The sequence below is a fragment of the Geotrypetes seraphini genome, chromosome 4, assembly GCF_902459505.1.
Source record: "Geotrypetes seraphini chromosome 4, aGeoSer1.1, whole genome shotgun sequence".
NCBI classification, from domain to species: domain Eukaryota; kingdom Metazoa; phylum Chordata; class Amphibia; order Gymnophiona; family Dermophiidae; genus Geotrypetes; species Geotrypetes seraphini.
In genome coordinates this window covers 254714580-254956602 of record NC_047087.1, presented here as the reverse complement: position 1 = coordinate 254956602, position 242023 = coordinate 254714580, and the positions used below count along the sequence as shown (strand labels likewise).

Sequence of the window (242023 nt, the reverse complement as noted above, 5' to 3'; positions counted from 1 at the left end):
TTTATCACTGAAAAGTAGCTCTGAAATTTACATTCATTCATGAATTCTTCATCTCTAAATGACATTCCTTATTTAGCAATCACTTTGTACTGTACTGTATTTAGTCATTTGGTAAACCATCCTTAGTGAATACGTTAGTAGGGTTACCATATGGCTCTAAAAAAAGGAGGACGGATTGAGACATCCGGGGTTTACTTCCATTATTTTAAATGTCTCCATTTGTCCTTCTTACTTCCATTGCTTTCTGTGGAAGTAAAACCCGGATGTCTCAATCCGTCCTCCTTCTTCTGGAGCCTTATGTGACCCTATACATTAGGGCAGTTTACAATAAAATATTAAGAGACTAAAACACAGTTGACAGGATAAACAGACATAAAATGAAGGAAATATTACAATCCAACTTCAGAAAATTAGAAATGAAATAGTGTCAGAAGAGAAGAGCTGTTTATGAGTAAAGTTACTTTGACCATGTTACATATTCATTGAGAGTAGACAATTTTTTAACAGTTAGCTTTAAACTTTGTATGTGAATTCTCAGTTCATGGCTCATGTGTTTAGCCGTTCCAGAGGACTGGGGCTTGGATGCAAAAGGCACCCTGAGGTGTAGATTCAAACTGGATACATGTAGAACAGGGGTGTCAAAGTCCTTCTTCGAGGGCCGCAATCCAGTCAGGTTTTCAGGATTTCCCCAATGAATGCAAATATAGATCTCATGCATATTCATTGGGGAAATCCTGAAAACCTGACTGGATTGTGGCCCTCGAGGAGGAACTTTGACACCCCTGATGTAGAACATCTAAGAAAGAACTTGAAGTGGATGAAGATCTAAGACAGGAGTGGGGAACGAGGGCCACAATCCAGTCGGGTTTTCAGGATTTCCCCAATGAATATGCACGAGGTCTATTTGCATACAATAAAGGCAGTGCATGCACATAGATCTCATGCATATTCGATGGGGAAATCCTGAAAACCTGACTGGATTGCGGCCCTCGTTCCCCACCCTTGATCTAAGAGGATGCAGAAGGGAGTAAGGATCCTAAAAAATGCAGAGGGCGACTAGTATGAATTATGCAATGGGTTATAGTAAGCAAGAACTGGGAGCCAGCCCAGCTTTCTGAGAAAAGGAATAATGTGATCTCACTTCTTCTTTTTTTTTATTTTTTATAATTTTTATTGATAAAAGCAGCCAAACCATAACAAGAAAACAGAATCGGAGGTGCAACAGTATTCAGAAACAATACAGTCAATCCTGGAATGGCTTACAAAAACAGGTGACCAAAAAATGCGAGGCTCAACGGAAACAAAAGTACAACATGAAAGCCTGTAATGAGCCGGGCATGGTCCCCGTGAGATGAGTTAGAACTGACTCACTTCTTGGCACCAAATAACATTTTGCAACAGTATTTAGATTCAACAGGTCAGGACTTTCAGTAGTGATATTACTTGATGAATATACATTACATTAGTGACTTCTATTCCGCCTGTACCTTGCAGTTCTAAGCGGATTACAGAGTAAGATAGCTGGACATTTCCAGGAATTACAAATAACAGTATAAGGTAGCTGGACATTTCCAAGAAGTTACAATTTACAGTATAAGATAGCTGCAAAACAATATAAGGTAGCTGGACATTTCCAGGAAGTTACAATTTACAGCATAAGGTAGCTGGACATTGCCAAGAAGTTGCCTTTTTTGGGGATGATTACATAGTAGAAGCAGGGGATGCTTATATAGAGGATGCAAGGGAATTACAGAGTAAGGGTGTTGAATAGAAGGGAGGAAGAGGTTTAGGGTTGGTTTCGTGATAGGGTCAGAGGGGGGATACAAGTAGGAGGGGGAGGGCATATGCTTATCTCTGCTTACACTGAGCTCCTCTACTGTTCTTTCCCCAACTATCTGAATTAGTTTCAGTAAAGTGTGACTTAATTTTTAACAAAGGATTAAAAAATAATTAATTTTGTTAACTTCAGAGTTATACCATATAAGCCATTTCTATTCAAATCTGGGTCTGTCCTCTATGTAACTTTTAGCCAGACATTTCAATGTGCAGTGAGAACCTGCTTCTCAGGCAGAAAAAAAAAAATTTTTTTTAAATTTATTTTTCAAAATATAACAGGAAAAAAAACATACATTAGACAAACAAAACAAAACAAAAAATACATTACATCACTGTAGTACAAGAAAAACAGAATATAGACCTCATGTTGGAGAGCTTGCTAATGTGACTAGGGTCAAAAACAAAGTTGACTAAATGAGAACTTTAATCTCCACATAAGGAAAAAAAGAAATAGTAATTGAGAATTTCCTAGAGACAGGTTAAGCCACTATTTATTAAGGAGAAAAGCTTCCAACTACTGCATATACTCAAATATAAACCGAGGCAACCTTTTTCCTACAAAAAGGAGGAATAAAGGTTGACTCAAATATAAATCGGGCGAGGTGGGGGGGGGAGGAGGTGTTATATTCAAGTGCCCTGCACGGCTCTGTACCCAGTTTCCTTCCGCCCTGCCAGACTCTACACCCTGTCCCCTATCCCTCCCTGCCCTGCCAGGCTCAGCACCCTGTCTCTCGATGCCTTGTAGGCCTCCACTGGACCTGTGGTAATCTCTGGTGGTCCAGCAGTGGGCCGGGACAGGAACAATCTTCCTATACTCCTGCCTCATGCAAAGTCATTATCTGAATGACTGCCAAGAGTTCTCATTGTTCTGTTTTCTCACTAGGTGCTGTATTAATATTTTAGGACCTGGTATAATATTTACAGTGCATACATTTACAGGGCACATAGGATATGTGTGTGTATTAGAGAGTTGCGCGGGGACAGAAATCCCACCCGTCCCCACCCGTCCCCGCCAAAATCCCACCCATCCCCACCCGTCCCCGTGAGGAATCCCTCCGTCCCCACCCGTCCCCGTGAGGAATCCCTCCGTCCCCACCCGTCCCCGCGAGGAATCCCCTCCGTCCCCACCCGTCCCCGCGAGGAATCCCCTCCGTCCCCACCCGTCCCCGCGAGGAATCCCCTCCGTCACCATCCTTCCCTATAAACTTCAGAAATAGTTATTTTATTTAATTATGCTACTGAATTAAAGGCTCTGGTAGAGACCCATTTACAAATAAGCAAAGAGACTATTAATTTGGAAATATTAATTGGGAAGAATACATACTTTGTAAATGGGTTTCTACCAGAACCTCTAATGTAAATATAAAATATAAATACTCAGCTGATGAGAACCCACAAACTGTCAGCTGAGGACTTCCTTTGCAGTTGGCCTGGGGTCCCTTTTGCCAAGCTTGGCAGGCAGCAGTAGCGTCCCTGAGTCACAGATGCTGGCACCTCAGTGGCTCATGGATGCTGCCAGCGACTGCTGCGCTTGGTGGAGGGGAGTTCTGACCATCTCTAGAGGAGGTCCTCTGCTGGCGGTGCTTGGGGATCCCCACCAGTCACAGCAAGGGCCAACAAGTACTTCAACACTGTAGAAATAAAACCAGAAATGCATTTCCTTTTCTTTTGAACACAAAACAAAGATATCTGCCATATACATTTCCCAAGGCAGATGACTCTATGCAATGTCACCTCGGTAACAAAATACAAAAATAGACAAATACACCCCCTCCCTTTTTACTAAACCACAATAGTAGGTTTTAGCACAGGGAGTTACGCTGAATGCCTCGCGCTGCTCTCAATGCTCATAGGCTCCCTGCGCTAAAAAACAATATTGCGGTTTAGTAAAAGGGAGCCATAGTGCAAAATATAGACAACAGATATAAATTCTCAAAACAGACACATTTTGATCACTAAATTGAAAATAAAATCATTTTTCCTACCTTTGCTGTTTGGTGATTTCATGAGTCTCTGGTTGCACTTTCTTCTTCTGACTGTGCATCCAATCTTTCTTCCTTTCTTTCAGCCTCCTGTATGTTTCCTCTCCTCCAGACCTCATTCTCTCCCCCAACTTTTTCTTTCTGTCTCCCTGTTCCCCCTTCTTTCTGTCTCTCTGTCTGCCCCCTTTCTTTCTTTCTCCGTGCCCTCCCCCAAGCCACTCGGTTTGCTGCCACCGCCATCGGGGAATAGTCCCCAAGCCACCGCTGTCCCAAGCTTTCCCTGCAGAAGCGTCGCGCTGACCAGCATTCCGCTCCCTGACGTCAATTCTGACGTAGGAGAGGAAGTTCCGGGCCAACAAGGCATTTCTCCTCATTCCATCCAGCCTGAGCCCCATCTCTCCTTGATCCATTTCCCTTCTGTGTCTGTCAGAATTACCATTCCACCTATTTTCCAGCATCACCCTTCTTTGTGTCCATCTCACCTATATCCCTATCTCACCACTTTTTCAGAATCTTCATTTGTCTCTGTCCTTGTCTTTACCCCATATTCACCATTTGCCCTTTCAATGTCTTTATCTCCCCCCCCCACACACACTTTTTCAGCATTACTTCTATGTCTCTATTTCACCTCCTCTTCATGTCCCCTCTGTATCTCTATCCTTATTCAGAAGGTCCTGCTTACCCTTTCTCTTCTTTGTGTCACTATCTCCATTTTCAGCTTTCCCCCTTTTTCCTTTGTTAATGCACCCTGTAGCCAGAATCTTTCCACCCTCTCTCCACTCCGGCCCAGCCCAGTATGAAATATTTCCTTTTGTTTCTCTCCCCTCTCTCTTCTCCTCCCTCACCCACGAGTCCTGCATCTGGCCCTCTCCCTTCTACCTGCACCTGGCAACACCCCCCTGCTCTCTTAAGCAACTCGTCAGCAGCGGTGATCAAGACAAGCTGCCGACATCGAGGCCTTCCCTCTACGAGTCCCACCTTTGTGGAAAAAGGAAGTTGAAACAAGCGGGACTCGCAGAGGGTAGGCCCCGACGCCAGAAGCTTGTGTCGATCGTTGCTGCTAAGTTGCCGAAGAGAGCCGCAGGTAGAAGGGAGAGGGAGATAGGAAGGCTGTAGAAGCTCCGGAGCATGACACCGAACCCGGCCAGGATGATTTCTTTTTCAGGCTGCTGCTGCCGCTACCATCCCCCACCCGAAATGACAAAAAACAGCCTAATGCCCGCGTCGGGAAATAGCCATGCTGAGCAGTGAGCTCAGCACGTACACAGATGAAAGCCTTGCTTGCTGATTGGTCCGGCGGCACGGTGGGGCGGGGCCGCCGGACCAATCAGCAAGCAAGGCTTTCATCTGTGTACGTGCTGAGCTCACTGCTCAACATGGCTATTTCCCGACGCGACGCCAGACTTGCATCGCCAGAATTTAGGTAGGTTGTTTTCATCCCCGTGGGAGTCCCGTGGGCAAGGGGGCGTCCCCGTGGGAGTCCCGTGGGTCAGGGGGGCATCCCCGTGGGAGTCCCGTGGGCCAGGGGGCGTCCCCGTGGGAGTCCCGTGGGCCAGGGGGGGAACCCGCGGGATCCCCGCGGGACCCGCGGGATCCCCGCGATCCCCGTTCCCGTGCAGACCTCTAGTGTGTATCTGAGAGAGAGAAGGGCAACGGGCACATGGGGAGGGGGGGTGTCTGAGAGAGAGATAGAGGACAGTGTGGCTGAGGGCAGGTGTGTGTGAGAACTTGCCCACAGTGACCAATCAGATTTCATGTTTCATTTTCCCAGAGAAAATATGAAACGGTATTGGTCACTAATGGTAACTTTGGTTGTGGTCAATGTTCCCTCTAAGCTGAGCACATGAGCGATTGCTCACTATTTTCATTGGTGTTGCTCATAATGTTTCTCGTGTCACTCACTAAAATACGCAGTGGGTACGACTGGAATCGAGCGCAGGCAGAGGTGAGAGGAAGCGGCGGCTCAGGCCAAGCGCCGGCACGGCACCGCGAAAGGGGACGGAAGCGGCGCAAGTCCGGTGCTTGTTGTTCTCCTCGGGCGACGCTATGCCTGCGCGTCCTCCTCGGAGCCTTGTTTTTTCCATCCGCCGCTCCGCACCGCCGCCTGAAATGTTTTTTGAAGCTTCGGTCTGCCCTGCTCGCCTTAGTGTATTTTTAAGTTGAAAGATGCAGCGGTGGCTCCTCTCAAGATCCCCGACTGCATCGAACTTCCGACGCAGGTGGGGATCGTGAGAGGAGCTGCTGCCACGTCTTTCAGCTTAAAAATACACTAAGGCAAGGCAAGGAGCAGGGCAGACCGAAGAACAGCATGAACATACCAGTAAGGCCTGGGACTCGCGCATGCGCACTCCTGCGGCCACGGACCTACACCTCACAGAACACGCAGATAGGAGTGCGAATGCGCGCCTGCTCATAAATTTGTGGAGTATGTAACTTGTCGCTCATGCATATTTTTTTTGCACACACCTCATCAATCCTTAGAGGGAACATTGGTTGTGGTCTCTTGTTCTTATAAATAGATTGTGTCTAATTGTCATTCTTCATTTTCACTTAGTTCAAGGGTGTCAAAGTCCCTCCTTGAGGGCCGCAATCCAGTCGGGTTTTCAGGATTTCCTCAATGAATATGCATGAGATTTATTAGCATACAATGAAAGCAGTGCATGCAAATAGATCTCATGCATATTCATTGGGGAAATCCTGAAAACCTGACATCCCTGCCATCACCTGACACCCCTGACATCACCAGCCAAACTCCTCCCATAAAAGGGGATGAGCCAACGGCGCGCGGCGAGAGCGCCTTTGTGAAGAGCCAAACTACATAAGACAACGATACCTTAGGGCAACAAGTGGACCTCTCAAACACACTATCCCTTCACCCTAATTATAGAGATTATGCGTTGTAATATTATGTAAATTAACATAAGGTTATGCGTTGTAATATAACATAAGGTTATGCTTTGTAATATCATGTAATGTAAGTTATGCAATGTACTGGAATAATAAGGTAAAATAACATAAAATAACTCTACGTAAAGTCTTGTAAAGTTATGTAAGATAAATTATGTAAGATAAATTATGTAAACTTAATGCAAGTTATGCAAGCACGGTAAGGATAATGTAAAGTAACACAAAGTAACTCCACGTAAAGTTATGTAAAGTTATGTACGTAAAGTTATGTAAAGTTATGTACGAAAAGTTAAGTAAAGTTAGGTTTGCAAAGTTTGTAAAGTTATACAAATAATTGTATTGTCATCGCCTGGAAATGTCCAGCCATCTTCTAATGTAATCCGCTTAGAACCGCAAGGCACAAGCGGAATAGAAATCACTAATGTAATGTAATGTAATGTAATCGTACAGGCTCTCATACTAACTCACAGACAGCAACCCTCTCAGACATCTCAAACTCTCAGACACCCTTATCTTTCAAGCACTAGATACCCAATCTTCCAACTCTCAGACACCCTAACTTTCAAAATCTCACACCTGCTCACAGACAGATTTTTCTAATTTTCCTAATTCTCTTCCTTACTGACAGGCAGACCTCAATTACAACTCAGCAATGGCAGGGAGGACAAGAAGCGCGAAGTCTACAATCAAGACCAGTATTCTAGTTGCTATGGGGATCCAGGAAGCGACCACGGACTGCGTGCAGAAGGAGGAAGACCCAGGACGGTGGACAGAGGTCTCTGTGCAGACCGAGACCATCCCCCAGCGCTACACTACAGTCTCTACACAGACAGAGGAGGCTGCGCAGCTGGATGGAGATCTCATGCAGGAACTAAGGAGCCTCAGGGAGGAGGTGATACGCCTGAGAAGCATCCGAGAGGACGAGGCCTACATTGACGAAGTCGTCCAGGAACTGTCCCAAATCACCGAGCAGGCCCATGACAAGTCCATCCTCGAGACACCCAAATCATCAGCTTTGAAACCAACAATTGGGATACAGGAAATGGCTAGCGGCACTGACTCCTGGCAGCTGGTGACCTCCTCCACGGGTAAACATAGGAGGCCCCTCCCCCCTTTTTCAATCTCTTCATCTTCTCCTTCTTCTTTCAAACAGGGCAGCTATACATCAACCCCTCAACTCGCCCTGCGGAACAGATTCCTGATTCTTCAGGAAGGAACTGCCGATGAGGAACAGGAGCAGGCCCAACACACAGCTCCATCTCCAGGGACAACTGACCTGCTCCCCCCAAAGAAGCGCAGAGTAATAGTCATCGGGGATTCCATGCTGAGGGGCACCGAGGGACCAATTTGCAGACCGGATATGCAATCTAGGGAGGTCTGCTGTCTGCCTGGAGCCAGGATACAAGATGTCACCGCCAGTCTGGATAGACTACTCACGCCCCGAGACCACTTTCCTATGCTTCTTGTCCACATAGGAACCAACGACACTGCCAGGAACACACCGGAGACCATCACCAGAGACTTTGGAGCACTGGGTGAGAGGCTGAAGCGGACAGGAGCGCAGGTGGTTTTCTCATCGATCCTCCCAGTTAGAGGCAAGGGAAGAGCCAGAGATGAACGTATCCTGAGGACGAACGAGTGGCTACAGGGATGGTGCCAGAATATGAACTTCGGATCCCTAAACCATGGGGAAGCGCTACAAGGACTTCAGGGACCAGACGGACTCCATCTGACCAGTAGGGGTAAGAACGTCTTCGGACACCGACTAGCCCGCCTGCTTCACAGGGCTTTAAACTAGGTAAGTCGGGGGAGGGTACCCATTCACATATTAGTGCAGAAAGGAATTATCCTGATGAGGTGAGTCGAAACTCCGCTTCCATGTCCATGTCCACATTGCAAACAGTTCTTTGGGAGTCACACCGTCTCGGGTAGGATACGCCTCACAGGGACTTAGCAAACACAAGATATGGAGGGCCATGTATGTCAATGCACACAGTTTAGGTAACAAAATTCTAGAATTGGAGGCTGAAATAAGGAATGCCGACCTAGATGTGGTGGCAATATCTGAAACTTGGTTCACGGACTCACATGGGTGGGATATGGCTATACCGGGCTACAATCTACTTCGTCAGGACAGAGAGGGCAGGTTAGGAGGGGGGGGTAGCTCTATACATTAAAGAGGACATCAAAACCACCAGGATCACAGATGTCAAGTACACCGGGGAGTCCCTCTGGGTAAACCTGGCAAGAGGCAGAGAAAAATGCCTGTATCTAGGTGTGGTATACAGACCCCCAAGACAACTGGAAGACATGGACGCAGAATTAATTGAAGACATAGAGAATATCACTCTACGAGGAGAAGCTGTACTGCTAGGGGACTTCAATATGCCTGATGCAGACTGGAACTCATTTTCAGCGACAACCAGCAGTAGCAGGAGGCTCTTAACCTCCATAAAGGGAGCACGTCTCAAACAAATGGTAACGGAGCCCACTAGGGCCCAGGCGATCCTCGACCTGGTACTCACCAACGGGGAAAGCGTCTCAGAGGTCTCAGTAGGAGATACGCTAGCCTCCAGCGACCACAACATAGTATGGTTCAACCTTAGGAAAGGCTTCCCTAGATCAAACACGAAAACAAAGGTACTCAATTTCCGGGGCACAGACTTCGCACGCTTGGGAGATTTCGTCCATCAGACGCTGCAGGACCAAGCGGAGATCGATGATGTAGAAGCTAAGTGGTTAACACTGAAATCAACCATACATGAAGCAACTAGCCGCTTCATAAAATCAGTAAATAAACGACAAAGAAACAATAAACCCCAATGGTTCACCGCGGAGATCTCGCACCTCATTAAGGAGAAGAAAAAAGCGTTTCTCTCCTACAAGCGCACGGAGAAAAGAGAGGCAAAAGTAGAATATAGGACCAGGTCTACAGCGGTCAAAATGGCAGTTAGGGAGGCAAAACTTCGAGTGGAAGAAATTCTGGCAAAAAACATTAAAAAGGGGGACAAATCCTTCTTCAGGTATATTAGTGACAGAAAAAGGAACACAGGTGGGATAGTACGCCTTAGAAGACCGGACGGAAGTTACGTGGAAGCAGATTCTGATAAAGCCGAACTACTGAATGAATACTTCTGCTCAGTCTTCACCTGTGAAGCACCGGGACACGGTCCGCAGTTGAAGGCAACACAAAGCACAGAAGACCCGTTTCAGAATTTTGAGTTCACACCAGGTGAAGTTTACAGTGAACTGGCAAGACTCAAGGTGAACAAAGCCATGGGACCAGACAATTTGCACCCAAGAGTGCTCAGAGAATTGAGCGATGTCCTGGCGAAACCGTTGGCTGAGCTATTCAATCTCTCCCTAAGTAAGGGGAAAGTTCCCCTGGACTGGAAATTAGCTAATGTCGTTCCTCTGCATAAAAAGGGTTGCAAGGCAGAGGCTGCGAATTATTGACCGGTGAGTCTCACATCAATAGTGTGCAAACTCATGGAAACACTAATTAAAAGCAAATTGGACACGATCTTGAATGAAGGGAATCTTCGGGATCCCAGTCAGCATGAATTCACCAAGGGTAGGTCCTGCCAATCCAATCTCATCAGCTTCTTTGACTGGGTAACAAGAAAGTTGGACTTGGGAGAGTCTTTGGACGTCGTGTACCTGAACTTCAGTAAAGCTTTTGACAGTGTCCCACACCGCAGGCTGCTAAGCAAGATGGAATCGATGGGGTTAGGAGAGACACTAACTGCATGGGTCATTGATTGGCTGAGTGGCAGACTTCAGAGGGTGGTGGTTAATGGTACCCTCTCTAAAACATCGGAGGTGACCAGTGGAGTGCCGCAGGGCTCGGTCCTGGGTCCACTCCTTTTCAACATATTCATAGGGGATCTGACTCAAGGGCTTCAAGGTAAAATAACACTATTCGCCGATGACGCCAAACTATGTAATATAGTAAGTGAATGCAGTTTACAGAATTATATGGCGCAGGACCTGCTTACATTGGAAAGTTGGTCCTCAACCTGGCAGCTAGGCTTCAATGCTAAGAAATGTAAGGTCATGCACCTCGGAAGCGGAAATCCATGCAGGACGTACTTCTTGAACGGAGAAACTTTAACTAGGACTTCAGCAGAACGAGATTTAGGAGTAATCATCAGTGCAGACATGAAAACTGCCAATCAAGTGGAGAAGGCTTCATCTAAGGCAAGGCAGATATTGGGTTGTATCAATAGAAGTTTCGTCAGCCGAAAGCCTGAAGTCATAATGCCGTTGTACAGGGCCATGGTGAGACCTCATCTGGAGTACTGTGTGCAATTCTGGAGGCCACATTACAGTAAAGATGTGCGCAGAATTGAATCGGTTCAACGGACGGCCACCAGGATGATTTCGGGGCTCAAGGGTCTCTCGTACGAAGAGAGACTGAACAAATTGCAGCTCTACACTCTTGAGGAACGTAGGGAGAGGGGAGACATGATCGAAACATTTAAGTACCTCACGGGTCGTGTCGAAGTGGAAGATGATATTTTCTTTCTCAAGGGACCCTCGGCCACAAGAGGGCACCCGCTCAAACTCAGGGGTGGAAAATTTCATGGCGACACCAGAAAGTATTTCTTCACAGAGAGAGTGGTTGATCATTGGAACAAGCTTCCAGTGCAGGTGATCGAGGCAGACAGCGTGCCAGACTTTAAGAATAAATGGGATACCCATGTGGGATCCCTACGAGGGTCAAGATAAGGAAATTGGGTCATTAGGGCATAGACAGGGGGTGGGTAAGCAGAGTGGGCAGACTTGATGGGCTGTAGCCCTTTTCTGCCGTCATCTTCTATGTTTCTATGTTAATTTGTAAGAATGACACACCACCTGTCAAGGGGCCAGTTTATGAGAATGAAATGTAACATATCATGCCAAGTATGCCTTGATCTGTATGCTAGTTTCAGTGACCTGTATTTGTTATATACAGTATGTTGCCTAGTTACAGTATCCTCTATAATAAAACCCTAAGCGCGCATGCGCACTTAGGGTTTTCTGATCGCTGCCACCGTGCTGTGTCCCTCCATGCTGAATTCCATTTTGGAACACAGAGGCAGAGAACAAGCTGGCGATTCTCCCCTCCTGCCCTCACTCACCAACTGCTGCTGATGGCGCTGCTCCTCTTCAAAGCAGCCTACTGAGGATAGCAGCCGTCTGTAGCGAACCTCGCAGGCCGCTCTGCACCTCGGTAGCATGTTCCCTCTGACGTATGCAATCACATCAGAGGAACGTGCTACCAAGGTGCAGAGCGGTCTGCGAGGTTCGCTACAGACGGCCGCGATCCTCAGTAGGCTGCTTTAAAGAAGAGGAGGGCAGACGCAAACGATAAGGAAGCTGCATGCTGGGAAGAGGGACAGGGAGAGCAGGAAATAGGTGCTGCTGGACAGGAGCAGGAAAGAGGTGCTGCTGGACAGGAGGAGCAGGGACAGGGGAGCAGGTAAGGAGTGCTGCTGGACAGAGGGAGCAGGGAAGTGGTGCTGCTGGACAGGGGGAGCAGGTAAGTAGTGCTGCAGGACAGGGGGATCAGGGAAGAGGTGCTGCTGGACAGGGGGAGCAGGGAAGAGGTGCTGCTGGACAGGGGAGACGTAAAACAAAGGGAGAAGGGCCGCTGCTGGACAGGGGGAGCAGGGAAGGGGTGCTGCTGGACACAGGGGAGGTAAAAGGGAGAAGGGCTACTGCTGGACAGGGGGAGCATGCAAGGGGTGATGGTGGACAGCTGAAGAAAGAGATAGAAAGAATGACAGACAGAAAGTGGCCAAGGAGAGAGAAAGAAAGACAGACACACACATCTATTCTAGCACCCGTTAATGTAACAGGCTTAAAGACTAGTTTAACAATAAATGTACACAGCCCTGTCAGATTAGAAAAATCAGCCCCTTGATTTGTTTTAATTTTGCCTGGCTGGAAACCCTTGGTGTATCAACTCCTTCCATTGGAGCCATGGCATTTAGTTTTAATTTGATACAAGGTGGTGTACTAAAAGTCACATTAGGCTGCTTATTGGAATTATCGAATGACAGGCCTCTGAGGTGGCAAAGTCGCCTGCTTCGCTTGGGACTGTCAGCAGCTAAATGTCTGCTTGCATCTCATTGGAGAACTGTAATGGTGGTTGGTGTCTGAAGTGGAATGGACTGCTCGTGTAAGGCACTTACTACATATGGCATGTGTGGCTGCCAAGAGGAAGGGACATTATGAGATACATCGAAAAGACTGGGCATTGCTTTTCAAGAAACTCAGTGGTTAACTGTTGGTGGGTTGGGAAATTAGATGTTTATTAGGGGGTTGAATCCCTAATGTTGTGGGGCATTTTGGCAATATGGTTTCGATTTGGGATGTTGGATGGGGAGGGGGTTAGCCCAGGGTGGGGGGGGGGGAGATTACTGTGGCAATCATAACTGAGAGACCACCTTTTTGTGTTATACATCTACTTTTGGATTTTGGGGGGGGGGGGAGCAGATTGTGTTTTGTGCTTTATTTTCTGTTGATGGAAACAAACAAAAACTTTCAATAAACATTTATGGAGACATAAAAGTCACATTAGGCTTGAAGAATATACTTCTTTGTAGGCTGACATTGGGCTATTAAGGGACAAGAATGGAGGGAGGGGATATACTCTCGTTTTACTATTTTCCTTTCTCTAGAAAAGATTTGGTTCTATATGAATACCTTTCAAGTATTTAAATGTCTGTATCATATCACCTCTGTTTTGTGTAGTTTCTTGTGATATTTATTTTCCTGTGTTGTTTGCAGGTTTTTGGTTTTTTTTTTTTTGTTTTATTTCATGTTTTTATATTTTTGTTCCACAACAATTTAATTGGGATGGTTGTGGTTGCTGTCTCCACTCCAAAACACCCAGTCTGTAGCCACCCATCTCAACCCTCTGATCATCAACCAAACTGTAGCCCCTGATTCCAACCCACCCATGACCCCTCCTCTCGTATCAGCATTAGGATATTAGTGGTATAGAATGAGGCAGGAGCGATCCTTCTTTACTCCCAGCCCCACTGTACTGAAGAAAAGATAACAGAGCCTTGGCAGCAGAAAACACTAAAGCAAAGGTAGGTGTTTCTCAGACTGGAATACCAGGAATCGGGAGTCTTGGAAGCAGATGGCTTTACCACATAATTTAAAACCACATAATTAGGAATCTTTGGAGCAAGTTAGGACACCTCAAACCTGAGGCTCCTGGCAGTTATGAAGCTTCAAATTTCTTAAAGGTGGGCTGTTCTCATCCAACAGGGGAGTAACCCAGCAGGTTTTCTCTTTTAGCCTCTTCTAGGCTCATGTGTGCGCATCATTGGAAATACCCATATTTTTCGCTCCATAAGACACACTTTATCCACCCCCAAAAAGGGGGTGGAAAAGTGGTTGCGTCTTATGGAGCAAATACATCTTCCCCCCCCGGTACCTTTTTTAAAGTTGTGGTGGTCTAGCGCGCTCTCCTGCTGGACGGCTGGCTTTGGTAGCAGAGTGGTGTGACACAGGACCACAACCTTTGCACTTCCTGCCTGATCCCGCGCCGCTCAGTGATCTGCTACCAAAACCAGCCATCCAGCAGGAGAGTGCGCTGGACCACCGCAACTTTAAAAAGGTATTTGGGGGGGGAGGGGCTGCTTCGAGCTATGGGCTGCGGGTGGCTGTGAGCGGCTTTGGCCGTGGGCGGGCTCCTTTAGGCTGTGGGTGGGCTTCTTCAGCTGCGGGCGGGCTACTTTAGGCTTCCTAGCACCAGAAGCACCCCCCTCTAGAGGAAATTTTTTTCCTTGGTTTTTCCTCCTCTACATGGGGGTACGTCTTAGGGACAGGTGCGTCTTATAGAACTAAAAATACAATGCTTCTTATAGAACCTCTGTAACACAGAGCCACCAAGTTAACCATTTTCAGGAGGGAGACCTTTTGGCTAGTCTTGGTTTGAATTTATACACCAAAGCAGTGCAGGATTTACGGCCCTCGACTTTACCCACTGAAATTCATGCTGCAAGTCCTAGGTTTGCACATAAATCGCCTCCATGGAAATGGGTAACCTTCCAGCTCCAGCTTTAACAGTAATACATAAAAATAAAAGGTATCATTTTATTTTCCTTTTTGTGCTTTTTAAATGTCTATTTATTACCTTTAAGCTGCAGTAAGCACTCAAATTTAGCAGAGTCCTTTGCCAGCTTTTTAATTTTTTTAATTTATGTGACTGCTGGTCTCTCAGTACCTGTATTTGCACTGGTTCTTTCTGTCAGAGTCCCTAGCCATGGTATGAGTAGCTGTTATAGAGAAATAGGAATTCCTAAGGGTTGTATAATAGGACAAGAACACAAGGAGAACTAGGATTGCTCAAGTTAAGTTGTATTGTCACTGTACCTTCAAGAAATGCATCTAACAGAAAAAGGGAAACAAGGTTTTCTGGAAACAAAGTGCTTGTCAAAGAGAAGGAATCCTGAAGCATCAGGAACCAAATGCATGCCTGGACAAGAAACAAGACTGAGGTGGAGCAGAAATGCCCAAGCCTGCCCTTGGTTGGTCCTTGCTGACAATTAGGAAACAAGGCACAGCTCGGAGCAGCAGAATAGCTCTTTCTGGATAATAGTTGTTCTCTAACCCAATACTCACTGGTTCATGACTAATTCATGCCAGACAGCTATAATGGAGAACCCTACCCCCTACAATATAATAACACAGGGGATTTAATATCCCTAATATTTTGTTGTCTGCATTCATCTGCTGTTACTGCTTTATGTTTTATAATTTACATTTTTTTTCTCTCCCTTTATCTTTTGAGAACTTATCTGTAGGCTATTTTTATTTCCTTAAAGTTATTGTATAGAGTTATATTTCAGTTTCTGAGTTGCTTGCAGATATATTTCCTGATAACAGGTATGATGGTGTTGAATATTTTGTGATACATTAAAAAAACAAACAAATAAAACCCCAAAAGAGTTCCTGGAAACCATGCTAGTACATATTTGAAAAGTTTTTAATTGTTCCAATTGTATTCCTGCGCACGCATCTACCCTGTGTGGCCAACTTTGGGTGACCTACACAGAATCCAGGGAAAAGAGATCCACTCTGAACTATTGATGTCAGAGCAGATCAAAAACACTTCTGAGCAATTTGCTTGCAGAAAACAAATTGAGGGACAAGGAACAGCTCCCTGGGAAAGAGGTGGAGTTGGAAAACATGATTGACAGCAAGGAACTTGCTGGTTTAGACACAAAACTCTAGTGTTCAGGACCAATAGATACACTGCACTAGAAACTGTGTTATATCCAGATAAACAACTTAGCTGTAGCTATCTGTGGATATTCATTCCAGCTATTGCTGCTCAATATCCTTACAGACCACCTTGCCACTATCTGGACAGTGACAGGGCAGAAAAAAAAAAGTTTACTGGCAATATTGAGCCATCTGGCCAAAATTAGGTCTGCAAAAAGGCTGTTTTAATTTATGCAGCTAGCTATTTTGAATATCACTGCTATATACCCTATACAGCACCACTTAGATGTTCAGTGCTGTGGTGTCCAAATCGCAGCACTGAATGTCATGGCTGGCATTAAAATCAAATGCTGATCACTGCAGCTGAACGTGGACCCGACTGGTATTTCACTAATTCAGATGTGTTGACAACAGTACAGAAAAGGTCCATACGGAATTTAATTTAATAGCATCAGATTTACCTTCTCAATCTGAGAATAATGTTTGAAGGGTGTAATATATCAGTATTTTAGCTCATAATATTAAGACCATATAAGATGATCTCTGTATTAGTACTCATTTACCTTTCATTTAACAATGTATTTGGTAAGGTAACACAGTTATTAAAGTCTTTATATCAGTGACAGCAAATTGGTTACATGTTTGATACATTAGTGGCATTTAACAGTGGGAAGTCACTTCCATCAAGTTCTTCACCAGTTATTACAAACACTATGGAGTATAAGTGACCTATTAGGGAAACAGTTTATTTTTAGCCTATCTGGTTAACAAATGGAAGAAACTATATATATACCAGAGTAGGATGCATTTTATTTTCTAGGAATCTTTGCAAAGATAAAAAATGATAGGAGTCAAAAGGGCAAGAGACTAGCGCCCATAGTCTGCTATTGAGACAGACCTGGGGGAAGCCACTGCTTGCCCTGGACTGGTACTACTTGGGTTCTTGCCAGGTACTTGTGACCTGGATTGGCCACTGAGAAGATGGGATACTGGGCTAGATGGCCAGTAAGTCTATTCTTATAACTGCAAAACAGGACAACTCAAGTAACCGTGTTTTGTGATCTTCAGTGTTTATGAGAGTATCACTTCAGAACTTCTTCCTTCCATTCAGGATATATGAGTGCTCTGAAAACAATAAAACATTGTTAACAATCTGTGGGAGATGCTAAATTTAAAAGTACTCACTCTTATTTATATAACAATTCTAGTACTTTGGAAGACAATCTTCTTGTCTATTAATAATTTACGTATATTAGTGTATTGGGCTCAGTGACCACCTCTACAGTCATGTTATAAAACATATTTTATAATGACGACAACGATTTAATGGGGACCATCATTTCACATACTGGTTCCCTACTCCTCCATTGAACCAGATAGGAAGCAGCGTAATCTGTGCTCAATAATCTTAATTACATCCACTACCGTGATCCAATAAACAAACCAAATTTAAAAAGCTACAACTTATCTGGTTCCGTTCTCTGGACGCTGGTATATTGAAAGTCCCTGGAGGCTTGAAAATTGGGTCAAAAGTTTTTTCTTTCTTTCTTAGTATTAATCCTTGTTCATTCTTCAATAATCGATGAAAACAGTCATATTTAAACTTTATCTTCTCCATAATTATTAGACAATAAGAAGATTGTTTTGCAAAGTACTAGAAGTGTTAAAACAATAAAACATTGACATTTTAAACTGAACTAATAATGAAAGGTTACCAAACTGGAAGAAAAGTATATCCAGTAGTCACACCTGCCTCCCATCCTCAAGGTGTGTGGGTCTACTAATTAGATGATCAGTTATTTTTGGGGTGTTGGGCCAGTTAGACCACCAGGGATAATTTTTGAGGTGATTTGTAGGTGGGAAAGGAGGACACCTGGTAGGCATTTTACTCTTTGATTCAGCAAATGACTACATATTACCAAGGCAGGGTGCGATGTTTTTATCAGCACAGTTTTTAATGCAGTGACAATTGGCATGCTATTTGTTTACAGCACTGGGAAGCTAAAATTTTGAATTAAGAAGCCCTGTGCTGTCAGCACATGAAATCAACCCCTATTGTTTTGCACTGTTGGGTGCTTTTAGTATAGTAGATAAAGCTAGTCATGTATCTGGGAAACTATTTGTGCTCCTTTTACGAACTAGCATAACTAGGCGGTAGCCTAGGGCACGGGTTTCTTAGGATAGTAAATAACTGCTGCAATTAAAGAAAAACAATAGATCGCATAAACTCAAAGCACAATCAGCACATACTTTTTCCTACGTTTTTATAAAATGTTTGTATAATTATCATGACATATAGCCCAGTGTTGCTTTAATTATCAAAATCTTATGTGCGGGGGGAAGGGAGGTTAAAAGTTGAAGACTCGCGCTTACCATTCTTGCACTGGTTCTGATCCCAAAGCATCTCAGAAAAAAAATAAAATCTTGTGCGATAAATTCAGCAGCTACAAATTATTTTCAAAATTTCTCTCACTCTCCGACTCTCACTTTTACGCATTTACAAAAAAGAAGAAGAACCACAAAAATACCTTTAAACCCATGCCTTCTGCAGATCAGCAAACAGTTCAGGGTCGCAGCCGAGCTCCGGGCTATGCTCTCTCCGGACCCGAACACGTGCCTGCGTCCGTAAGCGCTTGACGCAGTAACGTAGCGCTTTCCGTTAGGCCACGCCCACGGTGGTGTGCTGATCTGGGGTAGTCGTGTGGCCCAGCGTTCGCATTCTCTTTCCGCTGCTTGGATTTTTCTCCGGGGAATCGGCGGGTGTTGCCGGCGGAAGAATAAAGCCGCTGCTGCCGTTCTTGCAAGACCACTCGTTGCTTTTGCTGCTCAGGAGCTTGAAAGGGTGGAAGCCCCTGGCTTGCGGGCGAGCGTTGGGGGCACAGCCCCTGCTCCCTTTCCCCCCCCTCCCTTATACACCGCTCACCCGCTGCACAGCTCGTGGGGTAAGTGTCCGCCTGGTTTTTTCACTCCCACACATGTACTGTACACTAGAAGTCTGACTCCCCACCTCGGGAGTGGAGGAGAAAGAGGTAACGGTATACGAAGAGGCTTATTTTTTTGGAGCTGATAGTGTTTATGGGAGCCAGAATCGGTGTTGAGAAGCAAAGCAGACTTCTTCATTGGGTCCAGGGAAGGGATATTTTCTGTTGTCTAGCACCTCCAGTCTTTTCGAGATGTTGCTTTTTTCTATACATATTGAGCTTGCGGGTATTTATAGTGAGATTCAGCTATAAATGTATTAAAATGGCTATAGAAGTTAGGGGCAAATCCCTACTTGAAAGAGCTTGCACTTAATAATCCAAACAACTGGCCGTAGTGACATGCCCAAGGTCACAACATAATATGTTATTGCCCAATTCTTAGACTTGTCCGGGAAAGGCCATCTCTTTGCTACTGACAGCTAACATATGCTAGGTTGAACATAATAGCCTTTCCCTCATATACTGTGGTCTCGCTGTATGTATCACTTCTGAGGGAATTTTGTACAAAATAACCTAAAAATCTGTACATGATATTTTTATATTTTGCATAGTGCATGGAGGTGATAAAAATATAAGCATTATCTTTGAGTAGTAATTTAAACTTTTAAACAGAAAATAGTCAGTACCACCAAAATATAGTTTTGGGGTTGTTTTTTTTTTTTTTTTTTTTTTTGTGCAAGGTTTCCCACGACATTTGATTTTCAGTGATATTTAAACACGCCAAGAGGAACTGTAGGCAATGCTCACTTTTTGAATCTGCAGGTATAGTTGTGCTCCTGGTTTCTTGCTACTGATGTAAGTGGTTGAACGAAGTTGCTTCTCCCTGCAACTTTTTTGTGCCTATAGATGGCTAAATTCAGAAGTTCTTATAATAAGATAGTAGATCACTCTATCCCCTTTCCTTTGCATGTCTTGTCCTCTTCTCCCACTCCTCATATTCTTTTTCCAGCACAGCATTTTCTCCCCCATTAGGGCTCTCTTCTCCTCCCAGCCCATTTGTCCTCCACCCACGTTCCCAGACTCCTTAAACAGGTTTCTTCTACAACATGTTACTCCTCCAAAACTTCCTATTCCCCCACACGCTGCTTAAATTCATTCTTGCCTGATTCTGTCATTCCAGCCCCACCTTTGCCAGCCAGCAAGGGCATTTCTGTCTGTCTCTAGCTCACCACCCACCCCTGCAGTAAGGTTTATTTTCCTTGACTTCATGGCTAAGAGTGTATTAAAAATCCTGTATTGTCCTCGGGCTCGGAAGAACAGTTTAGGGCTTCGTGCATGACTCTCACACACTGAAAGTCACAAGGTGCTGGAAATAACTCATCTGGGTTTCTCTACCTTATGATTCCCTTTCCTTCATGCCAACTCAGAATTAGCATTGCCACATTCATATAAGCTTGCTGCAGATTCTGCATGGGAAAAAGCTAATTCTGTACCTCTGGAAACTTCTGTACAAATTCTGTGTTTAGCTGCAGAGAATACCCCAAGGAGCAAGGTCTTAATGGCTGCATGATATTATGGCTTTGAGTATGTAATTCAGTATGTTAACTTGATAGCTTTACAATATGGGTTCAAATTGTTCTGGAACAGATAGAGCATTTTTATATTGTTATAGTTATCTGTGTAGAAGCAGAAATCACAAGATGTTCTGATGTTGACTTTGGTGGTCTCAACCACATATTCATTGTGGTTTTTTTTCCTTAGGTGTGATCGTGTCTTAAGTGGTAATTATGTGAATTTTTACACAGCGTGACAGTTTTGCATCCATTGTTTGGCACCGCGTGTGATTTCTAGCATTGATTGCATAGACCTGTGTGGGACTGGAGAGAACCTGTCTCCTTTTTCCTGGGTTTCAAATGCACATTGAATGCATTTCTTCCCAACGGAGTACACACCAACCTGTTCAAATTCCATCCAGTGTCCTCATTCACTACCACTGCTCTCCACAATTCTGGCAGTCCTCTTGCCCACCTCCTTATCCCTTCACATTTTAATCTCCCTCAGCCTCTGTGCCAGTGCTCCCACCCTTTTTTGGCTGGCAGGGCTAGGAAGTGGAACTTCATCTGCTCCTGTTAGCCTCAGATTGAGGAACTCTCTATGGAATTTGTTTCAGCACCAGTTTAGAGCACAAACAGAGGCATTTAAATAGAACCAAAACAAACACTAGAGAATGACACGGTGACAAAATTCATCACCGTCCCCGTCCCTGCGGATAACCGCGGTAAATAATCCCATGTCATTTTCTAGTGTCTATTTCATCCTCGGTCCTTCTACACCAGCATTCTTCAAAGCAAAGCTTGCGGGTCAGTAGTTGTGCCCAATTATACTCTGATTCTTCCCTCTCTCCTTAAAGAATGACATGAAGATGGTTTCCCGCGGTTATCCGCGGGGACGGGAACGGTGATGAATTTTGTCACCGTGTCATTCTCAAACACCTCACTGATTTTTCTGCAGAGTAAGTCTATGCAACATAGAGAGAATGAAAACACAGTTTAAGGTCCAGTTAAAGTTGGATAATCCCTTAATATTCTATGCACTTAACATAGACAAATGTCAGTATACCCTCTTGTTTGAAGGAATGGATACAGATATGCCACATATTTCTCTTGGTCCAAAAGCTCAGTTGATTGGATTGGATTTATTTCTCTTGATATACCGCTTTTAGTAATATATTAAGTAGTTTATAAAACTACAAAATTTAAAAATACAATATATCACAACATATCTATAAACTCTTAAAATCTAGAACAAGAATTTTACAATAAAATTTTCAATGAGATCCATAAATGAGAATGACATGGTGAGAAAATTCATCACCGCGCCCCCCCCCCCCTCCCGGATAACTGTGAGAAACAATCCCGTGTCATTCTTTAATGTCTCTCAACCTCAGTCCTTTTACACCAGCATTCTTCAGTGCAAGGCTTGAGAGTCTGTGGTTCTGCCCTTTCATACTCGGATTCTTCGCTCTTTCCTTAAAGAACGACATGGAGGTGGTTTCCAGCGGGGATGGGAATGGTGATGAATTTTGTCACCATGTCATTCTCTAATCCTTAATATTACTAAAATAAAACAGACTTCAATTGTTTTTGAAATGCACAATAAGACAGACTCTCATAGAACTCTGAAAACACAGTATTCAAAAGAGTCGTCTCTACATAAGAAAAAGCTCTCTTTCTTGTAATCTCTAATTTAATTTCTCTTAAGCCAGGAACCATGAATTGTTTACATTGTGAAGATCTTAAGGCTTTTCCTGGCTGACATTTAAATAATTTTATACTCAAATACTCAGGAAGCAAAAGACGTTAAGCCTTAAAACTAAAAATAACAACTTAAATTTAATGCGTTTAATCACAGCCAACCAATGCAATTCAAACAGAGCTGGTGTAATATAATCATTTCTGTGTACTCCAGCTAACAGCCTAGAGGCTGTATTTTGAATAAATTGTAAGAGAAACAGATTAGCCTTACCAGACCCCCCAAATAAAGTTTTGCAATAGTCTAAATGACTAGTGATGAAAGTCCATAGTCTGTTATTGAGAAAGACACAGGGGAAGCCTTATATCGGTAGCATGGAATATTGCTACACCTTGAGTTTTGGCCAGGTACTAGTGACCTAGATTGGCCAGCTGGAGAATGAGCTACTGGGCTTGATGGAACATTGGTCTGACCCAGTAAGGCTATTCTTATGTTCTTAATTTAATAAGATTCTCCAGTGTCAAAATTGGTTTTAACTGATAACAGTCTTAAATAAAAAAGCACGTCTTGGGTGGGTGTGTCCAAGATGGCGGTGGTGTGACTGACGGGTTGCGGTCGAGTAGCTGGACTTTTGACCTTGTTTCCCTTGTTCGGCAATGCTGCATTCAAAGCTCAAAGGCATAGTCCGAACGGGCCCCTTACCGTCGGAATTCTCCTCACCAATGCACCAAACGTTGCTCAACTTCCCCGCCGGAGCTCCTCTGAGTAGTGGTGAACGAGGTGCTGTGGCGTTGATGCCCCTGGACTTGGACATCACGCCGGAGCCGGAAGTTTCACTCTCGCCTCCAAATCTGACTATCCCTCCATGCCCTGTGGCAGAGACGACTATGCTGCAGAGAAGACTGGATCCCGAAGTGGTAGCCGAAACCTTCTCGCTTGAGAGGAGCTGGACGGATCAAGGAGCCGCAGTGAAGGTGAACCATCAAGGAGCCGAGAGTTTTTCCTCGACTCCTTCGGAGGTTACTCTAAAGCAGTGGTTCCCAACCCTGTCCTGGAGGACCACCAGGCCAGTCGGGTTTTCAGGATAGCCCTAATGAATATGCATGGAGCAGATTTGCATGCCTGGCACCTCCATTATATGCAGATCTCTCTTATGCATATTCATTAGGGATATCCTGAAAACTCGACTGGCCTGGTGGTTCTCCAGGACAGGGTTGGGAACCACTGCTCTAAAGGATGTCTGGAGTTTGTTACAGAAAATGGAAGGAACGCTTAGAAAATCCACAGAGGAAACTGCAAGTTTGGTCTCTTGTACAAACTGTTGAAGTTATTAAAAAAGACACTGAATCTAAGTTTCTCACGGTAAATGAAGAAATTACAGCTTTAAAAACTATTAATGAAACTTTGGTTAAAGATAAATTACTGACTTACAGGAAAATTGAACAATTAGAAAACTTTAACAGAAGGTTAAACCTAAGAATATTAAACTTCCCAAGATCACCTGATGTTTCTCCAGTTGAATTGTTTAGAAAATGCTTGATAGAAAATTTGTGCTTCACCTCTGATAAACCAGGAAATTCAGCAGGCTTCAGTGGATCTTGGTAATATTTCTCAGATTCTGGAGACAACGTTATCAACAGTTGATGAGAGGGCCACTTTACTTATCTCATTAGTCTTTACACAAGACCTCAATGCTGTGATGAGAATGTATTTTAGAAAAGCACAAACTCCCTTCTTGGGACAACGTGTTTGGATATATCCTGACGTCAACAAGGAAACCCAAGCAAGGAGGAAGCTTTTTCTTGCAATGAGGCAGGAAGCAAAGGATTTGGGGGCCAATTTCAATTGGCATACCCATGTAAATGTTTATTTAAGTATGCAGGATTGAAATATACTTTTTTCGTTCCGGACCATTTAAGGACTTTTTTGGACTTAAAAAATATCTCGAAGAGTTAAGATAGTTGGCTCTATACAAATAAACTTTCTCTCAACATTGATAAATCCTGTGCCCTACTACTCCCAATCAAAAACAGCGAATCTTTATCTGGCAAAATTACTATCAAATCCACTCCTATACAAATGGAAACAAAAATAAAATTATTAGGAGTCATTATCGATAAGGATCTCACATTCCATGATCAAATCAGTTCGGTAGTAAGAATCTGTTTTTTCAAACTTCGTCTTATTCGTTCATTAACTCCAATCTTAGGGATAGAGGCAATCACAATTCTGGTTCACTCTCTTGTCATTTCTCACTTAGACTATTGCAACTCTCTTTATAACGGCCTCCCACAAAAAGAAACCCGCCGCTTACAATTAATACAAAATACAGCAATAAAACTCATTTACAAAATAGGCAAATATGATCATGTCACCCCGCTTCTGAAAGAGGAACATTGGTTGCCTATCACACATCGTATCACCTATAAAATCATCTTGCTTACCTTCAAAATAAAACTCTCGCACCAGCCTCTATATCTTGATAAGGTTCTCATCCCCCAATGTTCTTCACGTACTTTGAGGTCAATAGACCAAAAACTTTTACGAATTCCTTCCATAAAAGAGTTCTATTATACCCGGAAAATAAATTTTACAGTAGTCGCCCCAACGTTGTGGAATGCCCTGCCACAACAACTTAGAGAAGAACAACATTTAGATAAATTCAAGACTAACTTGAAGACTTTCTTATTTCGTGACGCTTTTTCCTATGCTTAGAGCTACCTTCTTTTTCTTTTTTTTTCTTCTCCTAATTTTTTCCTCTCTATTTCCCTCTCTTTCTTTTTTCTCTCCTTCACTCCACTGGTTCCAATTTATTCAACCAACCGCTTTAAAAAAGCGACCCCACCCAATATGTTTTTCCCCATTCCCACTTTCTCCCTTTCTTCTCCAAAACATGTAACTTTCCCCCTTCTTTCCCTCTTATCCTCACTTTCATGTCAGTCAAGTTATGTTTTTGATGTTCACCCATCTTCTCTTTATATTTATGACTCTTTTCTCTTTTTATAATTTTACTGTGAACCGGCCAGATACCTGTTGATGGTCGGTATATTAAAAGATAATAAACTTGAAACTTGATATATAGAGAGGAGCTATTACAGTTAATGCCATGAGATTGAACTTAATTTTCTTGCTTATGTTAATTTAAGTCCCTTGTTTTTCCTAGGACAACCCCCCCATAAATTATTTGGGGGGTCTAAGAAGAAATTTAAATTGTTGCTGTATTATAAATTTATATTTGGAAATCTTTCTTTTTCCTTTTCGCTTTGCTTAAACAAGTGTTTAATTGCTTGTCATATATTGCAAAATTTAATAAATAAATAAATTAAAAAAGCATGTCTTGACAACGTGACTTATTTGTGGTTTAAAACTTAACTCGGAATCGCAGCGTACCCCAAGCTAATAATTTCAGACTTAAGTTGAACTGGTTTTCTGGCACAACTTCCAGTGTTGCATTTTTATGTGATAACCACATAGCCGTGGGATTCTCTGCGTTTAGAATTAAATTATTATCAGCTAACCAATCACACATCTCCTTCAGTTGTACATTGAGGTTCGTGATTATTGTCTCCTCATTATTCCCCCACATTAAATACTAACAATTGAATGTCATCTGCGAAAATATGAAACTTCATGTTCCAAGAGTCTAACAGTTTTGCAAGAGGCACCAGATATATTTATTAAAGAGAGTTGGTGATAACAGACGCCTGGGGTACACCTGATGTAACTATCCACTTCTCTGACTCTTCATTTTCCAAGATACTGAACATGAGCGATTTGGAAGTAAACCATTGCAGTACTGCAGACTATAAGCTTTTGCAGCAGCTTCAAATGTGAAATCGTATCAAATGCTGCAGTCGGATTGAGTTGTATCCATGATGACCCACATTCTGTAACTGGTGCCATTGTTGGTGGCCGCCTTAAAAGCAGCTGCCGATCGTATATTAAAACACACAACGGTGCCAGGTACAGAATCGCACCTTCAACAAAGGTAGGCACCGGATATGTAGGCCAAAGTTTTCCTGGCCTACATGTCCAGCGCCTACCTAAGAAGTGAATCGCACCTCCTTAGACACTTTAGGCCACCTAACGCCACTTCTGGCATTAGCCATGCCCACAGTGGTGTTAGGTGGCTTAAAGCACTTATGGGGGCGTGATTCTGGTTCCAATTTTTTAGATGTCTTGAAACTCAATTAAAAACATCATTTCAACAGTGGTTTGTTTGGTTTTTGTTTGTTTGTTTGGTTTTTTAACTGAGTTTGGGTAGCTAAAAATCCGGGTTAATGTGTCCAGACCAGACCTTGCCTTAACAAAATTTCATCAGTTAAATCTAGCAGTAATGATTCTGTATTATGATGACTTCTGTATCCTGCTTGCACAAAATGTAGACTTATTTTTTTCCCAAAAATCATTAAGCTGGCTCAGAATGATCTTTTCCAGTATCTTAGCCAAAATCGATGAATTTGAGATGGGTCTAAACCCATCATAATCTTCACTAATTGATGAATTCTTTTTATTCATTGGAGTAATTGCTTATAAAAAAAAAAAATTAGTAATCAGAAACTGTTCCCAAATTCAAAGACAGATTGATTATATGACTTATAAAAGGAGCCATTATTTTCCTACTTGAGGAAAGAATTTTGAATGCAACGATATGTAACTGAACTGCCGAAGAATTTATTGAAAACACAATATGCTCATCCTCAGATATGGTGACAGTATTAAACTGTCCCCGTATTTGATTACATTCCACGTTTTGCTCCACTATCTCCCCCCTCTCCCTAAGAAATCTCACATGCTTGTCCTACACTTTCTTGAATTCAGACAGTCTTTGTCTCCACCACTTCTACTGAGAAACTATTTCATGCATCTACCTTTCTGTAAAGAAGTATTTCCTTAGATCAGTGTTTTTCAACCTTTTTTGGGCAAAGGCATACTTGTTTCATGAAAAAAATCACGAGGCACACCACCATTAGAAAATGTTAAAAAATTTAACTCTCTGCCTATATTGACTATATATAAAGTAATTCTCTTGAATAGGAATCAAATAAACACAAAGAAAGTATTTTATAATTACTTTATTATGAAATAAAAATTATAAAATACTTTATTCAGTGCGAAACCTGGGCCTGTTTGGCTGAACACAAAGCTGATATTCTGGCTGGAATCGAAGAAAGACACACACGTAGCTCTTCGTCAACAGCTCTCAGTCTCTCTCTGTATTTGGTTTTTATAGCATACAAAAATAGACAAATATACCCTCCATCCTTTTTATTAAACCACAATAGCAGTTTTTAGCGCAGGGAGCTGCGCTGAATGTCCAGCGCTGCTCTTGACGCTCATAGGCTCCCTGCGCTAAAAACCACTATTGCGGTTTAGTAAAAGGTGACCATATTGTAAAATATAGACAGCAGATATAAATTCAGAACTGTGCATAGTAAGTGAAGGGAAGTTTTCATCTCTGGGAATTTACCCAGTTAACTATTAAGTTATTTGGGCAAATTCCTTTGAAAACTGTGGTAATACTGCCTCCACTTTGCTAAATTTAAAATAAAATCATTTTTCCTACCTTGTCTGGTGATTTCTGGTTGCACTTTCTTCTTCTGACTGTGCATCCAATCTTTCTTCCCTTCTATCAGCCTGTATGCTTTCTCTCCTCCACACCTCATTCCCTCCCCCAACTTTTTCTTCCTCTCTCCCTGACCTTTCTTTCTTTTTTTCTGTTTCTCTTCTTTCCTTCTGTTTCCCTGCCTGCCCCCTTTCTTTCTTTCTCCCTGCCGTTCCCCAAGCCACTGCCACTGCCGCTGCCATCGGGGAACAGGACCCACCAATGGATAACAGGCCCCAAAGCCGACGCCGACGCATGCTCTCCCTGACGTCAATTCTACAATCGGAGAGGAAGTTCCGCCCAGCCAGGCACCGATTGGCTGGCCCGAACCAGGCAGCGATTGGCTGGCCCGAACTTCCTCTCCGACTGTAGAATTGACGTCGGGGAGAAGAAGACTTATCGGCTCCATAGATTAGATCGCCAAGACAAAGTGAGTCCTGGGTGATCGACTCACTTTGCCTTGGCGAGCTACTGGCGCCCCTGCCTCGGGCCCCCTGTCAGCTCCGGGCCCGGCGGCCCTGCGGCACACCAGGCAACATCTCGCGGCACACTAGTGTGCCGCGGAACAGCGGTTGAAAAACACTGCCTTAGATTACTCGAGCCTATCACCTCTTAACTTCGTCCTATACCCTCTCATTTCAGTTTCCTTTTAAATGAAAGAAACTTGACTCATGTACATTTACACCACCTAGGTATTTAAACGTCTCTATCATATCTCCTCTCTCCTGCCTTTCCTCCAAAGTATACATATTGAGATCTTTTAATTCTGTCCCCATACATCTTATGATGACCACTGTCCATTTTAGCAGCCTTCCTCTGGACCGACTCCATCCTGTTTATATCCTTTTGAAGGTGCGGTCTCCAGAATTATACACAATATTCTAAATGAAGCAACATAAGAACATAAGAAATGCCTTCACCGGATCAGACCGAGGTCCATCAAGTCCGGCGATCCGCTCACGCGGCGGCCCATTTAGGTTCTCTATTTTGAAGACCTGAAATTACCGTATCCCTCAATATGATTTGCAAGAAGGTGTATATCCAACTTGCGCTTGAAACCCAGAAGAGTAGTCTCCGCCACAACATCCTCCGGAAGAGAATTCCAAGCGCCCACCACTCGTTGTGTGAAACAAAACTTCCTGACATTTATCCTGAACCTGCTGCCACATAGTTTCAGGCTGTGACCTCTTGTCCGTGTCACATCTGAAAATGTTAGTAATGCTGCTTCTTGGTCTATTTTATCAAATCTTTTTAATATTTTAAAAGTCTCTATCAAATCGCCTCTCGAGTGTAAACAGTCCCAGTTTCCTGAGGCGTTCTTCGTAGCTCAAATTCTTCATTCCTTTGACTAGTTTCATGGCTCGCCTTTGCACCTTCTCCAACAGAGTTATGTCCTTTTTGAGGTAAGGAGACCAGTGTTGGACACAGTATTCTAAGTGTGGTCTGACCATTGCTCTATAAAGTGGCATTATGACTTCTTCCGATCTACTCGTGATCCCGTTCTTAATCATGCCCAACATCCTGTTTGCTTTCTTCGCCGCCGCTGCACATTGCGCCGATGGCTTTAGGGTTCTGTCAATCAGTACCCCCAAATCCCTTTCATGTTCGCATTTTGCTAATGTTACCCCCAACATTCTATACTCGTGTTCTTTGTTCTTCTTTCCTAGATGCATCACCTTGCATTTATTTATGTTAAAATTCATCTGTCACTTTGTTGCCCACGTTTCCAGCTGTCTTAGATCCTTCTGGAGCTCCTCACAGTCCCTTTGAGAGCCAACCGCCCGACATAATTTTATATCATCGGCAAACTTTATTATATTGCATGTTGTTTCCTCCTCAAGATCGTTTATAAAAATATTGAACAAAATAGGCCCAAGAACTGAGCCCTGGGACACTCCACTAGTCACTTTCACCCAGTCCGAGAATTTCCCTTTTATGCTAACCCTCTGCATTCTGTTCTCTAGCCATTTACCGATCCATCTGTGCACTTCTCCTCCTATTCCATGGCTTAGTAGTTTCTTCATAAGCCTTGCATGTGGGACCTTGTCAAATGCTTTCTGGAAGTCCAAGTAAACTATGTCTACTGGATCACCATTATCCATATGTTTGTTCATTTTCTCAAAGAATTGTAGTCTTTTATATGCGGGCATTGGAGTTTTATATATTGGCCATACCTTTCCTTATACACCCTAGCATTCTTCTAGCTTTTGCTGTCACCTTTTCAACCTGTTTGACTACCTTAAGATCATCACATACCTTTCACACCCAAGTCCCACTCCTCTTTTATGCACAAAAGTTCTTTACCACCTAAACTGTACCATTCCTTCAGGTTTTTACAGCCCAAATGCATGACCTTGCATTTCTTAGCATTTTAAACCCTGCTGATTAATTCAGAACCTCATTGGAGCTGCAAGTGCTTGCTTGAAACTACAGACAAATGCTTTTTCAGTTAACGAAGGAAACCACACTGACAAAGGCAAGAGTGCCTGTCCTCGACCAGGATAGATCCTGGTTCAGAGCCAGCTAGAGCTCTTTCCCCAGATACTGTTTGCAAGTGGTGCCTTCTTTTTGGTTGGTAGGGCCTAGGAACCTCTCTGGAGGCTGGCTTTTCACCCTTTTTTTGGGGGGTGGGGCCAGGTGAAGCCTGCTAGCCATGCTGATTCTGCCACCGGTTTCTTGTATTTTCTATCTGCATGCATTTCTGGCCTGTACATGCTTGCAATGTTGCCTTGGTAACTTCCTACACGCATGTGTGCAGATGAAAAATGACAACAGATGGATATCGTTATCGAGTGTATCTTTATTTAAAATGTTATAATGATGCTGTTAATCAACATTCCATCAATTCAGAGTGGGTACAATAAAACATCCATAATTGACCTACAGTAAATATTATAAAATATGCCAGATTAATCCAAAACCACCAAATCTTGATGTTTAACCCAAAAGATTCAGCAGTGGTGGGTCTGAGGCCGGTATAGTAAAATATACTTTATTCAGCACAATATTGAAGAGACTAATCCAAAATGCATAAAAACACAAATCGTCCCTAGATCCAGGGGGCAGTGGAACTTTTTGTTTGGAAGGACCAAACAAACCAAGTTCAATCACTTAACAGCCCCTTCTCCTGTTTCTCTGGTTGTTAATGCTGTGTGGGGCAGAAATTGATAGTTCCATGGCCCTTTTACCCCCCCCTATTTCCCTCCACCCCCAGTTCCACTACTTATGCTTAATCCCTGAAGAAAATATTGTTTCAACTGTTATGCGCTTTTTCTTTCATTCTTTCTTCACTGGCAATAACCAGATTTTAACTACATTATAGAGTTTATTGTAATCTGTTTCCATTTGAATTTCCTGAGGTAACACATTCTGCCATCACTAAAAATATCCAGGGCCTTTCCCACTTTGACAATTGGTTTTGTTGATAATGAATCGTGGTTTGAACTCAAAATCTATTGGGATATGTCTCTCTAACTTCTCTGCTGAATACCTTGGCTTATGTTCCATTTAATGCTCTCAAAGTCGTAACTAGTATTTTAAATTGGCTATCTGTTCCACCAAGAATTCAGTGTAATTCCTTCAGCAATGGTAATATTTCTGCACAATTTCTCCATAATCATCCTAATTGCTGCATTCTGCACTAGGGGTAATTTTAGCTGTGGGTCCTTAGACAATCTTGCTTATAAAACATTGCAATAATCCCAATTGAAAATGCCAGTAAGAAGATTACCAACTTCAGTTCTTTTCAGTTCTAGATTAGGGTAAAGTTACTTCACCAACCTTGGCTTAAAATAAAAGAATCTTTCTTTACTACCATCCTCAGGTCAAATTACTCTGAAATGATGGATTTTATCCTTTTGTTTCCTGTTCTATTTGTACAACAAAACCCTTCAAATCCAGAGTTCCTAATAATTCTGTCCAAAAGTTGAAGAGCAAGGGTTACCAATGAAGAACCCTGTGGGATCCCACCGTTATCTGTCAGAGAAGAAACCTTCCCTGGCATCTCCGCTGCATAGCATCTGCATTTCAAGAATGAGAATATTCAATTTAATACCTAGCCACCCTTCAGGGCCTTCCCTCCAGTTTCCAGCTCACTTTTGGGGCCAACAGCAGCCACCATACATGCTCTCCCACATGGGTCTGAGTCTGGTGGCGATGGCATTGGACCCCCTAAAAAAAAAAAGGGTCCAAAAGCAGCGGCATGGGTCTGATGGCAAAAGCTTTACTATGCACATACCTTCACAGAAGTTCTCAGCCCTCGCTGCTGATCTGCACAGGCCTGCTCTTGTGCTTTCCCTCTGCCAGAGTCCTTCCTTCTGATATAACTTCCTGTTTCACGAAACAGGATGTTACATTAGATGGAAGGACTCCAGCAGAGGGAAAACCTAAGAGCAGACCTGAATTGATGAGTCCAATTTCTTTTAAAAACAAATCAGTTTGAATCAATTCATCTGAACTGAATCAGTGAATAGATTTGAATTGGCAGCTCTAATAAAAAAAAAAATTTATATCCAGCCTGCAAAAGGGGCCTGATTTATTGAATTTGGTTTTCCTCCATAGAACAAGAGGGGTGGGGGGAGCTTTAGTAACTTATGCCTTAAATGTTAATAACCTGAGTAGCTTTGAGTAGGAATACTTAGGTTCCAGAAGGGGTTTTACATATTTTTCCACTCCTAGATTCAGTTCTACATATGGTCATTAAGGACTGGATTCTGTATAGGGCGCCCGGTCTCGGAAACCGCCTAAACGGCTTTTGAGAATCGCACATGGGCGGCCTATACAGAATTGCCCTAAGCCGCCTAACCACCATGACTCTAACTGGCGCCCATGTTACAGGCGCCGGTTAGAGAATCGTATTGCTGCTGAGCTGATCGCGGTAAGGGAGTCTCCCTGCCGCGATCAGTTTATCAGCCGTGGCAACCTGTCCTCCCCCCTCCGCCAAGATTACCAGCAGGAGCGATGCCCAATCCTTCCAGCAGGAACCCCACATCCCTGCTAAGATCACAGGCAGGAGGGATGCCCAGTCCCTCCTATAGGACCCCCCCCCCCTCAAACATCGTCTGCAGAAGGGATGTCCAATCCCTACTGCCGGAACATTTCCACCTAAAAATTGTTGGCAAGAGGGATGCCCAGTCTCTCCTGCCGGAACCCCCACCCCGAAAAGTAGCTCTTCTGGACTCCCCACCTTACTCAGATGGTCGACTGGTGACATCCTTCCTGCCTCCGGCCAGGGAGGGGCCTAAGGCCCTAATTGACCCAGGTGCTAAAGGCCCCTCCCGTATGCCTCTTACAGTGCATTCTGTAGAGGTGACCTAAGGGATCTGGCCAATTGGAGTCTTAGCCACTCCCAGTGCATCCCAGAGGTCTAAGGTGCGAAAGAGGTCTAAGATTCTGGTTGGCCCAGGTGCCTAAGGCCCCTTCTGTGGGGATGGGGGTTCTGGCAGGAGGTACTGGACATCCCTCCTGCTGACGATGTTTGTGGGGGGGTGTCCGGAACTTCCGGGCAAAACCACGACCACGCCTAGCCTTGGGTGAGCCTAGGTGGCTCTATGTGCCTCCCTAGGCTCACAGCTCCTATGATGTAGGTGGCCTGCCTGGGATGATTTAAAAAAACAAAAACGTGCGTCCCTATTGGTGGTTAGACTGCAGTAGGCTGCTTAAAATCGGGACGCCGTTTATAGAATTTGCCCCTAAGTGCTTGTCCTCCCCCCCAAAAAAACCCAAACAAAACCTAAAACTAAACTAAACCAAAAGTCCTTCATCAAATAGTAATTTTTTTAATTTTACTTTTTCTTTGGTAAATCATAAATCTAGGGTAAATACTAATTAATATAAGCGCAAGTGTGCTTCTTAGAACAATTGTGATACAGGAAAAAAAATTTACACATACAAAAGAAAAATTTCTCTTGCGAGCCAGAGAGGAAAGACTCTGTGGAGCAAAGACAAGGTATAGGCTTAAGACAGCCAGTCATGCTATACTTAATACCGTGTTTTCCCTAAAAATAACACCTATCCTTAAAATAAGCCCTAGTTAAGATCGGTACTCGAAGCCCCCCCCTCCCGAATGTCCCTAACACTCCCAACTCCATCCCTGACACTAATGTTGCCCGATTTGCCGAAAAAAATCAGATTCGTCAATTCAGCGACCCCAACCCCGGTGAGACCTGACATACCTTTGCGCCAAATACTTCTAAAGCAACAGCGGCGGCGGCGCTCTGAACGTGCTGCTTTGCAACCTTCCCCACTGTTGCCTTCTTTCTGCTTTGTCACTGATGACATAACCAATGATGCAGCAGAGGGAAGGCCCCGGCGAAGGATGCAAAGCAACCTGTTCAGAGCGTTGCCGCCACTGCTGTTTTTGAAGGCCTTGGAGGTACAGTTTGTCGGTCTCACGGTGGGATGGTCGGTGGGGTTCTGCTGCACATGGGGATGGGAAGGAGGGCTAGAAAGATGCTGCACAAGGGGGTGGGTGAGAGGGGAGGAAAGATGCTGAACATGGGGAGGGTGGGGGAGAAAGGAAAGAGAAAAATTGGGGTGGAGGAGAGGAAGGGAGAGGTGATTGTTGTATATGAAAAAAATAAGACATCCCCCGAAAATAAGCCCTAAAGCGTTTTTTGCAGCCAAAATTAATATAAGACCTGGTCTTATTTTGGGGGAAACACGGTAGTCTTCTTTTTTTCCCCCTACACTGATCCTATTCTGTTAACTTACCGTATCTGCTTACTTTCATGATGTCATCCCTGGCTATTTATTACCCTGTTACCATGGTATTCCAGCTGTGTCCCCTTATCTTCTTATCTTCAGGCAAGTCTGCAAAAAAACATGTACCTCTCGTAAATTTCTTTCAGGGTGCTATGTTTGTCCTCACGCATTCCACAAATCTTTTTGAATGCATCTGTGTTTCTTCTTTTAAATTCACGATGAACATATAGTGAACATTATATTATAAACGCCTTCAATTTAACAAAAACTCCACTGATGGTTTGGGGGATACATCACTTGCAGTGTGGACTTTTCTTTGATTATCAGCCTGATTAGTCTAATCATGGAAATCTTTGGTTCTGGATGTTCACTTTATCTCAGACTTTCAAGCCCTTTGACTCGGTTCCATTTAAGATTTGACATTTATGTACCACAGCTATGGACAGTCTATCAATTCAGAGTAGTTTACAAGTAAAAGCTACAATTGCCCTATAGCAAACCTTATCAACAATGCCTGAACTAATTAAAATACATACAAACGTTTTAAACTGGACCCTATAAATCAGTGGTCTCAAACTTGCGGCCCGCCAGGTACTAGTTTGAGGCCCTCAGTATGTTTATCATAATCACAAAAGTAAAATAAAAGTTTATGGATCATATGTCTCTTTAGCTATAAATGAGACTATTATTATTAAGACTTAGCCAACAAGAAAGATTTATAAACTATAAAGAGTTTCACTTCTTGCAAAATTGTCATTTCTTTAATAAGACATTAACTATTTTTTTCTGAGGCCCTCCAAGAACCTACAGATCCAAAATATGGCCCTGCAAAGGGTTTTGAGTTTGAGACCACTGCTATAAATGATCCAGTCCCACAAGGGACTAAAGTGTTTGTTATCATGCTTTCATCAAAATGCTTCCTCTTTTAGAACTGAAACCTTTTGCCGAGTCACTAGGCCGACCTTCAATGCTTTGTGGAAAGCAGAGCCTTAGTTCTCAAGTTCAGCGTTTATGTTCTGCAGTTATAATTGGAGGAGTAAGTCCCAGCTGTTGCTTAATGGTCAAAACCTGCTGGCTGGAACAAGGGTGCATGTGTACTGGTTTCTGGAATGACTCGAGGGCTGCCTCCCTTAGCATTGACTAAACCCTGCATTGGCTAGGGAAACTTATTAAGTGCAAAGGGAAAATATCCCAGGTAGTTGGGAATGAGAGCTTAGAGCATTATTGACTAGCAGAGGCTGACTATGAGCTGATAAACCAAAAGAGTGAGAGGAAACTGCTGGGCTATAAATGAAGTACAATAATAATCATAATCGCAAATATCCTGTTGACAAATGTGCTTTTATAATCTTATGTCTGTGAATGATGCCAAAAACGTTGAGGATATGATTATACATGTAACTGATGCCCAGTAGCTTAGCACAACAGCTTTTAATTATGGTGTCGATCTATATTAAGCAGGGTTGTCCAACATTGGCCGCAATCCAGTTGGGTTTTCGGGATTTCCCCAATGAATTTGCATAAGATCTATTTGCAGGCACTGCTTGCATTGTGTACAAATAGATCTCATGCATATTCATTTGGGAAATCTGAAAAACCTGACCTGGTGAGGGCCGAGGTTAGACAACCCTGATATAAAGGATGTTTGTTGGTGAATATATTCCTTGTTAGATTTGATGCAAACAAATTCTTTTATATGGCTCAATGCTGCCATCTCGAGAAATCTAGAATTTCAGACTTATTCACTAAGATCATAGCAGTCCTCTAGTGATTTTTTTTAATTTTTATTTTTTTGTCTCATTTTAAAGCTTACTTGCTTTGTGAGTTTAGTTAGCTGAGATTCTTTTTGTGGTACCCTTTCTCTTTTGTGGTTCATATTTTCTCAGTAATCTAAATTTCTTTTGGATGGTTGGGTTGGCATGTGCATTCCAGGAATTTGCATTCATTTGAAGGCTGATCAGTCTACTAAGGGAAAAAGGAGAATGCCTTAAGATAGGGCATAGGTTGTGGAATAAGCTTATACTTGGAGAAAAGTGTATTATTTCATGATATTTAAAAACATCTTATTCAGATTGTTTTGAGTGCTGTTGGTGAGCAAATTTTAACCCAGTGCTTGATATGCTCTGAATAGGAGGACAAGTGTTCTACCTGGCAAGATTGTAGGTACCTTTTAACTGTGCGTACTTTTTTTTTTTCCAATTTGTTTCTTTTCTTTTGTATTAGATTTGGCTTTTATTATAAACCACTTTGCATAGCTGTCCAGGAAGGTAGTGACCCTCCAGTAGTGCTGCCCGATTCACGATTCGAATCGGTTCACCGATTCACTTCGGGTGAATTGATTCAAATCGGTTCAAAACAAAAAAAAAAATCGGCTTCCCGATTCGCCTGACCCTCCCCCCCCCTCGCCCCCTAAAGCAGGAGCAGCAGCACTGCTCTTGCTGGCCGGCAACTCCCGCACCTGCTTTAGAGAGCGAGGGGGGAGGGTCAGTCGGGAAGTGTTGCTGTCAGCTTCCCCCCCTCGATGTCTGGCTTCCACCCCCCTGGCCTCCCCGCACTGGCCTGAAGTCAGAGGAGGGGCGGATTGCAACAGAGGAAACAGCTCCGAAGAAGTACAAAGATTGCTAGCACCGCGATCTTATTTGCAGGCTGTTCCTGGAAGGTAAACAGTGCGGGGAGGCCAGGAGGAAGCCGGACCCCAGTGGGAGGTCAGGGGGAACACGCAGGCCTTCCGAGGGAGGGGGGAGTGAGCAGTCCTTCGGGATGGAACAGGCAGGCCTTCAAAGGGGGGTGGATGGGCCTTTAGGGGGAACAGGTAGGCCTTCAGGGGTGGGATAGGCCTTCAAAGGGGGGGGACAGGTCTTCAAGGGGGGGGACAGGCCTTTAGGGGGGACAGGCAGGCCTTCAGGGGTGGGATAGGCCTTCAAGGGGGGGAGGCAGGCATTCAGGGGTGGGATGCAGACCTTTAAGGGGGGACAACAAGCCTTCAAGGGGGAAACAGGCCTTCAGAGATGGTGGCACAGGCCTTTAGGAGTGGGGTGCAGGCCTTCAGGGGGGGACAGACCTTCAGGGGAGGGGGGCCCTGGTATAGAAGTACATGGAGGGAGGGAAGGGGGGGTTCAAAGAGATGTGCATATGCCAGACTTTGGGGAGGAAGAAATGGGTCTGAAAATAGAGGAGAGGGAGAGAGATGATGGACAATGGGATTTAGGGAGGGAAGGAACAAAAAGGGAGAGAAGTTGGATGCAAGGGATGGTGTGGAGGGGGGATACTGAATAGGAGGGTAGTTGGGAAAAGAAAGGGAGGGGTGGTGGGGAAGGAAGGAGAGATGCTGGATGAAAGGGTAGTTAAGAAAAGGTGGATCTGTGGAGGGAGATGAAAAAAAGGGAAAGATGCCAGACCTCTGGGGGAGGGAAGAGAAACAGAAGATGGATGGTTAGCAGGGAGAAAGAAGAAAGAAGGAGACCCTGGCAAGCAAGTTATCAGAAGACAACCAGAGCCTGGGACCAACAAAATTTGAATAATGACTAGACAACAAAAGGTAGAAAAACTAATTTTATTTTCTTTTTTGTGATTACAATATGTCAGATTTGAAATATGTATCCTGCCAGAGCTGGTGTTAGACCGCAAACGTGAGCTAGGATTTAACAGAGAGAGAAAAAGTCTTTTTTGTTTGTTTATTTTGTTTACACCACAGCGCCAGTGTGGTTAGGAGAAGGCAAAGGGGGTGAAGAGGCTGTAAAATAAACCCACCAGGATGTTTGAAAAAACAAACAAACACCCAATTGGGCAGGAAAATCAAATCGAAAAAACCAATTCAATAGGCTGAATCGAATCAAAATTTTTTTTTTCCTGAATTGGGCAGCACTACCCTCCAGATTCCATATATGTCACCAATAGTCAGGTGCCAGAAACTGAGCATGTTTCCCAGAATTATGTGCACATAATCAGTGAACTGTAATCATTTAATTGAGTTAACAAGCACTTAATTTGTACTTAGACATAGAAAATGATAGCAGATAAAGGCCAAATGGCCCATCCAGTCTGCCCATACTCAGTAAACATTATCTCTTCATCTCTCTGAGAGATCCTACGTTCTCTTGAATTCAGACACAGTCTCCATCACCTCTTCCGAGAGACTGTTCCATACATCTACAACCCTGTCTGTAAAAAAGTATTTTCTTAGATTACTCCTGAGCCTATCATCTCTTAACTTCATCCTATGCCCTCTCATTCCAGAGCTTCCTTTCAAATGAAAGAACATAAGAATTGCCGCTGCTGAGTCAGATCAGTGGTCCATCATGCCCAGCTCACGCGGCGGCCCTCTGGTCAAAGACCAGCGCATTCAAGATTCAAAAATACATGTCTAGACGGTGTACATTATAAAAAAATTATAAAAACAATTAAAGGAAGTAAATAAAAAAACTAGCCCTACCTGCGTACGTTCTGGTTCAGCAGGAACTTGTCTAACTTTGTCTTGCATCCCTGGAGAGTGTTTTCCCCTATGACAGACTCCGGAAGAGCGTTCCAGTTTTCCACCACTCTCTGGGTGAAGAAGAACTTCTATACATTCGTACGGAATCTATCCCCTTTCAACTTTAGAGAGTGCCCTCTCGTTCTCTCTACCTTGGAGAGGGTGAACAACCTGTCCTTATCTACTAAGTCTATTTCCTTCAGTACCTTGAATGGTTCGATCATGTCCCCTCTCAATCTCCTCTGCTCGAGGGAGAAGAGGCCCAGTTTATCTAGTCTTTCGCTGTACGGCATCTCCTCCAGCCTCTTAACCATCTTAGTTGCTCTTCTCTGGACCCTTTCGAGTAGTACCGTGTCCTTCATGTAGGTGACCAGTGCTGGACGCAGTACTCCAGGTGAAGACGCACCATGGCCCAGCGGTATGATAACCTTCTCTGATCTGTTCTTCTTTATCATTCCTAGCATTCTGTTTGCCCTTTTCGCCACCTCCGCACATTGCGTGGATGGCTTCATCGACTTATTGATCAGAACTCCCAAGTGTCTTTCCTGGGAGGTCTCTCCAAGTACCGCCCCGGACATTCTATATTCGTACATGAGATTTTGTTACCGACATGCATCACTTTACACTTATCCACGTTGAACCTCATCTGCCATGTTGATGCCCATTCCTCGAGCATGATTATGTCACGTTGCAGATCTTCGCAATCCCCCTGCGTCTTCACTACTCTGAATAACTTCGTATCGTCTGTAAATTTAATCACCTCGCTCGTTGTACCTATGTCCAGACCATTTATAAAGATGTTGAAGAGCACGGGTCCAAGCATCAAGCCCTGCGGCACCCCATTGGTGACGCTCTTCCAGTCCGAGTAATGTCCATTTATCCCCACTCTCTGTTTCCTATGCTCCAGACAGTTTTTTATTCACGTGAGTATTTCACCCTCGATTCCATGACTCGCAATTTTCTGAAGTAGTCATTCATGCGGAACCTTGTCAAACGTCTTCTGGAAATCTAGATATACAATGTCGACTGGGTCGCCCTTGTCTAACTGCTTGTTTACTCCCTCGAAGAAGTGCAGCAAGTTTGTCAAGGTGATCAATGATGCGGTCCTTTATCAGCGCCTCTACCATTTTTCCCGGTACCGTAGTTTCCCGGGTCTCCCCTCGAACCTTTTTTGGAGATCGGTGTAACATTCGCCACCTTCCATTCCTCTGGAATCTTTCCCGATTTGATTGACAGATTGGCTATTAGCTGAAGCAGTTCAGCTATAGTCCTTTTCAGTTCCTTGATGACCCTCGGATGGATACCATCCGGTCCCAGGGATTTATTGCTCTTAAGCCTATCAATCTGCCTGCATACCTCTTCTAGACTGACCGTTAACCCTGTCAGTTTCCCATTTTCGTTTCCAGCATATAGCCTGATGGGTTCCGGTATGTTTTGTGTATATTCTCTTCAGTAAATACAGACGCAAAAAATGTGTTCAGTCTGTTAGCGATTGCTTTGTCCTCTTTAGCGCTCCCTTGGTCATCCAACGGTCCCACCGCTTCCTTCGCAGGTTGTTTCCCTTTAATATATCGAAAGAATGGCTTGAGGTTTTTCACCTCCTTGGATATTTTTTCCTCATAGTTTCTTTTGGCCCCTTTTACCGCCTTATGGCACCTGCGTTGATGTTTGTGCTTATTCCAGTTTTTGTCAATTTTTGACCTCTTCCATTCCTTAAACAAAGTTGTTGGTTTTTTTGGCTTCCTTTACCTCTACAGTGAGCCATGCCGTTTTTTTGTTCTTTTTTGATCCCTTGTTGATACGCGGTATATAAAGATTTTGTGCCTCGGTGACCGTATCCTTAAAAAGGGATCAAGCTTGCTCTAGCGTTTTTACAGTGTTCATCCTCTTCTTAATCTTCTTCCCCACCATGCGTCTCATCCCTTCGTAATTCCCTTTACGGAAGGTCAGTGCCGTGGCCGTGGTGCTGGACCAATGTTTCGTCCCTGCATCCAGGTCGAAGCGGATCTTATTATGATCGCTGTTTCCCAGTGTCCCTTCTACTTCTACATCTTGGGCCGGTCCTCACAGTCCATTTAGAATTAAATCCAGAACTGAGTATTTTCCTTGACAAATTGTTCAGGAAGCAATCGCCTACAGCATCCAAGAACTTGGTCTCTCTAGTGCAGCTGGAGGTGCCTAGGTTCCAATCTATCCCTGTATAGTTGAAGTTGCCCATGATAACTGTATTGCTTCCCTTGGAGTTGCATTTAATCTCGTCTGTCATTTCTCCATCAATTTCCTCGGACTGCCCTGGGGGTCAGTAGTAGATGCCGATCTTCATTTCCGGTCCATTTGTTCCTGGAATTTTGATCCATAGAGACTCTAACTTAACAGTCTGTTGTGACATGTTCTCTCCAGTAGATTCAGTTCCCTCTTTGACGTATATGGCAAGGCCCCCACCTTTTTGAGCCACTCTGTCTCTGCAGTATAGTTTGTATCCCGGTAACACTGTGTCCCAGGCATTTTCCTCAGTCCACCATGTTTCTGTGATGCCGATGATGTCAACGTTATCATTTTGTGCCACAGCTTCTAATTCACTTATCTTATTTCTAAGGCTCCTTGTGTTCGTGTAATACACTTGAGTTTGCAGCCTGTTTCCTTCTTGCATATCCTTCCCTCTTGTGTCCCTTTTGGACTGTTTTGCCTGCGATCTGGTGAGTCTTCCCCTCTATCTTCCTGTACGGTATCCTCCGGGTATACTGGTTCCCGAACCATCAACTCTCTCTCTCAGTTGACTGTCGGCTTTCCCCTTCTTCCTAGTTTAAAAGCTTCTCAACTTCTCTCTTGATGTTGCTGGCAAGTAGCCTCGTTCCGTCTCTGCTGAGGTGGAGTCCGTCCTTACTGAATAGCTTGCTCTTCCCCCGAACGTCATCCAGTTGCGCATGAAGTGGTATCCTTCTTCCTCACACCAGCGCTGCATCCATGCGTTGACTGCTTGTAGTTCCATTTGTCTCTTCTCGTCTGCCCTGGGTACCGGCAGGATCTCCGAGAATGCTATCCTCTGCGTTCTGGTCTTCAGCTTCCTTCCTAGCATCCGAAAATGGTCCTTCAGTACTTCTCTGCTGTAGTTTCTGTTGCCCACATTGTTCGTCCCCACATGGATCACTACCGCCGTATCTTCTTCCTGCACACTGCCGATGATCCTGCTGATGCGGCTCACTATGTCTTCCACCTTGGCTCCCGGTAGGCAGGTCACCAGCCGATCAAGTCTTCCTCCGGCTATGTGGCTGTTGACTTGTGTGATGATGGAGTCCCCCATGATGATTGCTGTCCTCTCCATCTTCACTTGATTCTCCAGCCGCAGGTTCGTGTCCCTGGTGTATGTCCGTCTCTCCAGCCGCAGGCCCGTGTTTTTCGTTCCCATCCATTTCCTCTCATCCTGGTGTTCGTCTTCTTATGGGTTCCCTCCATTGTTTCCAGATCTTGCGGCTGTGTCACCCATTTCCTCCTGACTCGTCTCATGCGCATTTAGGTATTTAAACATCTCTATCATATCTCCCCTCTCCTGCCTTTCTTCCAAAGTATAGAGTGAGATCTTTGAGTCTGTCCCCATTCGCCTTATGATGAAGACCACGCACCATTTTAGTAGCCATCCTTTGGACCAACACCATCCTGTTTATATCTTTTTGAAAGTATGGTCTCTAGAATTGTATATAATATTCTAAATGAGGTCTCACCAGAGTCTTATACAGGGGCATCAATACCTCTTTTTCTTACTGTCCATAACTCTCCCTATGCACCCTAGAATCCTTCTAGCTATTGCCATCAACTTTTCAACCCGTTTGGCCACTTTAAGATCATCACACACAATCACACTCATTCACATAAGTTATTCACCCGTAAACTGTACCGTTCCCTCAGGTTTTTGCAGCCCAAATGCATGACCTTTCATTTCTTAGCATTAAATCTTAGCTGCCAAATTTCAAACCATTTTTCAAGCTTCGCCAGGTCTTTCTTAATGTTGTTCACGCCATCCGGGTTATCTACTCTATTGCAGATTTTGGTATCATCCACAAAGAGACAAATCGCGACCTTAGAATTACATGGTTCTAACTGTACCGAAAGTCATTCTCGCAGTTAGAACCTTGTAATCCCATGCATAGACTAATTTCTGTACATAGAACCATGTAATTTCTTATGAAATGAAGGAACGATTAAGTTGTAATAAATCTTTGTAACTTTGTATCTTTGTAACATCTACATGTCAGATAGAACCCGGAAGTCATCGGAGTTAAAAATACTGAAAATTGTCACTTAGAACCCTGTAATTCTAAGGTTGCGAAATATTACCCGACAGCCCTTCAAGAATATTGCTCACAAAAATGTTTAAAAGAATAGGCCGAAGAACAGTACCTTGAGGCACACCACTGGTAACATCCCTTTCCTCAGAGTGATCTCCATTGACCACTATCCTCTGTCACTTTCCACTCAACCAGTTCCTGACCAAGCCTGTCACATCGGGACCCATCCCGAGGGCACTCAGTTTATGTATTAGACGCCTGTGTGGAACGCTGTCAAAGGCTTTGCTAAAATCTAAATACATTGCATCTAGCACAGTCCCTCTACCCAATTCTCTGGTCACCCAGTTTAAGAAATTATCAGATTTGTCTGACAAGACTTACCTCTAGTGAATCCATGTTGCCTCCGGTCCTGTAATCCAACAGTTTCCAGAAATTTCAGCATTCTCTGTTTTAAAAGCGTTTCCATCAATTTGCTTACCACTGAAGCCAGACTTATCGGCCTGTAATTCCTTACTTCCGGTTCTACTCCTGCCTCTAGAGAAGCATTGAAAAAGTCAGTCAGTGGAACCACCAGAACTTCCTTAAGTTCCTTCAGCACCTTTGAATGTACACCATCTGGCCGCATTGCTTTGTCTACCTTTAATTTAGCTAGCTCCTCGCAAGCACAACCCTCTCAAAATTGATCAGGGATTACCACTCTTCCATCCCTATTCGTGTTTGTCTTCTGCGGTCCCACTCCTGATGCTTCAGCCATGGACAGAAAGCATAAATATTTGTTAAACAATTCAGCCTTTTTCTTCATCAGCTTCTACATACCGTATATACTCGAATATAAGTCGCAACCACCATCCCCCCCCCCAAAAAAACGGAAGAAAAATGGTTGACTCGAATATAAGATGGGGGCTTAATATTCAAGTGCCATGCCCTGACTAGATCTCACCCAGTGTCCCCTCCCTCACGCCCTCCCCTGCCAGGTTTTGTACTCGGCCCCCTGCCCTCCCAAGTTCTGGATCCAGTCCCCCCTCTCTGCCAGGCTCTGCACCCTGTCTCACCTTCCCTGTACCCACTTCCCCTTCTAGTTGTCTAGTGGTAGGCCGGGACAGGAGGGATCCCTACCGTCTCCTGTCCTAGCTGATACTAACTATATTTTACCCCACCCTTGCGTACCTTTTCCCTGGTTGTCCAGTGGTGTATCCCACGCTGAGCCCATCCTGCTGATCTTGCAGCAAGCGGCGCACTCGGGCCGGCACGCAAATCTCTCCTTTCTCCAACTTATCTTCAGTTGATCTGCGCTTTCTTGTGCCATTTAGAATTTCACTGCCACTGCCACTGCACTGTCACTGACGCGGTCAGCGTTTCACGGTAATCACTCTTGTTTCCACTAGATCAGGGTAAGTCTCTAGCAGCCCTTGACCCTTGTCCTTGTTTTCAGATTGTAATGGCAGTTAAAATCTGAAAAGGACAACAGGGCTGCTGGCCGCGTCGATGGCAGTGGAGCGGCAGTGAAATCCTAAATGGCAGAAGAAAGTGCAGATCGATTGAAGATAAGTTCCAGAAGGGAGAGATTTGAGATAAGCGAACTGTGTTGAGAATACTGAGAGAATACTTTCCTATGAGTTATGACCGCCGTTTCTCAAGACTAACCCTCCCTTTAACAAAACCGTGCAAGCGGTTTTTAGCACCGACTGGTGTGCTGAATGCTCTGCACTACTCCCAATACTCATAGAGTTCCTATGAGTATTGGGAGCAGCGCAGAGCATTCAGCGTGCCGGCCTGTGCTAAAAAGCCGTTTCTGCGGGAGGGGTAAATGATACTGAACTTTTTGCATGAAATCAACAGTAGCATGAGTGCATGAATGAAAATAGCATGAATTTTAGGACTGCATGATATAATTAATTAGACTGAAAAGTATTTAAAGAAGAAGAAAAGTTTTTAGATTATTTGTGTGGAATAGGTGATTTCATGCAACGATCAACTCTCTAAAGAGGTGGGGTTTTTTGCCAATCACTTGAATAGGAGTATTGTGATTTATCACATTCTGACATCAGATGGTGCTAAGCTCCATATTGGAGGCATTTTCCATCCCAATAAATAATTGATTAAAAAATAAAATTATCAATAAAAAAAATTATTTATTCAAATATGTTGGGTATCATAAGTCATTCAGAAGTGAGTTTTGTCACATTTATATTCTGCAATTATGCTTGTTAGTGAGTACAAAACCTTGCCTGGTCCCTAAACATGATATATATTTCTTTGAGTTAATTTATAAGGTTCATTAATTATAAATTTAGTTATTGTTTTTTAGTTCTATACTCCTGTGACACCCCTTGTCAGGTAAAACATGGAGCATGTTGGGTACAGTTTGTAATAATAGTGTTTAGAGCTTTTTGTCTGTTTATCTTTGCATCGGTTTGATTACAGATATGTACAGCCTTACCTAATTTTTGGCATGATTTACTGAATCTGGCCCTGTATGTGTAGGATGAATGAATGAAGACTTGTTTAGAGAGGATCCTAGGGCCATTATGTGTTGCAAACGAGTGAATGCAGAGGAATTTAGTTTCTAACCCATGGTAATATAGCACAAACATGCATTATTCATGATGATTTGCTTTGCATGCCTCTGCTTGCTTTGCACTTAATTATTTATAGTGCATTGTGGTAAAAAAAAACAAAAACAACAAACCAAGCTATGTTGCCAAATACTGTAAATTATTAGCAATTGATGCCAGTTATAGTAAATTTGACCAGAGATGATATAGGGACCAAATAACTTGCTTTCAACTACTAGAAAACATTTAATTGTTACCTAGCCACTGGTTTATCTATTAGGATGAATATGGAAAAATAAAACAAAAATCTCTCTTTCTGCTTTTCCAGAGAAGTAGCTTCCCTTTGATACCAGCCCTCTCTGCACCTCAGCCTGCAAAACACTTCAAGCTTGAGCAGGTAGCTATTGTAAGCTCTCCAATCATATTGTTACCTCTTCTACAGAGTGCAAAGTCTCCATGGAATGAGAAGAGTAGCCTTCAGTAAGGTTGGATGAAAATTGTATGAAAGGTTTCACCCATCATATTCTACACTCTTGAGGAAAATGTGGTTTGCAATCTTTGGCCAACCATAAATTCAATTTCTGGTTAGGATTACAAATAAAGGTTTGCAAGTTATTTTTTCACATACACAAAAGAAGCAAAATATCTTGGCTGGAAAGTCTGATCTTGCAATTCTCATTATGCCTTATGATGATGATCCTGTAACTTAACTTCTTGTTAGAATGTGCTTTACACAGTTTACCTAATTGCATACAAAAATAGACCAGTCATACAATTCTCACAACATCTTATCTTGAACACATATACCTAGATGAACTTCATCTCGTACTTAATTTGGAGACTGTCTCCTATATCCGAGAGCCATCAGAAGCAGCACTCTATTGTGTATCAAACACAATAGAATTTTAAAGCTGCTACGCTTCCTCATAGGCTCAACCTTATTTTTAAAATTTTTACTTTTTTAGTTTTTCAACGATATCTTCTTTAATCCTGTATCTTTATTTAAATATTCTTTATAATAAATTAGATTTAAACTTATCTGTAACTCTGAGGCATATCGCCAAAGTTAGACCAGCCGTTACTGTTTAATCAAATACGCTGCTGACATGCATGTTTCTTTTGCGTGTAACACAAACTGCTTCACGGTGCGGTATCTAAAAAAACAAACATTCATCAGTCTCTCTGCTGTGGCTGTATCCGGACCACAGCGTTTTTGGTGTACACAAGATATTTTTTACTTTTTTCTGCAACCTGTGTGTGTCTCTGCCACACTTCTGTGTGGTCCTGCAGCTAGCTGCAAGCCAAGCTGCCAAAGGGCAGTTCATTTTTCAAATGGGTGATTACGGGTGTTAGGCAATTTTTTGTTTCTTAAATAAACGGCATAATTTTAAAATTATGTTTACTCAATTTCCCTTTGCCTAATGTTAACATGTTTGTTTAAAGAACAGAAACAATTCAGTGTGACAGGGGAAATCAAGAAGGGGGTAAATACTTTAATTTTTTTTATTGTTGTAGAAGGCCAGTCAACCATCCCAAATCCTCTATCTCCCCATGTAGCCAACTACATCAGCCATTCTACCCCCGATAACATTACTATAGGAAGAAAAATATACCCCTGAGTTTCCGCCCATACCCGCTTCCTCTACTAGTCTCACAAGCCAGTCAGCCATCCTACAAGCATCCCGTCTTCCTGCCTATATGTAACTGCTTAAATCTCATCCTTTGGAATAGTGACTCCATAGTAAAGAATGACATGGGGACCGTTTACCGCGGATCACCGCAGTAAATCCACAGGAATGGTGACATTTGCAACTGGTTTACCGCAGGAATGGGGACAAGACCTTTCACTGCCCCACGGAAATGGGGACAAAACCTTTTACCGCCCCATGGGAGCGGTGAAAAGTCTTACTCCGGTGGTAAAAAAAATTGCGCCCGTGTCAGACTCGGCATCTTCTCCCCAGCTCCTTTTGCACCTATTTTACCTTCAGGAACCAGCCATGCCACAATGAAGATAGAAAGAACCTAAAACCAAAGCCTGAGACCAATGTGATTTGAAGAATAAAATTAGACAACAAAAAAATAAATTTCTTTTATATTTTGTGATTTAGAATATTTCAGATTTGAAATATGTATCCTGCTAGATCTGGTATTAGATATAACTGGGGACCGCAAAATCCAGGCTATACTTCTTTAGCTTCCAGCTGGCTTAGGGCTCTCTCTCTGACCAGGAGGCAGTTGCCCTAGTTGCATTCCCCTAACATTATTCTTGCCATGTGTGACTAAAGTATTCTGTTAGCTTGATTTTTCTATGTAGCATTCTGTAGTAATTTGGTTTGTTCAGTTTTCACAATAGTGAAGGGGATATTTGTGGAGGGGAGATGGGTTTTGTTGAATCTTGCTCTGTTTTATTTGTGTTTATAAAATGACAGTTGTCAGAGGAGAAGCTTCTGCCCACACACACACAACTGCAGGGCGGCATAGGCAGGCTTTGCCGGCATCAGTTTGTTTTCTAAAGTGCCGCGAAGGTAAGGGGGAGGGAGGGAGAAAGATTTGGCCGGAGGGAGGGAGGGACTGTGCGCCTTCCCTCCCTTAAGTTTCTTTACACGGCGAAGGTAAGGGGGAGAAAGGGAGATTCTCAGGCATGGTGTGGCAGAGGGAAGGGTGGATGCTGCGGGGATGGGGCAGTAAAGGGGATGGGGACGGGGCGGTGAAGGGGATGGTGGGTTCGGGGACGAGGTGGTGAAGGGGATGGTGGGTTTGGGGACGAGGCGGTGAAGGGGATGATGGTCCAATGACAGGGACAGGTTTTTTTTTCCCTGTGTCATTCTCTACTCCATAGCCACTGTGTGTCAGCTTTACTTATTTTGCCATTACCACTGTCTCTGGAACAAGAGCTCCTGTTTCACTGAATTGCATGGTTCTGTAGTTTGAGCTATGCAGAAAGGGAATAAAAGCCAGTACATTCTTCCTGATGCATCCTGCTTGTCTTTCAACAGCTTCTCAGCTGGTTACCTCCAGTGACGTAGTAAGGGGAGGGTGGGTATGTGCCAGCACCTCTCCTCTACCCCTCAAAATTGGACGAATCTTAGAAAAGCACTCCCTACACTAGTGTATCACAAACTGTGTGCCTCCTGAGATTTCTGGTGTGCCACGGTACACTGGGAAAGAGGAGAGGTGTCTGTCTACAGGATGTACCTTTCGCGAAGAGAGGCACATCCTTTAATCAATCTCCCGATGCCGGCACCTCTTCTCTCTACCGGCCCTTCTCTCCAGCGCGGGTCTTTCTGATGGCGCAAGGCATATTACGCCGACGCCAGCGCGCTTCCAGGTGTCTCGAGCTGGGGACACTAGGTTTAGTGTGCCCCGACTCGAAAAAGTTTGCGAGACTTCCGTACACCCTGGCTATCTCTTAACATTTTTACCAGCAACAAGCAGGCTGTTCTGTGCACTGCTTGTGCTGTCCTCGTCCCTCACTCTGTCACTTCCTTTTCTGGGACCAGGAAGTGACATCAGAAGGAAGGTTCTGCCAGCACGACCAGCAGGTATAAAGTTCTGTTCGCTGCTGGTGAAGATGTGGAGAGGTACAGGAAAGACACAGCTGGGGGGCATGGGGCAGCAATGCCAAGTACCTCCACCCCGGGTTTTAACTTCAACGCTATTGGTTATCTCTAGCTGCTTTCTCAATAGATCTGTGTTTTGTTTTTTTCTTGTGTGTGTGGGGGGGGGAAGGGTTCTAAATATAAGGTCAACTTCCTGTCAATTTATAGCTTTCAAGGACTACATTTCTCAGCCTTGCCTTGAGCATACTTCCTTTCAGAGATTTTCTGTGTTCTCTTGAGTTCATTCTAGCTGTAATTTAGTCTTGATATGTATGAATGGAAAATCATAAGTTTTTCAGTGTGAACAAAAAAAGCAACAAGATTAAAAGGTTCTGAAAATACAAAATAAATCATATGGGGGGTAATTTTTATAACAGAACACTTATGTATCTTTTTGTAATATAGAGGGCCAGATTTAGCACACACATGATGGCACGCAAACTAACACTTGCTCCAAAGTAGCTATAAATTGTGTGTACTCTATGCATACTATATAAAATATATCGCAGTTTCTCCTTTTGTTTTGCCCAAATGTCTCCACTGGAACACCTGGACCCAGATCTTGGTAAAAGTAGGTATGTACTTTCCATGCACATACTTCTTATTTGTGTATGTGTTTGCACATTTTTATAAGTATCCTTTTCTGTGTGTAAAACCTGCTTTACATACAGGAAAAGGTTTGTAAAATGTATTTCCTAATGCTGACTTTTGCAACATCAGGGTAGAGCTTCTTACTGCGGACTGGCGAGGAAAATGCTCAGATACCCCCTAGGAATTGAATGAGTGTCTGAGCATTTACCTCACCAGCCTGTGGTAAATAGCTCTACCGTGGTTTAGTAAAAGGTGCCCTTAATGTAGTAAGGGTTGTCTACAATTTATTTGTAATACATGCTGATCAATCTATTTAACATGATTTGGATCACTTGCGATAGTCTATCAAGTCACTTTTTCTTTGTTTTAAAACCAAAAAGATAGATTGCCTGCCAAAGCTATTTTGTAACTTTATTTATTTTTTTTGCATTAAAAGAACAAAGCATCGTTATCTTCACTACATGTATACCCATTTACTTAGTCATATTTTATCTTTAGAGATACTACAGTTTAACAGGCTTGGCATAAGAGCAAGACTATAAAATTTCAGGTTCAATTGTACTAGCCAGAATCAAATGGTTCACTTGCTAAACTCAGTTTGAGATTAAAGGGATGGAGAGCTGAGGGTATTTAAAATGTAGTTAAGAGTTGTCAGATAGCGCTATATCACTTCAGTATTGAATAAAGGAAATCGGTTCTTTTATATTGCAAACATGTTTGTACCACACTTGATTAAAAATGATCATTGGAAGGAGTGATAATCCAAACTTGGTTTAATGCAGCTGATGATTGTGTTTACATTTTAGGCGCATCTCCTGGGCGGGATACTTTTCTTTCTTTTTTTTTTTTTTTTAATAATCTTGATTCATTTTAAAATAATTTCAATAAGTGAAGAACAGTAGATTGGAATCTTCTTTTGAAGTGATAACCAAATGGATGGTGTCACAGTATTGTTGAAGTAGAGAATGAGACGAGGACAAATTTGTCCCCACCTCCGTGGGATCTATCTCCATCCTTGTCCTTTCCCTGCATGCTCTGTCCTCATCTGCATGAGCCTCAAACACTAAGGGCTCCTTTTATCAAGCTGCGGTAGGCGGTTAACGCGCGGAACGCCGCGCGTTCAACCGCCTGCCGCGCTAACGCCTACATTGACAAGGCGTTGGTTTTTGGGTGTGCCACGGGGGTTAGCGCGTGATGAAATGTCTGCGCTAACCCCCGTAGCGCACCTTGATAAAAGGAGCCCTAAGTTCTTCTAGCCTTTAATTTTTCTGTTGCGTTACCAAATATTAGGTATTTTCTGTATTTAGCTGCACCTACTGTAATGGTTAGAACAGCAGATTGAGAACCAGGGAAGCCAGGGTCAAATCCTTCTAATGCTCCTTGATATCTTGGACAAGTTACTTAATCCTCCGTTGCCTCGGATGCAAAACTTAAATTGTAAGGGACAGAAAAATACCTATTGCACCAGAATGTAACTTGCCTTGAGCTATTACTGAGGAAGGTTTGGTATAAATCCAATATCGGGCGTAATGTGAAATAATAGAAAACACTATGTATGTCACTCAGGACCTACAGAAAAATTGCAACATACATAGTAACATAGTAGATGATGGTGGATAAAGACCCAAATGGTCCATCTAGTCCAGGGGTCTCAAAGTCCCTCCTTGAGGGCTGCAATCCAGTTGGGTTTTCAGGATTTCCCCAATTTATATGCATGAGATCTATGTGCATGCACTGCTCTCAATGCATATTCATTGGGGAAATCACCCGACTGGATTGCGGCCCTCAAGGAGGGACTTTGAGATCCCTGATCTAGTCTGTCTAAACTGATTCAATCTAAAAATTTGTTTTTTTTTTTTTTTCTTCTTAGCTATTTCTGGGCAAGAATCCAAAGCTCTACCCGGTACTGTTCTTAGGTTCCAACTACTGAAGTCTCCGTTAAAGCTCACTCCAGTCCATCTACACCCTTCCAGACATTGAAACCTTCCCCAGCCCATCCTCCATCAAACGGTCATATACAGCTGTACTGGCCTTAGTTCTTCAATATTTACTCTTATTTTCTTACTCTAGATCCTCTGTGTTCATCCCACGCTTTTTTGAACTCCGTCACCGTTTTCCTCTCCACCACCTCTCTCGGGAGCGCATTCCAGGCATCCGCCACCCTCTCTGTAAAGATGAATTTCCTTGCATTGCTCTTGAGTCTTCCACCCCCTGGCCTCAAATTATGCCCTCTGGTTTTACCATTTTCCTTTACAAATAATAGCAGTAACTTCCATGAGTTGCACAACAAGGATCTGCTTAGGGAAAGACAGGTCTATAGTGGGTGCTAGATCATCAATACACTCATTGGAAAACTAAACAAGCTGATTAGTATGGATTAATCCTGCAGTAAATGCCTGAGTTACATTAATGCAGCTACCACACTACTATTATCTTAAATGGAAAATTAAAATTCTTTTTTCGACCTTTTGCTTTTTTTTTCCCCAGTTGTGATCCCAGTCTTTGGTTTTTTGCTCTCTGTTTTCTCTTAATTCTTGCAAGGATTTCCTGTCTATTTGTTGTTTATCTCGCCTCCGATTCCTTTCAACTTTCTTCAACTTATTTTATGCCTCGGTCTAGATTTAAATTTTCTTACTCTCCAGTCCTCAGTTTACCTCTTTCACAATGTCTCCCTATAGCTTGCCATCGCTTTCCTTTATCCCCTTTCCATCCATCGTCTGCCCCTTCTCTTCATCCACCCCACTTCAATGCATCTTCCTGCCCCCCCCAATCTCTCTGCTGCTGCATTTCTGACACCACTGGTGGTGGTAGCAAACTTAATCCAGCTTTTGAGGGACCTTCCTACACCTACCTGTGGCTGCCGGTCAGCCCCCTCCAATTTCACTCTCTTGTTCCGGGGCAGAGCCAGCTGCCACGGGTAGGTGCAGAAAGATCCCGTGATGGCTGGATTTCAGTTTGCTGCTCTTTTGGGAAATTAGTGGCAGAGTAGGGTGGGATGTCCTGGTGTGCCAGCTGCACGGTGGGGCTGTGCAGCTGCATGCCTTCTACCAAAAGGAGCATGGCCGCACAATTTACAGGGAACAGTGTATTGTACTATAACTTATTGGTGCTGACAACCAATAAATCATAGCAAGAGTGATTCTAGTCTGTCATTGACCTGTTAGTATACTACTGACAAGTCACTTGTCAGTGGAGAGCAGGAAATCAAATTTCTCATCCTGCATAAGAATGTCACAGTTGCTTATATGGTATTGTTTTTTTGATTGATTGATTTGATCATTTAGGCCTTGGTTTTTTTTTTAGATTATAGTAAGTTAATCAATATATAAGTCTACAACATGACCAGAGACCAAGAGCAGATGCCTTATAGCATAATATTTAATTGAGCCAATAGAATGGAGAGTTGATGAGCATAAAATAAATCTCTATTCAGCAAAGTCTAACATTTTAGTTTCTTACACTCTATTCTATACTCCTGGGCCTTTTTTTTTTTTTTTTGACTAGTGCCATTAGTCCAGTATTGGCAGTGTGAGATGATAAATCTGATTTCTATGCCCGAAGTGTCTAGGAAAAAAATATAAAAACTTTTTTTCTTAGTTTTCCAGATTGTGTGATTTTTTTTTTTTTTTTTCTTTTACATTACTTCATACTACTTACGGCCTCTTTTACAAAGAGGCCGTTAGTTTTCCAGATGTTGGGACTTAATGCAGGGCTAGTCTACAATAAACAAAATGTTGCAGATAGCTACTTGGTATACAGTATAAAAAGCTACTTACAGTATAAATCTTTCAAACTTGGGATCTAGCTAGGTACTTGGGACCTGGGTTGGCCACTGTTGGAAATAGGATACTGGGCTTGATGGAACTTCGGTCTGTCCCAGTATGGCAATTTTGTTCTTATTGTAACCAGAGTAAAAAAAAATAAATTATTTACTTGGGATCCTGGTTTGTAGCAGGGATCCGGAAGTTGAATCCGGGTGAGGATCCAGGTTTCTGCCGGTTCAAAAAGTTTTAGTAGGCTGGTTCACGGGCTGGTGATTGGAGCCGCATTGGGCCCGCAGGAGAATTGGTGGGAGGTGTACAAGAATATGAGTGTTTGTTTTTAAAAACATTTTTTCTGTGGAGGAAAATACTGGAATTTTTTTTTTTTTTTTGTCAGGGTTAATTTTAAAAAAGGTCAACATTGTGAGACTTTTACTATTTTCTGTCATCTGTGAAAGTAGAGCAAGTTGCAAATCTGGGCTCCCTTTATCAAGCAGCAGTAGAGCCTTTTTACCGTGGACCAGTGAGGTAAATGCCCCGATGTTCATAGGAATTTAATGAACATCATAGTATATACCTTTCCTTCCTGCGGTAACAGGCTCTACCGCTGCTTAATAAAAGGAGCCCCATATAATGCAGAGTAACCTGGAGGGTTATGGCAGAATGTTTGATCGTTGAATGAAGTAATGTAGTCATTGTGGGGCTGATTCTAGAAATAGTGTCCTGATTGTAGGCGGTGGTAGGCTTTCTACTACCAATTTACCAGCTAATTGTGATACATGTTTAAAAAAAAAAAAAATCCGGCAAATGACACCTATATTGTAGGTGTCTCATGCTTATGAAGATGCATAGGAATGCTTAAGGACGCCCAAGACCGGCATGGGTGTGGTTTCCACCGGAAGTAGCCTTTGTTGTCTGTAAGCATCCCTATGCATCTCCACAGGTGCGAGACAGATGCCTTAAATGTGGGCCTGTAAAATGCATTTAAGACATCTGTTATAAAGAAAGACACAATTCTCTAAATGTGTGATTGACATGCGATTGGCGGCTGCTCAGTTCGACATCCTTTAGAGAATCAGGCCCTCTGTGTGTTCAAATGTGTGGAAATTTACCAGCGCAACAGGCATTGTAATACTTTCTCCACGTTCACATGTTTATACTCCCATCCCACATCGTATTTTTCACTCCATAAGACACACTTTTTTCCCAAAAAAAGTGGGTGGAAAAAAGGGTCCGGCCTATGGAGTGAATACCCAACCCCTCCTGTTACCTTATTTAGACGCCACCCACCACTTGCCTGCTGCCGCCGCTGCTGCTACTGGTCTCTCACTGCTGCTGGAAGTAGAGGAAGGGAAAGGCCAGGTGGGTACAGCGATTGCACGTCGCTGGCCCAGAAGCCTTACCTCCGATGTCAGAATTGACGTCGGGGAGTAAGACTTGTGGGCCGGCGGCGTGCAATTGTTGCACCCGCCTTGCCTTTCCCAGCAATTCATTCCATTTGTCCCTTGTTCTTGGGCCGCAGCGAGATCATGGCTTGTGGTGCCACGTTGACGAGTTTGACCCGCTGCTGCTTCGTTGACGTGTCCTCATAGCGGCAGCAGCAGGAGGAAATTAAATCCATTAGGCGGGCAGGCTTGGGAAGGGGGACAGAAGAGGACAGAGGCTGGAAGGCAGTGAAGAGAACATAGGAGGGAGGGAGGGAGGAAGGGACAATTGTTGGGCCTGAGGAATGAAATAAATTACTAGACAACGGGGGGAGGAAGAGGATAAAGGCTGGAAGGCATTGAGGGGGATATAAGTAGAGAAGGAGAAAGGGACAATTGTTGGGCCTGAGGAAGGGGAGGAGAGGACAAAGGCTGGAAGGCGGGAAGGGAGGGAAGGAGGGATTAAGGGTCAATGTTTTTTTTCTTGTTTTCCTCCTCTAAATCTAGGGTGTGTCTTATGGTTAAGTGCATCATATGGAGCAAAAAATACGGTATCTCATCTAATCTAACATAGGCATTTCTGTTCTGATTAATTTAAATAGGCTCAAAGGCAGATCACAATCGGGAAAGAAAATAAGGGTAAATTCTAATGAATTACGATAATTATGTGTTGCAAATAGTATTCATTTTGAAACTCAAGGCCTTTCTAAAGTTAAGGAAACAAATGAGTCATAGCAATTTTTTTAGGTACATCAGAAGCAGAAAACCTGTGAGGGTATCTGTGGGACCGTTGGATGATCAAGGAGTGAAAGGGGCGCTTAGGGAGGATAAGGCCATAGCGGAAAGACTGAATGAATTATTTCCGTCGGTCTTTGGAAGAAGATGTAAGAGATCTATCTGAACCGGTTTTCAAGGGTGATGGTGATGGTGAACTGGTTTTCAAGGGTGATGATGTGGAGGAACTGAAAGAAATCTCGATGAATCTGGAAGATGTACTAAGCCAAATCGACAAGTTAAAATCGCCAGGACCGGATAGTATACATCCCAGGGTATTAAAGGAACTCAAAAATGAAATTGCTGACCTACTGTTAGTGATCTGTAACCTGTCGCTAAAATCGATTGGAGGGTGGCCAAATGGTAGAAACGATTATAAAAAATAAAATTGTGGAACACATAGACAAACATGATTTAATGAGATGAAGTCAGCATGGGTTCAACCAAGGAAGATCTTATATCGGATAAAGGATCTTATATCTTATATAAAGGACATCTTATATATCTTATATATATCTTATATAAATATCTTATTTATATCTTATATAAAGGATCTTATATCGGAGCCTTGGACCAACCCCTGCGGAGTACCCCAAGGTTCCCCACTGTCACCCATGCTCTTCAATCTTTACATTTCCTCTCTCGGTACCCTGTTAGACAAACTCAAAGTAACTTCATTCAGCTATGCAGACGATATCACCATACTCCTCCCCTTTGACACACAAGACCCCACCAAATCAGGCACCCTGGAAAAAAACTCTAGAAGCAGTGGAAAAATGGATGACAGAACATAAACTGAAGCTCAACCCAGATAAAACTAAATTTCTACTGCTTGAAAAGGACAAAACCCCTTCTATAACTGAGCTAGAAATGAAAACTACCAAATATCCCCTACAACCCACTCTCAAACTCCTTGGAGTAACAGTAGACAGAGGTTGCACTCTTCAGGTGCAAATCAACAAAATCACACAAAAAGCTTTCTTCACCATGCGCAACCTTCGCAAAATCAGAAAATTCTTTGAAAAAGAACAATTCAGACTCGTAGTTCAATACCTAGTCCTAAGTCTATTGGATTACTGCAATATCCTCTACCTTTCTTGTCCTACCTACCTAATAAAACAACTACAGACCGTGCAGAACACTGCCCTCAGAATGATCTATTCCCTTGGAAAATTTGACCACATCACCAACGCCTTCCTAGACTCACACTGGCTTCCAATACAAGCCCGCATCCAATTCAAACTATACTGTATGTTGTTCAAAACCTTAAACGGAACGGCACCCACCCACCTAAACAACCGTCTAAACAGGAACCTCTCAACCAGACAGAGGAGAACCCAATCCCCTTTCTCCTTCCCCCCTTTTAAAGGAACTAAACGCAAAAAGATGTATGACAACTTACTTGCAACACGTGCAGCTAAATTGGACCCCTCCATCACCAACCTACTGACAGCATCAACTGACCTCAAGGCTTTCCGCAAAGAAATCAAGACCCTACTATTCAAGAAATTCACCCAAACGTCCTAATCCCTTCCTTTTCCCCTCTCTCCCCCTCTTAGAATCTACTCATCAAAATTGCTTTACACCTTAATTGTAATTTGTATTTCTCTTCCTGGAAATGTCCAGTTATCGTTCTGATGTAATCCGCTTAGAACTGAAAGGTACAGGCGGAATATAAGCCAGTAATGTAATGTAATGTAATCTTGCCTCACAAATTTGCTCGACTTCTTTGAAGGTGTGAATAAACGTGGATAAAGGTGAGCCGGTTGATATAGTATAGATTTTCAGAAAGCTTTTGATAAAGTTCCTCATGAGAGGCTTATGAGAAAATTAAATTGTCATGGGATAGGTGACAAAGTTCAGTTGTGGATTAGGAATTGGTTATTGGATAGAAAACAGAGGATAGGGTTAAATGGTCATTTTTCTCAATGGAGGAGAGTAAACTGTGGAGTTCCACAGGGGTCTGTACTGGGACTGGTGCTATTTAACTTATTTATAAATGATCTGGAAATTGGAATGAGTGAGGTGATTAAATTTGCAGATGACACTAAACTGTTCAAAGTTCTTAAAACGCATGCGGATTGTGAAAAATTGCAGGCGGACCTTAGGAAATTGGAAGACTGGGCATCCAAATGGCAGATGAAATTTAATGTGGACAAATGCAAAGTGATGCACATTGGGAAGAATAACCTGAATCACAGTTACTGGATGCTAGGGTCCACCTTGGGGATTAGTGCCCAAGAAAAGGATCTAGGTGTCATCATAGATAATACGATGAAATCTTCCGCCCAATGTGTGATGGCGGTCAAAATAGCAAATAGGATGCTAGGAATTATTAAAAAAGGGATGTTTAGCAAGACTAAGAATGTTTATAATGCCCCTGTATCGCTCCATGGTGCGTCCTCATGTGGAGTATTGCATTCAATTCTGGTCTCTTTATCTCAAGAAAGATGTAGTGGCGCTAGAAAAGGTTCAAAGAAGAGCGACCAAGATGGTAAAGGGGATGACACTCATCTCATATGAGGAAAGACTAAAATGGTTAGGGCTCTTCAGCTTGGAAAAGAGATGGCTGAGGGGAGATATGATTGAAGTCTACAAAATCCTGAGTGGAGTACAAGTGGATCGATTTTTCGCTCCGTCAAAAATTACAAAGACTAGGGGACACTTGATGAAGTTACAGGGAAATACTTTTAAAACCAATTGGAGGAAATTTTTTTTCACTCGGAGAATAGTTAAGCTCTGGAACGCGTTGCCGGAAGATGTGGTAAGAGCGGATAGTGTAGCTGGCTTTAAGAAAGGTTCGGACAAGTTCCTGGAGGAAAAGTCCATAGTCTGTTATTGGGAAAGACACAGGGGAAGCCACTGCTTGCCCTGTATCAGTAGCATGGAATATTGCTACACCTTGGGTTTTGGCCAGGTACTGGTGACCTGGATTGGCCACCGTGGGAACGGGCTAATGGGCTAGATGGACCATGAGTCTGACCCAGTGAGGCTAGTCTTAAGTTCTTAAATACGTTGTGTTGTTCAGGTAAATATCACTACCTCTATTTTGGTAACCATTATTTTATACATGTCCTTCCATGTAATTTATAACATAGCGCAGTGGTTAGAGCTATAGCCTCAGCATCCTGAGGTTGTAGATTCAGACCCTGCACTGTTCCCTGTGAGTCTGGGCAAGTTGTTTAATCCTCTAGTGCCCCAGGTACATTAGATAGTTTGTGAGCCCATCAGGACAGTTAGGGAAAATGCTTGAGGTACCTGTATGTAAACCGCTTTGAGTGTAGCTGTATAACTACAAAAGAAGGCAGTACCGTATTTTCACGCATATAACGCGCGCGTTATACACGATTTTTACAAACCGTGCATAACCGTGCGCGTTATAGGTGTGAGCGCGTTTTACAACTTTTTTTTTTCATTCCGATCCGGCATCCCCCCTGCGAACCGGCATCCTCCCCCCCCCACTCGCGTCACCCCCCCTTCCCCGCGATCCTACAACCCCCTCAGCACTGCAAAACATCTCTTACCCGATTGGGCACCGGCACCAGCACCAATGCACAGGATGTGCCAGTGCCTGAAGATCCTCCCTCGTTGGGCTGGGCTGGGCTGTGCGGTGCAGGGAGATCTTCCTTCTTCCCTCTGCCGGGCTGGACTGGGCTTTGAGCAAAGCCTTCTGATCTCGCTCTCTCCGAGATTCTCAGAGAATCTCGGAGAGAGCGAGATCAGAAGGCTTTGAGCATGCGCAAATTCCTTTCCCTTTCCTTTTTTTTTCTTTATTTTCTTTCTTGTGCCACTGCTAACAGTTCTGTTCATATTAACATTTATCATGTTGGTAATGTGAAAGGATCAATGTTGCTGTTTTCAGGTTTGATTAGTTATTTTACATAATCTCTAGTCAGTGTTACCAATAGGTTATGCAAAAATACCTCACAAAAACATGTTAATATGTGATTAAATCTGCTGTATGTAATTTATCATATGTTAGTCTGTGCAAATAAGTCTATTTAAATGCTCTGCACAGTGCTTTAAAAAAAAAAAAAAAAAAAAAATCTTCACTAGCAATCCTCATATGCAGTGTCTCAAGACCCCTACTCATATTTTTTTTAAGTACAGCACTGAAGTGTTGTGACCTTAATGACACTTTGAAAAATTTAGGGTTCCTTTTGCAAAGGTGCGCTAGGGCCTTAACGCGCGCAATAGCGAGGCGGTAGATTTTCGGCTACCGCACACTATAGCGCACGGTAATTTTGTGCGTGCACTAAAAACCCTAGTGCACCTTCGTAAAAGGAGCCCTTAATTTTAAATCATTCTTTCTAAACTATTGATTAGTTTCTGATATGATGTTCTGTAAAGAGTAAATAAATCTGGCACAGCCTGTACTCATTCTAAAAATAAAACTTTAATAATGGCAGATATTTTTTTTACAAAAAATAAATAGAACCAAGGGATATAAATCTATATCCACATAGCACAACCTCAAGAGTATAGGATAACAAGTCCAAGTGTTACTCTTAAGGGAGAAAAGACCTCAGTGTCTAATAGGGAAAATCAAAGCAACCCATATAGACAGGCTAGTTGCAAATATCACTTGCAGCCAGCAGACACATCCTCGGTCAAAAACTCCCAAAAAGTTGAGGACACAATTTCACAGTGAATTTCAACAGTCTTAATTCTAAGTCTCAAAAAGTTTTCAAAAAAACACTTATCTGAAAATTGTTGTCTTCTCAATCAAATTGCAAACACAAGAACGTGATCCTGGAGCTTGGAAGCAGGAGAAAATCACTCCATAGGAGACAAACTCAGAGCATAGCAGCTACTAAATATAACAGGGTTCCCTGTTTCGCTGGTGCGCTTCTTCAGGGATTTGAGCATCGAGCAGGGATTTGAGCATCCCTGAAGAAGCGCACCAGCGAAACAGGGAACCCTGTTGGATTATGCTAGTGGTGATATTTAGTAGCTGCTATGCTCTGAGTTTGTCTCCTATGGAGTGATTTTCTCCTGCTTCTAAGCTCCAGGATCATGTTCTTGTGTTTGCAATTTGATTGAGAAGACAACAATTTTCAGATAAGTGTTTTGAAAACTTTTTGAGGCTTAGAATTAAGACTGTTGAAATTCACTGTGAAATTGTGTCCTCAACTTTTTGGGAGTTTTTGACCGAGGATGTGTCTGCTGGCTGCAAGTGATATTTGCAACTAGCCTGTCTATATGGGTTGCTTTGATTTTCCCTATTAGACACTGAGGTCTTTTCTCCCTTAAGTGTAACACTTGGACTTGTTATCCTATACTCTTGAGGTTGTGCTATGTGGATATAGATATTTTTTTTATACATGTGTATGCAAACTAGATAATACTTGAGCGCTAGGACACTTAGGGGTCCATTTATTAAGGTGCGTTAACCGATTTAGTGTGCACTAAATGCTAAAGCGCCCATAGAATATAATAGATGCCTTAGCATTTAGCTCATATTAAATCAGCGCGCTTTAATAAAAGACCCCTTAAAAATGGTTTGACAAATGAGGTAGTGTCCATCTTCAAAAGAAAACACACTGTTCACTGGATGTAAATAGATTTCTAAATACATGTTAGAACTTCCCCCAACTTTACACAGATGGTTTTCAGGCAACGTAATGCCCGTTTCAGACTTTGCATCACTTGAGAATGAATTCACATGAGGGTTTGTAATGTTTTTTCTAATGTGATCCAATGGGTTTTTTTTTTTTTTTTTAATTCATTCATTTTTAGAAATTCGCTCCTACTTAGTCTTGAGCAGTCATCGAAATTATTCCATATTCTTAAATAAACATACTTGTCCTGGTAGTACATTCACAATTTTCATGATACAAAATTATAAGTTAAAAAAACAAACAAAGTTTCAAGTTTTTATTAAAATTTGATATAATCACTTGTTTTGTTTTACTAAGCAAAATACAAAAATAAAAATTATTAAAACATACACATGTAGTTTTACAATTTAGAAACTAACCGTAAAATAGGGTAAACAATTCAATATCCAGACCAACTGATACAGAAGGATGGAGGGGGTAGAACTACAATTTAGTATTTCAAAGTTCAGAGGAGAAACATATATGGAAATAATGGTAGGGCAGGGAATCGAAGGGGAAAAAAGTATAGGAAATGAAGGATGATCTGATTATTATTATCCAATTCTTTATTCATTTTTTTAAAAAATTTACAATAAGTGTAACAGCATTTATAACATTTTAAACTCAAATACAACACTTGTCCTTGGACATTGTATACTTGGACTTCAGCAAAGCATTTGATAGTGTCCCTCACCGCAGGTTGTTGTGCAAAATGAGTTCTATAGGATTAGGTGACACTTTGACAAAATGGGTTGGGGACTGGCTTGGTGGTAGGCTTCAGAGGGTGGTGGTGAACGGCACCCCCTCCGTAACGACGGCAGTGATCAGCAGAGTGCCGCAGGGCTCGGTCTTGGGCCCGATCCTTTTCAATATCTTTATAAGGGACTTGGCTGAGGGGCTTCGCGGTAAAATAACATTATTCGCCAATGACGCCAAACTGTGTAACATAACAAGCAAGAGCACAACGGACAATATGAAACACGACCTACTCCTATTGGAGCAATGGTCTAGGACCTGGCAACTGAGTTTCAATGTCAAGAAATGCAAAGTCATGCACCTTGGCAGTCAAAATCCATGCGAGACTTACACCCTAAATGGCGAGATCCTAGCAAGGACTGTTGCAGAACGGGACTTAGGGGTAATCATCAGTGAAGACATGAAGACTGCCAATCAAGTGGCGCGGGCTTCATCTAAGGCTAGGCAGATCATAGGATGTATACGTAGGAGTTTCGTCAGCCGCAAGCCTGAAGTCATTATGCCGTTGTATAGATCCATGGTGAGGCCCCATCTGGAATACTGCGTACATTTCTGGAGGCCTCATTACCGCAAGGATGTACTGAGGCTTGAGTCAGTCCAGCGAATGGCCACCCGGATGGTCTCGGGACTCAAGGATCTCCCGTACGAGGAACGGCTGGATAAATTACGGCTATACTCACTCGAGGAACGGAGAGAGAGGGGAGACATGATCGAGACGTTCAAATACCTCACGGGCCGTATCAAGGTAGAAGAAGATATCTTCTTTTTCAAAGGTCCGACGGCGACAAGAGGACATCCATGGAAAATCAGGGGCGGGAAATTGCACGGCGACACCACGAAATACTTTTTCACCGAAAGAGTGGTTGATCGCTGGAATAGACTTCCACTTCAGGTGATCGAGGCAAGCAGCGTGCCTGATTTTAAGAAGAAATGGGATCGTCACGTGGGATCTCTGCACAGAGCTAAATAGGGGAGGGTCATTAGGGTGGGCAGACTAGATGGGCCGCTGCCCTTATCTGCCGTCTTTTTCTATGTTTCTATGTTTAATAATCTGTTAAAATCCGTATCAGAATTTATCCCCCCTCCCCCCTAATCAATAAGATTCTTTAAATTCAGGGGGGAGGGGGGGAGTTTTTTGATTTGAATATTAAATAAGGTATATAGGAAAGGATGATCTGATTGAGAAAAAGATATTTTGTGTAAAAAACAGGAAAAAGATTAAAGGTTGAAAGCATCCTTAAATAGGAAGCTTTTCAGATTGCTTTTAAAACGAGTCAGAACAGAAGATTTATCATGCATAAACCTTCCAGAAACTTTAGAGCAGGGGTGCCCAAAAGGTCGATCGCGATTGACCGGTAGATCGCAAAGGCAACACATGTCGATCGCGTTGCCTTCGCATTCTACTTGCTTCCCAAGAACCGTACCTCTCAGGGATTCCCAGGCCAGCTCTGGAGCTTTCTGCCACGGGCCGCCCCACCGGAAGAAGGAAGTTGCGTCAAGTGGGGGGGACTGGGGAGCAGGAAGCGGCAGAGAGCATGAGCACCCTCGGAGACGGCGGTGCGGAGGGTAAAAGCGGGAGGAAGGAAGGATTCGGGGGGGGGGGGGGCGGGGAGAGAACTGATCGAACACCTCTTTGCTTCATTGATGTCTCCGGGGGGACCATCCTTGGAAATACATGCAGGACACTCCCGTTCTGTGCAGCAGCTTGTGAAAGGTAGTGTTTGTGGCTCCTAGGGGGAGGAGGGGAGGTGGTGGTATGGAGGCCTGTGCCCCGATGGTGGCGGCGGTTTGGAGGCCTGTTCCCCGATGGCGGCAGTGGCTTGGGAGCAGGCAGGGAGACAGAAAGAAGGGGGAGCAGGGAGACAGAAAGAAAGGGGGAAAGGAGAGAGAAAGACAGACAGAAAAAAAGAGGGGCAGGGAGACAAAAAGAAAGAAAGGGGGGCAGGGAGAGTGGAAGAAAAAGTTGGTGGAGGGAATGAGGTCCGGAAGCATACAGCAGGCTGAAAGAAGGGAAGAAATATTGGATGCACAGTCAGAAGAATAAAGTGCAACCAGAGACTCATGAAATCACCAGACAACAAAGGTAGGAAAAATGATTTTATTTTCAATTTAGTGATCAAAATGTGTCCATTTTGAGAGTTTATATCTGCTGTCTATATTTTGTAATATGGCCCCCTTTTACTAAACCGCAATAGCGGTTTTTAGCATGGGGAGCCTATGAGCGTTGAGAGCAGCACGGTGCATTCAGCGCAGCTCCCTGCGCTAAAAACCGCTATCGCGGTTTAGTAAAAAGGGATATATTTATCTATTTTTGTATAACTGTTACTGAGGTGACATTGCATAAAGTCATCTGCCTTGACCTCTTTGAAAAAACCTCAGAATATAAATGATAATTAACATTTTCTCTGCGTACAGTGTGCTCTGTGTTTTTTTAAATTTTATTGTTGGTAGATCATTTTGACTTGGTCATTTTAAAAGTAGCTCGCAAGCCCAAAAAGTCTGGGCCCCCCTGCTTTAGAGCAAATAGTACTGTGGACTGTGGAGCTGATAACAACTCTGTGCTGTTTATGGTCTACAAACAAAGACTGTTTGAATGAAGCATCAGAATTTATTTAAAGCCACACATAATTGCATGAATTTTCTCATATTTGCTATACAAACAAACCATGTTCCACCATATGTTATATTCCAATTTAGAGACATCTTTCCAATCAGATAAAATTGTTTTGATTGCAATCACTATTAAATTCTTAACTAACTCCCTCTTTTACTAAGGTGCGCTAACCGATTAGCGCGCACTAATTGAATTAGCAAACGCTAACTTGTCCATAGACTAACATGCACGCGTTAGCGTTTAGCGCGCGCTAATTGGTCAGCGCACCTTAGTAAAAGAGGGTCTAATTGTTTTTTTTATATGTATTTATTGAAGATTTAAGACCATATTCTCCCAAAATTACTGGATAAGTTAGTGGTTCTGTAATGGAAACTAAATCCGACACAGTTGACCATATCTTATTCCAATATGATGCAATATATGGGCAGCTAAATAACATATGTTCTAAAGTTCCAGTTCCTATTTTACATGACCAACAAATATTTCTTTTAGAGTTATCTGGAGTCCAATCTACACATTTATTGAACATGTTAAGGAATTGAATGGACGCTAATAAGTTAATGCTAAATATTGCTAAGACAAAAGTATTGTACAGTATTTATCTAAAAATTCTGCCACAACCATTCCAACCTCTGTTAATATACTGGGCACAGTCATGAAATTTTCATCTGAGATTCGATACTTGGGTGTTACTGATTCACAATTTTCATTCAAAGTCATATACAAACGATGATAAAGAAATTTTTCAAACTGCGGGTTTGGCAGAGGGGGGTGGGCAGGAAGGAGGGCGTACAGGGGCTGAATAATTTAAGATATATAGCAGAGGAAACTGGACGTTGTAGTCCAAGGACACTGTATTTAATCATTTGTTTTATATGTTGTGTGTTGTTTTTTTAAATTATGTATGTGACTATGATCTGCCCTGTCAAAGGCGGAGTATAAATTAAAAAAAAACCCTATAAACTATGTGGTAACAGACTCCCAAAGGAAGGAAGGGATTTTGGATTTGATCATGTTTTCTCAGAAGTAGCTTAAGGTGAGTTATCTTCAGGTAAAATAGGCATTTTCTTGAACCTGATGCAGTGGAAAGTTAAATAACTTGCATAAGCTCAGTCGCAGTGAAATTTGAAACTTGGTAGTGTGTTGGCTCTTGCCATTGAGTTGTTAATCCTGAATTACCGTATATACTCTAATATAAGTCAATCCAAATATTAATTGAGACACCCTTTTTCCCCCCAAAAGGAAGAAAAATGGTTGACTCGATTATAAGTTGGGCGGCTTAATATTCAAGTGCCCTGCCATGTCAGGCTCTGCACTCAGCCCCATTTCCTCCCTCCCCTGTCGGGCACTGCACCTAGCTCCCTTCCTGCTAGGCACTGCACCCAGCACCCTTCCCTCTCTCCCTCCCCTGTCAGGCTCTGCATCCAGCACCCTTCCTTCCCTCCTTCCTCTGTCAGGCTCTGCCCCCTCCCTCCCTGGCTCTGCCCTCTGTACTTCCTCCCTGCCCTATCCTCATACCTCTGCCGATCCCTGATAGAGGTGCAGCAGGCAGGAGCAAGCTTTCCGAACTCCTACCCCACTGCTAACTGGCTGTGCAGATCGAGTTTCTTCAGCTCAGTGGCACAAGCAGGAGCATGATTTGGTGGTGCTGCTCAGCATTGAGCGGCTTCCTTACTGGTTCCTGCAAATTCTCACGTGGGAATCACCACTGCGGCTTTGTAAGAAAGTCCCTAAAAGTTGAAAGGCTTGAGCTATTTCTAAGTGTGCTAAATAGTGCTCCCTGTGAATAGTTTGTTCAAGTATTATTACTATTATTATTATTTTTTTTTAGTTTCCATGAATCTCGCAACAATGATTTTTCCATAAATACCCTATATACTTGAATATAAACTGAGATTTTTGGGCCTCCAAAAATGGGGGTCTCGGTTTATATTTGAGTCTACACTTAAGTACTTCTCTAACTACTGTAGTTTAAACCTACCGGGGGTCTGGCTGTGGGGAATAGACATTCAGGCAGCTGATTCCTTCTGGCGGTCCTCCATACTGTTTGCTGTCTGCCAGGATGAGGGGAGAGTGAGGAGTCAGTGGCACATCTGGATTGCGAGCAACCCTGCCTGGTCCCACTAAACCGTCTGGTAATAATGAAGCCAGATACCATAGGGGCCTTCCCTTTTGCCAAATCGCTGTAGGTCTGCCGGTCTCGATCCCGCCCCTCAAAATCAGGAAATAAATTCAGAGGGGGGTGGGGATCGAGATCGGCAGAACCTATAGCAATTTGGCAAGAGGGAAGGCTTCCTGCAGCATTTGGCTTCATTATTGCCAGACAGTTTAGCGGGATCGCAATCCAGACAGTTCGCAATCCAGACAGTTCTCAATCCAGATGCGCCGCTGACTCCTAGCTCCCCTCCTCCTGGCGGCTGGTAAACAGCATGGAGAACTGTCATGGCTGCTGCTGGGAGGAATCAGTTGCCTGCCTGCATGTCGGACCTGTCCCTGCCCCGCAACTCCATGCCCTAAGTAGGTAGTGTTGGAAGAAGCAAATGATAAAAGGTGATGGGGAGATTTTGGATAGAGGTGGAGGGAGAGAGAGAATTGGATGGAGGTGGAGGAAGAGAGAGATGAAGTGTTGGAGGAAAGAGGGGAGAGAATATGCTGAATGGAGGTGCAAGACAGTAGATACTGGATAGAAGAGTGAAAATAAAGGGGGAGAGAGAGAAAGAAGATGCTGGAAGGGGGGGAGTTAGCAAAAAACCCCTGGAGAATAATAGCATGAGGGAGATGGAAGGTTGTAAATAGAAGCAGATAAAGATGGAAGAAAACTGAAAGAAAAAGGTTAAAGTCAGAGATGGATGCAGGAGAGTAAGTGAAGACAGGAAGGAGAGAAGAGGCAGACTGCAGATCCTGGAAAGAAAATTAAGAAAAGACAGAAGAAAATAGAAACTGGGATAAACATGAATAAAATGGCCCGACAATATAGGTAGGAAAAAAATAATTTTATTTTTAATTTTGTTAACAGAAAATACAGTTTTACTGTAAATTTGCACTGCTTTCTTTTTATATTCCAAAGTGTAGAGTGCTGTTTCTCTTTCTCTGGTGTTGAATTGCATATGGCTTCTTGAGGGTTAAGTTTGATTTTTGTCTACATTTATTTAAGTTTGTGATTGCTTGTAGTTGCGTTTTCCTATGTAGGGATCTTGTTGTGATATGTGCATCACAGATATTTGTATTATGTTTAGTGATTTATGAGATTAGCTGATGGGGAAGGAGGGTGAACAGTCTTTATAGATTGACTCACCATGATAACCCAAATTTCTAACCTTGGTTTATATTCGAGTCAACCTTTTTTCCCCTTTTTGGAGGGAAAAAAGGATACCTTGGTTTATAATTGGATCGGTTTAAACTCGAGTATATACGGTATATCTTCTGTTTCAAATCGCCAGAAAAATCGTGCATAATCTGTCCAAATGAAACTGACAAATATTTTAGCAAAATCAGCAATTTGCCCAGAAGATTACTTAAATGGCTAGTACATAAACTGTATAACTTTTTCACTGATAGGCTTTAGCATCATATCTGATGCCAGCAGTCCAGTCCTCTGAACAAGTTTGAGAAAAATATTTTTCAGTTCACTTACTGCTTCATTTTTTTTTTCTCTGTCCCCGGAGCTGTACCAGTTACTGCAAGGATGCATTGTTTTAGCATTTCAAAGCTTTCAGGCCATGTCTTGTTTTGCTTAGAATCCCAGATATATACAATTATAGTGTTTATATTTTGCTATGGATAGATATCTTAATATGTTTCTGGACAAAATATCTTAATTAAGGAATGATTCTCTTAAAGATGTTATTTTGGTGAATAGCCTGATTTAAGCACTTTCCTGCAATGCAGTCAGTACTAAAATTATCTCCTTGGACTCTTGACATACAAGAATGTGAGTTGTCACTTAAAAGGACCTCTCCTTCAATCCTTAATGTAAGGGAAAGCAGTCAGTATGACATCTTGTCAAAACCAAGACACTTCATGGGCGGCAGGGTAATGGAAGCAAAGTAAAAAGCTTTTACTCCCAAGATTGTGTTTGCAAGTCTGATTTTCAAATATCACTGAAATTTTAATAGTTTCTGATTCCAGTAGATAATTTTATGAATGACAAAACCACCAATTAAGCATAATTAGTGATCTGTATTTCAAAGTTTAGGGTTAAACTATGGTTTGTTGATAAATATATACCTATTTGCCTTGTGTTGATATGTTCAGCAGTATAGCATATGTGGTTTTATTTCTAACCCTATATCATTTGCGATTGTTCTAATTACCTTATATTGATGATGTCTTTAAATTGAGGAAAATATCCCAGACCCTGTATGCAATGGCCTTATCTCCAACTGCAGTGCATAGTCCTTTAGTGCGAATTGTACTCCCGATGGAGAGAGAATTTATTTTATTTTTTTTAGCATGGAATGAATGGAAGTAAAACCATGTAAAAGGTGAAATCTTTACTTGCTCATGATTTAAAGAGAGAATGCCAAAATTTGTGTTTTTTTTTTTGTTGTTGTTGTTTTAATGCCACTTTGAATTTTTACTCTGCTAACCTGTGGTGTGTTTGTTTAAGCCTTGAACTATAGGGTCATTTGAGGTGAAGTGTGACATTTTTACCTCGGCTCAGATTTCATCTTGGATCTCTGATCCGCAGCATCCCAAGTAAGGGCTAGATTCACTAAGCAAACCGATTGTGTACCGATCGGTTTGCGTCCCGATTTCCCTCCAACCTGAGTCACTAACCTGTCCCGATCAGTACATGCAAATGAGGGGAATCGGCATTCAAAGCAGGAAGGACGCGATTCACAAAACTTCTTCTGGCACACCGACTGGCTGGCCGATCAAAAAAACTAGCAACTGGTCAGGACCAGTCGCTTGTGCTAAAACCCTGCTCTCTGCCCCGATTTCTCCTGCTCTGGCCGCCCTGCTCAGCACAGACTCGCCTGCCTTTCCCCGCAGTGCGAACCTGTGGTTTTAACCCAAGGGTTTAAAGTGGTTTAATACCACGGGCTCTCCAAGTAAAAAAATACAGTAAAGTTAAAAGTAAAAAAGAAAAAAAAACTCTTGACGGGCACGAAGGACCAGCACATGCGCAGACCATCTACAGTCAAGGAAGATGGTCTGCGCATGCTCAAGGATCACTCACCAGTGAATGCGGTTGGTGGGCGTGCCTCCGATTGCCCCATTTTAGAATATTCTTGTTTGCAGAATCAATCGGCCCTGCCCAGATTGGTCAGGTTAGTGAATCAGGCCCTTAGAGACAAGACTCTGTCACCCTCCTGCCCCTCCTCCTCCCCCCCCCGTGGCTTATCTCGTACAGGGCATCCTGGCATAGGGAGACCCCTTGATCAGAGAGTCTTCAGTGGTATGGCAACCTACCCCCTCTGGAGCCCCTACCCTACCCCCTACCTAGTCCTAGGGAGGTATGCAGTGATGTCCTGCTCAACCTACCACCATTTTCTAGTTTGGCAGCAGCTGAATTTCTGGTGCTGTTGGAATGCACCTATAAAGATTAATATGCCAAATTTGGGAGAGTGTATTTTGGCAGACTGATCCCCAGTGGTGCAGCCTGACCTAGTGATAAGGGTCAAGGGCCACTATCTAATGTGGTCTAGATATAAACCCTCCCATAAATCATCTCTTAATAGTTTTTGTGGACCATCAGAAGATGGGTATTATAGTTTTCCTTTACCATCACCAGAGTTCCTGATAGGCCCATTTTTTTTCTTCTTCAAAATATAGTGTCACACTATTCACTCAGTTTTTCATAAATCTTCATTTGGAACTTAAGAGTCAGCAGCATTAAAAGCAGGATGCCACCTCACTAGAATGTGCCCATGGCCTCCCTTTATCAGGATACATGGGATCAGGAAAGAGAGGGGGAAGATCTTTATCCCTTCCCTCTCTTTTTATTGCTATTCTACGAAGGGTTGCTGAAACAATCTCAACCCAATCAACTTCCTAAATTCTGAGTTATATTTTGCCACTGTAGCTGAAAAGAGTTATTTTATTTTGCAAAGTACCAATTTGCAGAATTTTTGAAAGTGCGACAGTTTTCAAGTGATTTGGAGGTGATTGCAGCATCGGAGCAGTATTTCAGTGACCATACATCAGTGTATTTTTTGGAAGGGTAACATAGACTTCAGACTAGTGCTGCCTTATTCAGGAAAAAAAATTTCGAATTAGATGCAGCCTATTCAATCGATTTTTCGATTCAATTCGATTTTCCTGCCCAATTGGGTGGTGTTTTTTTTTTGTTTTTTTTAAACATCCTGGTGGGTTTATTTTATAGCCTCTTCACCCCCTTTGCCTTCTCCTAACCACGCTGGTACTGTGGTGTAAACAAAATAAACAAACAAAAAGTACTTTTCCTCTCTCTATTAAATCCTAGCTCACGTTTGCGGTCCAACACCAGCTCTTGAAGGATACACATTTCAAATCTGAAGTATTGTAATCACAAAACAGAAAATAAAATTATTTTTCCTACTTTTTGTTGTCTGGTCATTTTTCAAATGGTTGTCTTTTGATCAGGCTCTCCTTCTTTCTCCGTCCAGTGCGGACCGCCTCTGTCACATCAACCTGCTAGAGCTCAGAGAAGTGTTCAACGCTCTGAAGACTTTTCGTTTTCTGCTTCGCAACAGTGTCGGGCTGATTCACACGGACAACCAGGTCGCCATGTATTATATCAACAAACAGGGGGGCACGGGATCTCTCTCCATGTGCCAAGAGGCGATGCGGCTCTGGGATTGGGAGATCCGCCGCAACATCTTTCTCAGGGCGGTCTACATTCAGGGCCACCAGAACTATCTGGTGGACAAGTTGAGCCGCCTTCTACAGCCTCACGAATGGTCCCTCCATTCCTCGACTCTGCGTCAGGTGTTTGCTCAGTGGGGGACTCCAGATGTGGATCTGTTTGCGTCCACCCTCAATCACAAGTTGCCTCGCTTCTGCTCTAAGGTCTACACCGGAGCGAGGCAGATGCCTTCCTTCTGGACTGGACAAACCTTTTTCTGTATGCGTTCCCTCCATTACCTTTGATTCTGAAGACTCACCTCATGCTCAAGTCCACTCGCGCCACTATGATTCTGATTGCTCCTCGGTGGCCCAGACAGCCGTGGTTCTCCCTTCTGCTGCAGCTCAGTGTCAGGGAGCCTCTTCTACCTGTTTTTCCTTCACTGCTTGCGCAGAGTCGTGGATCTCTGCTTCATCCCAACCTGCAGTCTCTTCACTTAACAGCTTGGTTCCTTGAGACTTGATGGCCTCTTTCCAGTTGTCTCAGTCGGTCCTGGATGTTCTTGAGGCGTCTCAAAAGGAGTCCACTCGCCAATGTTACCATCAGAAGTGGACCCGTTTTTCTTCTTGGTGTGCTACGTGGCGTCAGGAGCCGCACTCTGCCGCCTTGTCTTAAGTGCTGGATTATCTGTTGCACTTATCTGGTGCTGGTCTCAAATCCATGTCAATTCGAGTCACCTCAATGCCATTGCTGCGTTTCATCAGCTGATCAACGGGAAGCCTCTCTCTGTTCATCCTGTGGTTTCCCAGTTCATGAAGGGTCTGTCCCACATTCATCCCCCTCTTAAACCTCTGCCTGTGATTTGGGACCTTAACATGGTCTTTTCTCTTTTGGTGAAACCTCCATTTGAGCCGCTTGCTCAGGCTCACTTGAAGTATATCACTTGGAAAGTTGTGTTTCTTATTGCACTCACTTCTGCTCGTAGTAGGTCAGTGAGCTCCAGGTTTTGGTGGCGGACCCGCCTTTCACTATTTTCCATCATGATAAGATGGTTCTCAGTACCCATCCTAAATTCTTGCCTAAGGTTGTTTCAGACTTTCATATCAACCAGTATTTTTTCCGAAGCTCCATTCTCATCCTGGAGAGGTGGCTTTGCATACTCTTGACTGTAAGCGTGCGCTGGCTTTTTACTTGAAGCACACTGCACCTCATCGAACTGTTCCTCAGCTTTTCATCTCCTTCGATCCCAATCATTTGGGATGCCTGTTTCTAAGCGGACCATTTCTAACTAGCTGGCCACTTGTATCTCCTTCTGTTACATTCAGGCTGGTCTCTCCCTGCCAGGTTGAGTCACGGGACACAGGGTCAGAGTGAAGGCGGCATCGGTTGCTTTCCTCTGGTTGACTCCAGTGGAGGAAATCTGCAAGGCTGCTCCTTGGTCTTCGGTTCATACTTTCACCTCTCACTATTGTCTGGATGCTTTCTCCAGGCGTGATGGCCATTTTGGCAAGTCTGTTTTGCAACACCCGTTATCTTAATTTGCCAACTCTCCCACCTTCCCTTTTTGGTTAGCTTGGAGATCATCCATGTGTTGAGAATATGCTGCCTGCTTGTCCTGGGATAAAGCACATTTACTTACCATAACAGGTGTTATCCAGGGACAGCAGACAGATATTCTCACAACCCACCCACTTCCCCGGTTGGCTTCTTTACTAGCTATCTGAACTGAGGCCATGCTGAGGAAACGCATGCCCTGAGTCGGGCGGGAGGGGCACTCGCGCATGTGTGGTACACTCGCAAGCTTGAAGATCTTCAAGCAAGTCTGCTTGCGAGAACGTCCACTAGGGGGCTCCGTTGATGACATCACCCACGTGTTGAGAATATCTGCCTGCTGTCCCTGGATAACACCTGTTACGGTAAGTAACTGTGCTATCTAATCAGTGAGGTAAATTGATGTAACTTAGATGGTAAGTTGAATTTTAGTAATAGGACCAACATGATACAGAAACATGCATATTAGAGCAAAATCAAAAATCTTCTGGAAAGAATGGATTAAGGTTGGTATAAGAACAATAGAAGATGTATGTTACCAAGGTGATCTGGCATCTTTCTCCCATTTACAGTGTTCATTTGGGTTAGCAAAAGCACAATTATTCAAATGGATACAGCTAAAACAAGTAATCCAAAATGGATTTCTCCAATGGCGAACACTAGTAGAACGGCATACCTTGCCATTTTTATGTTTCCAAGTAGATTTTCAAGGGCACCATGCCTCTGCATGGTACAAAGTTATACGTCAATATTTACCTCAAAAACCCAAAATAGGTTTACGTTATAATATCTCAGCAGCTCAATGGCCTCAACTTTGGAAGCGCAGAGTGCAGTGCACAGCCTCAGCTTCCATGAGACAATCCTTGTATTTTTTTATTATATAGAACTCCCTGGACCCCAGTGAAACTGCAAAAAATTGATAAAATGCAGTCTTAACAGCTGCTGGCATTGTCATTTGGAGGTGGGTACCTTAGATCACCTTCTATTTCACTGCCCCTTAATACTAGGTTTCTGGAAGCCTATATGGCAAGGCTGCCCAAGTCCGGTCCTTGAGATCTACTGGCAGGCTAGGTTTTTAGGATATCCACAATGAATATGCATGAGAAAGATTTGCCTGCACTGCCTTCTTGGTATGCAAATCTCTCTCATGCATATTCATTGTGGATATCCTGCCAGTAGATCTCGAGGACTGGACTTGGGCAGCCCTGCTATATGGGGTAAGATAATTTCTATTCTTGAGGTACCCATTTTGTTATCCTATGAAAATATACTGTTTGGAACCTCAATCATGAATAAGAGTCAACTTAAAAAACATAAGGATGGGGTTGGAGACAAGATGGCGATTTGAGCAGACGTTGGTTTGAGAGCTCCTCTTCCCACGGCAATTTTTTTCGGGTTATATTGCTCAAACATCTTTCTTCGATGCCTAAAAGAAGGGGAAAACAGAGAGGTTTTCCTCCACCTTTATCTGGCTCTTCAACCCCACGACAGACTGCTATAACATCATATGCAGTCCCAACCTACTTACCGGGCGTATCTGCTGCTGTGATTGGGGTGGATCACAGCTTGGACGGCGAACTTTCGCTGAGCCCACGAGGACCGCACACGCCCCCAATGCCCGGCGAAACTTCGGGAGAGCGGTCGCAGTTGGAGGACATGCCGACCACATCGAGCATGACGCATACTGCACCCGAGGCTGACCCGGATGTGACTACAGCGCTGCCGATTCTGGCACAGGAATCGTTGCAACACGGGAGCGTTAACCCTGAAGGAACCAGCGGTGGGGAGGGTGAGGGAGCCCGGAGTTTGATCTCTGGAGACTTAGCCTATGGAAACCTGGCAGTTATCTCCCCCCTCAAGCCGCTGGAGAAACCACAGGCAGTGACCCTTGACTCCATATGGTCTGCAATTGAAAACCTGCACTCGGTTTGTACAAACTTTATTTCTGTTACTTTAAATACTTCTTCCAGGATAACCCTTTTGGAGACATCAGTTCAACAGCAGAAGATTGACTTTTCTAAACTAGAAAAACTAACAACTGAGAATAAAAATTTGCAGACCAAACAAATGACTGATAGAATGATGTTTCTGAGGAAGATAGAAAATTTGGAAAATCAGCAAAAAAATCTGAATCTTAGGATTCTTAATTTTCCTATAGCAAAATTTATGTCCTCCCAGGAACTCTTCAAGAACTTTATGACCACAGTTTTAAAAGTATCAGAATTGAATCTTCCACCTATACAGAAAATTTATTATTTAAAGAATGCTCAAAAAGAAAAAGTATTAGAAGGTGGAACCGAGCAATTAGATGTATCAGCAATATTGCAATCCTCTGAAATTGAATTGCTGGGTCGGGCAACATTACTAGTTTCCCTTGTATTCTTACAAGATAAAGAAATGCTGTTGAAATTATACTTTAAGTTGAAACAAGTCACCTTTTTAGGTGAAAGGGTATATATATTTCCTGACGTCTCGAAATGGACACAATCCAGGAGGAAAGAATTTTTGCAATATCGTCCTAAAGTTATTTCATTGGGGGCAATTTTTCAGTTAAGATTTCCTTGTAAATGTTTTATTACCTATCAAGGGAATAAATATATATTTTTTGAGCCTGCCCAATTAGGTTTTTTCTTAGAGAGTAAAGGGACTCCATTGCAGCCAGAATGAATCAAGTGATTTAGAGCGGAATTTAGTTTAATAGTAGGTTAATATCTAAGTACTGCTATTTCCTTTATGTTTTTGGTATATCCCTTTTCCCCAGGGGGTTTTTCTTTGTCTTGCCTTCCTCCCCATTTGAGGACTATAATAATGAGTATATTGCCTGTATATTGTTTTTAGTCTGTATTGACTTAATATGTGTATTTCAGTATTTCTCTGTACCATTTTCATTGGTTGTACAAAAATCATAAATAAATAATAAAAAAAAAAAAAAAAAAAAAAAACATAAGGATCAACTTCTCCTTATTATGACTGGAGTTGCTTTACAAATGATTATGAGGAATTGGAAACAATGGGATCGATTTTAAATTTACCTTTCTGTTGGGAGACTGTTTGTTTGTACTGTCGACATGAGAAAATATTAGCAGAGAAACTAGGTGATTCCAGGAAATTTAAGGAGATTTGGGGACCATTGGAACTTTACATAAAAGATCTTTAAATAAGGTTTATATGATCCTGTCAACTTTCAAATTCCGAAAGGGTATCCAAAGGAAAAAGGAGAGGGTAGAATTGGGTGGGTGTAGAATTGAAGTGCTTTTATGGATTTTATTGTATTATATTTTATGCATTTTCTGTATGATGTTATAAAACTAATGAACAGTTGGAAAAAAAAAAAGAGCCTTATTTTAGGCCATAATTCTAATCTTAAGAATCTTGGAGAGGATGGGAGCCAGAAGGCCTTGAGCATGCATAGATACTCAAGTCCCCGCAGCAGTCTAGCATAGAAGATCAGCGGCAAATTCTACCTAAAGATGTTCAGCACAAACAATGGCAGCCACCCCTCCATCTGGCTTGTCCTGCTGCCGGGGTGTCGAGGAGAGAACCCTTTGTGTCCAAGCTCGGGTGTGGCAGGAGACGGGGAGAATCATGTGCGCGTGCATGCACCCTTTCTTCCTCTGCACTGCCTCTTCGTACCTTGCCAGGTGTTGCTGGAAGTAAGGGTTTGGGGTGGGCTGTGGGGGGGGGGGGAGAGAGAAGCCGGTTCATGGGGTGAGGTGAAACTGAGCAGCGCCAGTAGCCTCGGGAGAGGGGGGGGGGAGTGTCTGTTTTTGGGATGTGGAATGAATCATCCGAGGTTCCCTTACTTCCTATGGGGAAACTTGCTTTGATATACGAGCACTTCGGTTTACGAGCATGCTTCTGGAACGAATTATGCTCGCAAACCAAGGTTCCACTGTACTTGGTATATCTAAGCTGCATTCCAAGATAACCACAGATATTCCTGTTATACTTTGTGTACTGGATATGCTTTAACAGCAATTTCATGTTTTCATATGTTTCTTTCGTGTGTGCAGCATAGCCATTAGGTATTGACGGGTAGACATTACCATTGTGTAACAAAACAGTCTTGAGGCTTAACACTGACGAATCCGTAAAAAGGCACCATTCCTGTGGGTCATTCGTACAACCCTTCAATGTCAGTGCAGATACACAGGTTTTCAACCTGTGCAAAGAAATTTGTTAAATCTTCTTGGTGTCTTTGAAAGACAAAAATTTTTGTTCCTCTTGAGAGCAAACACCATCCCTGCAGTCGTGAACCCAATAATTCTGCTTTTGCTTTTGACAAACCTAAGTCCTTAACCAGGTCATTTAATTTTGATTGTGTTGTAAGATGAGGCATACATGGTTCAAAATCAGGATCAATATCACTGTCAGTTCTTGGCTGGTGCATTGCAGATTCCACTTCTCTGGTGGCTTCGGTATTGGAAGACTGTCATCATGAGACACTGGTCTCATGGCTGAAGGAAGATTGGGGTATTCATTTGATTTCTTATTTTTACCAGAGAAACCAGGTATCGTATATACTCGAATATAAACCAAGACTTTTGGGCCAAAAAAATGGCCCATAAATGGGGGTCTTGGTTTATATTCGAGTCTATGCTGATCCACCCCCTTCCCGAACCTGTTTGCAGGCCTCTGCAGGGCCTGCCATGAGACCTGGTGGTCCAGCAGTGGCTGGGACCAATGTTCCCTCTAAGGATTGATGAGGTGTGTGCAAAAAAAAATATGCATGAGCGACAAATTACATACTCCACAAATTTATGAGCAGGTGCGGAGGACGCCTTTTTAAACAAATGTAGTTTATCCTTGTACTCCTTATGTATTTTTAATCATCTATGGATATGTTTGTATGTTTATTGTTCAAATGGTTTTATTTATTTCCCCAAATTAATTTTTGTTATACGCATTGAAAATATTTGATATTGCGTTTAAATCAAAATCTCAATAAACTTGAAACGAGTGCCCGTGAGATTGTGGGAGGGTTAAATACTCAAAACTTAGAAGAATAACAATTTACTTAAAGTTTTTGCTTCGCCAGCTTTCTGGTATCTTTACATACAGTGGCATACCTAGCATATGTAATAGCAGTAACCAACACAGATGTATTGAAAACCAATGTAAGTAAACTATACACTTTCAATTGGAGGCTATTGAGATAAAATGATGATACAATAATGCAGAGATAATGAGAAGCCAGTGAGGCTCGGCTCAGTGTTTAGCTCAAAAAGAAGGAAAAAGCCTCAGAACGGGCCCTCCCACCACCACAAAGGTGGATATAATAGGTGGTTGAGCGGTAACCTCACAGGCAAAACTTTTGTTTAAAAATGAGCACTGCAACACTTGAGCATAAACTGTGCTTCACATACAAAATGTCCAGACAGAGGAACAAATTCCACTTATCTTAGATGCTGATCGGCACACCAACGGAGGCCAGCATTTCACCGACAGGCTACATCAGGGTGTGACCCGACCGATCAGTCTGCAAAACAAAAGAAGAAAATAGGAGAACATATGGTTCCTCACTTACTTTAAACTTCCTCCTCTATTAGTTAAAGTCATACCTTTGTGAGAGCGTAAAAAGACGCTTCAAAAAGTCCAGAAAAGGGCTCCCATGGGGTGGCTCCGGATGTCTGGTTTTTAAATCTTCCCGGTGGAAAAAGATGTCACCACCGGAAGTACGTCAGAGAAAGACAAAAAAGCGGAGACATAATTGATTCAAATTGGTTCTGAGCGACAGGGGAAAGCGACAGGGGAAAGCGACAGGGGAAAGCGTATGAGCGACGCCACTGAAAATAGTGAGCGATCGCTCATGCGCTCACCTTAGAGGGAACACTGGGACTGATCTGAGGGCAAGCAGTGTAAGTGGAAAGATGAAGTAGGATTTTGAAGGTGAGAAGATGATTGGCCCATGGTAGGAGGAAGTTAGTAAAGGAGGAGAGGGTAAAAGGAAAAGAAGCCAGAGAAAAAACAAGCTTGAGTATTACCACATGACACTGTATTGAAATTGGCTTTGTACAGCATGTTAAAACTGCTAGCTAATGAGAGAAAATTTGTAGCCTGGTCCAGGTGCCTTACTGCAGTGTTTCCCAAGTTGATCTTGGAGTACCCTCTGTCAGTTAGGTTTTTAGGCTATCCACAATGAATATGCATGCAAAAGATTTGAATATTAAAGGGGCAGGGTATGCAAATTGAGTTCATGAATATTCATGTGGATATCCTGATTGGCAAAGGGGTACTCCAGGACTGACTTGGGAAACTGCCTTACTGCAAGTTACCAAAATGGAGGCATCTAGATGTAGAATTGCCCGTGTTCTGCCTCCATATCAATGGAAGCAAGCTGCTTATGGTTTTATTTAGTGTACTCATTGCCTATTCCTATAAGGAATAAGATCGTTCTCTTAGACTTCAAAATAGTGCTTGTTTGTATCATGTCCTCCCCAAAGAGCTCAGAATGGGTTACAGTTTACATTCACAGTATTATAATATAGGGTTTGCATACAGTGTGTTGCAATATATCTTCATATAGGATTACTGGTGAAGGATTGAGGGAGTGACTAGGCAAAAAGGTAGGTTTTTACAGCTTTTCTAAAGTAAAGAAGTCCTTTAAGGGGCTCGAATATGAGGAGGAAGGCTGTTCCAGAGGTTTGTTAAGAAATGGGAATAAGATTGTGCCCAGGCTGTCTGGAGTTGGGGGGAGTGTCTTGATGGTGTATGTGGGCGTATTTCATCTTCTGGTGTAGAGAGGAAGTTTGTCTGAGAAGTACAATTGGGTGTCAATGTTAAGAGGGATTTTATATTACAATTCTAGGCCTTTGAAAATGCAGCGTTTGGTTATGGGTAGCTAGTGGGCTGATATCGATGCTGAAGAGACTGGGTCATGGGCTTATAGGTTTTTCAGTAGACTTATTGCTGCAATTTGAACTCGCTGTAGTTGTTTGTTTTGGGGTTTTTTTTTGTTGTTGTTGTTGTTGTTGTAAGACTGTTGAATAAAGTATTGCATTAATTCAGGCATGTAAGGACAAAGGCAAACAGTAGTATAAGTGTTGTACCGTATTTTCGCGGATATAACGCGCGCGTTATACGTGATTTTACGTACCGCGCATACCCCTCGCGCGTTATATGCCTGAGCGCGGTATATAAAAGTTTTTAAACATAGTTCCCACCCCGCCCGACGCCCGATTCACCCCCCCAGCAGGACCGCTCGCACCCCCACCCCGAACGACCGCTCGCACGCGCTCCCACCCGCACCCGCATCCACGATCGGAGCAAGAGGGAGCCCAAGCCCTCTTGCCCGGCCGACTCCCCGACGTCCGATACATCCCCCCCCCCCCGGCAGGACCACTCTCACCCTCACCCCGAAGGACCGCCGACTCCCCAACAATATCGGGCCAGGAGGGAGCCCAAACCCTCCTGGCCACGGCGACCCCCTAACCCCACCCCGCACTACATTACGGGCAGGAGGGATCCCAGGCCCTCCTGCCCTCGACGCAAACCCCCTCCCCCCAACGACCGCCCCCCCCAAGAACCTCCGCCCGTCCCCCAGCCGACCCGCGACCCCCCTGGCCGACCCCCACGACACCCCCACCCGCCTTCCCCGTACTTTGTGTAGTTGGGCCAGAAGGGAGCCCAAACCCTCCTGGCCACGGCGACCCCCTAACCCCACCCCGCACTACATTACGGGCAGGAGGGATCCCAGGCCCTCCTGCCCTCGACGCAAACCCCCCTCCCTCCAACGACCGCCCCCCCCAAGAACCTCCGACCGCCCCCCCAGCCGACCCGCGACCCCCCTGGCCGACCCCCACGACCCCCCCACCCCCCTTCCCCGTACCTTTGGAAGTTGGCCGGACAGACGGGAGCCAAACCCGCCTGTCCGGCAGGCAGCCAACGAAGGAATGAGGCCGGATTGGCCCATCCGTCCTAAAGCTCCGCCTACTGGTGGGGCCTAAGGCGCGTGGGCCAATCAGAATAGGCCCTGGAGCCTTAGGTCCCACCTGGGGGCGCGGCCTGAGTCACATGGGCCAAACCCGACCATGTGTCTCAGGCCACGCCCCCAGGTGGGACCTAAGGCTCCAGGGCCTATTCTGATTGGCCCACGCGCCTTAGGCCCCACCAGTAGGCGGAGCTTTAGGACGGATGGGCCAATCCGGCCTCATTCCTTCGTTGGCTGCCTGCCGGACAGGCGGGTTTGGCTCCCGTCTGTCCGGCCAACTTCCAAAGGTACGGGGAAGGGGGGTGGGGGGGTCGTGGGGGTCGGCCAGGGGGGTCGCGGGTCGGCTGGGGGGGAGGGGGGTTTGCGTCGAGGGCAGGAGGGCCTGGGATCCCTCCTGCCCGTAATGTAGTGCGGGGTGGGGTTAGGGGGTCGCCGTGGCCAGGAGGATTTGGGCTCCCTCCTGGCCCAATATTGTCGGGGAGTCGGCGGTCCTTCGGGGTGGGGGTGCGAGTGGTCCTGCCGAGGGGGGAGAAGAATCGGACGTCGAGGGGGGGCATCAGGCTTTCAGGATGGGGACAGGACTTCAAGGGGGGACAGGCAGATCTTCAAGGGGGACAGGCAGACCTTCAAGGGGGACAGGACTTCAAGGGGGGACAGGCAGACCTTCAAGGGGGGACAGGCAGACCTTCAAGGGGGGACAGGACTTCAAGGGGGACAGGCACGGAGAGGCGGGGCAGTGCACCGAAAGTCAGGGCGGGTGAACGGTGAGTCGGGGCAACCAGAGGAGAGTCGGGGCAGTGCACCGAAAGTCAGGGTGAGTCGGGGCAACCAGAGGAGAGTCGGGGCAGTGCACCGAAAGTCAGGGTGAGTCGGGGCAACCAGATGAGAGTCGGGGAGGGCGAAAGGAGAGTCGGGGTGGCCAGAGGAGAGTCGGGGAGAGCGAAAGGAGAGTCGGGGTGGCCAGAGGAGAGTCGGGCAGCATGCGCGTTATATGCCTGAGCGCGGTATAGAAAAGTTTTTGTACATATCATCGTGATTTCTGCGCGCTATACCCCTGTGCGCGTTTTACAATGGTGCGCGTTATATCCGCGAAAATACGGTAGTTCTCTCTGCAATAGGCTCCTTCAGAGCCTGTGGATTATGGGACTGTTTCTTTTGGTTGCTTGCTCTTTTTATTTTTTTTTTTAAGTCATCTTTATTCAGTTCCAAAGAACGCATAAACAAATAAAAACAGGCCTATTGGCACTTAAGATAACAAAAATAAACTCTGTCAGAGCCAAAGGAACAAGGCCTACAAGTTAACATTGGTTAAGGAACCATTATATAGTAAAGAACAGATTACAATCACATCCCCAAAAACTCGACCTCCCAGTTGCTTGCTCTTTAAACATGTTGAGGTAGCAGCGCCCCCTCTTTTCTCTTCTTGTCCCCCACCCTGAGAACATGGCAGCCAGCACTGCAGCTGTCTGGTACAGATAACGCATGCCTGTAGAAAATCACTGTAAACCCATTAAGTTTTCTATCCCTTAGTATTCCATGGCACCCAAGCTATATTACCTCCTTTAGTACTGTTATTCCCTTTGTAAACTATAGCATCACCTCCAACTAATGCTGAACCTATTCTCCCAGCTCCCTAACTCCCAGGGACATGTTGGTAGAGAGGAGATTCTGTTAGTGGAAGCTACAGTTCTTTTCAAGCAACTGAACTGTAAGTCATTCTGTTTGTTTTGAGTTCTATATTTAAAGAAATTTTGCTTAAGAATTGAATCCATTCTGGTGGTGATATATGCTCGCATTCCTGGGGTTTAATCTGCCTGATGATCCTCGGGGACAATCAGAACAAGTATATTTTCTGTAAACCGCTTAGAACCTAACGGATGTAGCGGTATATAAGAAATAAATTACATTACATTACATTACATTACTTACTAGGAACATTACATCCCCTGTTGTGTTACTTTCACTTTGGAGTTATATCTGAACTTGAGTATTGTATGCAGCAATGCAACAGTTGAGTTTGTTGCAACAGTTTTTTTGTTTTTGGGTTTTTTTTTTAAGAAATGTCATTTGCTACCAGTGAGCCACCAGAGAGAGCACCATGTGTGGAAGTTTGAGCATATGGTTAAGGCTGTCCTCCGATCTTTTCAATTGATGCTTTTCTTTTGGTTTTCATTGCTGCACTTCCTGTGTTAAACCAGAATAATCATTACACTGTCATGGTAAAGAGTAAGAAACTTCTAAAATAAACCGTGTTGGGTGTTGGCCAATTTGTGTGGCAGAATTCCAATCGCATAATTTCTAGGCCATTCCTATGCATATAATTCTTGTGAGTATTGTGCTTAGAGAATAATTAAAAGGGATTTTTAATATATTTTAATGCCACCATTGTTCTTATTTGGCTCAGTAATTTATGTAATTTTCCTGAGCAAAATATTACTAAAACTGCCTTTACTCAGCTACAGATTAATTGGTTTGAAGAGTAGTCATTTGATCTAAGCTTTTGTTTAGCTTACTGTGCTTTGTAGACTGTGGAAATATTGATTTGTTTGCCAGTGGAACGGAGTATTATGTCAGTGCACATGGAAGTGGCAGGGAGCCAGCTGGCTGTAGTTGGCACTTATCAGGTTTCTACACAGAAATATATTGACAGCGAAAGCCAGTGTTTATTTTAGTTTTATTAGCAGTTGCTAGACTTGAGAGCAGATTTTTCTGTGGTGGTAAAATGTTGGAAATTGGAGAATAAGTTAAAGAGACATTTTGTACACTAAATTTGAGCTAACAGGATATGTACAGACATTGACAGTTGTCTTCTTTATATGTGCTTAATAGCCTAGTCAACATTTTTTAAAAATTAAAGATATTTATTTAAGAGGTCTGGTTGCATTTGATATATCTACCGATGATCTAAGTTGAAGATTCATTTCTGAGAAGTCAAGTAGGTTCATCTGTCATACGGCAAGACTTGGAAAGCTTTCCAGCTATATTGTGCCAAAGACCAGGTGAGGCCATTGCAGACTCCCATTCCTGCAGGCCAGACTAGACAAGGGACTAGTGGTAACTTCCCTTAAGATACAGGTGGCAGGCCTTTTGTGTTTCAGAGTGCACAGTGGTGGTTCGCTTACAGCTCATCCTGATGTGACCAGATTTCTCAGGGGAGCGTTTTGTTTGCACCTCCCTTACAACAGCCTTTTCCTACGTGGACCCTCAATATTGTGCTGAAGGGACTTGCTGAACCTCCTTTTGAGTCACTCAAGGAGGCATCTATTCATAGAAAGAAACATGATGGCAGCTAAAAGCCAAATGGCCCATCTAGTCTGCCCATCCACAGTAACCGTTATCTCTTTCTCTCTCTGAGAGCTCCCACATGCCTGTCCCAGGCCCTTTTGAATTCAGACAGTCTCTTTCTCCACCACCTCTTCTGGGAGGCTGTTCCATGCATCTACAACCCTTTCTGTAAAGTATTTCCTTAGATTACTCCTGAGCCTGTCACCTCTTAACTTCATTCTATGCCCTCTCATAGTATTCTTTGTGGCAATTGTCTCACTATAATGTATTTTGGAGCTGCAGGTCCTCTCTTGTAGGAAACCCTTTCTTCAGATTATGTAAGTGGGAGTATCCCTTTGTACTGTTCCTTCTTTTTTCAGAAAGTGGTTTTGGAATTTCCTGTAAACCAGGAAGTTCATCTTCCTGCTTTCCGTTCCACGAGGTTGGAAAAGGATTTGCTTTTGCAGAAACTAGATGTGTATAGAGTTTTGCTTCACTACTTATAGAGGACTATTGACTCCCTTCTCTTTGACTATCTGTTTGTCCTGACTAGCCAGTCCAGGTGGGGCAGACCGGTGTCTAAGGCCTCTATTGCTCGATGGATCCACATGGCCATCGCCTGTGGTAAGCAACCACCAGTTTCTCTCAAAGCTCACTCAATCAGGGATGTCACAGCTTTGTGCGCAGTCTCGAATGATTAATCTGGATGAAAAATGTAGAGTGGTCATTCGGTCATCTCTTCATACCTTTACCAGATTTCTCAAAGTGGATGTGGCGGCTCAGCCAATGCTGCATTTGGGGTCTCGGTGTTACAGGCAGGCTCCTCTGTACTACTTTAGACATTGTCATTACTTTGGTACGTCTCCTACAGTAAAGAACCCGGAGGGGACATAACAGAATAGAAGATTAGGTTCTTACCCAGGGCCAGATTAACAGGTAGGCACAGTAGGCATGTGCCTAGGGCCTGAAATTGCCTGGGGGAACCGCTGAAGAAACAAGTAACAAGACAGACTGAGCTTTTTTTTTTCTTTCTTTCAAACAGCGACAGTGATTGTGCCCCACCCCCCCTACCCCCCCGGCATCCATTGAAAGCAAGCCTCGGATCTCCTCCCTCTGCTTTGACTCTTCTTTGCTCGATGGGGGGACCCACACAGAAAATGCACATTTATCCCAGGACAAGCAGGCATGATATTCTCACATGTGGGTGACGTCATCTACGGAGCCCCGATGCGGAAGCATTTTCAAGCAAACTTGATTGAAGATTTAAGTTTGCTCTGCTGCTCCACGCATGCGTGCCTTCCTGCTCCACTAGGGGGCACATCCCCTCGTGGTCTCCAGTTCAAAATTTTCCGCTGAGCCTAGAAGTCGTGTTTTTTCAGGCTCTGCCCCAACTGCCTTCTAGCACCACAAATTTTCTTGTTTTTCCTCGTTTAAGTCGCTGTGCGCGAAATTCTTCTTCTTCAACTTGATTCCTGCTTCGTTTTGACCGACCCGGAGGCTTCCGGGTCCCCGTGGCCGCGTGGCTACTCGAGCCGCGGCCACTTTCGATTCTATGTCCCGGCCTTTGACCGGCTTTAAAAAGTGCACCCGGTGCGAGCGGCTTCTTTCCATCACAGACCCGCATCGCCGGTGCATCCTTTGCCTGGAGGCCGCTCATCCAACCGACTCCAGCCCCCAGTGCGCTACTTTCCAGAATCAGGCCCTCCGTCGAAGGAAAGCCCGCATGGTGGATCTCTTCACCCCAGACCAACCCTCTACCTCGGCCTCGAGGTTGGCCCCGGCCTTGACCTCGGCCCCGAATACCTCGGCATCGCCTCGAGACTTGACTCCGAAGCCCTCGGGACAACAGAAAGCCTCGGCTCCGGGTAAGTCCCCTCTTCCCTCTTCAGGTTCTGTACCAGCGAAGAAACCAACCTCGGGGACACCGGCGACGCATGGCGGAAGTCCAATGCTTACAGCCCCGGCGAATCCCTCCAAGCCTTCGGGCCGTGCCTCCACCACACGGGAATACTCTGATATGAGGTCGCCCCCTGTGGAGTGCACCGAGGCAGGGGACATGCCTTTGATGCTGTCCGTGCCCGTCTTCCAGGACCTACTCCGAGCAATGATCTCGTCGGAGCTGTCCGCTGTAATGGCCCATCTACAACCGGCCTCAACCTCGACCTCAACCCCGCATGTGCCAGACCAGCCTGAGCCTCGCGTCGAGCCACCTCGGGGAAAAGTGCGCAAACTTCGCCGCATCTCATCCTCCTCGGACTCCTCGCCGAGGCACCCGAGGCGCTCTCCCCCCACAGACCGCCACAGGGCAAAACGTCGTGCTAAACCAACAGAAACCTCGAACCGCCATACCTCCAAGAAGGCCCGGGGTTCCCCCACTCTACGAGGCTGTTCCCCTACACCTTGTACGGGACCGCTCAGGGTGGCGGAGTTATCACTCTCCAACCCGCGCATCCTCCGAACTCCCCCTCGGACCGGGGCTCCGGTCCGAGGTGCCAGGCTTTCACCGAGGGAGTCCGGGTCGAGGTCACCGATTCGACATCGATCGGTACCCCGAACCCCGGCATCGTCTACGAGGGGCTCCTCGAGACGTCGGAGATCCCTGACCCCGGAACACTCCCACAGTGCTTCCCCGGTCTCGGAATGTGGATCGGAGCAGGAACCTCGATACTCGAGGGAAGCCTCCCCGTCCTTCTCCACCCGACGGATGTCTCATTCACCGACCCCACACGGGGCCTCGGGAACATCCCGCCCATCCTTTACTCGCTTTATCCAGGACATGGGCCACGCTCTGGACTTAGACCTCCAGTCCGACTCCAGATACTCAAAAGAGTACCTAGCGGAGCTGGACATGCCATCACTGCCCAGAGAGTCTCTTTGTTTACCACCTAATCCGGTACTCCAACAGGCTTTCTTCAGGAACCTGGAGACCCCCTATATGGTCACAGCCGTCCCCTCCAAAATGGAGGCCAAGTACCGTACAGTACCCTACCCGGGGTTTGAACAACCGCAGCTCTCCCACCAGTCGCTGCTGGTAGAATCGTCCCTGAAAAAGGCTCACCCCTCCCGGGTCTCAGCCACAGTCCCCCCAGGTCGGGAAGGCCGAACCCTGGACAAGTTCGGCAGGAGACTATATCAAAATGCGATGATGGCCTCTAGGGTGCAAAGCTACACTTTCACCTTCACATCCTACCTCAAACACCTCATCGGACTACTGAGAGCCTTTGAGACTGACTTACCAGCCTCTCGCCAAGGAGCGTTTAGCCTGCTTGTAGAGTCCCTCTCCAACCTACGCCTCCATCTATTCCACGCGGCCTACGATGGCTTCGAACTCTCCTCCAGAGAGGCAGCCTTTGCTGTCGCCATGCGCCGACTAGCTTGGCTGTGCCTGGTCGACATGGACCCCAACTTACAGGACCGGTTGGCTAACCTCCCCTGCGTGGGAAAAGAGCTATTTGACGACACTATAGAGGCAGCTACAAAACGCCTCTCTGAACACGAACGCTCATTTGCGTCCCTCGTCCGGCAAAAGCCAAAACCGCCCGCGTCCAGGCCGTTCAGGGCCCCTCCGCGCCGCTACCCGCAAAAATCCACTCCCGCCTACTCCCGGCCTCCGCCAAGGCGTCCGCAAGCCCATCATCGGGCCCCACCCAAATCCCAACCACCTGCAACTACCAAACCATCCCTGTCCTTTTGACAGAGTCCCAGGCTCCCTGCCCATCGGGGGCCACCTCAGAGCTTTTTATCCTCACTGGGAACAACTCACGTCCTTGGCGTGATCTCATCAGGATACTCTCTCAACTTTCGAGCCATTCCTCCAGACAGCCCCCCAGGGAAGTGCCCTCCCAACCGCACGCTGCTACCCCTACTCCTCTCAGAAGCTCGAGATCTGCTTCGCCTGCGAGCAGTGGAGGAGGTTCCCCCCGACCAACGGGGGAAGGGCTTCTACTCCCGTTACTTCCTGGTACCGAAGAAAACGGGAGACCTACGCCCAATATTAGACTTGAGACGACTCAACAAATTTCTGGTACGGGAAAAATTTCGGATGCTTTCCCTACCGATCCTCTACCCCCTGATCGAAAAAGGCGATTGGCTCTGCTCCCTTGATCTGAAGGAGGCGTACACACATGTTCCAGTGCACCCCGCTCACCGCAAGTTCTTGCGTTTCCAAGTAGGGGACCTGCACCTACAATACCGAGTCCTCCCCTTCGGCCTAGCATCGTCACCCCGGGTTTTCACCAAGTGCCTCGTGGTGGTTGCAGCTGCCTTACGCTCCCAGGGTCTTCAGGTATTCCCCTACCTGGACGACTGGCTGATCAAAGCACCGTCCAGGGAAGGGGTTATCTCTTCGACCCAACAGACTATTATCTACCTACAGAGTCTGGGGTTCGAGGTAAACTTCCCAAAATCCCAACTGAGCCCCTCGCAGTCCCTGCAGTTCATCGGGGCCACGCTGGACACGGTTCGCCTCCGTTCCTTCCTCCCCCCTCCGCGTCTAGAGGCGTTAGTAAATCTGAGTCGAAGGATCTCACTGCTACCCTCGGTATCAGCTCGACAGATGATGACTCTACTAGGCCACATGGCCTCCACTGTCCACGTCACACCATTCGCCCGTCTCCACCTGAGAATCCCTCAATGGACCCTAGCCTCTCAATGGTGTCAAGATCGGGACTCGATCGATCGCCCCGTGACAGTGACTCCTTCCTTGCAACGATCGCTCCGCTGGTGGGCCGACTCTTCAAATCTTTCCAAAGGTTTGCTCTTCCTCGCCCCCCCACACAACAAGGTACTCACCACGGACTCATCGGAGTACGCTTGGGGAGCCCATCTGGATGGCCTACGCACTCAAGGGATGTGGTCAGCAGAGGACCGTCGCTGCCACATCAACGTGCTAGAGCTTCGGGCCATCTATCTCGCAGCTGTAGCTTTTCAACATCTGCTCCACGACCGGGTGGTTCTCATCCGAACCGACAACCAGATAGCAATGTACTACGTAAACAAACAAGGGGGAACAGGGTCTTGGCCCCTCTGTCGGGAAGCCCTGCGCCTCTGGAAATGGGCAATCTCCAACAACACCTTCCTTCGAGCGGTGTACATACAAGGAGAACAAAACTGTCTGGCGGACAGACTCAGCCGCCTCCTCCAGCCACACGAGTGGTCACTGCACTCTCAGACCCTACGACAGGTGTTCGAACAGTGGGGGACTCCTCAAATAGATCTGTTCGCATCTCCCCACAATCACAAACTGACTCTCTTCTGCTCCCGGATATACTCCCCGGACCGGCTCGAGGCCGACGCCTTCTTCCTCGACTGGGAGGGAAGGTTCCTGTACGCATTTCCGCCGTTTCCCCTGATCCTGCGGACGCTTGTCCACCTGAAAACAGTACAAGCCACCCTGATCCTGATTGCTCCTCGCTGGCCATGCCAGCCTTGGTTTTCCCTTCTACTTCAACTCAGTGTCAGAGATCCACTGCCTCTGCCTCTGTTTCCCTCTCTACTGTCACAGGGTCAGGGTTCGTTGTTACATCCCAATCTTCAATCTCTTCATCTGAATGCTTGGTTTCTTTCCCCCTGACTTCTCTCCCCGTGTCTCAATCAGTCAAGGAGATATTGGAGGCCTCTAGAAAGACCTCAACGAGAACCTGCTACTCCCAAAAGTGGACTAGATTCTCAACCTGGTGCTCCTCCCACAGCCAGGACCCGGTGTCGGTCCCCGTCCCTCTGATCCTTGACTATTTACTCAATTATCTCATTCTGGCCTAAAGACCAACTCCATTCGAGTACACCTCAGTGCGATAGCGGCCTTTCATCAGCCCCTGGAAGGGAAAGCCCTCTCGCTCCATCCCTTAGTCTCTCGCTTCATGAAGGGTCTTCTGAATGTCCACCCTCCTCTCAAACCCCCTCCGGTGGTTTGGGACCTCAACGTGGTTCTGGCTCAACTAATGAAACCTCCATTTGAGCCCCTAGACAAATGCCATGCAAAATTCCTCACTTGGAAGATAATTTTCCTGCTTGCGCTCACTTCCGCTCGGCGGGTTAGTGAGTTACAGGCTCTGGTAGCGGACCCACCCTTCACGGTATTCCATCACGACAAGGTGGTACTCCGCACCCATCCAAAGTTCTTGCCTAAAGTAGTGTCTGATTTTCACCTCAATCAGTCCATTGTCTTACCTGTGTTTTTTCCCAAGCTCCACTCTCACCCCGGAGAGGTGGCGCTCCATACTCTTGACTGTAAGAGAGCGTTGGCCTTCTACCTCCAACGCACTCAGCCACACCGGAAAGTCCCACAATTGTTTTTGTCCTTCGACCCAAACCGGTTAGGTCACCCAGTCTCCAAGTGCACCTTGTCCAACTGGTTGGCCGATTGCATCTCCTTCTGCTACGCTCAGGCTGGTCTCACACTGCATGGTCGAGTAACGGGACACAAGGTCCGAGCGATGGCAGCCTCCGTAGCGTTCCTCAGGTCCACACCTATTGAGGAAATCTGCAAGGCTGCCACGTGGTCTTCGGTTCATACTTTCACCTCCCACTACTGTCTGGACTCACTGTCCAGGAGCGATGGCCGGTTCGGCCAATCGGTTTTGCGAAATCTATTTGCTTAAATTGCCAACTTCCCTCCATCCCTTTTCAGTTAGCTTGGAGGTCACCCACATGTGAGAATATCATGCCTGCTTGTCCTGGGATAAAGCACAGTTACTTACCGTAACAGGTGTTTTCCAGGGACAGCAGGCATATATTCTCACAACCCGCCCACCTCCCCGAGGTTGGCTTCTTTACTAGTTAAGTGAACTGGAGACCACGAGGGGATGCGCCCCCTAGTGGAGCAGGAAGGCACGCATGCGTGGAGCAGCAGAGCAAACTTAAATCTTCAATCAAGTTTGCTTGAAAATGCTTCCGCATCGGGGCTCCATAGATGACGTCACCCACATGTGAGAATATATGCCTGCTGTCCCTGGATAACACCTGTTACGGTAAGTAACTGTGCTTTATGCGCATAACAAAAACAAAGCGTCTGAATGCTCCACGCACTTTTAGCCCCCCCCTCCAATCCGGGGCGGGACTCACCCCGCGGACATCCCTGTTGTCCAGTATCATCGCCATTTTGGCCCAGCTGCGAACTTTGATTGTGGCATCTGAGGCGAGGAAAGTTTTCGGAGGAGGAACCACATTCCGCCCCGCCCCTTCTCCTCCGCCTGGCCGTTGCATTCCCATCGCTGCTGGGGGCCGGTGCGTGAACCAAGTGCAGATGTTGGAGTGTCTGCTGTGCATCGGACTCAGGGGGGCGGCAAATTCTGCAGCACCTCCCCCGCTTTGGTCCCAGTACACGGCTGCTTTCATCCTCTGCCAGGGGGCTGATGATTTGGGAATTGATCTCTCAGCCTGACTTCAGAAAAGGGAAGTAAAAGCCGGATACTCCTAAGGTCCTAGCTCTCAGGCTAATGGTCTCCAACAAGCAAGTTAACCGGGGGGAGGCCTGTGGGAACCACTCCAGGACCTAAAGCAAGCATCAGGGGTTAGATTGGGCAGGGCCCAGGACTCTTAGATTTGCAAAGGGAGAGGAGCTTGCATGCACCTCCCTAGGGATAGTGGAAGACCTGGGTGGGGGAGGTAAGTAATCCTGGATTGGATGGAGCAGAAGGTAAGATGGTTAAAGGAATTATGGTGAAGTGAAAAATAGGTATAGTAGGGTACTGCCCAAGCATCTCCCCCCAGTCTCTCTACCAGCACAGCAAGCATACTACCACTTATCGTTTCTATAGTGCACTGTAGAGCTTACAATCTAATTAAAACAGACAGAGAGAATGAGAAAATAGGCATGGGTAATTTACAAGTGAGTGGGAGTTAAGAGCAGCCTCAAAAAAGTAGGCTTGCAGTCGGGATTTGAGTACTGCCAGAGACGGAGCTTTACGTACTGACTCATGCAGTCTATTCCAGGCATATAGTGCAGAAAGATAGGAGGGATGGAGTCTGGATTTGGCAGTAGACAAGAAGAGATACTTATTCAGTGAATGGAAGTCCCAGGAAGGAGTATAAGGAGAGATACTGAGGAGCTGTGGACAGGGCTGGATTAACGGGTAGGCCCAGTAGGCACGTGCCTAAGGCCCAAACTTGCCAGGGGAGTCTGCTGAAGAAACAAGTAACAAGACGACTCAGGTTTTTTTTCTTTTTTTTCCAAACAGCAACGGGCCCCGGGAAAGATCGGCGACGTGAGCCCCCACCCTGGCATCGCCCCCCCCCCGGCTTTGGCGGCAACTGTTCTGCTGCAAGCAGTGCTCATCCCAAAGCTTCCCCTCTGACGCAGCTTTGGCTGAGCAGCAGTATCACTTGCAACAGAACGAAAGGTTGCTGCTGGTGTGAGGGGGGGAGAGGGGGGCTGCTTTTCTGAAATCGCATAAATGCTGTTACCTGTCGCAGTTTGAAGGAAAAAAAAATCTGAAAGGTGGTGGTGGTTGACCCAGGGGAGGGGGGGAGGGAGATGGGCCTGGGGTGGAGCCAGGAGAGAGAGAGAAACGGTAGTACTGGCAGTCAGTCGGGCAGATGATGGAAGTAGGGACTGGAGAAAGGGGCAGATGATGGAAGTGGGGAGAATTTGTACCATCAGCGTCGGGCGCATATGGGAAAGCAGCAGCAGCGGTAAGGAGGTGAGGAGCCCTCACCTCACCACCACTGCTGCTACTTTCCCACATGCTGGATGGGGGGGAAGAAGATAGAGTTAGTGAGATAGTGGAGGAGTGAAGGAAAGGGATAGCAAGCTGTGAGTAGACAGTGAAAAGAGGGAAACTGAGGACTGAATATTAAGAAAGAATTTAATTTGGACAGAGGCAGACAATAGAGAAGTGATAGAAAATCTGGAATGCTCTTCCGGAGTTATAGGGGAAAGCACCCTTCAGGGAATCAAGAAAAGGTTGGAGAAGTTCCTACTTTAACAGAGCATACGCAGGTAAGGCTATACTCAAATAGGCACTGGTCTTTGACCTAAGGTTGGACCGTGTGAGCGGACTGCTGGCATGATGGACCACTGGTCTGACCCAGCAGCGTCAAATGTTATGTTCTAAGATGAGAGAAGGAAGAGAGAGGAGAGAGAGATGCCAAAGAACGGGGCAGGAGACAGAGATATCAGATTTGAGTGGAGGAAATGAGAAGAGAGAGATGCTAAAAACCACAGGGGGGAGGGAAATAGATATGGAAGGAGAGAGATGCCAGACCATGAGGGGAACAGAGGGAAGATGATGGATGTGAGACCAAGGGGGTGGGGGTGGGGTGGCAGGAGGAGAGATGGCAGGGGGCGACCAGAGTTTCTGGAATGGGAAGACAGTGGATGGAAGGAAGAGAATGACAAGATGAGAAAAGCAGAAACCACATGTCAAAGGTAGAAAAAAATTATATTTTTTTATTTTATTTCTTTAGGATAAAGTAGTATTATAGTTGTTGTGATAAATGGTTAGAAATAGAAATGGTGATCCTTTTATTGGACTAATTTTAATACATTTTTGGCTGACTTTCAGATACCAAATTCTTACTCAGGCCAGGACAGGATGCACAGCAGTATACTTTACTGACCTAAGGAAAGAGGGTTTGACCTCTGAAAGCTAATTAAAAAATGTATTAGTCCAATAAAATGGTATTATCTTATTTTCCATTTTTTGTTTTATTTTTAGTTGTTAATTTGGAAAGTGATTTGTTTTTCTTTTTTCAAATTTACATCTATCTTTATATTTTGTTCAGTACCATTCCTTCGGTTTGTAAACAAGCCAGCATGCTGAATGCTCTGCACTGCTCCGATGGGCACAGAATTCCTATGATTATCAGAACAGAGTAGAACATTCAGCCCGCCAGACAGTGCTAAAAACCTCTTCCATGCTTTTGTTTAAAAAAAAAAAAAAAAGAGGGGGGCGTGGTTAGTTTGATTACTTATTCCATACTGGGTGAGGGTGGTTCTGTGTGTATGAAAGACATGGTTTTCTGTTAGCATTGATCAGCCTTGTTTGGCGAAATGCATCAGGCATGGTTCCTGGGAGCACCTTGAATAAATCTGATTTGAATCTCATTATTATCAGCCGATCTTTTGTTCCACATTGGATTCTTTGGTGGACCTCTTGCCTTGTTGTTTTGTTCCAAATCAACATACATAGAGTTGAACGTACCAGAGGAGATACAGATTTGGTTGTTTATATATACATATGGGTTAAAGTTGGACGACAGAGTGAGACAGTTGAGAGGAGTTGCAAACGTGCTTATTAATATAGACTTATGTTTCGGATAGTATTACCGCTTTACAATGCATTTGAACACTTTTATATACGTATAGAAAGGGTTTAGAAGTCCTGGGTAAGTAGGTGTGAAGGGAAGGGAGGGGGAGGGATTTGTTCAGAGATGCTTGGGGCTTGCATAGAACTAAAACTGTACACTGGCATGGGTTTGGTAAAGTTTGTTTTGAATTTTATAATAAAAGAAAAAAAGAAATCTCGAAGTGGAAATAAAGAAGTAAATAAGAAAACAGGTAAATAATTGGGAGTAGAGGGTGGGGCTTGGGTGGGGCAGGGCTAGGGGGCCCAGTGTACTTATGTGCCTAGGGGCCCTTGAAGAATTAATCCTGCTCTGTTCTTACCTTTGGTAATCTTCTTTCTGTTAGTCACTGAATGATTCCATACGGCTCACCCTCTGTCTACTGTCTATTATATCGCCGGCATATTGTTGCCTTGGATGTTTCTCCTTTCAGGCCTCAGTATCTTCCAGCCAGCAGACAAGGACCTATGGGGAACTGTTCTGCATATGTGCTTACATATCTCTACGAAGGCATTTTCCAGTTTGTGATCGTTGCACATAACAGGTTGGTTTCATGTTCTTGCATATGTTTCTATGGCTTGTTTATTAATTCTTTTTTTATTTTATTTTTGCAGAGCAGAACAGAATGGAGTTGCAACGATCGTTATTACTGACCACACTAGACCTATAACTGTGTTAGACAGGTGTGCCTGGTTTTTTCTTTTCTTTTTTTTTTTTGTTTTTTTAATGGCACAGATACTTTGAGTGTGTTACACATGCAAAAAATATCTGTCTAAAAAAAAAAATGAAAAAATTTCTCCACTGCCGATGATGGCCCTCTCCAATGACCCTCCCCATATGAACTGGCACTGTGACCCCTTACCCCGGCACCACTGATCACTCTCAACCATACCCTACCCTCCCTCCTTCCAAAAAATTAAAAAGGCAGGTGGGATACCCACTCCCTACTGCCAGTGGAAGCACGTCCCTCCAACTCCAAGGCCCACATGTGGAAAATGATGGGCCTTCCCCTCTCCGGTGCAATGTGATGTACGGGGAGGATCCTAAGGCCCTGATGTTTCTATGATTGTCTCAGACACCCAAGGCCCTTCCCCTTGATTTGCTCAGATTTCAGACTTTAGGCCCCTCCCCATGCATCACATGGGATACAGATGGAGGAGTCTAAGGCCCTGACCCTGGTTGGCTCAGACGCCGAAGGCCAATCAGATCCGTGCATCACATGGTGCATCAGGGAGGGGAAGGCCTATCATTTTTCATGTGAGGTCCTCGGAGCTGGAGGGAGGTATGGGGGAGTGAGGGGGAGGCTCGGGGGAGCATCTGGTAGCAGGAGGGAGTGGGCATTCCTCCTACTTTTTTTTTTTCGATAGACTTAAGAGCGATAAATCCCTAATAGACTTAAGAGCAATAAATCCCTGGCATCCATCCGAGGGTCATCAAGGAACTGAAAGGAACTATAGCTGAACTGCTTCAACTAATAGCCAATCTGTCGATCAAATCGTGAAAGATTCCGGAAGACTGGAAGGTGGCAAATGTTACGCCGATCTTCAAAAAATGTTCGAGGGGAGACCCGGGAAACTACAGACTGGTGAGTCTGATCTCGGTACCGGGAAAGATGGTAGAGGCGCTGATAAAGGCCTGCATCATTGATCACCTTGACAGACACGGTCTGATGAGGACCAGCCAGCACGGTTTCAGCAAAGCCTGATCTTGTTTGACGAACTCGTTGCACTTCTTCAAGGGAGTAAACATTCAGATAGACAAGGGCGACTCAGTCGACATTGTTTTATCTGGATTTTCAGAAGGCGTTCAACAAGGTTCCACATGAACGACTACTTTGGAAAATTGCGAGGGTGAAATATTCACGTGGATTAAAAACTGGCTGGAGCATAGGAAACGGACAATACTCGGACTGGAAAAGCATCACCAGTGGGGTGCCGCAGGGCTCAGTGCTTGGACCTGTGCTTTTCAACATCTTTATAATCGATCTGGACATTGGTACGACGAGTGAGGTGATTAAATTTGCGGTCGATACAAAGTTATTCAGAGTAGTGAAGACACAGGGGGATTTCGAAGATCTGCAACGTAACATAATCAAGCTTGAGAAATGGGCATCGATGTGGCAAATGAGGTTCAATGTGGATAAGTGTAAAGTGATGCATGTCGGTATCAAAAATCTCATGCACGAATAAAGAATGTCTGGGGCGGTACTTGGAGAGACCTCCTAGAAAGAGTCTTGGAAGTTCTGATCAACAAGTCAATGAAGCCGTCTTCGCAATGAGCGGTGGTGGTGAAAAGGGCGAACAGAATGCTAGGAATGATAAAGAAAGGGATCACGAACAGATCGGAGAAGGTTATCATGCCGCTGTACTGGCCCACGGTGCGCCCTCAACTGGAGTACTGCATCCAGGACTGGTTGCCATACATGAAGAAGGACACGGTACTACTTGAAAGGGTCCAGAGAAGAGCGACTAAAATGGTTAAGAGGCTGGAGGAGTTGCCATACAGTGAGAGATTGGAGAAACTGGGCCTCTTCTCCCTTGAAAAGAGGAGACTGAGAGGGGACATGATCGAAACATTCAAAATACTGAAGGGAATAGACTTAGTAGATAGACAGATTGTTTACTCTCTCCAAGGTAGGGAGAACGTGAGGGCACTCTCTAAAGTTAAAGGGGATAGATTCCATACAAACGTAAGGAAGTTCTTCTTCACCCAGAGAGTGGTAGAGAACTGGAATGCTCTTCCGTAGTCTGTTATAAGAGAAAACACCCTCCAGGGTTTCAAGACAAGGTTGGACAAGTTCCTGCTGAACCAGAACAAACGCAGGTAGGGCTGGTCTCGGTTAGGGCACAGGTCTTTGACCTGGGGGCCGCCGTGTGAGCGGACTGCTGGGCGCGATGGACCTCTAGTCTGACCCAGCAGCGGCAATTGTTATGTTCTTATGTGGGATTTGAACCCACAGCCTCAGAGTGCTGAGGCTGTAGCTCTAACCACTGCATCACACACTCTCATAGAAAGGGCACTAAGTGATGCAAAGTGGAGAAGACAATGTTATAAAGGAATTAAAAGGTCAATGGTTTTATCACACAGCCTTTATACTTACTGCATGTTTAACACAACAATTAAGTGCAAAAGCTACCACAATTTATTTAAAGGTCTCTTTTATGGCAGCTTGCATACAGGAAGCAGCTTAAAGTATTCACAAATATTTTCCCTGCAGATTAACACTAGTACTAAACAAATACAGCCTTTAAACAGTTATCAATGAAGCAGAGCTAGAGTAGCAAGTTCTGCAAAACAAGATTAATAGCCCTGTTTGTTTTATTTAGTTTTTGTTAAATAGCCTTCTACTGCCGGAGACTTTGTTTTTTACACAGATAAAACATCTGTGGACCAAATGGTTAAATGTACACAGGTTGCTGATATCCCTCTTAACTAGGAACTGGGACCATTGATTTATTTTATTTCATATAATTGATTTAATTTTTCTTTCTCTTATACCCTTTATCCTGCTTCTCTTATACCCTTTATCCTGCTTACAAGCTATTTGTTTCTTTTCAAACACACCCTACAGTTTCTCCAAATCTCATTTTTTAATCTTGAAGCTGTCAAACTGGTGGTGAGCTACTCTTGGTCAAACTGGTGGTGAGCTACCCCCTACCTGACTTAGGTGGATACACTAAAATATCTGATCTTCTAACAGTCGTTGCTAAACCAGTCTTGCTGGTTTAGCGACAACCTAATTTGCTGACCCGATGTTCTAAATGTCTCACCATGTAATTTTCTGTGTACAGTGGTACCTCGATTTATGAGTGCACCGGTTTGCGAGTGTTTTGCAAGACGAGCAAAACATTTGCAAAATCGGCGCCTCGGAAACCGAGTGTGCCTCGATTTTACAAGCGGCGCCCCTCGCGATCCGGCACCCCCCCTGCCACGATCCGGCACCCCCTGCCGCGATCTGAAGTCCCCCAGACCCACTCGAACAGGCTTCTTACTTCCATCTTGGCCTCGGCACCGGCATGTCCTGTGTGTTGGTGCCGGTGCCCGAAGATCGGCCTCTTCTTCTTTGCTGGGCCTTAAGCATCTGTGCATGCTCAAGGCCTGCGAGTTCACGCTCTCTCCGAGATTCAGTATTTTGCAAAGCTGGTATCCCTCACCTTCTCTTGGTGATTGGGGAGAAGGTTCTCAGATCTACTCACTATCCATCAAAAGGGGATGGGACAATTAGGATCCCAAAGAAACCCCAAATCTGTCAGAAAAAAAAAATTAAGCACATCATTGCCAGCTGAAAGTTGCTAGCTTCTCGTTTGCTTCAATTTTTTTCCTGACAGGTTGGTCTGTACAGCATTAAATAGAAATCCAAGGCCATGTAAGCCTGTTATTAAATTGGAGGGGGGTGGGGGGAGATGGGAAACGCACCCTGGGTTAGAAAGATGCTTATGCTTTCCATGTTCAGATATCTGAAGTTAAACTTCTGCATTCTGTTAGAACAGTTTTGCATTCTGTGAGCAAGGCATATTTTTAGATACTCAATGTGTAGCAGTTGGAGCTACTCCAGCTTTCACCATGAGCTTAATTACTCAAGCAGGTCAGCTTATGGTTCTACTCTTTCCCATCAATTCTCAGGTGACTTTTAATTGAGCTTAAAGTAAAAGCTGGAATGTCTTCAACTGCTGGGCAATTAACTTTAAAATATTCTAAGATAAGAAAAAAGAAAATTAGTTTCCAAGTCTTCCGTAAGCTAGATGGGTTAATTGTACCTTTGAGACCCTTAAGGTAGATAATTATCAGAGGGCATAATTAGTGAAAAATTCATTCTCTGAGGGCTATGACTGTCTTTCAGTCATGGAAAGGAAATGCCTTATAGGTGGATATCTGCAGGACAAGCAGCTCTTTGGGCATCAGCAAATAGTTCACTAAAACTCGTATTATGAGATAAGGATGCATTGGCAAATACAGCTTGTGATCAAAGAGCTGTTGACACAGTCAACTCACAGTAGAGAGAGGACTATTATATTTCTCATCTAATACTCAGTGATGAAGTAAAGCAGTAACTCCTTCTGTCAGTCTCAGACAGGATTAGACTAATCCCCAATGGCTTATTTTGTGATGAGAATGATGTGTTTAGGTTGATTTTTAAAATTAATTTATAATTCAGAACGGTTGTATTAGTGCTTTATAGATATAATTATAATTTCCTTGCTAGGATGGGGGAATGGTAGCAAGGAGTGGGCAATGTGAAGAAGGAAGGGAGACTTTAAGGAACTGACTGTGTCAAGCCTAGTATCCTTGTAAGCATTCTGACCCTTTAAGAATAAGATAGCACTGGGGAAACTTCTGCTGACCTGCTGCTAGTGATCTGTAACTTGTCGCTAAAATCATTTGTAGTACCTGAAGATTGGAGGATGTCCAATATTATGTCTTTTTTTTTTTTTTAAGGGTTCTAGGGGAGATTGGGAAATTACAGACTGGAAAGCCTGACTTCAGTGCCGGGCAAAATAGTGGAAACAATTATAAGGAATAAAATTGTGGAACACATAGACAAACATTTAACGGTACAGAGTCGGCGTGGGTTCAGCCAAGAGAGATCTTGCATCGATTTGCTTGACTTCTTTGAAGGTGTGAATAAAGGTGAGCTGGCTGACGTAGTATATCTGGATTTTGACTTTTGACAAAGTTCCTTATGAGAGGCTGGTGAGAAAATTAGAGTATGGGATAGGAGGCAATATTTAGTTGTGGATTAGGAATTGGTTATCGGATAGAAAACGGAAAGCAGGGTTATATGGCCATTTTTCTCATTGGAGGAGGGTAAATAGTGGAGTGCCGCAGAGATCTGTACTGGGACTGGTGCTGTTTTAACTTATTTATAAACTAGCTGATCATCTGGCGTTGCCCGGATATTTATTTATCCCAATCATCTGTCGTTTTGGATAATTCTACATGTCACCCCCGTCCCACCCCCCACAGTATTTTTTCCCAGATAGTAAGTCATATGTATACCAAGTTTGATTGATATTTCTCTGTGTGTTCCAAAGTTATGCTGAAAACTATGGGTTAGACACTAACATTTGTCGTTTTTGAAAATTTTTACGTGTTACCCCCTTCCCCCTCCACCCCCAGTATTTTTTTCTCAGACAGTAAAGTCATATATATACCAAATTTGGTTGAAATCTCTCCATGTGCTTCAGTTATGCTGGAACATACATGCATACACATACACATATCCAATTTTATATACAGTATATTTATTTTATTTATTTATTTATTTGGATTTTTATCCCGTCCTCCCAGTAGCTCAGAACGGTCTACAAATGAACATACACAGTGGAGAGTAACTAGACATATAAGTAATACAACAGGTTTAGTGATTGGACTTATAGATTGTGGAGAGAATTAAATACAGGGAGAATACAGCAGAATGAGAGAAGGGGGAAATACAGTAGTTTAGTTTAAGGAAAGTTATATGTGTTTAGGTACAATTTGTCAGTGGAGAGAGTAAGAGAGGATTATACTGGAGTTTGGGGAGGTGATAGGAGAGAGGAGGGGTGGGGCGTAAGGGGGGGAGAAGACAGAGGAGATCTTTAGTTGAAGAGGAGGGTCTTTACCGATTTACGGAATGTTAATAATATATAGATGATCTCGAAATTGGAATGACAAATGAGTGGACTGGATTGGCCATTTGGCCTTTATCTGCCATCATGTTTCTATGATTACATTTGCAGATTACACTAAATTGTTCAAAGCTGTTAAAACACATGCAGATTGTGGAAAATTGTAGGCAGACTTTAGGAAACTGGAAGACTAGGTGCCCAAATGGCAAATGAAATTTAATGTGGATAAATTCAGTGATGCACATTGGGAAAGATAACCCAAATCATATTTACCATATGCTAGGGTCAGTGCCCAAGAAAAAGATCTGGGTGTCATTGTAGACAATATGCAGAAATCTGCCCAATGTGTGGCGGTGGTAAACAAGACTAAGAATGTTATAATGCTTCTATATTGCTCTGCCAGGCCTTTGTTTTCCTTTTTTTTTAATATTGTATTTTTTTCCCTTTCCTTCCTATGTCTCTCTTGTCTTTGGCTTTTATAATTGACTTTTCACTATGATGTATCGTTAGTCGTAATTTCCCCCCCCACCCCTTTGGTTTTAACCTTGTATTTTTATTGTAAACTGCCAAGGTGTAATGATAGGGGGATATCAAATATATAATAAACTTGAAACGTCATAGTGTGACCTCACCTTGAGTTTTGTGTTCAATTCTGGTCACATTATCTCAAAAAAAGATATAGCAGATCTAGAAAAGGTTCAAAGAAGTGTGACCAAGATGATAAAGGGGATGAACTAAGGAGATTAGGGCTCTTCATCTTAGAAAAGAGATGGCTGAGGGGAGATATGATTGAAGTCTACAAAATCCTGAGTGGAGTAGAACCGGTAGAAGTAGATCGATTTTTCACTCTGTCAAAAATTTCAAAGACTAGGGGACACTCGAAGTTACAGGGAGATACTTTTAAAACCAATAGGAGGAAATATTTTTTCACCCAGAGAATAGTTAAGCTCTGAAACACGTTGCCAGAGGATGTGGTAAGAGTGGTTAATGTAGCTGGTTTTAATAGGGGTTTGGACAAGTTCCTGGAGGAAAAGAGCATAGTCTGCTATTGAGACAGACATGAGGGAAGCCACTGTTTGCCCTGGATCAGTAATATGGAATGTTGCTACTGTTTGGGTTTTGGCCAGGTACTGGTGATCTAGATGGGCTACTGGGCTAGATGGACCATTAGTCTGACCCTGTAAGGCTATTCTTATTTTCTTATGTAATAGAGGGTGTCCACAGTCTTGGACTAAAAAGTTGCTAGGCACCCAAGGAAAGAGGAAGAAGGTTCAGGAAATGTCCTGGTTACCCATACAGATTGGGAGGGAACTGTCTGGAAGTGGGGGATAGCTTTAAAATTCCTAGAAACTGGGACTTGGAAGAGGAGAAATATCTTCCCCAACAAATGGAATTTGAAGTCACTAATACTTGTGGGGAAGCTCTAATTTTAGGAATTGTAAACCTTCCTGATACTTGTTTGATGGTCGGTATATCAAATTGTAATAAACTTGGAACTTAGGAACCCATGAAGTTAGAGCCAAGAAACTATTATATGGAAGACTATGAAGAAATGGAGATAGGAAATTGACCCCTAAAAGCTTGTGCTTTGTATCCAGCAGTAGTGCTGCCCGATTCACGATTCAAATCGATTCACCTATTCACTTTGGGTGAATCATTCGAATCGATTTAAAAACAAAAAATATCGGCCTCCCAATTCGGTGACTGACCCTCGCCCCCTAAAGCAGGATTGGCAGTGCTGCCTCTTGCTGGCCGGCCGCTGCCGCTCCTGCCTTAGAGGGCGAGAGGGGAGGGTCAGTCGGGAAGTGCTGTAGTGTCCGGCATCCCCCCTGGCCTCCTGTGCATTCTTTTACCTAATGCCAACAGCGGAACAGCCTGCAGAGAGAATTGCCGGTACTTTAGCGATCCTTGCAGGTTGCCATAGGCCTTAAGAGCTGTCTTCCTCTGCCAGAATCCTGCCTCTGATATCAGAGGAGAGGCGGGACTGCAGCAGAGGGAAGACAGCTCCAGAGGCCTATGGCAACTTGCAAGGATCGCTAAAGTACTAGCTATCCTCTCTGGAGGCTGCTCTGCTGCTGGCATTAGGCAAATAGATGTGTGGGAGGTCAGGGAGAAAACGCAGGCCTTCTAGGGGGGTCAGGCCTTCAGAGGTGAGGTGTAGGCTTTCAGGGGGGACAGTGCAAGCCTTCAGGGAGGGACAGGCATTCTGGGGAGGGTGGCCCTGGTGTAGAAGTACACGGAGGGAGGAAGGGAAGGGGGTTCAAAGAGACGTGCATATGCTGGACTTTGGGAGGAAGAAATAATGGGTCTAAAACCAGAGGAGAGGGAGAGAGATGGTGGAAAATGAGATTTAGGGAGGGAAGTTGGGACACAAGGGATGGTGTGGAGGGGGGATAGAGATACTGGATAGGAGGGTAGTTGGGAAGAAAAAGGGAGAGATGGTGGACCCTGGGGTGGTGGGGAAGGAGGGAGAGATGAAGGATGAAAGGGTAATTGAGAAAAGGTGGATCTGGGGATGGAGACGGAAAAAAGGAAAGATGCCAGACCTCTGGGGGAGAGAAGGGAAACGGAAGAGGAGAACAAAGATGGAAGATGGATAATTAGCACAGAGAAAGAAGAAAACGACAAATTAGCAGGAGACCCTGGCAAGCAAGTTATCAGAAGACAACCAGAGCCTGGGACTAAAATGATTTGAATAATGACCAGACAACAAAAGGTGGAAAAATGATTGTATTTTCTATTGTGTGATTACAATATGTCAGATTTGAAATGTGTGTCCTGCCAGAGGTGGTGTTAGAACGTGAGCTAGGATTTAACAGAGAGAGGAAAAGTCTTTTCTGTTTGTTTATTTTGTTTACACCACAGCGCCAGTGTGAATAGGAGAGGGCAAAGGGGGTGAAGAGGCTATAAAAGGGGTAAAAAGGCTATAAAATAAACCCTTTGTTTGTCAGTTGCCTGCATAGTTGGACCAGTAGTTGGTAGTTGCCTGCATAGTTGGTCCCTCCCTGGTGGCTAAACTTAGATATCCCTTCCTGAGGAAGCACTTACTGCGAAACTCGAGTAGAAGGATTTGTATTTTATGGCTTCCAGGAGTCTTTTACAATTTGGCACAAGCAATTTATAACACGGAGCTGCCTGTCATGTGACCTTCGAATGCAAATTTACCACCATAAAAGATAAGTTCATTCAGTTTTTATTAAATAGTTTATTCATAAAAGATATCAGGTGTTCAGACAACTATGGTGCTATGATGGTCTGATGCCGCCTGTGTTTTGTTTTATACACTTAAACACTAAAGGTTGTGGGTCTGAGCACTATATATAGATTTATATGAGTATATTTATATAAAATAATGTATTGTGATATAAAAGTAGTTATATAAAATAAACCCACCAGGATGTTTGAAAATAACACCCACTTGGGCAGGAAATCAAATTGAAAAATCGATTCAATTGGCTGAATCCCTGTACTACCCATGGATAAATGAAGGTAGTTAACCAAGTTGAGCCTGGTTTGGAAAAGCCTCAGACGTCCAACTGTGTACAGCTATCAAAATCACTCGAAATCACTGCTTCTTTGGACTATAAAAATCTCCAAAATTTTATGAACACAATATATTGGTGTGGTACAGGTGTAATATGATAGCAGGCTAAGCACATCCAAAAATAGACATGAAAAAACGAGAAAGGAAGCACTTAGCAGACAGAAAGAAGGAAGTTAAGTGCCTGCTGTCTCGGTTTTTTCAAGTCTAGTTTTGGATGTGCTTAGTCTGCTATCATATTATACCTGTGCCACAGCACTAAATTGTGCTCATAACATTTGGGAGGTTTTTGCTGAAGAAAGAAAATAGTCTAAAGGAGTGTCAGTGATTTGAATGATTTTGATAGCTGTACACAGTTGGACGTCTGAGGCTTTTCATCCTCATTTTAATTGAAGTCTATGGGATTTAATTGAAGTCTGAAGGATTCCACCTATTTTTGTTTTAGTATTGTGAATTACAGGTGGCATGTCTCCTATTGATTCAGTAGGCTCAGAGAATGACAAGGGGACGCAGTTTGTCTCTGTCCCCATCTTGCGGTTATCCGCGGGTACCCGTCCACATGTCATTCTCTAGACTGCGCTAGCTAATAGGCTACTATTCATACATGATTCCTGCTTTGGTCAGAATGCCTGTAGTACCCAAGGCTGTCAATCTGGTATTCCTTTCTAGTTTTCCTTTCAGTGGAGAGGGAAGGGGATAGTAACCACTGGGTACTTGCAGGAAGGGTCATGCCTTAATCTCTGCAGCGGTCAGCTACTCAGAGCATCTTCTATTACCTTGGATGTGATTGAAAATAGGTCTAACATATGATGTCCTAAATCGAAGACTTGGATGTTTATTCCCTGTTCAGTTATAGCTGTTGGATGGCCTGTTTTTGGGTCTTTTCTAGTTCTGCCCAAAACATTCCTCTGTTCCCCCCCCCCCCAATGTGCCCACTTGCTATTACTCTCCTATTAGACCTTTTAAAGGTTGTACTTTATTTAATTTTTTGAATACAGTTTTCAAACCGTTCTTTTTTTGGTTAATACAACTGTCCTCACTTTGTATTATCCTGTATCCTATTGTTAACACTGTACTCTCTCTAGACACCACTTTCACTGTAAACCACTTCGAACTTAGGGTATAGCGGTATATAAGAAATAAAATTATTATTATTATTATTATAGTGTATTTAGAAAAAAAAAACCAAACAGTTGAAGAATGGTTTCAGGGATATTTCTGGAAGCCAGTTTTGCTGTGATAGTGTGCACAACAGTTTAAAATTAAGCAGCAGAATATGTGTGCAGTAAATGGAAAGGAGATTGGGCATAATATCAGTAGGAAACATCCAAGCCAAGAATCAACTAGGAATATTGAAGAGCACTGAGGTACTTCTGTTTTGCAGAGCTAACAGATTTGATCCAATTTAAAGAGAGCGAAAACCGGTTGAGCAGGTTTTTTCTGGATAAGCTAGAAAAGAGAACATTGTAGAGCGTAATGAGCTTCTGGGAGTGCTTGCGTGAAAAAGGGTACTGTAGATGCAACTGTTGAAAATGCCAAGGGTGCTATCGGGCGCAAAATGTTTGAAGAGTTCTGTTTAGTATGCAGATTGAAAGATTAAGAATGAATGTTCAAATAGGGCTCAGTGTGTTAGTGTTTTACTTTGAACTTCTTCTCTTTTATGATTTCTTTGCCCCCTCCCAACTTTGTTTTTTCAATCTATGTAAGGGGCTGCATCTTTGGGGTTTTTTTATTAGCCTTGCTTGTATCCAGAAAGAAGCTTATGAGCTTGTGTGTCTTTCATTGGTTGGGTGGATGTCTGTGTCTGTCCCCATTATAGCTTAGAAATTGCTTAAGCTATAGGTTTGGAATATTGGGAGCATTATTTATTTATTCAATTTTCTATGCCGTTCTCCCAGGGGAGCTCGGAATGGTTTACATGAATTTATTCAGGCACTCAAGCATTTTTCCCTGTCTGTCCTGGCGGGCTCACAATCTTATCTAATGTACCTGGGGCAATGGGGGGGGGGGATTAAGTGACTTGCCCAGGGTCACAAGAAGCAGTGTGGGCTTAAACCCACAATCTCAGGGTGCTGAGGCTGTAGATTTAACCACTGTGCCACACTGTCCCCATTGAGAGGGCTTAAGTGGAGATATAATTTGGATACGTTAAATGTGGGAGATAATTAGTGAATGGGGTATTGAAAAGAAAAGCGTGTAGAGGAGATTGAATAGGATGCCATGGAGAATAAAAAGCTTTGGGCGCCTTTTATTAAGGCGTGCTAACTGGTAGGGCTAGTCTCGGTTAGGGTGCTGGTCTTAGACCAGAGGGCTGCTGCGTGAGCGGACTCCTGGGCATGATGGACCACTGGTCTGACTCAGCAGTGGCAATTCTTATGTTCTTAAAGATTAGTGCGTGCTAAATACTAAGGCATTCATTATATTCTAAGGGTGCCTTAGCATTTTGTGCGCACTAAATTGGTTAGAGCACCTTAATAAAAGGACCCTTTTGGGGTTTTTTGTTTATAGAGCCTATAAAATTCAAAGTATCTAATATAATAAAACACTAAGCGTGCATGCGCACTCTTACCTCGTGTTCCCTGATCCGTATGTCTGTGGTCGGCAAAAGTGCGTATGCGCGCTTAAAACGACCCCATGCCCGCGGCAGAAGAACCCAAATAGCGGGAAGAGAAGCGCTGACCAAAAAGACTCCTTTGCTGGCTCCCCACTCACTCTGTAAGTTTTTTTTTTTGCGGTCTGACCCTCCCATCCCTTCCTGACATATGACCGGCTCACTTAGTCCTTTGCCACTCCCCTTCCCTTCCCGCGGCCCCAACTACAAACCTGCCGACTCCAGCAGCGTCTGCAGCACTCTACACACGCTGCTTCGGGGCCTTCTACTGCCCTAATTTGCTCTGCCGCGTTTCTGATGATGTCATCAGGGACGTGCCAGAGTAAATCGGGGCAGTAGAAGGCCCCGAAGCAGCGTGTGTAGAGTGCTGCAGACGCTGCTGGAGTCGGCAGGTTTGTCGGGGCGGTAAGGGACTAAGGGAGCCGGCCAGACCGCGGAAAGGGAAAGGGGGGGTAGGGGAAACGCTGCTACTGCACAGGGAAGTGGTGTCGGGGGAGGGAAATGGAGGGGGAGGGAATGCTGCTGCTGTGGAGAGATAGATAGAAAGAAAGACAGACAGTGGGAGGAAGGGAGACAGAAACAAAAGAAAGACACGGGCAGGGAGAGACACAGAAAGACAGACAGACAAAGGGGGCCAGGGAGAGAGACAGACAGAAAGAAAGACAGCGGGAGGGAGAGAGAGACAGAAATAAAGACAAACAGACATATATTCTAGCACCCGTTAATGTAACGGGCTAAAATACTAGTACTAAATACTTGCCTAGTATAAGGTACTTTTATTATAGGAGCTGTGTTTCATGTTTACAGGAGTTTTGATATCAGGTAATTCAAAATATTTCTTGGTGTATGAGGTGTAAGAAATTGATCATATTGTCTGTGAGCGGACTTAACTTTTTCAAAAATCTTGGCAAATTGTTTTCAACTTGCCATGGAGTGGCAAAGGATTTCTTGACTGTAAATCATTTAGTTCTGTTCTTGCAATTTAGCGATATAACAAATATGTAATAATAACCATAATGTCATAATATATGACAATGCTAAATAAAATTGAAGTACTGTTCTCTAAAAACGTAATGTGTAGAAAGGAATTTGTGTTATAGGAATGCACTGAGTAAGAATAAAAAAAAAATTGATTTCAGGCTTCCAGTGAAATGTTTATGGTTCCCATAAAAATTCACTTGAATATATAGAAGTAAGGGGGCTCAACAGACAAATTGTTGACCAAACGTGGACTGTTTCCAGCCCAAAAAGGTTCTAGAACATGTCTCGGTCACTACGAGGTCTTTGAAAACTTGGGAGGCACTGTCTTTATTCCTCTTGTTATAATGCACAAGTTCAGCATAGAAGTGCCTCCACCTGAATTTTTAACACATTTGTGTTACCAGTATAAAGTAGACACTTTTCTTTTTTTTTCTTTTTTTTACTTATTTGCAGCAAACCACAAATCAGAGGAGCAGCAGTAGAAACATCAACTGCATTGAGATTCAGAACAGGGATGTGTGTGGTAGAAACAAAGGAGAGGAAACAGGCTGAAGAGGGACAGGATGCTGGGAGAAAGGGACAAGGCAGGAGAGAGGATGCTTGGAGAAGGTAGGAAAGAAGATGCTGGGGGAAGAGGTTCAAGAGAGCCAACCCATGGAGAGGTGGCAGAAGGACCAAATTAACTGGCTGCATGAGCAATATCAAGCACTTTATTTAAAATGTAAGATATTAATGTACATATATTAATATGTAAATATACACATTTATTTCTCCTCAACCCCTTTCCTCCCCAATGTTGGTCTGTTGAATGTATACTTCTCCAATGGACGAGCAGGGCAGACAATATGTCCTTACATCTGGGTAATGTCATTTGCGGAGACCATGCACATTTCTTCATTTTCTGAAAGCTTTGGGCAAGGCCTACCTGTGTGTGTGTGTGTGTGCGCGCATGCCTCCCCCCCCTCCCTCCAGCTGATTCACATAGGACCTGCAGGTGTTCATCTGCTGAACTGTGAAATTTTGTTTTTATTTCTTCTGTCTTGCAATTTTTTTTCTGTGAGATTTTCTCTTGTCTTTCTGTCTTTGTGAGTTGCATGGGAACTATTTAATTTTGCTTTTATCTTGTTCCCTCTTACTTCCTTAGTTTTATCAGCCCTTTTAAGTTTTTCTTTCTTTGCAGCTTACAGCTTCCTTAGGCCTGAGCTCCTGGCTGGGTCTCTGTTTTCTTTAAAATAATAAGCTGTGGTGATTGAGCCATTTGATTTTACATTGGCCTTTTTCCTGTGGTGTCCCTGAAGCTTCCAGTGGGTTTTCAAAATGCTCAGGCTGCAGTAGGACTATGTCTATGACTGATGTTCATTACATGTGCATGCCATGCCTGGGCCCTGATCATAAGTCATCTTTTTGTTCTTTTTGTGCTCAAATGCAGAAAAGATCCCAAAAGAATCAGAAGTATCTACATGAGAAACTTTAAAAAAAAAAAATTATAATCATCCAAATATATTCAAGATAACTCTTGAAAACAGAAATTCCCTACGGAAAAAAATTCAAACTTTAGAATACCAATTACAAAAAGGAAAAGGAATATTCTTAACAGGGAGCAATCGTGAGAAACCTTTTGGCATGCCCAAGTCGGTCCATCAGCGTTGAAGGCATGGATTTCTATAGCTTCTGTAGCTACATCAGATACAGGGAGCATGTTGACATTGAGGTGTTCTCCCCTGCCTTGGCGTCGGATGTTGGTAACCACATACGGTTTGAACATCATCAGACCCAACATTGAGAACTCGTGAGGATTCTGCATCATCCTAGTTGGCACAGCGAGATCCCGATGCTGTGCATTGAACAAAGACAAAGAAATACCAGCACTGAAGAGAGGAATCTCTTCTGTGTCCCATCCTCCAGTGTCTGGCCCTCATGGCTTGGTCATTGAGAGTGTAGAACTTGTCCCTCTAACTGCCTGAGGGTATTTCCAAGGTCCTGCTGGCTTCCAGGAAAGATTACACTTAGAGGTGTTAAATGGAAGAAGTTTGCCATGTGGTGTGAGGGCAAGGCCTTGGATCCTTTCTCTTGCCCTACAGAAAAACTGCTTTACCTCTCTGAGTCTGGTTTAAAACCCAGCTCTGTAAGGGTTCACCTCAGTGCAATTAATCCAGCTCTGTACTTTGAGAGGTTTGCTTTTGACAAAACCTATCAAAACTTCAGTGGTGTTACGATACCTCAATGTTCTCACCAGCTGATGAAAGCTGCTTTTGTGCCACTCGAGTTTTGCTATCTGAAGTACCTGATCTGAAAGGTCTTTTTTTGTGGCAGTTAACTTCAGTTTGCAGAGCCGATAAGCTTCAGGCCCTAGTAGCTGATTTTGCCTTACACTTCTACCTGTGGCTGTGAATAGCAGGAAGGAGGGCAAAGTGAGAGTGCAGTGGGGATTGGGGGGAACTAAACAAGATGACAGTGCACCATAAGATTTTGGGGCAAAACAAGGTGACAGTTTGTGATTTGGAGAGGAGGGAATGCTGAGTAAAGTGTGCATACACACAGGTTTGTTTCATCTCTGTTTTACATTTGGATCATGCAATTAATTGCACAATTAAAAATTATAATTGTGATTTAATTGTACGATTTAAAATTTTGAGTTAATATACAGCCTTAACTGGTGCCAATCTCAGTCCTATTATCTGTAAAAAAAAAATTTTCTGTAACGTACCGTAATTTAAATAAAGTGGCTTTATCCTCCTCTAACAAATGAGTCAGCTTGGTTAAACCATTTTGACACCATTGCTGATGACAAGGGATGGTCATTCCTGGTTAGAAAAAAGCATTGGCCTTAAATTGGTAAATGTCCAGATCAATGTGGGTTAAATGTAAATTTATCCTCATGCCCATCTCAATAGTTTCAGTAAGACGCGTTTCAACTCCTGGGGTGTAGGGCCCCCAACTTGCTATGCAGAAGATATGATAGACTTGGTGAGCCATCTATAGTTCTCTCCAAGACCATGTCACAGAATTCTGGGATACCAAGTATCCAATCCCATACATTGTTTGTTGGAAGCCTTCTATACTGTTACTAATGACTGGAGAGTGAATTCTGAATGGTTTGCATGAGCTTCAGTAAAGGTGTTACAATACCTGAGCTCCAGTAGTGGTGTTACGTCTTGGACAGGATGCTATGCAATAAGCCTGTAGATTTGTTGGACCTAGGTCTCCTTCCTGCTTCAAGATCTTTCACTAGCCTACGCCCATCAGAGGCTTTTCCCTCCCCAAAGAAAGGTCTGTAGCTGCTTGTTGTAGAACTTTAAGATCTTCCGAACAGCATCTATTAACGATTCCATCACTAAAAATAATAAACACGCGTCGACAATTTATTTTTTCAGTCACTGCACCCCAGACTTGGAATTCTCTACCGAGCCATCTAAGGGAAGAAATTAATTTAGATAAATTTAAAAGTAAACTAAAAACTTTCCTTTTTAATGACGCCTTCATAATCTAACTAGCTTTTAATTGACCTTTTAATAATCATGAGAATCTCTTAATAGTTATTCTTTCAAGTCTCACTTTCAATTTTTATCTTCCTTTCAAATTTTATCTTATTAAATTATTATCATTACCCTCTCCTTATGTGCCTCCCCTATATGTTTATTTAACCTTTATTTAAATTGTAACTTCTAACCTATATTTTCCTTTTGTTTCCAGTTTTGTCATATTTGTCATTAACCCTGTTAGTATTATCTACTATGATTTTATTTTTATATTGTAATTTTTATCATTATGTATATCGCTTCGAATTTAGATGAGGCGATTAATCAAATCTGTATGAAACTTGAAACTTTAGGTTTCAGAATAAGTGGCAAGGGATATAGTCATTTCAGCAAAGGAGTCATTTTGATGAGGTGTATCCCTCCCCCTTTCAGTTTGGGGCGAGTCCGCCATTGTTCAAAAAGGCACTGTGCAGCCCTCGACAAGAGCTGCCCAGTGAGTGTGTACAAGCATGAGAAATGTCTCAGAATGTGTAGTCCAAGATATTTCATACTCATCTGCCCACTGAAGCAGAAATGCCCCAACCCACTGAAACTCACAACTGTCCTTTAGACATAGTGCTTCAGATTTGTTGGGATTAAGACGGAGGCTTGATATTTGTGCATAATCCAGCAAGTGTTGGAGCGCACATGTCAGAAAAGTCTGAGGAAACAAAACAAAAAACTGCAGACTTTGTACACGATGCAGGCAGCCTTTATTTATAACGAATAAAACATTAGATTAAAAACCTTTTACCAGGCAAGGGACCCAACACGGTCCGTGTTTCGTATAATCTTCATCAGGGGTCCTAATAAGTACAAGTACAATATTAAAACCAAGATAGTTAAAAAGATAATTGTAAAGAATAATAATAATAATAATAATAATCAATTAAATATTGGGATGATTCAAATTTTCCAATACAGGGGTAAAGGTGTGGAAAGTAAAAACTAAAACATAAAAATAAAAATAAAAAATAATTAATAAATAAATAGAAGGAACTTGAAGGGAAAAAAATGAAAAAAGAGAAGAGAAGAATAGAAAGAGAAGAAAAGTCTGAGGTACAGTTAAGCATTCTTGCAGATCAGGAATACCCTAAAACATTGAATCCTATATAAACTTCAAATGTAAGGGTTCAGTGCAGAGCACAAAAGTGATGGTGATAAGGGAAAACCCTGCCCAGGTGCCATGTTCAGTACTCGGAACAAAGAATAGCTGAGCTGCCGGATTGTAGTATGAAAGTTGTATGTTACTATGTATCCAATCCAAATTTGTACCAGTAAAGCCAAAGCAGCAAAGAATTGAGATGGTGTTTGGGAGGCAAGGATCCTGAACCTGTACTCTGTTTGCCTGGAAGTTCTTAAGCCCCTAAAATAATTTTTTCTTACCTTCTCTGATGCCAAAACAGACGGGAAGCCACGGGTTCCCTCCAACTCCTGCACAGATCCCCCTTTGAGGCAGACAGAGATTCAGCAGTTTGTTGTGGACCGAGTGCTGATTCTGGCGTACCTGCGATGCAGGATGAAAAGGAGCAGACCTAATTTGGGAAGCAAGTTGTTGCTTAGCCCGGCAGGCCCAGCTGTACCACCAGCCCTCTGAGCCATGACAGGACCAAATATGCCGGCACTAGCTGGAATTCCACCGATCACTGCAGCTTCTGTTGGTGGGCTGGCTGTGCCTTCTAGCTTGGGAGAGATTTCATCAGCAACTGGGGAGATTATCTCGGTCTCTCCCAGAGGTGTTCAGGAGGAACTGGGGGAAAAATTTGATGTTCCTTGCTAAAAGCAATAGTTGCGACTCTTATTTCCACATGGACTGCTTTGGAGTCACTTGGGGAGCATACCAGCAAGATTAAAAAACATGAAGAAACAGTAAGTTATTATGGAGGGAAAATGGAGGGGTTCTCTGCAAGCAATCTTAGGCTACCGTTTTGCAAGAAAAAGGTTTTGTTCAAAAGAAGATGGAAAATTTTGAGAATTACTGTATACTAAGCAGTCGAACATCCGTGTATTAAATTGATCCTCAGTTACTTACATAACTCCTAAATAATTATTTCATTGGTATCTTAAGAAGTTATTTAAGTATGGCAAAGAGAAATTTCCTCTCTTGCATATGATTTACTGTCTCCCTAGTTCGAAGAAGCAATTTACTCCAGAAAGAGAAATATGTGGTAGATGGTTCCTTGGATAGTTTGGTCCTGACTGCTATTCTTGAAAAATTGGTGGTCCAGTGGTAGGCCGGAACAGGAGGGATCCCTTCCGTCTCCTATCCTGGCCGACTCTGACAATTTTTTTTACCTTCCCCCATGTACCTTTTTTAATCCCTTGTGGTCAAACGGTGTATTGGGCACGAGCGAGCTTTCTGCCCCGTGCCCCTCCCTAAATGGCTGCCTCTAGTTCTCACGGCCCAGTGGTGTACTGCTGTACCCTGGAGTCCCGTGAGAACTGGTGGCAGCCAATCAGCGAATGGTTCAATGCCAGGCAGGAGTGTAAAAAGCTCACTCCTGCCCAGTACACCGCTGGACTGCAAGAATTCACAGCAGTCATTCAGAGGGGCTCAGCATGGGACAGAAGTGTGGAAAGCTCGCTTCTGCCCTGTATACTGCTGGACCACCAGGGATTCAAAAAGGTACACGGGGGAAGGAGGGAGGAAGGGAGGTAAAATTATCAGAGTCAGCCGGGACAGGAGATGGGAGGGATGCCTCCTGTCTCTGCCCATCAGGTCATACGGCAACAATGGAGGCCTGCAACAAGTCCAGGAGGAAGGCGGATGGGCGCTGACCGAATATAAGACAAGATCCCCATTTTTGGGCCTTTTTTTTTTTTTTTTTTTACCCCAAAATCTCATCTTGTATTTGAGTATATACAGTACTTTTGATAATCATGTATTTATTTTCTATGAATCATCTTGATTGTGGTTTTTCTTGGAAGGAAAAGGTTCTGCTGGTGATGGAGCAGGGGTTGCTCCTCAAGTTGATTATTTAGACACTCAATTTGCTACTTTCTTTGAGCTTACCATATATACTCAAATATAAACCAATCCAAATATAAACTGAGGCAACTTATTTTTCTTCCATAAAAGGGGGAAAAGGGGTTTATATTCAAGTATAGGTAATCCTCTTTCTCCATCCTCCCTACGTCCCTGATATCCATATTCCTATCTTCCCCAAGGTGTGATATCCTGTCCAACCCACCTGATCTTGGCCTGGCCTTCCTGTCTTTGCACCCGGGCACACCTTAAACCTTGGTGATCAGTGGTGACCAGGACAGGAGCAATCCCTCCTTGTCCTGTCCCAACCAGCTCTGCACCCCCCCACCTCTGACATACCTCGAGCCCTAGTGTTAGTTCTGAGCATCTCATGAAGTTGCAGCAGGGACTCAAGGCAGCTATTTCCAATAGCGGGTCTGCATGGGACAGGAGTGTAGGATGATCACTACTACCCCAGTTCACTGCTGGACCACAAGGACGCCAATGGCAGGCATTTGAGAGCCGGGGTGGTGCAGAGCCAGCTGGGACAGGACATGGGAAGAGTTGCTCCTGTCCCTGATCATCACTGGACTACCAGGGTTCAAGATAGTTCCAGGGAAGGCCTGCAACAGGTCCGATGGGGGGGGGGGGGCACGAGCTCGGGAGGACTCAAATATAAATAGAGATCCCCATTTTTGGGCCCCCAAATCTCAATTTATATTTGAATATATACAGTAGTTACTTTACACTCTTCCTTAGACATTGTGAATTCTTGCCTCCCTTCTTGTGAATAAAACTGAAGATGACCATGGGCCCTATTAATAATTCACCTAAGACATGTAAATATTAAAAAGCAATGTTGAGGTCTGAGCCTTCCATCAAGCTAACTACAATCTTGGGACCTCGATGTTATCTAGCTGATGAAAGCTATGTTTCAGCCATTGGATACCTGTCATCTGAAGTACAGTACTTGACAATTGATTTAGGTTTCTTTTAACTTCATTGATTCCTGCCAAACACCTTTTGGAGCCTAACCTTTTCCATAAGGCCTCCTGAATTGTTACTTCTTCTGTATTCTCATTGAAGTTCCCTTTTCTGTTTTCAGCTAGTTGCCTCTTTAATAAAGAACTCTATGTATAGCTTTAAATGAATCCCAGAGTATACTTTAATCACCATCTCTTATCTCTAAACTCTGCTTTATTCAATCAATGAACCAACACGTATGTGTTTCAGCTCAAATGGCCTGCATCAGGAGTCTTTCCATTAATACATCCTACTCTGCAGTGGCAATTGGCATTTGTCAGAATATCAACATAATAGACCTTGCATAGTAAGCATGTGAATTTTCAACATTTTGACCAGAGATGACACATTCTTACTATTCAAAGTCTATCATGTTAATATTCTGACGAATGCCAATTGCCACTGCAGAGTAGAATGTATTAATGGAAAGACTCCTAATGCAGGCTGTTTGAGCCAAAACACATAAGTGTTGGGTCATTAACTGAATAAAGTAGAGTTCTGAAATAAATCAGCACACCTGTTTCTTTGAACATCTCCACTGTTTGCGTGTTTGCTACTGACTCGTGGAGGTGACTCTCCTGTTTTTTACATCTTCTCTTATCTCACTCATCTGGATCTCCATCAGTGAGACTTATCCACAAGTTATGTTTCCTGTTTAGACATAACTACAGGCAACTGAAGACAATTTTTTTTTAAAAGTTTTATTTTAGTATAACGTTTTGAGATGCTAAATAAAAGGTACAGTTCCTATTATTCTTATCTCCTCTAGGATGAGAAATCTAAGTTCTGTTACACAAGAGTCCCCACTATAGCTGTTGATTCCCACTAACTGCGAATCTACAGAAGGGTGTCACTTTAAGATCTTGAACTCCTCCCTTTCTGCAGTGAAGAACAGCTCCCTCTTCAGTTTTTCCTTCTGAAGCAAACTCAGAAGGTGTTTACTGATCTGATCTTCTCTGCTTCCTTTTGTTATTTTCACATTTTTGATGCAAATTTTTTGATGGCGGCAATCTTAGATTTTTAGCAATCTTTTTTTAAACTTCATTTTTTCTGTCTACAAAACCATTTGATTTGCCTAGAGTTCACCTCTCATGGATGCCCACTCTAGCCCTGGATCCTGCGTTTGCAAAGATTTAGCAGTTGAGGAGCGGCCATGTTCTACTTCCCACAGGGTACAAGAGCACAGATCCTCCCAACCCCAAGATGACCCATGCCATTGTCCTCCATACGCATTCCCCCTGCCCAGCTGCAATCGCACTTACCCATTTGACATTTAAGAAAAGCTACTGCTGCCAATGCTGTATGCTGATCCAGTGCAGGGCCTTGAGCATCTGTACATGATCAAGCCCTTCCTGTGCCTGCCCCCTTCAAGATTCATAGAGAAGGTAGGAGCTTGCAGGCTGAAGAAGAACCAGTTATTTTAAAAGAAGAAGTTATTGCAGCAATTAAAGCTTTATCGAAAAATAAGTTATCTGGTGTCAACGGTATTCCAATTGAATTAATAAAAGGTTCAGAAGGTGATATCATTGCCGTCACTTGACTGTGTCAACAGTATAGAGGGAAAAAACATGGTCAACTGATTGGAGAAGATCACTGTTCATATCTATACCAAAGAAAGGTGACGCCAAGGACTGAAACAACTACAGAACGATTACATTAATTCCACATGCCAGCAAAATATTGCTGAAAATAATACAACAAAGGCTCCAATCATACATTGAGCAAGAACTACCCGAAGTTCAGGCTGGTTTTAGAAAAGGTCAAGGAACAAGAGACATTATTGCCAATGTTAGATGGATATTGGAGAAGAGCAAAGAATACCCTCTATTCTTCTAAGAATCTAAGGAAAGATTTTATAACATCACAGCTGATTCTATTTAATTACAACATAATCCTAACCAGGTTTATCTTGACACTTATTTTAAGCCACGATTTGGTTAGTGTTTTTTCTGTGTGTACCCCACATCTGAGTCAGTGTGCTCAGGCTATAGGCTACATTTGAGGTAAAGTAATACTGCAGTACCCTTGCTTGCAGAGTGGTGGCACAACACAAATATGCATCTGCTTGTTGGTTCCTTCATAATGTCTGTGACTTTGGGATTCAGAGAGCTCTGAAATAATATTCAGTCCCCCTTACAAGTAGCTGTAATCTGAGGATTGTAGTGTCTTGTTAGTTTATCTGTGACATAAACTCCCATCTCTGCAGGTGAGCTTCCTTCACCAAGAACATATCTGCTTGTAAATTCTATCATACTCATGTGCTCCAGCAAAATAAGTATCCTCTCCAAAGATGGAAATTCATTGTTCGTTTTAAGACAGTTTATTCTTGTGAGGCACATACTATTGAATGATATGGTGACAAAATTTTTCCCCGTCCCTGCAGGAAATCATTTTCCCGTCTCCACAAATGCCTTTCCTATCCTTGTCCCATTCCTGCAAGCTCATCTGTCCTCATCTGCACAAGCCTCAGGAATGGGACAGGGACAGGGAAATTTTTCACGGACTTGATTTTGTCATTGCCTTTGGAGTTGGTTATACAGTTCTTGGTGACAATACCCACCATTTTCTGGGCTTTCCAGGCCTGTAGTGCTTTTCTGCTTGCTGATACTGTGAAACTGAGCTGAAGTGGGAGAATCCAGTAATTATTTACTGTTTAAGTATATCAAGTTCTTTTTTTCCCCTTAGTTAAAGAGGTGCCAGTACTCGTAAAAAGCCAGCCTTAGGGGGCAGAGAGATTATCCAAAGCTCTGCCACTACAGTAGTCACACCTCCCTCAGTAGCCATGCTCTTGTCACCAACCATGGAACATATTAAAAAATGTCAATGCAAACATTATACAAGTCCCTAGAATTACCAACTCATCTATTATTGGAAAAACACAACAAATGGGATTTTCTACACAAACTACATATATCAACTGTCGTATATACACAGAACATGGATATTACACAGCTTTAAAACCATCCATATATACTGGAAATAAAAGCACAACTGGCATTTGCTGCTATAAACTGGCAAGTAACCCAGCTGAGACTAAATTCTATAAAATCAATTCTACATGATGGATCTGGGTCATTGAGGAACAGGATGAGCCTATTGTATGCAGTGGGAGTAAAACCATAACTGGTTCAGATTGCCCCTAATGACCTGGAGCTGTCTGGTAGCTCATAAGCTTTACAGATTCAAACTATAAAAGCAACTATGAAAGCAAGGAAATGAAAAGGTTGCAGGATTGCCTAGTCCACATGTGATTGACAAAACCTGTCAGAGGCGCAGCATAAATTTGTAGCCTATTGAGCTGAGGCTGGCAAGTGCAACCTTTCCTACGAACATAAGAACGCAAGAATTGCCATACTGGGACAAACCGAAGGTCCATCAAGCCCAGTATCCTGTTTTCAACAGTGGCCAACCCAGGTCCCAAGTGCCTAGCTAGATCCCAAGTAGCAAAGAAGATTATCCCAGGAATAAGCAGTGTATTTCCCCAAGCCATCTCAATAATGGCCTATGGCCTTCTCTTTTAGGAAATTATCCAAACCCTGGTACGCTAACTGAATTCACCACATTCTCCGGCAACAAATTCCAGAGTTTAATTGCATGTTGTGTGAAGAAATATTTTCTCCGGTTTCTTTTAAATCTACTGCTTAGTAGCTTTATCGCATGCCCCCTAGTCTTAGTATTTTTGGAAAGAGTGAACAAGCGATTCACATCTACCCTTTACAATCCATTCATTGTTTTTTTTTTTTTTTAATATTTAAGTATTTATTGAAAATAAACTTTTATGGTTAACAATGCACAGGAGCAATACAATATACTCAGCAGTATATATATACATCAAGGAGTATCATGTACTAACAGCAAGAAAATAACGTGAATTGAAAACAAAATATAATCATGTCAAATAAACAAACGCCCACATCCCCCATATCCCAGCTAAATACCAATTTCCCCATTATCCACAATCCCCATCCCTCCCCCCCCCCCCCCACCCCATTCTTCCGGCAGACGACAAGGCAAAGGTCCCTTACAGAGCATCCAGTATTTCTTCCAACTTCCTCCAGGTATGAAAATAGACGATATAGTTATGTCGTCTCTTTGCTATGGCTACCTCCATCTTTCCCATAGAAAGCAAACGAGACACCCATACATCTCGAGAGGGAGCTTCCACACTTTTCCAATGATTGGCAATTAGACATTTCGCAGCCGCTAAGCCCCATCTAAGAAATTTAGTCTGCCAAGAGCAATCCCTGGAGTTATATAAGCCCAAGAGACAGCTCCTAGAAGAAAGAACAACACATTCCCCCAGACATTCAGACAAGGTATCAGTCACCACCTTCCAGAAGGGCTGAATAAGTGTGCAATCCCACCAGATATGCATAAAAGATCCCCCCTGCCTTCCACATCTCCAACAGAGGTCAGGCACTCCAGGGTAGATTCTATGCAGGCGTTCTGGCGTATAGTACCATCTCGTCAGCACCTTGTATGCATTTTCCTGAACCAAGGCACAGGTAGAAGCCTTGTATGCCTCCCGACAAATCATTTCCCAATCTTTATCAGACAACTGAACCATTCATTGTTTTATAGACTTCTATCATATTACCCCGAGCCGTTTCTTCTCCAAGCTGAAGAGCCCTAGCTGCTTTAGTCTCTCATTGACGTCTACTCACCCCTTTTATCATTTTTGTTGCCCTTCTATGTACCTTTTCTAACTCTGCTATATCTTTTTTGAGATACAGTGACCAGAACTGCACACAGTATTCAAGGTACAGCCTTACCATAGAGTGATACAAGGGCATTAAAACATTTTCATATTTGTTTTCCATTCCTTTCCTGATAATGCCTAATATTCTATTTGCTTTCTTAGCAGCTGCCCCACATTGAGCTGAGGGTTTCAATGTATCTTCAACAATTAAACCTATATCCTTTTTCCTGGCAGTGACTTCTAACACAGAACTCAGCATCACATAGCTATAGTTTGGGTTCCTCTTTCCTACATGTATCACTTTGCTCACATTAAACGTCATCTGCCATTTTTGAAGCCCAGTCTTCAAATCTCACAAGGTCCTCTTGCAATTTTTCACAATCCTCTTGTGATTTAGCAACTTTAAACAACTTTGTGTCATCAGCAAATTTAATTATCTCACTAGTTATTCCCATCTCTAGATCATTCATAAATATGTTAAAAAGCAGCGGTCCTAGCACAGACCCCTGGGGGAACCCCACTATTTACCCTTCTCCATTGAGAATATTGAGCAATTAAACCCACTCTCTGTTTTCTGTCTTTACCTCCTATCCCATAACATTCTAATTTCCTCAGAAGTCTTTCATGAGGTACTTTAATAATAATAATAACAACTTTGTTTTTGTATACCACAATACCACAAGCAGTTCAGAGCTGTTTACAGAGGAAGAGGCTGTTCACACAGCGATGTTACAAAAAAAGACTTTCAAATTACATTAGCAAGCCAGGAGTAGTTAGGTATGTGCGGAATAATTTCAGAGATACAACAAAGCAGGAAAGGAGTCAGAGAAATTTATCAAAGAGATAGGTTTTAATTGATTTCCTGAAGGTTTGGTAGAAGGGTGAATTTGAAATGAGGGTGGTTAGACATTTATTCCATTTTCCTGCTTGGAATGACAGTGATCTATCAAGGAATCTCTTGTAGATACAGCCCTTCAAGGATGGGAAGGCAAACAGATAGGCACTACGTGTGCAAGTGGTGCCTGGAAATTCAAAATGGTGTGACAGGTAGATTGGGGATGAACCTGTTATGGTTTGAAGCATAGGCAGGCAAACTTGAAGATGACCCTTGCCTCCATTGGCAGTCAGTGTAGTTTTCTGTAATAAGGGCTTATATGATCCGATTTTTTGAGACCATAAATGAGACGGACGGCAGCATTCTGAATGACTCTCAATCGTTTGATGGTTTTCTTAAAGGATCCTTAGTATATAATATTACAGTAATCTAAGATGTTTAAGATTAGAGATTGAACCAGCAGTCGAAAAGAGAGGAAGTCAAAATAGTGTTTGATGGTACGAAATTTCCAAAAGGTGCAAAAGCATTTTTTAACCTGAGCATTAGTATGGTCTTCAAAAGTCAGGCATCGGTCCAGGATGACTCCAAGGATTTTGATAGTAGAATTAATTGGGTAATTTAACCCGTTTAATTTCAAAGAAGTATTCGTTAACTTGCCAAGAAAATCTTGTTTTTTTCTGGATTCAGTTTAAGTTTGAATTGTGCAGTCCATTGTTCTACCTTAATGTGAATAGATGAGGTGAATTGTTCTGTCTCTTGTGTCAGTGAGGTTATGGGAATGATAATTATTATGTCATCTGCACATATATACGATTTCAATTTTGAGTCAGATAACATATGTCCCAATGATGCCATGTAGACATTGAATAGAGAAGGGGAGAGAGGGGAGCCCTGTGGAACTCTACAGGGATTATACCAAGATTGGGAAAAGGTTCCGTCACTATGAACCTGGTAAGTACGTTTTTTTAAGAAGCCTGTGAACCAGTGTCAAGAAATGCCAATTGAGGCATCTAAGCAGAATGTCATGGTCAACAAGGTCAAAGGCACTGCTCAAGTCGAACTGAAGTACCAGTGCGCTTTTTCCCAGGGAAAACAAATGGAAGAGGTAGTCGGTCAGTGAAACTAAGACTTTCCGTACTGTAATTTGTGTGAAAACCAGACTGAGAGTCATGTAGAATGTTGAACTTCTCTAAATATTTCTTGAGATCAAGGTTAACTAGACCTTCCTTTAGTTTGAGGAAGAATGGTATGTTGGCAATGGATCTATAGTTGGCAGCTGAAGAGACTGGCTCCTTGGAGTTTTTAATAATAGGAGTCACAGGAATATGTCTGAGTTCCACCGGAAAGTAGCCAGTGGACAAAGAGAAACCCAGTTGAAAAGTTCAGCTTTGAATGGGAAGGGGGCTGATTTCATGATAATAGGTGGGCAGTTGTCTTAATAGGCAATTAGATTTTGCATATTTAGAGTAGAGCTTAAGAAATTAGCTCCAATCTGGATTTTCGAAATGATTCCAGATCATGTCAGCAATTGAACCTTCATTTTCTAAAGCAGATTGATTGATTGATAGGTCTATGCTTGTAGCTACAAGAGACGATTTTCAAATTATGAATTTTTGTGGCGAAGTAGTCGGCTAGGTTTGTAGCAGAGGGTGGGAGATCTGTGTGAGAGCGTTTATGTAGATCAATATCAAACAGAGAATTGACTATTCTGAAAAGTTCTTTGCTATTCAGTGAAGGAGAATTAATTGTTTGGGAATAGTGTTTACAATGCTTTTCTTTGATTATTCTTTTATACTCTTTAACCTTTAGTTACCAAATGAATCTGTCCTTATCTTTCCCTGATTTACATCATATTCTTTCCAATTTATGCACTTCTCGTTTTAAAACTAATAGATCAGCATCATACCAGCTATCTGATAAACGATGTCTTTTCTTACATATTTTTAATGGTGCAATATCGTTTAGCACAGATAACAGGGTCGGGTCGAGTGACTTTGGATGAATAAAGATCAATCAGATGAGTTGAAAGACACTTTTATTTGTGCACCATTCTGATTGGACAATTCCACCCATTTTTGCCACGCAATATCGTTTAGAACATGATTGCTGAAATTTTTCCATCCTAGGATGGCATTTGTCAAATGCCTTTTGAAAATCCAAATACACAATATCAACCGATTCATCTTTATCCACATGTTCATTCACCCCTTTCAAAGAAATGCTGTAGATTGGTGATGCAAGATTTCCCTTGGCTAAAACCAATTTGGCTTTCTCTCATTAATCCATGCTTATGTATACATTCTGTCGTTTTCTTTATAATTGTCTCTACCATTTTGCCTAGCACCAATGCCAGACTCTCCAGTCTATAATTTCCAGGATCACTTCTGAAACCCTTTCTAAAATTTGGCATCACATTGGCCACCCTCCAGTCTTCTGGTACTATGTTGGTTTTTAAAGAAAAATTACAAATCACCAAATAGCCCTGCAAGTTAATTTTTCAATTCTATCAGTACTCTGGGATGTATACCATCCGGTCCAGGCAATTTTGCTATATTCAGTTTGTCAAATTGACCCATTACATCATCCAGTGTTATAAAGATTTGTACGAATTTCTCTGATTAATCAGAATTGAATACAATTTCTGGCACTGGTATCTCTCCCACATCTTCCTCAGTGAAGACCGAGGCAAAGAAATTAATTTAATCTCGATTGGCTGGCCCAGAATGTTCTCTCCGACATCAGACTTGACGTCAGAAAGAAGACTTCCTGTCGGCTTTAGCAGTAGCGGCAGGGCAGTAAGAGAAGGGGACCCGGGGAAAGGAAGGAGGGAGGGACAGGAAATGATCGCCTGTCCCGTTGTCCCCGAGCACAGCTTCGGGACAAAGGGACATGAGGTCTGAAAACGGACCTATGGTCATTTTTAATTTTGCCGGCCCTACGCGGACCGGCAGAAATTTCCTGCGGACCGGTGGTTGAAGAACAGTGGTCTAGCGGTCCAACCGATTCTCTTCCCGGCTTCTTGCTTTTAATATATCTAAAAATGTTTTTACTGTGTGTTTTTACTTACAGCGCAATCTTCTTTTCAAGATCCCTCTTCACCTTTCTTATTAGCGCCTTGCTTTTGACTTGACATTCCTTGTGTTTACAATTATTTTCAGTCGGATCCTTCTTCCATTTTAAGGAAGTGTAGTAATGTATATGTTCAGCCAGTATGAACCAGAACACTTTTACCTGGTTTAATAGAAGGTAACTTCCTTTCAACCTGAAGATCTCGGGTTCAGTGCTAGTTTGTGCATGAATGGGGGAATAAACATGCTGAGAGACTTTGAGTACGATATCTAATCGGATTGATGGGGTATTCTTGGGAAGCAGGAAATAAGTAGGCCTTTGCTTACCAGCCGAAAAAAAAAGCCCTGCGCATGTCTGATTTGGCTTTAGTTCTTTGTGTTTAGGTAATGTAAATGTGGAGATATACTTGTAAATGCATTTTTTTAATACTTAATCCATGTTGCCTCACTTTCTGAAGAACATTTTTTTAATTTCTAAAACACATTGTCTCTAGATTTACTGCTTCACTGGCCACAGAGCTCTGGGCCCTCTCTGCAGTTACAATGGTGCCCTTGTCCTGCTGTACTGTACTTTAAAAAATTTCCTAGGCAGCAGCACTATCTGTATCTTATATTACATGTACTTTACATTCTACCATGTCCCAACCTATGTTCCCTCTAAGCACCAGCGAGATGTGAGCAAAACTTTTTTGCTCTGTCCAAACCCTCCTTGAGTTGGGGTGGGTGGGGGGAGAGGGATAGAAAGCATGATAAGCTAGTGTCAGGTCAAAAGCGCGCCAGGACAAAGGCGCGCGCAGACAATTGAGTGCAGCGCGGAGGCATGCGCCACAGAAAATTACTGTTTTTACGGCTCCGACCGGGGTGTGTGTGGGGGGGAACCCCCCCACTTTACTTAATAGAGATTGCGCCGTGTTGTGGGGGCGTTGTGGGGGGTTGTAACCCCCCACATTTTACTGAAAACTTCACTTTTTCCCTGTTTTTAGGGAAAAAGTTAAGTTTACAGTAAAATGTGGAGGGTTACAACCCCCCAAGCCCCCCACAAAGCCGGCGCGATCTCTATTAGGTAAACTGGGGGGGGGGGGCTCCCCAACAAACCCCCCCCGTCGGAGCCCCTAAAAACTGTAATTTTCTTCAGCGCGCACCTCCGTCTTGCGCTTAGTTGTCTGCGCGCGCCTTTGTCTTTCGCGGGGTTGTCTATGAACCTGATAAACCAGTTGTTCCTGCCCCATCAACTGATGGTCTCATAATGGTGCACTTTGAGCTGTAATAGTAATAGTCTCATGGCACTACTGTTAGAGGTCACAATGCCAAATAAAGGGGATTTAGTCTTCTACTGAGCCCTTAAAAATATAGCAGCATAACAGCCCCTGCCAGCTGTGTGTTAGTTCAGCTAGGAGTGTGCATGGTTGCTGGTTGTGCATTATATATATATATGGTAAGCATAGTGCCTCTTGAAGTTGCGACATCTACTGCAGATGGAAAGATAAGATGAAGAAGTAATTCAAACTAGACTAGGAAAGCTAAAACCAGAAATTCACTGAATAAATGAACTGAGCTCTTGAAAGCATGTCCAAGAACAGGCCGTAGCATCTCCTATGCTTCCTCAGTTCCTTCTCACATTACTTGATTGATCCACCAATTAGGCACATGAATAGCCAGCTTTTGAAGTAACACTGACAAGCATTTGACATATGATAAGAAACAGAATTAGTGGGATATGCAACTTATTTCTCAAAGCCCGTGTAAGTCGGAGACCAGTGAATTTAGATTTTTTTTTTTTAATGCATTTCTGATTATTTATCATATTGATACTTAAGTAATTTGTATAGCAAAAATATGGTGCTATATGCTGGCTTCAAAAATAAAAAAAACAGATGTCACCATCATTCCATGCCAGTTTAAAATATTATAAATGATGTGAACAAAAGCTGTATAGATTTCATTTATTTAAAATGTGCTTTGTGTTTTTGCTTGGTATTTGTTATATACAAGTTTGAGTTTTCTCAGGTATAGTTACCCTTACAGTGATGACAGATTGATACCAGCTAAATTATGATTTATTGCATTTCTCTGCAATTTATTAGTGACTTCTCTGGTTTCTTGAATTGCAGAGCCTGGGAGGGAGGGGGCTGGGTGCAGAATCTGACAGGGGAGGGAGGGAGGGAAGGGAGCTGGGTGCAGAGCCTGACAGGGCAGGGCACTTGAATATTAAGCTGCCCGACTTATGTTCAAGTCAATCTTTTGAGGAAGAAAATGGGGGTCTCCACTTATATTCGAGTATATACAGTACATGGAATTGGGAATCTGTTTCTGTGATGCTAAAAATGGTGGTAGATTGTGCCCTGCTGGTTTTGGATATTTATAAGTGGCATGTACTAATCAGAGAAGTAAGGTGATATTTGATAAATGGTTAGATATGACTGCTTTTAGGTGTTGATGTTAAGCCACTTGAATACTTGTTCGTTTGCATGTTGTCACCCATTCAAATGTATTGCTTGTTTACAGCCCTCCAGAGGTTGCTGATGGGGACTTTCTGCCCCCTCAGATTTGCTTGTAGAAGTATGCAGTATGAGAAATTGGTCATTTTAGATTTATTGTTTAGTGAAAGGATGGAAGCAAAATTTTGTGGATAATCTAGAGAATGTGTTTTGAGCAGCTAGTCTAGGGTCCCCAAATCAGCAGAGCACCTTAAGATTTGATTTTTGTATCTTGGATGGAATGGAAGTTTAGGAAGGTATTACTTGATTAATGGTCTGTTGTTGTTGGGGTTTTTTTTTTTAAATAGAATTTGAGTTAGTTGAGGGAATATAAACAAACAGAACAGATCAGATGAAAAAACATGTGCATTTTGAGAGATTCTGGGTATGAGGCTTTATTTCCATCTTATCGGTCAGTGACACAGCATGAAGGAGTGTTATGTTGTCAAAACATGGTGGGAAAGTTGGAAAAGGAGTTAATGAGTATGTAAGGGAAAAGTGAAGTACAAGAAATGTTTTTCTGGCCTCTTCTTGCTAAGGAAACAGACATCACTTTGTGCGGTGATGAAGGAAAACCAGAGATCTTCTAGATTTGGAATATTGGTATATATAAAGGATATTATCAGAGCCAGGTGAAAGCAAGTAAATATCAATATATCAATTTTGTCTTTGTTTTGTTCTATTTCTATCATTTAAATTTCTCCAGAATTCTACTGTTCATCGGCTCCCCCTTCTGCTTCTATTCCTTTCTCTCCTCTCTTCTGCCTTCCAAAGTATTTAGATCAATGCTGTCTTGTTAAAATGTTTATTTTATTTTTATTTTTCCTCTAACTCTACTTTTCACTTCTCTATTACCCTCCAGGTACTTTAGTTAGATTGTGAGCCTTCGGGACAGTAAGGGAATTTTTCAAGTACCTTTCTTATTTCTAATCTTAATGTATATTTTCTGTAAACCGCTTAGAACCTAACGGATGTAGCGGTATATAAGAAATAAATTACATTACATTACATTACATCAATAAGAAATTGCAAATGCTGATAAAACTGAAACCTTACATTAGTAAAGGACAGGAGTTATTCCTGCCCTATAGTTGGCGGCGGGAGGGCAAGCCTTCATGGGGGGAGCAGGCCTTCAGCGGGGAGGCAGGCCTGTGCAGAGGGAGGAGGAGGAAGGAGTAAGAGAGGGGAAGGGAGATGCCAGACCTGGGGTGAAGTGAAAGGAAGAGACCAAACCAAAAAGAGGGGGAGGAAAGCAAAGGACAGAGAGGTGTTGGACTAATGGAGAGAGAGAAATGCAAGACCACAAGGAGAAGGGTACAAGAGGGATAAATACTGCTCCAAAGTAGATGGGCATGGTGCAGGATGGCAGGAGAGATAGTAGGAGAAAGCCTGTACCTGGGGAAGGGGATACAGGAGGTAAGGAAGAGAGAAAGAAGAAGAAGCTGGATATGGGGAGAGACATGAAACAGAGATAAGATGCTGGGCATTGAGGGAGCATAGGAACAGGGACACAAGGGAGACAGTACTGGAGAGGAGAATAGGGACAGGGACACAGAAGAGATTTGCTGGATGAGAGGGTAGTTGAGAAAAGGAGAGATGGTGGATCTTTGGATGGTGGGGTCCATTGCTGCAGCTGCGGGGGGATGGAGATGAACAAAAGGAAAGATGCCACACAAAGATGCTCTCCTTCTTTCTTCGTGCTAACCATCCAGCTTCCATCTCTGTCCTCCCCTTCTGTTTCCCTTTCCGGGGGAGGAAAGGGAAACAGAAGGGGAGGACAGAGATGGAAGCTGGATGGTTAGCACGAAGAAAGAAGGAGAGCCTGATCAGAAGACAACCAGACCAACATGATTTGACAAATGACCAGACAAGAAAAGGTAGGAAAAATAATTTTATTTTCTGTTTTGTGATTACAATATGTCAGATTTGAAATGTGTATCCTTCCAGAGCTGGTGTTAGACCGCGAACGTGAGCTAGGATTTAACAGAGAGAGGAAAAGTATTTTTGTTTATTTTGTTTACACCACAGGACCAGTGTGGGTAGGAGAAGGCAAAGGGGGTGAAGAGGCTATAAAATAAACCCACCAGGATGTTTGGAAAAAAACACCCAATTGGGCAGGAAAATAGAATCGAAAAATCGATTCAATAGGCTTAATCGAATCAAAATTTTTTTCCTGAATTGGGCAGCACTAGTAGAGAGAACAAGAGGTCACTCTCTAAAGTTAAAAGGGGATAGATTCCGTACAAATTTAAGGAAGGTCTTCTTCACCCAGAGAGTGGTAGAAAAAACTGGAACACTGTTCCGGAGGCTATTATAGGGGAAAACACGCTCCAGGGATTCAAAACAAAGTTAGAGAAGTTCCTGCTGAACCGGAACATACGTAGGTAAGGCTAGTCTCAGGGCAATGGTCTTTGACTTAAGGGCCGCCACAGGAGCGGACTGCTGGGCACGATGGACCACTGGTCTGACCCAGCAGCAGCAATTCTTATGTTTTAGCTGAAAATGTAGTCAATGTTAACCTGGATTTAGGGTCAGTTTCAGTGTGGAAACTGAACCAAAATTCAGACAGCCTCTATCCTAAATTTAGCTTCTCAGAAGATGGAAATGTCTCATTTAGGATGGCAAAGGCATCTGACTTCTGATTTTAGGCGCCCAGATTTTGAGTATTGACCCACTAGATGCCAACTAAAAATATTTAGGAAACGGGGAAATGTTTTTATTAATGGTCTGGCTTTTTTTTTAATTTTTTTGGAATGTCTCTTGTGTACATTTTGCTTTTTTTCTTACCTGAATTTTAGGCACCCATTTGATCCGATTCCCTGGTATTTTCCAACCTTGCTCTGAATTCAAATTTTCCTTAGTTCTGTTTTGTTGTGAACCTTTGTTTTCTTTTGCTAAAATGTCTGTTTAAAGATGAAACAAGAACTAAAGTAAGCTCGTAAATGTTGCACATTGGTCTGTAATCCATGTTTTGAAGAAAACAAATTTCCTGAAAAATTAGGAACAGAAGTTTAGATGATGATTCAAGAAAACTGCTGACATGTTCTTTTATAGTTTTAAACGGTCTAAGCAATACCACACCCAGCATTTCAAGAAAGCTCTAGATTTTAGACACATTCATTCTCACTCAAAGGATGAAAATGAGAAAGAACAACCCTAGATTTCTTATACAGAGGCTAAGCTGCTTTAGCTTGCTAAATATATATATTTATATTTATATATATATATATATATATATATATATATTTTTTTTTTTTTTTTTTTTTTACACGTTGTGGAAAATGACTGCAAACAGAAAGCAAAAGACATGATGTTAGAGAAGAAAGGCTCTGTGATCAAAAGTATGTTTAAAATAAAAGCATTCATTTTAATATCCTTTATTTATGTAGAGGTAGGGAGCTTTGCTTTTCCGGGGGGGGGGGGGGGGGAGGTTAACCTTACTTGTTAAAAAAAGTGCATACTTAGTGTGACTCAGTAGCACATTTCCTCTTCCTCTATTCAGAAATGTGTTTCTGTGGATGTGAGGATTCGGCTGGAAGTGATATAGTACATCTTGGGAGGGTGGCAGGAATTGGGTAACCACAATATATATTTAATGCTTTCAGCATGGCATATGTTTGGTTTGTAACTGGAATGACAAGCTGTAAAACCCAGACCCGACCAATCACTACTTTTACGTTTAGGAATCTTCAGGCTGTTGACCCTGACACCTTCTCCACCACTGTCTCATCCCTTCCTTCAACTACTATGTCATACAAGTCTGTCGATGAAGTCATCTTCTCCTATAAAAGCATTCTCTCTTCTGTTCTAGATACTCTTGCACCTCCCATTTCACGTCCTGTAAGACGCACCAAACCCCAGCCCTGGCTGACCCCAAATGCCCGCTACCTGTGCTCCTGTGCCTGATCTGCTGAACCTCTTTGGCTTAAATCCTGCATCCATGCTGACTTCCTTCACTTCAAATTCCTGCTGCATCCTTCCAGTCTGCCCCTTCACTTGCCAAACAAGAATACTATGCCCATTTAACTAACTCTCTTAGCTCTAACCCTTGCCATCTGTTTGGCACACTCAACTCTGTACTCAAAGTGCTCCCACCTTCAATCCCCCTGTTACTTCCCCCCAAACTATGGCAGAGTTCTTCTACAACAAGATTCACCTTGAGTTCTCAACCCTTCCTTCCAGCTGTTCACTCTGCCAATCTCCCTTCAACTCCTGCCAACTTTTCCTCCTTTTCTGAAATCACTGAAGAGGAAACTGCACATCATCTTTCTTCCTCTAAACCCACTAGCTGCTCCTCAGATCTGATTCCTACTCAGCATTCTCTCTTCCACTGTCATCCCTCCTATCTGTCACATCCTCAATCTATCACTCTCCACTGCAATTGTTCCTGGTGTCTTCAGACATGCCATAGTTGCACCTCTTTTCAAAAAACCCTTACTAGACCCCACATCCCCCTCTAATTATCGCCCCCAACTCCCTCCTCTCTTTCTTATCCAGGTTGCTAGAATGTACTGTTCACTGCCATTGCCTGGACTTCCTTTTATCTCAAACTATTCTTGTCCCACGTCAATCAGGCTTTCACCCATTTCATTCCACAGAAACTGCCTGTGCTAAAATCTCTAATGACCTGTTCCTGGCAAGATCCAATGTCCTTTATCCTTATTCTTCTCAATCTATCTGCTGCCTTCAATACTGTTGATTACTACCTACTCCTTGATACTCTGTCCTTGCTGGGATTCCAGTTCTTTCCTGGTTGTACCTCAAAGCTCTGTCTTGGGTGCACTGATGTCCTCCCATGGCTTTCAATATCATCTCTGTTCTGATGACTCCCAGATCTACCTCTCCGCACAAGACATCTGTATAGGAATCCAGCTCCGAGTCTGTCTACCTATCTAACATTGCTGCCTGAATGTCTCACCGCCACCTAAAACTGAATATGGCCAAGACTGAGCTCTTTATCTTTCCACCTAAACCCATCTCCCCCATTCTCTATTTCTGTGGACAACACTCTGTCCTGCCAGCTTGCAACATCAAGGTCACCTTTGACTCCTCTCTCTCCTTCTCCACTCAAATCCAACAAACCGCTAAAGTCTGTCTCTTCGTCCTCTATTAATACCAAAATCCGATCTCCTTTCTGAGCATACTACCAAAACCCTTATCCATACTCAACCATCTTTTGCTTAGACTATTGCAACTTGCTTCTCTCGGGTCTTCCCCTCAACGATCTCTCTCTCCTTCGATCCATTCAAAATTCTGCTGCACGACTTATATTCTGCCAGAGCAGCCATACTCACATTAACCCTCTACTCAACTCAAGTCACTTCATTGACTCCCCATCCATTTCCAAATACAGTTCAAGCTCTTCTTACTGACTTACAAGTCCATTACCTCTGCAGCCCCTCAATATCTCTCCTCACTTATCTACCCCTATGTCCCCACAATGAACTCGTTCATTGGGTAAGTAGTCCCTCTTATCCATACCTTTCTCCTCTTCTGCCAACTCCAGTTTCCATTCTTTCTGTCTTGCTGCACTGTATTCCTGAAACAGACTGCCTGATACGTCAAGCTCCATCACTAGTAGTATTCAAATCCAAGCTAAAAGCACAATTTTTTTTTTTTTTTGAGGCTGCTTTCAACTTCTAACTCCCACTCACTATAAGATACCTATGTCCATCCTATCATTCTCTCTGCAAGAAGCTCCCCAACCCTATATGTCCTGTCTGTCCAAATTATATTGTAAGCTCTTCTTAGCAGGCACCATCTATTGCATGTTAAATGTACAGCGCTGCGTACTCCTTTCAGCACTATAGAAATTATAAATAATAGTAGTAATGTCAGATTAGTTTTGTTCAGCCTTTGAGGGCTAAGTTTCCTGTATTTATTTGTTAGAACTGATCAGTTAAAATTCATTTTTATGGTTTTACACTGCAGGAAGAAATTTATCATGAGTTTGCTCTGTGTTCTTATATACTGGCATACCTGTTAGAACAGTGTCCTTCAACCTTTTTATACCTAAGGACCGGTAGAAATAAAAGAATTATTTTGTGGACCGGCATCGGTCCGCAGACCGGCGGTTGAAGAACACTGGGCTAAGTCGTGGGCCAGACCCTGCCCATCTCCACCCCAGACCCTGCCCCCATAGTCCTAGTTGTAACAATATTTTTTCCATTCATTTTTCATATATACACATAATATTAATCTTATTAACAACGCATCGATCGCACCGCGGACCGGCAGTTGAAGAACACAGTTTTGGGCCTATTGCACATGCCGGCCCTGTGGACCGGCAGGAAATTTCTGTGGACCGGCACCGGTCCATGGACCGGTGGTTGAACACTGTGTTAGAATGTTAGGTTTTACAGGCAGCTGTTTTGAACAGACTAAGCTAAAAACTGCTGTACATGGACACCATGAAACTGTGTCATGGTTTGGGTCAAATACATTAACTTAACAGAAGTTTCTAATTTGTCCTGATTCAAAATGATGCTTTAAAACTTGTTCATAAGAACAAATATTCAAATTAATAGCCACCGTTTCAAAAAGGCATGCAAAAAAAAGTGAAGCATAAACGTTGATGAGCCATTTCTAGGCTTGAGTGACCTCTGTCATTGCTGGCAAGTTGTTTTTTTGTATGGAAATAAGCGGCTAAAATACATGTGACTTGTTCACCTCGTGTTCCTTTGCTGTACAGCCGCCTTAGTTAGAATAGAAGACGTATCCTTCTATCAGTTTTGAATTTCTAAATGGTAGCTATAAAATAAGCACTTCTTTGAACAGTTAGATTTTCTAAACAGACTGGGAAAACAAATGGGCTCTCAAGATATTTAGGATTGTAACAATAAACAATGGAAAACGCTATAAAGTTTCCATCCTTTCTTGTCGATTTTACTTTTGGAGTGGAGGCGTGGCCTAGTGGTTAGAGCAGCTGACTCAGCATCCTGAGGTAGTGAGTTCAATTTCCAGTGCAGCAACTCGTGACTCTATGCAAGTCACATAACACTTCATTGTCCCTGATAAAAAAATAAGTACATGGAAACATAGAAAATGATGGCAGAAAAGGGCCACGGCCCACCAAGTCTGCCCACTCTAAAGACTCACCCCCCCCTAACTTCTTCCCCCAAGAGATCCAACATGCCTATCCCATTTTCTCTTAAAATCTGGCACACTGCTGGCCTCAATCACCTGCAGTGGAAGTTCATTCCAATGATCAACCACTCTTTCGGTGAAGAAATACTTCCTGGTGTCGCCATGAAATTTCCCGCCCCTGATTTTCAGCAGATGCCCTCTTGTGGCCGTGGGTCCTTTAAGGAAAAAGATATCATCTTCCACCTCGATACGGCCCGTGATATATTTGAACGTCTCAATCATGTCTCCTCTTTCTCTACGTTCCTCGAGTGAGTATAGCTGCAATTTACTCAGCCTTTCCTCGTACGGGAGATCCTTGAGTCCCGAGACCGCCCTAGTGGCCATTCGCTGAACTGATTCAACTCTCAGCACATCTTTTTGGTAATGTGGCCTCCAGAATTGTACACAATATTCCAGATGAGGTCTCACCATGGATCTGTACCAACGGCATTATGACTTCGGGCTTCCGGCTGACGAAACTTCTCCGGATACAACCCATCATTTGTCTATCCTTGGATGAAGCTTTCTCCACTTGATTGGCCGTTTTCATGTCTTCGCTAATGATCACTCCTAAGTCTTGTTCTGCTGCAGTCCTAGCCAAGGTCTCGCCATTTAGGGTGTAAGTTCTGCACAGATTTCTGCTGCCAAGGTGCATGTCCTTGCACTTTTTGGCATTGAAGCTTAGTTGCCAAGTTGAGGACCAATGTTCCAGTAGGAATAGGTCCTGCGTCATACTGTCGGGCAATGTATCTACAATATGTAAACCACTTTAATTGTAGCCACACAGAAAAAGCAGTATATCAAGTCCAATCCTCTTTACCCTCCTTTATCCTTTGTTCTTTCATGATTCTGTGGTTTTTACTTCTGCTGTTCTAGTACAGATTAAAAGGGTTTTGTTTTCTAAACTTTTAAAAAAATTGTCAGACCCTTATTTTTGTTGTTTTCAAATAAACAATTCAAAGCAATTATGCCAAAGTATGAGGGTATTTTTAACTGAAAGAATCAGAGGTCTTATTTTCTCACCAGTCAGATATCAGTAAGCTTGTAATAAGGAGCTCCTTTATAGGAAACATTTGTCTTTTATTTAGAAAGTGCTTTTCTTTTTTTTTTACTCAAAATAAGCAGTTGGTTTCCCACCATACTGCTTTAAATTGTGATTTCAAGATATGCTGAATTAATATTTATACACTTATCTGGTATTCCTGGAACTCATTATGTTGTTCAGATATTAATGGGGGAATTTGGTGAAGCTTTGATCTATTTGTAAAGCCTGTTTTACACACAGAAAAAGACTTGCACAAAATGATGGGACCGCATGAACATGTTCAAAGTATGGGCACAGAAAAAGTGTGCAGGTGAATCAGAGTCAGATTTGTCAAGTATGCATTTGATACCTTCGGAGCAGGTATACGTTTGTGTCAGCAGTTCTGTGCTATTGGGATTGATTATAAAAACGCATAGGGACTTCTGGAGCCTTTTATAAAATAGGCTTAAAATAGGTGCTTTTGGAACAGACATCCTGGGGCTGGAGGTTACCACAAGAAGTTCGCAGTCCTGACTAGACACACAATGCATAAAGGGATTCAGCGTAGAAGTTGACTTGCATGGTACATGTAGGAATAAAATATATGAGGGATCGTCATTAGGTTTCCTCACTTTTTTTTTTTTTAAACACTATTATATAAGGTACAAGCGGAATAGAAATCACTAATGTAATGTAAATATCTCAAAAGCAAATTACATCACTTTTCCACAAAATCACCCTGCTTTGCCTGACTGACTAATCACATGACATTCTGTGACACACACTCCTACTACTTCTCCTGCCTCAACCACTTCTCTTGAATATATGAAAGTGTTGAAACTTTTTGAAGAACCTTCATATTTAAGTGGATGGTCATGAGCCTATTAGGTATTTCACTGCAGTACCCTGAAGCAAACAGAGGATTTTAAAGTAAGCACAATGCAAGAAATTTGCTGCCAAGTCTGAGGCAGCATAGAAGGTTTAGATCAAATAATTTAATGTTAATTGTTAGGATTTAAGACCTGTTTTTAAAAAAAAATTTCTGCAACTGTTGCAAGTGTTTACAACTTTAAAAGACAGAATGGGAGGTAATAGCATGTCAAAAAAAACCCCCACAGTGCCAGCAAACACCTACACACAAATATTAACCCTTGCAAAATTTTTAAGTGCAAGATATTTTTACGAGGCTCTTATTTATGTGCAGAACAGTGATGTTGGAAGACATGTGATATGATTGAAACAGAACATAGGGAATGGATAGAGTCTAATATATTCTAGTATTTTATTTATCCAATGAAGCCCACTCTGACAGCAGTTTTCAGACATCCTGTCAGGTATATAGTGGTGGAAAAAGTGGGTAAAAAGGGTGCATCCTATGGAGTGAATACCCCAATCCCCCCCCCCCTTTACTTTATTTAGGCTGGTTGCTCACTGCAACCGAAAGTAGAAGAAGGGAAAGGCCAGGCGGGTGCAGCAATTGTACGCCACCGGCCCAGAAGCCTTATTCCCGATGTCAAATCTGACGTCGGCGGACCTTCTCGCTGACGTCAGAATTGACATCGGGAGTAAGGCTTCTGGGCTAGCGGCGTACAATCACTGCACCTGCCTGGGCCTTCCTAGCAACTCCTTCTGTTCAGGTGCTGCACTGAGCCAGGAGTCCCAACGCTGCTGCTGCTTCTTTGTCGACGTCAGGAGTAAGGCTTCTGGGCCAGCGGCGTGCAATCGCTGCACTCACCTGGCCCTTCCCAGCAATTTTTCTTAGCCCCCGCTCTCGGTGCTTTAGACAGGAGTCCCCCCCCTCCCCGCCGCTGCTGCTGCTTTGTGGACGTGTTCTCACAGTGGCAGCAGCGGGAGGCAATTACAACCAGCGGGCGGGCAGGCTTGGGGAGGGTGAAAGAGGACAGGTTGGAAGGCAGTGAGGTGAATATAGTAGGGAGGTAAGAAGGGACAATTATGGTCCTGAATTGGGGGAGGGGGAAGATGACCAAGGCAGCGAGGGGAACATAGGAGGGAGGGAAGAAGGGACAATTGTTGGATCTAAGGAAAGAAAGAAAGAAAGAAATCACCAGACAACAAAGGTAGGAAAAATGATTTTATTTTCAATTTAGTGATCAAAATGTCAGTTTCGAGAATTTATTCATGCTGTCTATATTTTGCCCTATATTTGTCTATTTTTCTATAGTTGTTACTGAGGTGACATTGCATATTTTAAAAAGTCATCTGCCTTGACATCTCTGCCCTGTTCCTGCCCGCTCTGTGCCCTGTCCCAGCCTACCACTAGACCACCAGAGGGGGGTCAGGATACAGAGCCTGGCAGGGAGGGGAGACAGGGTACAGAGCCTGGCAATGAGTGTGGGGTTGGGTGCAGAGCCTGGCAGGGAGAATTTTGTTCAGAATGGTTTTTTTCTTGTTTTCCTCCTCTAAATTTAGGGTGCGTCTTATAGTCAGGTGCGTCTTAAGGAGCGAAAAATAAGTTGTGTGTGTGTTTTTCACTTGATAAATGCCTGTGCACAAAGGACTTGCAGACTTTGTACATGCTTTTTCCAGCAAGAAAAACAAAAAATGAAAGTCCATGTTGGGCATATTGTTTACCAGTCTAGCCCTAAACATGCCTCTGGGAACATCTCCCCTTCTGTTCACCTAGAAGTACATGTGTAATAGAACCTTACCTGAACTTTCAGCTAGATTTAGCGAGGTTAGTTTTTAGCAAGCTAGTTTACCAAACTAAATGGTTTAAAAAATATCCTCAATATTAGCAAATTTAGGGCAATACTTATTGAAGGTTTTCTCTTTTAGTTGTGCTTAGTAAATGGGGCCCTAATTTGTTAGCAGTGAAAAATTTATGTTTAGCAGGCCTGCACATTCTATTTCACGCCCTTTCCACCCCTGTACTTTTCAGACTGTTCTCTTTATTCTCCCCATATTCATCTTCATATATATTGCCTCATTTCCTGAACTGTACTTCATGCATCTGAGTAAAGTGGAATTTGGTCTTTGAAAGCTCATGCTTCAATAAATTGGGTTAGTTTATATGGTGCCACCTTCCTCTGTAAATCTGGTACACAAGACTAATGCAGCTATCCCTTTGAAAGATTTTTTTTTTTATCATGGATTAAGTTACTACCAGCCCCGGCACTTAATCCATATATCATTAGCCAGTATTGAATATGTAGATTAGTGATCGCATAGGCATTGTCCTTTTAATTTAGGACTGCTATTTAGCAGGGCTAAACTAAATGGATGAATTATCCATTTAATGGCTGACTATTACTACTAAACAGTATCTGTGACACCGCAGTTATACAGATAATGTAAGCTCATTTAGAAGTTTAAATGGTTCAATAATATCCACCAAAAGGCCAAACAGGAGAAAGAAGAAACACCCCACAGTACACGAGATGAAGATGGAGCAAAGGTGGCCAAAGGAGACTATCTGCAACAGAATTTGTTTAAAAATGTTTTATTCATTCACAAACCTGATGTGGTCATATTCTAGCATGTGCCTGCCTCAGAGATCCTTCTATACAAAACAGTCTAGCTGTGCAAATAAGCTAGGACACAAACCATTAAGCAGCCCTGCTTATAAAAGCATAAATGTCTGTCCACAAACTAAGCACTTGTACTGCTGCAGCTACTGATGTCAATAGCACTTGCTACCAACTTAACATGAAAAAATATGCTTGCTCTCCCTCCTGCCTTCCGTGGTCCTAGCTTATTTTCATAACTGCATTGTTTTGCATAGAAGAACCCCGGACATGCTCATGCTGAAACATGGCTTTATCGAGACTGTGAATGAAGGTAACAATCCTATGGCAGGTGGTCTCCTTCAGCCATCTCCACTCCAGCTTTGTCTCCCTGATAATTATATCCATATAAGTTTTGAAAATCTACAGAGATGTGAGTTATGCATTAGAAACCTTTGAATATTGGCACTACTGATAGCAAGTTTCACACTTATTCAGATGCATCCTTTATTATTATGTATGTTAGCATATGTCCAATATATTCTGCATTTATGCATTTATGCATTTATGGAACAACTCCATTTAAAATATCCTTTTTTTTTTTCTTTCAACAGAAGAGTCAAAGGAAGAATTTGAATGTTAGAAGTCTGTTTCCTTTGTAGAGAAGAGACATGGAGAAATTGACGTAGTGTTAAAACTGCTTTCACACATTGCAGTCAACTTGCCAAACTTATTTCTGCTGCAGAACGATGTACAAACCAAAGAAGAGACTTGAAATGTTGCAGAAACTCTGACTTCTGCCCTATTTAGAGTTCATTTGAAATTGCATTTTGCCGCAGAATAAAATGAAGGAAGTTCTATACTGGTCACATAAAGAAGTAGCTGCTTGGTTGACTAAAACAGGCATGCAAGAATATTCTGAGACTTTTCAAAATCTTAATGGTCAAGATTTGTTGAAGCTAACTGAGGAGGACTTTAGGAAACCACCTTTATCACGTGTTTCTTCAGATAATGGGAGGCAGTTACTGGATATGGTCGAGACATTAAAAATAGAGCTCCACATTGAGGAACACAAGAATGGGCATGCCAATGGTCACCTGATAATTGGTTCAAGTGTACCTGACAATGGTCATGGTTTCAACAATAAAAGTAAAAAGAATGGAATGCCAAATGGATATACAAAGGAGATGATTAAGATCCCCATGCCTGAGCTGGAGCGATCCCAGACATACCCAATGGAATGGGGGAAAACTTTTCTGGCTTTTCTCTATGCACTTTTTTGTTTCTTCTTTGCCTCAGTGACACTAACTTTGGTACATGAACGAGTACCTCTCAAGGAGGTGCAGCCACCTCTACCAGACACATTTTTTGATCATTTTAATAGGATGGAGTGGGCCTTTTCAATATGTGAGATTAATGGGATGATTCTTTTCTCGCTGTGGATAATCCAGTTGCTATTTTTAAAATACAAGTAAGTTAATATATTTTATAAACAGTTTGTTGTGATACTGTGAGGTGTGAAAAAATAAGAAATAGTCCCAAGGATTGGACATACCACAAATAAGTCCCAGAGTAAAACCTTTTATTATCTACCAATAGGAAATATGGAACACCAGAAATATGTAAATCGCAATGTTTATTCAGCAAAGTAACACAGATAAAGTGCAAACAGAAGTAAAGATTTCTGGGACACCTTCTAAGAAACCCTATCACTAATTTCTATTATAGATACCTAATATAAAATGAACAGGTATCAGATGGTTTCCACGCAGATTCCTTATTGGCAAAAGCGAACTGACAATTCAGCTGCAATCATGATCACAGAATTTTAAAATTTTAATGTATTACCTTTAGGTATTAGTAAAGACGTTTCCACAGTGGTAAAGGGTTTGTACAGAAGGTGATCTAGGTCAGTGATTCCCAACCCTGTCCTGGAGGAACACCAGGCCAATCGGGTTTTCAGGCTAGCCCTAATGAATATGCATGAGAGAGATTTGCATATGATGGAAGTGATAGGCATGCAAATTTGCTTCATGCATATTCATTAGGGCTAGCCTGAAAACCCAATTGGCCTGGTGTTCCTCCAGGACAGGGTTGGGAATCACTGATCTAGGTAATACTCTGTGTCGACCTTCTGACTTCTACCTTTCCTTCTCTTCCTTTACCTCTGCCTTTGCATTTCCATAATTATTGATAGCACTGGTACTAGTGACTGGCTGTGGCCTTCTGTTGTGGCTAGGCCCCACCACAGAAATATCCCCTACCTCATCTCCAGATTCCCCCAAAACTTGGGGCTCCAAGTGATCTGAGTAAAGTAATAGTCCCAATCCAAGGTTGTCTGCATTCTTTCCCGCCAGTTTCTTAGATGTGATTGGATAGACTGTTTGGATTGCAGTTACCTTTATCTGATGCAAGGTAGGGAAACATTCTTTTAGCACAGAGTATCCATGTGACATCATAGGCCTGCAGCACAAGCTTGGTCAGATTAAGTTCTATGATACACAGGTTAAATTGTGGTGAGAGCTATACACCTAAAACAAGGAAAAGACTGCAGAGTGGAATGTACAAGGTACAGTAATCTTTATTTTAAAAAAAAACTACAAAATTGTAATCTTTTAAAATGGCTCTCATATACATGGAGTACGGACCCAACATGGTCCGTGTTTCAGAGAAACACTCCTTCCTCAGGGGTCTGGGATATCCAATGTATCACCAGTAGAGAGTCATGTGGAAAACAATGTTGTGATAAGGTCAACAAAATTTTTGAATCGGAAGCAAGAAAGTCTCCTTCTGAGCTAAGGCACAGGATGAGTTCAGCTACTGAAAGTTGAACTCACTCTGTGCCTGCCTTGAGCCCTGGTGGTCCAGTGGTGAGCCAGGATAGGAGTGATCCGGGAACTTGCGAGGTTGCAGCGGCAACTCATAGCAGCCATTTTCTTTAGTGACTTTGCATGGGACAGAGCGTAGGAGGATCACTCCTGCTCTGGTTCACCACTGGACCACCAAGGCGTATAAGTTAGGTCTTTGCAAGGTCCAGGAGGTCGTGTGGTATGGAGCCGGCTGGGACAGGAAATGAGAGGGATTGCTCCTGTCCCAGCTCACCACTGGACCACCAGGGATCAAGGTAGGCACAGGGGAGGCCTACAACGGATCCGGGAGGGGGGTGGGTGTGCACTTCTGGATGATTTGAATATAAACAGAGAACCCTCATTTTGGACCTTTTTTTGGGGGGGGGGGCTCCAAAATCTAGGTTTATATTCAAGTATATACAGTATTGGTCTCATAATAAAAAAACATAGATGTCCAAAAAAGCATCCTAAATCGTCACTTGGACGTCCTAATCGCCAGGACGTCCAAGTGCCGATAATCAAACTGTCTTTCTGTATGTCTAGTTTGGTGTTCCAGTCTCTGTACATCCAGAGCACAAGATGGTTGTGGTAAAGGCGTGTAATGGGTGGGCTTTGGATGGTCTCAAGGGTGGGTTAGACATGGATGTCACCCTAAATTATAAGGGGGTTATGGCGAAGTATACAGCTGACACCCTTTATGTGAAGTTCACATCAGTGCCCTCTAAGATGTCCCATTGCTCTGTCAGAATGTCTATGTGGCTAGTCCTAATGGTCAGGATTAGGACATTTTCAACTTGGATGTTTTTCTGATCAAAAATGGGGCATAAAGTTAGATGTTCGGGTGGCCTAGATTTCCCGGTGGCCTGGATGTCTTAAGTAGATGATTTTAAAAAATAAATTATAGTTGGACATCCAGCAGTTTGCCATTTGAAAATGGACTTGGACATTTTTTTTGAAAATGCTCCTGCAAGTATGTATATGTTTGTATATATGAATATATCTGTGTGCACATAACATACAGGTATGTTACAATTTGGGGAAAGCTGTCCATTATATTTTAGAGGTAGTTTTTTGAACAGGCATACTTGGGTTGGTTTTACTAGGCCAATACCACATACTCTTCTACCTTTGATCCCTTATCCTCTATTAGCTCATAGGAAAAAAATAATACATGCACATATCAACCATTGTAATTCCTTTTTGTAGTCTGCACACTACGTTGTCCTTTTTTATCAGCTAAAGGCGGTATTGCAAGTCCAGAAATAAATAAAATGTTTTTTCCTTTGAGGGAGATAATAGGATCATCCTAGATTGGTCAAGAACAGTAGTTTCAGTTAACCAAGATTCTCACACAACCGGCAAAAAAAATTGCTGGTGGCGGGAAAAAAATGTCCCCCGAAGCAGCAACAGTCCTGAGTCATAAACCGCCCTCCCTCCCTCCCTCAAGCCCCGAAGAACTACAAGTGGTGGCAGTCCTGAGGCATGAACCCCACCTCCCTCCTGTCCCCATGCACCAGTGTGGCGATGTCCTGAGCTGTAAATTCTCCCTCCCTCAAGCACCAAACCCCCTCTCTCCCGCTCTGAAGCACTAGCGTGCAGTGGTCTTGAGCTGCAGAGTTCTCCCTCCCTCCCTCAAGCCTCCAAGCCCTGAAGAATCTACAACCCCCCTCCTTCCTGCCCCGAAGCACCAGCACAGCAGCAGTCTAGAGCTGCAAATCCTTACTCCCTTCCTCAAGCCCTTTAGTGGCAGAAGCAGGCGGCAGTCCTGAGCCGCGAACCCCCTTGCACCCTCCCTCTCTCTCTTCCTTACCCAGAGCGCAGCAATCGGCAGGAGGCGGCCTCAAAGCAGGCTGCTTGTGGCCAGTCCTAGCAGGGCCTTTCCTCTGATGCATCACTTCCGACACATCAGAGGAAAGGCCCTGCCAGGACTGGCCGCGAGCAGCCTGTTTTGAGACTGCCTCCTGCTGACAAGTTTCAAGTTTATTGTAGTTTTGATTTAAACTCAATATCAAGTATTTTCAATGCGTATAACAATAATAAAAATTTGGGGGAACATATAAAATAATTTGAGACAATAAACATACAAACCTATCCATAGTTAATTAAAGATACATAAGGAATATCAGGAAAAACTACATTTGTTTTAAAAGAAAAAAAAAACGAAAATAAAAAAACATTTAGGAAAGGAACAACATCAGGAAGGGTATTAAAATTTTTTTTAATGAAATTTGGTTTGGAAAAAATGTTTAAAAAAAGACTTAATCTAGAAGAGAGAGTGAGGGGGTTTGTAACTCAGGACCTCTACCTGCGTCTGCCACTTCGGGGCTTGAGGGAGGGAGGAGGACTTTGCGTCTCTGGACCACGTCCACGCTGGTGCTTCAGGGTGGGAGGGAGGTGGGGGGAATAGAGACTGTGTTAGACAAGGTTTCTAACACTCTCAGTTAACCAGAAAAACAGTTATCTGGTATCCATCAATCCCTGTGGGTGCCAGAAAACAAATTCTACTGTAATAACACATCACCATTTGACTTGTACAATTTAAAATACTATCATGATGTTGATAGCTTCACCAGATGGCTTGTTGTTCTTACGGCAGTGGTACTCTTCAATTGCATTCTTGTGTTCCATCTTATTAAGGAACAAGAACAAGCTTTGCCATCTGGAAACCACTGCTGTTAATCAGCAATGGAAATATTTTCAGCAGGTGTTTCTGAAAATCCTTCTTTCACATATATCATTCCAGTTCTGCTGTAGATTGCTTGCCAAGTATGTTGTATTTCTTGTGACCTTCATAAAGGACTGGGAAGGAGGGGGGGAGCTAGACAATCTTGTATGTTGAGGTTTCCTTTGCTTTACACAAATGTAAAATAAATGCAAAATCTTTCAAAACCTTTAGGGAAAAATATCAAATTCTACCATGTATTGCATGTCTGATAAAAGGTATGGAAAGCTGGCAGCAGTAAGAGGGGTGATAATGGCTGCCTCCTCTGACCAGGTACCTGTTATTGGTCTTGGGGGTTCCAGGGTACCAGATACAAAAGCCGGGAGGATGCCCAGGACCAGATAGCCTCTGGGTGGGGGTGGCTTCCTGGATCCCTGAGCTAGTTATCATGAATCTTCTGAGCTGAAGTACTGCAATTCAGGTGATCCTCCTTCTTCCACATAGGATCTTCATCTTCAATTAAAGATCCAGCTGTAAAGGAAAAGTGTAAAAATGTCTTAGAATTCAGCATGGCTCTTTACATCAGGAACAGCTACATATTAATTAGGTTTACATTCTCTTTGCATGCCGACCACACCAGGGATGTGTGCACAAAATGGCTGTGTAAAACAATCTCTAATAATCTATGAAAATTAGTTATGAAAGTAACAGTATTTTATTTGATAAAATTGAATCAAGCCAGTTCACACTCACTCACTCTATATCTCCCTCATCCAGTCCTCAACACAGCACTCACTCTCCAGCTAGTCATCAGCGTGTCCTTTAAACTGAGCCTGCATTCAACTTATCCCTGGCTACTCTCATTTTAACTCAGCCTTGGAGGTGGGGGGGAGGGGGGGGAGGTGATCATCAGAACAGGCAGATAAACAATGTTGGTAGCAGCATATGTTGGGTCCAGGAGCTAGCCAGCTGGAGTGGGCAGTGCTGGTAATAAGCTAGAGAACCTGCCACTCATTACTGGAGGTAATGGCAAACCCACTGACTTTATTAACTTTGAACAGGTTACACAACACACATGGAAGCAGCCAGCAAAGCAGCTTTGATGAGCGGGCAGGAGCAGACACCATGCCAACAAGTCCTAGAGCGGAACTCGGGAGCTGAGAGGATTGCATGAGGGGAGGGTTGCAGACCAAGAGGGCAGCAATAGCGAAGCTTACTTGGCCTGGGCCTGTTCATGTTTGAGAGCTGAGGCCCCAGAAGTCAGTCCTTTAGCCCCTCTGTTTTCTCTTTGATTCTCTCCTTGTCTGGAGGTGATGGTGCTGGACTGATGATGCTGTTTCAGGACTGTTAGCCCTGATGGGAATCAGGCAGAGGTACCACAATGAAATTTAGAATCCGACAGACTTTAACTTGCAGCAGCAACAGCATGCATCCAGCGGGCTAGCTCAGGCAAACCAATGTACAGCAAAATAGCTTATATTGCCGCATACTGAGTGCTTCCCCTGCATGCGCTGCTTGCTTTCTGCAGCTGTTCAATTGCTCATACATGCAACTTCATTGGCCTTACCATAAAAGCCTTACACTGTACAAGAAGGCTAAAAACTGGACTGTACAGTCAAAACTGGGCAGTTAGCTACCCTAAGCTGGCATCCTATTGAAACAACCTCTTATAGAGCTGATACTGTCGGTGAAAAAATGAAGTAGTACAGTAAAACCTTGGATTGCAAGTAACTTGGTATGCAAGTGTTTTGCAAGATGAGCAAACATTTTATAATTTTTTTTTTTGCAAATCATTTTTAATAAAGTCACCCAGAGGAACACACAGGATACAGAAGAAACATGTGCAAAACAGGAACATAACAAAAGCAGCGAAGAATAAATCAAAACAAGCACCAGCAGCATAGGAGTATGAGCATCAGGGCAACCATATGAAATAAAGAAAGAGAAAAGAAGAGGGGATGCCCAAAATCTCCCATCTAGACCAATCCACAAAACAAAAATACCAATCAAAGCGAGGGCAGGGAATCACGGGGCATAGCTCCCCCTACTGGTGGAGAGAAGGAAAACAGCGGTTGCTAAAAAGCCCCTGACCGCTGCATTGGTAGGATCAATCTACTGAGTATCCCAGCTCCCCTGGTGACCCTTATTAAATTTTAACTTGATATACAAGTACATATAGTATACACACATCACATCATGACAACTCAGCCGATGGTTCTTCACTCTCTCACTCTCAGTGTAGTGACTGTCAAGGTCTTGCAATACGAGTACATACAGTATTTTGTATTAAAGTTTTTGCGTTGTGGAGTTTCCATCATTTTGTTATGGGGAAATTCACTTTGATATATGAGTGTTTTGGATTGCAAGCATGTTTTCAGAACGAATTATGCTCTCAAACCAAGGTTTTTCTGTATACTGGAGAGAAGAGCATAGGCAAAGTCCTTTGGAAAGTCTGGGGTGGTTGCTTCCAGATACTGGGTGTAGTTTTCCCATTGAGAAAGAGCAAGGTATAATTTGGACACAAAAGTCCAGAAGCATTTTGGAGCCCAGAAGCTTATGATTGTCTTTAATATTGCTGAAAGATAGAGGATAATTATGATTAAGGTTTATTTTCATAGGTTTTAATAAATTGTAAATTTTAGTGGTTATTTTCCAGCTAATTAGGGATTTTTTTGAGGGTACAAAATGTGTGTATATGTTTTCATGCTACAGGTAAATATTGCTGTGTACTCATTCTTGTAGAAGCAAACATGCATTGTTACATCACTTAGGTATCATGAGCACAGACAGCGCACTAAGGAAGATACAAAACAAGGGAAGAATGAGAGTTGTCCTGAAGGGGGGCAGGGAAGTGGTGGGGGTTTTGGTTTTATATTAGAAAGTTTTTGCACAGGGAAGCCCTAATTCATGAACTGTATTTGATTTAATGAAGGTGTAATAAGTTGTTTGAAACATTGTTCATGGGTCATGAAATTTTTGGATTTAAGTGTGGCTGCCCCTTGGATCCTGAAGAAGTAGATCTTTTTCTCCCCATTCAGAGAATCTCAAAGCAGGTCTCCATAAGAACAGGAGCCTGTTGACACCTGACCCAGAGAGCCCTTCCCAAGTTGCAAGATCATATGGCAGGGGCTACATATGACTCGCCACTTCTTTTAAGACATTCACTGTGTCTCCATCAGTACGTCAATCTCCTTCTGTCCTTTGTGGACATCTTGAGCTCCTTCACTTCTCCTCTTCCTTTCCCCTACATCCTTTTTCCTCCTCCAGACTTTATCACAGCATGCTCTTGCTCTTGCATGTTTTGTTCCCTTTTGTGCTGTGTGGCCAAACTGGGGCTTCTTCTCTTTCCCTGGGAGCCTATTCAAACCAAGTTTTCCAAGTTTCCAAGTTTTATTTAAAATGTGTTTGTCCGCTTATCGAATTTCTAAGTGGAGTACACACAATAAAAAAAAGGTATTACATAAAATAAAACTGAATAGACATACTGAGACAAGAGAGAGAGAGGGATAGAACTACATCAAATTATAGGATAGTAAAAAGTAATGGCAAACACATAAGGATAGGGGTTCCTATCTGTAGGAACGATTCAGATAAAGGACGTTTGAATGGAGTGTTATGAAATCTGACGGTTATACATCAAATTAATAAAAAACATTGAACTAAAAAAAAAAAAAAGTATCCCTAAATAAAAAGGTTTTTAGGTTTGATTTAAAGCAGTTTACTATTGTTTCTTCCCTTAGATAAGTTGGCATTGCGTTCCATAGTGAGGGTGCAGTCACTGAAAAAACTGTAGAACACATTGTATTAATTTGGCATAAAAAGGGAATAGTGAACAGATGCTGAGTATTAGATGTATCTCTTTAAAGCATAGGGTATGAGAAGCCTATTTATGAATTGCAGAGAATTAGTTTTTTTGTGGTTTGAACGTTAGAAGAAGTATCTTGTAAGTAATTCTGTACGAAACCTCACAAGCTGGCAATTCCTGTATGCTAATCTTGTGCTTTGTGAGATCGCTACATAGGAAGTGGCAGCTCATGAGTTTTCAGTATATGACACAAGTGCACCTTTAAAAAAACCAAAACAAAACACCCCACTGCTGCAACATTCAAAAAGCCACATCTTCACTTTCAGGGGCCTGTGTGACACAATGATTAACCAGGCCTCGTTAGTAACTTTCACAAAAAGTATATTGCATTTCTTGCTCAATACGAGTACAAAAGTACATTTCCAAACTGAAAAGAAAAATATTTACTAACATTGCTTGTCAGGTCCCTAAACTTAGCTTATTTAAAAGGGTTCTTTCATTTTATTTGTGAAGCACAGTAAGCTAATTTGACAAAAGGTTCTGTAGGTTCATTTTCTATATGATTTTTTTTCTTCATACAAAGATACATAAATTTGAGTTTAAAACACTAGACTATTGTAATTTCTTCTAGAATGCCTAGAACATAAGCCAGTTGTTTGGTCAAGAAATCAGGTTGTACTGCTTTGTTTGTATAGCAAATATGGATGTAATCTGCATACCTAATCTTTCAATTGAGGTATGCAGAATATAAACATTGATATTTATTTAAAGTACAGTTGCTTCTTGTTCAACTATTTGGTGTCGGTAAAAGGGGAAATTTTGACTGTAACGTCCTTCTACAAGGCTGAAAGAGAGATTTGCATTTCTTCTGTAAGAGAGGGAAACCTGCAGAAAATAAACAGTCAAGTTTGAATCCTTTGGCTAGTAATGGCAGTTTTTGGATTTTTTATAGAGCCATTGTCTTAAGTTATGGTGTTTACTAGTCTTAGATCTATTAACTAGAGTAAGCTTATAAGCTAGCTAAATCATATGTCACTGGGTCCACTCTGATCCGATTTTTGGCTGATTCTAAAAGAGCTATTGATGCACTAAAAGTTTTGCATGCAAATGATTCATCTGGAAGTTCATCATAATCTCTGTCTCTCCTGTCCGATTGATCACTGTGAGAGCGACTTTCACACATGCGCAGAGCTGGCAGGGAAAGCCTGAACAGCTGAGAAGCAGGGGAAACCTTTTTTTTTCTTTTTTTTAATGGACAGATGTTGTTGGTGTATTACACACAAACAATATCTGTATCATTAAAAAAAGAAAAATGTAGTCATCCCCTATTGATGATGGCCCTCCCCAACATCCCATGATGAACCAGCACTGGGAACCGAACCCACCCCCCTTGTGGCAGCAAAAATGACAGGAGGGATGCCCACTCCCTCCAACCCCTGTGTCATGTGTCCTCCCCCAAACCATTCCATCCCCTTCTCCCTACCCCCCCAAAAGAGACAGGAGGGATGCCCACTTCTGCCACCGGATACAGAGAGAGGAGCCTAAGACCCTTATTGGCTCATAAACCTAAGGCCTCTCTCTTTGGGAAGGGTCTTAGGCTTCTGAGCCAATCATGACCTTAGGCCCCTCCCCATGCATCACATGATGCACTAAGGAGGGGAAGGCCTGCCATTTTGGATCGGCAGGCCTTAAAGCTGGAGGGACTGAGCTTCCCTCCTGCTCTTTTCAGACACAGATACTAAGGGGGAAGGGGTTAGGGGAGCATCTGGTGGCAGGAGGAAATGGACATCCCTTCTGCCTTTTTTGGGGGAAGGGGGGACGGTAGGGGATGGTTCAGGGGGTGTCACCTGATGCAGGGGGGGTCTCCGTTGGCAGGAAGGAGTGGGCATCCCTCCTGCCAATTTTTTCTTGTGTGTGTGAGGGGGGGGGGTAGTGGTGTTGGCTCGGCAAGAGGGAGTGGGCATCTCTCCTGCCAATTTTTTCTTGTGCGGGGGGGGGGGGTGTTGGCTTGGCAAGAGGGAGTGGGCATCTCTCTGCCATTTTCACTGCTGCGGGGGGAGGGGGAGTTGGATTCCCTGTGTTGGTTTGTCAGGGATGTCGGGGGAGGGCCGTAATTGGCTGGAGAGGGGGGTTAATGAGGCAGATATTGTGCATGTGTAACACATACTCAGCATCTGTGCCCATTAAAAAAAAGTTTTGGCATGTTATAATTATTTTTGTATTGGTGGGACAGGTAAGCGTCTGGTCTTGAGACCAGTCACTTTTTTCAGATTGCTAAAAGAGATCACTTTATTTTTCTGCATCGGGAAGCCATGTTAGAGCATCAGTTTCTCTGCTAGTTTACATAGCATTTCAATATTAATGAGCTTATTTGCATGGTCAGATCGGAGAATGAGTGATAGTGCATAAAAGCTCGTGGCGAGCCATTTTCTGCATCAGGTCGAAAAATGCAATCATCGCTAAACCAGTCAAAACTGTTTTAACGATGATCATTAAACGATTGCTGACTAGCTATGAGTCTGTCCCTCCCTCTGCAGTTCCTTCCCATGCCACCAGCTTAGAGCAGCTATTAGATAGGACAGTCTTATGGTAATTACAACTGTTTAGGTATTTTTAAAGCAGGAAAAACTTTCAAGATATTTTTGAACTGAAATTGCAGTGTTAAAGTTTCTTAGCTCTTTGAGACGTGTGACTTTGAAAAGTTAATCCCTTCCTGAATGTTTTAAATTTGCATTTGTTTGATATATTTCTTGTTGGAATTGTCCTTTATAATGATTTTTTGTTGGATTTTCCACGAAGTTTAATTCAGGAAGTTACGACGTCAGAAATTTAAAAAGTCACATTTTGAATTATTAGGGAGTCAAAGTTATGAAAGATTGGGGAAATTTTATGTTAAAGAAATTGTGCTGAGAAAAGCATTAAAGAAAAGAGATTTTATTAGGAAAATCAATGTGATTTCATTGCAATTTAACTACTATTGTGACGGTTGTGTTAATATATTAATGATTAATTGATATGGCAGGGGTAATATGAATGTCAGTAAGATGTTAATATACTAACAGTGGAAGTATGTGACACTCTGTCAGAATATATAGGAAGTATGAAAGAATTTATTACAGTTAAGAATAAATTGTCTTTCTGTAAAGCAATCTTGTTAAGATGTCTGTTTTACAGCTCTCCCTCCGTATTCATGGGGGTTAGGTGTAGAGCCGGCCCGCAAATAGGGAAAAATTGCAAATAATTTTTTTGAGCCGGCTCTGACCCAACCCCGCCTCCCTCCTGCATCCCCGGATCTTACCTGGTGACCCAAAGCAGGAGCGATCTTCCTATGCTCCTGCCCCATGCAAGGCTGTCATCAAAATGGCTGCTGTGAGTTCCCGTTGTAGTCTCGAGACTACAGCAGGAACTCAAGGCAGCCATTTTGATGACGGCTCTACACGGGGCAGGAGCATAGGACAATAGGTCTATCCCACATTGCCGATAGACCACCAGGGGAGGTTCGGGTAACCTGCAAAAAGAAGAAAAAAAAGTAGCGAATAATCGAATTTGTGAGTAGGGAAACCGCGAATCCGGAGTGAGAACTGTATTCCATGTTGCCTGAAGTCTGTGATCCCCTGTGTTTTGTATGTACTCTGTTCTCACATATCTGTCTGTCTCAACCAATTGTGATTGTTCTCTTGTAACCCGTTCTGAGCTCTTATGGGAGGACAGGATAGAAAAACAAATAAATAAAATATTTAGTGATAGATTTTGTGTTTTGAAAAAATGCTGGCTAATTTTTCAGAGAAGCAATGTTTAATGTTTGAGATAAGCTGCTGAGGTTTTCATTTATTTTGCATTTGGTTTCATGATTTTATCTATTAGAGGAAAAGAATCAAAATGTACTTATTTAAACTGGAATTTGTGTCTTTACTTCTTTTTTTTTTTTCCCCCAGATCTATTATTGGTAGAAGATTTTTGTGCATAGTTGGCACACTCTACCTGTATCGTTGCATTACAATGTATGTAACTACACTCCCAGTACCTGGAATGCATTTCAACTGTTCTCCAAAGGTAGGTTGTTAAATTTGTAACTCTTCTCTCTGTAAATGTTAAACATTGGTGTTAATCTTTGTTACATTAGAACAAATGTGGTATCATCATGGTTATCAATAAATACATCCAATACATATAAGGAAAACACAGATCTGTTGAAGATCTCAGGAGGACTGGTCCAGAAGGTTTTTTGGTTTTGCAAATACAATACCAGGAAATACAAAAAAGTTTAATATAGGTTCAGATTTAGTAAGTGATGATACAAAAAAAATTGCAGGAGAAAATTTCATCCCACATGCTTGCTGATTGTAATTTTTCATCTAGAGTTATAACAAGTTTACAAGTTTAATAAAAATTTGATTAATCGCTTTATCTGGATTCAAAGCGATATACATTTTGATAAAATTACATTATTAAAATTATTACTACAATAAATAAAACAAACTCAACTTAAGACAAATGCGACAAAATTGGAAACATGAGGAATTGGGGGGAGAATTTACATTGTATTAAAAGTCTGGAGAGACATATAGGGAAAGTACATAAGGGAGGGTAGGGTGATGGAAAAAAGAGAAAAAAATGATTACTGATTTTTGAAACTCAAGTTATAATTAATTTATAAATGCATCATTGAAAAGAAAGGTTTTCAATTTACTTTTAAATTTTTCTATATTAGTTTCTTCTCTTAAGTAACTAGGGAAAGAATTCCAAGTTTGGGGAGCAATAACGGAGAACATAAACTGACGGCGCGTATTTATTATTTTTAAAGATGGGATAGATAATAAGTGTTGTTCTGCAGATCTTAATGTTCTGTTGGTAGTGTAAGGTATTAATAATTTGTGAATGAAAGCTGGAGTTTTAAAAAAAAGAGATTTGAAAGTAAGCAGACCAAGTTTGTATAATATTCTATGGGCAACTGGTAGCCAATGAGCTTCTTTGTATACATTTGTACTATTTTTGTCATATTAAGAGGGGAGAGGGTAACTATATATAAAACTTTGTCTTCATAGCATTGACTCTACTGTTCTGCACAAATGGGTGTTAATTCCTTCCTACTAGAAGGTGGAAATAGAAAAAAACAAATTCTGCCAGTAACACCACTAGCATATATAGAGATGCTCCTTGAACCAATCCAATATTTTCTCTACTTTCAGCAGGTGGTAGGTCATGCTAATGGTGCTTCTGTCCATGGCATAGTTCCCCTCTCTGTTGGCCATGTCCTCGCAGATGGTTGAGCTTAATGGCTAAATTACTCCACAATGGAAACAATTCAACTTAATCTCTCGATTAACCAAACAAAAGACTTGTATAAATGATTATCTCCAATCGTTGTTAGATTCTTAGGTTACTGGGCTCTCAGATGCTTGCACTGTAAAATCATGAACGATTTTCTGTACAGCCTCTGCAGGAAAGAGGTATCTTTCATCGAGTTCAGTGCCTCTAATAAAAGAAAGTGCTTATACTTTGTGCTTAAAACTTATATAAAGTGCTATTGTGCAAAATTAATAACTGAAATTGGCACTTATCTCTTTATAACTTTAGTGTCAGTGTCATTGTAGCAATGTCGGACGAAAGGCAGGAGAGGAACACAACGCTCAAGACCCAACACTCGCTCTGAATCACAGAGGAACCAGTGGTGATTAATTTATCAAACCGTTCACTGAGTACCGTTCACTGTCTAAACCTTGGTACTAACATACGGTCTTTCCTTTGTACCCTCCACCCAATTTGATTTATTTCAATTCCATATGGACTTGGAAAAATTATTACATTACATTACATTACATTAATGACTTATATTCCGCCTGTACCTTACAGTTCTAAGCGGATTACATCAAAAAGATAACTGGACATTTCCAGGAAGAGGAATACAATTAAAGACGTTGGGCCTAATACATCAAAATGATAGCTGGTCGTTTTCAGGAAGAGGAGTAAAATTAAAGGCATTAGGCCTAAAACAATTTTGAAGGGAGGATACTAAGATGGAGAGAGAGGGGAAAATAATGGGGGTTAGGACATTTGGATGAATTTCTTGAATAGTATGGTTTTAATTTATTTTCGGAAAGCTTTGAGGTCAGTTGAAGCTGTCAGTAGGTTGGTGATGGAGGGGTCCAATTTAGCTGCATGTGTTGCTAGTAAGTTGTCGTACATCTTTTTGCGTTTAGTTCCTTTAAAAGGGGGGTAGGAGAAAGGGGACTGTGTCCTCCTCTGTCTGGATGAGAGGTTCCTATTATTATGGAAGTTACAGTTAAAAATTTTTTTCGACAAACAACTCAAGGTTCAGGACCGCACTATTATAGTTCCCAAAAGCACATGGTCCCTACCGGTTCATATAGATCCAATAGTCAATGCCTTCAAACAGTGTGTCTTAAAAGACATTTCGATATGGAAACAAAACAGTAAACATTTTTATAAAAACTTGAACAAGGAAGAATTACAGGCAGTTCATTCATTGAAAACAGACAGATCTATAGTAATAAAAAAAAGCTGATAAAGGAGGGGCCATAGTGATATTAGAAAAAGAGAAATATGATTTAGAGAACATGAGACAGCTGAACGAAGAACAGGTTTATGAAAAAATAGCCTTAAATCCTACGAAAAGATTACAGAGACAAATCCTAAAACTAACAGATAAGGGATATCTAGAGGGTTTTTTAACTCATAAAGATCAAAAATTTTTAAATAGAAAATCTCCTATAGTGCCGGTTTTTTACACTTTGCCTAAAATTCACAAACGATTAGAAGATCCACCAGGGAGACCCATAATGTTCTCACGAGGTTCAATTTTAGAACCGCTTTCAAAGTTTGTTGATGAATTTTTAAAATGTGAAGTTTTGAAAATCAAATCATATATTAAAGATTCAAGAGATCTTATGGTGAAACTAAATGAGGTCCCGAAAGAGCTGTTTCCTTTTATAATGGTGTCCTTTGATGTAACTTCATTGTATATATCAATTCCACAGGACAAGGCTTTAGACATCATCAGTAAAATCTTAGACAAAAGAGAGAGACCTCATACTATACCAATGGATTTTTTATCCAATTTAGCAAGAATAGCTATGAAAGAGAATTTTTTCCTGTATAACAAAAAATTTTACAAACAGAAAACAGGAGTAGCGATGGGGCAGTGTTTGCTCCCTCAGTAGCTAATTTGTATGTGGCAGATTTTGAGTCTATATGGCTACAAGATTCTCCTTTTGAGATGTGTTAATGCTTTGGAGAGGTACAGAGAAAGATCTATACAGTTTTACAAAGTGGTTGAATAGTTGTGACTCAAATTTACAATTCACCATGCATTACTCAAGAAATCAGTTAGAATATCTAGACTTGAAGATCATCCAAGAAGAAGATCATTTTAATTTCGATGTCCACGTGAAGTCCAGAGATAGGAACACGTTTTTGAATTTTCGAAGCTGTCATCCAGCTAGTCTAAGAAAGAATTTGCCGTTCTCCCAGTTCCTGCGTTTAAAACGCAATTGCTCTACAATAAAGAACTTCAAGCATCAATCTCAAATTTTGATGCAGAAATTGGAAAGCCGGAGTTACCCCAGGAAGATTACAAAAAAAGCTTTCAAACGAGCAAAATACCATCACAGGGTTACTACAAGAAAAAGTCCATAGTAGTGACAAACAATCAGATGACACATTGACTTGCATATTAAAATATTCAGCTCAGGGCAATGAGATAGCAAGCATCTTAAAAGACAACTGGAAGATCATTAAAACAAATCCTATCTTTGAAAATTTGGATTTGCATATAGCATTCTCACTGCTTGCTGATTCAAACTTTCTTGAGGAAATTCAAATAAAAATGAATGAGTATTTTCAATTCAATACCTCGGAGGAGATCTCTTTGGAAATTATATGGGATGCTTTCAAGGCAACTATTAAGAGGGCAGATTATTCCATATTTGGCGCATATTGGGAAATTACTTAGATTTAGAACAAATTATTTCTGCTTTAGAATCTCAATTGGCTTTAAAATGGGAACAAGATACTTTGAATGCCTGTTGAAAGATAAATACAAGTATAATGAGATTTCTTCACAATTGGCTAGGAAAGATTTGTTTCTTGAACAAGCGGTGGGTGTATAACAGAAACTCGAATAAAGCGGGAAGAGTATTGGCTAATTATCTGAAAGCTAAAAAGAAAAGAGGAAAGATTGCGGCCATTAAGGATGAAAAGGGTAAGATTTATTCTCACATACCAGATGTTTTAAATCAATTTATGGAATATTATAAAGCTTTATATTCTTCTGAGCGCTATTCAAATACAGAGAATGAAGGAAGAGATTTTTTGAATTCAATTAAAGGGCCAAAAATTCCAGAGCATATAAAAGAAAAGCTTGAGGCACCTATATCATCTACAGAGCTCCAGTCAGCATTGAAGTCTCAGAGCTGGGTCCGCTCCGGGTAGTGATGGATTTACAGTGGAGATTATCAAATCTTTTCAAAATATATTGTTACCTCATCTTTTTCAATTATATCAATCACAACTGACAAAGGGTCTATCAGGTACTATGGCAGAAGCGCTTACTATAGCTTTGCCAAAGCCAAACAGAGATCCCATGTTGGTTTCAAACTATAGGCCGATTTCATTAATGAATGTAGATGGAAAAATTCTGGCTAAACTATTGGCTCTGAGATTAGCTAAGGCTCTCCCTTATACGATTGGAATGCACCAAATGGGTTTTGTTGCTCAAAGACATTCTGCAAATAACACTATATTGGCACTTCATAAACTTAATTGAGCAAAAACTATAGAAGATCCGGCCTTCTCTGTATCCTTGGATATAGAGAAGGCCTTTGATCGAGTAGAACGGACTTTTATTGTCACCAGCGGGATCAGGGCAATGGGTCCCGAGCCGCTGGGACACAGAAATATTGGCCCTTGTGTGCTGCGGCTGGCGACACAAGGATAAATAAGTCAGGATTAGCACAAAAAGGAAAAACCCACTGCAAACAGGTAAGTAAGAAAACCAAAACCTGGACTGGATTTAATGTGAAATATTCATAAACAAAATAGTTGCTTCACTCTCCAGCTTGAATATCAGTCCTCAAAACAAAGTTATCACAAACTAAACTTGCCAGGAAATGACCAACAATAGGAAAGTATTGTAATGTTCATTAGTCTTATAATCTCTCCCACCAGAGAGTTAAAAAAAACAATCAGCCAAAACAGAAAAGAGGAAAACAAACGGTGCAGCACAAGTCCTTATTTTCCTCCTAAGCAGACTTAGCTTAAACCAGTGCTATGGCACTGATTTCTTCCAGCATCTAAAGTGCTGGGCAAGGTGGTGTGCCTCACGTGATGAAATTTTGCCAGATATTGGCCCGCTATCCCACCACATGTAACGTGAGGCTAACCCCACTACATAGACTACATAAACAGTCTGACCTGCTAAACAATAGGCCTTCCAGGAAAACCTGGACACTTGTAATCCACAGTGAAACAAAACAGTTGCAACGCAAACAAAAATAGTCCATTCAGCAACCACCCGGATATTTATAATCCACAGTTTAGAGGCTTTAAACACTTGCCTTGGCTTAGCTGACTTCCATGGGCTGCACGCTGGATGGTAACTCTGTCTCTGGCTCCGGCTCCAAATCCAGTTCCATACCCTGGACTTCTTCCAAAGGGCCTACCGGTGATTCTGCTCCAGCCTCAACCAGTTCCATGGATTCAGGAACTGAACAGCTAGGCAGAGCTCCCAGCCCTGAGCCTTGCGATTGCCTCGCTTGCCTCCAGCTCTCCTTCTCTCCCTCTAGCCATGCAGACCTAAGGTTTAGAAGTTGGGGACCACGCCCCAAACGCTCAGATGTGCCAGATATCCTGACTTTCCTTCCCTGACTAAGTGGGGGAAGGGAAACCTGCAGTTTAGCACTAGCACTCCCTCTGCTGGATACAGGAGTCATGGCAGGCAAAAGGTTACCTTGGGGATTAAACAGAGTAGCTTGGGCACTATCTGCTCTAGCAATGGGCTTTATATTAGGAACAGCCCTAGCAGACATACCTTGCATACTACATTATGTACTAAGCAATGGATTGGTTTGGAATAGGATCAGGATTTATTAAATTAATTCAACCTTATATAGTTCCCCTTCAGCCAGATTATATATTAATAATGCATTCTCTGAACGTTTTAGTTTAAAGAGAGGAGTTAGACATTGATGCCCCTTTTCTCCTTTGCTTTTTGATATTGTTTTGGAACCCTTGTTGGCCATTCAGCAGGCAAAAGAGATACAGGGAATTCCATATGCAGGTCAAGATTATAAAGTTTTGGCTTATGCAGATGATATTTTGCATCATATGAAAAATCCTGACTCAACCATCCCTCATTTAGTGGAATTGATTGATCATTTTGGTAAATTTTCTGGTTATAAGATAAATTGGAGTAAATCAGAGATTCTTCCATTGAATGTACATTGTGTAAAAGGTTTATTTGATCTATTCCTATTCCTTTGGAAGGAAGAGGGAATAAAATATTTGGGTCTAATGATTCAAAAATCATCGGAAGATACAATGACAGTAAATGAAAAATCCCTATTGTTGAAGGCTAAAGAAATGTGTGAGCATTGGAATCCATTACATCTTTCTTGGTAGAGGAGAGTCCAAACCATCAAAATGATGATCTCGCCTGTAGTTTGTTACCAAATGAGTATGTTACCAGTTTATTTTCTGAGTTCTTTTTATAAAAAAACTAAATGGGATTCTTACAAAATTCCTTTGGCTTGGTAAAACTTCTAGAATAGCCTTAGTATCTTTGCAAAAATCTCAGTCAGCGGGAGGGGTAAATTTTCCAAATTTTTACAGATATTATCAAGCTTTTATTTTACGTCAGGGTTTGTATTGGATCCTTCCTGAACTTATGGATAATCTACCGGATTGGTTGATTCTGGAAAGTCATCTTATGGCCCCACTTCATCTCAGCATATATTGAGTATCAAGCTTCCTAGAATATATAAGGACAATATTATTTTTCGTTCAACTTGGGTGACGTTAAAATTTATAGATGCTTTAACTCCTATTCTGATACAGCAAACCAAACCAACTGTCAGTCCCTATGGCTGAACCAAGATACAAATCGGTGAGTCTAAAATCCTCTGGAAACATTGCTTGTAGGCAGGCATTCATACTCTAAATGATGTAATTCTGAATGGGAAAATGATAAATTTATTACAGTTACATCAATCATTTGCATATCAAAGTCTCAAGGTTATACCATATTTTTTGCTCCATAAGATGCACTTTTTTCCCCCCAAAAAAAATTTGGTGGAAATAAGGGTGTGTCTTATGGCGTGAATACCCAAATTCCCCCCCGGTTACCTTTTTTTAATATTGGTACCCTCCCTCTTTGGTCACGACTGCCTCTCTAGCGGCAGAGCAGCACACAAGGCTGCCAGCCTAGTCAGCTAACGCGGATGCTTCCTCTTTCCTTCTGTAGCGGCAGAGCGGCGCACAAGGCTGCCTGCCTAGTTCTACGCTGCTTCCGTTCTCACAGTAAGTGGCGCAGGACCAGGCAGGCAGCCTTGTGTGCTGCTCTGCCATTACAGAAGGGAAGAGGAGGCAGCCTTGCGCACTGCTTTGCCACTGGAGACAGCGAGTCCTGCTTCCCACACACACTCTGCAGGCCGGATGCGAGCAGCAGACATCAGATCCAGGAGCTGCTGGGAGTCCTGGCATGGTGGCGCAGCCCTGAAGAGAGTGAGTGGCTACGGAAATAGCAGCAGCGGTGGCTGGTTCCAGCCTCCCGTTTTCCTCCCTCCTATCCCCCATGGCAGCGCTGTGCGGCACATCCGGGCCTCAGCTACCTCCACTGCCGCTCCTCTGACTCCCTTCACGTTCGGGCGGGACATGGAGGAATGGGCCTGTCAAACTGCGCCGGAGGAACTAAAAGTACGGGGGAGAGGTCGGAGTGGGTGTCGGGTGCCTGCCTGCCTCAGGGTGGGGGGGGGGGGGGGTTGAGGAGTACAGGAGGAAGGAAATGACAATCCCAGCATAAGAACCAGGGCAACCAGGGGAGGGAAAGAGACAGCAAAGAAATGTTGAAGGAGGAGGGAGCATAGGGACATGGAATAATGCTGGAAAGGAGAGGAATAAAGATACAGAGATGTGATACTTAATGGAAGGGGAGGAAATGGTACAAATGGATAGTGAAGAAGAGAAGAAAGATTATGCACTTTGGGGGACCCTACCTGCCTGCTTGCTTGCCGGGGTGGGAGGCCTTGCCTGTCACTAGGCCAGTAGGCCTGCCTGCCACTAGGCTTGCCTGCCCTGTCCCTGCCTACCAGAAGAGGGACAGGATACAGAGCCTGGCGGGGAGAATTTGGTTCAGAATGGGTTTTTTCTTGTTTTCCTCTAAATCTAGGGTGTGTCTTATGGTCAGGTGCGTATTATGGAGTGAAAAATATGGTAAATGGTTGCAGTTGAAGCAGGCCATTCAGAAGGGGTTCCCTGACTGGCGCAACTTAAAAAATCAGTACAGCTTTCCGGGTCTGTTTCCAGACAGATTTTCAAGGGCATCAGGCCACTAAGTGGTACAAATTAATATCTGAATATTTGGTGAAAAAACCTAAAACAAGTTTGAGACATTTGGAGTATAGAAACAAAGCAGCATATTTCTGCTACGCAATTGCCATGGATTTGGACTTGTAGAATGAGATGTACAGCATCAGCATCTATGAGACAAACTTGGTTCTTTTTGTTAACGTATATACTCGAATATAAACTGGGATTTTTGGGCCAAAAAATTGGCCCAAAAATTGGGGGCCCGGTTTATATTCGGGTCAATTCCCCCTCTCAGATTTTTTTTTTTTAAGGCCACCGCCACCAGGCTCTGCCCCCTCCTCCCTACCTGCCCTGTGTGAGCCAGTAAGGATGCCTTTCAGTACGAGCAGGAGCACCAAATTGCGCTCCTACTCGTATTGCTCAGCAGTCGAAGAAATTCACGGCAGCCGGTTAGCAGCAGGACAGGAACTTGGAAAGTTCGCTCCTGCCTTCTGCACCTCCACTGCAGATCGCCAAGATAAGGCTAGGGCAGAGAGGAAGGGAGGCGGGGGCTCTGGTGAAACTAGAAAATACTGTGGAAGGCCAGGCAGTCTGGGTCTTCTCGGACAGTGCTACTGCAGTGGCCTATGTCGATTGCTAGGGAGGCACCAGGAGTGCCCATCGGTGTCTGGAGGCCCGCTTGCTATTCGCATGGGCAGAACCCAATTTGCAGGTGCTATCAGCAGTGCATATAGCAAGAATGGACAATGTCCAATCTGACTTTCTCAGCAGACAGACCTTGGAACCAGGTGAGTGGATGCTGTCGGAGACAGCGTTCCAAATCATTGTTCACCGCTGGGGTAGGCCACAATTTGACCTTAAAGCTATGGTAAAGAACAAAAAGACAGACAGGTTCTTCAATCAAAAATACGAACCTGGGAGGGAGGGAGGGTGCAGAGTCTGTCGGGGAATGGAAGGAAGCGTGCTAGGTGCAAAGTCTGGCAGGGGAGGGGGGGAGGAAGGAAGGGGGCTTGTACAATGCCTGTCAGGGGAAGGAAGGAAGGAAGGAAGGGGGCTGGTGCAATGCCTGACAGGGGAGGGAGGAAGGAAGGAAGGAAAGTGGCTGGTGCAATGCCTGATAGGGGAGAGAGAGAAGGGTGCTGGGTGCAGAGCCTGACAGGGGAGGGGAGGATGGAAGGCTTCTGGGCACAGAGCCTGACAGGGGAGGGGAGGATGGAAGGGTGCTGGGTGGAGAGCCTGATGGAGCAGGACATTTGAATATTAAGCCGCCCGACTTATATTCGAGTCAACCGTTTTTTGTTTTCTCTTTTGGGGGGAAAGGGGGATCTCGACTTATATTCGGATCGACTTATATTAGAGTATATACGGTATATAGAATTTTAGGACACCTGTTCGTTTAGAAAAGTTGGATAATTCAAAGTCTAATAGATGCTGGCACTGTCATCATGAAATAGGGACATTGGACCATCTGCTATTTTATTGTCCATTGATACTTAATTTTTGGAAGTCAATTTGGGCCAAGATTAACATGCTATTAGGTGTCTCTATTCCATTGTCTTATGACGTGTTTTTATTTGGGACATTGTTGAAACCTAAGAGTCCAATTGATGCACATAAAAATAGACTTCTTATTATTATGACGGGGGTGGCCATGCAGTTAATAACTAAAAATTGGAAGAATTGGGATAGGATGAACTTTTCATTTTGGTGGGAAACACTTTGTCTGTATTATAGATATGAAAGAATGATAGTGGAACAATCTGAGAATAATAAAAGGTTCAAAGAGATTTGGAATCCATTGGAGGAATTTATCAAACAGCAGAATGATTGAATCATTAATTTCTAGATTTTCTTAGATTTCTACACACATCCAGGTAGGGAGAGAGGGAAAGGGGGGGGGGGAGGGAATAGAATAATTTATTTCATTGTTTGTAAGAATACAAGTGCTGTTACTCGATATATCTGAATGTATATTTATTTGCAATTTTTATAAGTTTTAAAAATCAATAAAGAATTTTTTTTTTAAAAAGGAGTACAGCAAACTGATTTTCCAATAGAAGGGAGATAAATTCTCGCTATGCGGCTAGCAAGCAATTAGCAGAATACTTCTCTCTAACTGCTCTATCTCTTGTCACTTCTTATATACTTTATAACAAACAGTAACTAATGACTTTACATCCTAGCCACCTTCATATGTCAATTTTAGTAAATTCTGCTTAGACTTTGTTAATTATTGCTAAGCTTAGGTACATATAAAGTACTCAACCTGAAATATTCCATGCGAATAACTAAATGATTTTATGCCAAAGGTCCCCTTTATTCATGGTGTAGCGAACAGCAGCTCTTCCCTCAAGGACTTTCCATACCCTTTCCCTAGTACATTCTATCTTGGCCATATTCTGTTTGCTGTGCAGTTTCTTTTAATCATTTCTTGTGGATGAGCACTGCATTTCATCAGTTCTTTCTAGTTTCTTCTGATTGCTCTTGTCAGCAAGTCATTTCAGCAGCAAGCTTAGTCATAGTTTGTTTAGGCTGATTCTAGCACCTCATAGTCATGTGATTCAGTGTTGCAAAATCCTGTGTCCATGCAGATGAGGTCAGCCACCTTCACTTATCTCACTCCCCAAGGGCTCCACCTGCTGCTCCCAGGCTTTCCAAACATGCTCGCTTCAGCATCACATCTATATATATATTATATATATTATATATATATATATGAATGCTTCCCCTGTCACTGCTGTTAGGACACTGTGTGTGTGTCAATCACTCACTGAGTGATTGATCTGTCGGGTTTGCATGCAAATGATTTGCACCTCCGTGCAAATCATTTACATGCAAACTTGGTAGTGCATCAATCGCTCTGCCAGAGAATTGGCCAGCAGCGATCCAGTCGGTATCTTTGGTGCATCCAGATCTTGGTCTTGTCTGAATAGGGTTCTGTGTTTAAAATCGTACATCTTTCACGCCCCTTTGTATGCTAGATAGTTGTCAGAATCTTTATTCCTTAGCAATGTATATTTATTCTCCTCCAAGTTGGTCAGCAGCCTTTTCTACAGTTATCAGTCCTCCACAGTTACACTTCAACTTTTTGACATGAGTTAAGCTGCCACCTTTATTTCTCTCACTCTCTGGTAGAAAAATTTATTTTCTGTGCTCCAATGTCATTTCTTTCTGCTCTTTTACTCTCATGGCTTGGTTTCCCCAGAGCTATTTTTCTCTTAGAACCAGTAGTTTGATCAGCACTCAAGTTGAAAATGCTAGCATTCACCAGATTGTATTATGAGGACCAGAAAATCAAATCACCTTGGCTATCTATTTCTTCTCTCTTATGACACTCTATCTCTTGTCTCATATGGCACTCTGTGCCTCAGGGGGACTGCCTTGGACCAAACTAGTAACCACTAAATTTGGACTCTCAGCCAGTTTCATCTACTTCCTCCTCCCTTATGAGTAGAGTGAGGGTTCAGTCTTCTCTACATTTCCTTGGTTGCGAAGGTTACTAAGCGCACCTCTCTTCTGAGCAAAGGCAGTGTAGTACTCAAGGATATGTAGTATCACCAAGTGGATGTAGTTTTCAAGAGGCTTTTCGAGGTGTTGACTTTGGGAGTTAAAGCGGCATCCTTTGTGACACATGCTTGTACTGTATTTCCAGGCTACGTACTCTGGAGCATGAAGGCCAGGAAGCCCAAACCGCGGCTCATTTTGTCTGGGGTGAGTTATGTGGTGGATGCTCTCTATGACATTATTCATGTCATGAATATAGCTTATTCAATCTCTGCATGCAGAATGTTCTGGATCAGACAATGGACTGGAGATTCCACCTCTAAAACTACTCTCAGCAGACTCCCTTTTAAGAGGCAGTTGTTATTCAGAAAGGGTCTGGATGATTTTATAGTAGACTGCCGACCCAAGACTCTGACTGGATAACAGACCCAGAACCTCTAGAGGCTCAGGTCGCACAAATTTTTGTGACTCCAGTTGGTCTCAGCAGTATTTCAGCTCCATTTCCCAGAGATTCTCTCAGAATTACAGGCAGAAGTTTTCTGGACCCAGACACAACCAGTCTTCAGCATTCCATGCTATCTCCTCCGCCAAGAAGTCACAATGATGTCAGGTTGAAGGCGGTCACTCACAGGATAGGGGGCTGACTCTCGTGCTTCCTAAAGAGCTGTGTTCATATTACATCCAACAACTGGGTTCTGGAAGTCATCCAGAGCGGCTACAAGCTGGAATTCAAACAGATTGGTTTGTGGACTCTCCTGTGAGGCAACAGAAAACAGCAATCGGAGTGCAAGCCACTATGAAAAAGCTGCTAGATAATCAGCCAATAGAGCCTGTGCCGCCCGCAGACTCAGGCTCAGGCAGATACTCCGCATACTTCATCATTCTAAAGAAAGGCTCGACGATTGGAGACCTATTCTGGACCTTACATAAATATGGCGCTCAGGGTCCCACGTTTTCGCATGGAGACATTCGATCAGTCATAGAGGCGGTCATTCCAGGAGAGTACCTGACCTCTCTGGATCTGACGGAGGCCTACTTGCAAATTTCTATTTTCCCAGACCTCAGAAAGTTCCTAAGATTTCATGTCCTGGAACAGCATTTCCAGTTCTTGGCCTTGCCCTTTGGCCTGGCCGAAGCTCCCCGCACATTCACCAAATTGATGGTGATGGTTGTAGCTCACCTGTGAAGGATGGGTTTGCAGGTGCATCCCTATCTGAACGACCGGCTGATCCATGTCCCCTCGTTCAAGGTTTGATGCATGGTAGATCAGGTGACCCAAGTCCTTGAGGGTTTGGATTGAATTGTATATTACAGATAGAGCCATTTGTCTCTGATACAATCCCTGGCGTACCTGAGTGTCTTGTTCAGCATGGCTGCAGACACTGTCTATCTTCCAAAAGCACTCAGACAGAAGCTTTGCTCTCGGATAACATGCCTCCTGACCAAGCCAGCTCTGCCAGCATGGGACTATCTTCAAGTCCTAGTTTCAGTGGCGGCCGCAATAGATATTGTTCCTTTGGCGAGGGCCCATAGGTGTCCCCTCTCCAGCATGCATTACTCACACGTTGGTTTCTGCAGACAGACTCATTACAGAAGTCTCTACCTTGGACTGTGGAGGCCCGAGCCAGCATGGATTGGTGGCTTTGCCCTTGGTTCTTTACCAAGGACATGTACCTTCAGATACCATTTTGGGTAGTCGTAATGATGGATGCCAGTCTCTTCAGCTGAGGAGCTCATTGCATACATCAAACAATCCAAAGGCATTGGTCACCCACTCAGAGGAAATGATTGATCAACTGGCTGGAACACCAACCCATTCGGCAGGCTCTGGTGAAACTAGAAAATGCTGTGGAAGGCTAAGCAGTCCAGGTCTTCTCGGACAATGCTACTGCAGTGGCCTATGTCGATCGCTAGGGAGGCACCAGGAGTGCCCATCGGTGTCTGGAGGCCCGCTTGCTCTTCGCATGGGCAGAACCCAAACTGCAGGTGCTCTCAGCAGTGCATATAGCAAGAGTGGACAATGTCCAAGCTAACTTTCTCAGCAGACAGACCTTGGAACCAGGTGATTGGATGCTGTCGGAGACAGCGTTCCAAATCATTGTTCACTGCTGGGGTAGGCCACAATTCAACCTTATGGCTATAGCAAAGAACAAAAAGGAAGATAGGTTCTTCAATCGAAAATACGAACCTGGAAGCATGGGTCTGGACGCTTTGGTCTAGCCGTGGCCATAGGGCATACGTTTGTACGCCTTTTCCCCATGGCCCATGATTGGCTGAATCCTTCAAAAGATTGCTAGTCATCGTGGATAGATCATTCTTGTAGCTCCAGACTGGCTATGCATCAGTTGGAGATGACTTTTCCTTCAATTTCTAACTGGGTGGTGACTAAGCCAAACCCAGAACATTTTTTTACAACTTCCCATATCAGTTACACATCTAGGTCCATTCTTCTTCCTTCTTACAATTTATCTATCAACGCCCGTCTTTGATCAGCAATTTACCTAATCGCTTGTAGGCCTGAGTTCGGTTTGCTCTGAGCCTGACTTTTAAAATAAACCCATGCTATTGTTCTTCTGAATTCCATGAGGACACATTATTATGGTTAAAAAAACAAAACAAAACTACAAAAGCTTTTGCTGCCAGTGCTTCAAGCTGATTTTCATTTCTACACCATCTTTAAACTCCACTGATGACGTGAGACTGTGAGCCAAATTGTTCCGAGTGATTATGATGATAAGTGTCCTTTGTGTTCATGTTTACATTCTGTTTGTATTAATTGACAGCAGTAACTGTAAAGCAAGTAGCACTTCCTGCTAGGTTCAAGTAATCTTTGTTTTTATAGGTTAAATATGACCCATTCCCTCCAGTCATGAGATTTGCCATGCATCATACCTCAGCTTAAGGTGTAACTTTTAACCCTATCAGCCATCTCCAGAAACTCTAGTCCTTGTAGGTAATCTTGTGGAGGAGTAGCCTAATGGTTAGTGCAGGACCTGAGAAGCTGGGGAACTGGATTTTATTCACACAGTAGCAACTTGAGACTCTGGGCTAGTTACCTAACATTTTGCTCCATGTGATCTTGGCAAGCCACTTGAGATCTGGGCAAGACACTCCTTCCACCGTTATTACCATCATGTTCGGGTCTTGCATGTCTTCATTAGAACAACATGGAGAGCGCGAAGATATGAAGCACCATCCATATTTTAACACATATCTTGCACAAAATACAAGCGGCTCAGAAACACTTCTAAACTACCGGAATTTGAATTATCCCAGGACAAGCAGGCAGCATATTCTTAACACATGGGTGACGTCACCGACGGAGCCCTCGGTACGGACCTTTTTAACTAGAAGTTTCTAGTTGGCCGCACCGCGCGTGCGCGAGTGCCCTCCCGCCCGACGGAGGAGTGCGTGGTCCCCAGTTTCTTCGTTTCCGCGGAGCGAAGAAGACGCGTGTGTTTTTTCAACGGCCGTTGAAACCACTTTTTTGCCTTCCCGCTCGCGCTTTTTTCCTTATTTTTTCTTTCTTTACCTTCGGGTTTATTTTTTCTTTGAATTGCAAAAAAAAAAAAAAAAAAAAAAAAACTTTGCTTTTTCCCTTTTTCTTTCGTTTTGCCCCGGCGGGGCCTGTTGCCAGTATACAGGCCTCGGGCTTCGATTTTGCGGAGGCTATCTTCCCCTTCATGCCCCCGCAGGTCGGTTTTAAGAAGTGCCAGCGGTGTGCACGCCCGATCTCCTTAACTGACCCACACAATTGGTGTTTGCAGTGTCTGGGTCCGGAGCATCGGGCGGATTCCTGCACCCGCTGTGCCACTCTTAAAAAGAGAACTCTTAAAAACCGAAGAATCCAACAAACTCTTCTCTTCGGTACCGAGTCGGCGATGGACTCCTCACCTTCAACGGCGGTACCTCAAAAATCGGCACCGTCGACCTCGACACCGACCGACCCCGCATCGGCGCCGCTGGCGCCAGGTAAGCCGGCTAAGAAGCCTTCCTCTTCCCTCGAGCGCCCTCCAGCTACGGTGGCGACACCGTCCTTACCGGCATCGCACCGGTCCCGCAAACGCTCCGCCCCGATCTCGGTGAGTGCCTCATCATCGGCCTCCTCATCGCCGGGGCGTGGAGCGGCATCTAAGGAACCGAAGAAAAAGAAAGCGGTTCCGATGCCACCCCTCGATGACCGTATCTCGGCCATCTTAAAGGCTCAACTCCAGGAGCAGTTGAAGAAACAACTTGAACAACTGTTGCCCACTATCCTGGCACCGCTCCTTCCGGTACCAGACCGGCCCGAGCCCCGTACCGAGCCCCCGGTGTCCACCCCTTCGGTACCGGTGAACACCTCCATGCCGATCCTTTCGGCCCAACAACTTCATGGCGATCCAGTGGTTCATTCTCAGGCCACATTGGATCCTCCTCGGCACCAGGCGGTACGGCACTCTTCTCGGGACCGAGATAGACGCCGGTCGTCCTCCCCTGGTACCGTTTCGGTGCGCTCTGGAAAGTCTTTGTCCAAGACTCGCCATACCGCGCCCTCCACCCCGGTGTCTCGACATGCACCAGAGGTCAGGGACCCTGACTTATGGGAGGACACTCCTCTCGGTACCGAGGAGGATCCCTCCTCATCTGATGAGGAACCATCGGCACCCGATGCCACCTCCAAACCAGAACAGTCCTCTTTTTCTAAATTTCTGAGAGAAATGTCTGCTGCCCTGTCACTTCCTCTAGAATCTGACTCAAAAAAGTCTCAGGCCTTTCTAGAGGCCTTAGACTTTGAGCAACCTCCTAAGGAGTTCCTCAAGCTTCCCGTGCATGACATCCTACGGGAAACGTTCTATAAAAACTTGGAAAATCCCCTCACGGTACCGGGAGCCCCCCGTAAACTGGACAACCTTTACCGTGTCATTCCTATTCCTGGATTCGACAAATCTCAATTGCCCCATGAGTCCCTTCTGGTGGAATCCACCTTAAAAAAGACTCAGGGCTCCAGTGTCTATGCCTCTACCCCTCCTGGCAGAGAAGGTAAGACCATGGACAAGTTTGGCAAGAGGCTTTACCAGAATGCCATGCTTGCCAACAGGGCAAACAACTATTCCTTCCATTTTTCTTTCTATCTGAAACATTTGGTCCAACAACTGTCTGCCCTCCAGAAGTACCTTCCTGAGCGCAAGGTCCCGTTATTCCAACAACACATCTCTGGTCTTCTCCAGATGCGAAAATATATGGTCCGCTCAATATACGACTCCTTCGAGCTCACCTCTCGGGCCTCTGCCATGGCCGTAGCCATGCGTCGATTAGCCTGGCTCAGAGTCTCCGACCTGGACATCAACCACCAGGATCGTTTGGCCAACGCCCCCTGTCTCGGGGATGAACTCTTTGGAGAGTCACTGGATTCCACCACCCAGAAACTCTCGGCCCATGAGACCAGGTGGGACACCCTAATCAAGCCGAAAAAGAAGGCTCCGCCTGCTCGACCCTATCGGCCTCAATCATCTTACCAGCGGAGGTTCTCAGCCAGGCCACTCAATCCGCCTCCTCAACAATCTCGGCGACCCCGTCAACAGCAGCACCATGCCCAGGCTCGATCTCAGGCCACTCAACCCTCTAAGCCTTCTCAGCCTGCTAAACAATCTCAGCCCTTTTGACTCTTCTCTCCAGGGCATAGCCAGTCATCCACCCTCGCTGCCTCTTCCACAGCCTATAGGGGGTCGTCTCACCATTTTCTCAAGCCGTTGGGAAGTCATCACGTCAGACCAGTGGGTCCTCAACATCATCCGCCACGGCTACTCTCTCAACTTCCAGACTCTTCCACCGGACAACCTTCCCGTAGAGTCTGCTTCTCACTCCTCTCAAACCCCCCTCCTCCTGAGGGAGGTTCAATCCCTCCTCCTTCTCAATGCCATCGAAGAAGTACCTCCAGATCAAAGGGGTCAGGGATTCTACTCCCGCTACTTCCTTGTACCCAAAAAGACGGGAGACCTCCGTCCCATTCTCGATCTCAGGGACCTCAACAAGTGTCTGGTCAAGGAAAAGTTCAGGATGCTCTCCCTTGCCACACTTTACCCTCTTCTTTCTCAACACGACTGGCTATGTTCCCTGGACCTCAAAGAGGCCTACACTCACATCTCCATCCATCAGAACTCTCGCCGCTACCTGCGGTTCCAGGTACTACACCACCACTACCAGTACAAAGTACTACCATTTGGCCTCGCTTCCTCCCCCAGAGTCTTCACCAAATGCCTGATAGTGGTGGCGGCCTTCCTCAGGTCTCACAACCTCCAGGTGTTCCCCTACTTGGACGATTGGTTGGTGAAAGCACCTTCATCTCAACTCGTGCTACAAGCTACTCATCACACCATCTCTCTCCTCCACCTCCTGGGGTTCGAGATCAACTACCCCAAGTCGCATCTGCTTCCCACCCAGCGACTTCAATTCATCGGAGCAGTCCTGGACACCACGCTGATGAGGGCCTTTCTCCCCTCAGATCGCAAGCAGACCCTGCTCCATCTCTGCCGTCAGGTACTCATGCATCCCTCCATTCCTGCCCGACAGATGATGGTCCTCCTGGGTCACATGGCCTCGACGGTGCATGTCCTTCCTCTGGCGCGACTCCACCTCAGGACACCTCAATGGACTCTCGCCAATCAATGGTCACAGACTACAGATCTTCTTTCTCATCCCATCTCTGTGACATCATCTCTTCAGCAATCTCTCCAATGGTGGTTGAACTCCTCAAATCTTTCCAGGGGTCTACTCTTTCATCTGCCCCCTCACTCTATGATCATCACCACCGATGCGTCCCCCTACGCATGGGGAGCTCACCTAGGCGACCTACGCACCCAGGGACTTTGGACCCCACAGGAGCGTCGTCATCACATAAATTTCCTGGAACTCAGAGCCATGTTCTACGCCCTCAAGGCTTTCCAACATCTTCTCTGCCCTCAAGTCCTCCTCCTGTGCACAGACAATCAAGTCGCCATGTACTACATCAACAAGCAGGGCGGCACCGGATCTCGCCCCCTTTGTTTGGAGGCTCTGCGCATCTGGACCTGGGCCACGGACCGCAATCTCTTCCTCAGGGCGGTCTATATCCAGGGCGAACAGAACTCTCTGGCCGACAATCTCAGCCGCATCCTTCAACCTCACGAGTGGACGTTGGACCCTCCGACTCTGCTCTCCATCTTTGCTCGATGGGGCACTCCGCAGGTGGACCTCTTTGCAGCACCTCACAACCATCAGCTGCCCCAATTCTGTTCCAGACTCTTTTCTCCTCACCGTCTGGCACCGGATGCATTCCTGCTCGACTGGAGGGATCGGTTCCTCTATGCCTTCCCTCCACTTCCTCTGATGTTGCGGACCTTGTCCAAACTCCGCAAGGACAACGCCACCATGATTCTCATCGCCCCTCGGTGGCCTCGTCAACACTGGTTCTCCCTCCTGCTCCAACTCAGCTCCAGGGAGCCCATTCCTCTTCCTGTGTTTCCTACTCTACTTACACAGCAGCATCAGTCTCTACTGCATCCCAATCTGTCTTCCCTCCACCTGACAGCTTGGTTTCTCTCGGGCTGACCTCTCCGGAGAATCTATCTCAACCGGTCCGCCTCATCTTGGACGCCTCCAGGAAACCGGCCACTCTCCAATGTTACCATCAGAAGTGGACCAGATTCTCCTCGTGGTGTCTCCGGCATCATCAAGAACCCACCTCTTTGGCGGTGGAAACTGTCTTGGAATATTTGCTCTCGCTGTCCAACGCTGGCCTCAAAACCACCTCCATCAGAGTCCACCTCAGTGCCATCACTGCGTTTCACGAGCCTATTCTCGGAAAACCCCTCACGGCTCATCCTCTGGTTTCCAGATTTATGAGAGGGCTCTTCAACATCAAACCGCCTCTCAAGCCTCCCCCTGTCGTCTGGGACCTGAATGTGGTTCTCTCAGCTCTCATGAAACCTCCGTTTGAGCCTCTTGCCACAACTTCACTCAGGCTTCTTACCTGGAAGGTGCTTTTCCTAATTGCCATCACCTCTGCCAGGAGGGTTAGCGAACTGCATGCACTGGTTGCCGACCCACCTTTCACTGTTTTCCACCATGACAAGGTTGTTCTGCGTACCCACCCTAAATTCCTTCCCAAGGTGGTCTCAGCTTTTCACCTCAACCAGTCCATTGTGCTACCCGTCTTCTTCCCTAAGCCTCACTCGCATCCTGGGGAACAGGCGTTGCACACGCTGGATTGTAAGCGTGCCCTTGCTTACTATCTTGATCGTACCAGAGCTCACCGAACAGCCCCTCAGCTCTTTTTGTCTTTCGACCCCAACCGTTTGGGTCATCCTGTCTCCAAACGGACACTTTCCAATTGGCTTGCTGCCTGTATTGCTTTCTGCTACGCTCGGGCCGGTCTCTCACTGGAAGGAACGGTCACGGCCCACAGAGTCCGAGCTATGGCTGCTTCTGTAGCTTTCCTCCGCTCCACGCCCATCGAGGAAATCTGCAAGGCGGCCACTTGGTCCTCAGTTCACACGTTCACTACTCACTACTGTCTGGATGCGTTCTCCAGACGGGATGGACACTTCGGCCAATCTGTGTTACAAAATTTATTTTCCTAATGGCCAACCATCCCACCTCCCTCTTTGTTAGCTTGGAGGTCACCCATGTGTTAAGAATATGCTGCCTGCTTGTCCTGGGATAAAGCACAGTTACTTACCGTAACAGGTGTTATCCAGGGACAGCAGGCAGATATTCTTACGTCCCACCCACCTCCCCGGGTTGGCTTCTTAGCTGGCTTATCCTAACTGGGGACCACGCACTCCTCCGTCGGGCGGGAGGGCACTCGCGCACGCGCGGTGCGGCCAACTAGAAACTTCTAGTTAAAAAGGTCCGTACCGAGGGCTCCGTCGGTGACGTCACCCATGTGTTAAGAATATCTGCCTGCTGTCCCTGGATAACACCTGTTACGGTAAGTAACTGTGCTTTCTGGAATCATGGAACAAATCCCAGCATGCTTTGTGAATATTCCCTGCCATAACGCATCAGTGGCGCCATATAAGTCGTAAGTGATGTGTCAATCATAGGCATACAAGAGCTATTGGACAAATGGGAAGTGAGAGGAGGGGAGAACCAACGTCGACTTTTATCAATCGCGCATAAAACATGCCTTTCTCTTCAAAAAAACTAATATAATTCAGGTAAATCTTGTAATTGGTTTTTATGTAAAATTTAACCATGACCCACAGCCAGAAACACATAAGATAAAGGTAATGTACGCGCATTCAAGAAGAAAAGTTGGCTTTTAACAAACACGCATGAAACATACCTGTCTCTCCCATAAATTCAAAGAAGCGAGATTTTGCTACTCTCCACTTATAAAATATATAGATGCACGTTGTTTTTCATTAGCCACAGTCAAAATACAAGTGCTGGCAGTGCAATGGCACCCCCAAATCAGTTGCTGCTTTTTTGTCACCAAAAGCTGATGCCACTCTTCAAAAATGCCTCAGTGATTTTTAAGAATCCACCGGAGGGCTCATTTCAATGTTAAATAGCACTTTTGCATGCCATTATCGGAGAGTGCTAGAAACTTCGTTAAAGACAGAGATAATCTGTTTTGATAATCTGCCACTAAAATGCGTGCAGGCTAAACCGCCAGAAAACAGTTTAGAGACCACGTTAAAGTTTTGAGAATCTTGCCCTTAATCCTCCACTGCCCCAGGTAAGTTAGGGAAAATGCTTGAAGTACCTGTATGTAAAACCATTGGCGTACCTAGGGTATGTGGTACTCGGGGCCCATCATTTTTTTGACACCCCCCCATGTAAAAAAAGATTTTTTGTAATGACCCCCAAGACAACAGGTAATGACCCCCAAGACAACAGGTTGACCTGGATATGGAAATAATCGGGGATATAGAAAATATCACCTTGCATGAGGACACAGTATTGTTAGGTGACTTCAACATGCCTGATGTGGATTGGGATACACTAACCTCTGATTCCGGCAGCAACAGGAGGCTATTAAACTCTATGAAGGGAGCTGGTCTGAAGCAACTGGTGTTGGATCCAACAAGGGATCAGGCAATACTGGACCTATTACTTACCAACGGAGAAAGTGTCACAGAGGTCTCGGTGGGCGACACATTGGCCTCCAGTGACCACAACATGGTATGGTTCAAACTTAGGAAAGGTTTCACTAAATCTAACACGCTGACCAAGGTCCTCAAATTCAAGGACACAAACTTCCAAGACATGGGTTCCTTTGTTCACCAGGCGCTACAAAGCCAAGCAAAAACCGATAGCGTGGAAGAAATGTGGTCGACTTTGAAAGCCACCATACAAGAAGCGACAAACCGCTATGTTAAATTAGTAAGTAAGCGGCGAAGAAACAACAAGCCACAATGGTTCACTGCGGAGATCTCAGACCTCATCAAGGAGAAGAAAAAAGCATTCATCTCTTACAAACAATCGGGGAAACAGGACTCTAGAGCAGACTACCTGACCAGTCAAAAGCAGTCAAAACAGCAGTCAGGGAGGCTAAATTCCACATGGAGGAGTCTCTGGCAAAGAACATCCAGAAGAGAGATAAATCCTTCTTCAGGTATATCAGTGATAGAAGTAAAAACTCTGGCGGGATTGTACGTCTTAGGAAACCAAACGGAGACTTTGTGGAAAAGGATTCCGAAAAAGCCCAACTATTGAATGAATACTTCAGCTCAGTCTTCACCCGTGAAGCGCCGGGGCTTGGCCCTCAACTACAGACAAGGGCTGACTCAGTTGACCCGTTTAGTAACTTCGAGTTTACGCCCAGCAGTGTCTACGATGAGCTGTCAAAACTCAAGATTAATAAGGCAATGGGGCCTGACAACCTACACCCCAGGGTGCTTAGGGAGTTGAGTGATGTCTTGGCAGAGCCACTGTCGGCGCTCTTCAACCTCTCCCTTAGTACAAGAAGCGTCCCGTTGGACTGGAGGACGGCTAACGTCATTCCACTCCACAAGAAAGGCTCAAAGATGGAGACAGCAAACTACAGACCAGTGAGTCTAATATCAATAGTGAGCAAACTAATGGAAACTCTGATCAAACACCAATTGGATAAGATCCTGGATGAGGAAAATCTACGGGACCCCCGTCAACATGGATTTACTAAGGGGAGATCATGCCAATCCAACCTGATCAGCTTCTTTGACTGGGTGACGGGGAAGCTGGATGTTGGGGAGTCCCTGGACATCGTGTACCTGGACTTTAGCAAAGCATTCAATAGCGTACCACACCGCAGGTTGCTGAGCAAGATGAGTTCTATAGGATTAGGTGACACATTGACGAAATGGGTTAGGAACTGGCTTGGTGGTAGGCTTCAAAGGGTAGTGGTGAACGGCACCCCCTCAGAAATGATGGAGGTGATCAGTGGAGTGCCACAGGGCTCGGTCTTGGGACCGACCCTATTCAACATCTTTATAAGAGACTTGGCAGAAGGGCTTCAAGGTAAAATAGCATTATTCGCCGATGACGCCAAACTAAGTAATGTAGTGGGCAAATGCACAATGGACGAAGATTCAATGCCCGACAACATGATGCACGACCTACTCCTACTGGAGCGCTGGTCTAGGACCTGGCAACTTAGCTTCAATGCCAAAAAATGCAAAGTCATGCACCTAAGCAACCATAATCCATACAAGACTTATACCCTTAACGGTGAGATCCTAACAAGAACGGTAGCAGAACGGGACTTGGGGGTGATCGTCAGTGAGGACATGAAGGCTGCCAGTCAGGTAGAGCAGGCCTCATCCAAGGCAAGACAGATCCTAGGTTGCATACGCAGGGGTTTCGTCAGCCGTAAGCCGGAAGTCATTATGCCACTGTATAGATCCATGGTGAGGCCCCACCTGGAATACTGTGTGCAATTCTGGAGGCCACATTATCGCAAAGATGTGCTGAGATTGGAGTCGGTTCAGAGAATGGCCAACCGGATGGTCTCAGGACTCAAAGATCTCCCGTACGAAGAATGGTTAGACAAACTGCGGCTATACTCGCTCGAGGAGCGCAGAGAGAGGGGGGACATGATCGAGACGTTCAAGTATCTCACGGGCCGCATCGAAGCGGAAGAAGATATCTTCTTTTTCAAGGGACCCATGGCAACAAGAGGGCATCCGTGGAAAATCAGAGGCGGGAAACTACGAGGTGACACCAGGAAATTCTTTTTCACTGAAAGGGTGGTTGATCGTTGGAATAGTCTTCCATTGCAGGTGATTGAGGCCAGCAGCGTGCCTGATTTTAAGGCCAAATGGGATCGACACGTGGGCTCTATTCACTAGGCCACAGGTGTCGAAGTCGGTCCTCGAGGGCCGCAATCCAGTCGGGTTTTCAGAATTTCCCCAATGAATATGCATTGAAAGCAGTGCATGCACATAGATCTCATGCACATTCGTTGGGGAAATCTTGAAAACCCGACTGGATTGCGGCCCTCGAGGACCGACTTCGACACCCCTGCACTAGGCAAAGGTAGGGGAGGGTCATTAGGGTGGGCAGACTAGATGGGCCGTGGCCCTTATCTGCCGTCTATTTCTATGTTTCTATGTTTCTATCTATGACCATGAAACGGAATAAATGGTCAGAATAGAAACAGGCAGTGAAAATTTTCTTATATTCCAAACATAACATAACATAAATTATGTCTGAATTGTCATGACATCAGAAGTACATATGGAGTAGTTGCAGGTGATGCTTGGGACAGTTCTTATTGTGTTAGTTCGGTTTTTTGAATAGAAGGGTTTTTATTTCTTTTTGAAGGTTTTGCAGTCTGTGGTCAATGTCAATTGGTTGTAGAGTTGGGGGTCGAGTGTTGCAGCTCGAATGGCTAGGAGGTTGTCAAACAGTTTTTTTCTTTTGACGTTTTTGGTTGGAGGGTGTGTGAATGGTGTGTGAGTTCTCCTATGTCTGTTTGAGGTGGATTGAATTATTTAGCTGAAGAAATTAGTTACCCCCTCATCCCACACACATTAATTCTCTTCCATTTTTGTTCCCATTATAAAAAAACACTGATAAGTTCCCAGAAAAAAAATACATTAAAATAAGAAGTGAAAACAAAGGCCCCTACAGATGAGAACATAACATAAGAATAGCCTAACTGGGTCAGACCAATGGTCCATCATGCCCAGTAGCCCATTCTCATGGTAGCCAATCCAGGACACTAATACCTGGTCAAAACCCAAAGAGTAGCAACATTCCATGCTACCGATCCAGGGCAAGCAGATACTTCCCCCATGTCTTAACAGATTATGGACTTTTCCTCCAGGAATTTGTCCAAATCTTTCTTAAAACCAGCTACACTATCTGCTTTTACCATAACTTCTGGCCACTTCATTTTTAAGTTTAGATCTTTCCTTTCAAACAGAGACCTTGCTAGATGTCAAATACAGCACAAGTTAACTTCACATGGACTTAGCTGTGCAGGAAATGTGAATCTCCTCATACACCCACCATATAGTGCAAAAATGTGCAAAGGTCTGTTTTTTTCTTTCGATCACTACATAGCCTAATGCCACACAAGTAGCGCTGTTACAAACATATTCTGTAGGTCAATGCTAAAGATAACAAAGTTTTCTTCCTTGGACCAGAAGGAGATACTGATAAACCACTGGAAGAGATCCCAAAACAACACCCAAACACCCACTCAGTGTGTGAACCAGTTGAGTGGAGTGGACTAACTGGGGGGGTGGAAATGGGCCCGGAGTTTGCTCAGCAGAATTTCCCAGACCACCTCTTCCTCTCAACACATTGACACGCTGCCACCACCACCACTAGGAACATCTCACCGGGTAGGCCAGCTATGCTATAAACTTTATAAAACACATTATTATATTTTATTATAAAGCACATATTTTAACTGAACTCTCTGACATCCTCAGCCTTTCCATTCACAAAAATAGAAGGAAGAAAAGTTCCCATTTCCTGCTGTCTCATGTCCCCGGCCTATACAATATTTTTTTTCTGCAGACCCTTCAAAAGTCTGACCAAATCCTCGTTTCACTTGCATTATAAAGTACTGAGGATGCCATCTCTCCCCAATCCCAGGTCCTAAAGTCTAAGACAGTAGCGCAAACTAATGCTGCCAGATTCAGGAAAAAAAATTTCGATTCGATTCAGCCTATTGAATTGGTTTTTCAATTCGATTTTCCTGCCCAGTTGGGTGATTTTTTTCAAAACTCCTGGTGGGTTTTATAGCTTTTTCACCCCCTTTGGCTTCTCCTAACCACACTGGCGCTGTGGTGTAAATAAAATAAAGAAACAAAAAGGACTTTTCCTCTCTTTGTTAAATCCTAGCTCACGTTTGCAGTCCAACACCAGCTCTGGCAGGATACACATTTCAAATCTGACATATTATAATCACAAAACAATAAATAAAATTAATTTTTCTACCTTTTGTTGTCTGGTTATATTTCAGATCTTGTTGGTCCAAGGCTCTGGTTTTCTTCTGATAACTTGCTTGCCAGGGTCTCCTTCTTTCTTCTTTCTGCATGCTAACCATCCATCTGCCAACTCTGTCCTCCCTTTCCATTTCCCTTCCCTCACCAGGAAGTCTGGTATCTTTCCTTTTTTTCATCTCCCTCCACAGATCCACCTTTTCTTAACTATCCTTTCATCCGGCATCTCTCCCTCCTTCCCCACCACCCCAGAGTCCACCATCTCTCCCTTTCTTTTCCCAATTACCCTCCTATCCAGTATCTCTATCCCTCCTCCACACCATCCCTTGTGTCCAATTTCTCTCCCTTTCTGTTCCTTCCCTCCCTAAATCCCATGGTCCATCATCTCTCTCCCTGTCCTCTATTTTCAGACCCATTATTTCTTCCCCCCCCAAAGTTTGGCATATGCACGTCTCTTTGAACACCCCCTTCCCTCCGTGTACTTCTAAACCAGGGTCCCCCCTTGAAGGCCTGCACCCCCCTTGAAGGCCTGTCCCACCCCCTTGTAGGCCTGTCCCACCCCCTTGTAGGCCTGTCCCCCCCTTGAAGGCCTGCACCCCCTTGAAGGTCTGCACCCCCCCAAAGGCCTGTCCCCCCCTTGAAGGCCTGTCCCACCCCCTTGTAGGCCTGTCCCCCCCCCTTGTAGGCCTGTCCCCCCCCTTGAAGGTCTGCACCCCCCCGAAGGCCTGCACCCCCCTTGAAGGCCTCTCCCATCCCCTTGTAGGCCTGTCCCTCCCCCTTGAAGGCCTGCACCCCTTGAAGGCCTGCCTCCCCCTTTGAAGGCCTGCCTGTCCCCCCCCCTTGAAGGCCTGTCCCCCCTTGAAGGCCTGCCTGCCTGTCACCCTCTCCCCCTTGAAAGCCTGCCTGCCTGCCTGCCTGCCCACCCCACCCTGAAGGCCTGATGCCCCGACCCACCCCGAAGGACTGCTCGCCCCCCTGGCCTCCCCGCACCACCTATGAAGCAGCCGCAGACGTCAGAGGAGGGGCGGGACCGCGGCGCAAGAAGCAGCGCCCAAGCAGCTCAGGGATCGCTGACGTCGCGATCCTGCTGCGGGCTGCTTCATAGGTGGTGCAGAAAGGTCAGTGGGGCGAGCGGTCCTTCGGGGGTGGGGGGGGACTTTACGGCAAGGCCGAGAGCAGCCCCTCAGGGCTGGCACTCGGGGCGGACCGCACCCCCCCGCCCCCCCCCTTGGTACACCACTGTGTAAAACTGCTTTGATTGTGGTTGTATACCTACAAAAAAGCAGTGTACAAGTCCCGATCCCTTTCCCTAGGTACAAAATAAGTGCCTGTATATAATATGTAAACTGCTTTGATTGAGTAGAGACCATCTATTGCTTGTTAAATGTACAGTGCTGTGTATGCCTTTCAGCGTTATAGAAATGATAAATAGTAGTAGTAGCCTCACGAAGGCATTATATCAAATCCCAACCCCTTTCCCTTTCTGTTGCTCGCCTTCCCCTGAGGAAAGAATAAAATCTCCTCATGACTCAGAAGCCTTTCTTTCCTGCTCCACCTCTGGTTCAATCAGTTGACTGACAAAAAGATGATGCAATTTCCAGAGGTAGTGCAGAGAAGAAAGGCTGTAGTTTACTTTTTGAGACATGTGGAGATTTTATTCTTTCCACAGGGGGAGACGAGCAACAGAAATTGTAATAAACAGTTGGAAGTTAAAATGAGTTGTCTGTTTAAGAAGTGCACTGGACTACGCCTTAAGAGAACAGTACAGATAACAATTACTGAAGTAAAAAATACCTAAAAAAGACATAGGAGCTAATGCTGTTCCATCCACCATGTCTTTCCTATTTTCTCACCACATTGTCCCTGCTTTCAACCTACTACTGTGGAACCTGTAAATATTGGTGCTTAGAAGGTGGGTTGGAATTTGGAATTGAAAGCCTCTTCAAAGAAGTGGGCTTTGAGTCTGGATTTGAATACTGCCAAAGACGGAGCCTGACGTATCGAGTCAGACAGTGTTCCAGGCATATGGTGCAGCCTCCAGTGTTACACTGATTGTGCCACATAAGTCCCTTCAATCAATCTTACTTAGGGCTACTGTCAGTAAATGTACTTAAAGTACTTGAAAAAAAACCCATATACAAGTACATAAAAAATGATTTATTTCTTTTCAGTACAAACATGAGTGAAGAGCCTCTGTTTCAGGTGTCTTAGGCTCAGGATCTGTGAGATTGTGGTGTTCAGCTATTAAAGTATATGGAGACAGACAGATCTCAGTATGTATACTTCAGAAGAAAAGTGGTAGAGGGGAGATATGATAAATATGTTTAATACCTACATGGCATAAATGCACAGAAGGCAAGTCTCTTTCCAGCAGTGGCATGCCAAGGGGAGGGAGAGGGAGACCACCCTGGGTTCATGCTCTAAGGGGGTGTACAACTGGCACACCAGATCTGGAACCTCCTGCCCTACTCTGCCACTGCTGCTTTCCTGAACCAGCAGCAGCAGCAGTAAACTTTTAATTCTGTTATCGTGAAACCTTCCTGCATCTCTCTGTGGCTGCTGGTCCACCCCCTCTGACATCACTTCTTTGCTCTGGAGCAGAGCTGGCAGCTGCAGGGAGGTGCAGCAAGGCTCTGTGATTACTGCAGCTACCGGTCCACTCCCTCAGATGTCACTTGTTCTGGAGCAGAGTCAGCAGCCGGGGAGATGCAGCAAGGTCCCGCGATGACTGCATGTAAAAGTTTTACTGCCGCTGCTGCTGATTTGAGAAGCATATAGCAGCGGTGGAGAGATGAAGGGGGCAAGATACTAGATGGCATTGTGGAGGAGAGAAAGAGAAAGGAGCAGCATACTAGTATGGAAGGGTGGTAGAGGGAGAGGGAAGTGGGGTGAAGGGAGAGAGAAGGTTGCAGGGTACTGATATGGAAGGGTGGTGAAGGGAGAGAAAGGGGGCAGATGCTGATGTAATTGGTGTGCAGGAAAAGGGAGAGAAAGACAAAAGGGGGAAGGATACTGGATAGAATTGGGTTGGAGGGAGGGAAAGGGGGCAGATGCTGATGGAAGTAGGGAGAAGGGAGAGACAAGGGGCAGATGCTGATGGAAGAGGGGTGGATAGGGAGAGAGAAAGGGCAAACATTGGATGTTAGTGGGGAGGGTAGAGGGGGAGCCTATGCTGGATGGAAGTGGGAATGGGGGAGAGAAGGGAGCAGATGCTGGATGGAAGTGAGGAGGAGAGAGAGAAAGGGAAGGGGGCAGATGCAGGAAGGAAGTGGGATGGAGAAAAAATGTTTGAGCAGACACTGAATGGAACTACTACTATTTATTATTTCTATAGCACTGAAAAGGCATACACAGTGCTGTACATTTTAACATACAATAGACAGTCCCTGCTCAGAAGAGCTTACAATCTAATTTAGATAGGACATTTCAGGGTTGGGGAGATTATCGTAGAGGAAATGATATAGTGGGTATATAGGTATCTAACAGCAGTGAGTAGGAGTTAAGAGTTGAAAACAGTTTCAAAAAAGTGGGCCTTTAACTTGGATTTGAACACTGCCAGGGATGGAGCACGATGTATTGATTCAGGCAGCCTGTTCCAGGCAAACAGTGCCGCAAGAAAGAGTCTGGAGTTGGCAGTGGAAGAGAAGGGTACAGATAAGAGGGGCTTGCCTGATGAGCGGAGATCACGGGGGGGGGGGGGGAATAGGGGGAGATAAGTGAGGAGAGATATCGAGGGGCTTCAGAGTGAATGCACTTGTAAGTCAGCAAGAGGAGTTTAAACTGTATTCAGAAATGTACGGAGAGCCAATGAAGTGACTTGAGGAGAGGGGTAATGTGAGAATAATGGTTCTCATGGAATATGAGTTGTGCAGCAGCATTTTGAACAGATTGAAGAGGCGAGAGACGGGTGCACGGGAGGCCCAAGAGATGTATGTCACAGTAGTCTAAGCGCGAGGCAATATGAGTGTGGACAAGGGTTTTGGTAGTGTGTTCAGAAAGCAAAGGATGTATTTTGGTAATATTATAGAAGAGGAAGTGACAGGATTTGGCGGTTTGATGGATCTGTGAAGGAGAGAGAGCAGACACTGGATGGAAGTGGACAGAAAGAAGAGAAGATGCTGGATGGAAGGAGTAGAAATAGAGGACACATGATGGAAGGAGGGGATAAATTAAAAAAAGGCTTATGCTGGATATGAGGAAGAGCATCGAGTTAGTGAAATACTGGAGGGGGTGAGGGAAAGAGGTGGCAAGCTGTAGGTAGACACAATGAAAAGGGAAACTGAGGACTGGGTAGTAAGAATTTAATCTAGACAGATGCAGAAAATAAATTGAGAAGGAAGATGAGGGAAGAAAAGGGAAGGGAGATATGAAATGACAGAGTGGGGTGTGGGGAGGAAAGGAAAGGAGAGAGTTAAATGCCAGACCATGAGGGTGTGGGAGAGGGAAGGAGAGGAGAAAAATGCCAGACCATTGGAGGAGGGAAGGAAAGAAGATGGATGCCAGACCAATGGGGTAGAAAGGGGAGGCATATAGTTTCTGAAAGAAGCATGGAAGAACAAAAGGTGCCATATAGAAGGGGTAGAGAGAGGGCAGACAGTGGATGGAAGGGAGAGTGACAAGAAGATGAGGAAAGCAGAAACCAGATAAGACAAAGGTAGAAACAAATTTTCTATTTATTTTTTTGCTTTAGGATAACGTAGTATTGTGGCTGTGTTGATAAATGTGTATTTATAAAAAGAAAATGGAAATAAGGTGATTCCTTTATTGGACTAATTGTAATACATTATACTACTAATAATTCAGAAACCAAAACCCCCTTCCTTAGGTCAGGACAGGATACCGTAACAGCAGTACACTTTACTGACCTGAGAAGAGAGGTTCTGGCCTCTGAAAGCTAATTGAAAAATGTATTAGTCCAATAAAATGTTATCTTATTCACCCCCCCCCCCCCGTTTTTGCCCCCTTTTATGAAGCTGCATTAGGTTTTTTTATCGCCAGCTGTGGCCATATTAGCTCCGACGCTCATAGGAATTCTTTGAGCACCAGAACTTTTACTGCTGAGGCCTGCATTAAAAACCCTAATGCAACTTCATTAAGGGGGGGGGGATGTTATTTGTTAATTTGTAAAGTAATGATTTGCTATTTCTCTGGAGGGTTTTCAAATATACATTTGCTATCTTTGTTTTGCACAATATTAGGGGACATTTATCACTATTTCTGTTTCTGTGATGTTGCATTGTATGCAGTCCAGCTTCTTGGTGGTTCAGTTTAACTTTTATCTACGTATTTCTATTTTATCCCCCCTTTTACAAAACCGTAGAGTGTTTTTTAGCGCCAGCCGCAGTGATAATGGCTCTGACGCTCAGAATTCTATGAGCGTCTGAGCTGTTACCGCCTTGGCTAAAAACCACACTACAGTTTTGTAAAAGGGGGGAGGGTTAGTTTGTGATTACATATTCCATACTAGGTGAAGGTGTTTTCTGTGTTCTCTGTGTACAAAAGACATGGTTCTCTGTTTAGCATTGACTGTGCAGGATCAATCTGTACTAGTCTTGGCTTGTTTAGTTTTACAATGGGTGTATTGATGATCTACTTCTCACTGTAATATGTAAGACGCTGCCTTTTCCTAGGTACACTCTTGTGCAACATGTGGATTGTTACTAAAAATCATGTTTTTCATATAGATTGGGGGGGGGGGGGTCAATGATGGGCCCTGGGTGTCACATATGCTAGGTACGCCAGTACTTTCCAGTGAAAGGAAGCTCTGGAATGAGGATGAAGGTGAAAGGGGATAGACTCAGAAGTAACCTGAGGAAATACTTCACAGAAAGGGTGATAAATTTGTGGAACAGCCTCCTAGTGGAGGTGGTGAAGATGAAAACTGTATCTAAATTCATGAAAGCTTAGGATCTCTGAGGGAGAGGAAGGAATAGTAGATGGCATAGATGGGCAGACCGGTTAGGCCATATGATCTTTATCTGCCTTAATTTTTCTATGTTTGTATGTAAATATGAACCAACCTGTATTAGATGTGTGCACTGCTGTCCTTTTTGATAACATTTTTATAAAACAGTATGTGCCGGTGCTTATTTATATATAATCACTTGTATTATGAAGGACATTAGTGCAGATCAGTTAGCAGTTGCAAGGTTTTGTTTGTGTTTTATGCTAGTCTGTCAAGATTATGGAAAGTTTGTCTAGAGTGGTACTACAAAACAGAAATTTGGCAGAAAAAACTCCAAATCCTCTTTCAAAACCGACCAAACACTGAATCAAAATATCATGATTAAGTATATAAAAAAAAGGACAAATCAGTATGGGCTAAAAAAGTTAGATAATAAATAAATACATAAAACTTTTTTTTGCCCCAGGCAGGAAACTTATAGGTGACCAGCACCAGGTTAATAACCTAAATAAGTCCTGCCACGTACATCCTCTAGCAACCAGTGAAATTGATCAGTGTTGAAAGGGGAAAGGAAAGCGAATCAAAAACCCATCCCCAAATGGAAAGTAAAAAAAAAAATCACAAAATTGTGTCAAAAATATATACAGTATATCAATAGCCACAAGGAAAAGTAGTATAGCAAATAATATAATCAAAGACAAGTATCCAAATAGTGTAGATCAGGGGTGCCCAACACGTCGATCGTGATCGACAGGTCGCTCGCTCAGGCGACCCCAGTCGATCGCAGAGCGGGTTCCCTTCTTCCCTTCTCTTTTTTCCCCTCCTGACTGGCCTGCTCCTGAATTCTGCTGCTGCATCCGCTGCTCAACATTTAAAAAAAAAAAAAACGGCTTGGAGAATTTTTGCTCTGGGGGCTAACCATGTGCTTATACCGGCTTCCCTTCTCTTCCCTCTGAAACCGGAAGTTATGTCCGGGGAGGGGGGGGGGAGAGAGAGAAGGGAAGCCGGCATGCACATGTTAGAGCCCCATTCGTGGGCTAAAGCGGGAGACAGGTCAGTGAAGCTTGCGATTTGCTCTTCTTGCTGCCAGGTACTGCCTACTTTCTGTTTCCTCAAAGGCAGGACCCGGCAGCATTTCTCCCAATAGGTCGATCTTGGGCCGATCGGCCTTCCTCTCCCCGACGTCAATTCTGCCGTCGGAGAGGAAGTTCTGGCCAGAGGAACTCTCTCTCCGACGGCAGAATTGACGTCGGGGAGAGGAATGCTGGTGGGCCCGAAGCAGGGAGAGCTTGGCTGGCGGCAGGCGGCTTTGGGGGCCTGTTATCCGATGGCAGCGGCAGTGGCAGTGGCTTAGGGGAGGGCAGGGAGAGAGAAAGAGGGCAGGCAGGGAGACAGAAAGAAAGAAGAGAAACAGAAAAAAAGAAAGGGGGCATGAAGAGAGAAAGAAAGAGAGAGCAGGGAGAGAAGAAGAAAACGTTGGGGGGGGGGGGAATGAGGTCAGGAGGAGAGGAAGCATACAGAAGGGAAGAAAGATTGGATGCACAGTCAGAAGAAGAAAGTGCAACCAGAGACTCATGAAATCACCAGACAAGGTAGGAAAATTGATTTTATTTTAAATTTAGTGATCAAAATGTGTCTGAATTTATATATGCTGTCTATATTTTACAATATGGTCCCCTTTTACTAAACCGCAATAGTGGATTTTAGCGCAGGGAGCCTATGAGCGTCGAGAGCAGCACTGGGCATTCAGCGCAGCTCCCTGCGCTAAAAAATGCTATTGTGGTTTAGTAAAAAGGGTGGGGGTGGGTATTTGTCTATTTTTGTATGATTGTTACTGAGGTGACAGTGCATAGAGTCATCTGCTTTGACCTCTTTGAAAAAACCCCGGAATAGGAATGATAATTAACAATTCTATGCATACAGTGTGCGTTGTGTTTTTTTTAAATTTTATTGTTGGTAGATCATTTTGACTTGGTCATTTTAAAAGTAGCTCGCAAGCCCAAAAAGTGTGGGCACCCCTGGTGTAGATCAAAAACTTGAAGCATATAAAGTTCTTGTCACAGTTCAGAGCACAGGAAATTCCTGTCCCGGCTCAACAGAGCTCTGTTTCAAAAACCTTCAGGAGCTGAGACACTGGAATTAATTTCCAAAGAGAGTCATTTAAAGAAAGCGGGAGGAGAATAAAAGACTCCCGCAACAAACTCTTGCCCTGGTCAAACGGTTTACCGTATTTTTCGCACTTTTTCCACTCAAAAGTCTGTGCGTTTTATGCAGCGAAGGTACTTTAAAAACAAACAAACAAAAAAACACCCCACCCCCCACCCCGACGTACCATTTTAAATGCCCTCACCCCTTATGGCTCTCCCTAGCTTCGGTGAGCACCCGAAGCCTCCTCTCTCTTACCTGCAATGTCCAGATCCAGCATCCCGCCCTCGCGATGGGCGGGGTCTTACCTCCAAGCTGCTTCTTGACCCAGCGAGAGAGGTCGTCTTCCACACTGTGACCACCGCTGACCTAATTACACCAGCCTGCACAGCAAACTTAGGCTGCCATTGGCCTCCAAAGCATGTTGCCCCTGCCGCGGTTCTGCCCCTGACGTCAGGAGGGGCGGGACCTTGGCAGAGGCAATGTGCTTAGGAGGCCAGTGGCAGCCTGCTAGGTTCGCTCTGCAGGCTGCCATAATTAGATTAGCGATGGTCACAGCGTGGCAAATGACCTCCATCATCCTATCACCTCCCCTTGGCCGCGTCTCACCCCTTCTGATGCCACTTCCTGTTTCCAGCAGAGGGGAAAGACATTGCATTGGAGGTGGTGGGACACAGGAGAAGGGGAAAAGTACAGGCTCGATCACAGGCGACCTGAGAGATAGGTTTGAAGGTGGATTCCAAGGATGGCAGCAAACAATAAAGCAGAAAATACTGCTTCAAACTTACCAAAAAGTGGTGAACAAACAGGAAAACTGGCAGATCAGGTCATGCAAAATCCACAAGTCCTCTTCAGGAACGGCTTGAAAATGTTTCACGCACTCCTTCAAGTTACATAGAAACTTAACCAAAGGTAAGGCCCCCACCTGTTGCGAGGGCCCCGGCGGACGCTGGATCTAGACATAGGGGGGGGGGGGGAGTGAGAGACAGAAAAGGACCTTGAAGAGGGGCAGGAAAACAGACTTGAAGACAGGGCAGATGCTGGACTAGAGGGGGGAGAGATGGGAGGACTCCAGGAAGTACTTCTTCACCGAAAGAGTAGTGGATCATTGGAATAGACTCCCACTCCAGGTGATAAAGGCCAGCAGCATGACGGATTTTAAGAGAAAATGGGATACTCATGTGCGATCTTTAAGGGAGTAAATTCAGGGGAGGGGATACTTGGAATAGGCAGACTTGGTGGGCTATAGTCCTTTTCTGCTGCTTTTTTCTATGTTTCTATTTTTCTAAAATGTTAGCAGATGGAAGATAGAGAGAGGAGAAACCTGAAACAAAGGGGAGGCAGAAGAGAGGGGGGCAGATGTTGGACTGGGGGGTGTATAGAGGGAAGAGAGAGAAAGAGACTGCAGAGAGGTGGAAAAATTCTGGACCAGGGAGGGAGGGAGGAAGGAGAGAGAGAGAGAGAGAGAGAGAGAGAGAGAGAGAGAGAGAGGGGCAGAGAAAGACCTGGAAGAAAAAAGAACAAATGCTATACTATTTTTGCTTGTGAATATTGATATACTGTACTGTATATATTTTTGTGATTTTTTTTTTTACTTTTCCACTTGGGGAGGGGTTTTTGATTCACTTTCCTTTTTCCCCTTTCAACACTGATCAATTTCACTGTTTGCTATTATGCATTTTGCACAGGACTAGAGGATATACGGGGCAGGACTTATTTAGGTTATTAACCTGGTGCTGGTTACTTATGAGTTTCCTGCCTAGTGCAAAAAAACGTTTTGTGTATTTATTTACTATATAACTTTTTTAGCCCGTACTGATTTGTCCTTTTTTAAATACTTAATCATGATATTTTGATTCATTGTTTGGTTGGTTTTGAAAGAGGACTTGGGAGTTTTTTCTGCCAAATTTCTGTTTTGTAGTATTTATTCTTTTATTCTTAAATTTGGCTTATTTAGGGTTTTTTTGTGGCCAGTATATTGGTGCAGAACACACTCCGAAAAAACTGCCACAACCTAAACTAGATACAACAAAAAAGGCAGAAATAGTCAAAACAGGTTCACAAAGAGGGCGCTCAGAGTCAAAACTGTGCACACCACACAAGCCACGTAAAGACTGGCATGGATAATACCATAATTAAAGGGTGCTCTCAGTGTGAGCAAGCAGCGATGGGAGACAAGCTCCAACGCTTCACAGATCAGGTAGAGGTAATATACCCCCACCCGCACACCATCACTGAGCACCCAAAGAGTGCAGTAAATCAAAGTGGAAAAATTCACAAATCAAAACGAGTGAATCAACTAAGGTGAATAACAGGTGGAACCTGAGCGGCCCCTAAATGAACCCTGCCAGCCAAAACCCCAGCACAAAATCAAACATCAAAAAGAGGTAAACTTAGCTGAAAAATGAGGAAGGAACACATCTCTGAGGCACAAAATTGAAGCGCATCAGGATACCAGGTTCAACCAGACTGGTTTCGGGGGCGAACCCTTCTTCAGGAACCCATGAACACCACTGAGAGAAGTGGAGTCGGCTGGAGGGCGGGAGCACCCTTTAATTATGGTATTATCCATGCCAGTCTTTACGTGGCTTGTGTGGTGTGCACAGTTCTGACTCTGAGCGCCCCCTTTGTGAACCTGTTTTGACTATTTCTGCCTTTTTTGTTGTAGCCAGTATATTGGTAACAGAATGTATCCAGAAGCTGTCATTCGCATTAAGTAAGATGGCCTCTATGCAAGCAGCTGCAGGTTGCCATTTATTATTCATATGAAGGGATTATCAGAGAATGGTTAGATCATGTCTAGCATTTAGATCTATGGTAGCCATTCAAGGGCAGTGAGATTCATTTTAAAAAGGGGCCATTTTGGATACAAAGAGACTGGAAAAGAGCAGGCAATCATTTCATGTGGAACCCCTGCAGTGCTGACTGATGTACACCAATGACATCCCAATAAATCTCTTTTAACTCTTACTTCTTTTTTGCCACCAGTCTGTCTCACTCTGCTCTACTCCCACCTCATGCAACCAGTTTCTCTGTCAACCTCACCACTACCACTAGCATTTTGAGTCACCGGTCTCTTTCTCAGTCCCCATCCTGATACATTATTCTCTCCTATAATAAAAATAGTCTCTCTGATAAAATTACACTACTTTTAATAAAATAAATATGGCATTAATAAGGCACCTAAGCAAATATACTTTTTATGAAAACAATAATAAAAACAAGATGAGCCAAAGGTGGCTTATTTCACATTTAACATTGATCCAGTATTTATCATTGCAATTCATGTAAGACATCTACGTGTTCATTAGACAATTTAATCTTTAGCTTTCTATTTAAAATAAGTCCAAGAGAGGCGAAGTAAGTCATCAAAGTATGGGGGTGGGGGGAAGGGAACAATGTCCAGAAACAGCAAACCAAAATCTAAAAATGATTTGTTGGACATAAAAACAGAAAATTAGGGCTGTACTGAATGTTTGATTCAATTCAGCCCTAAATACACTATTCATATTTATCCGAATAGTGATTTAAATTAGAATACAAATAATTTTGGGCTCTACTGTGCTAAATCCTCATGAAATATACACTTGATCTCTGATTTCATATTGCTGTTTTTGTTATTTATGTTAAAGCTCAATGCCCATTATTTGTATTTATCTAATTACACAGCTGACCTGAAATATTCACAGAACCCATGGAGAGTGATCAAACTAAGATTTATAAAAATACTCAGAGATGTTGAAACTCTATAAGGAAGGCTGAAAAACCTCCCTTGGGTGAACTCTTCACCCAAGGGAGGTTTTTCAGCCTTCCTTATAGAGTTTCAACATCTCTGAGTATTTTTATAAATCTTAGTTTGATCACTCTCCATGGGTTCTGTGAATATTTCAGGTCAGCTGTGTAATTAGATATTATTAGCCTTCTTCTGACCTCTAGTTTATACTCAATATCCCTAAATATACCACAGTAAATTACATTATTTGTATTAGGCTGAATAATAATTATCATTCAGATTTAGCCAAGTAGTAAAATATGTTATTTGGTACAGCTCTAAAATTATTATTATTATTATTTTTTTTTTAGTACTTGTATACCACTTATAGCCTAAGTTGTTTATATTCAGGTACTCAAGCATTTTTCTCCATCTGTCTCAATGGGCTCACACTCTATCTAATGTAGCTGGGGCAATGGGGGATCAAGTGACTTGTATCAATAGAAAACTATATAGGACTAAGAAAGATCAATCTAAATACTCAAAAATACCTCTCTTATCAAACTCTTAATTTCTCTTATAATAGAAACAGCTGTGAGTGCTTTTTTTTAAATTAATTTCTCAAACATAAGATTTAAATACTTTAAACGTTTTTCAAGGGGAAGGGGCCTCAGATCCCCATACGTTGTCAGTAAGTTAACTCAGCAATAGAGAATGACACGGGGAAAAAATCTGTCCCCGTCACCGCCCCGTCACCGGCCCACCATCCTCTGCACCGCCCCGTCACCGCCGTTCCCTTCACCGCCCCGTCACCGTCACCGCCATCCCTTTCACCGCCCCGTCACCGCCACTGCCATCCCATTCACCGCCCCGTCACCGTCCCCGCTGCATCCATATAAGCCTTAGTACTGTAATATTTAGCTTATTCCTTTCTTATAAATCAAAGTTCCTGCTGCTGAACTAGAGAAAGAGATGTTCAGCTGGCAGGGCTTTGTTTATAAATTTTTATCAACACAACTAATATACTATTTTATCCTAAAGCAAAAAATAAATAAATAAATATAATTTTTTTTTTCTACCTTTGTTGTCTGGTTTCTGCTTTCCACATCTTCTCATTGAATTCCTTCCATCCACTGTGTGTCTTCTCTCTGCGTCTTCCATTTGCTGTTACTGTGCCTCTCCCTTAACCCCCCCCCCAATTGGTCTAGCACCCATCTTCTTCCCTCCGCTCCCGCATAGTCTGGCATCTGTCTTCTTCCCACTCTGTCTTCCACATTTCCCTTGGGGGTCTGTTCCTCTCCACCCTCCTTCAATGTCTGTTCTATTCCTTTCCACCACCACCCTTCCCTCCCTCCTTTACCATCTGTTCCTTTCTACTACCCTTCAGCTCCTCTCGCGTGGCCTATCTACCTTCCTTCCTCTTATTTTCATGGCACGTTACAATGTAATTTGTGCAAGCCACTGGAGCCTGCAAGCTCGGTCCCTGTCCCATCCCCACAAACCATCTCGCTTCTGTGCTCCTATTTTCTCCATTTCTAATATCTCCCCTATGTATCTGTCATTGCCCCCCCTGTGTCCATATACCATCCCCATGGCATGTCCCCTTTATGTCTCTGTCCCTATGCCCCATGCACATAATTTCCCCTCTTTCTGTTACCTTCCTGTGTCCAGATTTCCCCTATCTTCCTCTTCCATACCAGTGTGTCTCTTCTTTTCAACCCCATCTAGCTTTTTTCCCTCTTTCTTCCCCCCCCCCTGCTTCTAGCATCTTGCTCACCTGCCAGTCCTTCCCTTTCTTTCCTGCTGTGAGTTTTTCTTTCCGACTTCATCCCCTTGGCCCAGAATCCTTTTCCCTTTCACTCCCTCCTTCCAATTTGAGCCGGGAACACTAGCGATCGCACGGTCCCCGCAGCCACTACCTGCCTGCCCAATCGATCCTAGTGTTTAGCCAGCTCTCTCCCTTCTCCTCACCTTAGTTTATAGGTTTTCTTTTTCGGCGACCTGCACGCTTTCCCAAAGAGCCGCGCACGCGCGGCTGCTCAGTGTTCAATCTTCTGCTCTGCTGCAACTTCCTGTTTCCGGTTGCGTCAGAGCAGAAGATCGAAACTGAGCAGCAGCGGGTGCGCGGCTCTCTGATAGCGTGCGGGTCGCCGAAAAAGAAAATCTACAAACTAAGGTGAGGAGAAGGGAGAGAGCTGGCTAAACACTAGAATCGATTGGGCAGGCGGGTGTGAGCTGCGGGGACCGCGCGATCCTTCATGCCTCACTGCGGGGACAAGACCATTCACCGCCCCGCGGGCGGTGAATGGCCTTGTCCCCGTCGCCGCAGCGACTGCTAGTTTTCTTCCCCGTTTTCGGCGGGTGACCCGCGGCTAAAATGCGGTGGCCGCGGGTAAACCGCCACCGTGTCATTCTCTACTCAGCAACCGCATTAGATAGGAAAGTAACCTCATTGGCCCCACTCCCCCTCCTGCCTAGCAAATCTGTTCAGCAAAATCTGTTAAATGCTCTCATAGTTCTCTTATAGCAAACTTATTTATCAAGAGTGTAAAACAGAGGACTTAGCTTAGGCAGGGCTTTAATCGGATGCTGCAGGTATGGTAAATCTCCTGCTGTCTTTGCTGGTCCGCTTTCGCCAACGGAAGCTAGCAGGCATTTTGCTATATAGCTGCATCAGGGCGATGGACTCCTATATGATAACAGAAGACAGCAGTGTCAGAGCAGGAATAATGGAAAAAGTACGCATACATCTGTGTCCAACTTACTCGGCGATACTACTCTCGCTCATGTAGGCAAAGATGGCCACTGCCGTGAATTGCTCTCCTTTATTAACATCTAACGTCTGATGTCAATAGTGGACGTCACTTCTGGGAACTCGCTGACAACTGATTTTATGCTGCCAATGCTGTTCAGCTGATGGACTTGACCCAGCAGCGGCAATTCTTATGTTCTTATAAAAAACTGCTCAGACATAGAAATCCCAATTTAAAGTATTTAAATCTTATGTTTGAGACAAGTTTAATAGAAAAAAGCACTTACCGCTGTTTCTATTATAAGAGAAATTAAGAGTTTGATAAGAGAGGTATTTTTTGAGGATCAAGTGACTTGCCCAGGTTCATAGGGAGCAGTGTGGGATTTGACCCCACAACCTCAGAGTGCTATAACCCCTGTGCCACACACTCCCCTCTTGTTATGGCCATGATTTGGCTGCTGCTTGCATCTGGGGGTCAATAACAATCTGAAAAGACATATAGAAACATTTACAGTATGAATAAAAATGTAGAATAAAACACAAAAACATTTTTCATAACAAAAGACTATACAGACCATACTGCAATTATAGAACTGGTAGCATATTTGTTCCAACAGGAATTTTGTTGGCTTTTTAGCAGTGGTCTTAACAGGCATTTTATTTCATATGTTTGTTATGTTGATGTATACTTTTTAAAACAATAGGAGAAAATATCTTTTCACGCAGTAAAGATGTGCTGAGAGTCGAGTCGGTACAGCGAATGGCCACCAGGATGGTCTCGGGGCTCAAAGATCTATCATTCGAAGAAAGGCTGAACGAATTGCGGCTATACTCTCTCGAAGAACGTAGGGAGAGAGGAGACATGATTGAGACGTTTAAGTATGTCACTGGTCATATCGATATTTTCCTTCTTAGAGGACCCTCGGCCACAAGAGGACACCCGCTGAAAATAAAGGGCGGGAAGTTTCATGGCGACACCAGGAAGTACTTCTTCACCGAAAGAGTGGTTGACAGCTGCAATAAGCTCCCAGTACAGGTGATCGAGGCCAGCAGCGTGCCAGATTTTAAGAACAGATGGGATGCTCATGTCGGATCTCTACGAGGGAAAAGGTCATCAGAGAGCGATTAACTAGGGGGGTGGGTCAATGGAGTGGGCAGACTCGATGGGCCTTGGTCCTTTTCTGCCGTCACTTTCTATGTTTCTATGAATAGTTAAGTTCTGGAATGCGTTGCCAGAGGATGTGGTAACAGTGGTTAACGTAGCTGGTATCAAAAAAAGTTTAGACAAGTTCCTTAAGGAAAAGTCCATAGTCTGCTATTGAGACAGACATGAGGGTCGGTAGCATGGAATGTTAATGTTTGGGTTTTTGCCAGGTACTTGATCTGGATTGATCACTGTGGAAACAGGATACTGGGTTTGATGAACCATTAGTCTGACCCAGTATAGCTCTTCTTGTGTTCTTACGGTATTATTTTGTATAAATCTTTGTAAGCCACCTAGATTTGTAGATGGGCAGTGTATAAGAAATTTTAAAGAGGTAAGGAAGCAATAAGGCATCCAGTTTACTAGACCCAGCATTGAATAGAAGACAAGAAGCAGACCATATGAGGAAAAGCAGTTTTTTAATTAATGCTCCCCGGATTAATTATGAGGAAATTCCTTGTAAAATATTTTTAAAAGGATATAAATATAAAGAAGCTATCATGTTCTGTATTTTTGACAGGTTAATTAAGGGACCCTTTTTTTAAGGCACACTAACCGATTTAGTGCATGCTAAATGCTAAGGCACCCATAGAATATAATCGATGCCTTAGCATTTAGCGTGCACTAAATGAGCGCACCTTGGGGCTCTTTTTACGAAGCCACATTAGCAGTTTAATTCACGTAATAGTGCGTGCTAAACCACCGGCCACGCTAGCCGCTACCGCCTCTTCTTGAGTAGGTGGTAGTTTTTCAGTTAGCGCAGGGTTAACACATGATGAAAAGTCACGTGCGCTGAAGCTGCTAACGCGGATTTGTAAAAGGAGCCCTTAATAAAAAGGACAATCTTGATCCTTCAGAATTTATATATACTATTTCTCCAGAACTGTATAAGCAAACAGTTCTGTTATTCCCACAATTTTTTTTCTCTTTCATTATTCAATTTAGTATGTATACAGCATTCCCATTTGTATACTGCGTCCATAGAGGAAACTCAAACAATTACCTCCTTTAAAACATTCGCACTAGAGTTGTTTTTCTTCTCATTAATGAGGATTAATTAGATCAGATAGTTTTGCTGGCAGATTTGCTATTCATCAGGTATTAACTTGCATATTTCTTGGCTGCATTGCTCATTTGCTTACTTTAATGCTTCTCTGTTTTCTTTTTTAGTCTAATCCTTTTCTTTTTTTTTCATGTGTTGAAATGCATTGTTAAAAAAATCCTCTTCTTTGGATTCATACTTTATTTTTTTATTTTATGTTCATAACATTGCATGTATCTGCGTGAGGGGCAGGGTAGATTTGATTTAAATTTAAATCACTAGTCAGACTTGATTTAAATCATAGTTTTCTACAAAAAGACTCATTCTTGCTGGTAAATAATCTTAATACAGTAAAACCGTGGGTTGCAAGTAACTTGGTTTGCAAGTGATGTGCAAGACAAGCAAAATATTTTATTAAATTTTAACTTGATATACAAGCAATGTCTTGCAATACAAGTACATACAGTATACATCACAACTGAGCCGATGGTTCTTTTCTCTCTGATACTGCAAGAGTGTGGTGACTGTTCTAAATGACCGAGGTCATTGCAATAAAAGTACGTTTAGTATTTTGTATTAAAGTTTTTAGGTTGTGGAACGAATAGACTTGTTTCCATTATTTCTTATGGGGAAATTTGCTGTTTTGGATTACATGCATGTTTTCGGAATGAATTATGCTTAAAAACTAGATGAAGGTTTACAACCAGATGAAGGTTTCATTTTTTGAAAAATAACATTTTAGATTAGTTTCACAGTTATATAAAAAAATTACTGATTTGGTTATAGTATTAGAAATACATAGATAAATAATTATGAAATTATTGAGAGGTGAACTGTCTCTAGTTTAATAGGTTACTGTATTTTTTGCTCCATAAGATGCACCTGACCATAAGACACACCCTAGATTTAGAGGAGGAAAACAAGAAAAAAAACATTCTGATCCAAATTTTCCCTGCCAGGCTCTGCACCCAACACCACACTCATTGCCAAGCTCTGAACCCTGTTCCCCCTCCCTGCCCGGCTTTGTACCCTGTCCCCCCTCTGGTGGTCTAGCGGCTGGCAGGCAGGCAGAGACAGGGCACGGGGCAGGCAGGCCTAGTGGCTGGCAGGCAGGTAGGGATAGGAGACAAGGCAGGCAGCCCCCCAAGGTAGGGACAAGGCAGGCAAGCCCCCCCCCCCCCCAAGCCTCTCCCGGACAGGGTAGAGGGCAGGCAGGCCTAGTGGCTTGCAGGTAGGGAGAGGAGACAAGACAGGCAGGCAGCCCCGCAAGGTAGGGAAAAGGCAGGCAGCCCCCCCCCAGGCAGGGACAGGGTAGAGGGCTGGTAGGCAGGTAGGGATAGGAGACAAGGCAAGCAGGCAGCCCCCCAGAGTAAGGACAAAGCAGGCAGGCCCCTCCAAGCCTCCCCCCCAGGCAGAGGCAGGAACAGGGTAGAGGGCTGGCAGGCAGGTATGGATAAGAGGCAAGCAGGCTGCCCCTCAAGGTAGGGACAAGACAGGCAGACCCTCCCCAAGTCTCCCCCCAGGTAGGGACAGGGTACAGGGAGGGCAGACAGCCCCCCAAGCCTTCCTCTAGGTAGTGAGGGGACAAGGCAGGCAGACATTTGATAACCCACTGAAAAGATTATCTAGTGACAGCGGGCTTACAAAGAAGTAGTTCCTTGGAGGGCCTCCCTTTGAGGAATGCCTAATTTCAATAATGTGAGTGGGTTTGGCTTTTCCCGTGCGACTTCCCTTGCCTCCTCTTCTCTTCTCCAGTGGCAGAGCGGCGCCCAAGCCTGCCTGCCTGATTGGCTGACTCCTCCTCTTAATGGCAGAGCGGCACACAAGGCTGCCTGCCTGGTCGGCTGACTCCTCTTCTCTTATTCAGCGGCAGAGCAGCGCACAAGGCTGCCTGCCTGGTCCTGTGCCGCTTCCCGCGAGAGTTCTCGTGGGACCAGGCAGGCAGCCTTGTGCGCCACTCTGCCACTAGAGAGGCAGCTGCGTCCAGTGAGGGAGGGCGCCAGGATTAAAATAAGGTAACCCGGGGGAGGGGGTGTTTGGGTATTCGCTCCATAAGACTCACCTTATTTCCACCCACCTTTGAGGGGGAAAAAGTGCATCTTATGGAGCGAAAAATAAGGTAATCATTCATATTTGAACAACATTTCTGCTGTATTTTATTGAAAGGAGAAAAATAATCATTACCTTAACAATTTAAATAGTTTTGTTTAACCAAAACAATAACATTATAACATGCAGTATATATTCTTGTATTTCTGTAAACATCCATGTTAACTAATGTGTTTAAACAAAATATCTTTTAAAGATCTTACCTATGAGCCAGGTCGACATATGAAAAACATAACACTGGTCAATAGGGCTGTGGAGTCAGTAGATAAATCCTTCGACTCTGACTCCACAGCCCTGCTGCTGGTCAACAAGCATTTTGCTGCTGGAGTTCTGTCACCTGTACCTTAACAAAGGCCACATGCTGACTCTAAATCTGAAAACAGTTTTTGTCTCATCACATCCTGTTTTTAAGTTATGCATAACATGGACCATTTATTTTTTTCATCAAAACGGGACAATCTATTAATTGTCAGTCCCGCCCCCAATCCCGTCCTACCCTGCCCCCAATTTCTTCCATTCATTTTTCATGTACACATAATATCTTAATTCATAATGGTAACCATAAAATTTAAAAAACACAAAGCACAATATCCGCAGAGAAATGTTAATTATTTATATTTGGGGGGTTTCAAAGATGTCAAGGCAGATGATTTTAAGATAGAAACATAGAAACATAGAAAATGACGGCAGAAAAGGGCTATAGCCCACCAAGTCTGCCCGTTCCAATTAGCCTCCCCCCAGAGTTCACTCCCTTAGAGATCCCACATGAGTATCCCATTTCTTCTTAAAATCCGTCACGCTGCTGGCCTCAATCACCCGCAGTGGGAGTCCATTCCAACGATCCACCACTCTCTCGGTGAAAAAGTACTTCCTGGAGTCGCTATGAAATTTCCCTCCTCTGATTTTCAGCGGATGCCCTCTGGTTGTCGAGGGTCCCATGAGACAGAAGATATTATCTTCCGACTCGATACGTCCCGTGATGTATTTGTACGTTTCAATCATGTCTCCCTGTTCTCTTCTTTCCTCAAGTGAGTACAGCCGCAATTTTTTTAGTCTTTCTTCGTACGTGAGATCCTTGAGCCCCAGGACCATCCTGGTCGCCATTCGCTGAACTGACTCGATCCTCAGTATGTCCTTACGGTAGTGTGGTCTCCAGAATTGAACACAGTATTCCAAGTGAGGCCTCACCATGGATCTGTGCAACGACATCATGACTTCAGGTCTCCTGCTGACGAATCCTCTACGGATACAACCTATCATCTGTCTTGCCCTGGAGGAAGCCTTCTCCACTTGATTGGCAGCCTTCATGTCCTCACTAATAATCACCCCTAGATCGCTTTCTGCCTTGGTCTCGACTAAGGTCTCACCATTCAGTACATCATTTCTGCGCAGATTTTTCTTTCCCAGGTGCATTACCTTGCATTTTTTAGCATTGAAGCTTAGCTGCCAAGTAGTTGACCATCCTTCCAGCAGCCGTAGATCGTGTGTCATATTATCAGGTAATAAGCTTTTGCCTATTATGTTGCAAAGTTTGGCGTCGTCAGCGAATAGTGCTACCCTTCCTTTAAGTCCTTGTGTCATATCTCTTATGAATAAATTGAATAGAATTGGGCCCAGGACCGAGCCCTGCGGCACCCCACTGATCACGCTCGACGCCTTGGATGGGGTACCGTTCACCACCACCCTCTGAAGTCTACCGTTTAGCCAATCTCCAACCCTTGCAGTTAGAGTGCTTCCTAATCCTATCGATTTCAATTTGTTCAATAGCCTTCTGTGTGGGATGCTATCAAATGCTTTACTGAAGTCCAAATATACCACGTCCAGTGACTCTCCGGCATCCAGTTGTCTAGTAACCCAGTCGAAAAAGCTAATCAGATTAGATTGGCAGGATCTACCCTGGGTGAACCCGTGTTGGTGGGGGTCTTGTAAGTTTTCTTCGTCCAGGATTATGTCAAGGTTCTGTTTGATCAGTGTTTCCATGAGTTTACACACTATAGACGTGAGACTCACTGGTCTGTAGTTTGCCGTCTCTGTCCTGCAGCCCTTTTTGTGGAGTGGGATTACGTTGGCGGTTTTCCAGTCCAAGGGGACTCTTCCTGTGCGTAGGGAGAGATTGAAAAGCTCAGATAATGGTTCGGCCAGGACTCCACTTAGCTCCCTGAGCACCCTGGGGTGCAGGTTGTCCGGTCCCATGGTTTTGTTTACTTTGAGTTTCGATAGTTCATTGTAGACGTTACTGGGCGTAAACTTGAAATCTTGAAACGGGTCTTTCTGGGTATCTCCCGTCTGAAGCTGCAGACCAGCTCCCGGCGATTCGCAGGTGAAGACTGAACAGAAGTATTCGTTTAGTAGTTCTGCCTTGGCATAATCTGATTCTGCAAAGTTACCATCCGATTGCTTCAGCCGTTCTATACCATCCTTGTTTCTTTTCCTGTCACTAATATAGCTAAAGAAAGATTTATCCCCTTTCTTAATATTACGTGCTAGTTCTTCCTCCATTCGGAGTTTGGCTTCTCTGACTTCCTTTTTAACAGCTTTTGCTCTGTCTAGATAGTCTTCTTTCGCCCCCTGGTTTCCTAAATGTTTGTAGGTGATGAATGCTTCTTTTTTCTTTTTAACTAGGTCTGAAATTTCTTTAGTGAACCATTGGGGTCTTTTGGTTCTCCTGCATTTAGTTACTGTTCCTATGTATCGGTTTGTTGCTTCATGTAGGATGGACTTCAGAGATATGCAATGTCACCTCAGTAACTATAGAAAAATAAGACAAATATAGTGCAAAATATAGACAGCAAATATAAATTCTCAAAATTGACACGTTTTGATCACTAAATTGAAAATTAAATCATTTTTCCTACCTTTGCTGTCTGGTGATTTCATGAGTCTCTGGTTGCGTTTCCTTCTGACTGTGCATCCTTTCTTTCATTTCTTTCTTTCTTTCTGCACTCAGGCCCAACAATTGTCCCTTTCTATTCCCTCCCTCCTTCCTGTGTCCTTAGTGCCCCTTCCCATGTCCTTAGTGCCCCCAGTACCTCCTTCCTATGTCCTTAGTTCCCCCAGTACCTCCTTCCTATGTCCTTAGTGCCCCTTCCTATGTCCTTAGTGCCCCCAGTGCCTCCTTCTCATGTCCTTAGTGCCCCACTGCTCCTTTCCATATCCTTAGTGCCCCCAGTGCTCTTTCCCATGTCCTTAGTGCCCCCAGTGCTCCTTCCCATGTCCTTAGTGCCCCCAGTTTCAAGTTTATTTAAAATATTTGATATGATCGCAATATCCAAATCCAATGCGATTTCCAAAAATTAAAAATAGAAAAAAATAAAAAATCCAACAAACAAGACATTAAAAACAATTATAACATAAAAATACAATTGAGAAGAGGGGGGGCTAAAAAAAATTGGATTAAAAACAATTCCAAAACAAATGAAAAAGGATGGGTAAGGAAACAAAAGGTTAGGTAACGTTACCCACTTAATTTATTCTACTTAACATTGTTCCTTGTCCAGTTTAAAGTCCAGAATGAGGTCATATGATTTTAAATGAATCAGTTTAAAGCATCCTTAAACAGCCAACTTTTTAGAAGGCTTTGAACTTGTTAAGTAATTTTTCTTCTCTTATGTTGAATGGAAGTGAGTTCCAAATTTGAGGAGCTGTGACAGAAATGATCATATCCCTACTTGAATAAATGAATTTTAATGAGGGAATTACTAACAAAGATTTTTCTTCTGATCTTAAAAGATTTTACAGGAATATATGGTATTAGAAAACTTTCTAAGAATGCTGGGGCTTAATTTACTAATATTTTATGTGTGAGTAAAGCTATTTTGTAAGTAATTCTATGATTTACCTACCGGTAACCAGTGATTTTCCTTTAACAGTGGAGTTATATGATCAAATTTTTTCTTTTTCATGATAATTTTTATTGCGGTATTTTGGAGAATTTGTATTCTACGTATTTCTTTTAAGGTAGTCTCTTTGTATAGGGCGTTGCAATAGTCAATTTTAGAAATTACTAGGGAATGTAATAAGATATTTTGTGATGATTTGTCGAGAAACGCGGACAGTGATCTAATTAATCTTAACCTATAGAAACAAGTTCTTACCAGTGAACTAATTTGGTCATGGTAGCTAAGCTTTTGGTCTAATATGACCCTGAGAATCTTCACCTTAATAACTACTTTAAGGTTAGTTGTGTTTATGGTTATATTGGCTCCTAATTTCTGACCCTCCCTACACAGAAATAGCATAGTCTCTGTTTTGGATGTATTGAGGGCCAACTTATTGTCATGCAACCATTTTGATATTTTAGAAAGTTTCTCATTGATTGCTGTAATTTCTCCATCTACGCTAGTGTCTATAGGGTATAACAATTGTACATCATCTGCATATGCAAATGGGATAAACCCAATTGACTGACTGAGTGTTAACAGTGGTGCCAAGAATATGTTAAATAATAGCGGAGATAGAATTGATCCTTGCGGAATCCCAAAGTTTGTCGAGGTTATACTTGCCAAAGAGTTATTGAATGTAACCTTAGATGAACGTTTCCATGTCCTTAGTGCCCCTTCCCATGTCCTTAAATACACACCCTCGGTCCGCTGCTGCCTGCCGCAACTAAAGCAAAAGAAAGTCCAGGCACCAGCCCACAAACCTTCTTCACGACATCAATTCTTACATCGGAGAGGAAGTTCTGGGCCAACCAGGCAGCAATTGACTGGCCGGAACTTCCTCTCTGACATCAGAATTGACGTCGGGAAGAAGGTTTTGTGGGCCGGCACCTGGACCTTCTTTTGCTTTAGTTGCGGCGGGAAGTAGCAGCGGCGGATCGGGGGGGGAGGGAAGGGGATCTAAAAACGGGACTGTCCCATTTAAAACGAGACGTATGGTCACCTTAGTTATGCATCAGTTTGTGTTTATATCATTTTCATCAATAATGCTACCGGGAAGTTTCAGTATTTTACTGCTTCTGTAACACAATATTGCATTTTAGGACAGCTCATCAATTACATATACCAGTAATTTGAAAGTTTATACTAAAAAGTGATTGTGCTGCTTTTTCTACTTGTGAATTTTTCTATTTTGTTTTTGTCTAAGATGATATAATTATTATGAACAGACGAGGTTATGTTTAACCATCCTGATAATTTCTCTTATGTGTGTGGACAATTTACTGCACAAGATCAGTGAAATAATCTGTCCAGCACACTTCAGAGTGCATAAAAGCATTATTTTGTCTGTAAAGTTGGTGACCAAGATAAAGCGTGGGATTTGACACTAAGGCCCTGAAGCAGTGGTTACCGGCCACGAAACGATCGTCGGCCTGGCCTGTTTGTGTTCAGTGGTTTTTACCATTAATCATTCTCGGCTATTTTTTGCTCCCACCTACTAACTTTAAACTTGTGTGAAAGTTTTTTGCCTATGATGCTTTGGTGGAAGAGTTTGTCTGAGGCTTTTCTTTCGATTAAGTAATAAGCTTGGCATATGTGGTGCTTTTGCTTTGGAGTGATACTTTTAAATCTTTGTACTATACCTCTCTGTTTTTTGTGGTTGTATGTATGTTCCACCATAACTCTGAAACGCATGGACAGATTTCAACCAAACTTGGTATACATATCACTTACTATCTGGGGGAAAATACTGTGGGAGTGGGAAGGGGGGTGACATGTATTTTATATAGATGTTATATATTGACCAATTGTGTGAAACTTGGAGAATGATGTCACAAGAAAGTGCAGCTGTGCTGTCATTGATGTAACAATGCCTCCAAGGAAACATAAGGCAATTGGCTAAGTGCAATCAAAAGCTAAAAAAAAAAAAAAGAAACACCAGCGGTGCACAAGAAAATCCCGAGGAGAGGAATGCAAGACTTGCAACGTTGCACACAGAGCTGCTACATCTAGAGCTTCAGAAACAGTCCAGCAGCTTGAGGCCCGACTACAGGATATGAAAGAGAGAGCTGCTAAATCTAGATGTTCAGAGACAGTCCAGCAGCGCGAGGCCAATTTTATTTCTTTTCCTGTCCAATAGAAGATTAGAATAAATAAATACCTGGGCAATGCCGGGAAATCAACTAGTATATATAAAATCAGATGTATCTGTGTGTGTGTGTGTGTGTGTATGTATGTATGTATGTTCCAGCATAACTCTGAAACACACGGAGAGATTTCAACCAAACTTGGTATATATATAACTTACTATCTGGGGGAAAATACGGTGGTGGTGGGAAGGGGGTAACAAGTAAAAATTATCAAAAATGAAAGATTTTACTGTCTACCCCATAGTTTTCGGCCTCGCTGAGATGATGTTCAAGCATAACTCTGAAACGCGGAGAGATTTCAACCAAACTTGGTATACATATCTAGGGAAAAATACTGTGGGGGTGGGAAGGGGGGTCACACACACAGATACATCTGATTTTAGATATATATAAATGGAGCTGCTTTCTCCAGTTGTGTGAAGCTTGGGGAATGATGTCACACAGTCATTTAACAGTTTATGTTCCAGCATAACTCTGAAATGCATGGAGAGATTTCAACCAACCTTGGTATATATATGACTTACTATCTGGGGAAAATACTGTGGGGGTGGGAAGGGGGTGACATGTAAAAATTATTGAAAACAGATGATTGGAATAAATAAATATCCAGGGAATGCCGGGTAATCAGCTAGTGAAGATATAATTAAGATTTTGTCATTAAAAAAGGTTGCCAATTTATCAACAGAAGGCATTTAGGTATTAATACTTTGTTCCTTTTCAGTAGTGATTAACAACAAAAATGTGGGCTGAAATAACTATTGCCAAAGATCATAAATAATTCATAAATCAATACTGAAAAGAGTGGTAAGGCTGAGTGTTCATTCAAAATATAAAACTCATTTGTGGTGAGACCTCAGAAATTCATTCCCCAACTCAGTATAGGGCAGCCTAAGCTGATCCATTCGGGGGATTAATTTATCATTCACCGGTCAATCACCACTAACCAGCCTTAATGCAAAATCTTATCATGTTAATCTTATCAGTACTAGGTCTACTGGACTATTGCAACTCCCTATATCTCCCATGCCCAGCCTTTATGATAAAGCAACTCCAGACCATACAAAACACCGCCCTCAGACTAATCTACTCACTTAGAAAATATGATCACATAACAGCTGCCTTCTTAGACTCCCACTGGCTACCCTTACAAGCACGAATTCAATTCAAATTCTACTGCCTATTATTCAAAGCTTTACACGGCTCTTCCCCATCCTATCTAACCAACCGCTTAAACCAGATCTCCTCAAAAAGACACAGAAGAACCCCTAACCCTTTCACCTTCCCCCCTTTCAAGGGCACACATCGCAAGAAAATGTTCGATAACCTTCTGGCAACTCAAGCAGCAAAACTCAACCAATCTGTCACCAACCTGCTGACAACATCGGACGACTTCAAAACGTTCCGCAAAGAAATCAAAACCCTGCTCTTCAAAAAATTCATCCAAAAACCCTAACCCCCTTACCTACCACCAACTCACTTCACCAACCTCTCACCTTCATCCAGAAAATCCCAGTTACCCAAAAAAAAAAAAAAAAAAAATTTTGCATCCTCACTGGAAAATGTCCAGTAATCTCCTCTGAAATGTTTACATCTCTGGAAATGTCCAGTCAATTCTTCTGTAATCCGCCTTGAACTGCAAGGTATAGGCGGAATAGAAATCCGTAATGTAATGTAATGTAATGTTAAAACAATAAACATAAATATCATAAATATTCTGTAAACATTATAAGTGTGGAACTTAGCTTCAAACAGCAATGAAACTTCACAATCGTGATCTCAACGGGGCCCGTTTCACCCATGGCTTCGTCAGGAGATCAAGAAAATGACTAACTGAACATGTTTCAACCACATTTAACATCCAGTGACCTGGAAGACAGAAAGATCAGCCTCCCATCTTCATAAACATTCAAACTCCTTTTACATGCACATCCAAACATTACTAAACATATACTATACTGAACAAACTATAAATACTAAACAATGCCTGCAATACTGACCATAGTGCTAAAAATTATTTCAGACTTTTCAAACCCGAAGCCCCCTGCAGAGCAGCTTACACAGCCTCTTCTCTTCAGGGCAGCCCCACTGAAACCAGGAGCTTCCCCAACGAAAAACAGACCTCCTGCCGCAGGGTAGGAACTTCAGGCCGCGTGGAAGTCCAGCTCCGCCTCCCGAAGCCCCCTGCAGAGCAGCTTACACAGCCTCTTCTCTTCAGGGCAGCCCCACTGAAACCGGGAGCTGCCCCAACGAAAAACAGACCTCCTCCTGCCGCAGGGTATGAACTTCGGGCCGCGTGGGAGTCCAGCTCCACCTCCCGAAGCCCCCTGCAGAGCAGCTTACACAGCCTCTTCTCTTCAGGGCAGCCTCACTGAAACCGGGAGCTGCCCCAACGAAAAAAAAACAAAAAACAGCCCTCCCACTAGCAGGATAAGGACATTGGCCGCGTGGGAGTCCAGATCTGCCTACCGAAGCCCCCTGCAGAGCACAGTTTCGCCACCTCTTCTCCTCAGGGCAACTCCACCACCACCAGGAGCTGCCCCAACGCAAACCAGCCCCCTGCTGTAGGGAAGGAACATAGAGCCGCATGGGAGTCCAACTCCGCCCCCTCCGAAGCCCCCAACAGTTCAATCATTTGATCAGACAAATAGCAGAACCCATCTACCACAAAACAGCAAGATCTATCTCCCTCACCAATAACAACAGGACAGACGGCTTTCTGAACCAGTCCAGACCCCCATCCACTGCCACCAAAGATGAAGCTATCCTCACAAACACATACTCAAGCCATCCTAATAATAATAATCCTCATTACCAGCTGGAAAGTAGTAGCAAACAACTTATCCACCACACCCACAAGCTCCTCTGCAACCAATTTCCAACTCCACAACAGAACCCTTTTAACAAGAAACTTGAACCACCAGACCAGCACCCAACATCCCATCACCATAACCTGGAGAAAAAGAACAACACTTCCCAAGACCAAACCTCAACCTCCTCCTAAAACACTCATCTACCCTGAAACGACCCACAATAATCAAACAGAAATCACTACTCTAACTTGTGCCTGTGTAAACATCAGAGCCTTAGGATCGAAAACAGAACATATAAAAAATTGGATAAAAACCGAAAACCTAGACTGCCTCTTCCTCACAGAAACCTGGTTAACCTCAGACACAGACCCCAGAATAACAGAGGTATGCCCGCAGGGGTACAAAATAACAGTGACCTGCAGAGAGAAAAAAAGAGGAGGAGGACTAGCAATAATATTCAAAGACTCTCTAACCCTAAATATACAAGAAAAAACATCCACCACACAAATGTACTTCCTTGCCTGTCATCTCACAAGCTCCACACTAAAAAACCCACTAAACTGCATGCTCTGTTACATGACACCGGGTAACTGGACCACAGCGAGACCTGAATTTGAAAACTTCATTTACCAAAACTCCTTAACAGCAGAATATAACCTTATCCTAGGAGATCTAAACCTCCACCTAGAAGACCCAAAATCCACACCAGCAAAAAACTGTCTAGCATTTCTCAATGCCTTATCCTTCCAAATCCTAAACCCACAAACCACTCATGAAAAAGGACATCAACTTGACATTGCAGCCTTCATGACCCATCAACCAACCACCCCAGTAATTCAAACACTCAATGGAACCTGGTCCCCATCCCTCTGGTCAGACCACTACACTTACAATTTCAGCATTAACTGGACCAAGAACAAAACTACACCTAAATCCAAAAAAAACCATACACCTCACGCAAACATATCGAGCCAACCGTATTCTGGACAAAAATAGATGAAACACTCCAGGACTGCGACCCAAAAGACTTCATCTCTCACTGGAATAATCTAGCCACCAACATCCTGGACGAACTAGCCCCACTACAAACCAAAACTAGAACCAGTAGAAGATCAGACCAATAGTTTGACAACGATCTGCTCCAACTTAAAAGACAATGCAGAAGATTAGAAAAAAAATGGAGAAAAACAAACCTAAATCAAATGAAAACCGCCTGGAAAAAAATTAACAAACAATATAAACTCAAGAGGAAAACTCACTACACAAATCTTATAAGCACAGAAACCCGAGATACCAAAAAACTATTCCAAATATTAAAAGACCTAACTGACACCAAACCCTACACGACCACTAACAACACCCCACCCCACTCAGCTACCCTCTTAGCAGATTATTTCAAGAACAAAATCACTAACGCCAGAGCCACCTCAACTTTACCCCATCCCACCTAAACGAAATCACAACTCACCGCACAGAAAAAGAATCTACTGCAGCGGACAGAACATGGTCTCAATTCCCCAACATACAATGGTCCGAACTCAATAAACTCTACAAAAAATACAGCCATGCCTCCTATGACCTCAACCACTGCCCAGCATATCTCCTTACCACCTCCAGTGTAAAATTCCGTACTCTACTTCTGCAATGGATACAAACTACACTCACAGATGGCTTTTTCCCTACTGACCTCAGCGAAATCATCATTACACTAATTCAAAAAGACCCAAAAGGACCAACGGACCAACCATCCAACTTCAGACCCATTGCCTCAATACCGCTATATGTCAAAATTACAGAAGGCCTAGTAGCCAAACTCCTCACAAACTATCTAGACAACCATAACTTACTCCACCCCATGCAATCTGGATTCAGAACCAACTTCAGCACAGAGACACTCCTAGGCTCCATTATGGACACAGCCAGACAACATCTTAGCACAGGAAAAAAAATGCTTCTCATACAACTGGACCTGACTGCAGCATTTGACCTAGTTGATCATAACATCCTTCTTCAAATCTTGGATGCAATAGGTATCTCAGATAAAGTGTATTCTTGGTTTGAAGGCTTCTTAAAATCCAGAACCTACAGAGTAAAATCAAACAAAGAAAAATCAGATCCTTGGTCAAACCCTTGCGGCGTACCACAGGGATCTCCACTATCCCCTACTCTCTTCAACCTATACACTGCCTCTCTCGGAGCATACCTGGATAATCTAGGCATAACCACCTATAGTTATGCAGATGATATCACCATCCTCATACCATATGATCAGCCAAAGACCACCATGACAAACATAATACATCGAACACTAGAAACAGTTACGACCTGGATGAAAGAACACAAACTGAAATTCAACCCAGATAAAACTAAATTCATCCTCTTCGAAAATGACAAAGTCCCAATTATAACCAATTTAGAACTTAACTCAATCAACTATCCAATCCAAACCACCATAAAACTACTAGGAGTGACAATAGACAGATGCTGTACTATGCAACTGCAAATAAATAAAACCATACAGAAATCCTTCGCAATATTGAGAAACCTGAGCCAAGTCCGGAAATTCTTTGAAAGAACACAATTCCAGCTTATAGTGCAATCCCTAATCCTAGGATTGCTAGACTATTGCAACATCCTCTACCTCCCCTGCCCTGCCACGATGACCAAGCAACTACAAACAATCCAAAATACTGCTCTGAGACTCATCTACTCACTGAGGAAACATGATCATATCACAGAGGCCTACATCAACTCACACTGGCTACCAATCCAAGAAAGAATACTATTTAAATTCTACTGCATGATATTCAGAACCCTAAACGGAAATAGCCCAGCCTACCTAAACAATCGCCTCATCCAAGCAACCTCAACCAGACATAGAAAAACGCACTCCCCATTCACACCTCCCCCGATCAAGGAAGTAAAACGGACAAAACAATACGATGGCCTCCTAGCCACTTGAGCCACAAAACTGGATAACCAAATCTCCAACCTACTGTTAACCACCCCAGACTACAAGATTTTCAGAAAAGAAATAAAAACTATACTCTTCAAGAAATTCCTGAAACAGTCCTAACCACACCAACTCTTAACAACTCTTTCTCTTAACAACTCTAGAAATGACAATTGATCGACTCTTTACAACTCTCTACAAATGATCTATTCTTTACAACTCTAGAAATGACAATTATTCTTCCATTGTAACCCCCATTCTTTATATCTTTTGTAACCCCCATTTTTATATCTTTTGTAATCCGCCTTGAACCGCAAGGTAATGGCGGAATAGAAATCTCTAATGTAATGTAATATATACTCAGCATTAAACTCACCAAATGGAATTGAAAAAAATTGACCCAATTTTTGCCAGAAGATATCCATATTAATTTTACTTCTTCTTTTAACTTTTTAACTCAAAGAGTTGTTCAAAATTTTAGATAAGAAAATAGGTGTCCTAAAACATCCTAAAAAATGAACTGTCCAAGGTTGTTTATATCAATCAATATCAGAAATAGCAGACCTAAAGTGATTTGAATCTGTATATGAAATAAGATCTAAAGCAGGGGTGTCCAACCTGCGGCCCCGTGAAGTATTTTGTGCGGCCCCGGTCGAGGGCGATAGTGTTTTCCTCTGCTGCCCCTATGTGTTTACCGTCTTGCCGGCTCCCTCCTCTGTCTTGCTGCAGCGTTTGCGCATTTGTGCGACCCCAGAAACATTTTTTTCGGCCAGTGCGGCCCAGGAGAGCCAAAAGGTTGGACACCCCTGATCTAAAGTATGACCCTGTTCATGAGTAGCTATTGGAGAGTAATTTAAATCTAAGGAATTCAAAAAGGATTTAAAGTTGGTGATATCAATGTTGTTCTCCTTCTCTAACGCCCTCGTCTACGAAACCGTGCTAGCGGTTTTAGCACAGAGAGCTGCACTGAATGGCCTGTGCTGTTCCCGACGCTCATTGAGTTCCTATGAGCATCAGGAGTAGCGCAGGCCATTCAGCGCAGCTCCCCGCGCTAAAAAATTGTTAGCGCAGTTTTGTAGAAGAAGGGTGTAAGTGGAGATTGATATTTCCTATTAACAAAAGTCTTGAAAACTTTAACACAGCATTAGAAATAACTTCAGAAACAATATAAATTTACTCCAGGCTACAGGTGGGCAATAAAATAATACAATGCCTAAAGGTTGAGCCATATAGTTCATCTTTCACAGAAAGAATCAGATATTCAAAATTTGAATTGCTATTTTTCTCACAAGGATAGATATCAAAGGATTTATGTATTATTGCTAAACCACTACCTCGTTTACATGTTCTGGATGAAAACTGACCACTAAAACCAGGTGGACATAACTCCTTTTGTGTAAATGAATCCTTAGGGGTTAGCCAAGACTCAGTAATAAACAAAAGACCCACGTCATTGTCAAGAAGTAAGTAGCAAATAATCTAAGTCTTATTACAAATAGACTGAGCATTGCATTAAAAAGAAGGAACTGGAGCGAGTGATTCAGCTAGTGAATTTGACATGGAATAATCAAAAAAACAATGGTTTAAGCAGTTTTGGGTTCCTACAAATTATAATTTTTCTTTACGGTGAGGCTTCCTTTTATCAACTATAATTGGAATATTAAAGTTTAGCATCAGAATGATTCTCTAACACTAACGAAGAGATGGAATAAATGTCGCCTCAGCAGGTTTGCAACATAGAGCAAGTAGAAGACAAAATAACCAGCAAAGAATATCCATAATTAATTAAAAGGCAGCAAGAGCCAACAACAATATTATTAATTATTACTAAGATAATAATAAATGACAATTTAAATAAACAAAATTGCAACAGCAATTTAAATAAAATTAAAATAGTAAAATTGGACTTTACTACCAGATATGCATTAAAAAACAACTTAGAACATACCCAAAAGGTATTATTCAACAAGTATCACATAACTGAGGTATTTGTTGCCTGCAGTAATTATTGCTGTAAACAGATAATCAGCAATTGCTTTTGTTCTCCTTTGCTAATACCATACACAAACAAGCTGTTCTATGTGCTGTTTCATCTGTCAAATTGTTGTTAGAGCAGGACTTTGTAATAATTTGAAATCTGGTCTATGCCCCAACTACCATAGAAATTAGTATTCAGACCTATCTTTCACCTCTCACAGACAGTGGGTGCATATGTATTACCATCTTGCTGTTGGAGAGAATTTTTGCTTTTCTGGAAGGGAAAGGCACATTGAATTTTTCTCTTGATTTACTTCTGCTGCAATAACCCTTTCTTGTGGCACAAGTTTTCTGAAAACAGTTTGAACTTACTGCAAATAAATCTCAATTCAATTACTATATATACTTGAATATAAACCAACCCAAATATAAACTGAGGTAACTTTTTTCCCCCAAAAAAGGAGGAAAAAAAGTTGACGAATATAAATGAAGGTGGTTATTTAATATTCAGATTCAGGGTCCTGCCCTACTAGGCTCTGCACCCAGCCCCCCCCCCCCCTCCCTTGTATCAGCCATTCAGCTAGTGGCTTTCCACGGGGCAGGAGCAAAGGAAGATTGTTCCTGCTCCGATTCACCGCTGGACCACCAGAGATTAAAAGATATGCCAGGGAAGCGGGAGGGATCCCTCCTGTCTCAGCCCACCGCTGGACCACCAGGCATTTAAAAGGTATGCCAGGGAGGCAGGAGGAAGTAAAAGTACCCAGCCAGCTAGCTGGGACAGGAAATGGGAGGGATTCCTCCTGTCCTGGCCCACCAGGTCTTAAGGCAGGCCCTGCAGAGGCCTGCAACAAGTCCAGAAGGGGGATGGGTGGGCGCTGACCCAAATATAAACCAAGACCCCCATTTTTGGGCCCTTTTTTGGCCCCAAAATCTCAGTTTATATTCGAGTATATACAGTAAGGACTGACTATATGTTCAGAACTTTATTTTCTATATACTATACAGTAGTTAGAATGCTGTGGGATTCCTTTTTCAAAGCTCTTCTGTATTTCCCTTTCACTGTTGCTTATGTAGCTCATTTGTTTCAAGTTTATTTCTGACTTGATATACCACCCATTGACAATGCCATCTGAGCAGTTTATAGTCAGTCTTAAAATGAGAAAGTAATTATATCTTTATATAAAAGGATAGTGGTGGCCAGAGTTTTTGGAAAGTGCTTGCTGTGGCTTCTATTGACGCTATAACACCAAAATCTCAAATGCTTTGTTTCTACTCTTGTGGTACCTAAGTGTTAAAATATGCTTTCTATTCCTTTCTTAGCTCTTCGGAGACTGGGAAGCCCAGTTGAGGAGAATAATGAAGTTGTTGACAGGAGCAGGAATGTCGATGACAGGGTCACACAACTTGTGTGGAGACTATCTGTACAGTGGTCACACAGTCGTGCTAACGCTCACATACATGTTTATCAAAGAGTGTAAGTATATTGATTTACGTATGAAAAAAAACATGTTTGGCATAATGGGAAATATACAATTTTTAAATTAACTGTCATTTGCAAGTGTGTGCAAAAGTTTAGGCATCCCTGGTCATATTGTAGGCTTCAATGGATCGCCATATGAAATGAAGCTGACAAAGTATAAAGCATCTTTCTTCAATTTTTAATGTAAAATTATAATTTGCTTATTTAACAGATTGGAAATAATAAAATATAATATGGCATGAATAAAATTTTGGACACCCTTCCAGTTGATTCATTTATTAGTACCTGGCCAAAACCCAAAGAGTAGCAACATTCCATTATACCGATCCAGGGCAAGCAGTGGCTTCACCCCCTGGCCAAAACCCAAAGAGTAGCAACATTCCATGCTACTGATCCAGGGCAAGCAGTGGCTTCACCCCCTGGCCAAAACCCAAAGAGAAGCAACATTCCATGCTACTGATCCAGGGCAAGCAGTGGCTTCCCCCATGTCTTTCTCAATAACAGACTATGGACTTTTCCTCCAGGAAAGGTTTGGATAATTTCCTGGAGGAAAAGTCCATAGTCTTGTTAGTGAGACAGACATGGGGCAAGCTACTGCTTGCCCTGGAACGGTAGCATGGAATGTTGTTACTATTTGGGTTTTTGCCAGGTACTACTAGGGACCTGGATTGGCCACTGTGAGAATAGGCTACTGGCTTGATGGACCATTGGTCTGACCCAGTAAGGACTATTCTTATGTTCTTATTTTATTTTTTTAGTTCAATAAATTTTTATTGATATTTTGATGACTTAACAGAACAAGGCAAAACTCACATAACATTGTTCATTTATAACTGCACAGTTATACTTGTAAAATCTGCATAGTATAGTATGGATAATAAGTAAAACCCAGAAAGTTGATTTGACTCATCAGCCAGTGGCATAGGAAATATGCGAGTGGAAGATCCAGATAGGAGATAATGTCCCATAGTCATCAAAGAAATTGAAACTGAAGAGAGACTGGATTTTTAGCAAGACAGTAACCCCCAAAATACCTCAAAATCAATTATTTATCTATTACTTTTCACTCAGCTTTTGTGTGCTGATGACTTCTAAGTAACACAGACATACATATTTAATTCCATTGGAAAAGGTACCTGTGGTGCAACAATAATAAACACCAAGTTTATACTCTCAAGGAAGCCCAAATTAGCTGGAGAGTATGCACTTAAATTTACAATCCATAAAACACCTAAGAATAGATGACCTGCTCACAGTTTGCTGTTCTGACCTCTGATGTGTGTATTTTAACTGATAATATTGCAAATACTGCTTAAAAGGGTTTTTAGGGTGGCTGACATATTTCCTGTAAAATTTGATTTATAGGTTAAAAAATATATATATTTTAAATGTGAAATCCACTGTTTGCCAAACTTCATGCAATATTCTCTGCCATACTTTTCAATTCTGTTATAACTTCAGCAGGGACTAGATTGCTAGGAGTCAGAAAAAGCACTGAACTATAAGAAAAAACAGATGACTCAATAGTATACACAGCCTAAGAGGAGGGCTCGCTATACAAAAACTTAGCTCAGAGAATAAAACTCTGAAGAGGGAGAGGTTACCCCCTCTTGGGAAAAGAGTTTGTCTTCCAATCATTGCTTAATCAATGTTAAAAGCGAGACCAGCTCAAAGGTGTAAAAGTGTATCAACTAAGTTGTAACACTTGATTACTTAATTGAAACTACTGTATGCAAATAGGTCAAAAGAAACTTTCTTGCAATTCAGGTTGCCACTAATACTTGCATGAAATACTTTTCTACATTTTGTAGGATTTTTTGAGCAGTGCTATGGTTATTACCTGTCTTCAGAATCAAGTTCCTTTTTCTGGCGGGGTCTCCTGAAGCAGACACCGAAACGGGGCCGCGTCGGGACCCCACATAGCTTTTGCTATTTGAATCAAGTCAAGCTCTTAAGCTAAGTTGAAAGTATTAGTGGCAACCTGAATTGCAAGAAAGTTTCTTTTGACCTATTTGCATACAGTAGTTTCAATTAAAGTGTTACAAACTTAGTTGATACACTTTTACACCTTTGAGCTGGTCTCGCTTTTAACATTGATTAAGCAATGATTGGAAGACAAACTCTTTTCCCAAGAGGGGGTAACCTCTGCCTCTTCAGAGTTTTATTTCTCTGAGCTAAGTTTTTGTATAGCGAGCCCTCCTCTTAGGCTGTGTATACTATTGAGTCAGTCTGTTTTTTCTTATACTTTTCAATTCAACAAGAGTCCTTGCAAGACCTTGATTCATGGGTTGCTGTGGCCGGAGGATAACCTCATGATAACAAATCTGCTCCAACTGGCAAATGTGACTTGTTGCTCAAAAAGATGCTCAGAGTGATGTCACTACTGGTGCAAAATTGAAAAAGAAAGAATTAAAGGGAAACTACCTCCCCGGCACATATAAAGGAGAAACTTCATTTGAAAAAAGCCTTCCATTCAATTGCTGTGTTAAGACTATTAAGCTCAACTGCATTCAACTCAAAAATTAATCTTTGTTCTTACTGACGTAACCATTTCTTGATATCCCCACCTCTAGCAGAAGCAGGAAGTTGTAAAAGAACTGTACAACGAAGGTCATCAAACTTATATTGCTGTTGTGCACAGTGTTTGACCAGGGGGGCTTCCAATCTGCCGTTCCATATACATGATCTATGCTTTCTAATTCTAGTATAAAATGATCGTGACATCTGTCCAATAAATACACAGTCCAATAAATACACAGTCACATGGGCACTTGATCACATAGATCACATAGTAACATAGTAACATAGTAGATGACGGCAGATAAAGACCCGAATGGTCCATCCAGTCCTGCCCAACCTGATTCAATTTAAAATTTTTTTTTTTTTTTTTTTTTTTCTTCTTAGCTATTTCTGGGCGAGAATCCAAAGCTTTACCCGGTAACTGTGCTTGGGTTCCAACTGCCGAAATCTCTGTTAAGACTTACTCCAGCCCATCTACACCCTCCCAGCCATTGAAGCCCTCCCCTGCCCATCCTCCTCCAAACGGCCATACACAGACACAGACCGTACAAGTCTGCCCAGTAACTGGCCTAGTTCAATCTTTAATATTATTTTCTGATTCTAAATCTTCTGTGTTCATCCCACGCTTCTTTGAACTCAGTCACAGTTTTACTCTCCACCACCTCTCTCGGGAAGTACATGTTGTATTTCCCCTAAGGGTTCTGGTCTTTCTACTCCTGTCCCAGTTTACCAACTTGCCCTTAAGATTAGACCTGTAGAGGTCTCTGGCTGGGAAGGCCAGGCCGAGCACCCGGGACAGACTGCTACTCTCCCCCCCCCCACACAACCCTCCTATCTCTCCCTTCCTCCCATCATGAGACTCTAAACAACACTGCTCTACTCTAAGCAGGCTGCTTCAGGGCTTTCTCCTGCCGTGATTTCCTCTGGCACGTCACTGATGAGGGAAGGAGGGAGAGATAGGAGGGTCGGATCGGGTTGGGGGGGGGGGCACCCAGGATGATGATGAGGCTGCTGCTGCTGCCAGCGAATCCAGCAAGGGTGAGGCCCCAAAGCACAGAACTGGCGGGCCCCCCTGACCATTTCAGGCCCTAGGCCTGTGCCTACTGGGCCTATCCTTTAATCCGGACCTGCTTCCCCCCCCCCCATATGCCCCTGACATCTCTCTCTTCCACTCTATGGTATGGTATCTCCTTTCCCTCCCTCCCATGGTCTTTGCATCTCTTTCCTCCTTTTCCTGATCTTCCTTCTCCCTCCTTCCCTCTCTCTCCCCAATTGGGTGCAGCAGCATTCTGAAACCAATTGGCACAACTGGATCACCCTCTCAAAGTCCACCTACCACTCCCTCGCCCCACTATCCACTAAAACCATTTCCTACCCCCGTAAGGCCCCCTGGTACCTTCCACTTCACAGAGAACTGAAGCAGAAATGTCGAGCTTTGGAGCGCAAATGGAAAAAATCTAAATCCCCTTCTGATAGACAGACCTGGAGAATCAATATTAAGCTCTACAATACAATATTAAAAAAAAGCAAGGAAGAACTTCTATGGTGACAAGATCTCCAAATCCAACAACCAGAATAGTGCACTGTTTAACATCTGGTGCTCATTAACCTCAAAAAACAACTACACCCTGCTCTCCTCTTCTCCTTCAGCCGAGGTTCTAGCAAAATTCTTCAATGAAAAAGTCACTACCTTAAGATGCTCCTTCCCACCTGCAGTCTCCTACAACTCACTGGTGCCCACTGATTACAATCCTACCCCACCTGTCTCCAACTCTATCCCAGCCGACAGATCCTGGACTACCTTTGAACTCGTATCTGAATCGCAGGTCTCTAAACTCTGCCTCAAACTGAAATCTTGCAACTGCACCGTGGACCCATTCCCCTCCTACCTATTTGAGAAAATTCCTGCACAGGCCATCACATCTCTTACCAAACTTATAAACTCTGCCCTACTATCCAGCCTATTCTCTTCTGAAATGGGACACATTGCTTTGACTCCACTACTGAAAAAAGCTGACCTAGACCCCTCCATACCATCCAGCTATCGTCCAATTGCAAATATCCCTCTCCTAACCAAGATGCTAGAGTCTATTATATCTACCCAACTCTCATCCTACTTAGAAAGATTCTCTATTCTTCTACCTTACCAATACGGCTTCAGACCCAACTTCTGCACCGAATCCCTATTAGCCTCATTAATCTCTAAGGTCCAGATACTGCATTCTCGTAACAAGTTCATTGTTCTTCTACAATTTGACCTTTCTGCAGCTTTTGACGTTGTCCATCATTATATTCTAGTTTTCCAACTCTCTGAGATAGGCATCAACTTCACAGTTCTAGACTGGTTCTCCAAATTCTTACGTTCCCGCTCTTACACCGTTAACATGAATGGCACCTCATCCTCCCCCTGGATACCGACATGTGGTGTCCCTCAAGGTTCACCTCTATCTCCAATTCTTTTCAACATCTATATGTCTTCCCTGAAATTCCTTCATCTATCCCCCCTAGAAACACTTTACACTTAAGCTGACGACATCCTTGTCCTCCTCGAGACCGACTCGAACCTCTCCGAGAACATATCATCATGTATAATGAACCTCCAATCCTGGGCCCTCACAGTACAAATGAAACTGAACGAGTAGAAAACAAAACTACTTTAGCTCAGCCCAAAATTAGACCAATTATCCTCCTCCATCCCATTGTCCTTCGGTTCCACATTATAGCTTGAGTTTTCAAGCAAAGTTCTGGGCATCACCATGGACTCTTCACTATCCTTCAATGACCATCTTAACTCCCTGATAAAAAAAAAATGCTTTTTTAGCCTTCATATGCTGAGGAAAGTGAGATCCTGCTTTCATCAAAAACACTTTGCCGTCCTTGTGCAATCCATCATCCTCTCCAGATTGGATTATTGCAACTCTATCTACCTAAGCCTAACTAAGAAAAGCCTCCATAGCCTTCAGCAGATACAGAATGCTGCGGCTAAGCTTGTTTTCGCAAAAAGTAAATTCGACCATGTCTCACCACTCCTGTCCAAGCTTCACTGGCTCCCGGTAATCTCCAGGGTTCACTTTAAATGTGCCTGCCTAACTTTCAAGATCCTTCACGGCATCCTTCCTCCCATTATTCCATTATCTTGGAATTCCTCAATTCCTAATTCCACCAGATCCTCCCAAATATTAAAACTATCCTTCCCTTCTATAAAAGGTATATCCCATGCAGGAAAACTAGGGACATACCTCCCCTTTAGAATCACTGAGCTCTGGAATAACCTCACCTTCCCTCTCCGAAATTCAAGCTCCCTCCAACTTTTCCGTAAACATCTGAAAACATGGCTATTCTCAAAAATGTAACACTTCCTTCCTCTCCGGTATCTTATACCCATCTAAATCTTCTTTGCACTTAATCCTTTAACCCTCCATTGGAGTTCCTTTCCATCCCAGCTCCTGTAAACCATGCTGAGCTCTACGATTGCGGAGATGGTTCGGTATACAAACCTAAGGTTTAGTTTAATTTAGCTTAGTTTAGTTTAGGATCAAAAGAGACAAAAAAGTTGAGGAGATGTCCTATGTGGCTGAGTTTGCTGTAAGTAATAAGCCAAGGCTCGTTTATAGTCCAAGGAACAAAGAGCCGTTTCTCCAGAATGAGAATGAGGTTTGGGAAAGAACACTGGAAGCACAATCAATTGATTAAGATGAAATTCAGTGACTACTTTTGGAAGAAACTTTGGATGTGTACGAAGTACTACTTTGTCATGATGGAATACTGAAAGGTGGGTCTGCCACCAACTCTTGAAGTTCGCTCACTCAACAAGCAGATGTAAAGGAGATGAGGAAGACTACTTTCCAAGTGAGATATTTAAGATGAGCCAAAGACATTGGTTCAAAAGGAGGCTTCATGAGTTTAGCAAGAACTACATTAAGATCACAAACCACTGGAGGTGGTTTGACACTGAAAAGTCCTTTCATGAATCTGCCCACAAGAGGATGAGAAGTTAGAGGTTTACACTCAACTGGTCTGTGAAAAGCATTGATAGCACTGAGATGAACTCTAGTAGAAGGTAATCCAATACTGAAGATACAGAGGTGGAAGCAGCATCATGATGATGAAGAGTGTACACCACATGGAAAACCGTGTCCATTTCTGTTGGTAGCATTGTTGTGTAGATGGTTTTCTTGACACTTTCAAGATAAGTCAGACTGGATCTCAAAGATGACTGTTAGACAATGTCATCCCGAGAGGTACCAAGCTATCAGGTGCAATGACTGAAGATTGGGATGCAGAAGAGATCCTTGACTCTGAGAAGAGAACAAAACATTTGCAGGGGTACTGGATCTTTGACAGTGAGCTGAAGTAGAAGGGGGAACCAGTGTTGTCTTGGCCACCGAGGAGCTATGAGAATCATGGTGGTCAACTCATGTTTGAGTTTGACAAGGGTCTTGAGAATGAAAGGAATTGGTGAAAACGCATATAGGAACTTGTTTGTCCAATCCAGGAGGAAAGCATCTGCTTCCAGACGCTGTGGAGACTAGTGCCAGGAGCAAAACTGGGGCAGCTTGTAATTGTGGGGAGATAAAAACATGTCTATATGAGGAGTCCCCCAGCAAGAAAATATCTGGTGCAAGACTGTAGAGTTGAGTGTCCACTCATGGGGCTGGAGAAATCTGCTGGGTTTGTCGGCAAGAGAATTCTTTTCTCTTTGAATATAGATTGCTTTGAGTAATATGTTATGAGCAATCACCCAGTGTCAAATCTTCTGGGCTTCCTGACAAAGAAGGAGAGACCCTGTTCCTCCTTGCTTGTTTATGTAATAGATTGCTACCTGATTGTGCAAATTAGGAGGACGTGATTTGTTATATTGTGTTGAAAAGTTTTGAGAGCATTGTGAATGGCCCAGAGTTCCAATAGATTGATGTGGAATTGCTGCTCCTGGGCTGACCAGCGACCCTGTGTATGAAGACCGTCCAGATGAGCTCCCCAAGCATAGTTTGACGAGTCTATGTTCTGAACTTTCTGATGTGGAGAGATTTGAAACAACAACCTTCTGGAAAGATTGGAAGAATTCATCCACCACTGCAGAGTCTGACAAAATGAAGATGTGACTGTAATCTGCTGAGAGAGTGGGTTGAGAGCTTGAGACCATTGAGAGGCAAGAGACCAATGAGGTGTTCTGAGATGAAGTTTTGCAAAGGGAGTAACATGAACCATGGAGGCCATGTGGTCCAGGAGGACCATCATCTACCTGGCTGAGATTGATGGAAGGAAAGAAATCTGAGTGCAAAGTTGAATCAATTTTCTTGTCTTTGTGAGGTAGGAATGCTCTGAGATAACAGTGTCAAGCAGAGCTCCAATGAATTGCAGCATCTGAGAGGGCTGAAGCTGAGATTTGGGGAAAATTGACTTCAAACCCCAACTGCTGAAGCAAGAGAATTGTCGACTGTGTTGCTGCAATCACCTTTGTGGAGTGGCTTCCTTTATGAGCCAATTGTTGAGATAAGGAAAAACCTGGAGACAATGAGCCCGTAGAGCTTCAGCCACTACTACCAGACACTTGGTCAACACTCTGGGTAAGGATGCGAGGCCGAATGGAAGAACCTTGTATTGAAAGTGTTGCTGGGCTACCTAAAATCTGAGGAAAATCCTGTGGGCAGGATGAATCAGAATGTGCATATAAGCTTTAGATCCAGAGAGCATTGCCAGTTGTTCCGATCTAAGATGGGATATAAAGTTGCCAAGAATAACATGCAAAACTTTTCATTTACCAGAAACTTGTTCAGGCCCCTGAGGTCTAAAATTGGATGTAGACCTCCCTTCGTCTTTGGAATAAGAAAGTACCGGAACTAAAAACCCCTGGTCCTCTGAGCAAATGGAACCTTTTTTATTGCATTCAGAAGAAGTAGGGACTTTATTTCCCAAAGAAGAAGGGATGTCTGCTGAGGGTCGAAAGAGGACTCTCTTGGAGGATGATCTGGAGGAATGGTGAGGAAATGAAGAGAGTATCCCTCTCAAATGACCTTTAGAACCCAGAGGTTTGTTGTTATTAGCTCCAACGTGGATAATATAACTGTAGCTGACCTCCGGTTGGCTGAGGAAGAGGCTGAGAAGGGAGAAACAGCGGCTATGCTCTCCATGAGCTGGTCAAAAAGACTTGGAAGATTTCTGAGGAGCTGCTGATTGAGACTTTTGCCAACGCTGTTTTTCATTCTTCTGCTGAGGTGTGCAACATGCAGAAGATTTTGTTGAATAACACCTCTGATATGAGGAAGAAGGCTTAAATGATTGAGAAGCTGAAGGAGGTTTAGACATGGTTTTAACCAAAGTGTTCCAGCTCTTTTCATGGTCAGTAAGTTTTTGTGTAGCATTTTCAAGAGTCACCAAAAAGCTCATCTCCCAAGCAGGGAATATTAGCCAATCTATCTTGAAGATTGATGTACATATGATGTACATATCTGAGACTCTCAACCAAATCAAGAAGGCTAGAAAACTTAGGAGGAAACACCAAATACAGGAACACTATATTACCTGGAGAAGGGAAATAAAGATACACAAGCTAGCCACAACAGAAGTTAAAAAAGCATGTAGAGAAGGAAGGGGAGGGAGTTTGGTTGATGTTACTCTTTTATTGTATATGATGCATTATTATTTGTACTGTGCACCTTTGGGGTGCACTGGTGTTGTATTTGCTGTGTTTGCATCAATAAAAATTGTTTGAATCTTAAAAAAAAAGCACACTATGATAACTTGATAGCCCACTCAGGGAACTCTTCCAAGAGCCTTTTTAAGATTTTCACATTTTAATATCTACCAAAGATATAACATCCAATACCACCTTATCCGAACCTGCTGAACCCAATCTGGCAAACTACTTTGAAGAAAAGATCAGGGTAGTTAGAGAAACAGTTACATACTACTTGGTCAACAGTGTTGAGATCGATCCTATAAATGTCAGTAAAGAAAAAGAGCTATCACCAACAGAAATTGCAATGAATTCTCCCGTTACTTCTTGAGATATCTCAGATTTGCTGAGGAGAGTCTCAAAAAAATTTCTGTTTGGATATCTGCCCAACCAATATGCTAGAGAATGTTCCTCTGGGTTTCTACAATGGCTGACAAATTTCATTAACATATGCTTGGGTAGAGATATGTATCATAAAACAATATCTGCCACTGCCCTCACCCCTATACCTAAGGCACTGGGATTAGACCTATCCAGAGTTGAAAGCTTTAGGCCAGTGTTAGAATTCTATGTTAATATACAACTATCAAACTTCTTAAACCGGACTGGATGAAGTAAGAATGGGAAATAAGTTTCAAGTTTCAAGTTTAATAGTTTTTTTGATTAATCGCTTTATCATATTTCTAAGCGATGAACAGTTTAAAATTACATTTGGTGGGAAACAATACAATACAAAATTTTATATAATAACATTAGGGATTGAAGTTTAACTTAACATACTCATAACACTAAGAGGTCCCAAAACTGGACTGCTTTTTGCGGAGTGCCATACAAATCCCTGCTGTCTCCTTCCTTGTTCAACATCTACTTAAGAGCCCTGGCAAAAAGATTCACCTCCCCTCAAATCCACACATTTCCTTACAAAGATGGTATCTTCCTCTTTTGAGGCCACCATACATTACCTAGTGAGGACCATAGAGGACTTGAGCACATGGACACAAAAGAACTTCCTTAAACTTAATAAACAGAAAACTGCATCAAAGTGCTTTGGTTTGGGGATTATAAGGTGCTACCACACACAGATATGGTATTGTCCACCAGTGAGATCTTCAAAATTGAAAAAAAAACTTCAAAAATACTAGGCATTACCCTTGACTCCCAAGTAACCTTTGAAGATCAGATCAACTCCCTTTTTCTTTTAATTTTACACATATGATTGGAATAATCTTATCTAAAACTGATGTAAGATTGTGCCAGGAGGTTAAGACCTTATCTATATCTTTGCCTATGGGTTCTAAGTGGTCCATAATTGCGTTCCAGAATTAATCTGGTGGGATCTTACCATGCCTTACCTTAGACATGTCTACTAAAGTTGCTGATATAGTGTTATAGGCAGTTTAAGGAAGAAATTTAAAAGGTAGTTGTCTGACCAGTTAACTGGTTCCCATGGAACATAAGGGGAAATTTAAATTTTCAGATATACCAGCTATGAAGTCTAGACAGTGACCACCATTTTGAGTAGGATCATATGGAAAAGTAATAAAGTTGAGTTGCTCCAGTAGGTTTTTTAAAGGTATGGGTTTTGGAGTAATCTAAGCATAGGTTTAAGTCTCCTGAAACTAACAAGTGACTAAAGGTTGTGGCATAATGAGAGATCAGATTGAACAGTCTATCCTCTACCTTGTTCCAGTTACCAGGAGGTCTGTACATTAATAGTATTCCTAAATCTTTTTCCCTTTCTGGACTCTTCATACTGAAAATCTTATATTCTAAACTCTGTTTATTATTGCTATCTAATGTTAAAGAAAAGAAATGATTTAAATAATATGAGTAGACCCCCCACCTCTCTTTATTTTTCTGGGGCAATGAATCACTTTGTATCCTGGTAGGCAGAAGTTAACTAAGACTGGAGAGTTATTGTCAGGAATCCATGTTTCTATTATGCATGCTTATACCAACCTGGTATCTAGTCATCAGGTCACTCAAAATAAAGGTCTTATTACAGACAGATCGTGCATTCACATGTATACATTCTATTGGTATGTATGTATTCCTCCTCCTCTGAGGATAATTTTGTGTTACATTTGACCCATTTTAAATTCTTATAATATCTTCTTTTTCATTGGTAGGACAGGGAGCATTTTGTATTTCTATTATTTATAATCACTTTTGGAACTTCTAGTGTAATAGTGTCTTGTTCTAAGTGGTGTTCATTGCTAGAATTAAAGCCTTCTCAAGACTTGAGTCTGCACACTCTACTGAAAAGCACTGGGTTATTGACAGAGGCCAAATTTCTTTGAATAAATTTATTATTGTACACCCCATTAATTAAACCTGCTTTAAATAAGAGTAGCACTATTAAGGTTAGGCAGTGGGTCTGCAGCCAGTTCATTTGTCTGGCTTATTAAGTGGTCTACATCCAATGAGCATTGTAGTTACAGCATGCGTCTAATATGAGTGATCCCCTCAGAATAATATTGCCTCTAAGGCGTAGAATTTTTGACTGCAAACAGTTGGAATTGGACCAATCAATTCTAGGTTGGTTGCTAAAGACTTTTTAGGACAATTCTCATTCAGATGGAGGGGTGTGGAGGGACAAGATGGTGGACTTCTTCCTCCCTATTCTGCTGGTAGATGAACCTGGAAGGTCTTTCATCGAGGCCCTTTTACAAGGGTTGAAGAGGTCAGATGTGATGTGTGGGTGGGGCTTCCGGCGATGGGGCAAGAATATGGTGGGGCAAAGAGAAAGAAAGTGGTGGACTTCTTCCCCTTACCTTGCCAGTAGCTAAAAGCTGAGAGGTCTTTCACTGAGGTCTTATTACAAGGGCTGGTGTGATGTGTGGAGCTTGAAGGTAGGAGCAGAGATTGAGGGAACTCTCCACTCTGTGCCATTCTTCCTCTTCCCCATTGCAAGAGAATTGGAGATCACTCAGGCTGAAGATAGAGAACTCAGGTCAGACACTCAGATGATGTGGCTCACAAAGCCTGCTCTTTGAATTTTTTCTAATTCCACTATATCTTTTTGAGATACGGTGACCAGAATGGAATGTAATACTTAAGATGAGGTTGCACCATTGAGTGATACAGAGGCATTATAATAATCTTGGTCTTATCTCTTTCCTAATAATAGGTACTATTATTCAGTTTGCTTTTTTGATTGCCACCACACTCTAGGAAACTCTTTGGTCCTAATGATATGTGTGATAAAGAAAAAAATCTCATGATGATAACACGATGGATGCCAGCATTATGCTGCTGGGAATGCTTTGCAGCCGCGGGGACAGGAATGTTTTCTAGTTCATAGAAAAGGTTAATGGTGCAAAGTAGAGGCAGACCTTGGCAGAAATCCAGTTTCTGCCTATGATCAGACTTGGAACTAGGGAAAAGGTTATCCTTGTAAAATAGTGATGCTAAACACAAGTTACTTCTGGTTTGAAAATTCTACACACAATAATTCAAAATTGTGTAAAGTTTATTTGTAGTGTTTTATGTAGAATTCTCCCATCCTAAGGCCTGAAATTCCTTCCTGCCTTTTCCTCTTTCTCGTTCCAGCCTCCTCCTCCTTTCCCCTCACACTTTAACTGCAGTTCTCTCCCTTTAAATCCCAGCCCTCTCTCACGCACACCTTGAATCCCCTCCTTGGCCCCCATGGTGTGACATCTCTCTTTACCTCTTGCCACTGGCTAATAATCTTTCTCCTTTTCTAGTCTGAATCACTTTTTTCCTCTCCCTACCATCTCCCCCTCCCCCATTTGTGGTCCAGCATCCATGTCCCCTCACTGCATCCTACCCAACTATTTTTCTCGCTTGCACCTTGAGTCCCTTTCCTGCTCCCTATGGTCTGGCCACATCTCTTCCTTCTTATCACCCCCTTTTCTAGTCTGGGTCACTCTTTCTTCTTCTTTGTATCCTTTCCCTCCCCCCCCAGCATCCATGTCCCCTCCCCCACCAAACCATCTCTCTCACTCACATCCTGACTCCCTTTCCCACTCTCCATGGTCTGGCACCTTTCTCCCTCTCTTCACAACCAAGCATCTCTGCCTCCCTTCCCCATCCCCCTTTCTGTTGTGGGTTACTTTCTCTCATCCCTTTTCCTCCCTTCCCCTCCCCCACTTGTGGGTCCAGCATACATTTCCCTTCCCTCTGTGGGGCTAGTATTCATGTCCCCTCTCCCTCCTGCAGTTTTGCCCTCTCTTTTCACTAGACCCCCCCCCTCCCTGTGTGGATCCAGCATCTCCTGCACCAGTGGCGTACCTAGCATATGTGACACCCGGGGCCCATCATTTTTTTGGCACCCCCCCATCTATACGAAAAACATGATTTTTAGTAACAAGCCACATGTCACACATGAGTACCTAGGAAAAGGCAGCATCTTACATATGCAGTGAGCAGTACAACATCAATACACCCATTGTAAAACTAAACAAGTCAGACTAGTACAGATCAATCCTACACCGTCAATCCTAACAGAAAACCATGTCTTTCGAACACACAGAACACAGAAAACACCTTTGCCTAGTATGGAATATGTCATCACAAACTAACCCCTCCCCCTTTTACAAAACTATAGTGTGGATTTTAGCCAGAGTGGTAACAGCTCTGACGCTCATAGAATTCTGAGCATCAGAGCTGCTACCACCACGGCTGGCACTAAAAAACGCTCCACAGTTTTGTAAAAGCGGGGATAAAATAGAAATACATAGACAAAGGTTAAATTGAACTAGTAAGAAGCTGGACTCTGCATAACAATGCAACACCACAGAAACAGTGACACATCTCCTAAAGCAATAAATAAATCGAAAATTTTTTTCTACCTTTGTCCTCTCTGGTTTCTGCTTTCCTCATCTTCTTGTTACTCTCTTCCTTCCATCCACTGTCTGCCATCTCTCCGCCCCTATATGGCATCTTCTCTCCTTCTATGCCCCTTCCAGAAACTGTATGCCTCCCTCTTCCATCTCTCCTTTCACCCCCCATTGGTCTGGCATCTCTCTCCTCTCCTTCCCTCTCCCACACCTCTCTTCTGCAATCCCTTTCTTCCCTCATTTTCCTTTTCAATTTATTTTCTGCATCCATCTAGATTACGTTCTTACTACTCTCTCATCAATTTCCTTTTTTACTGTCTACCTACAGCTCGCCACCTCTTTCCCTCACCCTCTCCAGTATTTCCATAACTCAATCCTTTTCCCCCATCAAGTGCCCTCCTTTTATTTATCCCCTCCTTCCATCATGTGCCCTTTCTCTACCCCTTCCATCTAGTACCTTCTCCTCTCTCTCTGTCCACTTCCATCGTCTGCTCCCCTCTTTCTCTCGTCCCATTTCCTTCCTGCATTTGCTCCCTTATCTCTCCCATCTGCACTTCCATCCAGCATAGGCTCCCCCTCTACCCACCACACTACCATCCAATGTCTGCCCTTTCTCTTTCCATCCACCCCTCTTCAATCAGCATCTGCCCCCTTTCTTTCCCTCCAATCCAATTCCATCCAATATCCTTCCCCTTTATGTCTCTCTCCCCTTTCCTTGTACATCAATTCCATCAGCACCACCCTTCCATTCCACCCTGCCCCCTTTCTCTCCCTGCACCACTCTTTCATTCCAGCAGTCCTGCTCCTTTTTCGCGATGACTGTAGCTGCCGGCTGCCAGTCCACCCCACTCTGACGTACTAGCTCTGGAACAGAGTCGGCAGCCACTTGCTAGAAGGTCCCGCGATGATTCCAGGCTTTGCTCTGGAAGAAGTAAGTTATGTCGGAGGGGGTTGACCCGGCAGACGCAGGGAGTTGCGGCAAGGACCCGCGATGACTGCGTCTGCCGGGTCCACCCCCTTCGACATAACTTACTTCTTCTGGAGCAAAGCCGGCAGACAAGTCATCGGGGGACCTTCCTGCACCTCAGCGCAGCTGCCAACTGCTCTAGAGCAGTGTTTTTCAACCTTTTTACACCTGTGGACCGGCAGAAATAAAAGAATTATTTTGTGGACCGGCAAACTACTAAGACTGAAATTAAAAAACACATCTCCGCAAGCTCAGTCCCCGCATACCATCTGATCCCATCCGCATAAGTCTCAGTTATGATTTTATATTGAACATATTTTATTAAATTATAAAAAGACACAATATTCTATACAATTGTCATTTTATAAATATAAATATACAGAGCAAGGACCAACAAAACTCCTGTCTCCCTTCCCCTTCACATATATCCCCTCTACTATCAAGAAAACCGAACAAGCCAAATTATTACAGAATGCTACACAGAAATATCATGCTAACAGAATACTGCAGTCTCACATGACAGGAATAGTGTTAGGGGAATGCCATCTGGTCCGAGAGAGCCCTAAGCCAGCTGGAAACTAAAGAAGCAATGCTTTGCAGTCCCCAGTTATGTCTCTAGCAGGATACATATTTGAAATATGATATATTCTAATGACAAAATAGAAATAAAAAGATTTTTTTCTACCTTTTGTTGACTCTGGTTTCTGCTTTTATCTTCTTTTTCACTCTTTTCCTTCCAGCGTCTGCCCTGTCTCTTCAATCCAGCATCTGCCCGTTCCATCCACTGTCTGCCCCTTCCAGAAACTGTCTTTCTCCCCCTGCCATCTTTCCTCTAGGACCCCCCCCCCTTTGGTCCTCTCCTCTCTCTTCCCTTTCCTTCTCTGGTCTTCCTTCTTTATTTTCTGCGTCCATCTAAATTAAATTTGTTCTACTATGCAGTCCTCAAATTCCCTCTTATCACTATGTCTACCCAAAGCATGCCATCCTTTTCCTTCACCCCTCCACTATCTCACTAACTTTATCTTCTTCCCCCATCCAGCATATGTCCTTTTTCTTTATCCCTCCTTCCATCCAGTATGTGTTCTCTTTCTCCACTTCCATTCAGCATTTTCTCTCCCTTCTCCCCACTTCCATCATCTGCCCTCTTCTCTCTCCCCACTTCCTTCAATATGCCCCTTCTCTCCACTTCCATCATCTGCCCCTTCTCTCTCTTTCCCCCACCTCCATCATCTGCCTTCTTCTCTCGCCCCACCTCCATCATCTGCCCCTTCTCCCCACTTCCATCATCTGCCCCTCCTCTCCACTTCCATCATCTGCCCCTTCTCTCCACTTCCATCATCTGCCCCTTCTCTCAATCTCTCCATCCACCACAGGCCCATCTTTCTCCCTTCCTCACCTTTCCGATTTTGGCAACAAGATCAGCAAGGTCCCCCCCCTCCGCGATGGCACTCAGCAGTATCGGCGGCGTCCCGCCCCTGCGTCAGCACTCAAGTTCGGCCTCCTTCTCCCGGCATCAACAGAACTTCAGATCGGCAACAGGTGCTCAGTCAAAAGCTTCCCTCTGACTGAACTGCCTGGGCAGAAACAGGGAGCTGAGTCAGGGGAAAATTTTGACTGAGCACCTGTTGCCTATCTGAAGTTCTGTTGATGCCAGGAAAAGGAGGCCGAACTTGAGTGCTGTCAGGGGGAGGTGGGGCGCAGATGCCGCTGAGTGCCGTCGCAGAGGGAGGGGGTGCTGATGCCGCTGAGTGCCGTCGCCGGGGGGGAGGAAGCCGATGCCGCTGAGTGCTGTCGCCATTGCAGCCCAGGAATTTTCCGGACCTGGCTGGCTGTGCACCCCCCCCTAAGGCTGCACCTGGGGCGGATTTACCCCCCCTCACCCCCCCTTGGTACACCACTGTCCTGCAATCCTGCCATCTTGCTTCTGCCTCAACAATTCCCCCTCCCCCACATGGGTCTGGCCTCCTATCGACCCACACTTGCTATATGGCTCGGCATCTCTTACCCACATTTTCATAAAGTAGAAACAGCAATGGCAGCCAACTGGCCGGCAGAGATAACACTACAAACAAGCTGCTTGTGACTGGCCTCTTCAGGGCCTTTCCTCTGCAGCATTACTTCCAACACAGCAAAGGAAAAGTCCTGGTGGGGCCTGCCACAAGCAACCTGTTTGTAGTGCTGCCTTTGTCGGCCAGCCTCCACTGCTGTTGCTGCTTTGAGAGGGCATGGGTAAGAGATGCTGATTCATATGGGGGAAGGGTGTCGATGGAACAGAGGCCATATCTGCATGGGGGAGGGGAGGGTTGTCTGTCAAGAGCAGGATGCAGACATACAGAAGATGACTTACCACAGGGAAAGGAATGTCTGCGCAGAATTCTGTGCAGATGGGTAATTCTGCGCAAATTCTACACTGTGCATTTGCGCAGAATTACACCTGGAGTAACAAGTAAAAGCAGCAGTGGAGTAGTTTAACAAGAACATCATGAATGTCATTGAATGGCACAGTCAAATCCTAGACCTGAATCCAGTGGTAAATCCTTGAAAAGACTTGAACTGCAGTCTTGTGATCCACATCAACTTGAAAGAGTTTAAATAATTCTACCAAGAACTGGCAAATCTGCACAAACAACTCCTGGCTGCTAATATTGCTAAGGTTGCTTTTCCAAGTATTGAGTCAAGAAGTATGAAACCCTGGCCTACGCAATTAAGAATTTTTCATTTATTTTTCATTACTTTTAGAATATTTTTGGATTCTTCCTGTTGAAAGTATACAATATATAAATATGAAAAATATACAAAGGTGTGAAAACTTGTGTGGGGCACTTTGTACGGTATACTGACAATGATTTGTCTGAGGCCACAAGAAGTGTTACTGAGAAAAACAGGGTTTGAACCTAGTCTTCTCTGGTTCTCATCCTGCTGTTCTAATTATCAAACCACTGAAGACTGCTTTGCTACATCCCATTTGTCTCTGGATTCATCTAAACTAAACCAAACCTTAAGTTTGTATACCACATCATCTCCATAAAGATAGAGCTCGGCACGGTTTACAGATAATTCAGTAAATGAGGGAAGGACATAATAAGAAATTAGAGGTTATGAAGAGGATAGCTAGCTTTACATTTTAAATAGATAGCTTTACGGTTTTGGAGAAAAGCCAGGTTTTCAGATGCTTTCCAAATAATTGGAATGAGCCTAGGTTCCGCAGCAAGGCAGGGAGGTTATTCCAAAGCTCAGTGAATTTGAAGAAAAGGGATTTCCCTAATTTACCTGCATACATGACGCCTTTTAACGAGGGGAAAGATATTTTTAGTATGTGGGCGGATCTGGTAGTGTCAGGTCTCGAAGAATTCCAGGATAGTGGGATTAGGGGATCTTGAAAATTAGGCAGGTACATTTAAAGTGAATCCTAGAAATCACCGGAAGTCAGTGAAGTTTTGACAGAAGCGGGGAAACATGATTGAACTTGCTTTTTGCGAAGATCAGCCTATCCGCAGTGTTCTGGATCCGTTGAAGTCTTTGAAGATTTTTCTTGGTTAGACTTAGATAGATGGAATTACAGTAGTCCAGTCTGGAAAGAATGATTGATTGTACAAGGACAGCAAAACAAGTGAGTTCATCTGCTATTGATGACGAGGAAGAAAAAATATCGCAGGAATTGTGTAGAGTGTTTTGGGTTTTTTTTTTGGGGGGGGGGGTCATTTTTTTGTCTTTGTTATTTTGTTATGTATTCGTTAATTATTATCTGTTGAATTAAAAAAATATATTTTGTTGTTAGATTTTGGTATAATTAGTGCATGTTGTCATTTATCATTGACTTTAAACTTCTGTATATTCTTATAGTGAGCAGGTAGAATATAAATGCTTACATTAAATTTTGAAAAAGTAATGTTATTTTTTCAGATTCATCTCGACGACTCTGGTGGTACCACTGGATTTGCTGGATCCTCAGCATAGTTGGGATATTCTGTATTCTCCTTGCTCATGACCACTACACTGTGGATGTTGTAGTAGCTTACTATATCACTACACGACTCTTCTGGTGGTATCATACAATGGCCAATCAACAAGTGAGTTTGTCTTCATCGAATATTGTTCTACTGATTTTCATGCTGCATTTTTCTGATGTATTGGAGGAATGCATTGTTTCTTATTTGGAGTTTTTATGCAGTTTACCATGAAAAAAATGTAGAGTTTCTTCGGTATAAATTAGATTTATCTAATATGTAAAAGGATTTTTGTTTAAGGTTATCAAGTGTTGACAGTCAACTAATATTAGCAATGAGTACTTGGAACACCAGTATAACTTAAAGTGAGAGAAGGAAATATTTGTCTTTCAATTGTCTTAAAATTAATGTAAACATTCAGTTTGAATTTTGGTGCTTTACAAATTACTTAAATTAATGTATATCCATGGTTTTGACAATATGCAAATTAAACATTTTCTCATGTTTTGTCTTCTAAAATTTTCTCAAAAACATACAAATCCACTTTCCCATAAATGTGACACTGTGTTCTTAGCTGCCTCCAAAGTCTGCAAAAGAAAATGTATAACTTATTTTCTTGACTGCTGCTATCTCTATGCTGATAAATTTTCCTTTATGGACTATTTCTTAAATCTGGTACTGAATAGAGCAGTGTCTTGCAAACTTTCTGGCCAGCAGCACATTAAATCCAGTGCCCTGGCCAGAAGGCACCCGGAAATGCGCACACTTTGCTGTGAAGTCATTGCATTGACGTCCGCGCATGTGCGGAGGCCCATCTGGCCGCAACCCGCTTCAGTGGAGGGATCCAGGAGGTGGGGAGGAGGAGAGACACCGGCCGGGAGGAGAGTAAGTCTTCTGCACTAGCTGACTTCCTACAGGATGTGCCTCTAGCCGTGAGAGTCATGTCATGTAGGCAGTCAGTCAGCATGGATGACTCTCCTCCTCGCCAGTGTGTTGCGGCACACCTGAAATCTCAGGAGACACACTAGTGTGCCACAGCACACAGTTTGCGATACACTGGAATAGAGATTGCTGAAAGAGTGGGAAAAGGATAAGAAATTATAGCTGCTGCTTGTAGATATGCTAATCAACCAGATTTTTAATGGAGAATATATTATGTTTTGCCTTGTAGTGTGTCATCCTTACTAAGCCTCAAACCTGGGTATAAAGGGGCAGTACGTTAATCAAGAGGCATTAAGCTCATTGTCCATTATTATAACTGTCTACATGCACATGAACTAAAAATTACTTCCTGCATGGGAAGGTTTTTAATGCATTCGTGTTTGAGGCAATCAGTGTAGCTTGGTACAAAGCACCGAATGCAAAAATCCTAGACCTTACCCCATCAGCCAACTTCTATGAACTTGTGCAAGTCATTTAACACCTTTATGTTGGGGGACTCAAAGCATTAGCCAAATGGTTAAAGCGGCAGGCAGAGAACCTAAGTTCAAATCTCACTGTGACGCTATGTAATCTTGGGGGAGTGTGCTAGTTTGAGTAATGTATGCAAATGATATCAATATAGAATTGCTTTCAGTGTAGCAGAGTATTAAATTTTAGTATACTTTACTTCATCTTTAATAAAGATTGTGCTAAAGGTGGCATTAAAGTTTTAACTTCTTTCACTATGGGAAGTGGAAGTTTAAGTTAATGACTACTGGGTACAGAATACCTAATTTATTAACCATTCAGCTGGATTCCTGTACCTTAGCTCTAGGGTTCTGATTCTGGAAACTCCAGGTCTGTAACCCATTTGGGCAGAGGCCCATTGGCTCATCCTCACTCAGAGCCCATTCAGTTATTATTCAGCAATGAGTGTGTCTGTGTGAGTTAAGTTAAACTTTCATTTTGAAGCACAGGTTAATACACTATTGTTTGTAATCATAAAAAATTAATATATAATTTGCTTATTACCATAGTAAATGGATTTTGTAGCATGTCAATAAAGAAAATATGTACTGAATCAGTATCTCAAACTGTGTGCTACGAGAGATTCCAGAATTTTACTTTATTTTTTAAAATTTCCTTCATAAGTATATACTAGAATAGATGACAAGTATGTCGCGTACGCAAGAGCCTGTCAATGTTAATAGCATCTGCATGTGTAAGGATACAGCCGCCCAGACAAGTATCAATCTTTGACATGATTGGTGCTTGAAAGCTAACAGCAAGTAGTTAACTTGAGCAATAAAGCAATCAAGGTTTTGTTAACATTTGGATGATCTTATCTTTGGGAACTTGGAATTTCAGCTCTGACAGAAATTAAATTTAAAAAAAAAATGTCTGTAGATGGTGGATGATGAAATACATGTTTGTTTGTCAACTATTGAGGTGCGTTTTGAATTAATTTGCACTCAAAAACAAGCAGAACCATCACATTGATTAGCAATTCTATTCTGTCTACTTTAGTTTCACCGTTGTTACAATTACTCATGCATAGCTTAAAGAATAAATAACTATTAAATTTAATTTTTTGTTGGTTTTGCAATTTTTTTTTTGGTTTACTTTATAACAATTTTTATTGAAAGAATCAAATAATCAATACAATAGGATAATACAGAAATATAATCAATACAATAAGAATCATTAGAACATAAGAATTGCCACTGCTGGGTCAGACCAGTGGTTCATCATGCCCAGCAGTCTGCTCACGCGGCAGCCCTCTGGTCTAGGACCAGCACCCTAACTGAGACTAGCCCTACCAGCGCACGTTCTTGTTCAGCAGGAACTTGTCTAACTTTGTCTTGAATCCTTGGAGGGTGTTTTCCCCTATAACAGCCTCTGGAAGAGCGTTCCAGCTTTCTACCACTCTCTGGGTGAAGAAGAACTTCCTTACGTTTGTACGGAATCTATCCCCTTTCAACTTTAGAGAGTGCCCTCTTATTCTCCCTACCTTGGAGAGGGTGAACAACCTGTCCTTATCTACTAAGTCTATCCCCTTCAGTACCTTGAATTTTTCGATCATGTCCCCTCTCAATCTCCTCTGTTCGAGGGAGAAGAGGCCCAGTTTCTCTAATCTTTCACTGTACGGCAGCTCCTCCAGCCCCTTAATCATCTTAATTGATCTTCTCTGGACCCTTTTGAGTAGTACCGTGTCCTTCTTCATGTATGGTGACCAGTGCTGAACGCAGTACTCCAGGTGAGGGCGTACCATGGCCCGGTACAGAAGCATGATAATCTTCTCTGATCTGTTTGTGATCCCCTTCTTTATCATTCCTAGCATTCTGTTTGCCCTTTTTGCCACCGCCGCACATTGTGTGGACGGCTTCATCGACTTGTCGATCAGAACTGCCAAGTCCCTTTCCTGGGAGGTCTCTCCAAGTACCGCCTCGGACATCCTGTATTCGTGCATGAGAACTTTGTTACCGACATGCATCACTTTACACTTATCCACGTTGAACCTCATCTGCCATGTCGATGCCCATTCCTCGAGCTTGATTATGTCACGTTGCAGATCTTCACAATCCCCCTGCGTCTTTACTACTCTGAATAACTTCGTATCGTCCGCAAATTTAATCACCTTGCTCGTCGTACCTATGTCCAGATCATTTATAAAGATGTTAAAGAGCACGGGTCCAAGCACCGAGCCCTGTGGCACCCCACTGGTGATGCTCTTCCAGTCTGAGTATTGTCCATTTACCCCCAATCTCTGTTTCCTATACTCCAGCCAGTTTTTAATCTACGTGAGTGTTTCACCCTCGATTCCATGGCTTGCAATTTTCCGAAGTAATCGTTCTTGCAGAACCTTGTCGAACGCCTTCTGAAAATCCAGATATACAATGTCGACCGGATCGCCCTTGTCTATCTGTCTGTTTACTCCCTCAAAGAAGTGCAGCAAGTTCGTCAAACACGATCTGCCTTTGTTAAACCCGTGCTGACTGGTCCTCTTCAGCCCATGTCCGTCAAGGTGATCAATGATTTTATCCTTTATTAGTGACTCTACCATCTTTCCCGGTACTGAAGGCAGACTCACTGGTCTGTATTCCCCGGATCTCCGCTCGAACCTTTCTTGAAGATCAGTGTAGCATTTGCCACCTTCCAGTCTTCCGGAATCATTCCTGATTTGATCGACAGATTGGCTATTAGTTGAAGCAGTTCAGCTATGGTCCCTTTCAATTCCTTGATGACCATCAGATGGATGCCATCCGGTCCTGGGGATTTATCGCTCTTAAGCCTATCAATCTGCCTACACACCTCCTCTAGACTGACCATCAATCCTGTTAGCTTTCCGTCTTCATTTCCAGCGTATAGCCTGATGGGTTCCGGTAATAGTAATAATATTTCAAACAAATTTATATCATTCTTTCAAATTAAATTTCCATATGAACTAATCCAATTTTATCTACACCCCCTTTAATTCCATCCCCTACCCCCCCGACCTTTCCCCCTAAATGAAAACCCTCACCCTGGATGAAGAGTTGACAAAAATAAAGAATTAAAATAAGTAACTGGAATGTATGGTTTTGCAATTTTATCATTTCAGTTATAATGCGCCGCGAAAACCATTTGCTCAGTTTAGTGTGCTGGCGCTACAAATGTTTGAGACACTGTACTAAACTTTAGTGCACATGTTTTTTTTCATTCAATCAGCCTTTGTCTGAATTGACTCATGGTTCTTAATGAATTTATTTTGGCCTTTTTTGTTTTAAATTGAGAGGTCTTAGTACAGTGCACATGGAGCAAAGTGGTAAGATTTCACAAAGGATGGAATTTATAGAGATTGTGTCATTTCCTATACACACACACATATATATATATATATATATTTTAACTTTGGGGTGGGGGTGGAGGACAGCTTCTGTAGGGGATATGAATCAACTAAGAACTGAATCATTTATGGCAATGAATGTGTTGCACATGGCTACTGTCTCTTTTCTTTTGTAAGAATGTTTTTTTTCTTTCTTGTTTTTTCTAGGTGCTAAAAGAAGCTTCCCATACAAATCACCTTTCACAGGTATGGTGGTACAAGCCCTTTCAGTACTTTGAAAAAAATATTCAGGGCATTGTACCTCGTACCTATCAATGGCCCTTTCCCTGGCCACTGGTGCATCTTAGGCAAGTGAAATTCAGGAGACTGGTAAATGACACATAATTAATTGGATGGGACGGTACAGGAACTGTTTAAAGTGCTAAGGACTCCGAGAGAAGATGCCATAATCCATACGCGTCCCTAACTTTTACTAGTTAATAATTACTTTGACTGAACCTATTAAGATACCTGGCAAGCACTGTGATCTTTTTTGTCTCTTCAAAGGACCTGCGTTGGATAACAATAATGAGATATTATTTATCATGCACTGTACACCTTTCCTCCTAATAGATTCTGGGATTGACACTACCCCAAATCATGTTCCATTCTATAAGAGGCAACCATACAAACATAAGCTTTTATATCACAGATTTTGATCTTTCCAGTCATGTCTGGGAATAAAGCGTTATTTTCTTGGGAAAACATACTTTCATATCTCTTGCCCCAAAGATTGGGCTGTAAGCCATTTTCTAGCAAATTGTCTCTATGAAGGCGTCTACATACCTGAATGGGGTGAAATGCTGAAATCTTATCTACCTGTTACACCAATGTTATTAACTGCCATGATGGACAAACTGGTTAGCAACTTTTGACTTTGTAAAATCTGCAGTGACTGTGTCAAAAAGTGCAAAAAAAAGACCTGTTGTTACAGTGGTTTTCTAAGTATTTCTTAATCTTATTTTTCCAAATAATGTATCTGAAAATTGCATTTAAAGATTTTTACATGTCAGATAAAGTTAAAATTGAGAGAGCTATGTGTCTGTTCCTAGTGCCTTTTTGTCTTGATTGTATGGTTGATAGGAAGTCTTAAATGTTTTGTTTTTATTTTAAATAAAGTATTCCATTGCAGAAGATGAAAATATATGTATACAATGCTGAATTTTGCATTTATAACTAAATTAAGCCTGAAATCTACTTAATGATGTTGACAATATTTTTGAACTGAAAATCAAATGAATGGTTCAAATATTGTTCACAGATTATGGGCAGGTCCTAGTGGTATGTCCTCAAATTGTTTTACTTTGTTGTGTGCATCATAACTGGATTTTAACTCTTATCTAGACAGCCATTAATTCTTTTTCAGACTTTTTCTGTCACTTGACTGTATATTTGATATGTCATCATACATTATCCTTATATTCCTGATAACTTTGTTGAAAAAGTCCCTACATAATCTTTTCTTTTGTGCAGAAAATGCATGTAATCTACATTTCACTTCTATCATGTTTGCAAAAGTATTCTATTCTATAGTTGCCAATGTGCAGAAAAAACTATTTTTTTAAAGAAAATCTATATACTGTACATATATGTGTACTTGTTTGTATGTATGTGTGTACGAATATATATATTGTATATTGTAGCCACAAAAAATATATATATATATATATATATATATTGTGGCTACTGCCAGTGTGCATATTAGCAGGCCACTGTATTTTCAAAAACTTGAGTGGAGACAGGTTACAGTTTATCCAAGCTTTATTATCATGGCTATTGTCAGGATGCTCCCTTTAGTCAATAAATACTGCAGTCCAGAGTCAGAGGAGGGGTGGGACCGCAGCAGAGGAAACAGCTCCGAAGACCTATAGCAGCTTGCAGAGATCGCTAGCCCCAGCGATCTTCTCTGCAGGCTGCTGCTAGTAGGTAAATTGTGCACGGGAGGCCAGGGGGGAAGCCGGACACCAGCAGGAGGCCGGACACCAGGACTTCCTGACTGACCATCCCCCCTCACCCTCTAAAGCAGGTGCGGCCGGCCAGCAAGAGCAGTGCTGCCACTCCTGCTTTAGGGGGGCAAAGGGGGAGGGTCAGTTACTGAATGGGAAGGCCAATTTTTTTTTTTTTTTTTAGTTCGAATCGATTCACCCAAAGTGAATCGGTGAACCGATTCGAATCGTGAATCGGGCAGTACTAGTTCAGACCCACTCCATAGAAGGTGTAGAAGATGAAAAGGTGAGGCTATAATGGAAACAACCACAGCGCAGCAATCCTCACTCAACAGGATCAAAATGTAGATGGCAACAGGGCTCTGAGTCATTTACATCAATACAAAAATCCAGTGTAGATGTTTAGACTTGGCTCATATCATTGCCTCCTTTTATCAAATGCAGCTTATTTACTTCTGTATTATTTTTCAGAAATAAACACTAATAGACAGCACAATTTATTTTTACTTATCGTTTTTAATGCAGTGCCTCTAGCATTCCCAAACGGGACCTGCCCACAAGGGCTTTTTCAAGGGTTCATAGAGAAGCTCTCTTCCAGCATCCTTCCTCTCTAGCCCCAAGCGAGGAAGGACGCTGGACAAGAGCTCCTCTATGAACCCTTGAGAAAGCCCTTGTGGGTGAAACGAGTCCCGTCGGGGCATGCTAGAGACCCTGCATTAAAAACGAAAATAAACTGTGCTGTCTATTAGTGTTTATTTCTGAAAAATAATACAGAAGTAAATAAATAAGCTGCATTTGATAAAAGGAGGCAATGATATGAGCCAAGTCTAAACATCTACACTGGATTTTTGTATTGATGTAAATGACTCTGAGAGCCCTGTTGCCATCCTACATTTTGATGCTGTTGAGTGAGGATTGCTGCGCTGTGGCTGTGGCTGTTTCCCCTCCCCCACATGAACTCTTCTAGGCTGGGAAAGGTTTTTTTGGGAAATTTAGTTTCCTATAGCTTCTCTCATTCCTTCCCCTCCCCACAGACTTATTCCTAGAGGGGTTCAGGTTATTAGCAGACTTCTTAGTCCAAGGAATATAGGCTGCTCTACCTTCTAGCTTAGGAGCTGGCCTGAGCACTGGGAATGTTTTATCAGCGTGTTCAGTGTATCTGTCACAATATAGATATATATACATATACACACACATGAGGGCCGCTGAAAAGTTCTTAGCCCAACCAACAAAGTTGGGGCAGTCTCCATTGAGGGCTATTACACTTAGTTCTACGATTTTTCACTTTTTTCATTCCATTTTCTTTCAAACGGAACAAAGTGGAAAATTACAGGACTAATTGTATATAGCCCTTGATGGAGACTGCCCCAACTTTGTAAGTTGGGCTGAGAACTTTTAAGCAGCCCCTCGTACACATACATAACTATAATACACAGTGCAGAGAGCTAAAAATGTGCAGTTATCAATGGAAAGCTACAAATGGATTATCATGCGAGTGACTACAGATTGCCCATAGAAACCTGCAACCTTTTAGCCATCTCCGCTGTATACATCTACATGTTCTGTATTTTATGTGAAATGGGGACTTTTTTTGTGTACTCAAGGTATTTGTATTGTCGGTCAACCATGGTGAAGAAGAATAAAGACTTTATAAAAATACATGAATAAGTAGGGTCTGTCGCTTTCTTTTTGTTATATATAACACAGAAGACTTTCTTTATTCTGTCATGTACCTCTGTACAATACTATGTATGCCTGGTGGTGCTGAACAAATGATTGATATTAATGCCAGTGCAAAACAAACACGAGTCTTGACCAGTGAGTTATTTACCTCTACCTGTGAATTTTTGCAGAAGGAATCATCTACAGTTTTTAAACTCCACTTTCTTGTGTCAGTGGGCAGTCCTCATCTCCTCAGTTTTTCTTCTGTAAGCAAGTTGAGAAGGTGTCTTTTCTTCTGCTCTGCAATTTGAGTTGTTTTTCAGGATTTCAATCCAAAGTTCAGGCTTCACAGTGCCCCAAAAGCTCCCAGGATCGCTGGGACAGTTCTGCCTAGGAGAAGATACAGCCTCTAGTTCAGAGGGTTGTAGCTGGGGTGGCAACCCTTTCACAGGGCACCTACCTAGCCGGCCTGCACTAACACTTATAATAGCTTGTGGTGCATTCCCTTGGGAGCTCAGCTCAGGTGCTTGAGCACATGTTAAGTGGCCCTGTATTGGTCCTGACTACTGTAGTGGGTGTTGGCTGCATCTCTTTCTCCCCCCCCCTCCCGCACCTGAAGATGCGTGAGGAGCTAGTGGGGGTCAAGGGTTTTAGGCTCTCAAAGCCTGTCTAAAAAGCAACCTGAAGAGACAAGCTTCTGGATGATTTTATGTGTTTGTCTGAGGCAGAAATCTTCTTTATTCAACTGCAGTGTGAGCTGATACAGGCATGGCACTAGACAGTTCTGCGAGTACAGTCTATTACTATGAGAGACTTCATGGTGGTTCAAAAACAGATGTTTTGAGGGTCTCTGGAGCTTCCTGTAGGGTTCTCCACCTCCAAAAACTTCTTTTCCGAGTTTTTGAAACTTTTATTTAGCTTTCCCAGCCATTTTTGGCACAAAAACATGACCATGGTGGCCATCTTGGATGTCCCAATTTTATTTCAAAAGCTTCTATCCACCTCATTACACTTCGATTTTACTAATAATTTTTATGGACTCCCCAGGCCTTTCTACCCTTGTATTATGCCAGTTGTATGCTGGATGGCCAGCTGAGGAGCACCCATGTACCATGTGCTGCAGGGCACATGATAGGGGGACAAGAGCACTGAACTTAGCCCTCTTTGGTCTCAGAGTCTCAGGAAGCTCGAATGTTGGGTTGAAAATTCTTCCTAGAGTTCTCAAATTCCGACTTGGCATCATCATCAAAACGAAAATGTGCAGATGCCTTGGAACCCAGGAGGAGACAAGGAATGTCCCCCGCAGTGGTCCTTAGGAGATCCAGTTCAGGCATTTGACTGATTTTATGAATGTAATACTTGAAGTTTATATGAAATATTCAAGGTTGTCTGCACAGTCTGGAAGTACACCGGTGACTGTTCCGGGGGCTTTCCCTTACAGAGCACTGGTCCATGGCAGAGAGGTATTCCACAGGAACCAGAGATCTAGTCAGAAAAGGACTGGGATGACTGGGGGTCAGGTTTGATTTCATTGCTCCCACAACGTGAATCTTCAGGTTTAGAGAATTCCAGGTCGCAAGTGGGCACTGTGACAGCCCTGGATCAGGCAGAGGACCCAACGGTGTGCAGACTCTTTAAACCAGTGGACTTAATGGAAATCATTACAGTATCTCTGACATAGGGCTGGTTTTAAACATGCTGGGGCCCAGGGCAGAAATTAAGAAAGGGGTTCCTGATCCCTTCTCCTCACTGCACCCCCTCCCCCTATCTCCCCCACCTTCTTTTACCACCATACATAATACAACTTTAATTGACTTCACAACAAAACCCAGACAGACCTTTACCAAATACAGAACAAGGGATCACAAAAAGAAATGGAACCCTAAGAAATTATACTCGGCGAAATCAAAACAGATATGCACTTCTTTCAGTACTGAACACAGGGTTCTGGGCCTAAGTCCACTGAAGCCCTGCCAGTTGAAGACCACCTCCTCTGGTTTGCCAGCCAAAAATGTCCAAGCTCTGTAGTTAGCAGCAGTGTCCCTGAGCTGCCACCAGCTGCAGAGCTTGGAGAGCCCTGGTTGCTTGCCTGGTGGAAAAGGTTTTCAGCTGGCAGGGCTTTGGGATCCCCACCAGCTTATATATTTGGGCCATTCTATGTCAAGTGGTCTAGGCTTTCCCACTTGACTATCTCAGAAGCTGATGAAATTTTTACTCGAAGTACAATAGGACATGCA

The 242023-nt window shown here is 43.3% G+C and overlaps 1 protein-coding gene and 1 long non-coding RNA gene across 10 annotated transcripts; one reads left to right on the top strand and one right to left on the bottom strand.

The window, feature by feature from the left end:
* Nucleotides 1-16743: 16743 nt before the first annotated feature.
* LOC117359326 lies at nucleotides 16744-18557 on the bottom strand. Its single transcript, XR_004539205.1, has 2 exons — nucleotides 18327-18557; nucleotides 16744-17078 (listed from the first exon to the last, which is right to left on the bottom strand). It is a non-coding gene; the product is annotated as an uncharacterized LOC117359326 (long non-coding RNA).
* An 84-nt stretch (nucleotides 18558-18641) lies between these two features.
* On the top strand, nucleotides 18642-239792 carry SGMS1 (sphingomyelin synthase 1). Of its 9 annotated transcripts, XM_033941905.1 has the most exons (9): nucleotides 18642-18895; nucleotides 95093-95203; nucleotides 95274-95342; nucleotides 108854-109009; nucleotides 139213-140069; nucleotides 151850-151967; nucleotides 212321-212474; nucleotides 231349-231515; nucleotides 236347-239792. In XM_033941905.1, exons 5-9 carry the CDS (start codon nucleotides 139444-139446, stop codon nucleotides 236521-236523), a joined length of 1242 nt encoding a protein of 413 aa, XP_033797796.1. In that variant the 5' UTR covers nucleotides 18642-18895; nucleotides 95093-95203; nucleotides 95274-95342; nucleotides 108854-109009; nucleotides 139213-139443; the 3' UTR covers nucleotides 236524-239792. The 9 variants fall into 9 exon arrangements, with proteins under 9 accessions (XP_033797796.1, XP_033797797.1, XP_033797798.1 ...); XM_033941906.1 differs by lacking the exon at nucleotides 108854-109009; XM_033941907.1 differs by lacking the exons at nucleotides 95093-95203; nucleotides 95274-95342.
* The last annotated feature ends 2231 nt before the right edge of the window (nucleotides 239793-242023 follow it).

Bases quoted from the DNA above. Each gene is read 5' to 3' on its own strand.
- SGMS1 (XM_033941904.1), top strand. From the start codon at position 139,444: ATGAAGGAAGTTCTATACTGGTCACATAAAGAAGTAGCTGCTTGGTTG. The intron at 151,968-212,320 runs GTAGGTTGTTAA...TTCCTTTCTTAG, and splicing joins ATTTCAACTGTTCTCCAAAG to CTCTTCGGAGACTGGGAAGC. The intron at 212,475-231,348 runs GTAAGTATATTG...TTATTTTTTCAG, and splicing joins ATACATGTTTATCAAAGAGT to ATTCATCTCGACGACTCTGG.